General features: G+C 41.6%; 13 protein-coding genes across 27 annotated transcripts; 7 read left to right on the top strand and 6 right to left on the bottom strand.

The window, feature by feature from the left end:
• The first annotated feature begins 19,625 nt into the window (after positions 1 to 19,625).
• On the top strand, positions 19,626 to 38,218 carry ppl (periplakin). The gene is made up of 22 exons (XM_076753619.1): positions 19,626 to 19,807; positions 24,257 to 24,356; positions 26,025 to 26,179; positions 26,771 to 26,891; positions 27,029 to 27,154; positions 27,534 to 27,575; positions 28,314 to 28,475; positions 28,603 to 28,710; positions 28,997 to 29,092; positions 29,189 to 29,311; positions 29,423 to 29,569; positions 30,586 to 30,737; positions 30,865 to 30,971; positions 31,929 to 32,086; positions 32,223 to 32,401; positions 32,580 to 32,718; positions 33,349 to 33,542; positions 33,689 to 33,839; positions 33,921 to 34,004; positions 34,111 to 34,227; positions 34,584 to 34,676; positions 34,760 to 38,218. Exons 1-22 carry the CDS (start codon positions 19,758 to 19,760, stop codon positions 37,427 to 37,429), a joined length of 5,274 nt encoding a protein of 1,757 aa, XP_076609734.1. The 5' UTR covers positions 19,626 to 19,757; the 3' UTR covers positions 37,430 to 38,218.
• Positions 38,219 to 41,484: 3,266 nt separating this feature from the next.
• On the top strand, positions 41,485 to 57,345 carry glyr1 (glyoxylate reductase 1 homolog (Arabidopsis)). Of its 2 annotated transcripts, XM_076752093.1 has the most exons (16): positions 41,485 to 41,562; positions 43,083 to 43,119; positions 43,222 to 43,301; positions 43,395 to 43,533; positions 44,652 to 44,762; positions 47,304 to 47,387; positions 48,937 to 48,990; positions 50,037 to 50,087; positions 50,332 to 50,405; positions 50,621 to 50,720; positions 51,333 to 51,443; positions 51,547 to 51,648; positions 51,836 to 51,998; positions 52,536 to 52,715; positions 52,840 to 52,964; positions 54,298 to 57,345. In XM_076752093.1, the coding sequence occupies exons 1-16, from the start codon at positions 41,525 to 41,527 to the stop codon at positions 54,370 to 54,372; spliced, it is 1,524 nt and encodes a 507-aa protein (XP_076608208.1). In that variant the 5' UTR covers positions 41,485 to 41,524; the 3' UTR covers positions 54,373 to 57,345. The 2 variants fall into 2 exon arrangements, with proteins under 2 accessions (XP_076608208.1, XP_076608209.1); XM_076752094.1 differs by lacking the exon at positions 47,304 to 47,387.
• A 2,605-nt stretch (positions 57,346 to 59,950) lies between these two features.
• rogdi (rogdi atypical leucine zipper) lies at positions 59,951 to 68,433 on the top strand. Its single transcript, XM_076752457.1, has 11 exons — positions 59,951 to 60,211; positions 61,569 to 61,640; positions 62,160 to 62,242; positions 62,557 to 62,611; positions 62,715 to 62,795; positions 63,636 to 63,731; positions 63,818 to 63,916; positions 64,358 to 64,471; positions 64,556 to 64,605; positions 64,760 to 64,886; positions 65,837 to 68,433. The coding sequence occupies exons 1-11, from the start codon at positions 60,137 to 60,139 to the stop codon at positions 65,876 to 65,878; spliced, it is 894 nt and encodes a 297-aa protein (XP_076608572.1). The 5' UTR covers positions 59,951 to 60,136; the 3' UTR covers positions 65,879 to 68,433.
• A 754-nt stretch (positions 68,434 to 69,187) lies between these two features.
• smim22 (small integral membrane protein 22) lies at positions 69,188 to 72,276 on the bottom strand. 2 transcript variants are annotated; one of them, XM_076753360.1, is made up of 4 exons: positions 72,035 to 72,276; positions 70,843 to 70,983; positions 70,249 to 70,319; positions 69,188 to 69,542 (listed from the first exon to the last, which is right to left on the bottom strand). In XM_076753360.1, the coding sequence occupies exons 2-4, from the start codon at positions 70,970 to 70,972 to the stop codon at positions 69,495 to 69,497; spliced, it is 249 nt and encodes an 82-aa protein (XP_076609475.1). In that variant the 5' UTR covers positions 70,973 to 70,983; positions 72,035 to 72,276; the 3' UTR covers positions 69,188 to 69,494. The 2 variants fall into 2 exon arrangements, with proteins under 2 accessions (XP_076609475.1, XP_076609476.1); XM_076753361.1 differs by having other exon boundaries at positions 70,843 to 70,980.
• Positions 72,277 to 73,321: 1,045 nt separating this feature from the next.
• Positions 73,322 to 86,779, top strand: cog1 (component of oligomeric golgi complex 1). 3 transcript variants are annotated; one of them, XM_076753239.1, is made up of 16 exons: positions 73,322 to 73,676; positions 74,164 to 74,417; positions 74,514 to 74,695; positions 74,908 to 75,084; positions 75,683 to 75,839; positions 76,751 to 76,961; positions 77,156 to 77,519; positions 78,951 to 79,405; positions 80,449 to 80,595; positions 80,685 to 80,846; positions 81,086 to 81,210; positions 82,976 to 83,084; positions 83,354 to 83,463; positions 84,951 to 85,032; positions 85,184 to 85,207; positions 86,552 to 86,629. In XM_076753239.1, the coding sequence occupies exons 1-15, from the start codon at positions 73,371 to 73,373 to the stop codon at positions 85,190 to 85,192; spliced, it is 2,850 nt and encodes a 949-aa protein (XP_076609354.1). In that variant the 5' UTR covers positions 73,322 to 73,370; the 3' UTR covers positions 85,193 to 85,207; positions 86,552 to 86,629. The 3 variants fall into 3 exon arrangements, with proteins under 3 accessions (XP_076609354.1, XP_076609352.1, XP_076609353.1); XM_076753237.1 differs by lacking the exon at positions 85,184 to 85,207 and having other exon boundaries at positions 86,552 to 86,779; XM_076753238.1 differs by lacking the exon at positions 85,184 to 85,207 and having other exon boundaries at positions 86,555 to 86,778.
• A 1,062-nt stretch (positions 86,780 to 87,841) lies between these two features.
• Positions 87,842 to 105,609, bottom strand: rgs9a (regulator of G protein signaling 9a). The gene is made up of 17 exons (XM_076751529.1): positions 105,418 to 105,609; positions 102,351 to 102,447; positions 99,849 to 99,899; positions 99,619 to 99,725; positions 98,830 to 98,881; positions 98,588 to 98,646; positions 97,731 to 97,807; positions 96,916 to 96,997; positions 96,598 to 96,660; positions 94,039 to 94,068; positions 93,763 to 93,824; positions 93,382 to 93,495; positions 92,619 to 92,734; positions 92,275 to 92,362; positions 91,779 to 91,917; positions 90,719 to 90,801; positions 87,842 to 88,913 (listed from the first exon to the last, which is right to left on the bottom strand). Exons 1-17 carry the CDS (start codon positions 105,484 to 105,486, stop codon positions 88,757 to 88,759), a joined length of 1,446 nt encoding a protein of 481 aa, XP_076607644.1. The 5' UTR covers positions 105,487 to 105,609; the 3' UTR covers positions 87,842 to 88,756.
• Positions 105,610 to 107,327: 1,718 nt separating this feature from the next.
• Positions 107,328 to 129,437, top strand: gna13b (guanine nucleotide binding protein (G protein), alpha 13b). 2 transcript variants are annotated; one of them, XR_013078317.1, is made up of 6 exons: positions 107,328 to 107,615; positions 116,770 to 116,999; positions 119,120 to 119,170; positions 120,252 to 120,452; positions 121,288 to 125,260; positions 129,428 to 129,437. XR_013078317.1 is itself a non-coding variant. In XM_076752560.1 (5 exons), the coding sequence occupies exons 1-5, from the start codon at positions 107,333 to 107,335 to the stop codon at positions 121,657 to 121,659; spliced, it is 1,137 nt and encodes a 378-aa protein (XP_076608675.1). In that variant the 5' UTR covers positions 107,328 to 107,332; the 3' UTR covers positions 121,660 to 126,631. The 2 variants fall into 2 exon arrangements, 1 of the variants encoding a protein (XP_076608675.1); XM_076752560.1 differs by lacking the exon at positions 129,428 to 129,437 and having other exon boundaries at positions 121,288 to 126,631.
• A 296-nt stretch (positions 129,438 to 129,733) lies between these two features.
• Positions 129,734 to 141,473, bottom strand: slc16a6b (solute carrier family 16 member 6b). Of its 3 annotated transcripts, none has more exons than XM_076752703.1 (6): positions 141,082 to 141,473; positions 137,127 to 137,374; positions 135,666 to 135,809; positions 134,698 to 134,826; positions 132,553 to 133,476; positions 129,734 to 132,466 (listed from the first exon to the last, which is right to left on the bottom strand). In XM_076752703.1, exons 2-6 carry the CDS (start codon positions 137,356 to 137,358, stop codon positions 132,192 to 132,194), a joined length of 1,704 nt encoding a protein of 567 aa, XP_076608818.1. In that variant the 5' UTR covers positions 137,359 to 137,374; positions 141,082 to 141,473; the 3' UTR covers positions 129,734 to 132,191. The 3 variants fall into 3 exon arrangements, with proteins under 3 accessions (XP_076608818.1, XP_076608819.1, XP_076608820.1); XM_076752704.1 differs by having other exon boundaries at positions 134,698 to 134,984; positions 141,082 to 141,471; XM_076752705.1 differs by having other exon boundaries at positions 134,698 to 134,981; positions 141,082 to 141,394.
• Positions 141,474 to 149,756: 8,283 nt separating this feature from the next.
• On the bottom strand, positions 149,757 to 166,950 carry wipi1 (WD repeat domain, phosphoinositide interacting 1). 2 transcript variants are annotated; one of them, XM_076752654.1, is made up of 13 exons: positions 166,575 to 166,950; positions 163,300 to 163,382; positions 160,384 to 160,550; positions 159,691 to 159,787; positions 158,295 to 158,392; positions 155,762 to 155,854; positions 155,421 to 155,491; positions 154,942 to 155,049; positions 154,563 to 154,727; positions 154,253 to 154,360; positions 153,486 to 153,625; positions 152,687 to 152,787; positions 149,757 to 150,624 (listed from the first exon to the last, which is right to left on the bottom strand). In XM_076752654.1, the coding sequence occupies exons 1-13, from the start codon at positions 166,661 to 166,663 to the stop codon at positions 150,574 to 150,576; spliced, it is 1,371 nt and encodes a 456-aa protein (XP_076608769.1). In that variant the 5' UTR covers positions 166,664 to 166,950; the 3' UTR covers positions 149,757 to 150,573. The 2 variants fall into 2 exon arrangements, with proteins under 2 accessions (XP_076608769.1, XP_076608768.1); XM_076752653.1 differs by having other exon boundaries at positions 160,384 to 160,553; positions 166,575 to 166,917.
• A 9,272-nt stretch (positions 166,951 to 176,222) lies between these two features.
• On the bottom strand, positions 176,223 to 185,516 carry rac3a (Rac family small GTPase 3a). 2 transcript variants are annotated; one of them, XM_076752475.1, is made up of 6 exons: positions 185,252 to 185,516; positions 183,258 to 183,329; positions 183,034 to 183,151; positions 181,473 to 181,535; positions 180,904 to 181,063; positions 176,223 to 179,208 (listed from the first exon to the last, which is right to left on the bottom strand). In XM_076752475.1, exons 1-6 carry the CDS (start codon positions 185,284 to 185,286, stop codon positions 179,078 to 179,080), a joined length of 579 nt encoding a protein of 192 aa, XP_076608590.1. In that variant the 5' UTR covers positions 185,287 to 185,516; the 3' UTR covers positions 176,223 to 179,077. The 2 variants fall into 2 exon arrangements, with proteins under 2 accessions (XP_076608590.1, XP_076608591.1); XM_076752476.1 differs by having other exon boundaries at positions 176,230 to 179,208; positions 180,900 to 181,063; positions 185,252 to 185,424.
• A 367-nt stretch (positions 185,517 to 185,883) lies between these two features.
• prkar1aa (protein kinase, cAMP-dependent, regulatory, type I, alpha (tissue specific extinguisher 1) a) lies at positions 185,884 to 197,254 on the bottom strand. Of its 5 annotated transcripts, none has more exons than XM_076752401.1 (11): positions 197,199 to 197,254; positions 195,365 to 195,543; positions 194,984 to 195,154; positions 192,132 to 192,223; positions 191,988 to 192,049; positions 191,858 to 191,904; positions 191,136 to 191,294; positions 190,938 to 190,998; positions 190,694 to 190,815; positions 190,040 to 190,121; positions 185,884 to 189,816 (listed from the first exon to the last, which is right to left on the bottom strand). In XM_076752401.1, the coding sequence occupies exons 2-11, from the start codon at positions 195,527 to 195,529 to the stop codon at positions 189,644 to 189,646; spliced, it is 1,134 nt and encodes a 377-aa protein (XP_076608516.1). In that variant the 5' UTR covers positions 195,530 to 195,543; positions 197,199 to 197,254; the 3' UTR covers positions 185,884 to 189,643. The 5 variants fall into 5 exon arrangements, with proteins under 5 accessions (XP_076608516.1, XP_076608520.1, XP_076608519.1 ...); XM_076752405.1 differs by having other exon boundaries at positions 194,984 to 195,151; positions 197,199 to 197,248; XM_076752404.1 differs by having other exon boundaries at positions 197,173 to 197,201.
• Positions 196,585 to 206,460, top strand: LOC143333971 (actin-related protein 2/3 complex subunit 1A-A). The gene is made up of 11 exons (XM_076752407.1): positions 196,585 to 196,610; positions 197,929 to 198,055; positions 198,834 to 198,963; positions 199,513 to 199,617; positions 199,994 to 200,216; positions 200,852 to 200,959; positions 201,645 to 201,851; positions 202,105 to 202,180; positions 203,237 to 203,427; positions 204,583 to 204,673; positions 206,216 to 206,460. Exons 3-11 carry the CDS (start codon positions 198,900 to 198,902, stop codon positions 206,219 to 206,221), a joined length of 1,071 nt encoding a protein of 356 aa, XP_076608522.1. The 5' UTR covers positions 196,585 to 196,610; positions 197,929 to 198,055; positions 198,834 to 198,899; the 3' UTR covers positions 206,222 to 206,460.
• Positions 206,461 to 214,234: 7,774 nt separating this feature from the next.
• Positions 214,235 to 222,187, top strand: LOC143333511 (apoptosis regulator BAX-like). 2 transcript variants are annotated; one of them, XR_013078281.1, is made up of 7 exons: positions 214,235 to 214,485; positions 214,692 to 214,722; positions 216,135 to 216,299; positions 216,427 to 216,565; positions 218,008 to 218,112; positions 219,419 to 219,619; positions 219,650 to 222,187. XR_013078281.1 is itself a non-coding variant. In XM_076751559.1 (6 exons), exons 1-6 carry the CDS (start codon positions 214,458 to 214,460, stop codon positions 219,560 to 219,562), a joined length of 612 nt encoding a protein of 203 aa, XP_076607674.1. In that variant the 5' UTR covers positions 214,235 to 214,457; the 3' UTR covers positions 219,563 to 222,187. The 2 variants fall into 2 exon arrangements, 1 of the variants encoding a protein (XP_076607674.1); XM_076751559.1 differs by having other exon boundaries at positions 219,419 to 222,187.
• Positions 222,188 to 222,724: the final 537 nt, after the last annotated feature.

The following is a 222,724-nucleotide window of genomic DNA, read 5'->3' as shown; positions in this document are numbered from 1 at the left end:
TGTCTGTGTGCTGTTACTTGACCCCTATGGATCAGTGCTGCTACATTCAAGGTCCGATAAAGAAAAACAGTCAATAAACTATGCACTGGAAAAGTAGTCTACCTGATAGGAAGAATTCACGACGGCCACCTTATTTAATGACGCCACTGACTCAGATTTTATGAAGTCAGTTGTCACTTGGTTTGTGATACTGTAGAAAATAAGATAGACTAAAAGCTTTTTTTTTTTTTTTTTTTAATTTAAATTCAATTTAAAAAGGCGTTACTCATGATAACATATAACATAGTCTACTTGGAATAGTAATTTATGTATAATGTTTTGGTTTTTTTTCTTTAAAAAAATTAATTTCCTTGTTAAAATATCTTAAAATATGAATAAGCAAATATTGCTCATCTGAAAAGTTAACAAAATTTCTGTGCATATTTCCATTATTATCATTAGAAGTACCATGGCCTGGATGAATGAGAATCTTCACAGACCTTTCTGTACATAGTTTCTCCTGACAACTCTGCAGTCAAAAATAAAATTCAAGAGCAGCTTCCAGTATTTCTGTGCCACAGTGTGGAATCAACTGGACGGGTCAACAATGTAGCAAACTCATCAACTGGTAAAATGAAATTCAGAAACCAGAACCTTGATCAGCAGACTTTACCAAGCATTTTACATGTTTTTAGTTGTTTTGTTTTATTGTTTGTTTCAATGTGTCCTGGAATCTCTGGAAAGCAGTATTGATACTGCGTGGATTATTTTGACGAAATAAAATTAAGTAAATTAAGTAACTACTGGAAACAAGATGTGTCTTTTTAAATTACATTTCTGAGTTAGATTTTAGACCAAAACAGGCTTCCAAACTAGTAATATCACAAAACTTTTGCCCCTTCAGCAGAAAAATGTGAAACAGTGTCCAACTCAGCACATACATCAATCTGCACTGGGAAACTCAAACACACAGTGAAGTAACAATAAGTAAAACACATTTTGGAGTGGTGGGCTACCTTAATCTTTAGACAGCCCTGTGTCAAAATCTATTTTCACATTTTTTGCTGGATGTTACGCTTACATGGTGCATATTCCTAAAATCCTATTAACACTGTTTTAATCAAATTACCACAAACTTGATACAGTAGCACTCAGCTAGAAGTAGCCTCCTGTTTAGTTTCTTACTCGACTTCACTTTAATGGCCACATGACCTGTTGGTGAGATTTGTCGAAAAAACTCACACAACACACAGTGTCAGCAGTACAACATATATACTGGCCTAACATATTACACAATAAATCGGACCGACACGTGTGTCTAATGTGTGTAGTGTACTTGACAAGTACTTGTCACAGTACATACACAGTACACAAGGAGCAGCAGAACTTAGGGATGCCCCTGTGCAGAGGCAGGAGTAATCACACATGTGCAAGTCACAAGCAGGTCCCAAGTTACTGTGGTGAGAATCAAGCAAGTCATAAATCAAGTCATACGAAATTCCACATTTAAATCGGTTAAGACAGTGGTAATGAAATAGATGAGTTTTATTTTTAGCATTAATGAAAGCTGTTGCACCCTTCTTACACACTATCTTACTGATATTTAATGATGCCCCCGTGTGTCCAAACAGGCTAATCCAGTCATGGTTTTGAGTACAGAGGTTACAGTCAACAGAAAGGCATTGCTCACAGAGGTTTATGTGTTCTGTGGTCCACTGCATGAGTGCAGTGTGTCTTACCCTGGTTCCGCCTACTCAGCAGATTTTAGAGTTAGACTTTGGCATCATGATCCTTCAATGTCGACTCCTCCTATCATTGTGAAGCAGAGTTCACAAAGCGTTGGATTGTTCACCCACTAATAGGGAACATGAGCAGGGTTTGGACCATCGTGAGACAGGCTAGTTTCTACAGAGCCGAGATTGTGTCGATCTAGGCTCTCTAGATATTTGACATTCATAAAATAAAAAATCATGACACAAAATTGTAATTTGAGGTGTCCTGTCAACAGTTTTAGAAACAGTGGTGGTGCAAGGCAAAGCTAAAATCTCCATATGATCACATGGAGATATCGTAGTTACTTGCTTTCACAAACACTTCTGATTTGAGCTTATATCCCAGGGGTACAGCAGCAACAGCATTTATAAGGCTTTTGTGCACTACAGAACACAATGTGTTATATATAGTCTCTTGCTGTCCATGGTACTGAAACAAGAGGAAGACAGAGACAGAGTGGCCCATGTGTCACTGTGTATGTCTCAGAATAAATCTTTTTCTTTTTTTTTTACTCACCTCTAATTGTAAAGCAAAGACATTGTGGCAAAACGCCCAGTGCCTTTGGATTGACTTTAGTTAGTTTAGTGTTACAGAGGATTCCATTGATATCTTTGCCAAGTGACCAAGTCTCTCCTGTCCGCTGGTGCTTCTCAGGTAATAATAATTTTCTGACAGGAAAAAGACCTCTCTGCAGATGTGCTTGTCAGAGGTATGTTGAGCATCAGCCTTAGCAGCTTGCAAACCTCAGATAAGGCAGTGGTTAGTCCATCTTTAAGGGTATCTCCTCCAGCTCAGTTGGTGGCTTGTGAAAACGGGCCTCCACATAGATGACTTGTAGTTTGTTTCTCACTCTTTGTTCATCAAAAAGTGGTTAAGTCTCAACCAGTTGAGAGAGCTCATGGCCAGGGAATCCTGCAGATTGGGAGTAAGTCTCAAACAATGCATTATCCAGGGCATGAAAAATACATGCCTTCATGTCTTCAGATCTCTGTGTCATATGCTGCACAATGCCATCAAGTAGTTAAAAAAAGAGGCGTCAGTAGGAATCCACAGGGTCTGTGTCCTCTTGGTCACCATCTGTACTGACGCCTAGCTCAAAATCCTCCAAGGCGCAAACGGCTGCGTTTGCTGTATTGTTGACTCTTTCATCACATTTTCTATTCCATTCTTGTCCAGCTCTTGGTTATGCCTTGTCACTTGTATTGCAGCTGTTGGATCTAGCGCCTCGTTTATCCTCAGTCATCCAAAAAGTTTCAGTTTGAGTTAAAATGCAATATGATTTTGGGACTTTGAATGCCTCTCTAGCTGCCTGAGCCATCAAACTAGAGGCAAAGCTAGCATTAAAGCAAGTTTAGTTTCGCATTTCCCCTTAGTTGTAGCACAATTCCCATCACAAAAAGAAAAAAATCACAGTGCAATGTTTTGACAACAAGGCAAATGACAAAATTCCTATAAGACACAGCCGTGGGAATAATTCCTTTGGCCATAAAGAGAAACTGCCAATGTTTACAGATGTCCCTTGTATAAATGTGGTGCAAAACTTTCTCACAGAATCTGTTCTCTCAAATTTCTTTTCCGCCTCAGCAGCAGAGTTAATCATTATGGCCAGGAATGCTAAGAATTTTGTACTTACGAAAGCAATGTGCATCATGCTTCCTAACTGATGTGGTCTTCCTTCTTAAGTATTTTCTTTACTCACTTCTTTCTCAAGACTTAGCCTTCTCTTGGACCTGATCTTCATGACTTCCAAGTCTTTATTTCTCTTTTGACAGTCTGCTTGCATGCTACATGACTCTCCCGACACTGATTACACTTGAACAGTGTCTCCCACTGCATATTTCCAACTATGTCTGCAGTGAATGGTTTTAGGAACAAAAGGACTTCCAGGGAAACTGATATGATCCAAGAATAGTTTGGCAGGATTTCTGATTTAAAATTATATGTAACAGAAGTTTTTCATACCTTTCTCTGTCACTCACCTTGAACATTCTATGACTGTTCTGAAACACTGAGAACTGTTCTGGAACCAATTGGAATAAATGCACAACTTGGTCTCTTTTTAAATGTAACGTAATGTATTGGGCATTTATTATATCTCTTATTTCAAGTCTTATGTAATATCCTTATTTGCACTGAATTCCTTGATTTGGCTGTAAATGACCCACTGAAGCAGCACATCCTTGTTTTCTGAATTTCATTGGCAACACAAAGGGCCAGACATCGATTACAACTGGCTTGATCTTTTCACAAAAGAAGATGGTCAGGCACTTGTCTTCAATTTAGACTCTTGTTGGCTACTGTAGGCTGTAGATATGAGATTGGAGATCCTGAAAACTCAAGTGAAGTGTCAATCAAAATGGAGTGCTCCAGCCATTTTGAAACCAACATGTTGCATATACATACATGCTAACAGGATTTATAATGGAGAAAACGTGGAAGATTAGTGTGTCTGCTGGCTATTTTGAAATGATGAAACAGCTTTCAGAGGATTATTCTTGTGTTCTGGGCTAAAAATTTTATTGGATTGGATCGACTGGATGTAACAAGACCATTTTTGTTAGAGTGTTATCGATCCATGGATTACTATGAGACTACATCAGTGAGTTGCCTGAATTTTGCAATGGTTGTCGTTTTGATTGTACCTGTTCTGATTGCTTTTTGAAGTCATTGGCATCAATTGAATCAATGTTTTGTATGAGTACAAACTTAAAAGTAGCAGCTGTGTACATAGACAGACTAAATACTTTACACTTGAGGCGCTATTTAGATCTACTTGCATCAACCATATACAAGCATGCACCATGGTCCCACACTCCAGTCTCCAGACTCCAGCCCTGCTCTCCAGCCAAGCAACAAGTACCTAGAGCAATCCTTCCTTCATCACCAGTCTCCAGCTAAATCCCCAGAGGAGTTCTGTCTTAGCCACCGGCCTCCAGTCCAACCTCTGGAGGGGTCTGCCTTCGTAGCCGACCTCCAGCCCGACTTCCAGAGGGGTTCATCCGTTACCACCAGCCTCCTATCCAGCCTCCAGAGGGGTTCCATCTTCACTGCCAGCCTCCCGCCCAACCCTCTGAGTGGTCCTATTTCACTGCCAATCTTGCCTGTCTGCTCAGCTTCTGGACCATCTTCCAGACCAATCCTGACCAGCTGGTTATCCTTCTGCCTGACCTCTCAAGCAGTTCCACCCATCTCTCCAGTCTCCTGTTCAAACCTCCTAAGCAACTCTGCCCATCTCTCCAGTTTGCTGATTGTCCTCCTGAGCGATCCTCTTATCCATGACTCTGCCCTTTGGCCCTGCCACCTGGTTGACCTTCAGACCTGCTCTGCCTACAGTCCTGCCCTCAAGCAGTCCATCTGAGGTTCCAGGTCCACCCCTGTTCAGTCCCGCATTCTTCAATTCCCTGGCCACTTGTCCCTGACAGCCAAGTTTTGAGAAGATCATTGATTTGTTTTGATGACCCTGACCACGACCTTTAGCACCACAGTGTCGTCAACATTTATATAACCAAAATCATCAGCAGCCCTCTCTCACCTGGACAAGCTGGCAGCACTGTAAAGATCGTGTTCTTTAGTTTCTCCAGTGGCTTTTACACAATCCAGCCTCTGCTGCTGCGAGAGAAGCTCCAGGAGATGTGGGTAGACACCTCCACAACCTTCTGGATTATTGACTTCCTGGCAGACAGACAGACCTCAGTTTGTGAGATTGAGGGAATGTGTGTCTGAGTGTCTGATATGTGTCTCACTGTACACCTCATACTTCCAGTACAATTCACAGTCCTGTCATCGGCAGAAATTCTCTAATGACTTCAGCTATGGCGTGTGTCTGTGATGGAAAGGAGACTGAGTACAGGGAACTGGTGGACCATTTTGTGGCATGTTGTGGGAAAAAGAAGACAAAGGAGATGGTTGCGGGCTTTAGGAGGACCAGAGGTAATTTCAACGCCATTTAGATATATCTTACTATTACCACAGATATAAAGTTATGTATATTTGCATGTTACGACTGTTTGATCCAGATAAAAACCACTGTAAACATACAGTATAAGGTATGGCGATAGAATCAGTTTTTGGCAGACAGTCACTTTTTGGCATGACACCACTCGGGGGTTTTTTAGGATCTCAGCAGTCACAGATAATCAGAGTAGTGATGGAAGGATGCTATGATAAGTCTCAGCCCTCAACACCGTCTGAAAGGACGAAAGCTGAGCCACCAACCATAGTAAAATTAGACTCAACACTACGTCAGTGGCTTAAGAGACAGGTTTTGTCTGCTTGTGGAAGATGGATGTCCATCACTGTAGTAGCCTGCCATACTTTCCCAACATCATATATATGTGAAGTGGCCCTCTCATCACTGCTATATATGAAAGACAAGACAAGAAAGCACCTGTCGGAGGAGTCAGACCTGCAGGTTGCGCTCTCTCTCCTGACATCAACACCAGTCTCACATGTCCCATTTAAATACCTGAAACTTAATAAATGTAAACTGATTTTTCAAGTTGTATTTCTTGTTTCTTTTAAATTAGTTAAGTTTTTAAGTAAATCTGCAGAGAGCCTGTTGGCTTTATTCTGAGTGATTGAGAATGAGCCTATATGTTATTTAATGAATACAATACAATACAATACAATACAATAACTTAAGAAGACTTTTGGTCCTGTTTTAGGCTACATGAAGAACACAGAATACAAAAATATGACCACACTGTTTACCTTTTATATGCAATCATGTGACTAGTAAAATTGAACTTGAACTCTGTGCTTCCTCTGACACATCTTGTCAACAATGCTCTGGTTTGTTTGACCTACAGTACAATCACAGGCTCTTAATATTAACTTATGAAGTAATGACTCATTGTTGTTAAAGTAATACACACTATATATCTCATAGCTTAATCACAATGCTGAAATTGAGGTTTGCTGGCAACGGCTGAGCAGCAAACCCATTTCACATGTGTGAAATTTTATCAATACATGTTTAAGGTTGATCTTAACTACCAGTAAACCTTGTATTGGATGTTTGTCTGATGCTATGCATCATCCTAGCCTGACTAGGTGGAGTAAGCTAAACCTCTGTCCCATATGCTTCTCATCAGGATGTCTGCACTCCAATCTCCTTTTACCTTAATCCCACGGTGGAACTGTGAGGTTAACAAGCATCAGCATTCTGACTCTCTTGCTTGTAATGGCTGCAGATAGGATTGGGGACAGGGAGCTAATCCAGTCACGTCCAAGGTGATGTCCCTCTCAAACCCAACCACTTCAGCATTTGATGATAACTGTTGACCCTAAAACTAAGTAAACTAACAAGGCCTTCAAATGTTACTTGGCAATCCTTAACAAAAATAATGCGTAACGTATAAAGGCTTTCTATGGCATCTTTTTGTCTGTTGTGTATCAGGTTTCCATGAAAAAGTATCAATAAATGATTATGAATTCTGATTAAATACATATTTATAGTCTATTAAAATAAAAGTAACTCTGTGAGTGATGTCAGTGTTTAGAGAACAAAGACTATGACAGCAGCTGTATGTGAAAGTATAAAGAGCATCATATAGTGCTGAAACCTGATCCACTGAATCCTAGTGAGTGTTAGTCTAGAAACTTCAAATAAAGTTCAGAACTAATTACATTTGTATATATACACTGTAATATATTCTGCCTATTATTTTTGGTAATTGCAGTTCAGGTTCACAGCATGGCGAGACATCCTGAGCTTTATGACCTATTACTGCTTCGTGGATGTCTGTTGTGCTTCATGCTCATTGAATGTCAACTCATCAGAAATCCTCTATGAGTTCATCAAGTCAATCTACAGTCTCCTGGAGGTAACTAAGCAGCTCAGCTGCAAAACTCTCTAAATAGGCTTACGAGTGAACTGGCATGGTATTGGGTCTCGCTATAATCACCACAGGCAGACAGGCAGCTGGACATGTAGCACCCTCTTCTGGACAATTTCATAACTGCTGTTCACCTGCTGTTCCGACACACAGCAAATCAAATGGAACTCCCAAAGAACAACGTTGAAGGAGATGACAAACCACTAACAGAATAATGATGTGTGCCTCTGTAAATGTATCAGAAAGTTTAGAATTACTTGATCCAAGAGCCAATATCATGAAAGGATAAAACATACAAGTCAAATGGAGTGTTATCAAGTCAAACCCTGCATAAGACATGAATGTATTCCCAGACACCATCATCTTGTTGAAAATGCAACATTTCAGTCATAGACCGTCATAGACCGCTTGATGAAGATCTAAGACTGAAAAGTTGCATTTTCAGTCATAGATCTTCTGAGCTCAAAGGTTCACTTACTTCCAGAGCTTTCAACTAAAGACAGATACAGGTGAAAGCTGAAGTTGCAATTTGAAAAGATTTATGTTAGTACATGGACCAATGAGTTTAGATTAGTTTGTCACATCTCTTTGGGTTTTTGGACTGCCTCATCGAAAGGTTTTTGTAGGCCTGTTGTAACAAAATTACTTGCACAAGTGAAGGTAAAAATGATATAATGTCCATAATTAACAACTACATATCATATTATCCTTTTGAATGGAATGATTGAACACATTGAACATTGAACACATTTTGACAAGAAGCTTGGTGAGAGTTACTCAAAAATATTTTGATGAAAGGTCAGAAGGTCAGCAAAATAAGAAGTAATCAATCTCTGGTAAACATGAGTGTGTATGCCAGATTTAGTGGCAACCTGGCCAGCAGCGTTGGCCAAGCGTGGCAAAAAACAGTGGTTTACCTGTACAAATTAAAAATTACTACAAGGAAGGAGTTATTGCTCAAGTTGGCAAGCAGAGCCAACTCCTATCATGCATTTTCACTTTTTATTCTGATTAGGATAGCTGGCTCTTCTTTCTCTGCTCTACTTCTCATCATCAAAATGGCCTTTTAACCCCATGTATAACCTGCTTTATAATGCATTCTGAGGATGCCATTGGCGTGCAGTCATGTTCAGTGAGGAGCAGCACTCACTTTGCGGTGAAGTGTTTCTCTCCTGTGGTGTGGGGCTGGGAGGGTAGGAGAGAGGCTGACAGAGAAAGTGACCGTCAGACACAGGAAATCTAATTACCATTCTAAAAAATTCAAGATCTGGCTCAGCAGGTTGACACAAGCAGGTATACAGTAAGTCTACACACACACACACACACACACACACACACACACACACACACACACACACACACCCCTCTGACATGGCATACCAGTTGGAGGTGTAGTTCTTTCGCTGTCAGGTTTCAGGTGCACAGCAAGTGGGATGGGAAGAGCAGGAATGTGATGTGATTCTTTCCCTGTATGCAGCACACAGTCACCTAACCTTGATGAAGTTAGTAAGTGGCTATTGCCCTTAAGCAAGCCACTAAATTCTGCACCAGAGAAGTAACAAATATTTCCCATGGACTTTGTAATCATAATCTTTTATACAGTTACATTGTGGAGACTCATGTCATGTCCAGGGGCCGAATAGCCTCCAGAAGGTTTACTGTAATGATGTGTCAGGTTTACAGCACAACTTGCTTAAAGGAACAGTTCCATATTTAGGGAAATAAGCTTGTTTGGTTGTTAGATGAGAACATCGATACCAAATCAGCAAATTGTCAGCTACTATTTTGTAGTTTTTGTGTGGATAAAAGGACTTTGAGGGAAATAGTAGGAAAAGGAAAACAAAACACGTATTTCCCAATATGTTAAACCATTCCTTGAAACAGGTTAGGTGGTTAAAGCTATCTCGATGGCTCCCTCCCCCTTGCCTGTTGACAGGGCAGGTGGACCGGGGATCCAAGGGCGACGCCTATGCTTGTTATCAGCAACTCTCCATTCCCATATTACCCAGCAAGGATATGTTAAATTGCTTTTGTACCATACAGGTCCCCACATAAATGGCTTTGAACTCCCTGCTTCAAGGATTTCCTTCCTTGAGGTTAAGGATTAGTTCAGAGTAAGCTGTCTGACTGAGTTGTAGCAAACTTCAAATTGCAGCATGTCCCCTAGGCGTTGAGATTAGAGTTCAAGTATGAAGCAGCTCTCCTACAGGGGGAAAGGGTGTACTACTACTTTTAATGTATGTGAAATTGCACGGGGAGATAATGATGCCAGATGTGAAGACAGCCAGGTTTTTACCAGAAGACCAGGGAACCCCTTACTCTTTGCAATAACTGCCATGGGATCTGTAATGACCGTGATGAGTCATTATCTCAGATTAACATCATGTACAAAGGAAGGCATCTCCTACAGAAGAGCATCCGCATCACTTTATTAGAACCAGAGAGAAGACTGGCCCCTACTGGCCCGCAAACAACACTTCTAGCAGCAGCATAGTTTTTCCCCAGAGGTCTCTCATACAAGTACAAACCACGCCCACACCTACTTAGCTTCAGTCATTCAGCAGAAATAGGGCACATGATGGTATGACTGCTGACAATGACCCATTAGCCAGGTGTTATGAGACAGGATGGAATTCAAAGATGTCCAAGGGTGGGACCAGTCCCAAGGTGAGGATGTGATGTTCCAGTCAAAGGATTGAGGTGAAATAAACCCTAAAGTGAAGATGGTTGGGGTTCGGCACTGAACCCAAATAGTTAGGGTTAGGATAACCCATTGGTCAGAGGATACGACTAAAAGTGTTCCAAGAAAAACATGTTTAAGGCGAGAGACCTGCAAGATTCCTTTGGAGAGAGTGAGTGAGCTGAGTGGAGCAAACCCCTGATCATCAATGAAAACAGCCAAACCTTCAGGAGTCCAAACTGGGATATGAGCAAGCAGAATTTTTTTGACTGGTTTCTGATTGAACCTTGTCATCCAAGTTAACATGATTTTAAAGCTGTATTCTGGTATGAGGATCTCAGCCTGATTTCAAGACTACATTTCCATATTTGGATTGCTTTTTAGGACACATCATCAGTCGTGTACTACAGGACAGTCATTTTATGATTAGGTTAGGACTGAATGTAAGACAATACAGTGGAGTTATGGTTCCGGGGTAGAGGTAAGGTTGAACACCACACACCAGCATGCATGTGGTGTTGGTTTGGTCACAGACTGTAACCAGTGTTGGCTCTGTAAGGCTTACAGCCCGGACAGACAGAGCAGCAGTTTCCTGTCAGAGGGGCTTTGTTGGGGTTTTGGAGGCTTTAGCTTCTGCTGGTCCCAGGACTTCCTAACACACACACACACACACACACACACACACACACACACTCAAACATTACATATTCCCATATCCTGTAACTATGGAGATTGTTTTGCATACTATAACATGGAGCCACGTGTCACTCTCTGTGAGCCAATGATTCATTTAAATGATGTCTTGATAGTGCATCCCACTGTGGACTTTACCATATAATGGTGTTTACAGTGGTGGAAGAAGTACTTAGAGCTGTTATTTCATTAACAATAATAGTGCTACGGTGCAGAAATATCATATTACGAGTAAAAGTCCTGCATTCAAAATCTTAGAAAAGGTAAAAATACTCATTATGCTCAATTCAGAATTACATATATTGTATTATTGGATTAGAACTATTGATGTATTATGTTAAGTATAAAGAATCACAAAAATTAAATATTCAAGTATGTTACTTAGTTATTACAAATGATGTAGTTAGGTTTCCATCCAAATGTACTGCAAATTATACTTAAATATTACTGCAAGTTTACATTCACTACTGTTCAGTGAAGATCTGATATTTTCATTTCTTCAGTGGAAGTTTGAGTGACAAATAAGTCACATGCTTTATGTCACTGACACACTAACTTTTCCACCTCGGCCAAGCATATAAACTTTTTGCAATATTTTCACCTTTTTTTCTACAAACTCACTGATATATAGTTTTATTATTTAATAAGGTTCAATAATTCCAGCTGCCCACTGCAGTTTTCATCAAACATTAGTTAAACTGGAGCAACCAGTGCATTTGTTGGAAACCATTTTCAGTGGCAGATTAATCAACATTTGGTGCTTTAGTGAGTATTTCTGACAGCAAGACTGTGTTTGTGGGATTGAGTCCAAATAAACTACAGTTCATAGTCATGAAGGAACATGTCACCCAGTGCAGCAGTATGGCTGACTGCTTTGATTCTAATAGTGTTTGGATAACAAAAGAGCTCTATGGCACAGAGGAGGAAAATCTACCAGGCAGAAGGAATATTTTGTTTATTGTGTTACTATGCTGTATGCTGCATTACTGAGTAACAAATGTGTCCTCACCTCAGCATGGGTAATTACGGCAAGAGTGGAGTGGTGGGGTTGCCGGCAGACTATTCTAATAATGTTAAGCAGTATGGGCTTGGCAGGATTTTGATGTGTGTATGAATACAGAATGTGTAAACCATGGTAGGAAGATGTTTGTTTTAAACCTGAAGAGTGGGTCACTCCTGGCTTTGAAAGGCTGTTGCTGCACACACCCTTCACCTGCTACAACACTGGTGAAACTATTCAGCTGCAAATACCTCAGGGAAACCGCTGCCTTCAAGAAAAATGCTCAGCAGGATATTTTATGCCACCACAAGCTAACACTTTGGTGAAGTTCAGTAAGAGAGTGTGGATTGGTTAAATACTGAAAAACACATCCTGTCTTGCCTTGTGTCATTGTTGACTTTTCCAGTATTTAACAGGGATGACAGGCTTTCCCAAAGCTTAACTAGGTGCTTTGGGCAGCCACAACATGACCATAAATAAGATGTTAAATGTAAACAAGCCTTAGTTCCCACATGCAGATATTGTAGGAGAGCTGATAAAGTACATTGTTTGTGAATGTTTTGCAAAGACGTTGAATATGAACATGTTGCGACTTCACAGGTATGTTCATTAACAATGTTCCCTCATAATGGTGAAAAACAAAACAAGTCTGACTTGCAGCACGTTGACTTGCTGTTGCAAGTTACTACTAAATAAACATGATTTGTCAGAGACAGGGTTGACATGAATTTCTGCAGCAGATATCATTGTTTCATTGAAAGATGAATAAAAGTTTGGAATAAGAAATAAAGAAATGATTATATTTGTTCGAACACTGACAGAGATTGAGGTGATAATACGAATTTGCGGGAGAAAACAAGAATGCACTTTATCACTATCTGCTGCTGATTAACAAATGACCAAAACTGGAGTGACTGCAACAACATGTTTTATTCTGCAACTTTCTCAGTTTAAACACTGATACAGACCAAACTCAGTCACACCTGCCACGCCTGAGCTGCAATGTGAGTCTGGAATGACACCCACACCCTGAGCAATTCACCATTGATGTGTTTCCTCACACCTGTGGTACCTGTGGACCCAACAAACCTGCTGCTTTCATGAAGGGCAGTTTGAACAAAGAGTCTTTTACTCTGGTCACGTGCTAGACTCCATGGGAGATTTTTGTTGTTGTTCCTATTGTTTTTACCTCTCATCAAGCTCTCACACCACATCAAGCTGATGTATGGGAAAATACCTAATATTTCATTTAGTAGTCTGGTTGGGTTTCAAATGTTTTTCTCTGACTTTAAAACTACTTGAGGTGTTAGATTTAGCAAAAGTCACAGTTAAAAATGTTAAGCATGGCAGGGTAATATAACTAGAACACACACTCAGGAGCAGCACCATGACACACACCCCGACAAAATGCCATTAGTAGTCACCTCAAAGACTCCACCACTGTCTGGCACCACCCCAAGCAACAATGTGTCTTAAGCTGTATGTGTCATTCTTGTCATACCTGCACTGAACCCACCTCCTCCAGGTAATAGAGCTCTGGTGACAGCCAGACACACCTTACAGCCACCAAGGTCACACCTCCCTGGGGAATGTGGACTACGGGCCAAACAAAGGCATGAAAGCACTTCTGTTTTCTCCATGTCATACCTGCACTCATTCATCCGCACAGTAACAGTGCAACATAAACACCTGTCCACATTTTCAATGTGTCACTCATCTGGATAGGTTGTGCATAAAAGCTCATTCAAGCTCACTTTTCTTTCTATGCACGGAGAGGTATATACATGAGAGATGAGGTGAAAATAGTGTCAGTGAATCAATGTCACACGCATATTATTCATACAACCTTGATAGGAGAAAAACTATGTCAGAGAGCTGGACAGAGAGCTCAGATTCAGGGGGGAACAATGTGTTTTTTGTCCAGTATGTGGAAGTGATCCAGCTTTTAACCCTGTCAGAGATAACTAAAGGGCAGGAGTACCTTTCACATTTTGTCCACACAGCAACCACCAGTGCAGGCCAGTCAACCCTTACACCCTGAAAGTGAGAGTTTTCTTCACATTCCTTTAGTCAAGCTTGTTCAAGGCCAGTGTTGGTCCTCATCTGTTGGTCGCAGGATGTCAAAGAGCCACCAAAGTACAGTCAGCCCTCTACCTTCATATCTGAAGCTATGGTTCCAGTGATGAGTTGCCTTTACTGTCTGGATGAGGTGCACGGAAATCCAGTCATTGTGACTTTATTGCAGCTGTCAGTGCAGTGATTGGATACATTCATTGGTTGCTTGGGACAGTGGGACAAAGAATGCACAAAGACCTGTAGACATGGGTACTGAAACTACTCTTGTGGTAATTAACACATTTAACAATAATGTAAGTAGAGACACAAACATGTTGTGCTTTATTTCACTGATCTTTTCTACAGTCATATGCATATGTATTTGACTGGATAATAATCAGAATCAGTAAAGACCAAAGCAGAGTAACCAAGCACAACTTGCAAGAGCCACCCAGGGAAACCAACACCACATCTCCCAGCATGCTTGTGGGGAGGGACTGACTGGACAGAGTCCATCTGTCAGCATGCCTGGAATGGCGTGAGAAAGTTAAGGTGTAAGGCAACGCCTGGACTGCTCTGCTTGCCCCGTTGCTGAACAATAAGCACATGAGGGTGAATGTATGTGAAGAAGTTGTCTCTTTGTTGCCGCCCCTCCTCACAGACGTTACATGTCAGGGTTAAGAGCAGAGCAGCACCTCAGAGGTGTGTGCAATCCAGGAAAGTTTAGCAGCTGACAACCTGCTGACATGTCTCACTACTCTCTCTGCCTTCTAGCAGCAAATTAAATGTACGCTAGCTGAACTGGTCCTGAAGTATTGTACTTCATCACTTTTTCATGAGTCCAGGCAGCGTATCAGCCACTCCTGATGTGCTCACGATCAAATTGTTGCAGTACCAGTTCAACAGTCCAGACAGACATTCCAGTCATAGTACAGTACCTCCATCAGCCTCCCTGCCTACACCCTGCTGGAATGCTTTACCTGTCATCACAAAGACAGACCACCTCTGCCACATAAGCATTATCTGAAGAACAGCCTGTCAGCTTTGAAGACAGGATCAACCCTACAACCAAACTCCTACCATCAGAGACTTTTAATCACAATGATGCTTTCTTTATATACAATTCAGAAAAACATATATTTACAAAAATCAATGAAGCTGATGAGGTAAAATGTTAAACATTTGGGTTTTTTTTTTTTTAGAATCAGTGTACTTATCTTGTAAAAGACTGATTTAGTGCAGACTGAAGACAATGAGCAGCATTAACATGGAACTTCCCCTCTGGTATATTATGGATCAATTTTTTCTACCATCTACATTAAGAAAATTACTCAACTGTGTTCCCCTGTTACAATATGTAAATCATTGACGAAAAATGTTTCTGTCCTGCCCAATGTGTGATTTATTGCTTTAATACTGCTGTAAAGCATTTGCAGAAGTCCAGATAAAGTGGACACATTAACAAACCAACCCACCACTCAGTGCTGTGTCCTTTTTCATCCACCAACAAATGTCCTTTCAGGTTATATTTTGAGCTGCAGGTATGTTTGCAGGGAGGGATTGGCATGATGTTAATGTTTAAGCAGAGGATGAACTGTACCCCTCAGTGATCCATCAAATCCACTGACTCTCAGCCTTGTATCAGTAAAGGAATGCAGTGGGGAAGGGGTTAGTGGGGGGTGTCACCCCTGCACGATAACTGCTTGCTTCAGATGACATAAGTGCAGTTTGGCCGAGTATATGGGCTGTTTGGCCAATAGGATTTGAGGTCATTTCAGTTTCAAGCTGCGATGACTGTTTGTTGATCTGTTTCTTGCTGTTTGTGTCAAATCTGACATACTCACGCTTTGAGCCTTGGAGTGTCTTTGGAAATGTCATCTGTCTCTAAATTACTGTACTACACCCTTATTACCAAATCAGATCCATACCCATGGATGAGGCAATGCATTTTTACCTGCATATGTAATTCACTTGGCAGATGTTACCGTCCTTCAGCAGGATAAGGGCAAAACCACGTGGACTATCTATGACAAACGTAATCCACAAAGTCTTCATTCCTCTACCTGTCATTCCTGTCATTGTGTTCTGTTCTTATGCATATTCATACCCCATTGGGCAATTTTGTTCCATAGAGCTTAAGGCTTGGGTTGGTCTAGGCTTTGTTTTCTCCAAATGTAATTTATTTAGAATTCCATCTGTTGTCATGCACTAGCTGTCATGTGTTGCAGACATCCAATGGCCTGTGAGAAGAGAGAGAACCAGGTGATGAGCTGACACTCACAAATGTGAAGACAAAAAAAGAGTTTCTGGGCTTGGGTCAGGTTCAAGTCTAAAATATTGCAGTACCTACATGTTCAGGCATGTTGAATCTTACAAACAGGTCTCGTCTGTTAGACCCAGAACTCTAGGACTGATGTCACATCAGCTATGGTACAGTTTGAACCATAAACTAGAGGAAATTCTGCACGTTCCATATCGGACTTCACATACCTGTATGTTTCTGAAGCGACATTTTGAAACAGAGACACCATGACATGCAATCTGTATCTGAGTATCTTCTATCTGGATCAGGAAAAATGCATGGTAATGTAGGTGTAAATGTACACAGAGCATGTCACAATCACAATGTGATTGGGATCATCTGGAGGTGATCATAGTGTGATCTGATTTAAGTGGAAATGAATCCATCCAGCAAGTTGAAACGTCAGCTCACTCCACCTTTTTCTTGTAGCTGCCCATCAAAAAGCCACAGATGGGCTCTTCCTCTGCAAAGTTACAAGAAGTAGAGCCCAAGCATTGCTTTGGGAGGCTCTCAAAGTACCACTACCATGCGCAAGAGGAGGGTCACATAAATGCCAGCAAGCTGCTCTCATGGCTTTAACTACCTTCTTCTTCTCTGGAGTTTTTTTTAACTCAAGCTTCAGGTCAAGCTGTTATGAACTCTGGGGTCACTGACTCACTATAATAAGAACAAACAAAGGCAAGCATGGGTAGTTAAATATAGCTGCTGACAGCAGGCAAATGATTCAAACAGACATGAAGAACAAGAAGCGCTTTATTAATCTATCACACACATGCCTGAAATACTCACATACACCCACACAAGACTTTTAGACATGCATTAGTGGAGACATGTCAGAGCGCTGCTGCCCCTAGAACTCTCTTTGAATAAGATTTCCCTGTGAAGATGGAGCACATGAAGAATCGTTTGAATGGGTTTAATGAGCTGAATTTTACTTCCAGCAAACCTTCTTCTTTAACACTTACAGTACTTTTCCCATTTTGCTGTTTGCATGTGACAAGGAGAGGAAGGAGCGTTACGGGAAAAGAAAGAACTCAGCTGTTGATTCCCTAAACTACACATGAAAACATGCAAAGAAACACACACACACACACACACACACACACACACACACACACACAGACACACCATTTTTTAGGATCACACCCTTGGCATTTTGTTCCAACTCTTCCCTCCAGCTGATAACAGTCTTTCCTTCCACGGTTGAGAGGTCATGGCCGTCAGCCCAGATGCTGAATGACACTTCTTCTTTCCACCAGAGGGAAAAATGACCCTGTTTGAAGAAAACTCCTTAGAAAACTTCAAATTAGACGACTAAAATTCCTGGTGTTCACACTGGTCAGCTCTAGGTTCAAGCGCTTTTAATTCTTATGAATTGAAAAAGATAATGAAGCATATTTAGACTGTCAAAAGCCCTCCAACAAAACAAAACACGGGGCTGTGTGTGAAGTGAGGGCGTGTTGCTGCAGGTGCTGGTGAGAAGGTTATGCTTAAAAGATTATCATGATACCACTGATCTCTATACTCTACTGAAGCAGGATTCATAATTTACTCAAAAGTTGAGCCAGGGTCACCATCATTGCAGACTATAAACTTTTTTTTTGATCTTAGCCCTCTGCAAAGGGTTTTTTTTTTCCTGTATCACACAAACATGTATATGTTTGCTTAACAGGGAAACTTTTGTCAATGTTAACTACACCCAGAAGTGCTTTCACAGAGCTCATAGCCCAATACGCAATCATTTACTTAATGTGTACAAACGGACTGGAAGCCTCAAAGGATCTTAGAGTGCATGAGATCCACCAGCCGTGGTGTGAGGACATGTTGACCCTTTCATTTACTATGGAGTGAATCCCTTTCCATGACTTTGTTAGAGGGATACAGTGTAGGATTGAAAGATAAGTCGACAGTTTAGAAAACTTTTTGCAAATCAGGGAATAACTTAGACTGGACATGCAAGAGGAAGTGTGAAACCAAAAACCAAAATGTTTTAGAAAGTAAGGCCTGTGTGCTTCTGCAAAACTTCCTGATGCATGGAAGCGTTGACTTGGTGGGTTCTGAGGAAACAATGGAGTGCAATCCAGAAAGCACGGTTTTAGAAACAGTTTATTTACAGATGTCGAAACACTGCACAGTGGATCAGAACATCAGGAAGGATTTAAGTTTGGCAAGTTATTACAGTGACAGACATTTGATCTTGCTTCTCAACACCTGTGATGGACACAGTGGAAATGAGGCACCCATAAAGTAGTCTGCCATCACTTGCAAGTATTTGATTGGGTGATGGCATTTTTGCTGCAGTGCTAATGTCATTCTAAAAGGGGCATGACCTCGGCGTGGGATGAGACTCTGAAGATCTGCTCTGTCGAGTTGCATTGTGGGAAACGCAGGATCCACTTTTGGAATTTGATCGATATCAACCTCTGCTGCTTCAGTTTTCACCATTGTTTCTTAATCTGTCAGTGTTCGGTGTAAAGTCACAGTACGCATGAGCTGAGCAGATGTGTCAGTTCTTTATCTTTGCAGTTCAGTTAGTGGCCTAATTCACCCAGAAATTCTGATTCGTAGTATCACTGTAACACACCTTACACTGACTGAGACACACACACGCACACAAACAGACAACATTCACATAGTAGGAGGATACTGTCGAGTCTGACTGGTTCAGCCGGTGTAGTCTTGCTGCCACACCCCCCAGCTACAAACCATTCTCCCACCCACCCGCCCACTCACACACACACACACACACACACACACACACACACACACACACACACACGCACAGATTACTTATGGCATACCCACATTGGTCTATGGATTCATAATTGATCTGTATTAACATATATCTTTATGCCATACTTGCTCTCCCCTCCATAGCTAATGATAATAACTGCATTCATAAATCCATGAGAAGCAAAGGTTATGCTGCCACACCCTGGTTTATATAGTTGTGTACTTGTTTGAATATTTGTGCCATAATATTGTGCACTGTACTGCACTGCACTGCAGACACTGCTCTGCTTTTCTTTTCCAGGACATAAACTCTTTTGAAATGTGCTCATATCTCTCAGCCGCAGTGTTCATTTCAATCCTGTTTATTTGCATTGAATAATCAAACTTGTGTGTGTGTGTGTGTGTGTGTGTGTGTGTGTGTGTGTGTGTGTGTGTGTGTGTGTGTGTGTGTGTGTGTGTGTGTGAATACCTGGGAGGCGGGGCCTGGCGTACAGGTGGCCTGGCTGGGTGTGATGAGGGCGCTGCTGCAGCTCCGGTGTGTGTGTGTGTGGGAGGGGAAGCTCTGACACTGACAAGCTGTGTGGAATCTGACACACGACACACACACACGGGAGGTCGGGACGAGCAGAGGACACACAGCTGAGGTTCACCTGCGCTGCTGGGATTGTTTTCTTATCGGAAGCCACTGACAGGTGACCTGTCACCATGTTCAAGAGAAAGAGCAAGTCCACCGCTATAACGCAACCGAAATCACCGTAAGTAGAAGACTTTCATTTCCAACCAGCTATGGCGTCTTTTGGACCTTTTGAGTCCTCGTGAGTTGACCTGCTTGTTCCAGTTCGGACCTGCTGTGCCAAACTTCATTTAAAAAAAATGACACTTTAAAGTGACCTTGCTTCGCGATGGTCGATTCGGTAACTACCTGACTTACCTGTACTAACTTTTCCGAATTCCTCAGTCACTCTTAATTGCGGGAGCAACATTATCAATGAAGGAGCATGCTGTCTTCATCTTTTGTTGCTGCTTCTGTACGAACTTCTTCCACTAAAATAAACCGCAGTGCAATAAAATATAGAAATAAATATAAGAAATGCATGCTAGGTGATTTATATACATGCCGAATTTAACATAATATTATATTTGTTCACGAAGCAACTCAAGTTTAATCTAAATTATGGTTTATTTAGTGTACAGGCAAAGTCATTTAGATTTTGCCATTTTTCAAAAGGAGTATGGTGCGTATCCTGAGCATGCAACGAGAACAAGGCGTACCCTGTCGAGGACTAACTTGTTTCATGCAAACTACCAAGGATCGACTGTAAAACTGAGCTCTGTGGTGCATGACATGAATCCACTCAATAAATTGTTCCGTTTAAGACACGAATGACAACAAATTGTGAATTAGATTGCATAATGTGTGCTTTAATTCATGTGAGGGTGGGGTTGGTAGGCAGTGTTGTAAAGTTGCAGTAACAGGTTTGATAAGTATTCGGCTGTCCTCCTTGGAAAGACAATGTGTGAGGAATTAGTTGCAGCCTCTCCCTCAATGTTTCTCCACCAAGCCTTTTTGTCTTTTCACTGGTGTTGTGCGCTGAAGCTGACATTTATCTGTTTTTCCACCCTGGAAATGATAAAGTCATTTTAACCAAATGTCCCCCTTCAACCAGCTCTGCTGAAGGAGGAATACCTTTAAAGACAATAGAGAGCGTAATGCTCCGTCACTCAGCAGGCATTAGAGAGTCAGGGGCCCCAAAAATAACACCCTTAGGTGTCGAGTAGCAAAAGGTCGGCAAATCTGTTCAAACAGTTATCCTCCAGAGTAAGGTGTGCTCCACCCTGTCACACCTGCCAACCAGAGAAAAGGAGCAGTCCCTCTTTCTCCGTAGGACTCCTAGTCTCTGTACTGTTCTATGCAGTTATTGGTTTCTGCTCATTAGGCAACAGTGAGGATGCCTTAGAGAAGATAAGCTGCTGTTGTAGTGACTACTTAACAACTTCTGTACCATGATAACCACCAACAGATAGTGATGGAATCTTATTGATACAGCTACCCCACTTCATTTTCTCCATGATGCTCTTCTTATTCAGCTTTTAGTTGTTGCATGTTAAAATAATAATAATAATAATACTAATGATAATAATAAAACAAGGAAAGCTGTGATCTCAGGTATCTGGTGAGCTGTCAGTGTGAGCCAGGCTACTGACAGGTTCAAGTTGAAGCTTGGGATCCAAAGATGGCCGGATCGCCAAACCCCGGAGCAGGGGATTAGTTGCTGTCTTTGCATCCAAACAGTAATAAAGTGCATTGCTAGTTTAGGCCTGTTACAAGGTTTTAAACTTGAAATCTCTTCATAGGAAGTTGGGTAAGAGAAAGTTAAAGACAGATAGTGTATGTTTGGAAATACAGTTCCTCTCCTTATCTAGACATTGATGGATTACTGAAGAGGCCTAACGGGCACAGCTCAGTGATTAGGGGAGCCTCTGGTCTGCAAAAAGATGTAAAACAACCAGAAAGAGAAGCAAAATGACCGCGGAGAGACTCAAAGTGACTAGAAATGATGCGGCTGATTTTCAATCTGTTGATCTTGCTATTATGTAATAAGGGTGGGGGTCCATTTAAATGTCTGTGCCTAGCATGGTCTCATAATCCATTCATGGATCATCAGCAGCATATGGATGGAGAGCAGGCAGCTGAGACAGAGCAGGGCTCGGGGTTTGCTGTGACGCCATCCACACCCACTGTGACTTCGTGCTGGAGCTTTCTGGTTCTAATTTGACCCTCTCCCTGTGGAAACGCCAGAGTCGTGTTTCTCAAGCTAGCACTCCAGTGCCAATTCCTTCCCAGAACCAACATAACCACACTCAAAACACTGAATTAGAACCAGTGAGCCTCCCTGGAAACTATTGACAACATGTTTAGAGCTCACAGTACATGGCAGAGCAGGTAGAATTATTGTTGCTTTATTATTTTCAGATGTTTGAAATACAGTAATTAAAAAGCAGCATTCTGAGAACCAAAACAAATAGCTGTTTGTAGTTATGTAATGTGAGGCTGTTCATTTTGAACAGTGAGTGGGATTGCTAAACACTCAAAAGACCAAGGCAGGGCGGGTTCTCATCTGTTCGGAATTTTAGAAGAAAAACATCTCTGCTCTGAAAACCGTGAATTTACATACACATGTTCTGTACACACCGGTGGATTTTATCTTCTAAAAACCTGTAAGGAAACAGTCACTCAATGACCTGCCGATGTTCTTTTTGTTATCATGCATTGAGTCTTGTAGTAATAATCCAAATAGAGATATGAGAGCCATGCGGTCTGGAAAGGAGTGTGCTTACACAAGGACCTGTTGGTTTGAGGGTTTCAGTGAGAAAACAGAACTGGATGTGTTTGCTATCCTGGGCTCGTGTTCTAAGATGACAGAAAACCCCCTCAGGGTGTTGGGCCTCGACAGTTAAACTACAGGCTGCCGCAGAACTCTACTGTACATGCCAGTTCAAACTTGTTCTGATCTTGTTTCATTTCAAAGCCAGCAGGGCCTTGGAAATGAAAGTCAGTGTCCAGTGTGCATTCTGCACATGTTATGGAGGTGGTGTACAAACAGTGGATAGGTGTGGATGTGCATGTGTGTGTGTGAGGAGATGGATGGTGCATTTGAAACTGACAGACATGGACTGCTATTTGTCTGTCACCGGCCCATACATATGCACACACACACAGACACACACAGACACACACACACACACACACACACACACACACATCAAAATAAATAATAAAGGCCCCACTGGAGGTGATCTAACAGATAGTTGCTTCCTGTGCTTCACATTAACACACCTCATACACTGTGAGTGATACAATGCTTTACACGAGCACATGAACATGCACTTTGACATATGTAGCACTGACTGATAGTAATCACAGTAATCGGACGAGGTGTGTCTCCTGCATGATATGAGGCTAAAACCAGCTGGGCTGGTTTCCTTTACTTCAGCTGTGTGTTATAAACTTGTCAGTGTCCTGCTAATAAGTTGTTCACTGAACTCAGAGAGCACAACATGCAATCACGTAGATTTGTGGTTGATGGTGTCTTTTTGACGGTATGGCAGATGTGTGCGAACAAATGAATTGCTGGGTTTTCAGTTATGTGATGTTATATATTATAATGAGTTATGTTCATTTGCATCCAGCAGGTCGGACGCAGCTCCGGCTCTGGTAGTTATTTTGATTCTCAGGAACGACATGAGTCACCATCTTGGTATGAAGGGGACTGAGGAAATAAAGTGTTGGATAGAAGCAGTTAGGTTATGACTCATCAAGTCATCAATAGCTATAAGATTAACTGAAAACTGTTGTGCTTACATATTATGTACAGTAGGTGTGTACAGTACATATCACAGTGTAGTGTTCAGATTAGGCTGTGGACATTATGGATGCCCTGACTTACATTTTTTGGCCCTGATTCCAATCAGAGCCTATTAACATCTGATATCTGCCAATACTGAAGCTGATCTGATGCTTGTATTCACCTAATATGTGTCTGACACTTTGAAATGACAGCTGCTAAAGTCTAAGTGGAGAATGCGACTCCTGAAGTTGACATGATGCGATCAGTTTGAGAGAGGATAAATCACTCAGATTGTACAGTGGTTTTTGCAGAGTGGAGCTTCTTCCCTCACAGAGGATCTTTGGCTGGCTACAGACACCAGCTGCACACAAACAGCCAAGTTTCAATTTTCTCCTGTCATCAAGTTGCTTGTTACTAGTTAATTAACATCAGCACATCCGATATGACCTGCCACCATCATTTTAACACTGGCTAATATGAGAGGCTGCTGGCTGACAGGAATGTTTCGTGCACTACTCTCTGCTGATGGTAATTAGAGTTTAGAGCATCCTTGTATTTTGCAAACCTCAGTTTTGGCCATATGTTGTTTTTGACGTCAAACACTGCTGTCAGGTGTGGTGTAATGACCTTTTAATAACGTTCCAACACGTGCAAAGACAAATATATAACTCATTTGCTTGTCCAAGGCAACTTACAATAATTACATTCAGATAGGCACAAGATAACTACATGTGGCTACAAATGGGTATTTTCATTATGGATGAATCTGCCAATGATTTCTTTTATCAATACATTCAACAGTGGCAACTTGTGGACATAACAGACCTGATTCACCTGTCTGTGTTTGTCTTCCAGTGCTCCGTCCACGGAACTGAGTGCCCTGATCGAGAAGCTGCAGAAGAATGCTGATAAAGTGCAGAAGAACATCTATGACGTCGAGCAGAACCTCAACAAGGTACCATCTGATAACAAAGACTCCGAAAGGCCTCAGAGATCTGTTAATACGGACAATTTCCAAATACACAGGAAATTTACCAGTTAAATAAAAACAGACAAAGGAATTGGAGCAGCAGCCGAGTAGGGGTCAGAATCCAGAAGCACGGGAGCCTACACTGCCCGTGCTGCGACTGTCTTTCATTAGAGCCTTCATTAGGCTGTGGACCCCCTCCGCTTAGTAAACAGCCACATCTGTCAAACACTACACCTGCACTTCATAATGCAGGCTTTCTGTTTGTAGTCTTCAAGACCAAATCATTAGTACTCTGATGACGTCAGGGGGGTTCATAAGAGCAACTTAAACCAGGGTTTCAACTTTTTGAAAAATGCTGACAACAGCAACATTGTTGACGACAACATATGGCACCGACAGCATACAACATATGTCATACGTCTCACCGCTAATATCACAGCGGTGTCGTGCATCTAAAAAACAGTGTTATATTTTTATGGAAGGTCACAGGTCACCAGACCTGAACCAGTGACAGTGGCAACTGTGTGGCCTTGTGGCATGCACTGTACCAAGGCGCTCCAGTGTTTGTGTTTTTAGAGGATACACCAAACATTAGATTTGATTAGAGCACTCATGAATTCAATAATCAAAACTACAGCGAACAAACACTGTCAAAGTCATATTTTAGTACGAAGCCTCATTTTTCTGATCCCCTCCCACTTCCAGTTTGTCCCGATAAATCTTTTGCCACTGCTTTATGCTGACTGGCATTTTCCTAAAAAATACTATATATACTCAGACAAAAGTAATCTGTCTCAGTCGTCACATACGGCTCATTAGAAGTGTATGGAAGTGTCTGTATTTTCTGTTTTTGTTGTGTTCGGGATGTTTCTGTATCTGTTTCACAGTAAAAGCCCTGTAGCTTGTCTTGTTGCTGCTGTAACATGTGAATTTCCCCCCATTGTGGGATAAATAAAGTCTATCTTATCTTAGCTTATCTTATCTTACCCCTTCATTTCTTAACAAGCCTTTTATTGTGAAACATTGGCAGAAACATTTGGACTGTTGTGCACAGTTCCATTTCGGTACCTGAAATGTAGCTACTGCCATCTTGTGGCTCTTATACGTCACTACAAAATACAGTTTGGCTGAGATGTTATCACATATTGATCCTAAATTTGAAATTTGACTGAAATTGGACTATAACATTTAAGGTAAGTGATCCATTACAACACATATTGAAAAGAGCATTATTATGTTGAATATATTAAATTGAAGCAATGGAAATTGTGAGGAGTTGATCAACTCTTGTATTTATTCCAGCCTTCATTGGATTGCTGCAGCTGCCCCCGGCCATTATTTAAGACCCGACTTTTATTTGACTTTATTTGAGGAAATATAGTTAATCCCTCACGTAAATAAACCCTGCCCACATATTCCTTTCCACTCTGAAACCTGTGGCATTATTGAAGCTGCTCTAACTTCTGTTTCACTGTGACTTAAAAGCAATCGAAAATATTGAATAAAGTAAAAAAAAAAGAAAAAAAAAGAATTCAGCCTTTTATATTTTCGACAGTGGAGGGGAGATTTATGTGTGTTTTTGTGCTGCTGTTTGTGTTCACTTTACATGAAAGTGTGGCCATCTTTCTTACCTCCAGTGTGTTTTTCATGCAGGATGTGAGTAAGATCAATGAGGGGAAGCAGCCGCTGTATCAGGATGACACCAACAAGAGAATCCTCAACTCCCTGGAGCTGCTCAATTCCCTGGATGAGGACGCCGTCAATGCCAAGCGCCTCCAGCATCCACAGGCTGAGATGATAGAGCAGGAGTGAGTACTTCTGTACTGCTCCTGAGCTTTTTCCAATTCCTAAAGGTTACACTGTGCTAGGTGACAAAATATGGAAATTACAACATCCAGAAGAAGTCATGTATGTTGGTGTCAGCAAGCTGCACACAACACTAGCTAGACACTGAACCGGGCCTCTATTTGGAATGTTCTTATACTGTGCAAGAGACAACGCTTCATTCCTAATTCCCCTGTTTCCCAATTAATGTAAACTCATCAGTTCCTCCAAGTTTAGCTGTTGTCTGGTGTGAAAAATCTGCAGGAAATGTCAGGACAGTTTCAGGACAACAGGTAAACATTTAGGAAGTGTTGAGTTTGCATCAACTGGAGAAGAAGGGAAATTAGAAATAATTGCCACTGAGGTAAATGAACCGATACTTGACAATTGATACTAATTAGTGAATGTGTTTGTGAGCAGCAGAGTGAGTATGACATAGCTGAGCCATTATAGCACATGTAATTTTCCCCAGCCTGATGCTCTTATGAAGAAATGTCATTGCTGTTTGTACACACAGAAGCTGTGTTATCTTTTCATGCTGTTTCGTAAACATCACTTGTTTGTTGTGTATTCAGCATGAGGCAGCTGCGTGACAGGGTGAGGAAGCTCAGAGAGGATCATGATCATATCTACCACCTGACCCGCACTGAGGGGAGGCCCACCATCAACTGGGGCAACATGATGGATGAGAAACTGGTAAGAGGCATATCTGTACACCCACACAGAGAGCCAGAAGTCAAAGTTCTTTTCAGTAGTAGCCAGAAAAAGTTTAGTTCAAACTGTTAACATGTGGTGGAGTGGACTAAAGTGTATTGTTTTGTCTCCCTGCCCAGGACAACCTGAACAACAAGGGCTTTGGCCAGGACTTACCATCTGTGGAGAATGAAGTGGAGGAACACAACATCTTCCACAGCGAGGTGGAGGCTCTGGCTCCACACATCTCCAGCAGTGGAGACAAGGTACAAACAGAAAACCAGAAGTGGCTGAATGATGTCAGGATTTCTCAGTTTCATGAGTAGTAATTATCACGAAGGTGTGGTAGTTCCTTGAAATGATCAGTTCAGTTGGATATTATGTGTTTCATTGGTTTATTAGAGTCACAAAAATAACAAAATTCTGTAATGCTAGCAAACAACAGTAGCAACACAGAACTGAATCAAAAATGAATCGCACAATTGCACATTATGATTACAAGCTTGCACAATTTTACATAACCATCATGTTAACAGTGGTGTGCAGTAGGCAAGGGGTCTGTGTTTGGAAAATCCGTTGTGACTCACATGACTCCTTGTGTTTTTTGCCTTGTTCTCACTCTCCCTCTTTTCTCTGTTTCTTCAGGAATATGTCAGTAGCCTCCAGATGAAGTATAACAAACTGCTGGTAAGAAACCCACACACACATTCAATCTTTCATTTCATCAGTTTCATTTAAACAAATGGCATGTCGCTGTCACATACAGAGGCCTGCTCTATCTCTCTCGCCATCTTTGTCCAAAAACTATTCTAAACTTGCGCTGGGTGACGTGTTCCTTCTTTACCATTAATACACACACACACCGTCATTTATTGGAAAGTACAATGAGCTGCTGATTTAGGAAATTACTGAGCCTTTTTTGAAAAATGAAGCTATGTGTCTGTGAGCTGTTTTTAAAGCTCCGCGTCTCCAGTGGATACCAGTGGGCTTAGCGCTGAAAGCCACAGACAGGCATGTTGTCGGTTTTGGTGCTTTCATTGGATTTGTTCTTAATAAGATAAGTATAAAATAATGCCCACCTTATCCTTCAAGTTGAAAATTAAATGAAAATATATTAAGTAGCCGGTAAGTAGCTTTAGAGCACATGGTATGTTCCACAAACAAAAACCATTAGAGTGCCACTAGAGTAGTTTGAAGGATGATATAATCATATAAAAAGTCTACACGTAGGGCCTTTAATGTGACAATGTTGTTATTTAAGTCACTTGAAAACAGTTCAATTCACCTGAAATGGGTTCTTTTTATTTCCAGTTTAGCAGTACTTATATTGTTAAATACTTACATTCAAAAATGTGTTTTTCTCCGGTTAATTTTGTTAGCTAGCCAGCTGCTTGAAACTCTGCTTTTTTTCTTTCCCTCCACCAGTCCAACTCCACCATGCGTCAGCGCAACCTGCTGAGCCTGCGGGATTACATGCAGCGCTGCACCAATGAGCTGTACTGGATGGACCAGCAGGCAGACGAGAGGATCAACTACGACTGGAGCGACACCAACCTGGACTACCCTGCCCGCCAGAGGCAGTATGAGGTAGCTGAGGGGATGGACACATAAGCTCTGTATATGAAATGAGCAGCAGTGAATACAAGGATGGACACTACCAAGTAAATACAATATGATCCCCAGTTTAGTCAGCACATCTGTCTCACCCCAACAGAACTTCATCAGTAAATGTTTGGAGTCCAAAGAGGCCACCATTACCAAGCTGAATGACGATGGAGAGAAGCTGGTTGCCGCTGACCATCCAGGGAAGAATGTTATAGAGGTACAGGATTATCTATCTACTGCACTGGGGGGGGGGGGGGGGATACGAGTACCAGTCTTACCAATGAAAATACCCACATGTGTAATTCACCCCTTGTCTTTTATTGTTGGTGTTTTCTTTATGGTTCTTAATTTGCTGTATTCCTTCCTGTATTTTGTCCTTTTACCTGCCTGTTTAGCCGTACATTACTGTGTAATTCATTGTTGTGTTTTCTGTGTAAAGCACCTGTGCTAGTTTTAATAAGTGCTACACAAATTCTTATATTATTATTATTGTTGTTTACCAGGCTCACATGGAGGCAGTCCATGCTGACTGGAAGGAGTACCTGAACCTACTCATCTGTGAGGAAAACCATCTCAAACACATGGATGAGTACAACAAGGTTCGAGACACAGGTGGCAGAAATGTACCCGGCATATTCAAACACATTCAGACATGTAAAGCTCATCCATGTTGGTGTGTGTATCTATGTGTCCAGTACAACAAGGAGGCGCGTGACACTCAGGACCTGCTGAAGCGTCTGGATACAGAGATCAACCAGAAGTACAACCCAGAGTTCAAAGATGTGTATCAGATGGAGGGTCTGATCAGGGAATTAGATGTGAGTATTTCTTTGTCTGAACATGGATACATCTCCAACTGTCAGTACCACTGACTCCTTCAACAACACTGGAAAATATGCTTTTCTGTGTGTGTGTGTGTGTATGTGTAGGACCAAGCCAAGGCCATGGACCACTTTGATGAACGGGTCAAAGCTCTTCAGAAGCGCAGCCAGCAGGTTTTGCCTCTGAAGTATCGCCGGGAAACTCCCCAAAAGCTGCTGCCCATTGAGGCTCTGTGTGAGTTTGACACAGATGAGGTATGTATTGCAGAATTACTTGTCATTTGTTCATCAATTCTGAATGCGAGAAACCCAAAACCCTTATTTCCAAGTATTTCAGTCTTCAGTGTTTCCCCCAGAAGCTTGACGAAGCTTGGAAAAGATGTTAGTTCATTTAAACTGAGATTAGGTTTGGTCATAATGTTGTCACACACAATTTAACAGCAGGTACAACTGAATTCAGACTTAAATTCACCTAAGGTGATCATCACAGAGCATGTTAACCATCTGAGTTATTACTTTTATTATTCAGTTTAGTTATTTTCAGATCAAAAGAGAAGACATTGAAGAAATGTATCTGTTTTTCTACCGTTCAGTCAATCCTTTCTTCTGATTTCCTAACTGTCTTATTTCCTCCATATTTGTCATCTCATTGTCTTTCTGTGCCGCACTGACCCCATTTCCATCTTATCTTTATTTAATGTTATTTTTTCTCTGTCACTGGCTGTCAGTGCTTTAATCCCAGGATGCTCTCTACTATCACAGTGCATGACTAAGCACTCTCCCTTTGCTTTGCCTTTTCCTGTAACTTTAGGGTTTTGTAGTGTAATGTATTCAAATCCCCTCAGAAGAGAGCCCAGGCTGAGACTCTGAGGGTGTTATTTAAAACCCCTGGGATCAGAATACAGAGGATTTAAAATCTGCACTTTGACTAGAGCTGCTCTGCCTATGGAGCTGTTCAGCTTAGGTGTAGCAAATCTCCTGTGTAGGTTGTCTCTTGACCTCACTCATTCCAGGTTTTCAATTAAATTAAATAAAACAAAATTTACCTATTAAAGATTCTAGTTCTTTATTACACTTTGAATGGTGAAGTCACCAAAGTTCAAAATGGAATTGCAACATTTGTGTTACAAACTTTTACTTTTACCTAAAAGCCTCTTTAATTGTTAATCTGTCAACCAAAGCTCTGTGTTTTGTCGTCTTGAATGTGACTGTTTTAGATTAAACTGTGGTCTAATAGCAGATGACAGATTGTAATTGTTGGACGTATTCAGGGGCAGATTCTGCGTGGAGAAAGGTACACTCTGCTGCGGAACAATGGCACCAAATGGGACGTGAAGGATATAGCTGGACGTAAACTCACTGCCCCGGCTGTCTGCTTCATTATCCCCCCCACTGACCCTGAGGCAGTGGCCATCTCTGAAAAGTGAGTGTGTATGAACATGTACATCCATGTGTACAAAAACTACATTCACTGGATGACAAACTCAGTTGTATTTTATTGTAGTGCAATTACAATAGGAATAACCGTTTGTTGTATCGTGTGCTTGCAGCCTGGCCAGCCAGCAGAAAGCCATCAAGCAGAAGATGGCGAGCAGCAAGGGAACTCTGCTGAAACGTTTCGATGAGCTGAAGAAGGAGAGTGGGGCTGGCACAGCAGGTACAGGACAAGTCCAGTAATGCTGTATTTCAGATTTTATGAAATTTGTCATGTGCTAGCATGAGCTAACAAATCTGAATCACCAGCCAGGCACAGTGTAAAGCCCCTTGTTCACTGTGTGGCAGTTGGTTTGTGGCAATTACATAATGTGTAATTTTGTTTGATGATTTAGGAATATTCTCTTCTAAAGCATATTCTGCATTAAAGATGAAGGCTCTTGCCATAGGTGAAGTGTTATTACGTGTCCCTGTATCAAAATCTAGTTGTTAGTTCCATTATGTCATCAGATGTTGGCATTGAAAGGATACTTCTGATTGATTGAGATCTTGGATCATAGAACTTGATAATATTGTACTCACCAAATGAATGGCTGAGATCTCGAAACAGTGGAGAAAAGAGGTGTAACAGGGCAAGAAACACAAGCTGTTAAATGATCAGACAAACAAACCCCCATGATAGTCTGTTATTAGTATCCGTCACAGGTTAAAAACCCACTCTCTGCTTAAACTGTACTTACTGCAGTGCGCACTCACTTTTCCTATGCAACGAGGGATTCTTATCTCTTACTCACCGCCAAATATACTGTTTTAGTGTCTGACTGGTCATGTTTCTTGTTTGGCCATAGCCAAAATAACAGCCCAATCTATGAAAATAAGACTCACTTTGTAATAAACTTAAACCATCCATTAAATTCTAAAAGCAGTGCTAAGTTAACAGCTGCTACCTAAACTGTCATCCAGCTATGCCAGGTTTGCATGAAATTGGTCAGTAATTTGGCATGGAACAGAACTGTTGGCTACTGGCTGTCAGGCAAAGATTTCATTGGAAATCATATGTGGAGGTCCTATATGACATGTTTTACGGCCTATCAGAGCGGTCACCCTGCGCCACTGAAGAAATTAGATGGCTCTAAATAATGAAGCTCATCATTTTGTGTGTGACTGTGTGTGACCTCAGACAAGCAGGAGCAGCAGTGCCGCCAGCTGATGGCCGGTCTGGATAAGGTTGTCAGTGACCTGGACAAACAGGAAAAGGCCATTTATGCTCGAGTGCGCCCACCACTGGAGCAGAACAGGCCACTGCAGGACAGTGCTGATCGCCTGCAGGACATGAAGGTAATAACTTCCACTTCATTCTGTTGTTGGATTTAAATGCAGTTTCACACAACCACTACATCTCTCAATGTAGTTCAAAAAGCTGAGAGGGTGTTTGTGATTTTTAGAACTTGCTAACCGAGACATTTCCTTTCAGGACATTTCTGCTGCTGTTAGCAAGATTGAACCAGAAAAGTCCTCTAAAGTGCAGGAAGCACAGAATTTCCTGGTCTCAAACCCAAATTGTGCCAGTGCTCCTCAACTCCACAGCAAGGTGGATGTAGCCAACAAGAAGTACACCAAGGTGGAGCAGCTTCTTCAGTGCTCCCAGGAAAAGTATGAGACTTTATATGTATCTCAGTATCTCATTGTCTGGAGTTGTTGTGAGAGCAATATTCCTCATATTTGTCTGCTTCCAAATTGCTTTTAAATCTGCTTTAAATGGATTCATATCAAGTGTGTTGAATGACATCCATTTCTATGAGCCTAATAACTGCACTCACCTTTGTTTTAGACTGAAGAATTCCAACCAGCTGGAGACTTCCCTTCAAAATGGAAAGTCTTTACTGTCCACCTATGAGAACATGCTGGCCAGGGAGGAGGTTGCTCCAGCTGATGTCTCCTCAATTGAGAAAACACAGCGGGATCTTGCAGTAAGATGGCTCTTTTATTTTTTGCCACACATTATAATGACATCCCACTATGACTGAAGAAAGGTAAATGGGACATTAAAAGACTACAAGTGCTATGGAGCAACATACTGATCAGCAGATTTTGTTTGTGTGTGCATGGGCAGGACAGGACAGAACAATGTGCCAAGAAAAGGAAGGGATATTCCAAAAATTGATTGCAAAACAAATTTACAGTATCAAATGAGAGGGTTCCTGCACTATGTGGTCTTCTGAACCAGTCTTTTAGAGGGGCTCTGTGTCAAAATTGTAGTCTTCAGAACTTTATCATCAGACATCCTGCCAGACAAATGGTTAAAAGGCAATAAAAAAGAACCTAATTATTTTAGTTTATATTGTCCTCTCATGGGGCTTATTCTTAAATATAGTTGTGCGTAATCACATTGCCACACATTCACTGACACATAAAATACTTGTGGCAGGTGACAGGTGGGGTGTCAGTAAGGACCCAACAACAACTTTGCCCCAGAGCCCCCTAACAAATTAATCCTGCTATGTATTCTGCATCTGTCACTGTCACTGTCATCTGCATTACACTTTCTTGAGGAACATATCATTGAGTATTTGACTTACTCTCTCTTGCTGCTCTGGCAGGATGTTGCATCAGACCTGAGGTCCAAGAGGTCAGTTATCGCTGAGACAGAGCAGAATCTGCGTTCAGCCAAAAGCAGCTGTGAAAACATGGCCAACAAATTCCAAGAGCACTGCCCCGACATTGAGAGGCAGGAGGCAGATGTCCAGAAGCTCAACAAGCGCTTGAACAACCTCAACAGGCAGATTGATGCCAGGTGAGAGGATCAGGACAAGAAAGGTTCACTGAAATCTGTCCATCACTAATGATTGGTAGAAATCTGAGCATCACTCAGCAAAAATGCATATCACATAGATATAAACATAAGATGTCCACAGTGATCTCCTCTGCTGTGTGTTGCAGGTCTCAAAGTTTGCAGAGAGCCAAGATGGGGTACAACAATTACCGCAATGAGTATGACAGTCTGAACAACTGGCTGTCTCGTGTCCCAAACTACGAGCCCCGTGAAACTGATGACGTGAGACAAGTGGAGAACAAGCTGAAGAATCAGAGGGTGAGAGTGACGAGCAACAGGGCGATTTATCCCCTGCATGTTCCTGGTGTAGACTTATACAAACTTTTCTGTTTCCTACAGAACCTCCTCTCTGATATTGCAAGAAAGGAGTCTGACTTGAACAATGTCTCCAAAAATGCCAAGCTTTACCAACAAGCTGTCAAAGTAAGCATTCTACATTCTACATTAATTTGTATCACCACGTCACTAGTAGTTGCAGAAATACAGTAAGATGAAAGTTTGATTAATGGTTTACTTATTCTCCTTATAGGACTACGAGAATGAAACTGAGAAGTTCAGATCTATCCTTGACCTTGAGGATGGAATTGTATCTCCAACATACAAGAGGAGCCGACTGGAATCACCTGCAATGGCCGTCAAGGCAGAGGTGAGGCACAACAGCCAAGCTTTCTCGATATGTCACTGTCAATTCAGTCAAAACATTATACCTTCTTTAGGTGAAATGAGCAAGTATTTGAAAGTACACAGCAAAGACATATAGCCTGTCCCTGTTTTCTTCATCCATGCCTTCCATAACCTCTCTTTCCAAATGAAGTTCAATGCATGTGCTTAACTTCCATGTAAAACTCAGCCATACAATTATGTATTGCACATAGGAAAAAGCAATCTGAAGGCTGGAAATTATTATTATTATTTCAAGTCAAATAAACATTAAATTAAATTAAATTAAATTAAATGTTTACTGTACATGCTTTCCATGATATGTTATTGCATTATTTACAGGAAGCTGCTATTGAGGCTAAGTTTACTGAGGTGAATGCTGTCAACAAGCAAAAGCTACAGAATCTGGAGTTTGCCCAGAGTCTCCTCAACCAGGTGAACTACTTTCACAATTATATTAATAATAAATAATAAGAACATTGAAAACAACAATACTAATAAAGATTGTCCCTCTATAGCAACCCGACACCAATATGATCCAGGCTACAAATGTCCAGTCAGTCCAAGCTGCTGCCCCAGGAGAAGAGCCTTGGAGAATCCGGAAGCAGTTGCAAGATGAGGTCCATAGGAGGGAGCAGCTAGAGAAAGAAATTGAGACTATACAGACTGACATCTATGTCCTTGAAGGACAGAAGCCCCAGGACACAATTGTCAAGAAGGAGCTGATCAAAAAGGTTCCTGACCCCCAGCTAGATGAGGAAATCTATAAGGTCCAGCAGAAACTCTCAGAGGAGCGCCGCACTACCTGTGCCCTGGAGAATGACCTTGAGGTGCTAAAGTTGAAGCTGCGTGGCCTTGAGACAGAGATAAAAGAAGGGGCACAGCAATACACAGTGAAGGAGGTCCTGCGTATAGAAAGAGACCGTGGTCAGGAGGAAGAGATACGCAAGCTTCGGGAGGAGTTGGATGAGCTAAGAAGGCAGAAGTCAGTGAAAGACAATGAGCTGATTCAGATACAAAAACAGGTCACACTCCTGGCTGAGGAGAAGAACAAGGAACAAGAGGTGATCACTGAAGAGGAGGTGATCAAAGTCCAGAATGATCCCCAACTTGAGACAGAGTACCGGGTGCTCCTTGACAGGAAGCAAAAGGAAATGGATGGCAGGAAGCAGCTAGAGGATGAACTTCAATTTCTTCAGGAGAAGCTCAGAAGGATGGAGAAGGAGAAAGCAATGGCAGAGGAAAAGATTTCCATCAAGGAGGTGCTAAAAGTAGAGAAAGATCTAGCCTTTGAAAGGGAAGTAGAAAACCTCAGGAGACAGTATGAAGATGAAAAGGCCAAACGCAGGTCATCACAGCGAGAAAAGGCTGATCTCCAAAGGAAAATTTCTAGTCTAGAGGAGGAAAAGTCCAAAGTTGTTGTTCAGGAGAAAGTGCGAGAGATTGTCCGCCCTGACCCTAAGGCTGAGAATGAGGTTGCCAATCTCAGGCTGGAACTTGTAGAGCACCAAAGGCGCTCTAAAGATGCAGAGCTCCAACTTAGATCCCTTCAGGATGAGTTGACCATGTTGAGGAATAGAGGACCTCAAGTGGAGATCAAAGAGATTATCAAAGAAGTCATCAAATACAAGACAGATCCACAGACTGAAAGAGAGCTGGAGAGACTTCGCAATGAAATTGTTGATAAAACCCACCAGATTGAGAAATGTGAGATGGAAATCCGCCAACTCCGTGATGAAATTCAAACATGGAGAGACACTAAACCCCAAGTGCAGACTAAAGAGGTGGTCAATGAAGTGCTACAATACAGAGAAGACCCCAAGACCAAGGAGGAAATTGAGATTCTCAAAAAGAAACTGGCTGATGAACAGAAGAAACGACTCGACCTTGAGAGAGAACGGTCAGCCCAAGAAGAGAAAATCAGACTAAAGAAAATTGATCTGTCTCAGGTCCGTGAGAAGATTGTTCAGCAAGAAGTGGTGAAGATGGAAGAAGATCCTCTTCTCAAGTCAGAGTGTGACACCTTCTCATATAACATCAGCAATGAGCAGAAACAAAAGGAGAGCCTGAAATCAGAGCTCTACCGACTGCAGAGACAAAAGGCTGAGTTGGATCTGCAGCTGGAAGATCTGGAGCGTGAGCGCAGGGCAAGGCGCGATGCAGAATTGGAAATCCAAAGGCTTCGAGTCAGACTTAATGAGCTGGAGATCCGCGACAAAGAAAACCGTGAGAAGGTCACCGTCAAACAGAAGGTAGTCCTGCAGCAGGATCCTCAACAGGAGAAGGAACACTCCATCCTCAAACTACAGCTTGATGAAGAGAAGCACAAACGCACTCTGCTCGAAAAAGAATTGAATGCCCTCATCCAGCAGCAGCTCACCCTGGAGAAGATGGATGTGAAAGAAAGAGTCGTCCGTACTGAGAAAGTACAGGTTGAGAGGGATCCAGAGGCTGAGATTGAGATTGAGAACCTAAGGAGGACTCTGGAAGATGAGAAAAGGAGAAGGCGAGAACTTGACCAGGAGTTGGGCACCCTCACTTCCAGGCTGTCTGATATGGAGTTCTCCAACACGAAATCTTCTAAAGAACTGGAATACATCCGTGATGAAAGTAGCCGACTGCAGCAAGAAAACCATAGGCTGCAGAATGAAATCCGCAAGCTCCGATCCGAGATTGAGATCACCAGCAAAGAGACCCGGCTTATCACTGAGTCCGGAACAAGGGAGGATGGAAAGAACCTGGAGTTGAGGCTTGATTCACTGCAGAGGGAACTGGCAGAGCTCAAAGGCATAACCTCCCAGAAGGATGAGGAGATTGAGAAGCTTCAGAAGAACCTGGCAGCAGTGAGAATGAAGAAGGAACAGAGGGAGAGCCATCTCCGTAGGTCTATTGTCGTCATTGATCCGGATTCAGGCAAAGAAATGCGACCTGAAGAGGCCTACAAACTTGGTCTGATCGACTGGAAGATGTTCGTCAACCTACAGAGCCAGGAGTGTGACTGGGAGGAGATCACAGTTAAGGGCCCCAAGGGAGAATCCTCTGTTCTTCATGACAGAAAATCAGGGAAAAAGTTCTCCATTGATGATGCGTTGCGTCTCGGCCACATCACAGATCGCCAGCTTCAGCAGTACATAAACAAAGAAATCTCCATCCAGGAGTTTGGTGTAATGGTGTCGGGCAAGAAGTGAATGCAAAAATGCTAAGAGGGTGCTTTTTCAGTTTAATCCTTCAAGATTTACTCTGTTTCATCTCTGTTGATTAAAAATTCCTTTTAACTGTACTTCCATTCTGATTTTAACATTATGGTGACTTGGCATTATTTTGTACTTTATCCATGATTCATAAATGCACTATGTATTTATTTTCTCATGCATATTCAATTTTGTGGTACTAGCATGAATATATGGATATATATCGTTACAGCCAACTACATAATATTTTATGTGCTTGGAAAAGTTTGCTCAGCTGAGCTTTAATTTCTTACACTGGGTAATAGAGTATAGAACATATCTTTGATTTCATATTGCCATTGAAATCCACAAGGGTAATAAATGTTTCATTTATATGTGGGGTTTTCCCAGGTTTATCTGATGTGTGCTTGGTAAGCTTCAATAAAAGTCAAATAAAAGTGGAAAAATTGTAGGTTTTTTGTTTGTAATCTAATTACAGTGAAACATGGTATTGCTGAGGAAAATTAACAATTATTTCTGTATACTATATTTTGATGATGGATGTCCAATAACTGAGTGATGGCTCTCAGCTGCTGTCTCACTGTTTGCAGGAAGTGCTAATAAAAATGCTCGTAATGATAATGCTAATACTACTACTACTACAAGTAAAAATAATAAATTTCCAAAATTACAATTTGCTAATGTGAAATGTAAAAATTTCCCAAAACAGTTGTCCTGGTATTCTAGTGTTTATAGTGTAATCGTGACATTCCCCAGTTTGATTCCCACCAGGAACCCTTTGTTGCATGTCATTCTGCCTCTCATCTCTATTCTGACTCTTGTCACTTCTCTCTTGTCCATTGTCAAAGAAAGCCAAACATGCAACAACAACAACAAAAAAACATACTTTTTTTTTTTGAAAAAGGAAAGAAAATTAGCCAAAAGAAGTTCACAACAGAAGTTGGAGGTTCCTCTCTTATATACTACTATATTGCCTTTGAACAGTTAAATAAAAAATAATGTTATGACATATGAAACCTCCTCAAAATAAATTACTTATTGGACCCGTGTCTCTAGTAGTGGTCTTGTCCTATAATATTTGTACAGCTTGATATTGTGACATCAGTGTATAGGTTTGTTTGCAGATGACGTCACATCGTTCTTTTGTTGTGGCGTGAACTGCAGATGGAGGGCCAGAAGTGGTTTTCTGCATAGGAAGCACTATAACACACTCTTAAAATGCCTGTTTTACGTCGTTTACAGTTGCTCAGATCGATCAAGCCAAGAAACCAGCGGGAGCTTTTATTTAGTACCAAATGTTGTTGTTTATAATGGTGCAAATTATGTAACATTAGCTATTCTTTTAAGTCTATGGTGATAGGTTTAAAGTAATGGCTACAAGTAACAAGTATCAGTGTTAACGGTTTCACCAAAGACACCTTAATGTAAATAACGTTCCCGTCCTATTTCGAGATGATCCACACTTTTTTTTTTTTTTATTGGCTTTTTCAAGAAAACATTCAGCACTGCAGCGCTGAAGGTTTGCTGCTAGGTTAATCCACAGGAAAATAAAAGCTAAAAAATGAAATAATGTGGATCCAACCACTAACAAGAAAGTTGTATGTCTCCATACTTTTGCCTGCTTTTATTTGTTTTCTAGAGTACAACAACGTCTGAATGAGCAGGTCGTTGGTTATATCTGCTGCCTTTAGTTCAGTTGAAAAATCACTCTTCTTCATAACTTAAGGGTCACATCCAACATATGTTCTGATTTTCTCTCATAATATCATCTAAACTAGCACAGTAAGAACTTTCCTCCATCGCGTCCATTGCAGTTTCCACTTCGGGCCCTTTTAACGTCACTTGACTTCAAACAACCTATAGGGAACAACCAAATATTGTGTTTATGGAATTGGACAGACATTCTTATCAGGTTATTATTGTATAAAAATGCAGTGTGTATTTACCATTACAAGTTCTGCACTGAGTAAAAGTACCAAGTATTAACAGAAAAATATATTTGTCATAATGAAGAATGTCTCCTTTGAAAGTGTTATTAATATTAATGATGCACTAATTTATGTATAGCTTTTTAAAAGATTTTTTTATGCAAAATATAAATCTCAAAGTAATCATAAACTATGGTTGTCAGATGACTAAGTGAGTAAAAAGTACATTTTCCTCTGACATTTAATTCTAGTAGTAGCATAATTAAAATGTTCAGGAAAAGTTCAAATGTATAAAAGAGGAAATACTATCAAGATTTGGAGTTCTAATTGCATACATTTGCAGTTTTTTGTGCAGTTTCCATCCTCCTCATGATGACTATGACGTGCTTACAAGAAAAGCTAATAAATGGACCACGAAATAAGATTGTCAAACTTACAAATGGGAGAAGAAGAACTCAGATCTTTTATTTAAGGAGAAGTATACCATAGTGTAGAAATACCCTGTCCTGCATTCACAATGTAGCATACGTAAAAGTACAGAAGTGTTAGCATCAAAATGTAGGTCTACTTAAAGTACCAAAAGTACTTAGTATGACCAATTTCAGAAAAATGCACATTATATTATTGGATTATAATTACTAATGCATTAATGTGTACTTGACTATATAATATATCATGCTGAGTAGCTTGTGAATTTGGCCCTGGGGATCAATTGAGTCTTGCCTTTAAAAGTTGGGCTGCTGTGTAAAACATAAATAAAACTGAATCCAAACAGAGATCATTTGTAAACCAGCTGTGTTTACTGACAACAGTTTTACAAAATGTTCTCAAGCCCATTTAGTAGTCTCTTTCATTCAATCATGTGTTCACAAAGTGGTGAACCTCTCTCTCCTTGCTTGTGAACAACTGAGCCTTTCCAGGATGCCCCTTTCATACCAAATCATGATGCTATCATCTGTTACCAATGAACCTGTTTACCTTGTGTTGTGATGTTTATTGCTTTGTTGATCAGTAATTAGCTCTGCTTTTGTTATTGTCCATGTCTGTGTTCTTCTTTTACTGTAACTGACCTATCATGAATATTGATTTAAACTTGTTTCTCGATTTTAGGTTGCTAACTTCACACCTGATCAGGGACTACAGATGAAAACTAGCCTCTTGGATGATTCTGGAATATATAATATTTGATGTTTATTAATATGAACTGTCCCTGTGAAATAGTCCTGTGGAATGTCCCAAACCTTTCCCAGTCTTTTGCTGCTCCTGTCCCAACTTGAATGAAACATGTTGCTGCATTAAATTTAGGATTAATATATATTTAGAAAAATCAATTAAGGTGATGAGGTCAAACATTAATTATATTAACTTTTTAGGACTCTGGGTTTTGTCTTTTCCCACATCTATCTATCTATCTATCTATCTATCTATCTATCTATCTATCTATCTATCTATCTATCTATCTATCTATCTACTTAACTTTTTCAAAGTTATTTAATTTTGAACATTTTCCTCATATATTTTATTTTGTATTTCATCTTCTACACATAAAAATCTTTGTGTGCAGATGTGTTTGTACAGATGCTAATTGTGCAAGTATTTGATGTTGCACTGCAAGAGTACCTTAACATCCACTGAGATACAGTTTATATATATATATAAAGACCAAACACTCTGAGACCAGGGGAGCGTAGAGCTGTTCGTCCTCCCACCGATAGGTGGCGGTAAGTCCTGTTAAAAGTATCTGAACACAGCAGCACACAGGATATGCTACAGAAACTGATCTTATTTGAAGTTAAAGCTTGTTAAATATTAAGTTCAAATATAATATGAAGCATATATGTAACTGCCACTATATGTAACTATATGTATTAGTTTGTGGGACTCAGCATCTCTTTTATTTTGGTTTATAGATATAATGCATTGTTTTGACCTTCTGTTTCATATATATATATTTTTTTTCATATATGTCTTTAATACGTGTGTGCGCGCACACACACACGTATTAAACACATGAATATGAAACTAGTCTTTAACATTATGCAAAGTAATAATAAAAACAGTAGCGGATGTTACATAGAGGGGAAGGGCTTGTCCTCACATGTGATTAGTGGGTGTGTGTTGTCTTTTCCCCTCATTCAGTGCGACGTTTTATTAAAGTTGTAAGATGGCGACGGTGCATCTGAGGATCGGGGACCTAGTGTGGTGAGATAACCTTTAAATGTTGTTAAATGCCTCCGTCTCTTCTAAATGATGTTGTGCTCCTCAAAGAAGTGGCGCATTAGTTCGTTTAACATCAGCGTTTTATGTTGGTGTTAACCAGCCGTAATTCAGGGAAGTATTCGCGTTCTCGGCTGGTTGATGGTCAACCCAAACAAATTGCCAGCCAAGCTGACTCAGCCAGCAGCCGTCGTTAAGTTAGCTGCTAGCTAGCGGACAAGCTACAGCAAAGCAGAGGGGTTTACACCGCGACCAAATTGTTTCTCCGCATACAAACCTGTCTTTTTTCACGTTAACGTTACTTTTAATTGTTGCGCTGACTTGTTATGAATAAAGTCTGACCATACACTCGTAATTTTCTCGTGTTGCAGAAATGTTGTGGTTTGTGACGAGCTTTCCTCGTCCCGTAGCTAAAGCGGATATCTGCTGTAGGTGTCTGTTAGCTCGCGGCTTCCGTGTCAACTGTGAACACTTTCTTTGCAGACAACACAGGTTTGTCTAATTTGTTTTGTAAGTCTCCTGTGAGTCTCAGTAAAGTTCATTTAGCACCGATACGTGACTTAGCTTAGTTACTTATTTGTGCGTCAAAGTAGTCGTCTCATGTTGTCTTATAGCACCAGTTTGTGTTTCTCATGGTGGTTTTTTTTTTATAACAACATTACAAAATGGCAATACATACACAGGAGACAAACTTTCGCTGCGCATTTCTTACTTAAAGAATCTTTATCGGGACATTTCAGTAACGTTACACCAGCATTTGTTTCCCCCATGACGTCTATTAGTTGCTTAAAGCTGCTTTGAACGTTTTAAACGCCTTGTTTTAAACCCTGACAGCTGTCACACTGCTGCTCACTTGCATTCAACTTCATGTATTTCTGTACTGTAGGTGTGAGCTACATGAACGTTACTCGCCGCCACATTTGATGCATCTTTCACAAACACAGCAGTCATGTAATGTGTCAGGAGGACATGTGTTTTCTACTTATGAGAACACATGGCAAGAAAGACCACTGACTGGAAAAACTGCATGAAATATTCACTTCTGAACACTTCATGTAGCACGTCAGAAACTTGGTATCTCTGCCCTTCTATGTATTATGCTGTAAAATTTTAGCTATTTTGCCCATGATCTTCTTGCCACTACCTTAATGCAGTTGACCTGTTTTGGAGTGCTGCTGTTCTCACTCAGTATTTGTAGTCTTGCGACACACGCAGCCGTACTAGAACTTTGATCTGAAACTATCTGATCAAAGAAGAAGTGAACAAGAATAATGATGTGGTCAGACGTTTGCTGCCACCTCTTTGTGCTTGACAACACTTGATATCCGGTGGCTTAGACATATTTTGAAACCCGAGCAGCAGGTGGTGTAAATTGGTTAGCTGAATTTGAATGGGGAAATGCATTAGGTGTCATGAACATGAAATGATCAGATTCATGGATTATGTTGGAATGCACCTCTGTGCTAAAAAAAGACCAGAGACTTAATGTCCCACTTTTCTTTCAGGGGGAAGCTTGGTCGTTACCCACCATGGCCGGGAAAGGTAAGGAGTGAGACCAAGTCAATGGCTGCTTCAAAGCAAAAGAAACATTTGCATGACAAATTTTATGCTAATATTGGAACATAATATTTATTCGCATTTCAGATAGTAAGCCCTCCCAAGGACCTGAAAAAGCCCAGGGGCAAAAAATGCCATTTTGTGAAATTCTTTGGAACGGAAGACCAGTAAGTCTGGATTGTGAGGTACCTGCTCTGACTGACCTTGCATTTCCTTCTTCATTGAATGAATAAGACATGTGTTTCTGTGTGCCTGCCCAGTGCCTGGATCAAAGTAGAACAGCTGAAGCCCTACCACCCCCACAAAGAGGAGATGATCAAGATAAATAAGGGGAAGCGCTTCCAGCAGGCGGTTGATGCGGTGGAAGACTTTCTAAAGAAAGCAAAGGGGAAAGAACAGGTAATGGGGTTGTCCGATAACACTTAATCTGCTTTGTGATGTACCCAGCATTTCTAAATAGTTATATTTATCCCTCCTCATCCAAAAACCCCTCATTACCTTGCTTTTCTTTTCGTTGACAGTTCAGTCAGGCACAGGGGCTGTAGAAAGGCATACAGATTTCTTACAGACTGCCATTGTTTTATGCCCCTTTTCAATCTACATAAAAGAAACAGTGCTGCCCTCCAAAACTTTGACTGTCAGTCAAAGCATCATCATTTTCTCTGTCATTGTTCATAAAGCAACACATGATTAACAGCATGGCAGACAAAAAATTTTTCCTAACAAACTCATTTCAGATTGTACAAACCGCAAAGCTGACTGTAATGGATGCTGAGAAAGCCCAAAAGCTAAATGAAAAAAAATGATGTATGAAAAATAGTTGTTGCTTTTAGAGGAAACAGGGTAATCTGCTGTTTCACCTGAAACGCAATCCTGTCACACAACACAACTAGTTCAGAAAAAAGTCCCAGAAACTCTCCCACTTGGCAAGAGTGTGTTTCATACACACTTAATAATTGTCACTACATAGCCCAAGAAACATGACTTATTTTAGCAAACCAATGCCTGCAAGTCTTAACAGCTGAATATGTATGACTAAATGTTACTCATCATAATTCCTGATTTTTGTGATGTTGTTTGCTAAAAATGGTGAAAGCCACACTGAGAATGTTAAAAATTACAGTTCTATCCATTGTTAATGAGGAAAATGTGAGCATTAATTGTGATATTGCCCAGGCCTGCTGTTGAGCCACAGCAGCACACCCAAAGCAAACAGATGTGAAACGTTTTTGAAACTGATCGAATCAAATTAACGATTAAAGAGTTGAAACTTTTCTCAGTGAGTCTTGCTCTTCCCTGCCTCCCTCATGAAAGAGTCCTAGGTGTTATGGTCAGGCTGAGAAAATGTTTATTCAGTTGGACACACTGTGTCTGTGGAGGCCATCTGCCCACCAGAATGAGTGCATTCAACATTTGGGAACTCAGAGCCATCCTACATTCATGCAGTTGTGAGACTGCTGAAAATGTCTTGACGTGCAAAAGTAGCAGCACAAAATGATTATCTATGCTTTTAACAGAACTCAGATGGTAAAGGGGACTCAAAAGGAAAGAAAACGCCCAACAAGCCGCTGAAAATATTGGAGGAGGATGATGAGGATCTCAGCGCCCTGAAGGACCCCTCTGAGAAGGTCAGTCAAACACTGACAGGTTAAAACATGACCTGTCAAGCATAAGTTAACAGTTTACTCAAAAGACATGACTTACAGACAGTTAACATGTCCTTAGCCCTGTCCCTCTATCCATAGTGCATTGAGACATGCACAGATCCTTTCATTGTCTGGGTCTGGGGCTTAAGCTATGGCTACTAGTACGGCATAGGAATTATACAACTGAATTATACAACTTATACAAATTAAACAACCATACAACCCCCCAGATGACCAGTGCTGTGGATACCCTGCAGTGTGGCCAGTTTGTCATGTCCTGTGTTAAACTGGCCATTGTTCCCTTAAAAGAAACTTGCAAATTTCCTCATTCAACCTACATGTGTAGCAAATAAACACATTTCCCCAACGTCGCCGTCATCATGCTGGACATCAACAGCTGTGCAAGATTTCTTCCAGCCTGTAAACATTAACAACTAATTTACTAGTGAAACACTGCATGGTGTAAGTATTAACACACGTTTTTAAGTTTACAAACATATTGCTGTATAGCTGACTGCAAATGTACAAATTATTAACATAGAGTTTATGAGTTTTTGCAAATGCATAAGGAATTGTTAAGAATGTCATGTTTCTTAAAGGGAGTTTAGCGTAATGTTTTCCCTGGAGAGTGCAGGGAGTTTCCCTTTAATTTAAATACTGTATGTACATTTCTTAACATTTGGCACCACCACAGAAACACTACATAACTGCTAAAGTATGATCAGGCTGTCTGATGTTCATTGACTGTGGTTAGTTAATGGTTTTATTATCAGCCAGTTGTATTCAGTTTGTAACAGCAGTATGCAGTAAATGGGTACGCTTTGTAAAGGTCTTCGCAGCTCTCGAATAGTCTTAAGAAGTGTTGAGTTTAGTTTCCTTTACAAAAGTCTTTAACATTTTCTCTGCCCCGCTGTAGGCAGTAATGTTTTTTAGAAAATGTTTCTGTATGTGAGTGCTTGCTGTCAGGGGATGTTACACAAACTGAACTAAAGTAGGGTTGTTGTCATAATGGATTGTGTTGCTGGAGGCTGTTCAGTCTTTTTCTTTTGTGGACTTTCAGTCGGCACCATCAGACTTGCAGCAAACACTGTCACTACTCCCAGCTACACAAGCTAGGACGCTTATCCACTCATAATGGACAAGTGAGCAAACGGTGAAGCCTGTAGGAACGCTAATATAACACAGCGGAAACTCAAGAAGAAGCCTGTACCCTAGCCTTACTCAGTTATGACAAGTTGAGATATAGTTAAGTTCCTGCTGTGGAAAAAGACTGAAAAACATCTTGTCAGATTTCATCACTACCTTTTTTTTTTCTTCATAGTATTTTCCAATTAGTTTCTACGCACAAGACATGTCAACTGGCTTCATACCTGCAGTAACAGGTTGCATGAAAGGGCAGCAGATACTGATATTGATACTAGCCCCTTTTACACACAGATCCCGCAGTGCTGCTGTAAAGAAGGCCGTCTTTATGCTGGCTTTGCTTTTTTTACACAGAAGGCCAGTATAATGCCACAACAGTGCAGGATTTTTAGATGCTGGCATTCCGGATGCAAAACAGGCCAAATAGGCAAGACGTGTAGCACAACAGTGCCGGTTTCTGGGGGCTCTGGTTCCCCCAATTGCCACAGATGTCAGTTCAGCTCTGTTACTACCTCTGCTGCTGGTTTAACAGCTGAGCAACAATGCCCCCCCACCGTGTTTGTACGTTTTTATTTAGAACTGCAAGGCACAATAACTCCGCAGCATTCCTGCCTTGAGCAGGCTGTGTAAAAGGGGGCTACTGTCACAGTGCCATACCTCCCACATCAGCATGGTTACTCAAAGGACCAGCTCGCCCAAATTACAAACAACGTACAGTGCTTAACAAATTTATTAGACCACCACCCAAAGTAAGTTTTATGCCACAGCTGCCCCAAATTAACAGCATTGGTTATTACCAAATCATTTTTTATGTTGCTGTAATGGTTAATACACCAATATGTAGAAGCTCTTTAACCGAAATGATATTTTTAATGCTAAAATATAATTATTATTATTATCCATGAATTTTCTAATTTACTGATTTACAAAAAAATGAAAAAATAGTAAAGCACATTATTATTTCTTGATTAATATGTCAAATTATAGTTATTTACTCGCATTCCTGAACAGAAAAATTAGTTTTAGTGGTTGAATGTTATGCTTGATTAATTTCTGACTCCTCAGAGAGGCCCAGTGAGCCGGCTCATATTTGGGTATAAAAAGGTGAATTCAGTTTGAAATTCCTCATTCCTGTTCAAAATGGTAAAACGTCGAGAGCTCTTCTTCTTTTTGGTTTGATTTGTCCTGGCTTTGAGAAACCTGTCTATCTGAGATTTTTGCCTCCATCCCATCACAATGGAGGTGAATGGAATATTACATGTGGCCCTCAACACTGTCTTCTGCACATATGACAGCGAAACGTCCCCTACTTAGGCAGACATGGACCTGTACAAATTCACCCTTTGATTTAGGTGAATATGTGTCTCTCTCCTCCTTAAGGACTTAACTGATTCTGACCCCGAGCCGTCCACTATTGAGAGGCTGGGGGCTGGACCTGGCTCAGGATTCAAATGGGAAAGCAGTGTAGGTGAACTCCCCTTCCCACCAAGCCTGCCTTGCTCTTCTTCTACCTTACCTTTATCTTTGGCTTTAATCACCAACAACTGCAGACCTTCTCCTTCTGACCTGTTTGGTGCTCACTCTTGGCTACTGAAACCGTTAGTTTGGTGTGTGCTGTTGAGATGGTCACCAACTCTGTGTGTAGACGCTCAACAGGAAGCTGAGACTTGGTTCAGTTGACCCAGCTTCGTGCTTTCTGTGAGCGTCTTGGAAGTAAAAAGAGACAACCTGCTCCTCGGGATCAGGGTTGATGACCACTCTGAATATAATGCTCTTAAACTGTGTGTGTGTGTGTGTGTGTGTGTGTGTGTGGGTGGGTGTGTGTTGGAGTGAGAAAGTGTATATGTGTGAGTTTGATAGTGTGAGCATGTGTGAGAGTTAGAGTGTGTGTATGGGTGAGATTACGAGAGTTTGATTGTGTGTGTGTGTGTGTGTGTGTGTGAGTGAGAGAGAGAGTGAGAGAGTGGGTGTGAGTGAAAGAGAGAGGGATTAAAGAAACGGCACATGGCCAAAATAAAAGTTGAGCCACGATCTGTTGATCTGTGTCAGTGGAAACATTTGCTGCTGCAGCTCCAGTGCATCAGCTTGTGATTCCAAAATGCCCAAAGTTACATCATTATAAGTCGTTTTTTCATAAAGGAAAGAGAACATCCTTCCTTATTTGTAACAGGTCATTTCCTTCTTTCAGTTGGTATTCAACTTAAATCATTGACATTTCATTGAACTACAACACTGCAACGTGGTGAATAAAAGTTCTGCCTGTTGTAGATTTGATGGGCATGTTTGGCTGCTTTTAGAAACCTGTGAAGGCTGCCTCATTGTGTTGTACATAATTCATCAGTTTCCACTAACATGGAGAGAATCAGACAGTGACTGGCTTGAGTTGATCATATTAATAGAGTTACACTGTACCTGAAGCACTGGTATCAAGAACCATCCAGTTCCAGAGGACGACTGTCTTCTGCTTAATTATTTCAACTCATTTTCAGTTACTGGCTCGAGGATATTCGCTGCACAGCAGTCAGTGTAGAACTTAAAGTAATGAATAGGGAGAAGTTACCTGTAATTGCACAGGCCAGCCATCCCACATACATGATGAAAAGTTGTAAAACTTCGCTATTTACGCACTTCTAGTTCCTTTGAGTAGCAAACTGTTCTCTTGCTGGGTATTGGTGTTAGCGCTGTAAGAGTCAGCCAAGGTGGATAGCAGACTTTTTTTTTTATTTGTTTGTTTGTTTTTACCTAAATGGTTTGTGCAGCAGTTGAACACATAGATGAAACTCACTGGATTCTGCTATATTGTACAGGTTTGACAAAGAATTTTAGACCATAGATGGAGTCACTCTCACCAGAAACTCTCAAATCATGGCAGCGTGTATAATGAGTCTCATGGATCCCTGGTGTGTCAGTGCTGTGTGGTGTAGACTCGAGGCTTTCTGCACACTGTATTCTCTGTCAGGTTAATGCATATGCAAAGAGAAGACTGTGACACTGAACTCCTCTTCTGTTGCAGCCTGTGAAGGATGACCCACATTTCCATCACTTCCTGCTCAGTCAGTCTGAGAAGGTAAGAGGAAGTATGCTGCTCAGTATTGACATCTGCACCCATATTTTTTTTTCTTTTTTTTCTAGTTACAGGTTTGACTTTAATGTCTTGTGTGAATGCACCAGTTTTGGTTTAATCAGATCAATAGCGATAAAGATTTTCACCCCTCTCTGCAAACACCCAAGCTGCGTATCGAGAGGAAGTAGTGTTTCTAAAGGCACCCCCCACCCCGAGTGGGCCTAGAACAGTTCAACTGAAGCAGCCTGAAGCTACACTGATAAGTTCTTTGTCAGCCTGTGAGGGTTTTCCTCAATGACATCTCAAGCTTCAGCTCTTTATGTCCCTGAGCACAGATCCATGCTTCAGCCTAGTGATTTGTTTTCTTTGATGCCACTGAAATAAGATAAAATTGCAGTTACAAAATATACTTAAAGAGCAATTTCTTCACATTAGTACTCAGTACACAATGCTGAAACCGGTACTAGATTATAATTACAATTAGTCATTTGGCAGACGTTTTTATCCAACGCGATATGCATATGAACTCACACACTGATGGCACAGTATCAGTATCTTGGCCAAGGATACTTCAGCATGTGGACTGTCGAGGCCAGGGATCGAACCACCAACCTCCTGATTGGCAGACAACCGCTACCTCCAATAGATGTGACTGGTCTGCTTTAAATGCCGTTTTTTGTTTTTTTGTAGCTGTTTTTTAGCAGATTTTTCTCCCTCCATGCTGGTGACGGTCCATGTATCAGTCTGTCCCATTCTGTGAAATGTCAGGAATGCCAGGAAGAGATTTCATTAGTTTGGCACAAATGTCCATTTGGACTCAAGGATGAACTGATTCCATTTTGGTGGTCAAAGGCCAAAAGGTCATGACCCCACAAAGCACAAGCTTGACTGTAGCTCAACATGTACCAAGGCTGAATGCTGACTGCAGTCAGATTCAAGTCCAACCTAAAGCCCCTTGTGACAAAGCCCTCTTTCAGTTAACTTAGCGTTGTGGTGTGTGTGCATGTAGTATCCTGGTCATCTCAAGTCTGTTTGCTGTCTGTCCACAGCCTGCCTCATCAATGGAACCCATTAGCAAGCGCCTGAAGATCATTGAAGAGGTGAAGTAACCAGTGAATTTTGACAAAACAAGCCAATTAAAATGTTCCACCCTTTATGGATTAACCTTAATCAGATCTTAAACTCTTCTCTTTTAGAAACTGATTTGCTTTACATTTTAAACTTTAGAATCAATTTCAATAACACTTTCAGGGAAACATTTTGCTGAATGAACACTTCATAGCAAAAGGGTACATTTAACTTTCCCCCCAGTATGAAATTGACATGTTGCCTTTGATTGTGCAGGACACAGGGTCAACATCTATCCAAGCAGCAGACAGCACAGCCATCAATGGCAGCATCACACCCACAGATAAAAGGTATCAACACATCTTCACTGCATCCTTACAGAACAGGAATCAAAGTCGACCTGAAGAACAGATGACAAAGTTTCCACCCTCGGATTACTGTGTTTCGTACTGAGTTTCATGGATTGTAGCTCAGAGCACAAAGACATATGAGTGCTTATTTATCATTTCAGCCTCAGCCTGCTCATGTTTTGATTTGTTTGTTCTTTTTGGTATTTGCCCTCCAGGATAGGGTTCCTGGGTCTGGGGCTGATGGGTAGCGGTATCGTTTCCAACTTGTTGAAAATGGGTCATGTTGTCACAGTGTGGAACCGCACAGCAGAAAAGGTACTGTAATGCAACAGTCTCTGACACACCACTTTGAACGTTTATTACTGATACTGTGTTTGATGAATGAGCTCTCGTCAGTGACGTGGTGCAGTGTTAGACCGATGATGATGCACTTGTATGCAGAGCTGACCACTTGTATGTCGTAAATAGGATCGAATAGTTTCTAAGACCTCACATCTGATTACAGTGAACTATGTATTTAAAATGGCTTTTAGTTAGTATCACTATGATAAATAGACATTTTGTCCAGTTTGTTTCATCCATATGTTAATGCTTCTCTTTACCTTATAGTCATTCAGCCAGTGTGACACACTAAAAGTTAAGATGCCATAGATGTTTTGATGCAGAGTGAAGTTGTAGAGTTCTAACAGGAGAAACTGAGCTGTAATATGACGGCAGTGAGTGAAAGCTGTAGATCAGAAGACCTCAAACACGGTTTCTCCAAGCACTGCTGGAGTCTTGACCACCTCGGTTCAGTGAAGAACCTGCTGAGGAGGCACTACTCAATAAACATGTTAGTAGGCAGGGTGAAGCACAGAAGGATCATGTAGGTCTGTGTTGGCATGCTGCTGCTGATTCTTTAGAAAATGACTCCCTGCTGTGTTCCAGTGTGATCTGTTCATCCAGGAGGGTGCCAGGTTAGGCCGGACTCCTGCAGAGGTGGCTTCCATGTGTGATATCACTTTCTCCTGTGTCTCAGACCCAAAGGCTGCCAGGGATGTGAGTACTACCTCAACTACAGTGTCGCAGCTTCCTGTGAAAGTGTAGCTCACTGTCTAATGGATAAAAAAAAATGGGTGCGTTTGTGTTTGTTGCTCTCCAGTTGGTGTTGGGACCCAGTGGAGTGTTACAGGGAATCAGGCCGGGGAAATGCTATGTAGAGATGTCGACTGTAGACCCAGAGACTATCACAGAACTATCACAGGTAAATGCAAACACACACTGCCACACACCAAAGTAGCCACAATCCTTGAAAAGTGTAAACAATTGAAGCCTGAGTACACCTTCAAAATGAGCGTGGCTTTTCTTCTCCCTCTGAAGTAGAGACAGCAGTCGCAGTTATCATTGGATTGTACTCTAAGCATTCCTGTATCAAATTGTTTGACTGTCAGGTGATCACGTCGCGGGGTGGCCGTTTCCTGGAGGCTCCAGTGTCAGGAAGCCAGCAGCTCTCCAATGATGGAATGCTGGTCATCCTGGCGGCTGGTGACAGAACAGTCTACGAGGACTGTAGCAGCTGCTTCCAGGCCATGGGCAAGACCTCCTTCTTCCTGGGTATGGAGGGTGTACTGATACAAGTCCTGTTGGATGCACTGACAATAGTTTTACCAAAGATGAACCTCTGTAATATGATGAATTGCCATTTTTAAGCTTTGGTTTTTGTAGGAATTAAACAAATGAGATATAACATGTAAACTTTTAGAGGTGTTGGAAGGTGGATTTTGTTATCTTTTGGTTTGGACAGTCTTCTCGTATAACTGTTGCCAAAGAAAGAAAAAGAAGCAAATTTCCTGAAATGTCCCATCATTCATTTCAGGTTATGTGGGTAGATTGTGTGTTTGACCTTGAAAATATCTGACATGTCAGATCTGAGTCACCCCCCCCTAGTCTCTCTGAATGTCTCAGAATGCAGTCAGATTTTGTGTGTATGCATTGGTGTAGCTTTAGCTGCAAGTTCCCTGCTTTGTGGCTATACCAACAGAAATTTAGGCATGGACACAGTGAGGGTGATCGTCATTTTGCTGTGGAGACGGTCGCATAGCTCAGTTTTTATGTGTGTATGTGTATAAAAATGGATGTATGTGTTTTCAGGTGAAGCAGGAAACGCAGCGAGGATGATGCTGATCCTCAACATGGTACAGGGCAGCTTCATGGCTACCATTGCAGAGGGCCTAACCTTGGCCCAGGCCACCGGCCAATCACAGCAGACCTTCCTGGACATCCTGTGCCAGGGCCAGATGGCGAGCACCTTTGTGGACCAGAAATGCCAAAGTAAGCCAACACAAAGCAAGTTTTTCTGACTTAACTGCACCTTGCTAACGTCTTGTCTTGTATTAACTTTGTGTATTTGTTAGCCCTTTTTGCTTGTAATAGCCTTTCTTGTTGCCTTTTCCAGACATTTTACAGGGCAACTTTAAGCCAGACTACTATTTGAAGCATATTCAGAAGGACCTGAGGCTAGCCATATCCATGGGTGACATGGCCAACCATCCAACCCCAATGGCTGCAGCTGCCAATGAGGTACAACTGTGTGCTTTCATTGTTTTTCAGGTTTACACTTTGCGTTTTGTATGCTCATTTCATATCATCTTATTTATTTCTTTATTTTAAACTGTAAACGGGTGACCAGACAACCTGCCCGCCTGCTCTCAGTACTCTCGACTGTACGTTTTGAATTCAAACAGGTCATCACAGTCGGAATATAGTCCCTATGTTTTTCCTGTGTTACAGCCCTATTTGAAACAGGCTTGTATTGGACACAGGCCTTTATTCCTCATTACACCCATTCCCTGGTCAATGCAACCTCAGAATGATCTCCCTGTTTTTAACAGAGTTATGTCATATAAAACTGAAAATTAATCTGCAACTAATGCGATAATTAATTTGTTTTTTTTAGCCAAACACGAAGACTTGTTGCTTTTCTTTGTTTTGTGGTATTGTGAAATAAACATTTCAGGGGTTTTGTCTTTTGTTAAGATGGGCTGGGTTTGTTGTTGTTGAATCCCGACATTTTCTAGGCTACTGTGAATGAATGAATCAATGATATAAGTAATTGTTAGCTGCAGCCCAAATGTCAGACTCGCCACTCCATTGCTCAGTTACACTTTCAGCAGAAAGAAGCAGAAATTAGTTCCCATCACCTCCACGATGCCATTTTTGGACTGACATTACGCTTCCATCAAGGATACTAACATTTTCTATGTAGATGTTTCTTGTTCAGTCTCTTAGTGGCACAAAGGGAGCAATTCTGTTCCCTTTCCTGTTGTTTTTTTGATGTGAAACATCTGCAGGAAAGGTCAAGTTTTTTTGACTATACCTTGATAGCAATAAGAAAAAGCAGCAGAGTAGTAATGATTGGAAATAACTGATGAATGAAAAACAGTATTCCTGTTATGAATACTGAGCCATGACTGTCCAGCTGTTAATGGGCTTGTGCTGGCCTTTATTAGAATATGATTGAGTTATATTTTCATGGTTCACAGAACACAGAGTAAAACTGTCCTTTAGTTCCACCAGTGTGGCAAAAATTAAGTTAACAAAGGTTTGACAAGAGAATTGTTAGCATGGAGCCTAATGAATCGGAGTGTTTTCCTGACAGGTAACAGGTTCTGTACGGGCTTGTAGTCACAGCCTGTACAGAGGAAACTGGGATGCACTCAGAAATGTCACTTTCTACCACTTTAGTATCGTGTGGCATATTGAAATGTTCTCCACTGAGACCTTCTTTCATCCACCTACAGTAATACTAATCCTTTCTGACAATAAAAGAATAAATGCTGGAATAACAATTGGAGTTAAGCAAGTGCAGTACAACTGAATTTTTTTTCCTCCTCTCCTCTTTCTTCCTGTGCAGGTTTACAAGAGGGCTAAGGCACTGGACCAGTCAGACAATGATATCTCTGCAGTCTACAGAGCCTACATTCACTAGAGCGAGACGTGACCTATCCTCTGGACCACACAGTCTTTAATCCCTTATTATTTCTCCTTTGTCATGTAATGAGTTTTTTTTTTTTTTTTTTCTAATTTTAAATTCTACTCATTTTATTTCATTTTGCCCCAGCGCCAGCCATTTTACCTGCCCACATAGTAATTACTTTGTTCGAAGCAACCTTGAGCATTGCACTGACTGTCCTGGAGGAATATACGCTGTAAGAGTGCTCCTAATGAGGTTGTACTACTGCACTGCTGCAGCTTGCTGTAGGCTTAATTTGTCTGGTTTCTGAAAACTGAAAAATGGTAGAAGTACTGCAGGGTGTTTGGCAAGGACGTGGGGTCCAGTGCCACTGTGAAGAGCGGGGTGTCCAGCTCCAGTCAGAGAAATTGCTGTCAGGTTTTGTGGATGCATAAACCCTAAAGATTTTTTTTTTCTTCATGTGCAAATGATGCATTTATTTAATTGAGTGTGATTTTGCTTATCTTTTAAATGTCCAGAATTCCGTGAGAGAAAACACCAAGAACATGCCACTGCATTGCCTTAATATTGTAAGCCCTCAAGTCTTTGGATAATAGATGTATTTATTTATGTTTCTTTCCGTCTCTTGGTGCAGTTTGGCCATGGCTTGTTTCTTATTTGACAAGATGATTTATGCTTTTAAGTTGATGTTAATGATCTTTCTTGAACAGGTTAAGGACAGAGCAGCAGATGTGTTGAAGCCTTAAAATGCAGTAATTGGTATTTCTCATGGAGACTTGAGATTGCCGCTTTTGAAACCCTTCATTCTTGTGTTTGGAAGAGTTCTCATTTTCACTGTTTTTCTTTTTTTTTTTTTTAATATATTTCTCTGAATATGGATGAATCCAGTTTTTGAGTTGCTTTTTAACTGGAGCTAATGATCAATCATGTTGATATCTTTCTGATAGTTGGAGCTAAAAATTTGCAGCTGGGTTTTGAAGGCCAATTTTAGAACAATGTCAGTCACAAATACACAATTAGAAAGCAAAGCAAACCCTTTTAAGTGGCTGGAATGGTTCATTAGTGTCAGACTGAAACCTGACGGCGTGGAATGAATACAACACGTTCAGCTCCACAGAGAGAAGCTGGTTTTTGATGGGTTGTCATCACATTAGCCGTATCCTAAAAACACACCCAGCTCACTTCAGCTATGGTGAAATATGGAAATGTAACAATCAGAGCCCCAAACCAAATGTTAACATGGATTCTATTTGCTTATTTATTTATTCTTACATTGGCCTCAAACAGGTTTCAGGTCAGATGAAGGGAGGGACAGCAGGTGGTCACATGATGGGGTTGGATTAGGCGGGTGGTGATCTTGACTACGTAGTAGAAGTCTTTAGAAGTCTGCTCCATTCTTGCTGAATGAGATCTGATTCTGGTCCAGAACCGGCAATTTTTTTTTTTTTCACCTGATACAAACGAACTGTCAGTACAGAAATCCCAAAGATAAAGTTTGAGCTCATTTCAAAACATAGTTGGTCTCTGAAGTATCCCGCTCACTACACATCTTGGTCGCAATTCTTTAGTGAACAGATTTAAGGGATTGCTACCAAAAATATGCAGTTTTGCTTTAGGGATCACATTTCGTTTGTCAGTATCTGCCTCTAAAATTCATGACTTTGGTCCAAATTTAGTCAGCCTAATCAGGCCAGGTGGTGTCCCATACTGTTCCAGAAGGTCTCAGGTCTGTGTCAACGTCTCATAACCAAGTGTGACCCAAGGGGACGCTCATCACCTCTGATGTATCACCAATGGAAAATGAACTGAAGGGCATCTCCTGCAGTGTATTTGTGTTCTGGGTCAGGTCTAATTGTCCCTGAGTATAAACCAATGGGCTCTTTTTCTAAATTTAATCCGTGCTCGTGGGTTTTTCTATGGATCTATTTTGAATTCAGTCCCATGAAGACCTCTACTATGTAGCCTAATACACAGTCTACATACTATGCAGGTGCAAATGACAATGGCCATCATATGCCAAAGAAACATGGCGTGGTTGTGCATACTCAGCCAGAGGTGTTCTGTCCCCGAGAGAGTGAGACAGCAGAGTTTTTATGTCTGTCTGAGTTCTGATCTGATGGAAGGACAAATCAAGCGAGACAGCTTTAATCTCTTTTCGAGTACTCTTCATTCCACCAGTAAAGCGGCAGCTGTGACACAGTGTGTGAAATCATCCTCTAAGGTGTCTGATTACGTGCAGAGGAAGTTTTGGGTTTTGCGCTGTGTTCATTTTCTATCCGTTGACCCACAAGCCCACTGTCCCCACGGTCAGTGCGACCTCGAGCGACTTGAACACGAGCAAGCTGTAGCAACAACAGTGTGACATTGAGACCCAGAAAGCAGAACTCGCTGCACACCATCACGAATTGTCAATGCTTCCTTGCAGGAGAAGACCTTATGAAGGGTTTTTTTTTTTGTTTTTTGTTTTGTTAAGGCCCACTTTTTTTTATCAGTTAAACTGTAAATGAAGGAGTTTATCAAAACGGAATCATTTTGTTGCATCTTAAGCATCTAATGTCCCATTTTGAAAGATTTTCTGTTTGCCAAACAAACTGTGTTGATGGTTTTTCATTTGGGTTCCCCTCACACACTCTAGGGTTAAGAACTGTTTTTAGAAGACAGATGTAAATAGCACATTAGGTTGAGTAGGGTTTCTTTTATATCTACAGTAACTGGGATTAATGAAAACAACTACTTTTGGTTTTGACTCTGCAGAGCAACTGTATAACATCTTTGTGTCTTAATACTGTAGATTGTTCAGTTGTTCAAGTGTAAATGGTTTATTAATATGTGGCTTATATAATCTGTCTTATCGCATTGAAATGACAATGAGTTGGATCCTGTCGATGGAAGGAGGGTGTAACTTGTTTTGGGGGATATTTATGATTTTGTGTACATGTGGAAATATCAAGACTTTTGTGCTGTTTAATAAATCCTCCTGATTACTGACATGCGTGTCTCTTTAAGAGTTGAAGTGTTACATGTTAACAGTGTTAACATGAGCTGGACTATTAATTCCATTGGAGCTCTGATGTTTGCCACTCAGTGCCTCTCAAATCCAACAATCGTTGGTCGGTATCTCAGTACTACCCAGTTAGTGGCTCACCGCCCCAGGTCCACTGGTTCCTACTGGACAAGGTAATCTCTTAAAATAATTCAAAAATATCCAATGTCATTTTTATAAAAAAAAAAAAAAAGAGGTTCAGCTGTTAACAAACAGCTGGCAGCTTAATCAAACAGGAGGAAAGAGTGCATTGTTATTTTGGGCATCTTGTGTGTGTGTGTCTGTGTGTGTGTTAGTCATGTTGTGGGGACATTAATCTTTTTACACAGTCACATTGTGGGGACTTATCTTCCTTGTGAGGACAAACTTTTAGGATGAAGACTTGGGTTAAGGTCGGGGTGAGGATTAGGCAAGTAGTGGTTATGCTTTGGTTAAGTCACCAGGAAATGAAGTAATATGTCACCCAATGCAGCAGTATGGCTCACTGATTGATTGATTATTTATTTATTTATTTATTTATTTATTTATTTATTTATTTAGACAACAATGGAGCTCTATGGCTCAGAGGAAGAAGATATATCATAATTTGATACACGCAATACCCTTTTTTGTATTTTGGTTTTTTCATGGGATGTCTTGACAGTATGAAATAAGCAATATCACCAGCTTTATGACTTGAAGGACAACAAGCATGAACCTATTGACTCTCCTCCATGTTGAGGTGAGGCCTCCTCCCCTGAAGGTAAGAGATATGCTGTAAACACTGGAGTGCGTCAATGTGCTAAATAATCTTTGCTTGATCAGTGCATGTGTGATGTGGTATTTTATTTAAGCCTGTGACAGCTTTTCATGTTTTCTGTGTTACTGGAGTATGTCATAATGCTGGGTGGCTTTTCTTGAACAGCCCTTTAAGATGGGACCATCATCACACAGGTACAGGTACATGTCTACATTTTAGTACAGAAGTTTATTAGAAACACTTGCTTTTCAGGCACTAAAATGATCACCAGAAAATGAACACTGACACTGATAAAAAGATGATGTTAACAGCAGTCAGTGATGACTGAGAGAGTTTTACTTTACTAACCTCACAGGTAAACTGTCATAGTTGTCGGAATAAACAGACTTTTTCTTGTTTCTAAAACAAAACTAGATCTTGTCACTGAAGGTGTCAGACCAGCTGAACTCGTGAAGTGGCAACTAAAAGTCATTTCATGCAGTCGTTTGCAGCAAAATACACTGAAAGTAGATTTAGAATACTAACATGGAGTAGTCTGACTTCTATAAGATCATTATTTGTTCTAGAGGTTTATGTTGCTTGTAATATTAGCAATGTAGCTTGGTCCTAGTCCTTTAAGGGCTTTGTGTATTTGGAGGAGGACCTTTAAATCGATCCTGAATGTTACAGGAAGCCAGTGCAGAGCAGCTAAAACTGGACTAATGTGCTTTCTCCTCCTGCTTCTGGTTAATAGCTGAGCTGCAGAGTTTTGAATAGTAAAAAATACTGCTTTACAGTAACTGAGTTGGCTTGAAATAAAGGTGTGAATCAGTTCTTTGACTGATTTTTGATTTAGAAATGGTTGTACTTCAGCAATGTTTCTCTTTTTTGGGGGAAAAATGAAGTATTTGTCATTTTGTTTTTGTTGGACTTAATCTGAATGTGAGGTAACACCCAGACTTGTAACATCAGACTTAATCCAGGGAGTTAATTTTCCCAGATTATAAAACAACTCTTTTTGTTTTAGTAGGATTTCAGTTTTGTCCTTATTTAACTTTAAGAAATGATTCCTCATTCATTGATTTATTGCTCAAAGACAGTTTGTAATGGAGTCAACATCTTCAGCATCTTCTGGTTCAGCAGAGCTGTACAGTTGTGTCATCTGCGTAACTATGGAAACATACATTGTGCTCTCTGATGATGAAATGTAAAACTTTCTCCCTTTGGGCTGGGATTTCAGATGGTGCTGATTTCCTTGAACATGTTATAAACCCGGATAACCATCACAGATGCTTTACTTCATCATGTTATTTGTACAGACATGACAGTGGGACGATTAACAGGGGCTGAGGGTCCATTCCCAGATGCCTGCATAGGTAGAAAACAAATGGCTCAACATTTTCCATGTCACCAACACGATGCATGGTATCATATGTTTGGGTGACGTAGGCGGAAGTTGTTTTTCCAAATAAGGACTAGTAGGCGGGGCTATTTTAATAGTTAATGTGTGACCAGCCTAATGTTCCATTCAGGTGAATCTTGTGAAGATCAGAATATAGCTCCTAGTTAAAGTAGTTTGGCCGGAATAAATAGCAAAAGTCATCAGTCAGCAGAAATACATTTGTTTTTGTATTTTTTGTAAACACGATAAGCAGCACGCGACTGATTTGTGTTCCAGTGGCAGAATAAAGAGGATAAATTGCTCATTCAGCATAATAAATGCTTGAAAGTAAAGACCAAACCGTATATAGCTGAAACTACATTACTTTATGCTTCTATGTGCACAGTTCCGTAAATTGTGCATGTCAGCAGCTCGTCTCCTGATCTAAAAGGGTCATTTTTCATTTGTATTTGCCGGTGATTTGGGTCGTCGATGCCGGAGTATTCGTTTTTTTCTGACAGCACCTGAAGGCAACAGGTCCACTGCTAAGCTACTAAGTAGTGAGACGCGTTCATTCCAAAGAGAGGATAGTGTTTAAAGGTGGTAATCGAGGGTTTGCTTCTGTTGGCTGCACAAAATGCTCAACTCGCAGAGATCCCTGTCGGAGCTGCCCAAGATGTCCGCTGCCAGCCAAGTGGAGAGAGCGGTGTTGGTAAGTAGGTCTGCCTCTGCTCTGCAGCGCTGCAAGGAGGCAGCGGGGAAGCGGTGCTGTTCGGCTGCACAGCTAGCTGCTTAAAGACTGAGCTGTCCGATAATATAACATGTTGACATATGTGTTTAACATTTTAAAAGACTAGAGCTGGGCGTAAGTAACGTAGCTGCGTGTGTAGCTGCTGTCAGCCGCGAGGGACAGTGGCATCCTCGCGCTTCGGTGCAGGTGCTGTAGCCAGGGCTCGCGCAGGTCCGTCTGTGATGGTGTTTACTGTGGGCCTGTCTCTGTGCTCACACTTCACCCAGATCGACTCACAAGACAAACCAAGCGGGTGGCGACCGTGAAAATGCTCGAAGGACACGATGTGTAAGTGAGCTCAGTGTCTCCGTTTACAGTTTACGGTCACTGTTTTATATGAAGCTCATGTGCGTCTCACAGGAAACAGTGACAGTTTAAACTCAGCTGGACGGAATTCAAATATGATGGTGTCTGTCGTCAACTGTGACAGAGCTGAGCGCCTTCTGTCTGTCAACTGTCATGGAATGACTGGAAGAAAACCCCGATTAGACATCAGAGACATCATGATGTGTCTCTGAAAGGAGACATGAGCTCTAGTAAATCAGCTGGAAAAAGGATGTCTTTGGATATCAAAGTGTGTCCCTTTCTGAATGTTTCTCGTGTTAACCATTCCAGACCCAAAGTGTTTGTTTAAATCAATAGTTAAGACATGAGAAATGAATAATCACACTGATAAATGCTGCTGAAATGTCTCACCATGAAGCTGTGAAATATGCTTCTACATGTTTACAACTCAGCTTGTTATTGTGAAGAATAAATGAACATACACAATAATGGAGCAACAACCTGGTCACTATTCACAGTAATGAGACAAATGAATGACACGCTCTGTGTGAGAGGAGCTGAGCTGATGGAGGAAGGATCTGCTGTGGTGTTCAGTCAGTCTGTAGCTGAAGCTGCTCCTGTATTCATTGGAGGTGTCCACCATGCCCCCTTTTCTCGGACACCTCCGCCACAGAATCTAGTTCCACCCCAGGACGAGCTGTCCTCAATGAAAGAACACATGCGGCACGGTTCTGCAGATGTTGAACGACTCTCACAAAGTACAGGCAGCTTTGAGTCTTCCCATTCTGCGTCCTGTCCAGCTGGACTCCATGGATGCAGATAGGGTTGCCTTTCTCTGAGGAAGGGACTTCAGAGATCCACCTGTGGAGAGGCCGCACAGAGAAAAGGAAGAGCAGAAATCACCTGCTCACAAAGTGGTTTTGACGGTTCACTCTCCTGTGTTTGTTCTGAATGATCAATCCAGAGTTAAATCTTTATTTTTTCTTTTTGGTAGGAGGAGGAATTCAACTGGCTTCTTAAAGAGGAAGTGCACGCTGTCCTAAAGCAGCTGCAGGATGTCCTCAAGGTAAACGTTAAGCTGTCCTGTGTTTAGGGCTGAGTGAGGGCCATCCCACCAACCTCACACATGAAGATCTGTTTATTAGTTAATGGTTAGTGTATGTTGGATAATGTGAGCTGTAGGTAGGAAATGACCCCGATGATGCAGCAGTGATCTCACTGAAGACTTTATATTTATTAAGTGGTGGCTGGGAGTTTAAAGGTGTGGTTATTTACCAGACAGGGAGGGTCTAACAAAAAGATGCATTATGGGAAATATAGGATCCAGTGTTGGAGAGTACAAGTCATGATATTTCAGCCTCTGCTTCAACTCTGTGCAATGAACTGCATCCCACTGGAAACAGAGCTCCTCACATGTAAGATAGTTTGTGTTTACATCTGTGAAATGAAAAGAGAATATGATCTTATCATCGCCATAAACGCTGTCACATTATCAGCCCCTCCTGGTGTTTACAGTGTCAACTGAAAGGCCATAACTTCAGATTAGGATTTGATACTAATAGTAAGTTTTCTCTGCCGTCAACAGGAGGCATCAAGACGTTTCTCCATGCCGACGCCAGGTCTGGAGAGTCAGCTCAAACAGGAAAACTTCATCCTCGGCAGCTCAACGTAATCCCACTATGAACTCTTACAGTTACTGTGGCCACAATGGTCGTCTTTATTGAAACAAGTCGGCCCTGCCTGTAACACCACCACGTCCTCCTGTGGAGGGTGTGGCTGTCAGATGCTCAGTGGTTCGATGATCAGATGCTTTGAAATATGCTGAGACCCTGAATGAATGTGTCGATCATTTCCTTTGTGCTGTAATATTTAAGACCCAGTGCCCTTCTTCACTCTCTGCAAAGCCTTCCCTTTCCTTAATCTGTCCTTCCCATTGTTCCTCTGGCGATGTTGAAATGAAAATGCGATGTTCTGTTTTGCAGCATGGATCAAGTGAAGGGGGTGCTGACTCTGCAGGGAGAGGCTCTGACTCAGGCTGTGAGTGTGTCCGTTGTGATCGAGGCTGTATTCCCCTCATGTGACTATGAAACGTTGGTCTCAGCTGACGTCTTCCCTGTTAATGTTTTGCTTTTCTTCACAGGACATCAACCTGAAGGTGGCAAAGAGCAGCCAGGCGCTGCACTTTCAGTTCAGAGAGGACAAGCAGTGGAAACTACAGCAGGTACTGCGTGTCAGTGTGCGACACTATCAGAGCAATGGAAACAGAAGGAGGAAAACCCGCTGAGTTTGGCTCATTAGGAGTTTTTGGTCTCACTTTTTCTCCACTGCAAAACACATTTTGACTGACACAGTGGAAAATTACATCAACATCAAAATGAACTTTCTCACCAATGGTGATCCTAGCTGTGTGTGTTCACTCTACACGTGTAGTCCTACAGTGTGTTGTTTTTACTGGAATCTATGGTGAATGTCTCAGCAGTTTAGCCTGTGTATTTGTGAAGCATTACATCCAATTATAGGCCAGTTAGTGTTCTGACATCCTCTGAAACCACAGAGTAGATATGTTGGTTCTGTGTGCCATCAGGTCAAGGACACACAATACTCAGCTGTTCAGAGGTTAACTGTCTTCATCTGGAGGTATCTCAAATGCAGTATGCATAGTTATTATGCGGTTTAATCATTAAGTCATGATGTCATCAGTCGCCTGTTTATGTCACTGCAGACGTTTTGGATGTGCTTTCAAGTTTAAAGCAACCCTGTGTTCTTCACGGTGGAGCATCTTCAGATTCAGTCTTTGCTGGCGTGTGGTCAGCTGCTGATGTTGTAGACAGGAGTGGATGCTGTGTTGCATGCTGAGGTGAGGTAGCTGTTCAGTGGTGGCATGTTGTTAGCTGATGGCCAGTGATGGCAGGATGTAAAGGCTATTTTAAGGTAAGTGCCTGTGAGACCTGATGTCAGACTCAGTCGATATGACAAAAAAAAGTGTTATTTTTTGGCAATTAAAGTCAGTTAAAGCTGGAGTCCTGCCTCCACCGCTCTCTTGTCTCCGTTCATCCATTAGATCCAGGATGCCAGGAATCATGTGAACCAGGCTCTGCAGCTGCTGAGCAGTCATGATGAGAGCTACCACTTCAAGACCGGTGCGGAGGTTAATAAGGTCTGTCCTCTCTGTCCTCACGGTCAACACACCCTGTCCTTTACTGCTGCAGTGACGCTAGCTTCATGTTTCTGTTGCTGCCATAGCTCATGGATGCAGTGATGCTCCAGCTGACACGAGCACGAAACCGCCTCACCACCCCGGCCTCCATGACACTACCTGAGCTGGCCACCAGTGGTCTGATGGTACAGGACATAAGACGGAGCACACTGCACAAACACTGCTTGAACATATTGAGGACAAAAGTGTGACTAACGATGCATTTTTGAGGCAGAAAGATGAACAAGATCTGGACCAATATTCACTTTCTTAACAAACTTCTTAGAAAAATAAACATATTTGTGAGTGGAGGCTGTTACAGCAGCAGCTTAGTGCTCATGGTGTTGCAGTCACATGTTCAGTTATCACATATGGGTGGAATGTTCACGTGTCCACATAGTATTGGTCATGTAGTATAAGTACAGACGGTGACTTTCAGAGCTGAACAAACAGAACTTGTCAGTGCTCTGTGTTAGACCGACTACATCACACACAGAAAAAGAAATCAGTTTCCGTTGCATGAAGCCTTGTGCTGTTCCTCCACATTCCTCTTCTTCCTCGCTTCACTCTGTCTCCTTCATCACCAGAAAATGTTCACCCCGCCCATGCCCGGAGATGTGATGGTGAACTTTTACATCAACCTAAGCAAACTGTGTCTGACTGTGTACCAGCTTCATGTGCTGCCTCCCAACACCACTAAGGTCAGACCTTATGACTCTCTGCAACACTCGATCAAGACATTCAGCATCATGTGACTGATGTTGTCATGATGTGTCTCTCATCAGAATTTCAAGCCAGCTGGAAGCTCGGTGTTGCACAACCCTGGAGCGATGTTGTAAGTCCTGCTTCATTTCTTCCTTCCCTTTCCAGACTTTTCCTTTCCCCCTTCTTTCTGTGCCATACAATATACACAGACAGATTCAGGTCTGACACTACACCACAGTCAGGAAGTGTGCCTTTGAGGTCCTCTTAATCTCTTTCCTCCACAGCGAGCTCAACAATAACCGGTTTGAAGTGAGCCACGTTCACAAGGTGGAGTGTGTGGTGCCTTGGCTGAATGATACGCTGGTGTTCTTCACCATCTCCCTGCAGCTCTGTCAGCAGCTCAAGGACAAGGTGGGTGTCTCTCCTCAAAGATGACTGTGAAATTGTTAAATACACATGAATTATATTCTCACTTGATGACTCTTAAAGTGACATTATCCTATATGTTTATGTTACGACCACCAGTTTTGATTTTTTTCAACCTCGTTTCTGAGAAATCATGTTGGCTTGGCAGACTGCTCAAAATACCCATCAGCCTTTGCTGCCATTGCCATAGAGAAGAAGCCAGAGTCGCAAGCAACAGCAGCTTTCTCTATTTTAGTGTTGTTGCAGTCCCAACAACTCCCAACAGAGCAGGATGTCTTCCCTGTAGCAGATTTTTTTCCCATTCTCCAGTTTAACTTTCCGTCATAGAACCAGGACCTCCAGTACTTCTGAACATTAAGGGTGTTTCAAATTTAGAAGGTTGAATCTGTGATTTCCACATGATTGTATCAGGAACTATTATTTAGGTTCATGTAAGTATAGGATTGGACTTGCTATTGGCAGATATCCAGTATTTGGATCTGGATCTGGACCCAAAAACATTTGGGTCAGGACACCCATATTCACACAGAGACTAATGCTACAGCAGTGAAGCACCGAACTCCAGCGTTAGCAAACCGACCAAGTGAATGCACCGCTTCACAAAACACTTTCAGGGATGAAGAGAATAACTACGGTCTGCAGTGTGTTTCATTCCAAAGGCCTGTGACTGAACAGATGTGTTCCCCTGACTCTAGCTTTGCGGTAGAGGTCGTGTTCTCAGCTGCTCACAACGTTACTAACAGCACTGCACGCTGCTCTTTCTTATTTTGAATCGAACTGTGTAATTAAAGTTTAAAGCTCTTGTGTCACGTGTCTTACGTGTAAATGCTGCTCATAAAGTGACTACTTGAGGCTACTGTTGGCCTGATATGGCTAATCAGTGGATGATTAACTTTGCCGGTGTAATAAGCTCCTCTGTCTTCCCGTCCCTGCAGATATCGGTCTTCTCCAGTTTCTGGAACTACAGGCCTTTCTAATGCACCTCCTGTCCATCCTCCAGAGACCGCTCAGACCCAAACTAACCACACAAGTGTAAGGGACATCCTGGGAAGGTTTTTATTTTTTATATATTTATCATCCAGTCATTCTTTTTCAAGTGTTGCATGATTAGCTGGAGCCAAACAAACCCTAACAGATGTCACGTTTGCCATTCCCAGCTGTGTTCGCCCAGCTGACTGACATTTCTCCTGTGTATGTGTATTGCGTCTCCCAGCACCAACTTGAACTCAATGAATGAATGTGATTGTTGCTGATCTACTATAAGAATCATTTTTGTTACATTCAAACAACCTAGTACTTACTGAGTATTTATCTGGTTCTCATCCTAACGTCTTCTGAACTGTCTTGTTGTATGGAACACTAATTTGTGTACTCAGGGTTGGAAGACTAAGCAGCACTAAGAGGTCCCAGTGGGAGGATTCTTTTCTGAATACGTTGGGTCCCTTCACAGCCCTCCCTCACAATATAGTCCTCCGTTCTTCAGGCGCCTCATTTTACATGTCATAGTCAATATTTTGAAAATCATAGTTAGCACTACTAAGGCTGTGTGTAATGCCCCCTGCAGGAGCTTTGTCATGTCTGAGAAAATAACTCGAATGACATCACATGAGTGATCTTGGGGTGTTTTCGAGTTGGTTTGTTGTGGTCTCCATCAGTGGAAGAGTTGGCCCACAGATTTCTGATAGAAAGTCTGTGTAAGAAACTGAGAGCTGTGGCCATATACTATGAAGGGTCTAACCGAGTTGCATTATAGAACATGTTAGATCCAGTGTTTTTGGAACTTGACCTATATTAGGAACCAAAAGTGAGGATATCTCAACCTTTGCAGCACGGATTTTGACTGGTCTTTTGTGCTTTTTTATTTCTCTGCCTGTTGTAAACCCTGTTATGGAGTTAAAATCCAAAAACACTGGAGTACCCTTTGAATCTCTGTGTGTCCAGTGCATCCAGCTGTGCTAATGAAGCTGTCCAGAGCACTGTATCTGCCCACGTTGTCCCACATGACACGTCTTTTAGAAGAAACTTACTCTGGATTAGGGGTGTTGCACAGTATATTAGGGATGCAACAGTCTTACAAAGGGAAGGCAGAGGTTTTGGAAAAAGTCTTAGCTGTGAAGGGATGCAGTAGTATTGGGAAAACTTTTCTCACTGTGATCTTTTTAAGGGATACAAACATGCTGGTGACAGAAAGTATGTTTCCTCATTCACTGACAGTACAGTATCATCTGTTTGTGGCTCAGTTCCAGTGTCTGCCCACCCTGACATATTCCTCAGGGAGTGCTGTCTCACTCTTCACACGTGTGGAACCCTCACACCCTGCTGAAGGCGTGCACTTAAAGAGTGCTGCACAGGTTTAGCATTGCACTCCTGTAACACTCACACTCACAGTGGACTGTTAAGTGCAGCAGAGATGTTGTCTTTCATTTATTGTAAGAATTCTTCCTCCTTGTATAAACCTGGCACCTAAATTACCCACAATGCAACCCCACACCCAACAGTTGTGTCAGACATTCAGCCTTTTTATGCTAGTAGCAGCTAATGTAGCCTGGAGATTTTTTTCATTCTTCAGCCACAACCGACGCTGACTCAAGTGACATCACATGAGGACATTAAATGTCCTCATGTGATGTCATGAAGTCTTCGGTGTGTCCAGAAGAGGCTGTGTGATAAATTTTATCACACAGCCTTCTGGACACACCAAAGACTTTGTCCTGTAGTGGTCCAAACACCTGGAAACACACTTAGATGGAGTGATTTGGTGGAGTTGGTCACACTGGTGGCGTCAGTTAAAGTCTGACGGTTCAGACCTCAAACTGCCATCGTGTCATATGTGACGGGGGTCGAGATGGGAAAACATTCCAATGTAAACAACTAGCAAACATCATCAGATGGTGGTATGATTACAGAGTTGGTCATTTGAGAAATCAGAAGTGTGTCGACAGTGTAACAGCATATCCAGTAAATTCAGCTGAGGTACAGTGAACAACATTCTGTTCACATTTGGTTTTCATGCACTTCTAGACTCTTGAGTGCCGTGTCTGATGTTTCTGACGTCTGCGCTGTCAGAAAAATCAAAGTCCAAGATGGACTTACGACTTCGATGTTGAAGTCAATGCTAATTCCAAGTTGAAAACTGGTAATTCTGATGACTCTGATATGACGGGAACATGGCACTAGGGCAGACATTGGATCTGGGCCTGTGTTTGTTTATTTTTGTTATTGTTCATTGCCACATTTGGTGAAAATGACTCAACTCACATTCCCTGTTCACCACATGGATATGTCTCGATGATAAGCTACTTGTTATGTCTGTTGATGTGATCTTTGATTTCAAGTGTCTGTCTGCTCTATGTTCATATTTATTTGAGATGTTTTGCACATGTTGTTGATTCCCTATGAACCAAACACTAATTCAATCATGAACAAATGACGTCATTCCAGTAAGTGTTAATCTATTTTCAAAAGATGCCTGTCATATAAAATGTGGAAATAATTTATCTGATATCTGTGCAATAAAAATATTCAACAGTCAGATGTCCGTGTTGAACTCTTCAGCTCTACATCTGCAGCTACACATAAAAATCTCTCCATGAAGCACTTCAGCACAGTTTCTCCACTCTTCTCGTACATTTCTACCAGCTGATCTTCACAGCTCAGATCAGCTGTACTTCCTGAACTTTAAATGATTTGTGCTTCTTTTTACCACTTCTCATTTTACACAATTATGTTGAACGCATTCTCACACAAACCTGTTTCTCTCACGTAGTAAAGAAAATGCAGAAGTCTAAATAGTCACGTGTAAGAGACACACCAGTTGACCTGAGTCCAGTTTCACAAAGACAGACTATGACTAAGGCTTAGAGCAGACAGTAAAAGTACTAATTCAATTACAGAATGTCTTTTGTGTTTATTCAGTGTTGAACCCTTTGGGGCTCCACAGGCCTGTTCCTCATGTTTGCATCAGGACTGAGTTTATGAAGTGTGATCTGTATGTGATTGACGTGTTTGGGCCCAGAGAGAGCAAGGCAGCAGCAGTTTACAGCTCTGTGTGATCCAGTCTGGACTGTGCCCGTAAACCTTCCTGCTGTCCTCAGAACAGCACAAACACAAACCTATTTCCTCTTGATTTACACTTTTGGATGATTCTGAGCCACCTGTCACGTCTGTTTCACCCATAAATGAACATAATGAGCAGGAGTACACGACACATAAAGCAAAGATTACATTTTTATTCCTTTTATGTATCCATTGCTTAGTAAAACCATGAAACTTGATCCTTCAACAACCAAAATAAGCAGCAGTGACATTCAAATCTACAGAGGCATAAAAACATACACAGCTGAGGGTCTCCAGCTCCTCTGAGGTATCCTAGCAATAAACCTCATGTAGTGGCAGGCAACAAGATCAGGTGTGCTAGATTTCCATAACTGTAGCAAAGAGCTCGTGAACAATTCATTCTATGTGCAAGTAGACTAAATTTGGTTCCAGGCAGACAGTAAAATCAAAGCTTCTGCTTTGGCACAGGAGTCGACCATGTGGCTCTGCCTCCAGCTTCATCAACCTTCACAATACTTGATGAGTGCAGCTCAGCTGTCAGGGCTCCAGAGCCATGTTGTCTATGCCAACCTTCCGTCTGCGAGGCTGTTGACGAAGCATAGAGGAATCATTTATATTCATCAATCCTCTCGTCATTAAAATCTTTTTAATCATTTCAATGAATATTTTTAGTTTTTATTTTGCTTTGGCATTTTTGAGAATGTATACATTTATTCTACACAGTATTAAAAGATTAGGGGGTATTTAGAATAGGTAGCATTCAAGCCTTTGAACTGTATTTCTCTACTTTGTGCTGCTTGGTTCACAGCCTCCTTCAATCATATACTACTCTCTTAAAACACACACTCAGCATTTACTGACTAGTTAGCAGTCACACAACTCATTCTTGCATGTATAAAATGTAAGCAGATGCTCCTTATTCTGTTTCTTTGAGGGGGTTTTATGGATAAATTTACACTCAGAATGCAGACAACCAAATAAAATCATGGAGGGTGAATATAGTGAGTAGAAGTGACTTCAGACAGGCTTCTTCATGTCTTTCAAGCAGATTGCTCCGAGCTCTGATTTGAAACACCTGTCCTTGTTAGTAGAAACGCCCGTCAGGTGACTGTTGGATTTTAAGGCAGTGTCTCCTCAAACATCAATCTTTCAGACTTGAAATATAAGATTTCATCAGAGCTCTGTGTTCAGCCTCCCCGATCCTTTCTTTGAGGTCTGCCTGTGAGCCAGCACCTCACTGTAACAGCTGTGTGTTCTCCTTCAGCTCTCTTGTGTGTGTGTGTGTTTTCACCTTGTTGTCATCACAGCAGCAGCAGCAGCAACAGCGGATGAGAACTAGGATGACCAGGAGCAGAACCATACCTGACAGAGAGGGAGCACACAGAGGACACGTCATCAGTGTTCAGTGTACAACTTTATTCTTGTCAGGTAGGAAAAGCTCCAGCATCTGCAAGTAGACCATCACATCAAGCTAAGACTGCAGTCATGAAACTGTCAGGGTGGGGTGCAGCAGACCACAGACCTTAAAAGACCACATTAGTTTGAAGATTTGATCCATTTCATTTGGACCAAAAATCATCAGCAAGCATCAGAGATAAGAGCAGCAATGATCCAGTCAAAGGTGAGAAACCAGAGCCAAAGTGCACGGCAAGTATTTCCTCTCCACGAAAAACCAGACCCACCTGAGAGTGGATGGATGATGGATGGATGGATGGATAAAGGATAGAAAATGTAACATTAAACCTTTTCAACACTTTCTGCTCATTTCCCCTTTGCCTTCATTAAAAAAAAAATGGTTTATGAATATGGACCCTGATGTTTTTGTGTTCTAGAAGTCATGGGCACGGTTTTCCTCATATAATCCATTTCCTGCACCTTCACTCACCGATGAAGATGAAGAAGACTGCAAAAGAGGCAATGTCCCACTCAGACTGGAAGAACTGCTTGGACTGCAGTCTGGAAACCACATCGTTGAACTGGTCCTCAAACTCCTGCTCCAGGTTCCTCTGCTCCATCGCTCTGTCTGCTTTCACACACACGCACACACACGCACACACACGCACACACACAGAGCGCAGTGTTTGAGCACACAGTTCACTGGCAGCACAGCAGCACCACACAGTGTGGAGTTATGTATTTATTGTTCAATTCTTTGGGACTGTTGTAAAATTTGCTTTGACATAGAACAGTGATGAATATAGATGCTGAAGTAACCAAGACAAGTCCCCATGTTGACTGTAATTAGAAGGATCGGTATCATAAAAATACTCTGTTGTATACTCGATATAAAAAGCTACTCGACTGTACACGAGTTTGGGCTAAAAAGAAAGAGAGAATTTTCTAAAAAGATTGGAAGAAGTTCTGTTCTCATGTGTCCACTGCACTTATGTGTGCGTGACACAATAAATCTGCAGACAATCGAGCTTTTTCTCAGCAGGCATTCCATGTCACTGTAGGAAAAGCACAAGTGTAATCAAATAATTAAAGGCTGAATTCCATTGAGTTCATTTTGTCTTCAGTTGCAATAGCTGTGCCTTTCCTATTACAACAAGCCAACTGCCTGCTTGGAAAAAGTCCTATTTATGAGCTCTCAAACATGTAACACAGATATCTGACATACAGTGCATGTTTAATATGTTTCTAGAAGCCCATTGCTGTCCTCAGTATGTGGAAACTGTGAAATGAATTCATTTTACTGTAGCATACTTTGAATTTACTGTGTTTTGCTGATTCTTACCGTGCTGACATACTGTAGCCTGCGGCACATGAATACACCTTTAAACACACCATACACACATACACCTTTAAACACACCATACACACATACACCTTTAAACACACCATAGATTGTCTGTATGTGTATGTTTCCGTCTGAAATCCGTACACTTCACCTTGTGTTGACCGGTAACCAGGCAGAATCCTTAGACGTCATTAGTACATGACAGGAGGAACATAACGGAAGCCATTCACTCAGGTGTTTTGACAGTATTCCACAGTATCATGTTCATGTATAATAATAATAATCTAAACTATTCATTGCGTTAGTTTGACGCTGTACGGAACAGCAGGCTGCTTACCTGTAAACGGAGTCGCTTGTTTTTGTCTCTTCTTTCCGGGTACGAAGGTCTGGGCTACCTGGCGCACCTGTTTCCAGTGACGCTCTGATTGGATGATACCTGCCCCTGTGGCACCGAAAACAAACGCTCCTCCAGTTCTGATTTAATGACAGACTCCGCGCTCCAGGAAGTAGAACACGACCGTTTATAAGCACCCAGTGCTGGCAAACAGCTGTTCCTCTATCTGTAAGATCGAGACGAGTTACAACCTAGTTTATGATGAGAATAAAAATACACAAAGCAGGTCAAACTTTTGATTCCCCATATGGATCTAGTGACGATTTATGAGTTAAAAAGTCCAAATTGTGAGAGTCCAAATATATGTCATCACTTGGACCATGAGCATTGTTATCATAACCTTTCATGGGCTTCCTAACGTCATCAGCGCACACCTGACCTGACAAACACACTACAGTCTATTTTTTCATTGTCTTGATCAACTGGAATGTATCAAAGGCAAACCTGATTTTTCTGTTTCTGTAAATGAAAATGATATCGCAGTCATTTCTTCTTATCCTGTCACAACCTGTACAGCCAGTCTCTCCTCCCACCCTGAAGACACTGTGCCAGTTTGACATATTTTCTAGATATTTGTCGTATTTTGCATTGGCAAATATTTTCTCTTTTCTATCTGTGACTTCATTTTTGTGACACTTGTTTTTTTACTTTCCCCTTTCTTCTCCAATGCTTATTGCTATGTAGCAAAAAAACTTACTTGACAACCACAGATTAACATACTGATGTACCAGCAGTGTTTTATAGACACACAGGTGTGTGGTGGAAACCTGAAACCTCCAGGTCAAATAACTGAGAATAGACTTTCCACTGAAGCAGGAGCCGTGGTCTATTCGGCAATTACACAGTTAAAATGAAAATCTTTACATTCTTTTAGATCAGAGGGGAGGAGGAGGAGGTGTCCTGTTAAGAATGTTTCACTAGTTAATGTGTGAAAAACCATAAATTACGATTTCAAGCTAAATGAAATGGGGCCATATTATTATTATTATTATTATTATTATTATTATTATTATTATTATTATTATTAGTAGTAGTAGTAGTAGTAGTAGTAGTATCTGTAGTAGTATTTGTATTATTGTTATTATAATTTGACTCAGTAATGTTTGTAGGCGACATCCAACCTACCCGGAAATGCTCCTTGACAGACAGCTTTGATGACCAATAATCGTATCTTACTCAGCCGTCGTCATATTTTTGCTTACGTGGAGGTAGGAAGTGTACTTCCCCCGGTCTTCCGGGTTGGAGTTCCTTCAGTGGTTGAAGTTGTTTTGGTGGTGCGATGGCCGAGGATCATGCGCTCCCTCACCGGGTCTCGGAGATCAAGGACCCGGCGGTTCTCTTCGAGCGCTACAACACCGAGGAGATCCGCCGGATCGAACGCAAAGTCCGCGGGGAGATCGAGCAGAAGAAGGAGGAGCTGAGGCAGATGGTGGGGGAGCGGTACCGGGACCTGATCGACGCCGCCGACACCATCGGAGAGATGAGGCAGTGCTCGGAGAGCGTCGTCCAGTCCATCCAGGACATGCACCAGTACTGCCACAGGCTGAAACAAGGCAAAAGCAGCGTGTGCAGCAGCAGACAGGAGGTGAGCGGCTTACCTAACTGCATTTGTCCGAGTGTTACACCTGCGTCAAAGCCGAACGAGCTCCGTCATCACAGGAGCACCAAACTTCATTTGAAAACGTGCCAATTCATGATTCTACAAACCACATGCAGAAATTCTCCCCAGCTTCACCCTGACAGTGAGCTGAATGCGACTTAAAGCAAAATGCTGAAATGTTCGGCGTGAAAACATTGCTGTCCAGAACATATCTGTCAACAAAACCTGAACTTTAAGAGATGGTCGAGCGTTTGTCTTCCACGCCTCTTTGAAACACACACACGCACACACACGTTAGCGTGCAGATAATAAATTTGACCTGAAATTCACACTAGAAATGTAAATTATAAGTAGCTACATTGTCTTGTGTTTGTATTTATTGTCCTTATATCATTGCTTCTCCTCCTTAAATTCAATACACATCTGTCTAGCTCGCTACACATGCAGTGTGTCTGTGTCATCATGGATGTAGGTCCAGATCCAGAGGCAGTGGCAGGAGAAGTTCTACACCATGGCTTCCCAGATCAAGCTCCTCTTGGAGATCCCGGAGCGCATCTGGAGTGCCATGGAGGCGTCCCAGTACCTCCAGGCCACTCAGCTGTACCTGCTGTGCTGCCACCTGCACAGTCTGCTGCAGCTGGAGGCCGCGACAGGGGGCCACTACAGCCCCGTCCTGGCCCGCTTCCCTATCCTGGTCCGGCAGGTAGCCACCACCGGACACTTCAGGTACTGGATGTTTTCTTACTTGTGTTTTTGTAGAGACACATTGTAGATCCAGTGGAAGCTAAGTCATAGGTCACTAACTAGCCTGTCCTCTTGCAGGTCCACCATTCTGCTGGACAGCAGGTCTCTATTGCGGGGCCGGGCGGTGTCAGACCAGGCCATTGCTGAGGCTCTGGTGTCCACCATGCTGCTGGAGGACAGCTCACCACGCAAGGCCCTGGCTGACTTCTTGCTGGCCCGGAAGGCCTCTATTCATCAGCTCCTCAACCAACCACAGCATGGTATTTTACCATTAGTAACACCTCCCAGCATGTATGCATTTTAAGATCTGAGTGTCCTAAAACACATTTTTTATGCAAAGGCATGAAGCAGGAAGTGTTGCTTAAAGGCTTTTACTGTGAAGCAGAGCACTAAATGTTTCCTGTATCATTGAAGTAAAGCAAAATGTCATCAGAAATGTCCACAGGTTCATAAAGCTGTGTGTTTGGTGCAGGTGCAGGGATCAAAGCTCAGGTGTGCAGCCTGGTGGAGCTGCTGGTCACCACTCTGTTCCAGGCCTACGCCGTCTTCTACCTGCCCCCAGAGGGAGGCCCGAGGCCGGGGGACGGAGCCCTGAGCTGTGGCATGCTCTTCTCTATCCTGGAGAACGTCACGTCCACCACACCTGCAGGTAAACAGCCGGGATTCAGGATACCTTGAGTGATTTCCTTACTGAGAGCTATTTAAAACAGACCTGCCATCTCATTCTTCCCTATAAAGGCTGTTTTAGCTCACTTTCCCCCACCTTTAGTTACATACTTTTTGCGTAGGCACTAAATGTCTTAGCCATGTCTTAAATTGTTTTTTTTTGTTTTTTCAAAATAAAAGTAAGCAGACATTCTAAGCATCTATTCTGGCATCTCTGGTGCTAATGCTGCTCTCCCAGCAGACCACAGACTGGTCATTGCCATTATTTAGCATGTCAGTTGTACTATACACACTGTATACACTTTTTTTTTCTTGTCTGTTTGTCCATGGATTTTAAAACGCATGTTTTTTTTGAGTATCAGTGTTCCAGGGGTGTGAGAACCAAATTATGACTCCTAGAAGAAGAGTGTGTGTTCATTGATGCTTCAGTGGGATCAGGGCTTGATGGCATCGAGTGCAAAATAAAACTTCCACAGCCAGACTTGGGATCTGTTAACAGACAGTCACATGTATTCTGAAGCAGTAAAATGCGCAGATAAAGAAAAGGTCAATCATGTCATCAGTCCCCTCTCTCTGCTCAGCCAAAGGCAGGAGGGTGTTGCAGGAAGAGACGAGTACAGGCAGCTGGTTCAGGTACCTGCCTCCCTCCATCACTGAGTTCCAGCCTGCCCTTCGCACGCTGGCTCAGCCAATCCAGAGAGAACAGCTCCGGGACACCCTGCAGCAGTGGATCAATACGTAAGCTCCAACCAATCAGGACACTGCTCATCTTTTTTATATTTGCTCTGTTTCCTTTTGTCTTTGATGTGTTTCAAAGTTTAACATTGATGTCTTATTATTAGAATATGCAACCAGAGAGACCGTTTGAATGCTGATTTTTATGCAGCAAAACAGGGAACTCACATTCAGGGACCCAGTTTTTGAACAAGCAGGAAGCAGACTGAGACTTCTCTCCTGCCTCTGCCTGTTCTTACATGTCTGGATTAGCAATGAAGTAGCAAATAGTACATCAGTGTCAGGTTATAGCCTCACTGCTAACACTCTTACGCAACTTGCAAAATAATTCTTATACTCTTTTATGTCTGTAAATTCATATATATTGACCTTTATTTACCTTAGTGGCAAGGGGCCTATTTTTCCTGGTTCTTGTTTAATGTAAACTCAGAACTTCCTCCATGTTTATCTGATGTCATGACAAATTCATAATGAACATTTCCACTGCACTAATTCCACCAGAACAACAACAGTCATGTTATGTCACCACTCACCTGCCCTGAGCTTCTCTCCCCTGACAGAATTACTGTTGTCATTATTTCCAATCACTTCTGATTTGCCATTTTTTCAACCACTGTAAGTTGCAATTAATGAATCTTGATGTTTCACATTAAAAGTCTTCTGCTGGCTCAGTGGGCTTAGTCCTCTCCTTTGCTGGTAGGCTGTTATTATGAAAATTCTGCAGAAAAGGTTGGTTTTCACTGATAAAAGAGTTTGGAAAAAAACATTTAGAACTTCAGAATTATTATTCAACTTTTATTTCAGAACTTTGGATTAGGACTGACTCAAGCCCTTAATCAATGATCAAAAATACCAATGATTCATTTTCTGTTGATAGCTAATCAATGACTTTCCAATCTGTCCTCTGTTCCCAGCTGTAAGGAGGACATCTGCCGTGGCGTTGGCAGCCTTCTGGTGTATGTGAAGAGCCTGAAGGGGTTGGCAGCCATTAGAGATGCTGTGTGGGACCTCCTGTCCACTGACTCCATCAGTCAGCACTGGAGCACTGTGAGTCAACGGCTGCTGGAACACCCTCTGGCAGTCTGGGATGACTTCCTACAGCAACTCTTCCTACAGCGCCTGCAGGTTAGTGTGCACCTAGCCTTACAGTTGTTATCACAGTTTTCAGCCTCTGAATGGGTCTATCCATTTACTTTGTATGGATTCGTGCCTCCTTGAAATTTATATCCTGTTCAGTCTCAGAGTAGTGACAGGCTTGCCTGCTGATGCACTAAAATTAGACATATTGAACCAATGATTCCTTCCTTCCATTCTGTAAGGCCATCACCAAAGAAGAAACTGAAGCCATCTCCACAAGCTCCATCCAGCTCCTCACCTCAGCTGTGAGGGATCTGGAGGGCCAGACCATACATACATCTACAGGTACCAACCCAGGCTCGGGCCGCGGAGCCCAGTATGAGGTAGATGTGGCTTCCTACCTCTGGTCGGAGTCTCCGGGGGACCTGCTGAGCGATGCAGGGTGGGTCAGCGTGAGCCAGAGGGGGCAGCAGCACCAGAGGAGTAGCCTAGCCATGAAAACCCAGGCTCTGACACCCTGTGTTCAAAACTTCTGCTCCTCAATGGATGCTAAGCTAAAGGCCAGACTGGATGACCTCCAGCACTACCTTCCCTCCCAGGACACAGGTAAGGGCAGTCTTAACCTAGTCTCCATGATGTGGTAAAGTTCTGAATGTCTGAACATCTGTTACTAATATAACCAAATGTTGGTATGACCTGGCCCCGAGACCTTTTCTGCAAGGGGAGCTAATGCTACTCCTTGACCTCACCAAATTCAAATAGGCTTTTATCTTTTTGGACCAAGAATATCCACAGCGTGATGTATGGCAGTCCAGCAGTTATACTAAGTCATGTGTGCACAGTTGACATTTTGGCCTAAAGGTAGTGTTAGAGGAATGGACACGGCATCTCCAGATGTAAAGGGCTTAATGTTCCCTAAGAGCATGAATGTGAAAGCAGAAAAATGAAACGTCATGACAATGTCAATAAGCCAGAGTTTACCAGACACATTCCAGTTCATCTCTCTACAACCATGACTATTGTCGCCAAAATTCACTGAACGCCAGCTGATGGTTTCAAACTCATGTTAGTGTGAGCCAAAGTTTTGGTAAAATGCTGACCTGAGAGTGGCGCTAGACAAAGGTCAGGAGATCAGCAAAACAATGAAGAATCATCCTGAAAGGACCTGGACTAAACTGACGGACATGTAGGCAGGTACAGGTGGCCAAATCATGGACCCACATCCTCTTCCTTTGGTCCCACCAATTGTTGGGCAAAGAGCAGTGATAGTCAGCAGAGCTCAAGAGAACCCAGTACTGATCAGGCTGCCATTTGGTCAGCAACTGTAGCCCTGGCTGTCTCAAGAGGTTTTGGATGGGTTGCCATGACATTTTGTCCGCACATTCTCAGTCCTCAGAGGAATCTCAATGAATTCTTCTGTAGCGCCACCTTGAGGCCGTTTGAGTTGTGAAATATTCTGACATATACTTGATCAGTTGGTTCAGAATTTTGTGCATGCATTCATGAATTCCAAGCAATATATCCTAATGACTTCCATGTTCCCCTGACTTTTACCTCAGTGCCACCAGCAGCTTTATATTTTTGGTTTCGAGTGAAATGTTTCAACAACTATTAGACAGGTTGTCATGAAAATGCACGCAAAACATTCATGTTCCCCTCAGAATGATTTGTAATAATTTTGGTGACCCTGACTTTTCTTCTAGAACTGTCAACATGAACATTTTAATTTGTTTGTACTTTGGTTTATGACCAAGTACCTGCAAAACTAATACTCCCATCTGTCAAAGCTGTCCTTTGTGTTTACTGCTCATTGGCAAACATGCTAAAGATGTAATAATGGTAATGATAAACATTACACCTGCTAAGCATCAGCATGTTAACATTGCCTCTATAATATCTTGGCATGCTGACATTAGCATTGAGCCCAACACAGCAGGAGACTCTTGTTCGATATTCAGTACAGCCATTTAGTAAATGTAATACAGACGCAGTGCTATTATCACACATCTAAATAGTGTTAACTGTTCATTTCTGCAGGATCTGACTCCATCTCAGTTGCAGTCCCCTCCTCTGGTACTTCTGAGAGCTTGTCAGCATCCTCCTTTAACCGCTTCACGGACTCACCAGCGGTGGAGGAGGCTTTACGTGAAGGTTGCGTAGCCTGTGTCCGCCACATCCTGTCCTCTGTCCGCTCTGAACTGGCCGCAGCCTCACCGGACCCCAGCCCTGCCCGCCTCAGTTCAGTCCTATTCATGGCCAGGTTGTGTCAGTCCATGGGTGAACTCTGCCCCAACCTGAAGCACTGCATCCTGGGAAAACAGAGTGGATCAGAGGCCGCAATGAGGGGAACCCCCAGACAGGGCAAGAAGCTGGGAAAAGCCAGGGCTGCCACAGAGGTCAGCCACGCACAGGCCAAGTGGGCTGGTCTGAAGGAGGAGCTTCTCAACTGCAGCATGGAGGCCTACCGCATCTGGAGCTCCGCCCTCTCCAAAGTCAGACTCTGTCAGAAATGTTGATGTATATATGTGATATTTTATTTGTGCATGTAGTGTGACATCTGTCATTTAAGGGTAGTTATCCCCCCTTTTTACTTTCTTCTGACCCGTATTATTACTTTGTGATTTATATTCATGCCCATTCAGTCTCAAACAGCACAGAAACACTCTGTGGACTTCTGATTCAGTTGGTGAACAAAAGGCAGTCAGCTGTCATTGGCAAATGCCTTTACAACACAGTGTGAAAAAAGCCTCTGAGCTGCTTTAAGATTTTAAAGCTGCATTAATGGCTATTTGGTATTTTTGTCAACAGTTGCCTATTTACACATTCAGCAGGCACAGTAGCATCATATGTAACAAAACAGTCGTAGCTCAAAGTCCACTTACTAGCTTTCAGAGCTCTCAGCTTATCTTCCAGCCATCATTTAGAAAATGGACATGGAGCAGGTGTCAGCACATGACTTTAATGCTCTGAGATTTCAGGAATTTAGTAAAAGCTTACAGTTGCCTTTAATCAGTATAGTTATAGTAAGAATGTGGCAGATGACTGTGTAAATGGAAAGGTGTTGCTTGTAGTGACAAACCAATAATGAATTATCATCAACTCTGTAGTTCCTCCAGGTTTTTCAGCATTTCTACAGCCTTTAAGCACTTTTAGCTTTGGTTGGATAGATTTAAAAAATCAACCTGTTCTTATCAAACTAAATTCGAGCAATATTACGAAACTCTTTTAATTGAAAAAGCAACTAGCTGGTGAACATAGTGGAGCCTTTAGCAGCTAAGAGCCAGGAGTTGGTGGAGACCAAAACAGAGCTCAGTAAGTAGAGTGAATATTGAACTTACTTCACCAGCTGACCACAAACATGACTCCAAATGAATGCTAATGTTGCTCTGTATCTGCTGCGTAAAGTGTTTGCAATAGACTAATCAAACCAATGTAAGCTGAAAATATTTACATTTTTTTCTGCTTCCAAGTGACCAAAAATTTTGTCGGAATGGTTTCAAGACCTGCCTATTAACACTGCACGGTGTTGTGACAGGTGCTGCTGGATAAGTTTGGCACAGCGCTGCATGCCGAGTCTGCCGGTGCCATCCTAACAACAGCAACCAACTGGGAAGATCTGGAGATCCAAGAAGAAGCAGAGTCTGGGAGCAGTGTCACATCCAAAATCCGTCTTCCAGCCCAGGTGAGCCGCTCAGCCCGGCCTCCAACGCAGACAGGAGGCACCGTGATTTCTGATTCCATTCATGATCTAATGTGTTCTGTCTTTGGCAGCCATCGTGGTTCGTGCAGTCACTGCTCTTCCAGCTGTGCGTGGAGGTGAACAGAGTGGGGGGCCACGCACTTCCCCGTCCCACCCTGCAGGAGCTGCTTCAGGCCTGTCTGACTCAGGCCCTGCAGCACTACCACAGCCTCACACAGCAGGTCCCCAGCAGGGTAACACACACACACACACACACATACACACTGTTGAGGACCAAGGAAGTTCTGTATTGTCGGGTGTAAACCTTCTAACTGTATGTAGCATGGACATGGATTTCATATTTCTCTTGTATGGATGCCTAAAGGGACATTTTAAAGCCTGGATTCAGAGTCTGTTGGAACACAAATGAAATGACACAATAGACAGTGGCATCACCAGTAGCCTCCTGAATTTCTCTGCTTGTGTCCTCCAGGAGGGAGCATTCCCCATGACCCAGAACAGAGCCTTGCAGCTGTTGTTCGACCTCCGTTACCTCAACAGCACACTGGGCAGCAGACTGGAGGAGGGCAAGAGCTCCCGATCCCACCAAGACCCCAGGTAACATCCTTTGTCTCAAAGTCATCACATGCTGCCATTTTGGTGTGTCGTCTGTAAGGTAGTCTAATTAGGAGGAGCCCTGGGTCAGTATGGCCTGCAGTCTTCTGCACTTGGTGTCTTTTTGTGTTTTTAATGGAAAAAGTACAAAATAGAAACATTATACATCATGTGTTTCCTACTGTTTCATCCCCCTGCAGTCCCAGACACACACTTACAACCTAGGCTTGTACATAATTAACAATCAACCAATTGTGTCCCCGAGGGATTGACAGCAGGTGATTTTTAACAGGGAGTTAAAAATCACCTGGGATTAATGTGTTATCTGTTGGTTGCTGCTCTGATTTGGAGATGAAGCCTGCATGTTTGATGAAAGCACTTGCTGATCGACATGCATAGTTTTGCATATAGATTTTACACTCATTGTTCTAAAAACATGTCCACTGATCTCAGGGCTCGAGACTGCGACCAAAATGGTCGCATATGCAACTTTTATTTCAGAGTTTGCGAGTAAGAATTTCATCTGGTCGCGTTCGTGCAAGCGCATCAGTTTTATTGCTCCGTGTTAGACATTGTGGTTGAAAGTCGTCCTTTTTTTTCTCACTATTTTAGTCAGCCGCCTCCACCTGCACGCTCTCCTGTTGAGACAGCGCCGTCGCGTGCACATAAGCCGTCGCGTACACGCGCAGCGCACAGAACTTCAAGACACCAAGACTAGCGTTTCGCTATTCTCAAAAATGAAGCGGTCTATTGCTGATTTTTTTTCCAAAAACTAAATAAGGAGAGAGAGGAGGAGACTGGTAGTTAGGTAGAGCCAGCAAAAGGTGCCGAATCAGACGACCTGTCGGAACCAATGCATCACCCGAAACACTGAGCCCCTCCCGACTTTTTTTCAGCGGATGGATGAGAGTAATCGCTCAACAGAAGAGAACGAAATGGTCATTAAGTCTAACACTGCCTATAACATAGCGAAAGAGGAACTCCCGTTCACACAATTCAAATCCCAGATCGCACTGATGAAAAAAAAACGGGCTGAATGTGAACCCAACCTATGCCAATGACAAGGCATGTGCCCAGTTCATAGGAAAATCATGTGCTGGTGCGACCAACTGAGAAAGTTGGTCGCACCAGTGCTACCAGTGGAAAAGTTAGTGTAGAGCCCTGGATCTGTAAACAGCAATTCTAGCATGAAAAGTAGCTGGAGAAATGGCATGTCAAGATCAGACTCCAGTATTTAGCAGTTGCCTGATAGTATTCATACTGTTTGTTTGGAGAAGGTGTGAGTCTTCAGTCCATCAACTCGCAGGTGCACACAGACACACACGCAAAGAATTTGAGGACGAGGTCATTTTCTCTGGAAAATGGAACCGATTGCGGCTGGAATTCCAAAGAAATACCAGATGTCACTCGCAGAATTGACGTTAATAGCACACCTGACTTCCTGAAGCTGAGTAGTAGGAGTTCCAAGATAGTGGGAGGAAAAAAAAAATTCCATTGAAGAGCTCTGATGTCAGTAACCCAAACCTCAACAGATATTCAGCGAACGTGGGCAGTTTTGAAATGACATTGTGACCATATAAATCAGAAGCTTTACAAACTGGTAGTTCAAGAACATAAAGAGGATTGGGAGTCGTGCTGTAGTTGAATTCAACTTTTCATTCATATTTTTCCAGCTTTGTTTCTATATTCCTGTTGAATTCCTCTTCAAATGTTAAAAGTAGTAGAAAGGTCTCTGCAAGCTGCCAACGCTGTGTTCTGTGTCATCCAGATTCCATGAGGTCTGCGATTGGCTGGAGAGCTACATCGACCCATTTGACCTGGACGTGTTCACACCGCCGCTAAACTCCAACCTCAACCGTCTGTCCCAGAGAACCTCGGTACTTTCAGACCCCCGATCAACAAAACACACACACAACAAAGATTAAAGATTAAAAGCCTTTATTGTCATTATACGTGGTGTACAACGAGATTTAAGAGCTGATGAACACAGAAGCATGAGCTCTGAATGTGTAGACCCACCATTCATATTTGGCCTGAGATGAGTGGTTACAATGAGTTAAGATGCCTCTATTGCCCAGATGTAACAGCAAACACAGTGTGTGGAGCTGAACCGTTGTTCAGAGGTTGATGTGAGGTTGTGTTTCAGGTGCTGCTGGGGCTGCTGACAGGCTCAGAGAAGCAGTTTGCCTCGCGGAGCAGTAGTGTGAACTCCCAGGAGCCTTACAACATCCTGCCACTGGCCAGCAGCCAGATCAGGTGAGCTGTCACAGGGTGCTCTGTTTAACATTAATAACTCGTGCAGAATAATCAGCATAAACAAACCATCACTGAGAGGACGTACGTTCCCCTTCATGTCGTTCTATGACCAGAGAGAATCAGAGAGGGCCTGCTGTAGTTCTTAGGGCCAGGTGTTGTTTGAAATTTTTGTCAAGGGGACTTCAGCAGTCCTGTCAGTTCCTAGTGACCCAAGATCTGACCCAGGACCTGAGTTGGTAGGGCAGAGGTGCGATAGCATTTTTTTAAATCAGTATCCAGTCCCTTCATAATCCTTATTAGATCCATTTAGGTTTAGCCTTGATTGTTTTCATCACCTTTTGTTGGCCGACATGGCAAAAACGAGAGTAGGGATGTCCCAATGTAATGTTTCTGACCTTTAACATCATGCATCTGCTTACACTGAGCCCGATCTGACAGTCATATTTACCTAAATGTTGATTAAATATGTGCCTGACAGACTGAAGGTACAGCTGTAGTTATTTCATCTGATGTACTTTTTCACAAAGCTACTAGATCCAAATAATGAAGGTCTGAACTTTATACAATAAGCTTGAATTATTGGTGTGATATGAATGAAAGAGAGGATGTGACTCCTGAAATTGATGAGGATGGAGATGAATCACTCTGTTGGAGTTGTTTAAACTCCACTATTGTTGTAGACTGGTGTTACTGAGCGGAGTTCAGACGGCGGCTGCAGAGAGCACACAAACCACACAGCAGACTAGTTTCATTTACAGTTACCTAGCAACAGGTGACATGACCTGCCACTGCCGCTGCTTGTCATTGTAATTAGTGCATGATCCAGTTAACATTGGCTAAAAATGAGCTGCATCATGGGTTAGTAAGGTCAGGCATTTTGCCAAAATCAGTGTCAGATCTCAGAGTTACTCGCCTGTGTGCTCCAACTATTTTTCACACTAGTGTTCGTTGCACATGTAGCATAGAGCCTGGCTGCCATTAAGAAGAGCAGTGGTGCAGCACCAGCAGGCTGAGGGGACAAAGCACAGTGGAGTTCAGCAAAGACAGGATCTGACTTTGATCAGCTTTATTTCAGCTGACACGATCATTCAGAATATGCCGGATCAACCCTGACACCAGTGCTTAGGTTCTTCTTTTGAATCTGCCTTGATAATATCATCACCTGCGCTGTGATCCATTTATCTCTGGCAAAAACTACCCAACACCTGGTCACCATATCAGAACCTTTAGATTATGTTACATAATTTTAGATGTAATGTTAGCAGGCTCAGAGTTCATTCAGTTAGGTTTTATCACACTTCAGCTAACATAGACTGAGAGGGGAGAAGTGAAGGAGGTCTTTCCACTCACCATGACGCTAACTGAGCAGAGAGCGCTCAGGTGTGGCCCCAGTGTGCAGTTCCTTCTCTAGGATATGTTCACCTGCACCTGTAATCAAAGGACCTAATTACAAAAACGTCCCATCATGCCCGTTCTCTCCTCTGCAGGTTCGGGCTGCTGCCTCTCAGCATGTCGAATGTGCGTAAATCCAAGTCGGCCTCCAGGAGCTCTGATGCTGCCCACCAGCTGGTGAGTGACGCAGCTGGGCTCTGCTATCTGACGCTGCTCTGTTTCACTGTTGTTTCATATGCTGACAGCCACAGTGTGTCTTCATTTCTCTGTTTCATTGTTTTGTTCCATCCTGCGTTAATGTTGTCTGTTGCACCCTCTGCCTTCCCAGCATTTTTGAGTGCGAGAAACACAGGCAAGTTCATCAGTATGGGTTGATGTTTGTGTGTGTGTGTGTGTGTATGTGTGTGTGTTGGTTGTGTTGTTAGTAGTGCCTTGGTTTACATTTGGTGCCTTTGCAGTGCATTATTAACTGATGAAATGATTCTTGAGTCAGAGGGACTGAAAATGAAGAATGCTGTTCTGCTCTGTTCTCACTAATCTCCCACACTCTGCTTGGGGTTATGATGTAGCTCAGTATCAGGCTGTTGTCTGGAGAATTTTATTGGGCAGCAGCATAGTAACAGTGACCCTGGGGCATTCTCATCTGTTTGAGTGAACTAATCCCATCTTGAGATTCACACAGTATTGCTTCAGTTTGGGTAAAGGTCTGCAGAAATAAAAGAAGCAGATGTCTCCATTCAGCTTCAGTTGGGATTTGTCCAAAATCTGGTACATCTTTAGTTTACCTCCTAAGGAAATAGTGGGAAATAGTCATGTTTGCCATCTTACCAAAAGTCACATGATCACTTTGCTTTGGAGCTGTTAGAAGCTGAATTTTATCCCTTGACTGAGCATGGCCAACAAGTTGCTCCTGCTTCCATTATTTGTGCTAAGTGCGGCTAAACATGTCCCATCTCTGGACTGGACACACACAGGGAAAATCACTTTATGTTGTTTTAATCTGAGTCTTGATAAGACGGCAAACTAAGTATTTCCGACGTGCAGCGTTTCCAGCATCGTCAGACTGTTCAGTGCTGAGTCCACAGACACCAGAGTTTTCCAGGCTGCCAGTGAATCGATAGATCAGGCGTTCCATAGTAAGGCCTGCAGTGACAATGTGAAACCATTCAAAGGTTGCAAGCATCCACTACCACATCTTCTTCTGGAAAAAGTCTTCTCCATTAAAATTAGTGCTAAGTATGTAAAGCAAAGGTAGTAAAGGCTGCTAACGGACAGCAGCTCAGCAGCAGTATGTTCAATGTTACCACTGGCGACTGGAAGAATACTACTGAGTAAAACTGTAGTCTCCTCACACTATGTGTCTTCTGACTACCTTGGAAGAGACCTTTCTTGTTCAGAGCAAGTCATGTTTTTTACTTTACACCTACCTGATGTCAAAGACTTTAGTATCAGTGTTCTTCCCCCGAATTAATTTTCTAAAATCTCAAGTGACTGAAATGGCAATCCAGGACCTCAGTAGTTAGTATGACAGTCCTGGATCAGGGCTCTGTGGATCAGGGCTCTTTGGATCAGGGCTCTCATTGACCCTGGATCTACCAGGGTCAGTGGACAGTGGTGGTGTATGCTTGCATCTCTTATGACCACCAGGACAATCCACCAAAACCTCAGCACACCTGACGTTTTCTCCTTTGTCCAGCAGGCACCTCCATCCTCCACAGCAGACAGTGCGGACAGCTTCCGGCCGGGCAGCCTGTTCAGACAGCTCGCTGATCAAGACGAAGACACAACCGCTCCATCTCTATTCAAGCTCAGTTGGCTGTCTGGCATGGCCAAATAACCCTTTATTGCTCAAGACTTTTTATTTGCCTTTGCAGAAACTTTGTAAAAATGATATGTATAGTAAATATAATTTTGTCTTTTGAGGAACGTGTCTTGTGTGATTTCATTCACTTGATTGATTGATGATGTGACGAATGAGACTAAACACAACACAACACTTGTACCGTCAACGCTTGCACTCTTAAGCTTCACGATAGAGTACACTTGAGTTTTCAGGGCTGAGTTACCCCACCAATAACAATACTGATCAAATACCTGCAACACTGAGGACATTCCCATCAGCCTCAGTTGGACAAATATTAGCATGCTAACACACTAAAGTAAGCTGATGAACATGGTAAACATGATATCTGTGACATCAGCATGTTGCTGTTGTCATTGTATGCCTGTTAGCATGCTGATGTTAGCACTTCACTCAGAGCACTGCTGTGCCTAAGCCAGAGCTACAAGCATGGATAGCGTTCTTGTTTGTTCGGTGTGCTGCTAATTTTACCTATGCTATTCATGGGCTTAGTTGCATCTTGCAACAGGTAGCATTTATTTCTGAAGATGCACACAACGCACAAGCCAACGCATTGTCAAACGCAAGTATGTCACGACCTTTAACCTTAAAGTGGTATATTGATTCAGTATTTTCTGAGAGGTCAGGGACTTGTGAGAAGGAGTTTTGTTTTTTTTTTAAATAGAAGGGTAAAAGGCAAAGCTGCTACTGACCTTTAGTCCCCAACGGGCCTAAAAAAACTGGATCACACACTTCCCATAATGCAATCAGCATCAGCATCTCCTTGCTAAGACCCTCTCCACCCACGTCTAAGTTGATTTTCTGTTTTAAAATTTCAAGTCTCAAGACCAATCTGAGATAACTCTATGATGTCATCAGACTAGAAATCTCCTCACAGGAGACTTAATAACTGTTTCCACATGCTGAATAGTTCAGTAAACAGATCTTCATGTGTAAGACTGGTGAAACTCCCCTGCAGTCCATCATCCCATATGACTTACTAGCTGCAGTCGCATTGACCATTCTGTGACACTTCCTTAACAAGATGCAACACTGTGTCAAGGTTGCAGCAGAGACATTTGACCAACAGTTAAATATAAGAATTATTATATTACATGTAACACATACAAACAATGATCTGAAGTCGGTTTTATCTTCATCTCATTTATTAAACTTGAGGAGGTAAACAGATTCACATACTATAAAAATCTTCCATAGAGAAATCAACTCTCTTCAACTTGTGAACTGACATACTGTAGTGTATTTTGACTATAACTGGTTCAGTAATTTGCAGAGTACAGACAGTACAGACAGACAGTGTAAATAAAGCCTAAATCTGATTAAACATGTCTTGTAGGCAGCAGTATATATGTACAGCCACCAGTATCCTATTATCATACACTGCAGTAACTCTAGCTACAGTGTCTCCAGTGTAAAGTGAGATGTCTCACTGCAGTGTCTCCTCACGCTGTCACTTGTATGAAGTAATATGCATGACATAACTATTACAAGCTCTGCTAAAAAATCTTGTTTCAGCTCTCGTGAAAATCAGACAAAAAATTGCTTTGGACAAAGCTGCTAATGTATAATAATAATAATAATAATGATAATAATAATAAAAGTCATTATTGTAATGATTTGATTTGTTGTATAGACAGACATGTCCGGATATGCCTTTTCTTCAAATATGTATCCATGAAAGCCGCAGATGGATTATGAGACAATGGAGATCCCCCGCCACCCCTCATACAGAGGAACAAGAGAGTCATTTGGTATCTGCATATCTTTAGTTGTTTGACTTCCCAACAAGAATCATTAACACTTTAAACACATGCGCTTGCCCGGGGGCCCAAGGGATCAGGGGACCCTGTGCCTGTTAGGCAGGTTCAGTAATCCATCCATGATGAAAGCTGGATTTTTTACATTTGATAATAAAAATACAATGACATCGATTGCATGACACTGAAGAGCAAAGCAAATCCTTCTGCACAGTGTACATGTAGAACCTAATAGGAGGCTGGTTCCTGTGTACATTGTGCATGACACTGTCACCGTATACCTCTACTTCTTCCTGTCTATTTTGCTCATCATGGCTTTGACATCGACAGGAGCGGCGGCAGCGGCAGCCTTCGCCCTTTCTTCCTCCTCCTGCTGCCAGAGGATGATGGGATGGATGCCTGGGCTTCGGTTCTGAGCATTTTGCTCCAGCTGGGCCGGACTAAGGTGGAAACAGAAACATGATGACCTCAATATTATTGTAAAACCTCTGTCTCTAGGGAGGGACAGTACTGTTAGAAGTGTCTTCAGCTGGTTTAATGAAGCAAGTTCAGATATATCAACAGATGGGGAAACCTGTAGGGTGGTCCTGGGCAGATATAGAGTTAAGATTCACTTGAAAATGAATGTAACGAGGCCTGAATGCCTTATGTTCACTGTGCAGCCGTAAATGGTTAAAGGGCCAATCCCTCCAAAGAACAAAAAACATTTTCTGATATCTAGCCATACAGTTTTTTGTTTACCTGTCCAAGTTTTGTTGTCTCCAAAACCGTGCAATAGAGGCGAATGGAATTTCTCACAGTTTGAAAATGACAAATTCTCAAAGCACCATGCACATTGCTTTAGAAATCCACGCACACTCATTCAGTATCTTTCAAGGCTCCAATTCCTTTGACAGGTATGTGATTTTATTGAGGAGCTCTGCCAAAATCATTTTGTTTCTCGAGCTGTCCAGTTCCACCTCCAACTTCCTTGTTTAACCTGTCAGCATTTGCAAGTAGCTGAGCACATCTTCAAGCTGAGCCTGAAGCTGAAGAGAGTGTCACAGCTGTGGAAAACATCCTGTGTTGTACCAGTGACAAATTTTCTGCTGCAGGCCAGTGGCACTGACATCACACCGTATGGAGGAGAAGTTGGTCCTTGCCCATCTCCGCCCCCAGTGAGCATATCATTGGACCAGTTACAATTCACCTACCAACCAGGCATAGGGTGGACACTGTCATCTACCTTGTTCATAGATCCCTCTCTCACCTGGTAAAGGCTGGGAGCTCTGCGAGAATCATGTTCTTTGACTTTTACAATGCTTTCAGTACCATACAGATCACATTTCGGAGGGGCAAACTGGAGCATAGAGGGTTGGACCACTGCCTCACAGCCTGGATCATAGACTACCTAACCAACCAACCACAGCATGTGAGGATACAGGACTGTGAGTCAGACAAGGTTGTTGGCAGCATGGGGGCCACACAGCTAACAGTTCTGGCTTCCTCTTCACTCACAAATCAGGCAGTAAAGAGAACTAATCCAGGGATTTGTGGATTGGTGCCAGATGAACCACCTCAACATCATTGAAGGAAAAACCAAAGAGCTGGTGGTGGACCTCCACAGGTGCAAACACTCTCCTCCTACACCAATGAACATCCAGGGAACAGATGGTGTGATCCTACAAGTACCTGGACAGTCACCAGAATAACAAACTGAACTGGACTGATAGACTATATAAGAAAAGCCAGAGCAGACTGTATCTGCTGAGGAGACTCTGGTCTTTTGGAGTGCAGGGGGACCTTTTTTGACTCACAGCCATCTTTCATGAGTGGTCTGCTTGGGCAGCGACATCTCGACTGCTGACAGAAAGAGACTCAACAGACTGGTTAAGATGGCCAGTTCTGTCCTGGGATGTCCCCTCAATTCAGTGGTCCAGGTGGTGGGAGAAAAGAGGATGATGTCTAAGCTATCATCCCTGATGGAGAACATATCCCACCCCTTGCAGAACACACTGGCAGCACTAAGCAGTTCCTTCAGTGACAGACTGCTTCACTCACAGTGTGTGAAGGAGAGATACTGCAGGTCCTTCCTTCCTGCTGCTGTCAAATTTTACAATCAACACTGCTCCCAGTAGATCACACACACCCAAAAAGACAAATTTACTCATGTGCAACATCAGAGTGTGCTATCAGGCCAATATCAACACATCAACATTCAACATCACAGGGGATCAGATCAGATCAGATCAGTTTAGCTACCAACCTGAAGTTATGAACTTCAGGGTTCAAGGCCTTCTTCTGGATGTCTTTGTACACTGGTGACTTGAGGTAACGGAAGAAAGTATCCTGTACCAAAGAAAGCACATGAGACAGCAGATGACCTCAGCTTCACAACACAAAAGTGCCAAAGTGAAACTTTCCAGACAATCCCACGTTTCTCAGACAATACATGGTAACCAAAACAATGCCCAATTTCAATTCTCCACTATTGACAAACTGATAAACCCAAACATGTATTACTGTCTGTCACATGATGTACTGAATTTTGTAAGCAGTTCTTTTCAATCAGGAGCCTTCCCCTCTCCCCTCAAGCATGCTATTATTATACCAATTCTGAAAAAGAGCAACTTCGAACTATCTGTGATAAGTAACTACAGACAATTTCCATTGTGTCTTTTCTCATTAAAATGTTTGAAAAGGTTGTCTTTAAACAGCTCTATTCTTGCTTATCACTGCAAAATCTGTATGATGTGTATCAATCTGGCTTCAGGACTGACCACAGCACTGAAGCAGCTCTCATGCAAGTGATCAATGATCTGTAGATCAAAGGTGCTTCAAACAAACACTACATTTTAGTGTTACTAGACCTGACAGCAGCCTTTCACACCGTCATCCATGACAGTTTATTCAGTAGACTAGAAAATCCAGTCGGCCTGTCTGGCTGTGTCATTAACTGGCTGTCGTCTGACCTAACAGGTCTGGTTTACTGTGGGGTCCCACAAGGCGCAGTTCTAGGCCCCTGACTGAATATAAATATGTTCAATAGATGTATTTATGTTCTTTTTTATTTAGTTCATATTTGCTGTGTGTGAAGCACATTGAGATTTCATTGTATGAAATGTGCTATACAAATCAACTTGGCTTGACCTCAGTATGAAAATCTGTGTTTGTATCATACATTCTCTCAGTAGATCCTCAAATTAATCATTAATCACTTACTGGTATGAATTAACCACCTTAAAAGATAAAATTCTAAGCATCATTGGCTCCAGGGTTAGAAATATGGTGCTTTTTTTTGTCTCTTTAACAGTACACCGACGCACCTTTTTCATGAGCAGGAAGACGTGTGTCTGGGCTGCTTCCAGCACATAGCGGTGAGGATGCTCCAGGCCTTTCACTGTCAAACCCATTGTCCTGCCATCAATGTTGATCCAGCGGGGGGCACCGGGGGCCAGAAAGGTCCTGAGCACACCGACATTCCAGATCAATATTATACTGCATTGCTGAAACCCTATTCTCTCAATCAGCTTCTTACTATGAAGACTTGTCTGACATATTTTGAACGATGGAGGAACAGACAAGTGAACCAGGACCAGTTCATGGTATGCAAAAGAAAGCAAGAAGATGACTCATGGCAAGCTGTGGAAGAGCACAATCAACATACGGTATGTGCAGTATATACACAGATAAGGAATGTTGGTATGTGAGGCCTTTTTACACTAGTATCTGATGATGGATACCGCAGACACACATATACACACACATAAACTCACATTTACTCACACGCACAGAGAGAACAGTCCATTGTATTTGTCTTACTTGAAAATGGTCTCTGCTTTTGCTGACATGGAAGACGCAGAGCCCAACTTCAGTTCCTCTGCTGCCTCCCAGAAAGCCAAATTCTCCCCTGGGATACATACACATACAAACACATTTGTGCATTCAAATATGTCTCACATGTAAGCTGCACATCTTCAGATCCTGTTTTTGTTTGTGTATTTCATATTGGGACTGAAAAATCAAAAAATATCACATCTCTGAATTTAAGCCTGGGTTACAGAGAAAGTAATGGCTCACCACTACCCCTCACATCTAAGGAATACTGGGTCCACAAGAGATTCATGAGCTGGACTGAAATGTGTTGAATGAACACATCAACATACCGCTGAACTCTTTCTTGAGGAAGATCTTGAAGTCGTCTCTGCCTCGCAGGTCGCTCAGCAGCTCGAACAGGCTGAAGGACCAGCGCTCTACTCGCATCTTGGTGGGGACATCAACTCTGGACACAAACGCAGTGAATCACTCACTGTTCATACATGACTGTGATTTTTCAGAAGTGTCCACATATGCTTTTTATAGCTGCATGATACATTTATGTTGGGCCATTGCTTGAGAGAGCTTTAACACACAGCCAGTTTACACACTTCATTACTCATTATGTCTCCTGAACAGCAGAGACAGTCGACAGCCTCTGGCTGCAACCAGCTGTAGCTGCTCTGCTTTGGCTAAGGCTGCAGGTGTGGTTACTGCCATCATTCTGAAAGATGTTACCATTGGGCACAGGAGCTCAGGAATAGCTTCACCTGCTCAGCACAGACATGTCACTTCACTGCACAGACACTGTGACCATGGCTGCAGCCACAACAGCAACAGCTAAAGCTGTAGACATCACCATCAGCTGTAACTAATACATAATGTTATATCATATTACAGCCCAGACTTCCTCTATGAGTTACAGGGAATACAATTTTACACATAATACTGTGAGGTAACACAAAACTCCACTGCCTGTTTTGTTTTTATTTTATTTTTTATTACTGCAATCATGCCAATGTGTCATCATCAGTGTATTCCTTGATTCGAGACAGATAGCGTTAAATACTTCGATGATCAAGTCAGATGGAGAGAAAATGCAGCAGGCCTCACCTTCTCATGTTGAGAGTCCAGTATGTGTCATTGTCTGTTTGCCAGGGGTTGCTGGGTAGACAGGGCGCCAGGAACGGGTCGTGGTTTTTGTAGGTTGTGATGAACTTGACCAGTCTACAGAACCAGAATGTTATGAGACCAATGGAATCCACAGAGCCTCAGTGTTAACTTAGTGTTTCTAAACTGACCCAGCTGACCTCAGTCCTCAATCACCGTGTGTGCATGTGTGTGTGATGTTTTAACTGATCGCTAAACACCCATAACTGAAATAGCCTAAATGTTTTATCATATATAATAATCTAAGGATAAACAGACAATGCTTCAGATCAATTTGAACTCCAAGGAAGATTCCCAAATAAATAAGAAACCAGAGGAACTTACGCTCCAATGGACACGCTAGATTTGACCTTTGACCTCATGATGGCTTGTTGATAGAATATGTTCTAGAATAAAAGAGGAACGCAAACAAAAACATTATTTTTTTTGATGAAATAGTAATTTTGCTGAAGTTTTATGAATCAAAAGATACCACTTTAAAATCTGCAGACAGACGTCTGCATGAGAAAATGTTCTGACCATGTCTTCAAACTCAACGTTTGGAGATTTGTGATAAAATCAAATGGTAAATCAGCATGTGTGTGAAATACTATGACTTACCATGCGTCTGTATATGTCAAAGCTGATTTTCTGATAGACAAGAAGAAAAAAATGTTTGTTTCCATGGGAACAGTTTGTTTTTGCAAAGCACAATATACTGCAGGTAAGTGTAACAGAGGATGGAGCACAGAGGAACATCCTGATGCTATCCACGCTGCCACAAGTAAAGAAAGTCACTACTGCTGAAGCACAAACAGAGAGGAGGAATAACAGAGCAACAGTCTCTCCAAGATTAAATATATTTTTTGTGATCATTGCAGCCAAAAATCACCCCATTTGCAGCAGATTTTCAGGAAAATTGACCATGTATTTGTAAGATTGTTGTAATACATACAAATACATGTATTTGTAAGCGTTGTTCCCGCATGAATAATTAGACAAATTTGCCAGCACTTGAAAATAATGCAGTGGTTGATTTTGCTATCATTATTACAAAGGCAACAACACTATTTCCTGGAGAGACCGTCTAAAGACTACAAGGAACACACTTATATATGAGTGTAGTTTACACACAAGAATGACAATCTGGACAAACCACTGTATACTATTTTATTTGTAATGCTTTACTCTTTTATCTTCATCAGTGTAAGGAGATCTGTTTGAACAGAGAAAAAGACAAGACAAGAAAAAGTGCAATGAATGAACAAAACTGTAAAGCTGTCTCTCTTTTTTTTTGATGATGAGGTTGATTGAGGTGCAGATGAGTCAGCTTAAGAATTGATCATTGTTTAGCTTCTGCTTATATTGCTAAGTTGCTGCAAGGGAGCAGTCTCAGATCCCCGGCCAGGGCTCTGCTGGCTGTTCCTGAGTCCCGGCTCAAGACTAAAGGTGACCAGGCCTTTACAGTCAGGACCCCTCAGCTCAGGAACTCCCTGTCTGAGGATCTGAGGCTGAACAATCAGTGACAGCTTTTCAGTCACTTCTCAAAACTTATCTTTTAAAAAAGCCTTTTATCAATTCTAGCACACTGTCTTATTGCCAACATGTCTTCTGTTTTATTATCATTATTATCATCTTATTGTTGGGGATTTTATTTTATTCTAATGTTCATATTATTGTTATTGTGACTTTTTTTGGGAGTACTACAGATGTCCGGTAAGTGTCATCTCTTGTACCTAGTCTCAGGAAAATCAGGCAAAAACCATGCTTATCTCACCTACAAAAACTTGCACACAAATAGACCAAATTTACTGAGAACTGAGCCCTTATAACAAAGCATAAATATCTCACCTAATTGTACTTAAAGGCAGTACTAGAGTAAATTGCATGCATTCCACCATGGATTTCCATTTGTTTGGCAATGCTAACTGCCCATCCTCCACGTTAGGCCAATTCACAGTCTTGTTCTGATGTGATTTCTGCATTGCTTCAGCAAGTATATTTTACTGTAGTGAGCATCCTATAGCTGTGCCTTCATTCAGTATAGCCACCATGCTAACAGTCAGAGGGAGGTTCTGGATGTTCCGTGTCCACTGTGAGGTGTTTGAGGTTATATGGTAAAAATGCCATAATTACAAAACGCCAAATGCCAGAGCTTTGTCTACTGAGGATGGAGTGAATGGGAATTGCTTAGATTCACTGAGAGAACAATATGTGTCACATCCAGAAAACATGATTATCTGTGTTCCAGAGTACAGTAAAAGCTCATCAAGATCATCAAAGAAAGCTGTTCATTTGTTTGTTTTGCTGTTCTGTTGTGGGACACAAGGTTGAACTTAAGCTTTCTTGGGTATGATAAGCACCTTAAGTCACCTTAATGCTAAGAAAGAGCAAGCACCAGGTTTACCAAACCTCTTCTAGGCAAAGCAGATAAAGTAGAAGCTGCTCAGACTTGCTGAAATCTGGCAGAGTTCCATTATTTCACATTTTACAGTGACACCTCAAACAGCAACGCAGGGATCTCCTTGAATTTCACAATACTGCATGGTTATGACCAGTGTAGCAAAATGTTTCAGAGGTTTTTCTTCCATCAGTTGGGCAATAAACACCACACAGGACCAATGAGATTTCCTTATGGAGCAGATATCAACAAGAGCTGTGTAATCAGAGCATTTTCACAGTGTTCTTCACATTTATCTGAAGCGTAACCTGATATTACATGTGAATTCAAATTAATTAATTTTGCACATTCTAAAATGCTCCACCTCTAATTTCACCCAATATTAATAACAGCACAAAATTTAAAAAATGTATTGAAAATAAAAATCTGAAAATGGGCTTGCTTTGTTGTAAAAGTATTGAATCTGTGTGAAAGGAAAGTGGAAGAAGGTGAGGCAAGAGAAAGAAAAGAAAGGAAAGGGGAGGGGAGGAAAGAAAAGGAGTGTGTGTATGTGTGTGTGTGTGTGTGTGAGAGAGAGAGAGAGAGAGAGAGAGAGAGAGAGTGAGATAGGTAGAGAGAGCCAGAGAGGTTCTGCTCTCTAAGTGGATATAGAGATCAGTCCAGCAGTTCTACTCTCCATGTTAAGCTCCAGTAAGTTTCTTAAAAGACCAGCTGACCTCAATCCTCAAATTCTCCACTGTGTGTGTGTGTGTGTGTGCGTGCATATACTGACCTGTTACCTCATCTGTGTTGGGATCAATAAGATGCTCGGGGCCACAGTCAATAGCACTGTGAGTGCGACGCTGGACACACACACAGGACAGGTTCATGGTAAATGTACAGTGAGTGTAATAATAGCAAGTCCATAATGTGCTACTACTGTAGATACAGTGACAGCTCATAGACAAACATGTTCTGATGGCACGCTAAAGATTCTGTTACTGTGAACAGCTGAGTGAGTAAAAGATGATTTCAAAAAGTGCAAAATAGACACTCACACACACACACACACACACACACACACACACACACACACACACACAGTCACACACACTGACCGGTGGCCTGTTCACTATCCAGTAAGCCCTCTCCTGGCAGTCAAACACCACACGATCCGGCTTCTTCCTCTCCTTACCAGCCCTGACACACACACACACACACACAGAAAGGAAGAACTGGAAGTTCAAGCAGTTACCAAAATGTAAAACCTTAATTAAGTAACCTAAAATGCTCACTGTGTTGACAGATTGGTTACTTTAACTGATTATGCTGTCAAATCATATGCTGATTCTACTGGTCTCCAAATGGGTGTAGGCTGCAAAAATGTCTAACTTCTCAAACAAATGACACATTTCTAGATACATGTGTGCATGTGTGAACAAGAAAATAAATGTGTTTTAGTATTTGAAAGTCTTCAAATCTCATCTAGACCTGGGTATGGTACTATCAAAAACGTGTCCACAGCACAGTTTTTCAAAAACTGTCATGAAGGGAAAGTTGGTGTCAGATGTCTGGTCAGATTCAGAATCATTTACTCACTAGTTTCAGACAATTTGTTTTGGTAAAGTTCTGTGCAGCTGCTTGAGCTGTCATTACTGTAAATGACATATCAAAAACACGACTGCTCTGGTATTCATACCAATCATATTTGCACTAGTAGTGAAAAGTTTGGAAGGACCAGCCTCCATACAGGCGAGTCGACAAAATGTGGTATTAGATCTTATTTGATCTTGTGATCTCTGGAATCCTTTCCCTCCATTTCCTGTTCATCTTTACTGTGAACTGTCAAATAAAGGTTAGGTGCCACTCAAAACTATTTCCAGGAAAGAGAAAGTACTGAGGTTTAGTAGCAACTTGTAATGGTTTCACCTACTTGTACTGCTCGGTGGCTTGCATCACGATAAAGTCCCACTTGTGGTTCAGCCATTCATGGAGGTGGTTGTAATGTGCCTGTTTATAACACAAATACGGTCACAGCATGAAGCAGCACATTGTAAAATCACTCCTCATGTGTTCATGGAGAGCTAAACACATGGTACAGTGACAAGAAACAGCGGAGACAGCCTGAAAAGAGACATGAGACACCACACTCGAGTCGAAACAACGAACCTTTAAGCTCCACGACAGGTCAACATGACTCACATTATGGGAAATTGAGCAATAATCTGACAGGAATTTATTATTTTTTTTCACTTGTCCAACAATTATTTTAGTAAAAAAAATGAATGTAAATTATTTTGTTTCAATAAGGAAAAACACTTAAAATAATACAAATTGTAAAATATGTTTCTAATACCACATTTTCAACTGAGCTGGGGGTAAAACAGAATGTATGAACTTATCTGTGCGCATAGTTTATATCCCAAAAGACTTCACAAAATCTCTCCCTAAAGTTGTTATAGCATCCAATAATTCTCCCCAAACTTCCTCCAAATTCACTGCGGACATTTTGAAACATACACAGAGAGCTGGGAGGAAATGAGTGGCTGCTAAAACAAAAACAGAGAGTATTTTAACAAATCAATTCCCAGGTCTAATGCTTCCGAGTATAACAGTAAAACATCTGTACACGGCCAAGTTCTTGTTGCCACATTGAAACCAAGTCAGTTTCAACTCTTAAGAACTATAAGTACTGCCTGAAGTCTTCACAGCATGTAGAATGAAAGCACTGCATTTTTTACACATACACATATAAACACAATTATTTTCATACTACAAACTACAACGAACCTGTTCGTAGGGTTCTAGTTGGCCTTTCTTGCGGATGTTCCTCTTTGCCAGGTAAATGGCTGCAGTCAGATCAAAGCGAGATGATAATTAATCACACCTCACAAAAATGATTGTTGCACAAAGTGAACTCTTTCAAATTTTTCCACAATCGGAGAAAACTGCTCAGTTTGATATGTGTGTCCAGTCACTTAAAAATCACTGATCTGATGCACCCCTGACACCATGTGACACACTGTACCCACCATAGTCAGAGTCCTCTGCAACCCATTTCTGTGTGGGCCAGAAGTATGGGGTCTGAAAAGGTTTAGATTGAAAAGACAGTGTTAGTGATTCAGTGTGTAGACTGTCTCAAGAATAGTGGCAACTATTGGTAAAATGTTCCACATACATTTTCACTAGAGCTTTGCTACCCGACCTGAACATAGTAGACTAGAGACAATAGTAAATAAGCAATGAAATAGAACAAGATGTTTCATATTTTATGCCAAAACACTCACTGCATCATGACAGGGAGATCTTTGTGTTTAAGGGGGATGAAAGCAGTGAATGTGATTGACCATGATTGTCGCAGCCTCGAACACACCCATCTATAATGCATCCGAGTGCACATGAAAATGCCAAATGTATGTTTGGCAGGGCTCACTTGATTGCAATCTGTGCTGCTCATGAAAACAGAGCCCATAGTCTCAGGTCTTGGGTCAGTTTTTGTGTCTCAAATGTTGCAGCACCAGTCAGGTTTAGTCAGTCTTAAGCCTTAAAAATGTTTAGATTTAAATGAAATGTTCTGATTTATCGATAAGTTTAAATATTAAATCCAGTGTTTCAACAAGAAAAACATCACACACCCCACAGTTCACGATGATCATCAGTGCATCAGCAGTGAGCTGTGCAGGGCATGCTGCTGTTTTAACACTATCAGTGAGGACTTAAGTGAAGGAAAATCCTCTCCAAATTCTGTTTCCCTGTGATGTTAAAGTACAACACTGCCTCTAATCATGGACAGCAAAGAAGCAGTGGGGATTTCGTTTTACCTGGAAGCGGTAGAGGCTGGTGTCGTTGCACATGACAAGCTTCTTGTGGTTCTGCAGGGGGTAGATGTAGCCATAGGCCACTAACATGGTGCCAAAAGCCTGAGCCTCTGGAGGACAGACATGAAGAGGAATTGAACAGATCAGGCCATGGATATGTCTTCTTTTGAAAAGTAGACAGTGAGGAGGTGACATGTTTTATGAAACACATTTTGGATTTTAGAATATTGTACCTTCTGGAGTGGTCTTCATCTTGTTGGCAATCCATGCAATGATGTCCTTACCTATGTGGAAACATGAGTACGAGTTGAAACAGTGTAGACTATTCACACACACACACCCACACACACACACAGAGTTAATGAAACACACTCCAGACTCTGCATGGTCGTGTATCAGCTTTCTATCAGTAAAGGTCCATTAAAGCCTAAGTGGATACTTCAGGTCAAGACAATATTACACTTTGTCTAAATCATTCATTTTATTCAAATAAGCTCCCAACTTCCTGCTATCCCTCAAACTATCTGTATTTTACAAAGTTCTGGCATCAAAGTTGTTGAAAATCATTCTTATTCTGATGTTTTTCATTAAAAGGTTTAAAGAGTCAGTAGGTATGGGGTGTGGAGTGTGCCACAAGAATAATTACAGACCCTCACTGGGTTTAATTAGAATCAATTAATCAATTACTAAAAGCTATCATAAGTTAGTAAATTCACTTTGCATTCCAACAAACACTGCCTGACAAAACTTAACCAACTTAATTTTATTGTGTCTTTGACTGTAACTGTTTACTGCAGTATTGTAATCTCTTACATTGCGGAAGTATCTGAAAAACTTTTCAACAAACACCACATCCCTGTGCACTTCAAGCCCAGTAATCCGTTTGTCCACTGCAAGGACCAAGGCCATCCATGTCAGACTGGAAAGACCATCACTGAACAGAGGAGGTGGTCTACTACACCACCTTTCAACCACACACAATGCACAATCCCTCCCCAGGTGGCTTTTACACCCATTCAAACCATGACCCATGTGACCCTAATGGCTCACATGATGGCTGAGCTGGTCAACAATCCCACGAACGGAAAAATTCCCTAGACTGCACACCAGTCCATTAGAACTGAAGAAGCCTCCTGGATGAGAGGCGAAATGTCTTCTAGAACCATAAAGTCCAGCTGCCTTTGGCACACCCTTAAAAATCCTCACAATGACAACACGAGTATACTGATATTTAGCAGGTGTAATACATCATGTTCACCATCTTACATTTGCTCATTAGCACTACACAGAAAATACAGCTGAGGCTGATTGGAGTATCATTAGCTTTTGGCCATGAACCAAAAAACCAAAAAGTTGAAATTTTGAGCGACTCATGGTGCTAGATGAAAAGTTTGGGGATCACCAATGCTACAATGATGCTAACTCTGAGAATACCTTAAAAGAGTGGACTGCTGCTAAGTCATTAAGTGATTACTGTGCTCAATAATTTATTCATTTTTAATAATCATTAAAGATATCAGCTTTGAAAATGACAAAAACAATGTTTTGGGGGTTTATTATTATTAATAGTAATAGTAACCTATATTCTGAAAAGTTTACCAGCAATATTATTTTAATTTGTAGCTTCATTTTCCATAAATAATGGGTCACTGACGACCTATGACTCCAAGAGTTAATTTTAATAATGTGTTTCCACTTCATTTAAAAGCAAAGTGACTGTCATGAAATCACATCCCCAGTTAATTGCAGGGATGATGGAGGGACAAAATAACAGGCAGCATCAGCCAGGAGACGTGACTACGCAAATTGATAACTAAATGTACCAATCATTCCAGATGACTCACACTGCTTGGCTTCTGCTCCACCTCATCATTTGGTTAACTGATACTCGCAGCAGGAGGTGCTTACACTCTGAGCACTTCGGTTCACATGGAGGGTTTGGCCCGTGTATCCATGCTGACCTTTCCCTCACTGGTCTTAGACTGGTCTTAGGACTTAAAAGCCACTTTGGCTCCTCAAGCACTGTCCAGATCTCATCCAATTGTAGGCTGCCTTATTTAGCCTGCGTTAGCAGATTAGACAGCAAGGCAGCCCAGCAGTGTCTCCACTCAGTCTGTGCTGTAAAAGTGCTGGACTGTGCGACATGAATTTATGCTACAGCTTTCATGAAAAGTAAAAGCATTGTCATATTTTCTCTTCATTCTAGCAACTGAACATAACTTTTGATAGGAACTAAAATTAAGAGTCGGTGACCAAGTTCAGAATGCAGAATCTAAACAATTCATTGCCTTATAAATAATCAATACAATACAACGGGACCTGCTCATGGACACAAAATAGGGAGCTTTATTGTTAAATGTTGTAGTTTCTATTATTGCATTGTTCTATTTCACTCTTGCATTTTCAGTCAGCTGGAATCAACAAATGAAGCTTGATGAAAATAAAAATATGCTTTGATTAAAAGCCTTTAAAAAGGACATATCTTAATTAAAAACTGTACATCACCCTCCTTGCAGAACAAGCTGAAAATACTACTTGTGTGTTACTTACTGCACCCTGCACACCCTGATTTTGTCATAGCACCATATAAAGGTGATGCAGATTGCAATAACCATATAATATTTATTTGGAAAAATACATATAATATATGCATTTTAAACAATTTCCATAGTTAGGAACTCTCTCAGGCTTTCTCAGTGTGTGTGTATGCATGTGTTTGTGTGTCTCAGTCTCACCAGTGATGACATGTGGGATGGTAGTGACATTGAGTTTCTGCTCCGAGCCCTTGACCCCGCTTTTTGAGTCCTGCATCTCCACCACAATGGCCTCCAGCTGAAAGCAGAAGGACAGCACCCACAATTCATTTACCGAGAACACTCGTACACACAGTGATAAAGTAATACTGTAAACAGTCACAGCAGACGTCCATGTACCATGACAGTCATCAGCCACTAGATAAACACTTCAGCTTCTTTAGTGAACAAATAAATCAGTTCACAGTTGAGTTTCACAGCATCAAGAGGGAGGAAATTTAGTGATTTGAATCAGAGAGAAAATCTTTGAAAACCGCAGATTTTCATATTTTTTCCAGTCATTGATGTTATAAGGCCATTTGTGTATGGCGCTAGAACAGTGACTTACAAATAAAATTTGGCATTGTGACTGAAAGTATTGGCACTAAAAAATGAAATATAAAACCCAAACATCAAACATTATTTCATTTTGATTTTGATATATTTTTGTATATATTGTATCACCTTGATTGTAATACCTTTCAATGTGTGCTCAAAATACCACAAGGTCAAAATTATTAAAGCAATTAAAATCTGGCACATAAGAGTAAACATCAAGTTATGAATTTCTTGAGTATGGAACCCAAAAATGTTCAATATCAAATAAATAAAAATACATCCCAAATAGAGTAGAGTGCTCATCCACTTATCAGATGGTGGTTTGATCCCTGGCCTCAGCCGTCATCGTGTCGATGTATCCTTGGGCAAGATACTGAACCCAAAATTGCTCCAGATGCTGTGAATTTTATTGAATGAGTTTCATTTAATTAAAGACATTTTATGTCAAAATACCCCTTTCAAGTTTCATAATGATGCCTTTTATTTCATAATGTCACTTTTTGTGCCACGTCACTGTGCTCTGACCTTTCAGACAGTCTCATGTCTAATGCCTCCCTTAAGCTAGCAAGATCAACAGCTGCTGCCAGAGTTAGCTAGTTACCTCCTGTGAGCTAGCACAACAACAGCAACATTATAGACCGATTCACACACAACGGCCATTTTCCTCAGAGTGGGAAGCTTGAATGCTGTGCTGCCTATAAATGGAACTTGTGAGCTCGTAGTTGCAACATGAGAGGCTGTGTACACCATATGCTTGGCCCCTAGACCTCACAAAGGTTAGCAATTTAGCATGTTAGCAAATGGGTTGCGTGATGAGGGAAATTCAAAGGCAGAGGAAAAAAATAAGGTTGTGAATATGTATTTTCCACAGACAAGTTCCATGACCTCTGGCATTTCTAAAAACATCAGCAAACACATCTCAACTCGTGAACGCAGAGCTCTCAGAATATTTCCACTTACAGGGTGAGGAATGCCTTATGAGGGAGGTGTTCATATGGCTGAACACGACCTGTTTGAAGGCAATACTGGTAATGAAACGAGAATGTCATACTTCAAAGTTTTAAACTCAGAAAGGTGGTGTACATTTGTGAAGATTATCTTGCTGAACAAATTGTATAAGAATCCACTTTTGTGTGCCATCAATAATTTTTTCTGCAATAATCCAAAATCCAATGGAAAAATCTTTACTACACTATAGTTATTTACATTTATTTGACAACAATAATTACTGGCTACTTTGCACATTAAGATTTCACATACAAACATATGAATCCGTTCCTAAAATATGATGCTTTGCCATCAGTTTAACTATATGACATGATATACATATAGTGGTTCAAAATTTAAGGACATTGTGCTGAAAAAAACTTTAGAATGCAGGACTTTTACTTATAATGGAGGGTTTTAATTTGTGCTGTTGCTACTTTTACTTCTGTCATTATATTTCAGTAAAATACTTATTTTTCTCACCACTGTGAGGCACTTTTGGCAAATGAAAGCTTACTTTCACTTTTAACAACACCACACATCCTGGAAATGCTTCCTCACAGGTTAAGCTTTTCAGTCAGGGTGACGTCATGCTGCAGCCTTAATGTGTTAACAGTTGATTAGATTAAAATAAAGACCCTATTCCTTGTCATGTCCTTAATTATCATAATTGCATCTTTAGCTGATGCAGCTGCAATTATTGGGGCGGCAGAGCAGGCTGTCCATTATTGCAAGGTTAGTGGTTCAAGTGATCCTGTCCACATGTCCATGTGTTTTTGAGAAAAACATTCAGCCCCAACTTGCTCCCAGTGTGAAGAAAAGTGTAAGTGACGATGGGCAAAATTTTCTACCAAATGACTGACATCTAATGTAATGTATTCTTTGGATTGATATACTAAATATCATTTTAAAGATCAACTCATTTTTATACGAGTTTAACTCATGCAAAATCAAATCAATTTTTTTTTAAATTCATTTCAGGCCAAATTGTCCAAGTTTGCTAAGATGTTAAAGAAAAAAAAATGCTCAAAAGAGAAAGTATGATTTGCAGTTTTCATTGTATGCTTTGTCATTCCATGTTTCTTTTCACATTGTAATTAAAAAAAAAAAAGCTTAATGTTTTTTTCTGTTACTGACTCTGATCTGTCCGTCTGCCCTTTGCCTCAATCTGTCAATGAGCTTCAAGTTAACATCTTCACCCGAGGAATGTGCCAGGTGAGGTCAGTTTATGCTGCTGAACTGTTCAGTGTGTTTCAACAGCAGTGACGCCTGGCAGCAGAGCTACAAAGCCTCTTGGCTTTAAGGAGGAATTAGAGATGATCTTTAAGAAGTCCCTTCTCTCATGGTGGCAAACAAATCAAGCGTTAACCTCGTTCAGATACACATGTATTTAAATATTTATTTAACCAGAGCTCTCATGTAACTGCAAAAAGGAGGAAAAATAAATCTATTTTTGAAAAAAAAAATGAGAAAGGGGAAATTTACTGTTGCACTTAAAAGCAAATGTAAACATAACATGGGAATGTAAATACATTTAGAATAACTTTATCAATCAATGGACAGCACCTGTCATGTTTAACATTTCTGATTAAAGTAAGGCTTACATTTTATGGATAAAATACCTGCAGTTTATATGGAGTTGAAGAACTAAATAAAACCAATAATAACGATAATGTCCACTCACCTTTTTTAGGCAGTGTATACGGGGCCGGAAATGTTGTCCCCGGTTTGGACGGGCGGTTCTAATCGTCATATTTGCAGATAAATGAGAACCAAATCTGATGTGAAAAATGTAATAAAATCCTGGTGTGAAATGGTCCGGTTATAGTATCTATAGTTGCTGACAGAGAAGTGTGTACATGCAGTGGACTTCAACACACTCCTCCTGTGTGGGGACTGTAAGACAGGATGGGAAGGATGGATTTATCCACCAATCAGCTGTAGGAAGCCTTTGTTTCCATCCCCCAGTTCCAGTGAAAAGCCTGTCTGCGTGGTTCTTAAATTAACTTGTGTGAAGAGAGAGTCATGATAGATGCAGTGTCAGAGCTAGAGCACTTAGTTTGTGTGGTTTTATGGGGTTTAATTCTTTGATATATTCAAATTCAGTGAAATTATTTTGCATTTAAAGGATGCAATGGAACAGACAATTGTGCAAAAAAAAAGTAAAATCATCATCAATCAATTCAGCATTTTGAGAAACATTCTTATAGTCTTTCTTGCTAAGAGCTCAATGTTCAGATTGACACCGCTCACGTGTTTGTGTGAGGAATATGAAGCTACAGCTCACACCTGGTTATCTTAACTTGGCTGCGTGTGGGGAAAGCAACTAGCCTGACCCTGCCCAAAGGTACCAAAATCCACCTCTAAGCATCTCTAAAGCTCATGAATTAACGCATTTAATCCAAACAAAATCCAAGTACTAAAATGAGAAAGTGTAGTTTTAAGGGGGTTATGGCCACTTCACTGTAAAACCATAAAACAAAACATATAGAAAACAACATGTATTAATTAATGAGCTGCTATGGGTTACTGTGATGTAATGAGCAACTGTGTCTCAAGTGGTTTGTGCAACTTTTTGAATTTATTTTCAACCACTAATTAAAACCACAAACCAAACCTGTGTCCAGGTAGCATCTACAACCTTAAAATAAATTAAGATTTAGTATCATTATTATTCTAATATTGGCCCAAACAGGTTAATCTGGCCATGAAGTCATGAGCTAGTATAACAACACTATCTTTTTATTTTATCCTTCCTTTTTTTTTTTAATCAGTCTGTGTATTTACCTCCACACAGCACAGTCTAGTGCAGAAGTTGTTTTAAAATATCCATCTGAACCAGAAAAACGCTGAGAGATGTGCTACAGGAATCTGTGCGACCCGCCCAAACATTGAAGCGTGGGCGCGCTCACTTCTGTCACATCGTGAGCGCGCTTCGCCCGCCACTGTACCTCTCACTTGTGCTGCGTTCAAGTATTGGAAAAAAAATGGGATTCATGTTGGAGCTCGCACACCACGCCTTCTAATCATGCATGTGGGCGACTAAAAGAGGCTCTTATGTAGACTTATGATATGCTAAACACACACGATTTTATGAGTTTTTTTTAACGTCTTAATAAATAACAATAAATTCCCAGGAATAGGTTGACCTGATTTTTTGTTAATTATTTTGGTATGTATATGTAGAGTGAAGCCAGTTTGCCATTCAACTGCCCTGGTAGGTTATTGCAGAGAATAGAGCTCGGTGGGCAAAGCCTCGACCACCAAAAGAGTTTACTAAATCAAGTTACCAGCACACGTTATGTAGGAGTGTGGTCAGAATTCAGTTTATTAGAGAAATCAATGTCTTTTGCTTGAAAACAAACTTGCCAGGCAGGATTTACCAGTGGAATCCAGTGAATAAACATTTGTTGGCGAACTTTAGAAGGTTCTATTTCAATTCCGTATTTACGGATTTGATTTCGGTGGTTAAACTGCATTGAAAATGACAGTGGGAAGTTGAGGTGTAAGGGGAAATTCCAACGACATATAAACGCAACAGCGGACTGGGGTGAGCTCAGCCCTCCTCGCTGGTCTGTATCGATGAAGTTGTTTCAAAGATGGCGGATTTCCTGCCGTCCCGCTCCGTCTTATCTGTATGTTTCCCTAACTGTCTCCTCACAAGCGGTGAGGTAGAACAGTTGCGGAAATCTAAAGAGATAGATAAGTGTATTAATCGAGATAAAACTTATGTAAAAAGGCTAGTAAAGATCTTATTACTTGGAGCAGGCGAGAGCGGCAAGTCCACTTTCCTCAAGCAGATGCGCATTATCCATGGGCAGGACTTCGATCAGAAGGCCAAAGAAGAATTCAGAGCCACGATTTTTAGTAATGTTATAAAAGGTAAGGCTACACTTTTCATCCCTTGTAGTTGATATGTTGAAGCTGGCTTGTTTGGACCCCTGTATTGGTCACCTTCTTTCGGATGTAAATAGCATTGAGTGGGAAGTTGGTCACCACGCTAGCTGCTGCTGAACTGAGGGGCACTTTTCTGTGTTCGACAAAGCTAGTGAGGTTAGCTGGTGAACGACCAAGAAACGCCCATGTTGTTTGTGTTTGTCTACATGGTGGGACAGACGGGGACGGCGGCGCGTGCCGTGGGCTTCGGCGTTTATTCAGAGCCTCTCAGAGACAATTCATTTTCTTCTTTCTGGATGTTTAGTAACACTCAGTGAGTGGTTTGACATTGTCCTGGTGTTTTCCTCATGGCTGCTGTTAGCACTGAAGCGTGCCGCTCTGTCTTGCACGGAGAGAACATGACACCAGGATCCTGTGAAAAATGTGATTGTTTACTGTAAACTTGTCTGTCATCAGATGAGACCATGGACGGCCCTTTCTTACTGAACGACAACGCGACTGAACACTGCGAACCTCCTCTTAAAGTCCATTTCCAAATGAATCTGCACCCTCAGTGTGATACCTGAGGAGTGTTGAAGAGAGCCATTCATCAGCTTAATATGTGCTGAAATATAAAAGGTGTTTTTTGAGTTTAAATTCACTTAGCTGGCCTGAGTTGTGTTACAGTACAGATGGAGGGTTGCTTAGTAGTTTCGTCTGTCATCTAAAAGTTACAGAATCACTTCACTTAACTCGTAGCCCTGCTACAGCTTTACAGTCTGTAACACTTCATTAATGAGCCATTGAAGCTGCACATGGCTTCAGGGTGCACCCACAACAATGCACATGTTGCATTATGGGATAGCTGACTTTTGGTTTTTTACCCAGTTTATTGTGGAGGGAAATCACCTCCACACACTTCAGCTGTTGCCTAAAAGAGGTCAACCAAAGATAACCAAAGTCAACCTGAGCTGTGTTACAGAAATGACTTCACATCATGTGTGTGTTGCGGATTTTTTCTTTAGACATTGACTCTGAGAATACATGAGTGGTTGGTCTGTCACTGTCACAGCACCAATTCTCCTCTTAGAATATCAGCAACACAGCAAACAGCATTGATTACCTCTTCTTATGTGAGCAATAAGGTCCTGCTGCTGGCTGCCTGTTCACATCACAATGTAAAACTGATAAGTTATTGAAAATGTCTAAAACATAGGCGTGCTGCCAGCTTCCTGTGGCTGCTCGGCACTAAATGGCAGACACGATTGTCTTTGCAAAGAGCTTTACTGTGAAAATCAACTAGAGGAAGTGCTGAGTTTGTGTTAAAACTCCCCTAAAAGTGCTGCTATGCTCACTCGTTTCTGTGTTTTTGCTCATGCTTCAGTGATATTATTTTTAACTCCACAGCACTGTGATGACCCTTGATTTGATATAGTCTATGCAGTGTTCTACATCAGTCAGTTCAATATGCTGCAGCTGCTGATATTTGACTGATGTCAGGTCCACATTAGGATTAATCCACAGGATTATTATGAAAATCATAGCTGCTAATTTGTTGCCTCTTGGTGAAATTCACTGCTCTTTGAATGAATAACATGGCACCCTCATCATGATTCATGTAGATCCACCTGGGCAGACACATAAGACGTAATTACACCCTCAAATTGTGCTAGAACCCTTCTTCCCGGCATATTAAAGAAATGCAGCAGAGGAGTGAGGGAGCGACAGAGATAGGTGTCCTGTCCCACATAGTGTGTGACTGTGGACATAAGGGACACTGAATGACCACTGTTCAGTGTTGCATTGACAATGGTAGCTTGGTAGGTTAATCTGGCCGGTTAGCTCTGGTAGTCAGAGCTAACTGGCCATGAGAGGCTACAGCCAGACTCTCTGTTTCTCCCGGAAAAACAGGGAATCTGGTGGAGCTTTGACATCACTAGAAGCAAAATTGTAACCCCTTGAGAGTTCAGCATACAAGACAACCTTTCCTGTGACGTCTCTGTTTCCAAACGTTCAAATCCAGCTAATTTTGAGCAGAATGCTCCTAAAATAGTATCAAGATATTTCAGGGCATTTTTGCAAAAATTGTATTCTTGATCTTTTGACAAAAATACTGAAATAGGGAGTGAGTTTCGACTCACAGTAGCTTTTGAGCTCTCCTCACATGATTTTTGGCAAAAAAAAAAAAATTATTCGTGCTCCTCTTTAAAGCTAGACCCTGCTTGACTGAATGTAGTGTTGCTTTCGTCAATGTAAATTATGACTAAATATTGTTGTCAATGAACCTTTATCACGTGACGAAAACGAGACGAGACACAACCTAAATGTTGATCTTGTGACGATAACTGTAATTAAATATATAATGCAGTATTGTTGACGAATAAAAATGAGACTAAATGTGGTTTACAAAATAAAAACTCTGCCAAAATGTCTCTTCATTTTCGTTGACTAAAACGAGATGAGACGAAATGTGATAATGTTATTTCGTCTCGTTTAGTCGCGTTGTTTTTATTATCTTGCAGTATTTCTGCTTCCTGCGTCTCACTTCAGAGGCTGCATCAGGTTGCACTGCACAGTCGAAGGCGACGTCGCTTCCTCAATCCCCACTCGTATTATTTAGAAGATGCAGCTGCATCTGGATGGACCTTTTTGATGAAGTTTCCTTCCACTCAAAATCATGTTTTTTCTTCTTGTTCATACAGTTGAATGCTTGAGTTTCTCAGTGCAAGACCAGAGTTTGACACTACAAAACTATTTCCACATTCATCTGCTAAAAGTTCTTTTCTGTGCTCATTGAAAATCGGGTTTTAAGGAGGTGAGAATGCGAGTGTGATTTGCGACACCACAAATAGTAGCGATGTGGCTTTCAGTTGTGAGAGCTGTCCGGTGGTCAGAGCTAGCTTGTCTGCCCTGGTTAGGTTGACTTTTAGCCCACCCTTCTTCTTTTCAAAGTGTTTTTTAATGCGTTGGGTTAGGGTAGCGTAGCTCTCGATGGTGTGACATACTCTGCTGCAAACTAGATCTTTGAATCCCTCACCCTCTACTCACTGATTGGCAGTGTATCGGTCTGTCATGAGGCACACCAGCTGGGTGATGGCCTCAACTGTTCACTGTTAACATCCGTAAATGAATCTGTTTTCAGTTGCTGTAACTTGAAATCTAGTTGTTTAACTGTTCTTCTGCCTCAGTAATATAACCTTGTGTAAAGTGAGCATAACTTCTCCAGCTGTGTTTGGTCCAGCAGCAGTGGTGGCATGCTGAAAGTGGTTCATCACAAAGCAAAGTCACCCTCTTGTACGAAGGCCTGGAAAACTGATGGCAACCATGGTTCCATCTGTACAAGTATCTGTCATGACTTCATGTTTTTTTGACTTTTCCAGCTATTTCCCCCAATTTCTTTGAATTTGGAAAATGAATTTGTTTGAATTTTTCCAGATTCTGTTTTATTTTTCCCAAATTCCACATTTTCCATCTCAATTTTTGTGAATATTATGTTGGTATATAATATTATGATGAATAAAATGTCAACAATTCAATAAGAAAATCTTAAAAATGTAGTACATTCCAGTGCATTTGATGTAGCACTGCACTGCACTGTTTTTATCAAACAGATCTTGTGCAGGACAGCCTCCACACAGCTCAAACACACCGCAGGCTCCTTCATGTTCAGGCAAAGCTCCTCCATGTTTACGATGCTTGCCTTGAAATGGACGTAGCGTTTGAATTTTTTTCCAAACCTAACTTCCCCCAACCCGCCCCATCCACCAGACCTTGTACATGGCAAGTAAGGAACAAAACAAGAGGCACATTAACATGAGCAGAGCACATGCAAACCTATGGACTGTGAGGCTCAGTCATTTTAACCCTTCTGATTTATTTCTCCACATGTGCTTTGAGTGAGGTGCAAGTTGGAAGTCTGTTGGTGAGAGCATATTGAATCATCATGAAGTGTCACCAACCATTTTTCCATCATAGTTTATGGACTATATACTAGGCGTGCCAATGAGTATTCTCAGTTCAAATATATAATCAAATAGTTGAAAAAAGCAGACACTGGATTGTGAAAATTAATATTCTGTTGTGGGAAAAAGCTGCTGTCCTCATGTGAGCCTGGGCCATGGCACTGAATGCACTGCATGATGGATGGCAACAGGCCGCTCCTCATAGGTAAAACCTGGAGGCTGTAGTGGAACTGGGCGTGAATAGTTTTTCTCATAGGCTAATTGTAGGTAAAGTGTAATAAAAAAAAAACATAAGTAGCGATGAAAGAGTATATCTAATAAAAATGAAAACATATTGGCCTAACCTGGTGGCACACAGTTGACTTAAAATTACGATTCACATCCAGCCCTGGAATGGCATGATTTACTGTTTATCTGCCAATTGTTGACACCCCCCCCTTCTATATAAGACAGATATCTTTGTGACAGAACCACACGTGTCCACTTATTGACTCCTAATTTGGTGAGATTTAGTCAAGCTTGGAGTTAGACTTAATTTTAAAATGTTGAGGGACAACAGTGCAGAGTTAGTCTGGACCCATCATCTGTGCCAGCCTGAGCTCAGAGGTGATTGGCTCGACACAGTGTGAGGTGAATAACAATAAGGCAATGGCTTACCAGAGAGAGGAGCTTCTGTTTGTGCTTCCATGATGTCACAGGGGTTGTGGGGGGGGGGCACAGTTGTGCGTAAACTCCCTTTGATTGAGCGCAAAGAGGGAAGTGTGATGTGTGAGGCTGGAAAGGCTTGCTCAGCTTCAGTTGGAGGTAACGGACGCTTGACGTGGTTAAACTGAAAAGGAAACTGTTCGTGTCATTTCAGTATTTGTTAAATCAATGTGGTGGGGGGAGTTTTGCTCACACACAGGGGAATCAGCAGTGGCGTCTGTCTGTGACGCACTATGGACATGCTGCTTACATGTGTAATTTTGTGTTGTAGCAGAGGAGTTAAAAAAAGGTGCACGCTGTCATTAGATGACGCCTCTTAATTTGTTATGCTGTAACAAGATCATCCGTCACGGTGAGAGTGAAAAACAAAACCCTGTGATCGATGAGCCTATCCCACATGTGACCATGGACACAAAATCAGAAACTGTCAGTAAGAAAGAAAGAAAAACGTCAGTGTGGAAAGAGAGCAGAGGGTCTAATGATCTGACTTGTGTTGACTCCTCTGGCAGTTCTTATGCAGACTTGTAGTTGTCTTGTAAATTAGTGCCAGTTGACAATTATGACTGAAAAGACAATCACTGTTTTCTGATACCCTGCCAATTTTAAAACGAAACGCAAAACATATTTCTGAAAAATCCCGTGAATCTGCTTGTTCCTTTTTTAAATGTCTGTTTCACATTCAAAACTGTAATACAATCTAGCCTCAGTCCTGCTCCCACCAGCCACTGTAAATTGGTACTTTGACCGATCTGATGGCCTCAGCTGTCACTGTGAGATTACATTGCAGCCCGCTTTGTGGCTGCTGGCTGCAGCACTCTCGATCAATACTGAATTGAAGTTGTTGTCTCCGTTAGTCGCTCAGACACAAAAACATAGGAAAATAGGGTCCATAATCAGATAATAAGTGAACGGAATTCCGCCCGTCTGCGTGCACTGGATCACCAGTCAACCACAGGTCAAACACTTCCTGCCAAAAAATAGGCAAGGGAAGGCAAATTTATTTGTATAGCACAATTCATACACCAGGCAATTCAAAGTGCTTTACAGAAGCATAAAAATACATTAAAATCATACATTTCAAAGAAAGAAAGAAAGAAAGAGATTAGAAGAGAATAGACTGTAAATAGTCTCTTGTATGTTTCTCTCAAAGGTTTGTGTTGTCTTTGATGGTTTATGGTTCAATGCAGCGTTAAGTTCATGCTCTTACATTTAAACCGTTCACTCAAACACTCAGCATCAAAGGAGAACTGCATGAAGAGGATGTGAACTGAGTTGTATAATAGAGACAACTTCCTACTGTGCCTCTGTGCTGCACCTCCCACTTGTTTCATGTTTTTGTTGGTGTATAGTGAAAATATCACAGCTGGCCAGGTGATGCACATGTGCATGATTTCCTGAAGTGAGGAACAGTGCAGCGCTGACAAAAAAAAACAAAACACCCCAGTTACATAATGAAAAGATGCAGATCAGCATCCTACAGACATGTTAGTCATAGGGGTGATCTAAGATGCTGATCATGAACCGCGATGCCCCTGCATCGCACCCGGTGGGGATGTTTTGTCTGGCCAGCAGTGCAAAGATGAGAGGTGTTTAATGTATATGAATATGATTCAGAGAAAGGCTGCAGATCCAGAGCTTTGACAAACAGGAAGAAGATAATGTTTGGCATTTTTGCTTGCTAAATGACTTTTTGTTGATTTCAAGTTGATTGACAATTACCTGCCTAAGCTCTATTTGCCTTAATGTGAGATGAGGCAGTAGTCATTGCATTTGACTTGGACTAAATATGCTGATGTTCATATTTGTTCCATATCTCGGCACATCTCCACAGTGTTTTGGAAAATCAGATTTACTGAATGTACTGGGGTCTGCTTTCTTTATCTGCTTTGTGTGCTTGCTGATGCCAAAATAACACATTATTTTCTGGCTCCGGGAGTGTAATGACTGACTGACTGACTGATATTATTAGTATAACAAAGTATGAGCTGAATCTGTGGCTTCCCTTTGCTTTGCAGAGCTTTATAGTGAGTTTCAGCTCATTGTTTCTCCAGCCCGAAACTTTACTGTTTTAGTACACTCTCACTGCTCCCAGTGTCATTTTCAGCCACAGCAGGCAGTTTTCAGAGAAAAAACTCTAAAAATATAGCAGATCATTTAGCAACTGAAGAGCAAGACAGAGCTGAAAGAGAGTCAATATCAGACATACATTCATCAGCTGGACACAGACACAACTCCAAGTGAATGATAATGTTGCTCTGTGACTGCTGGAATGTAAACAGACAACTGTTGTCCAACCATATCATTGAAAAAGGTAATATGTCAATATTATACTCACAACTTGTTTCTGCACCGCCCAGGTGGGCAATAAAATCAGTTGTTGCAGCTTTAACGTGAACTCAGGACAGTTTTTTATGATCCACTTTTACAGTCTTGAAATCCTGATTGTTACTATTGTGCTACGATGAAATTCTGAGAACAAATCAAACCAGAAGCATCTAAATATATTTTTGATCAAATCCTTAATCATCATTATCAAGTACTGTGTTTCAAGGCAGCCCCTTGCTTCTTGCTGCATGTCGGTATGAATCATTGGTTTGGTCTGGCATCCTGTTGTCTGTCCCTAGCTGTGAAAGGAAAAAGTGTTTGACGGCTCATGTGCTGTCCAGTCCAAAGCAAAGACAGGAAAGCTGCATCTCTCTGCAAAAGAACTGAAGATATGCATGCAGGCTCAAAACACTCATCCTTGAGCTGTCAGCTCACACACACACACACACACACACACACACACACACACACACACGTCCTGCACACAGCTGGATTAACCCACATGTTGGGGACGGCCAAGGAATACAGCGCATTGTCAGAGCAGGCCTGTTTGGAGGGGTGAAGCAGAGTTCACAGAGCAGCAGTGTAAACTCCTGGTCTCAGCTCGCTGCTCATCTCTGCTCACTGGTGGTCAGACGTTTGCGCTCAACCTAAATGAACTTTTTGTTGCCGTTTATCAGTATTTCACTGGATTTCATGTGTAGTTTCATTGTTTGTGATATAGAAATGGAATATTTTGATGTCTGGGCAGCTTTGTCTTTGAGAAATAACTATGTGTGTTGTCATATGCTGCAGTATCATATTCAGGGTGTCTCCCAGTGAAGTGGTTAATGGAGGTGGTAAGTGCCCCTACCTTGATGCAGACTGTTGTGATTGTGACTGTGATTATCAAACTAGTGTGGACTATGTATCAGGTGTACCAATGAATATTCTAAATTCATAAATCTAATCGAATTGTTAAAAAAAGCAGACATTGGATTGTGAAAATCCAATCAGTCACTTGATTGGGGTGCTGGGCTTCACTTTTCCCTCCATCTAAACACTCGGGAAGTTTCGTTTTTTGCAATGTGCAGCTCTGATTGGTTACTGTGAAGCCAGCGTTCCATGTGGTCAGTCACCTGCAGCGCTGAATCAGACAGATTTCGACATATCTTATTTTGTTTCGGTGGGGAAGTTTTTTCCAGTCAAAGGCTATTTCAATTTTTAAAGCATCTGTTTAGGGCCACTTATAGAAGCCTTAAATCCCACAAACCTGTAACGCAATGGCTGGTTCTGCTTCTCTTTGGCAAGCCGTCCGATGTTAGATGGTAGTGATGATGATGATGATGATGATGATGATGATGATGGTACTCTCAGCTGATTTTTCAGGTTTGGGTCAATCAGTCTTGAGCAGAACTGAGTCTGTGTGAGTCAGCTTTGAAGAGAACTGCTCACAGTCTTGGTTGTCCCAAACAAAGACACAAAAAGTTGTAGCAAATATGTTAAATTCCTTTTGTACACTTTTCATGTGGTGAAACCTCTCACCTAATGCCCAAAGGGAGTTTTCACACTCAGCAGCATTTTCAGAGGTCATAGCAGCAGCTTTTCTTCTTTCAGAGAAGGAAAATGCAGCGTTTCCTCTTTCCAGTTGCACTTGTCACAGCTTTAATTTAGCTACAAATAATATCTGATGATTGATGCTTAGTGTATGTGTGCCCTTGGTAATAAACATTTAATGTTTCCATTATTCAGTTTCTAAATGTCTCACATGACAACTGAGCTGTTGTCTCATTGTCGGGACTCACTGAGAATTTGGGGACTTAAATATGGGGTCATGGGCTGGAAAAGATTGAGAAATCCTGCAGTAATCCTGTTATAATCTGCCTTAGCCTTTGGTTAGTTTGGAAGCATGTATGGTGTTCAGTCTGTATGTGCTTCAACATCCATATTGTCGAATTCTAAGTGTTTGCATGTGATGTGTATGCCCAGTGATTTGCTATAATTGCACAGATTGTTGGTAATGTTACTCTCATGTGAATGCACCACCATCAGGATACCACTGAATCTACAGAATGTTGGCAAAGACAGGGCTCCTCCAATGGTACTATGGCGCACGTGTACAGAAAGAAGATGATCATAAACACACTGCGAGAGTACAATCCTGACATGTGTTTTTTTTCCTGCTCAAGGTGTTCGAGTGTTGGTGGATGCTAGAGAGAAGCTACAAATCCCATGGGGCAATCCGTCCAACCAGCAGCACGGAGACACCATGATGGCATTCGACACCCGGGCGGCAATGGCCCACGGTCATGGCATGGTGGAACATAAAGTTTTCCAGCATTACCTGCCATCCATCCGGGCCCTGTGGGCTGATGAGGGCATCCAGAATGCTTATGACCGCCGGCGAGAGTTCCAGCTGGTGAGTAAGAGGGTTATTCAGAGTCTGCACTGTGATGCACACAGAATTTGGTTCTGGTGTTGTGTATTGATTTAGCTATCTGACGTATGGACTGTATGAAATTTCCTTACATCCCCACTTCAGTGATAGTTGCATCGTTCCACATCCATAAAGCCTATTTTTGCCTTTTTTATTTATATGAGACGGGGGATGTCCAGTGATTCTGAGTATTCTGAGGGGCGTTCAGTGTACAGAAGAGCATTGACAGTAGCAGATAAAGACTCTTCCTCACAGTTGATGGAGCAGAGCTGCAGCTGCTGAGCGCACACAGATGGACACAGACAAGCTAATGAAGGGCTGCTTCTCTCCCTGCTCTCTATCCGTCTGCCTCCCACACCCTTCCTTCCTCCATCTCTCTCATGGCTCACCACAAGTTTAGATTGTGGTTTAACAGCATCTTGCTGACAGGAAAATGATTTGTGAGTGTCCTGCAGGGAAATTAGCTCACCAAGCATCTGTTTGGAGGAGCTGAGATTCAGTTAGTCTTTCTAATGTCATTCTGTTACTACAGATATTATCATTCTGTGGTGTTGTTGTTTATAAGCTTTCCTCCAAATGCCACTTCTCCTACTGATTTCTTGTGTTTCCAACAATAGCATTCTATTGACCTTTTTATTTAAACATGTCATGTTATGGCCTGTAGAAGGAAGGAATGAATGCATTTGATATTACCAAAGTCACCATGGTTTCTTCCTCACTGAGCAAACACACAATTGCAGCTTCTGCCAGCAAGCATTCACATGAGGGACGCCAATACGACTGTACCAGTGTAGTTAATGAGGCATATTGTGCAAAAATAATATCATATCAGGATATTACTGAGATTGCAAACTCATATTGTGTTCACATCACAACTGTGTAACCTTGCTGATGTCTCCTGGAGGAATTGGTTGCAAATTTGGCAGTGAGTTGATGTGTAGTAAGTATTCCATATATATGGTCATATTTACCTTGAGAAAAATACCTGAGCTGCTACGTCAAAAAAAACAGACCACACACACTATCATCTGGTATGGGTGAGCTATATGGCTCTGAAATTCTATCACAAAGTTTGTGTTTTTGTAAAGCAGTCAACACCTGACTGACAATCAAATAAAAATGTAAGCAACTGATTTTAGTATTATTATTTAAATTTGTCCTTATTATCCATCAATGTATATCAATGCAGTCTATTCACTGTTAAACGTTTTTGCCTGAAAATGACTTGAATGATGAATTGATTGTCAAAGTTGCAGAGTAGATGTCATTTCAATGGATGAATCACTCGTTTCCACTCTAAAAACCTGCCCACATGCTGATTTGCTCTTCTCTGCAGGTGTGGGGACTGTTTTCTCTCACATTCCCACCTGATTGTCATTGACTGGGCCATTTTTCCAACTTCTCCTTGTCTAGAAGGGTTTTTTTTCCCCCTGATGTTCCGATGTGCTGCTCTTTCAATTACAGTGCAGCAAACACACAATGCAGTCACAGAGCTGAAACTCCTGCCACGTCTCACCATGTTTGCTCACTAGTTGGCAGTGTATGTGGCTTTGTCGTGTGATGGACTCGTAGATCCTCTCCTCTCTCTCTCTGTGAAGGTTAATGTTATCCAACAAAACCAAAGCTGTTACTTTCACTTTCAGCCATTTCTGTTACTACTGAGACTGGTCCGTTGTCAGATACGTTAACATGTCGCAGCTTATTTTTATCACATGAACATAGACACTGAAGTATAATGAAAATGGCTAAACATTTGTCGCTGGTTCCAGCTTGTCAAATGTAAATGTTTTCTGGTTTTCTTAATCCTCTTTGATAAGTAACCTGAACATCTTTGCATTTGCACTGTTGTAACATTCTCACACATTTCCACCTGACTGTGACAGATGTCAAACTGCATGTACAGTATTTACTGTAACACAGCTCTGCACATATAGAGCAGCCATAGTGAGTGTGTTTTTCCGCTTGGCGGTGGTGAGGAAGTGCTGTCACGTGAAAAAGTCATGTTGATGTAGCTTGATGAGTTAGAAACACGTGAAATATGACATTAAAGGAGATCAAATTCAGAAAGTCACATTCTCTTTCCCTCTCTCTCTTTCTCTCAGGGGGAGTCAGTCAAGTATTTCCTGGACAATTTGGAAAAGCTCGGTCAGTCGGTAAGTCCCGCCCTCTGCACAGGCTCTGCGAATCACATATCCCCAGCAGACAGGATGGCAGATGGGTGTGATAGCACACAGCTAGTTTGTTGAAAAGAGAAGTGAAACCATTGTCTTCCTGTCCACAGTCAGGTCTCCAACTGGTTTGTTCCAGTGTGCACACACTATATTAAGCACTAAGCTAAGCAAATGTTTCCCTGTTCACTGTGTGTCATCTCCACCCATCCTCCTATTGGTCAATCAGTGGCTTTTCTAAGAAACGGGTCATAATTCTAAACAGAAGTAGTTGTCAACAGTCATCTCTATGGGAATATTCAGCTAGAAATGTCAGGGCCAGTGCTTCCTGATACTTGGATGTGCCGAAAAGTGGTTCTTTTACATAAATACACTAATAATAATAATAATATTTATTGGTAAAGAAAACCGACAAACCTGATACTAAGACACGTCCCAGAAAATGAACTCAAGTCACTGCAACAGCTGAGACTTTAAGGTGAATTTGATGTTGTGCTTCCTAAGATAAGTAGCCTAGAAAACCTTATTGGAGGGCTTTCTCAGGGCTGGATTTCTGCCTTATGATGGCTCAGTAGCTGGTGCTCTTTTCCTGCTGTGTGTGAACACACATGTCCACTAAGAGCACTGAGGGAGTGTGTTTGGAAAAAGGGGGATCTGGGAAAATATCCGTTATTTGTGAATGTGTTTGTGTGTGGGCATGCACACACCAGCACGGTCTGTGTCAGCGGTGAGTCATCACCCCTGGAATGTTAGGAATTTGGATCTGGTGTAGCCAGAGCACAGTCGCACACACACACACACACACACACACACACACACAAACACACACACAAACACACACACACAGTTTATATCAGGAACTCAACGATGTGTGTTTCTTTCTGTAACTGTTCACGGATTGTGTGTGTGGTTTGAAATATTTGAAATGTTGTCTTGAAAATATAAATCAAGAAAACTTGAAGATGCTTGACGCAGCTTAGACACAGCATATTAGGTGTGATGCATATCTTCAGTGAAATCTGCAAAAATCAGTCTAAAATAATAAGAATTGTGATCATGCCTGCAGGACTACCTCCCCAGCCAACAGGACATCCTCCTGGCCAGAAAGCCCACGAAGGGCATCCACGAGTACGACTTCGAGATCAAGAACGTGCCGTTCAAGATGGTGGACGTGGGCGGCCAGCGCTCCGAGAGGCGGCGCTGGTTTGAATGCTTTGACTCAGTCACCTCCATCCTCTTCCTCGTTTCCTCGTCTGAATACGACCAGGTGAGTCAGCCAGAGTCCCCGCAGTGCAATGAGGCCACGCCACTGGGCACAGAGCTCCTGAATGTCACCCAATGGATGTCAGTATATTCCACAGACCAACGTCTCAGAGGAATCAGATCATTAAATTCAAATCATCTAATCGTCATGGTTTTCCAGATATGGTGGAACCACAAACAGGAAACACACATAAGGGACTTTACAGCCCTTTTCCACTGCAGGGCCTTAAATGTGACCTCGTGCGTAACTTTCAGCCTTCTCAGGTTCTGCTTTTGTTACCACTGTTCTCTACCTGAGTTCCAAGAACTGAACTTTAGCTTTGTTCATGAGGTCATACAAATGCTAGTTTCAGGTCCTTTCATGCCAAACATGATTTGTCCCAGACACAACAACAGTAATCATCATCTGACTGCTGCATCTGCATCGAGCGTGACAGCCAATATTTAAAAAAAGAACAGTGGAGAAGTTGATGGTGTCACTGCTGCCTTTTTAATGACGCACCACCAAAACACTGTGGCTTGTACAGTACAGTGAAAATACAAAGAAGATCCTTGTAATGATGATTCACAAGGTTTGAAAGTGTTCACTTCATTTTTATTAAACTTTTCGTTTAATAACAAAAATAGGGAGTTTTGTAGTAAAAAGATTGTAACTGGAAGATATCTGATTGATTTGTATAACTCAGACTGCAGAAACATATGAACGTTCTCTTCATCTGTGATGAGACAGCTTTGTAATGGTTGAAAAGCCGTTTTAAATGAAGCTGCTGCTCATACCAGACACACACTGTCCCAGTCACCTTTGACACCAACACACGTCTGCGCTCTGTCTCCTCCAGGTGCTGATGGAGGACCGGCAGACCAACCGGCTCAGCGAGTCCCTCAACATCTTTGAGACCATCGTCAACAACCGGGTATTCAGCAACGTCTCCATCATCCTGTTCCTGAACAAGACGGACCTGCTAGAGGAGAAGGTGAAGCAGGTGTCCATCAAAGACTACTTCCCCGAGTTCTCGGGCGACCCCACGAGCCTGGCAGATGTCCAGCGCTTCCTGGTGGAATGCTTTCGCAAAAAGCGCCGCGAGCAGCAGCAGAAGCCGCTGTACCACCACTTCACCACGGCCATCAACACTGAGAACATCCGGCTGGTGTTCCGAGACGTCAAGGACACCATCCTTCATGACAACCTCAAGCAGCTAATGCTGCAGTGAGGGGACTGACCAGGAGGAGGAGGAGGGATGGGTGGAGGAAAACCTTCCCCGCCACCTGCCCGTAAGGGGATTGGATAGCGTCCCTCCACCCCTGCATCCTCTGTCCTTGACATTGACCCGCTCCTCACCTTTGAACTTTGACTGTGTATTAAAGGCACCACTACTACCGCCATTCCCCCACGCTTGCTCTCTGCCTTAATGAGCTTGTTCACTGTGACTTATGACAGCCGCCTTTGGCTCAGAGCCCCAGCCGCCCTGTGACCCTTGAAACCACTGTAAATGACCTCTGACCCCCACTCTCTGCCCACTCTCTGCCCCGTCCACACTGTGCAGTGGACCTCCCTCACATCTTTTACGCTATTTCCTCTCTGTGTTGCTCTAATTCACATCTACACACTTTCTGTCTCTTCTATGCTGCTCTGACCACTGTTGCTAGGGAGGGAGAGGGGGAGGGGCTTGTTTTAAATTGTTACTGTGTAGCTGTCAGAGGTGCCTGCAGGCGCCGGCGACACGGCGACTGTTGCCAGGTGTTGCCTTCCTTTTAGAACCGCTTTTGTTTTGTCTCTGGTTTGACATCTGTTCTCCACTCGTGCTTGGTGATGACATCACTTGGCCGTGGCGGGGATTTCCTCTTTGGGAAGTGGAACAGGAATGAACAGGGCTAACACGCACACGCACACGCGCGCGCACACACACACACACACACACACACACACACACACACACACACACACAGATAGGAATTCCTGTTCTGACGTCCACTTAATTCTAGTTTTCTAATCATTTTGATCCTTTTTCTAATATATGAATATACTGTATGTACCTATGCATTTTTCTTTAACTTATATTTTATGGGGGTTTATACTTTGTGGATTTGTGACTGCTGATGGACTCTGTTACAGTTAATGAAAGGGGAGGGGGGTGGGTAAGAGAGCACAGACACAAACACATAAACCACTTGTAGAAGTGATACACCGTGCTATAAGGCTAGCTAGTGCAGGGGAAGAGTGACACGTTGTATTTTACTGTTTCTCAGGGCACATTGTGAACCACTCCTTTATGATTTGAAGCCAACCAGAACTCTAATGCCTCTGCCCTTCCACATGAGTCCAGTGACAGATTTGATGGTGTCTTTTGTCTGGAAATGGTAGCAGAGAAGACTCCTTGTGATTTAAAAGCAAGACTTTGGCCGTCTTCAACCAGGACTGGATTTTACTGTCTGGACAGACAGACCCACTGACCCCATTTACACCTGGTAGAACATGTGGTCTGTATCTTCACGCTCTATCTGCGTAGTGAATTCTGCATTTACACCTGGTGTTAATAACCTTGTTGTTCTGCCCACATCATGAATCTCTATATGTACATAAATGTCAAAGCACCTGACGCAAATTGGAACCAAAGGTACACTGAGTCAGAACATCTAGGAGGCCAAGACCGACCCTCTGGGCCAGGACCCTCAAAGGAGTCCCACCTCCACAGACTGTGATAACATTTCCTTTGCTAAATAACATAATATAGATACAGATTACATCAGCATCGGGCCATAATACGCTCCTGTTTAACATTTCTTATTCTTGCTTGCTTTCTTGCGTTTTTATCTCATGGGACAAAAAGTCTACTCCAAATCCCCGTAATGAGAGAGAAAGATGGCCATGAAACGTACTCATTATCCTGTATGTATGTGGTGGCTGACTGCAGCTGCTTGTCTGCACAGCCCCTGTGTCAGCAGTGCAACCGAGCAGTAAAAACAGTGTGGTCACAGGAAAGTGAAACCATGGACATGTTCACTGTCTGCACTGCACAGCTGCATTTCAGAGCTCAAAGACGCATCTCTTCAATCCTGCTGAATCGATCATTCCAAAAAACGTGTAAGATTAACAGAGACCCAGCACGTTCTAAAAAAAACACCAAATGTGTCATGCTGAATTCTAGGTAATGTCCAAAAAAGAAGCGTGAACGCATCGTGCCTTTGGTGGGAAAGTGTCCTCCAGTGTAATCATTATGTAGCTTTGAACGGTCGTGACAGTTGTACACTGTACAGTACAGTGATGGGTGATGTAGTCCAGGTTGAAAATGGCCAAATTCACACTGAAGCCCTGTGGAATCTCACATCCAACCTGGCAGATTTCATCTGTCCCAGAGAGACGAGGAGGCTCGTGAACACCTGAAGTGTTCTGTATTATAGCAGAAGTGACGAGGTGGCTCAGCCTTTATGTCGTCTCAGATCATTCTTATCTTCTCAAAGGTACCTGTTAGTGCTGTCCGTCTCCCCGTTCCATGCATCCTAAGTTCAGTCAAAAGGGATAAAGCCAGCCTGTGTGTCACAGATGAACCCGCTGGCTGCTCTTGTCGTCACGGTTATGTCCACTTCACATTGTTCTTTAAACTCCTCTCATGTCTGATGTATCAGTATGTATTTCTCACACAGCCTCATTCTCATTCCTAACAGCAGTTGTAACCTTCCACACACATTTGTATGTTTGACCATGAGTGTTATTTTATGGTGTTGTAAGGTGTTACTCAGTTACTCAGCTTCTTCCAGATGTGTTGAGCCCATGAACAGCACGAGTGGCTCCGCTGGTCCCTGCTAACACTCGAGCAAACATAGAAGGATCGTCATCCAGTGCTAAAAGTGATAAACACACGTTTCATTGAGCTCTTACATCTCCCCACCTTCCCCTGACTCCCACCCTCTCTGACAGGTCATCTGCTCTTGATCAAACTAATACCTGATCTAAGAACTGGAGCTCCAATCCAGTGACTGGACCAATGATGTGAAAGTGGCTGTGTGTTTTTAAAACGTCTTACCAGTGCGGTGACAAGTTTTAGCTCCGTAGCTACAAATCGTTTCTACTTTATATGTTCGGGGATGTTTTGTTAATGGATGATACAAATCGATGATGATCAGTGTAGCACTTCCTGTAGCCCCGTGTCACTGGGCGTGTGTGTTAGCATGGAGCGGTGAAGTCACATGGCTGATTTCAGTGTGCGTGTTCCCAACCCTAAAAGAGGAAGTTGACCAACTGGGACTGTCTACCAAACATGCTCAGAGCTCATCAAACTGCAGAGCCAGTCAGTCTGAATGTGGATGAAGCTGCCTCTGTGTGTCTGTGAGTGTGTGTGTGTATGTGAGACACAAACCCAGTGTTGTCTGCTCAGACAACCTACAGCCCAGCAGAGGCCTCTCTGTCTGGATGCAGACTGTTGTGTCGTGTAATCACTTCAGGCCTGAAGAAAGCCTGTTGTTCGATGCACGCACACACACACACACACACACACACACACACACACACACACACACACACACACACACACACACACACACACAAACGCACCATGAAGTCACAGCAGAGTGGGTGTGTACGCTGAGCCTTTGTCCACGCTGAACAAACTTGGTTTTGATTATTAGAGCACAGACAGCGTAGTGTCCCGCAGTGCAGAGCAGATGCTGTTAGACCGCCGCCTCTTGAACAGACCCTCTGTGATGTCATAGTCCACCATGTTTTAACGTCAGGGCCCCACGGTCCGGCCGGCCCCTCAGTTAACTTGGGGCCTGCGCCAAAAAGAAGCCGCATCCTTCCAAAGCACTTTTCCAGCTGTCATTCAGAGGATGATAGAGGAAGAAGGAAGAACACAGTGATGAGATTTACTCAGATTATAAAGAAAAAAGATTAGATAAGAATAGTAGTCCAGGAAAAGAATATCCAGAGATTAAAACACAAGTTCATTTTAAACTCTATGCTTTCAACTACATCTCACAGCCTTCTTCAGCGGTTGGAGCGACCTCAGGTCGTCGTTCGGGTGGAACATCAAAGACCAAAGTGACACCTGAGCCGGCTCCAGTCACTGATCAAGACCTGGAAATGTGTTTGGAAGCTACCAAAAGCTAGCACGTGTTCATGGGAGTGCAGACGATTCTCTTGAGATTGAACTCTTGATTTCTAAGCCAACCTCAGACCTCAGACCTCACTCATTTTCCCAAATCTCAGAGTTCTGACTGGTTTTTATGTCCACGCGGCCCTGATGCGATGCCTGTCCACTGACACGTTTTCACAGTCCACGCTGGAAGGCAGTGAAAAGCCTTCTCCACCTCACAGCTTCGACACATCACTCATACAAACAGCACACGCTTTTGGACAAAGAATTCATCGGGTTGCACCTAGTTGTTTGCACGAAAAGTGACCTGAGACAGACGTTCTCTGTCCTGTTGAACTGTGGCCCTCACTCACATGTTCACCATCTGCCTTCCGGCCCCCACATGGATCTGTCACCAGATAGCAGGGGGCCACGGGGAGAAGAATGCTAGTGTTCAGTGCCGTCATGCTCATCTGATGGGGATCAGTTTCTCTGATCTGGGAACAGGCAAAAACTGGTTTTAGCCAAGAGGCCTTGTTTATTCTCTACTCCCAAAGCTCCACTTCGAGTAGTGTCTTACTCCTGATGAACCAGATCCTCGTTTTTCTAAGACTCTGCCTTCGACTTTGCCTTCTGAAATGTCTTATCCTGGTTTTGTACACTGCCTCCTGTGTATGTTCTGTGAATCTCGTGGTGACTGTAACAGTGTGAGACTCGAGCTGTTGTTTTTTCTGGTTGAATATTGAGTGTGTTTAGTCCAAACTATGCCACAGCACTGCTCCACAGCCACGGTTTGGTATCACGTTGTGTTGAAAATAATCATGATCGGACTGACCGATGATTCTCTTAATGCCAGTGTCTTCTTTAATCACGTCAGGAAAACATCTGCCAAATATACTGATGTTTAGTGCCTCCTTTTCCGAGCTCTGCCTCTACTGTCCAGTCCTGTTAACAAAGGTTTTATACTGTGTTTTAGGTTTTTTTGATGCCACAGGCAGTATCCAATAAGACATTTCTCAACCCAGTTTTTTTTATGTTTCAGATAGACAAGCTTTCAATGTACAGTCTAACTTATGCTGTCTTACCCTTCTACTCTCCTAAATAAATCCAACTGTTTTTTAAAAATCCAGTCTCATTGAATCTGCTTTGCACAGAGTACGTGGATCTTTTAGGCAGACCTGTTGAACTGCTGTTTTGGTCCATCGTTGTAATGTGCTTCACTTTAGAGCTGCAGCAACTAACGGATTCGTTCATCACCAGATTCATTTGCAGCTATTTGGATCATCCATTATAGTTTTAGTCATTTTTCAAAGAAAAGGGTTCTCTGGTTCAAGCTCCTGCAGTTTAAGACTTCACAGTTTTACTCTGTTTTCCTTCATTCATTGAAAAGTGAGGGACTGTTGGTCACTGTTGTCACTGATGAATTAGGGGACAGTTAGTCTTTTTATATCTTCTGATATTTAGCAGATGAGAGATGGATGGAGAACTAGTGCAGATCAGCCCAGATTAACTTTATGTGTATGGAGTGGAAACACTCTTAGGGCAGATACATTTCCATGCTGATCCAGCATCCACCTATTGACTAACAACAACTGCAACATCTGGGCCAGGTGGAATGTATGACAGACATCATGTCATCCAGGCAGCCAGCAGAGCTGTTATCCCCTCTGCACATCCAAGTAACAGGAAGATTATTAATCATGTTGGATCTCTTGACATTCTGTGAGGCAAAACTGGCTCTGAAATCTTAAAAAAAGACTTTTTCCTGCTTCTGTCAGTCACAACATGTATTCATATCAGGCCCTGTTCCAAGCTTGGGGAAAGAAGTCACGTCAGAGAATGTCTGTCCCAGTCAGGAATCCAACGCCCCTCTTCCCCCTCTTCATCACATTCTCCAGAGACCCAACATCCCCCCTCCCAACAATCACCAATCTCTTAGTTAAAGGACATCGATAAACTTTCAACACTGAAGCTCAGCCGAACTGGTTAAACAACAATAACCGCAGACATCATCACTCAGGCGTCCATCAGGATTGGGACAGATGTCACGCTGCTTCCATAAACATGCCGGTGACCTGAAACAGCTGGTGGCAATGTCACACACATCGCACCAATCACAGACCATCTGGCACCTGCTGCAGTCAGTATCCTATCACAGAATTCTTTTATGTCAATTAAGTAGTTATTATTATTGTTATAGTCGTAGTATGTTGTAAGAAAGAAAGAAAGAAAGAAAGGCTTCTCTTGTGCTTTCAATTTTAACATTTTTAAACAGACATGAAGAAAACATCAGAGGACCTTCACTGAAAAACTGATCAAAACCCCAAAATATCTAAAGAAACAGATCATTTTTAAAGTTTGTGCTTTATTTTTCAGTGCCAGTTAATGTTTGCTTTTCCCTTTGTGTTTGTTTGTGTACATAATAAATCATATATATAGAATATATGTCTCTCTTTATTTGTATAGTACTTTTCATATTAACATTTACTGTGTGTGTGTTCGATAGATAAATAAAAACATACATTCAGTCACATTCTGCCTCTGAATGAAGAGTTAATATCTAAGTTGTCATGAACACTGTTGTGCTCGTCTGGCAGAGCTCATAGAATAAAGCTGTGACAGATGATGCAGCTGTGCCTCACGTCATCGCTTTAAACTGACAGATGTGAAACATGCATGTCTCGGTTTGCCTGTTACTCTCCAGCATGATTTCCTGACAGCCAAAAACACAAAGTGATCTGTGTCCTGCTGCTTTTTGCAGCTCTGGGCTGGATCTCTGCAGACTCTATTTGTTTGTCAGTGTTTTAATACTTACATTCATGTAGGGATGCATCATGCCTGCACATTTGTGACAACATGAGGGTAAAGCTCATCATCGGCCATAATGTTTAGACTCAAATCATAAATGATACATATTTAGTAGCTTTTGGAATTGAAATGTATTCTCAGTGATCATTGTTGTAGAAACCTCAATGACATTTTTAAGGCAGACTGAATATCCACCAATCATCTGCTGTCAGGGTGTTAGAGACACCGCTGCTGTTCAGCCAGTAGAGAACGCTGTTCTAATACTTTTTGCAGCATTGACCCAGAGGCTGAGAGAGCCTCCAGTTAATCAGCAGCTGCAGCCCTGTAAACTGTAGAGTTTAGTTCAGTTCTCCACTCAAGCACTGCTATGACCAGTGTGTGCTCATGCTCACACATGAAGGGCAGCCACAGGAAACGTTTCTTCTTACCTTGAATGTCAGAATGTTTCAAGTACTAAAGTCCCCCGGTTTTCCTTCTCTGCTGACTCTGGGAGAGCTCTTACTGTGAACAGATTTACATGATTTGAGCATACAAACCGTCAGCATGCAGCTTCCCAAACTTCACATCTTCCAGCTCGCACTGAAATGCAATCATGCGTTTGCATGTTTGCATTTCAAAGTGACGCTGATACTGAAGATGATCATCAGTGTGTTTTCTGCTACAGTGTCTGGAAAACATTGCACAAAATGTGTCTGAAGTAGGCTTCAGTGAGCTTGATTATGTCAGCTGGTACTTCACTTCCAGAGGAGTCCAGAGGACTGACAAACAAGCAGTCAACAACCACCTGAAGCTCAGTATCCGCAGAACCAATGAGCTTGAGGATCTGACCAAATGTGAAGTATGGACACAGTCTCCTGTGTTTTCCTGAGTTATGGCTTTGAATCATGAGAGTGAAGTTGACCTTTTGGATATGTCATCATTTTACCCAATTAGACATTTCCGTTCAACTTTGTCATAATTATTGTATTAAGTCTTGAAAAAAGTGTGTTTTTAATCAAAATGTTTTTGATTTGACACAAAATGTCTGAAATGTTGACCATTGAAGTTCATCCTCACCTTCATAGGACCTAAAATATGAAGTGCTTACTTTTTTTTCCCCCAGAGCTTTCAACATCTCACAAGCTTCATTTATGAAATGTTGCAATACAGGTACAAATTCCACACATATGCAACTGAATGTTTCCAAATCAATCCCTCATCTGAATTTACAGAACTGTCTACCTAACCTCATGTTAATGTGTAAGTGACAGATGAAAAAAGTGTTTGAGGTTCTAACCATCAACAGACCATCATATCCATGATGGTGAACAGTGATGGATGTCAGCACCATCTGTTTAGCATTTTATGAATCACATGGTCAGAGGGATTTACAGCACCAGTAAACACTATCTGAGACACAAACACTGAGCAAAGTTTGGAGATTTTATTTAGAAAATACATCATGAAAGCAGTACAGCACAGGCAGGGACCTGCCCATCACTCAATGAAATAAAAAAATGAAAAAGTGACATTAAAAAAAGGATCACACTGTCATTCTAAAGAGCTTCAATAAAGGTGATCAGGTGATTAAGGACAGGTTTGTGGACTAAACTTCAAGTCGTGTGGTGGTGGGTGTGGAGACGATCTGAGGCTGCAGGAGGGAGTCTGGGCAGAGGTGCTTCACGTGGACCCTGTTTCCTGTCAGATCTGTCCTTCACACCTTTGCATACATATCACTGCATATGACCATCTCTAGTTCTACATGTTACTTAATTAACCAAGTTCTTCTGCTGTATCATGATTGTTCTTCAGTTTGTAAACCGTTACTTGGAACAAGGTCATTCTACAGCAAGTCAACAGGACAGTGGCAACATAAGAGATCTACAGTCAATACTTCCTAAACAGTACAGAATTAAGAATCTAAAGCGTCTGAGGTTTATGCAAAAAGAATCCCACAACCTTCAGAACCATAGAACCATATGATACATGCTCCATGTACACAGACCAAGCTGGAGCTCCTCGATTCTTTGTAAAGGATCAGTGAACACTGCTGAAATATTGCTTTAGTTTCCATAGTGGAAAATTAAGTTTGGATTACATAAATGCATATAAGACCATCACACAGGAGATAAACTGTATGTAAACTGCATGACTGTGTTTTCTTGTTCAGCTTTAGCAGTTGTAAAATTATTCTCCATGCATCAGATGCATACAGGGAGATTACCTGCTGTTCATTATGCAAGAGGATTTTTAAAGCCATGAGGTGTGTATATGTGTGTGTGTGTGTGTGTTCCTCTTAAGACTTTGCTGAAGAAGTGTGTCATGTGGTTGTGGAGTGTGAATTCAGCATGGGGTGAGAAAACCACTGGGCAGGTATTCAGGTGGAATGAATGCAGCGTTTCTTGTGGAATGAGAGGTTTGCTGTGGGGGGAATGATATAGTCCTGCAAAACATGCTGGACACGGAAAGTAGGGGTGCTGAGGGGCTGTGGTTATTAAAAGCACACATTTCAAAAAAAGGTTAAAGATAGTGTTACTGGAAAACAGGCTGTGTGTGTGTAGCACACAGGTATTTGTTTTCAGTTTATTGTATGTATTAGTCCATTATTAGATTCCTTGTGATGTTCACACACAACACCAAGGTGTTCCAGAGGAGGCCTCATGGACGAGGGGAGGGAGTGGATTACATGTATGAGGATTACACTGCAGACTCTCTAGTAACAGACAAACAGAATGACTGCTGACTCCTAACATTTTTATAAACAGTGCTGGGCAAGTTACTTTGAAAATGTAATACAATGTTTACAGTATAACTGTCTGTACAGTAATGCGTCACTGATTACACTGAGGTAACAGCAGAAGTGTTCAATTTGGCTATATATTGAGGTTATGTTGGGGTTTGTGATAGCTATAAATAATAATAAATAAAATATACATAGAATTATGCTCTACTACAGCCTCAACATAACCTGGTCTCTATAGCCGCATTTGAGTTCTTGTTTCCCTTGTGGAAAAACATCAGTGCATTGACACTGAAAACTGACACTGAGATCTACTGAATGCTTAAACTGCTGCTGGTAGCACATACCTGAAACTGCAATTATAAACGTATTACCTAAAAGTTATTGCAGTAATGTCTTATATTACTTAGTTTCTACTGAAAGTAATATGTTAGCACAACTTCCACCACTGTTTATAAACTATGAGAATCTGGCCATGGCTCACCTCTGTCCTCAAGTCCAGCGACCGTCTCACTCCCTCTTCCTTTCCTTAAGGGAATGAGGGCTGTGATCAGGCCTTGCAGGTAGAGTCACCAACGTGTTGCACAGCAACGATGTGTGTATTGTGGAAGTGGATCAGATTATGAATCACAAAATGTTTTCTTAATTTTTTCTTTGTTGTGGTGGCTGAGATTACCAGTGGAAGCACTGGAATGAGTCATTGCCGGGCTTTTAATGAGGAAACACACCTTCACATGAGCACCACTCAGTCATGATATTAACGAGGCTCCCAACATATCGTGACTGTTGCTCATGACACTTCAGGATCCATGACAACAACACTCCTTTCCTGAGACAGGGGTACTCCTGGTCAAACTGAAAACAACCTAACTGCACGAAGAGGATTGTGAAGGCTCTTAATGAGTGAGGTTTTGACCGAAGCAGCTGGAATGGAAATCTGTGTAGAATTGTTAAAGAGTGAAGGTGTGACTGCTTCCTTCCTGGGAATGAGTGAACTTCAAGCTTGTCAGACTGTGACAGAGTGACACCTGAGATTTGGAAAAAGCAGCAGTTGTGAAGACCACCCTGCAGCCTCTCGCAGTGCATCTGTATTTGTTTTTGGCCCTGGTGGTGAGTTGTTAGTCATGAGTGGTGTGGTTGGTTGGATTCATATTACAGAGGTGTTGTCCTGATCCACAGCCTGTCTGACTGGACTGTCCTCCAGGGCCAAGTCCACCTCCAAGAAGTCTGGCTGGCCACTGCCCTGAGACATTTTCTCCTCTTCCTCTGTGGTCCTGCCTTTCTCTTTGTTTCTGCTCAGTCTTTGGCACATGCCAGACTTGGCTGGACCGACCAGAGCCAGGCAGACGGCACCGATGCCCATGCCCACTGCACAGCAGTAGAAGGCAGCACCATAGTTCTTTGTGATATCCACCAACACACCTTGAGGGAAAGATAAGACAGCTGTTAGAATCTACAGAGAGGTACACTGATGAGTGAAAACAGAAAGAATCATAAGGATCTTGTACCTCCTAGTGGGGGCCCTGCTAATCCAGCAAAGCTCTGGATGAAGACGTAAACTCCCACAGATGACGCCATCTTCTGGATGCCCACCACGTCCTCCTCAGCCAGCATGGGGATGTGAGTGGAGGCAACAGTGCCCATGAAGTAGCCATAGAGGGCACAGCACACTACGAGGCCCCAGAACTCCCACACTATACCGAAGGCCACCAGCACCAAGAACATCATAACCACACAGACCAGCAGTACCAGGGTCTTCCTGCACTTGACTCTGTTCAACACCACCCCAATGGACAAGCGGCCGAAGATCTCAGCCACAGCCATCACGGACAGCATGTAGGAGGCCATGCTGGGCTCTACGCCCCGGCTCTTGCTCAGCTCGATGATGTAGAGCTGCGGGGCAAAAAAGCCAAATGTGGCAAACAAGCCAAAGAGGGAGTACCAGATGAAGGCACTGTCTTTAAGCACAGAGAAATCCAGGAGTTTGGGGCTGGAGGGCTGCAGAGGACCGGCCTCTACATGTGGTAGTTCGCAATCATCCTTCTCCTCGGCTGGGTTAGGAGATGTGGACAGTGACAACTCCAGGGCCTCCTTGTCCTGCACTCCCACCTCCATCACAGCCTTGCCTTCGGCTCCTGCATTCTGCAGATCTACGTTTGAAGCAAAGAGGGAGGTGACACCTGAGTCCTCTGAGCCCCGGGACACTCCTGAACTGATAGAGGTTCTGGTTTGTTCATTCTCCAGCTCGTAAACAGTCTGCAGCTGCTTCAATGAGAGTGTCTCTTTCTCTGATTCATTTTCCACCTTTACAGGCTCTGGCCTAATAGTGATTGGACGAAGAAGAAGCCCATAACCAATCAAAGAAGCCTGAAAAGTGCCAAGGACGACCAGGCAGTAGCGCCAGCCAATGTGGTCCTTCAGTGACGTGAGGGCTGTGGAAAGAGGACAGCATGGTTTTTGTTATTATCATATACTAAAAGCACTTTCTGGAATTTTCAACTGCATCTCACTGTCTTCCTTAGTGGATGGAGTTTGCTCAGTTGTTTTTACACGACAGGGGTTTCTACAACTTGACTATTCATGCAGCCATACTACAAAAACCACTAGTTGGCAGAGTCGGCAGTAGTTGACTAATCTGTAATTAATTTGCACCCCAAAGCCTGTATATACTGTATTTGCATTCAACCAGGTTTTGGCACCAGTACCATGAGTACTGTGCATTTTATTGTCTCATACGACCTATTGCAAGAGGCCAACTGCTTTGCTGTGGTAAAGACAAATTTACTGTACACTTCTTGCACTTTTACAGTGAAACAACCAGCAAGTGTTGACAATGCTAATAAAGTTAGCTGATGAAAGCTGGACTCATATCTTTGAAGTACATTCTAGATGTTTTTCAGCATTTTTTGTCTTTCATTGCCTGAATCGAAAAAAATATTACATCTCTGATAATCCAGATGACACAAGAATTGACAAAAGCATGAATAACTCTTTGAAGATGATTAAAAGTAAAGATCTAATTCTGTACATATTTCCCAGGTGGAAAAAACACAACATGGGACTCTATGGGAATCTAAAATGACTCAAAGGTTTTTAGTGGATACAGAACGTTGAGCCAGAGTGCCAAGGGCAGGCAGAACTTGGCCATGAGGGTGCTCCAGGCCTGTAATAAGGATTTCTGGATGAGTTAAGATCAAGAAAATTTTCGACCATCCAATCCTTGACCACAGCTAGGCAGTTGTGCATGGAAGATACCTTAGCAAATGAAAAGGGTTAGCATGACAAGAACAGCTGAGTATCATCTGCATAACAATGAAATGAAATATCATGCCATTTGATTATGTGGAGAAAATAATGAGAAAATAAAAACGGTCCTAGAATGGAGCCCTGTGGTACCCCATACTTAGATAAAACATGGCCTTTAACTGCAATCGTCAGAGGGATCACAACCCGTTTTTTGAAGTGACTGGACATTGGCAGTCTTGGAATGATTGGGAATACATCTGGCAGATAAAGAGCTGTTGATGACTGAAAGCAGGCAACATTATGCAGAACTTCAAATAAAAATTATGTAATGAATTTCATGGCATTATGTCCAGTAAGTAATAAAGGTCATGTTTTGGCTAACTGCCCATCTGTGACTGAAGACTCACCTGGAGCAAATGCGAATATGGCAAAGGATTCTCCGGAGGAAGCAACAGAGGTGACGAGGGCTCTTCGTCTGGAGAAGTACTGGGCTAAGATGGTGACAGTGGGGAGGAAGGCAAGACAGTAACCGAGGCCTGCAAACAAAGAGGGGAAAAGGGGACATGACAGCCACTGGCCCGCATGGTAGGAACACTGCATGGGCAGAGGGGTGGGTCAAGATCAAGGTGTCAGGTGACTCCTTTGTCAAAGGTGGCAGGCTGTGTGAGATGATTCAGCTTTGTTACAGCTGCTGCTGAAAGACAAAAGGCATGTAAAGACAAAAAAAGAGAGACAGGGGGAGAGAGAAGGGATTGTCAAGTTAGCTGTGGTCCATTTCAGAGGAAGACATGGTAATCACGGCGGGAGAGCTAGCAGTGCTTGCCGTCCAAGAAAAAAAAAAGTTGATGTTAAGTTAATGTGCTCTGACACAAAACTCATTTCATCAATTTGTTCATCATCCAATCTATTACTTTCATTCAGTCAATTTATTCCATCCTCCTCAGCCTCCTATTCCGTCAATCCTTATCTGAAAAGGAATTTTGTGTTTTTTGGGAAATAATTTACTGCTTCAGTTTTTCCTGTTCTGCCAGTCGTTCCTAGAGAGTTAAGATAGTGGAGTAGACCTCACTGCATGTTGCTTAGAAGAGGCTGATCACCTCTCAGTCATTGGACAGTTCTGGAAGAAATAGATTGATTCAGAATTTGTTCTTGACACTGCTAGGAGTCCCTTTAGTTCTTTCATTACAGGCTGTTAAACAAGACAAACACATCTGTAAGAACACATCAGTCATTCTGTAAATAGTATATTACAATGACACACAAAGACACACACACACACACACACAGACATACATCAACAGATAGTTCAACAGATACATAGATAGATGTGGAGTGGATGAGCTGATGGGGGTGGCTGCGTGAGCCTGATAAGTACCTGAAATAATGCCGATGGTGATGTACATCTCATTGATGGAATTGGTGAAGGCGGAGGTGATGGTTCCTAGGCTGATGAGGAACCCTCCCATCATCACCACTGGACGATAGCCAAAGCGGTTGCTCAACATGGTGGACAGGGGGGCTGGGGTGAGGGTGAAAGACAATATAATCATTTCATTAAAATCATTTGAACTCAGTTATATATCAGTTGCATAATAGCTCGTATAGTCCCTTTACAAGTGATCTGTTGAACTGATTAGGTGTATTATAACTGTGCAGCCTAGCTGCAGGCATTAAAATCTCACTGCACTGATGACTGCACATGCAGTTTAGTCAGAATTAGATAAAGAATCATTAGTCCAGTTTTAGCTGTTTTGCAGTAAGTGGGCATCAGTATATTTATGTGCACCCAACAAATCAGGTTACTGGTGCTCAGGTGACTAAGGTCACTGGACAACTTGCTTACATTTACTGCGATACCTGGATACTGTAAATCCACAGATACAGTACATGCTGCAGGTCAGTAATCAGGTTACTGCCCTACGTCCACCTCATTTAGGAAGCATGGCTCTCTTATTTTAACCAAATTATTGATAGTCTACGTGCCGTTATGATGTGTGTGTGTGTGTGTGTGTGTGTGTGTGTGTGTGTGTGTGTGTGTGTGTGTGTGTGTGTGTTTGTGGGATAGACTGCCATTGAACAATAGATTCCCTCACAGCACAAATAAGTGAATTTTACAAACATCAGACCTTCAACTGTGACAGACTTATTGAGACAGATTGAGGCAAGTTAAGTTTCAGTTTCAGTGCCTGCTACAGTGAATTCACATTTTCAGGGATGCATTGCTATATTTGTGAAGTCTTTGTCCTGCACACGTCTACATTGTAAAAACTGATGAGAAACTTGGTTACATGTACAACAAGGCCAAGAAAACCATGTTGCTGCCAGGAGGAATTTAACTGGGGGATCAGGATTCCCTAATCCTCAACCTCCCAATACAGAAACTCGTTTTCACATTTAGAACATGTTTAAGAATTCAGATTACTGTAGAAAGCCGACAGCGAGTGGCTTACTGTTTGCCTGATTTTTCTTCTTCTTCTTTTTTTTTTTTGGTACTGAGATACAACACCTTAAGGATTTGCTTGTCAATACCAATGAGTAAACAATGACTTGGCCAAAAGAGGTTTCTGCTGTGCTGTTGTGTATGAAAAACACTGCTCATTGGACTTACAAGGCTGCACGCAATGCAAATGTCATGAGTTGCTAACAGGACAGAAATTTGTGTTGTATAACATTATGTACTCATACTAAATCCAGTTTAGTTGGTTTATCACATATGCATGATTGAGAGTTACTATAATATGCAAATTATTGCAAATGTGTTCCTAAATATTTTCTGGTGTCTTTATATTTAGAGTTTGCTAATAAAAAAGTACAAGGCAGGAAACAAGTGACTGACCAGTGAAGGTAAAGATGAAGACACAGATGGAGATGACCCATGACACTCGGCTGTTGGTCTCCCCAAACTCTTGCATCAGATCCTGGAGGAAGACACCCAGACTTTTGAGGGTCCCATAGGTGCAGACCTCCACCATGAAGAAGGCCACAGCCACAGCCCAGCCCCAGCCACCATCAGGCACCTCTGGGTAAACATTTGGACCAAAACAGTGCTGGGAATTGGGCACCTTCATGGCTACAGCAGGTCACCTGGAGGGAGAAACAGAGATGGCATCAGTGAGCTCATTTTGATGTCTTACTTTAAGCTACATTTGTTGATTTTTGGGGGTCTCTCAAAGGCAGAACTCCAGAAACTGATACAGATGTTTTTGGCTAAAAGAGCTGCGGAAAACATAGTTGATGAGAACACTAAGGCTGAAAAATAATAAAATAATGAGCTAAAAGAGGCTAAAAAGTCTTGATACCTGCAGAGTTGCCATTTAATTGTCTTTCCTTGTTTCTCCACTTCTTATATATTTATTTGATTCATTGTTGGACACTGTTTCCCCATACATAGGCTCAACTTGGGTGGTCCACCCAGGTAGATTAAAACCCACCAATACCCAGACAGATTAACCTAGAATGAAAATATTCATTTGTTGCAGTCAAAGCAGGTTTTGATATTATACTTTTTATGTAATGTCTGACTCTTGTCTATCCACCACTATCAAACTGCTTTATTAACGATGATAAGTAATAAATTTGGAGATTTGGTTACGCATGTACTGATACTGTGCACTTTCTTTTTTTGAACTTCATTGGTGAACAATGGTTAAGTCCTCTTTCTGTGGAAGGGTCTTCACATCTCATATTAGAGTGTGCACTTGACTGTGACATACAGTATGGGTGACTGAGCAGTGAGCAGTAAAGAGAAAACACAGTGTGTCTTCTTTAATGATTCAGTGTCCATGTAAATTAAGGTGCGGTGAAAGTGCAACATGTTAAGTACACAAAATGATTCCCAAGTTCTTTTGAAACTGATGGCTCTTTGCAGTATCCCAGTAAGATCTCATGATTCTGTGTGGCTGTGAGGTGGGAAACCAACATAGGGAGAGCCAGTAAGATAAGAACAGCAGAATGTGAAGAAAAGCTGTGGGTTTATCATATGGGTGTGGCTGCTGCCTAGAGCTGACAAGCCACACAGATGCACAGTTGAGGCCATTGGTCATACAAGAAATGTCAAACTAAATCTAAAGTTCCACCCTGCAGCTACTCTGTCAGTCATTGCTGACTAATGTGGGTGTTGCTGTCAGCTAATTTAAATCAGTGTTGAAAACATTATTATTTGCTGCAGCTTTTACTTTAAGTAAATACATCTGCTCAATGATTTTAATCATTCTAAATGCTAAATTATTGTCTTTTACTGGCTTCTGTTTTTAATTTTCCTTTAAATGTATTTTATTTTATTTTTATTTTTCTATTCTCTTCTAATTTCTTTCTTTCTTTCTTTGAAATGTATTGTCTATTTATGATTTTAATGTATTTTTATGCTTCTGTAAAGCACTTTGAATTGCCTGGTGTATGAATTGTGCTATACAAATAAATTTGCCTTGCCTTGCAGAACTGATAACGATATTTTTGGCCACTTTTTTTTGCCTGTAACTAAGTGCATACTGCACACAAGAACAATTTACTATACTCCTGACAAAAAAAAAAGCTTTTCAGAGGGATTGACAAGTCTCGGAAACATCACCTACTGTAGACCATTACGGGACAGTCTCCAGTGAAAGCCAGGATAACAGTTTTGGAAGTTCACCAAGATGCCATAATAATCCACTACAGATAGCCTTTCCTCCAGAGGCATATACCCAAAACAAGATAAACTTTGGCATTGAGTGTCTAAAGGTCATGTCTGCCTGTGAACAATAAGAAAACATTCACCATGGAAATCTCCACAAAGGGACTTAGAGAAAGCAACCAGCTGGGACCCAGAAGAACAATGTGAGCTGTTACAGCCACAAGCAAACATATAAGGCTGTGTGAGCTGGAAAACGCTAGGCTATCCTCTCTCACGCACACCTGTGTGTACCCAAACGCAACACCCTAAACTCTGCACTTAAATAGGCTGGGTATCTCTCCTTCACCTTAGGCCACATCAAGCTCCTCTGTTTGGTGACAGTTAACGTTATGTCATATCCCTCAGACAATAGGTAGCTTAAACTACCTGGAAGAAAATATTGTTCGCCTCAGATTTGAAATGGTTGTGTACAACCCTGTTTCCAAAAAAGCTGGGACGCTGTGTAAAATGTAAAATAGAAACAGAATGTGATGATTTGCAAAGCACTGAAACCTCATATTTAATTGAAAATAGCACAAAGACAACATATACAAATGTTGAAACAAAGAAATTTCAGCGTTTTTGAAAATTCTATTTTCATTTAGAATGTGATGCCAGCAACACGTGTCAAAAAAGTTGGGACAAGCTCATGTTTACCACTCTGTTGCATCACCTCTTCTTTTAACAACACTCTGTAAGTGTTTGGGAACTGAGGAGACCAACTGCTGTCATTTAGAAAGTGGAACGTTTTCCCATTCTTGCTTGATGTACGATTTCAGCTGCTCAACAGTTCCAGGGTCTCCTTTATCGTAATTTACATCATAATGCGCCAAACATTTTCAACGAATGACAAGTCGAGACTGTAGGCCAGCTTAGCACCCACACTCTTTAACTAGGGAGCCAAGCTTTTGTAAGATGTTCCGAATGTGGTTTGGCCTCCCCTGAAAAAGACCTTGTCTTCTCGGAAGCATATGTTACTTCAGAACCTGTATACATCATAGTCAGCATTAATGGTGTCTTCACAAATGTGCAGGTTAGCAATGCCATGTGGACTAATGCACCCCCATACTATGATCCATGATTTCCAAAAAGAATTCTTTGTAATCTTACATTGAGAAACTTGTACTACATGTCAGCGCAGTCTGTCACAGAGTGATTATCCCCTCCTCATCTTTCCTTCAGAAACATGTTAGTAACCTGTTGCCAGTTAACCTAAATTCATTGTGAGATGGTCCACCAGGTGTTTGCTTTTAGCATTTCACAACTTTTCCAGTCTTTTGTTGCCACTGTCGCAGCTTTTGTGAAATGTGTTGCTGGCGTCAAATTCTAAATGAAGATTTCATTTTCAGAAAACAATTACTTTTCTCAGTTTCAAAATCTGATACGCCGTCTTTTGAATTAAATATAGGGTCTCAATGTTTAGCAAATCATCACATTCTATTTCTATTTCAAGGTTTTAGACAGCATCCCAACGTTTTCAGAGACAAGTATTGATCACGGCTGACGTCATGCTGTTAGGACGGAGGAAGAAAAAAAATCAACTTAAGTAAAGATGTCTCACAAATTTATGCTAGAAATTGAAATCATGGAACTGCCACATCCCAAATTATATTTATTTAGGAATTCCAACTCCATAGGATGCAGGAGATGCAGGCAAGCAGAACTACGGTTCGAACTGAAACAAAATGAGTATATTTATCCAAAAGGAACCCTACATGGAGAGAGGGCTAACCGCAGTGCAGTGGAGAGGAGGAATGATGTCAATGTGCAGCATCCCAGGGGTTTCCCACCCATCAACGCAGGCAGCAGGGCAGCAAGTAACGTTACAGCCAACACTTCTCATTACTGCTGTGTTTACACTGATTCCTACTGTCATAGATAAATCAAGAGTACACGTACACATTCGTTGTGTTAGTCGTTTTATCTGCGTGACCGCCTATCTGGCGTCACGACTTCATTAATGTGTCAATAACATAATATCAATAAAAATGTATTCCGGCTCGTTCTTCTCACACAACAAAAAATGACATGACGTTACTTCTCATGCAACACAGCGGACGAGCTGTGACTGCCGCCGCTGCTCCAGTAGCTCAGGCTGAACAGCATCCTACAGCTGGTGCCAAGTTGACATTTTACTTACCGGCAGTGTTGATAAGAGGGTGGAAAAGCAGCCTTCTGGTGTAACAAAGCCGGGATTTCTATCTCGTCGTCATTGCATTTTGACTATAAGGTACCTAGAATATATAATATTATGCCTGTTTGCCAGGATTGAGAGGGCAAACATTTACGTAGAAAACGTTTTCTTTTTTAAATTCTAAAATCTGAGCCACTTCCTGGTCCTGTTGAAAAAAAGTAATAGACTAAAGCCAATAAGGCTTTGGCCTATTTCCGTTTTGTCACGCCAGCTGCATCATCTTTTGTCTTCACTGAATTTATTTCCTGGCAGTTTTGGCAGCTCTTTACCGGCTCAAGCCGGTATTCAAACGCGAGCTCACGGCTTCATGAACGCGCAGGGCGTCCCTCGTGAGACGCGGAAATCCTCTCTCTCTCTCTCTCTCTCTCTCTCTCTCTCTCTCTCTCTCTCTCTCTCTCTCTCTCTCACACACACACACACACACACAAACACACAGACAAGCATACACAAACTGTGCCGCGCGCTGCAGTATCGCTTCTGATTTTTCTGATGCTGCGTTTTAGTCCTGATGGCCAAAAAAACCAAAAAAACCAAAAAAAAACCCCATCAATCAGACTGTTAAGCGTTTTAGCTGAGGTTTTTGTCAATATAGTTGCGTGTATACGATAAACAATTAGAAAACAAACCGAATTACATATTTTACAACAAATTTAACTCCTCTGTCAGTTGAAAACTAATATGTATGCTACTGTGAATGATGTGAACACACAACGCTTGGACATTATTTTTTTTCCCCCCGGGAAGCTCATGTCTTGTCGTCGTACGTCAATGCAACTCCAGTGCGTACTGACGCGCGCCACAAAGCATATACGTACGTCAGGCGCGGCTCTGGGCTGAACAGGTTTATTCCAGTTAAAAGAGGGTTAAACCAGTCAGCATCCACCAAACAGTGTCAGCGTGGAAGTCTGTGCGTGTGCGCGTGCGTGTACGGGGTGTTGACTTTCCTTCATACCTGAATCTGAACATAACTGAGTAATGAGGTGAAAGTATGGACAGACTGAGGAGAGGTAAAAGAGGTGAAGAAAAACAACAAGAAAAGCACAGAAGAAGGGATTTCCTCTTTTCCTTGAGATCCCTGTTTTCTTTCTTTTTTTTAGCCCAGTTCTGTCACGTTACCACATCAAGTTGGAAGGTTTGGTTTGGTTTAAGATTCAAAACCATTGAAACAACATTTTTCCAACTGGGCCAAGATGCCTCCTGTTATCTTCTGTTAGCTTTCTGTTAGTCACCATTAATTGAAGGCAAATGTGAGCGCAGTATAAACCAACAGCACATTATCACAGTCACCATAAAGCTCCCTGGTTCAGCAAACATTGCCTTACGATTTGAGTGAAGATGGTCTAATTTTGAAAAGTATTGCCAGTGACAAGTATCCTACATAGTATTTTATTTGATTTTATTTCTATGAACACAATTAACTATTCTCCACAATGCAGACGAGAGCACTCAAGTCTATGCATTTATTAAATCCAATGTTATCAATCCGTGTGCCACAGTTGGCATTAGGAGAGCAGTGAGGCCAGCAACAGCCTGTCACTTTTATTTAAAATGCTGCAACCATAGGTAGGACTGATTTAGATGATCATTTAGATGGCCCTCAGTTGAACTTTTTTATCTTCTTACACAAATTAAATTGACCAAAAAGGTTCAAGAATGTCATTATCAAACTGCTTGACCCTTTCAGAATAAAATCCACTGAATGTTCAGACTCGTCATGCCATGATTCACAGTCAGATCTGTATAATGTCTAAAAGACTCACCTGACTCTCAGCTGTGACTGATCCTTTGACTTATGTTGAATGATTAGAAGTGCCCTGACCTGAAACACTTTTCAGTTTGATGCAGGGGTGTGTCTAAGGGGGTGGTCAGACAAGGCCCACCCCTGAAATCTGATTGGATCCCAGAAAAATCAAGCATCATAACTGGTTAAGGACCATGTAAGAAGTTGGGGGAAGGTTGACTTGAATCTCCATCCTTTCTGGAGACTGACACAATATTTTCAAATGTATTGGGTGGTAGAATATGAGCACTTTTCCATTTGAATTAAAGACATAATAATGTTTAATTCATTACCAGGCAACACTGGCAGGCTGATGTTATGCCTATGGTCATTGTACAGAGGTATTAAGCCTCCAAATCCTTTTGTTATATATTACTGATAAGTGTAGGGTGGCAATACTCACTGGTTATGACAAAACCAGCAGAAATGTTGAAAATGATACCTCCTGATAATAACATAGTTTGTGATAGTGTATGGTATAAAGTATATGGTATCTGTATGATAGTATGTAATAATATGTGATAATATATGTACATGATAACATTTATACACACACACACATGCACACACACACATAGGAATAAGACTAATAATAATAACAGGATGTGCCTCATGTTTGCGATGTTACATAGGTGAAACATGGCAGTCCCTGAAATTTGTTTCATATGAGCATTAAAGGACAGACCCTGATCAAAGATAACTCCCAGATTCTTTGTGACTGTGCTCGAGGACCAGGGCAATGCAATCCAGAGTTTACATAATTAGATAGTGAGTTTTGATGGTGTTTTGGGCCAAGTACTCTAAGAAGTTTTGTTTAAATTTTGCAGCAGAAAGTTGCAGGTCATCCAGATCCAGATGTCCTGAAGACATTCTTGGAGTTTAGCTTACTGATTGGTTTCATCTGGCTTCACAGACAGATATAACTTGGTAACATCTGCATGGTAATGGAAATTTATGGAGCATATCCCAATAATGTTGTCTAAAGGAAGCATAAATATGGTGAATAGTGACTAACTTTGGTGTGCATGGAGGAATCATCACTAACATGTATGAATGAGAATCGATTGGAAAAGCAGGACATAAAATATCTCAGTTTGATTCATTTAATGCCAATTAAGTAATCTTGTCACTGTTATATGAAGTGATGGTCAATGGTGTTGAATGCAGCACGAAGATCTAATGAGACAGTGCAGAGAGTCCTTTGTCTGATGCAATTAGAAGATCATTCCTAATTTTGTCCAGTATTGTCAATGCTATGATATACTCTAAATCCTGACTGAAAAATCTTGAAATACGCAAACTATTATGTAGAAAGTCACACAACTGATTGGCAACTGTTTTCTCGAAGATTTTAAAGAGAAAGAGGCGGTTAGATACAGGTCTGTATTTGTCTAAAACCCCTGGATCAAGAGTAGGCTTTTTAAGAAATGGGGGAATTGCAGCTACTATAAATCAGTTACTCTCAACTGGTGGGTCGTGAGACAAAAGTGGGTCGAAGGCCCGTTTTCAGTGAGCCAAAAAAAAAAAAAAAGTAAAAAAAAAAAGTGCTGTGCTTTTTAAGGGGATTTTTTATGCAGCGGAGTGCCGTCTATTGGATTTGTGGCTTGGGCCACGGCTTGTCACTAAGGGGTGCTGCTCTAAAGGACTGTGATACATAGCCTGTGAATAAAGATGGGTTGATCATATATTTACCATGGAGCTACCCTCATCTGTTTTATTATCTTCTTTTTTGACGGCAATAGAGTCGAGTACGATACACAGTAAGCCTGCAGCACTATCAACAAGATGTTCCATTGGTGAGGTACTAAACTCATCAGAGGAGTCCTCTGTTACATTGAGACGTGGCATTTAATTAATGCTGATGCAATCACTTCCTTAAATTTAGCTACAGCATTACCATCTAGTGTAGGATTTTTTTCCTAGTGGCATGAAGTCTGGTAATAGGAATTCAAAAGGAAGGATTCTGTGAAGAGACTATTAAATGTTCAATTTCAATGCCATATGTCAGAGCAAGGTTGGTTGAAGTAGTGAGTGGGTTCATATGCACTCTGACAGACGCTTAATTTTTCTTAGGTTTTAATGTGAAACTCCTTTTCTGTTTACTTTTGAATTAATGTGGTTGGGGGACAGACAGTCTGTATGGGTTTTAGGTGGGTAACTGCTCTAGTAGAAGCTCAGAGCAGTGTCCAGGACTGCAGCTCTGTCTCCTGGTCTCAAGTCTGGGTCATAGTAGTTTTGGTTCATTCATGAACTCGGTCAGATTCCTAACTGAAGCCCAAACCAAACCTCCCAATGAGGCTGAATCATAAAGTTTTTAAAATTGCTGTTTGCTCTTTCTTTTCTATTGACGTCATCGAGAAACTCAGTGCCACACCACATCTTTGCTGTTCCGTTCAAGATGGAAAATACATGCCACTGATATGCTGTGGACTCACTAGTCATGATGTAACGTCAGTCCCAAGTCCAACATACAAGGGGTGTTTGTAAGAACAGAAGTCATTCCAAAGTGCAACGTTCCTTTATTTCATCATTCTACAACACAGGGTTGTATGACGAAATACTAGATGTTGTCCCTTTATGCTACTCATATATATATATACACGTATATATATATGTGTGTATATATATATATTTATATATATATACATATATATGTATGTATGCACATATGTATGTGTGTATATATATGTATGTATGTACATATGTATGTGTGTGTGTGTGTGTGTGTGTGTGTATATATATATATACACACACACGTATATACGTATATATACATATATATACGTTTATATACGTATATGTGTGTGTGTGTGTGTGTGTGTGTATATACACACACACACACATACATATATGTATATATATGTATGTATGCATATGTGTGTATATATGTATGTATATGTATATATGTATATATGTGTGTGTGTGTGTGTGTGTGTGTGTATGTGTGTGTGTATATATGTATATGTATGTTTATGTATGTGTGTGAGTGTGTGTGTGTGTGTATATATATATATATTTGTGTGTGTGTGTGTAAATATATCCATATTTATGTATATATATGTATATGTATGTATATATGTATATATATGTATGTGTGTGTGTGAGTGTGTGTGTGTATACAGAGAGAGAGAGAGAGAGAGATAGATAGAAATCTAAAAGGATGAATAAACAATCTACCCTTTGTGTTTAACTGTCGGAAACCCTAACTCTAACCCTTTCTTTAGCATTGTGTTGTCAGTCTGTCTGTCTGTCTGTCTGTCTAAACCCACCCAGTCAAGGCAGATGGCTGCACAACCAGAGCCTGATTCTGCTCAAGGTTTCTACCTGTTAAAAGTACGTTTTTCCCTGCCACCTTCGCCACGGGAAAATTGTTGAGTCTCTGCACATTAAGAGTATGGTTGAGACTGTATATGGAAGGTGTCCTGACACTGTATAGATGAAATTGTATAGAGGGTTAAAGTTAGGAGTTAGGGTGCTAACTCTTTAATTCTAACTTTGCTTAGTCCTGGGTTGGGGCAACCACCAGGCCTTACTGGTAAAAGCATTACATTTTGATGAGACTAGCTACTGTTATGCCCCGGTCTTGTCACGAGGGAGCAGGGAGAGTCTGGACCCAGATGCAGAGTCGTAACAAAGGAGTTTATTGAGGAACACAAAATCACCTTAACAGGGAGAAAGTCCGACAAAAAAAAGGAAAACACCACTGCGGGAAAAGTAGCTGCTCAAAGAAACACAAAAACACCACAAGGGCGAAAAACTCAAGAGATAGTATAGCTAAAAGTGTCTAGGAGCAAACTCACTGGAGAGGTTGTACAGCAAAACCAGAATCACTGGAGGCACGAGAGAGAGAGAGAGAGAGACAAGAGATAGCAACAGGTGCAGAACTCGTATAGCAAGAGCATAGAGAATAGTCTGGCACAGGAGTCAAACTGGAGCTGGATTAAGAAGCCGGTTGATCAGCCGATGAGGCGCAGGTGTGTCTAATGAACTCGCACCTGGGGAGATCAGACCCGTCTCTCTCTCTCGAGCTCCGCCTGCTGACAGAGAGGGAGAAAGGAAAACACCGTTAGCCCGGGGAGAACAGAGACACTGGAGCTGAATCATGACAGGTCTAGGGGAACCCTTGACATAGCAGATGCACTCCCTCCAGTCTTCCCACTCCAAAGAAGGTCAGTAACTAGATAAGCCGAATTCAAACAAGGTGCAGTTTTATTTAGCTTCAGGGGAAGAACAGGCCAACATAACAAACAGAACAAACTAAAACCACCCTACACTTTCCTAATAAACAAAAGGAAAATAAATGACAAATTTATAACCTAAGCTCCTGACATAAAAACACAGGAGAAAATGGGTTAAAAAAGCCTTCTCCCCCCTACTTAACAGCCCTATTTACAACTATTTACAATATTTACAAAAGTTCAAAACTTGATTTTCACACACACAGAGTCTGCTAGCTCAAACAATCCAAACATCATGCTGGCGTTTCCTTGTGGTGGAAATGCTGGAGAGAGGCCAGAGTGTAGGCTGCCGCTGTTCAAATAGACCGGGATTCTGCCCCCTGACCAATCGCGCTGCAGCAGCCATCATCATGCTCCATTCATGCTGGAGAGAGAGGAGACACACACACACACAAACGGGGGAGGAGACACTGCCGCAAAGAAAAAAAGCACATACACACTCACAAATGACCCACAGGGTCATAACACTACAGAACAAGTGGTATTTTCAGGGTTAATTATATAACTGATGTTATGTTGAAGCCATAAAGTAAAGGGCTGATGAACTTTAGAGTGGGCATACTGATGAAAGGATAAGCCTTAATCTTGGAGCTACTTACTACAAACATCTGAACTATCGAAGTAGGCCTACAATAACACTGGGTTTGACCTCACTGTAACAGTGCTTTGTGTCTTGGTCAAACACCTGGACACCTTCGTGTAATCACCATGAACTAATGACAGCATATCATCCAGAACATTGAAAATACAAGCTCACACAGTGTCCTGGGTTTTAAGAACTAACCGTGTATTTGCAACATCATCATCTGAATGTGGCCGCAAACATGTCGTTGCCTTTCAGCTGTTTAAAACATAAAAATGAAGATGTTTAAAAAATATGGACTCACTGGATGGTAGGCAATCTTCTCGGCAAAGTGTAAGGTGGGAAAAGAGATTATGTCAGTTGGGTGCAAATTAACGACAAAAACCATGTTTTATTCATCTGGATTGTATGAATCATCTGTGTCCGAAACACTTTTTGAGTGCTCACTTATTAAGTCTCAAATTGCTGACTGCTGTTGTGTTAAAGGGGCAAGAGAGTCTGGAGACCTTTGATGCTTCTATTTTCATTCTTACTTTTATTATGTTTATCAAGTGGGTTTTATTGTCTATTTAATTTTACATTAATATGCTATCCTTATTTTTATGTTCATTCTATGTCTTTTTTTAAGTGAACCACTTGATGCATGTGAGACGCAATTCTTGTATGACAGGAACAATACAAATAGTTGATTATTAGTAGTAGTATTATTCTCATTATTGTATCTGAGTAGTTTTTACTCTCACATACTTGTAATTCAAATCTGATTTTGCTTGAGTATCTTTTTGAAAGTTCTGTAAACTAACTTTTCAAAGGACACTAATCCAGCTCTGCTGTTAAGTCTCAGTCAGATAATATATTTTCTTTTGTTTTGGACCCCTTTTCCTCCTGCAGAGGAATCTGAAGATGCTTCTGTCGCAATCTGCATCTCTGTCCCTCCATCCAGCCACATTCCCACTTCCTTCCTTAATCACATTTATTGCCATTCTCATCCTGTGTCCCAGTCATCTCCCATATGCAGCCCCTCCTCCTGCCCTGCAATAATCCCTTTCCTTCCAGTACCAGTTGCCTGACCTACCTCACCAAACTGCTTACCTGTTTCCACTCTCCCTCGTCAGCCCTGCAGCACTTAACCAGCCATTTTCCACTCACTCCTTGCCAGATTGTCCAATTTTGCCCTTTTATTTCATGCCATTGTTTTCAAGCATGTTACCTGGAAACTATCATCTGTACCTTCCTGCATGACCTTCTGCCTTGTCATTTGGACTTTGGATCCCTGCCTCCTCCGGTTTGGTTTTATTTACCTGTGTTGGATTGCTCTGGTTGTGACCCTTGCCTGCTTCATGGCCCCGTAAGCATTATACGGGGCAGTACAGCTTATGCATCTTAAAATGAGCCTCACTGTGTCGTCTGACCATGGCTACCGTAAAGATAAAAGGTTTTATAACCATTCTGAATGGCCACAGAAGGCCATTCCACATGCGTTCATAGAATGGAGTGTGACAAATGGAGATAACATACACATCTTCAGAAAAACTCACAGACCTTTTCCTCTGCACAGAGGTAAAAGCAAAAGTTGACGCAAAAGTAGGAGAAGCTCAGGTGTAAATAATCACATGAATGATGGGATGCAATCAGGATGCCATGTTGGTTCTTTCACAGTGATTCAGCTGGTCTGCTAGTACCAGGAGAAGTCCTCAAAAATGACTTTTTACCCTCTGTGAGTTAAGTGGCAGTGCTCTGTTGTAGCATTTGTTCAGGTACATGTTGGACCATTTTTGAGCAAGAATAAATGCAGTGTGCTGCACTGTTGTAATTAATCACACACTTGCAATGTTTTATCACCTGTGATTATCTGTAAGTGGCTGTAAATGTTGTGAAATGTTTGACTTGTGTTCAACCTGTGACTGATCTGACTTATATAAGCCAGAAATGCAGAGTCATCATCAAAATCTTATCTTTACGCTCCTTTATCAAGAGAAAAAACGAAATACATGAAATGAAATTCAAACAAGACAAATGATTTGCTTTGCATAGGTTCATTCTTACTCCACTCTGAGTTTATTTCTTTTTCTTTCACTTGTTTTGGTCTTGTGCAATTAGCAAAATACTTTGCTCTTTTACAAATGATAATAGGCACAAACAAACATACAGTACATAAACACCTTCTGAAATGTGTCCAGGAGGCATACACAGAAATATTTAATACAGGTCAATGCAGTAAAATATAAGACAAAATAAAAATGAGAACAATTATATTCTTTATCATGGACGTAAACTAGGATTAAAGATAACAAATAAAAATGTGCTACAATAATGTAACTTAATAAAATATTTGTCAAGTAATAAAGCTATGAAAATTGTGGTTATATTTCGGCTCCAGCATGCACCTCATACCTTCATGAAACACTCCTTAAAGATAAACTCCCTGATTTTTTGAAGTAACCAACAGCATCTACAAATTCAGAAATGTCCTCTCAGTTCACAGTTGATGTTTTGAAACTCAACAGGAAGCTTAGAGGACGTTTAGAGGTACTACTGGTGCTGTGACAAAATCAGAAGTGTACCTTTAACACAGTCATTATGTAAGAGGAGGACCAGGCTGTGGTGCTCTCTGAAACATGACATCTACTTCTTGCTCAGTGTTTTGTTTCCCATGTCAGATTGAATGTTAATTTTATTATGTTATTGATGTTATGTTAATGTCATTGTTATTTTCTCTGGAACTGAAAAAAAAAACTTGGCATTCTGAAAACGCCTTCTTTTTTTTTTTTTTTTTTGCTGTTCATCTCACTTGCCAACGCCTGTCTGTCTGTTTGTCCATCTGTCCTTCTACCCTCTCACGAGCGCCTGGCCTGGCCACCTCCAGTCCCATCACGGCACCAATTAATCTACCAAAACACATGAACAGACCTGTTAGTTTCATCTAGAGGATTTGTCAAATGCAGCTCACGTCCCAGTTTTTGGCAATTATTAAAGGGAAATTCCGGTGCGACACATACAAAGCATTCAAAACCTTTCAGGACATTTGTGTAATATGTATTTACCCCTGCTGAACTAGGACATCCTAAATATGTAAAGTAATAAATGTTTACTGCAGATGAAGAGGAAGCTAGTTTGGTTAGCCGACAAGTTAAACTAGAAGCAAATCAAAACATAGTTAGCTATGACTGCTAATACAATTGGAAAGCTTTAGGAGGCATGTGCTACTTTCACCTATACACGGTTTTTGCTGTATCAATCATTTCCTGAATCTTTACAAGGAAGCTGGAGAGTGTTAAGTTAGCAGGACCCATAGACAGAATGGCCACAAGGTTGAAAAATACCAGAATTTCCCTCAAATGTAAGGAAATATTATCTGGTAACATCCACAGGGCTCATTCTGCTCATAGTAAGGTACTGACATAGTGTGGGTCATTAGAACCTGAGTGTTTAAAATGGCTGATAAAGAAGAGATCTACATGACCAGAGAGGAGGCCTTTTTTTTCCCCCAGCAGATCATCATCATCACTGGAACTGCTACACAGCCTTCCAATTAAGCTCTTATGTGGAATATGTAACAATGCTGGCTTCATCTGTGTGTTTAAGCGATGGCGTTTTGTCATTCAGGCGTAGGTGTCTTTTATGTCCGTTATGGAAAAATCCACAATGCTGCGTCACTGTTGGAGAACTGCTGTGACAGAATGATAAGACGGTAGAACAGTGTTCTCTGTCACTGGTGGATTTTAATACATTTTGCTGTTGAAGCTTCAATTGATGGCCACTGTGAGCGCAAGAATGCTCATCTGCTCTACTCACACTATTTCATCATTTATGATAAGCCCACTGTCTACTTTGTAATGTCCAATAATACAAATGCAGAATGACAACATGTTTAGTTTGTGCTCCATTCCTACTTCTCCTAGTTCTCACGCTGTATGCAAAAACTTTTCTGGATATTCATGTATTCACCCATGCAGTTGGCAGGGATGAAAATCAGATATATAAGGAGGGAGACTGCTGGTCTTATTATTACTGTGGCTGAACAAGGTTCTCCTCACCAATTTTAAAACTGGCTCATTCACAGTGTTTCCAGGTTTACTGATTACTTACTGATTTTATTACCTTTGCACAGAAAAAATGGTAATTAAGTGATAAATTCAAACAGTACTTTAGGCACTACTTAAAGCAAATCTATGCATTTTTATCTGACAGGATTCACTTCAGACTTGTGTCGCGCTGAGAGTGATGGAGAAATTTTACAGCTCTGACCATGTCAGGTGGCCACTGTGACTTTTATGTAAAACTGACACAGGTGCGTATTCAGACATGAGCCATACATGTTTATGAAATCAAAGTACAGAGTATTAGTGCTTATAAAGAAAAGCTGAAAATGAAAGAGAACAAGTGAAAGTCAATGACTCCTCTGAGGATGAGGAGGTCACCTTTTTGGCATTTTTGACTATTTCTACTTATTTAGGAACGATGAGTTTCACAAGCACTATGGTCATTGTTACTACCGGCTTCTTTGACTATTTCTTTTGCTCTATTTAAATCAGTGACAGCAGCCTAAATATTCAAAACACCTGTCAGTATAATATTATACAGTTCAACAGTATTACAAACTGCAGCCTGCAAAATGATCATAGAGTTGAATCAACAGTTTCGACAGAAACAGAACTTTCGAGTTTTCATGAATGGAGGAATTACTGCAGGACTGATGGATTAGACTGCATTAGTTTTAGCTAGTTAGACCTAATAAACAGGACACACTGAGTTGGAAGGCTCTGTACCTATTTGATAGTAAAATAAATGCTGATATTTGGGAAAGTGATCAGCTTTTCTCAACTGTGCCAGAGAGTCAGTTAGGCTGAGATCGCAGTCTTTTTGTTTGCATGAATGCTTTGTCACACGTATAAGTTAGACCTGTTGTGGGAGAGCTACAGCTAACAGTTAGCACTTCTGGATGCTCACAGGAGGAAACTCGTTCTCGTCATCCAGACATACAGGTCCAGCAGCAAACTCGTGTTCTGGAATGACTTCGCCTTTCTTTGCTCCGCCATCTTCAGAGTAGCCTGGGTAGAAACAGGTGAAGGAGGCCAAGAAATCATTAGAGGATGATCTTTACTTTATACAGGTAGACCTCGTTCTCAATAAAGCTTGTGTGAACATTTAAGGAGCTTCCATCAGGTCCGCTCTGATTCAACCGCATTAGGTTCCAAAAGACAAAAGGGTTCATACATGTTGAGATAGAAGTTCAACCATGCCTGCTTTCAATCCTTCACACACCCGGACAATTGTTCAGTAGAGTAGAGAGTAGAGTGTGATTGTCAGATTGTCCATTTCAGTAATTGTCAGATGTAGCCCCCACCCCCACCCAATTCCACTGTGAAAAGCAGGTTTCAGATGCTGTTAGAAGTATGCTGGTGTTTGAAGCATACTGAGACCACATTTTAACAAGCTGAAGCTGGAGTATGGCTCCATTGGAAAGATGCTAGTATATGCATCTTACTAACATAAATACATGATTCACAGGCTTACTGAAACCAAACAAAAACATCAGCCAACACTGACAGCCTACATGGATGTATTTTACATTGGGAGCCACAGATTTGGTGGAAATCAGCTGGATTCTTCAGTAGATGTGGCCTTAACTTGGCTTTTTCTGCAGTACAGTTTGTTTAGATAACTGACATCCTGAATGAGCTGACCTGAGGAGTGAAGATAAACTCTTCCTGTTACACACACTGAGGAAATGTCTGCGGCTACTAACCGGTGAGGGTTGCAGTGACGGGACCAGAGGCTGGTAAGGCAGCGGTCGCAGCGTAGGATGGACAAGCCTGCGCCGGCTCTGTGACCTCTGACGGTTCCGACTCTGTTCCTTCATCCTGGTCAGCATCAACACCAAAAAGCCTAAGAGAAGAAGAAAAAGAAGAAAGCAAGAACACAGGAGTAAATTAACTTTACACTTATATGCCATATTTTGCGTAGTGTGCCACAAAAAAGGTCATTCAAGGTGGTCAAGTGCCTTCTCAGCATGTAGTGACAACACTGCACAAGGTGTTATAGATGTTATGGACTGCACAGAGTGGACAATATGTAGAAAACATCTATACTATGAGATGAAAATCTATTCTTAACTGAATCTGGCTGGTCTGGGCGCACTACACCCACCAGGCCAAGTGACAAAAAACATCAACTTGAGAAGCTCCCTCTCTGAACAATTCTTCAGTAGTTATAGGAGAATCTAATGAGATAACATCACTGAAGGAGATCTTGTCTCCATTAGCAATTTTGAAGATATGTATTGATATGATATAAGTAAAAGGCCTTCTTCCATTCAGATATGAATTCTACTGTTTGAGTAGGCAGAGCTTTGGATTTGTAAATGTATCTTGAATAAGATCATAGCTGTTGAAACATTGATTTAAGAATTAAAAGATTAAATCAGAGCACAGGGTTTCTCCTCCCTCCCTTTTGTTAAGCCTACTGCTCAACATCCACCCCACCCCACCCCTGTGCAATCATCTGTAGCCTCACCTGTGTTTGTGGGCCAACATGCACTCGCCTCCATCCAGTGGATCCACGTTGTAGATGAACAGCTGGCCGTCAGCTGTGGCCACCAGCAGCCGTGGAAGCTTCTGGATTCTGAAACATCAGGGTATCCATGTCAGTTGTTTTGGTCCAGCCCAAAAACAAGAGTCTCAAACTGCTCAAAATCTCTTGCCTCTCATGGTCTAAAAAACAACTACTTCAGTCAAGGATCCACTTACAAGAATGCAAAGACAGAACACCTGAGCTTAATGTAAAAATGCATCCCCTCATTCCTAAAGACCACAAAGAAGCTCACATAGCCAGGGTGCAGACGTTCTTCTGGCCGGATGTGAGGAGGTGAACGGTGGCGAAGGCCCGGTCCTGGTTCATCATGCCGGATACCTGAGCAGGGAAGTAGCTGCTGGCTGCTGAGAACATCTTACCCACATAGGCTGTCCAGGTAGCAGCGTCATCCCCTCCACTAGAGACAGGGTAACAAGTTCCTTTAGAACAAGTTCCTTCAACTTGCTTTATGCTTTTGTGAGTACAATGTGTTCAAATCTGACAGAAGCAGAGGCCAAAACCTCAAAGAATTAAAGCAAGGTTGTAATAATTAAACACAGCACCTAGTAGGGGACAGGTATACAGGTTCTTGCCTCATGGTCAAATTAAGTGTTTCCAGTGTGTATGTGTACCTTGGTCCCAGTTGCTCCAGTTTGAAGATATGGACTGTCTCTGTGTTGCTGGATGCACAGAGGAAATGGCCATCAGGGCTGAAGGATAAAGAGCTTATATTGACGTACCTGCAGGCAGACAGACAAACAGACCCATATGAACACACACACATACACACACTTGAATAATAATCAATAATTGAACCTGCATAATTAACTTGGACCATTAGTAGGCTATTAGCTGAAACCTGTCACACCATCAGTCTACTCAGCTCTTGGGTATTGCAGCCAGCATAGATCATCAACTACAAATCATCAGTATGTAATAAAATCTCCAGGCATTAGAATGAATGCACAACAATGTGCCTGCAAGGCAGCGCTGCAACACTGACTCCATATGCATTTATATCATTGTATAGGTTATTTAGTGAGGCTCATACATTGGCTAGAATATTTCTTTTGTAGAGTGCAGATGCAATATGATGTGTTTGAGCTCTGACCTCTTCATGCCTCGGCGAAACTCAAACAGACGCAGGCCTTCAGGAATGGAGAACACCCGGATGACGGTGCCCTGGAAAGACAAACAACTAGTGAGGTGCTAGCTTTACAGTGGTTTACCAGTATGACATGTTTTCTAGCAGATGCCTCCTTGACATGCATATATATATAGAGAAAAATGATGTACAAGGGAAAATGGTGGCAGTGGAAGAAGTCCCAGAAAAGTCCTAGAAATCATATGAGAATTCATCCTATGGGAACCTTGAATATCCAAAGCACACTGAATGGAAATTGAGCCTTAGCATCTGAACTAACGGTCTGATGGTGATGTAAAAGAAAGTACCCTCTCTGAGGCGCTGGCAAGTTTGGTAGCCGTGGCGTTGAAGGTGAGAGCTGCCAGAGGACTGTCATGAGCTGGGATCATTGTCACTGTGTTCTGAAACAACCAGGAGGATGACACAGGAGACAGAAAGACAGAGTGTTATTCCATACCAATATAATGGTCACTAAGACAAGCTCCATTCCCATCTAAATGCACACAGAGGCATCAAATTCAAAAAATGGAGATGGAAAAAGAAAAATCTAAAAATTCTACATGTCTGACACACTGGACGTTTCTACTGACAAGTACAATGTGTGCATGAAATCCTGAAACTGCCTTCTTCCTCTGTGCTATAGAGCTCAATTGTTGTCCAAAAATTATTAGAAACACATCAAATGAGCCACACTGTTACACTGGATGACGTGTTCCTTCATTACCATAAACACACACACACTTAGTTTATTTTGACTCAATCCCACACATACCATCCTGCTGCCCAAAATACTCACAAGAGCATATTTTCAATATTACCAGACAATATTGGCTACTTATCACAGATATAGCAGTATTGGTGTTAGGGATGGGTATAGACAGAAGCAAGGAGTTGCAGTACATAAATATTAGGAAAATATTAGTAATTCTTCTAAAAATATTTCTTTAAATCATTTGTTTAGGTTTCAAAAACAGTATGGGCTGATATATTCTTATTAGATTGAACTCAACATGGCACTGGCCTGTTTATTCTTATGATGTATTTGTATGGCACATGCCTGCATGTATTCTTATCTTAGTAGTTAAAAACATAACACAGTTTTGATCGTGTTGGACCAAACTTGCTGTGTTGTATGAAGCAACAGAGAGTAGAAGGAGTGTTTTCTGTCTGGCTGAGTTCACACGAACAGCCAGCGTGTGGCAGAGATCAGCTGACAGCTTTCCCGGTAAGAAGAAACCTGAGGTAGTCTGAATCTGAGCAAAATCCTAAACATGACATGGTTTCACCTGGCCGTGGAGGAACAGTAAGAGCTGGTTGCTGTGAGCAAACAACACATACTGGAAGAAACGGAGAAACTTTACACTTGTATGGACAAAGAGAAGATTTTTATGAAAGATGAACCTTTCCTGATTTCTCATGTCTTACCTTTACAGTATCACAACCGCTGACCATCAGATTATCACATTTGTCAAAACCTGTATGCCATGTGGGTCCAAAGAAGCCCCCTCCTACCTGAGTCACATCATTAGCTCAGAGATACCCTCCCGCTATGTGTTCAATGGGCCCTCCAGCTCACTGATACACTATACTGTGTATTTTAGGACACCCTGAAACCTCAGCATCAGCTCTCAGGAAAAATATGCTGAAGTCTCAGGTGTAGTAAAAACAGACAGCAGGGAAGGTACCATCAGCGCGTCAGACAAACACGGATCAGAACATCGAGAGAGGAGAAGATGACCTCAGATAAAACTGCTTCAGTGAAAACAGTATCACTGCGTCCCCTGAGTCAACTTGCGTTGTCGCAATAAGTTAAGTTTCAGCTGTGAAGACCTTCAGTTCAACAGTTCTGACGGCCTGTGTTTGTATTTACAGGAGGAGTCTATCTTAACCTTTCACTAACAGCATGCTTCATAAATAATAAAGTGATGTGGTCAATAGTTATCGCAACTACGTTTTTGTCTCATTAGAAGCTATATGTAAACCTTTCAGTAAAACTAAACTATATGTAAACTTTACATAAACCTTTATGTCAAATGGAACAACTCAGTAGCTCCCAGTGTCCTAATACCAGCATACACTTCATGCCAATGTTTACATTGTTAAACAGCCTTTAAATTCTGACTTTTTATACTTATATTATGACTTCTGATATCTCATCCCAAACGATAGCGTGCCTCATTCTCAGCCATGTAAAAGTCACTGTCAATTTTTCTAGCCAATGCAGACTTACTATATATCTTGGCATCGTGTAATAGATAAAAGATTTTGTGAATTTCTTTTATCCTAAAAACAAAGGTTAGTCCTGTGGATTAGTGAGAAAGTCTATTGACATTAAAAGATAAAGTGATATATTGGTTTTCTTGTTTTAACTAGATACATTAGTGTTGCACAATACTGAGAAAGTGTATTGATCTCACAAAATAAAGTCATATGATGCTATAACGAGAAATGTTTTTTTGCTGGAATAGTGAAGAGGAAGCTGAGAAGATGTTTAGTCACAGTGGCTTCAACACGCAGCTGTAGGAAGGCAATTTCAACACACAGATACAGAATCATTTTACCACTAAGAATATTAAAAAGGGAGTTTGGCTGCACTTAACCACTAGCTATTACTAGCTTTTTCTCCCAAAAATTAAGTTTTAAATTACAATTCTGGCTCATGGTGAGGACTTAGCATGTTTTTATGCTTTGAATTCTATGGCATATACAAAGTCTGTGGAAACTGAATGAATACAACAGACAATGTACCTGCAATAAATTAGCTGACTCAGTTTTAAAGCGCTGAGGATGGAAGACTGCAGCATAATGTTTGAGGTGTTCTGTGATGACATGTTTTCTTACCAAATTGTTGGCATCATACACTATGATCTCCCCAATAGTGACACTGCCGGGGTACGCCAGGTAGGAGCTGGAATGGTTGATAGAAAGAGCACAGAGACCTGCGAGAGGACAGAAAGGAGAAGGAAGAACTGTCAACTTCCACCTGAAGAGCTGTTAATGGTGAATGTGAGGACTGTCATGCAGGGAACTCAACCATCACTTTGTGTGCAGGGGACTAACCCAGCTAAAGCACTCAAATACCCAAACAAGCAAAAACAGAGTAAATTAGATGTGAAGAGGGATGAGCACAGATATTTTTACAGAGAGAGGCTTAGGGCTCAGTGTGATTACAGGGATCCAGAGTAAAGGACTGACACAGAGGCCGAGCGGCTGATGATGTTCCACCCTGTGCGACTTTCATTAGCCACTGATTACAACCCAGAGTGTTATGTCACGCTTTGCATTGATATGCCGCTATCTCGCCATATACCTCTTCATACATGGTAATGCCGCTCTGTCAGTATGGTCAACATATGCAGCATTGATTTTTAAATGTGCTAGTGCTGAGTGATACTTGATACCCCTCATAATTTCTGTTTCACCAGTGGCAGGTGGCACTTTTCACAATAATATACTAATGGTGTGGCACTATTATTAGTGTCTTTTGCCAATTCTTTGTGGTATGCCATTTGACAAGTGACACGCTGCTGCTGACTGGTATATGGCACAAGAAAATATCTCTCATATTCTACTCGCACACCACTCCAAACCCACGCTGCCTTATACTGTACTGATACTAACATGTGCCACTGCTGACAACTGGTACGCAGCCACTGTGTGCCAAATAAAAACAGAATGCTTGTGCTCCAATGCTTGTATATTATTGTTTATTTTTATGATTGAATTGTTGCCTATTTAAACCTCAAGCAGTTGCAGAACAGCATCATCATTCATTTGGAGTCATATTATTTGTGTCCAGCTGGTGAACGTGAGTCGATATTCATTCTCTTTTAGCTCTGTTTTGGACTCCACCAATTGCTTAGGGTAACTTCTGCAGCTAAATATTCATCAGCTAGTCTCTAAATGTTCCGGTCTGTTGTTTGGTGCTGAGTGGGTGGTATACAGTGGGTTTAGTAGAGCTTTTCCAATGAAAACAGCTGCCTGCTGGGGCCAAAAATGAAGCTATGAAAGCGAACAGTAAAGCTGTGGGATGGAAAACCGAAACAAGTTAAAAGCTGCTATAAAACTTGGTCGAGCTGTGGGAAAGTGCAGAGCCGGGTGACATTTTCTGTGGATTTGTCCTAAAAATGACCTCTTTCACATAAAAGTAGTCATGCAAGCCATCGTTACCATAAAAATACTGATTACAGCTGGTATAAAACAAGCTATGCAACGTGTCTTGGTATTAACATCTTACCTGAGGGGTTGGACGGAGTGTTGAGAAGAGTCTTGAGCAGCTTCATGTCTTTGATGTTGTGGATATAAATGGACTCTTCAAGGCACACCACAAGCCTCTGCAAGACACATTGTTCACTTCATGATAACATGCACAGATTACATTACTGTCAATGGTCTGCATGTTGTGTCATAACATCGAGCTTACTCCCCTCACCTTCAAACCTCCAGTTTCTCTAACATGACGTTGGGTGTCCTGTAACCCATACAGTTGGATGTCTTAACCAACATTATGGGACACATCTATTCTGACTGACATTATACATACACTGATTTTGTTAAAACACTCAATAGCTTTAAAACATCAACTGGTTTTGGGCTCTTCTTGGTGGTATCACAACATGTCAAATTTGAAGCTATTAATTATTAGTAATCAGAATTCTGGGCTGAACATGTCTCTCAGGGATGCACATGAGCAAACAAACATGGGTGTTATTCAGAGATGCTTTCGGAACTTCTTTACGTATGGATTTGGGTGCAACGTATTTTTCTTTTTGTTTCCACCACCTGCCAACAGGTAGTTAATTCAACCAGTCAGCTTGGTTTACACACAGGGCTGAACAACATGTCAGTGTGTGAGTGGCTTCCTACATGTGATGAATTCTATAAAATCATGAATATGCAAAGGTTGTGGGTGTGACATGAGCTAGCTCACCTGTCTGTTGAGCTTGACTGCCAGGATGTTGTTGGGGTAGCTGTAGTTGCAGATCTCTGTCCCCTTCTTGAAGTGGTAGATGTTCATGCGGTGCGGCATGGTGGCGCTCACCACGACTACCAGACTGCTAGAGAACAGACGCTCCACGATGTAGACATCTGGAGTCTCTGCTGGCGGAGAACATGAAGCAAGCAGACAGGAAGTAATGGTGACATCTCTTTAATGTCGACTTCTCCAAACTATCACTTACACCCAAGAGGCAGATATTAAACGAACACAAAGCTCTCCTCAAGAGACATACAGCCATTCGAATTCAATTTCAGTTCAAGAGAAACATTTTTTACACTGCATGACACTAAAATGTATTTTTCAAGCACAAGAGACCATGTTTTAGCACAGCACACAGTGTTATCAAATGGTAGTATCTTAGATGTGCATGCATCATTTTACACACATTATTCCATCCTGACATACAGTTTTTGGTGCCTTTGCAAAGTTTTGAGGGTTTGAACTAACCTGCACAAAATGAACCTACACAAAATTCATTTCTAAAAATGGAGACAACTGTGTGTCCAGTAACGCTGCAGAGGTTTGCTAAGTTAAGGGTTCAGATTGCTTCAAAATAGCTCATATGAAGTAACTCTGAACACATATGGCAAAGCATTTATATCCGTTCTGATTGGTCACACTCAAAAGCGAGGTGAAAGGCCTGACAGCCAGCACACAATGAACTGCAAAAATGGTGTTAGCAAGGCACGCTTTCAAACAGTCTCTCTGAGTCCATGTTAATGCGGTCTGTTGTATGAGCTGACGTGACAGAAATCGTAATCTAAACAATAAAACAAACAGCTAAATAATGTCAGAATTATTTTCTTTTTGGACGGAGGCTACACTGCATTACATGGATGGATTATGAGACAATAGGTCCCTTGACACAGACATGCTTCATGAGAGCAAGACACAGAAAGACAGACACAGAACGACTCTCAGCGACAGTCTGCAGATGTAGTCTAAGAGCTGCTCTTGGCTGAAAAACTGCAACTGAACTTCAGTATGTGGTTCACAGTGCATATGAAGAGAGGCAAAGCTTCCTGTGACAGAAAACCCACCCTGACACTCCTCTGCACTGAGACTATGTGAAATACTACAGCACATTATACAAATATTAGGAAGCCATCGAAGAGAGCCGGAGATACAGCTTCTATTTCCTTAAAGCTGCGCTGTTCTGATGTTAAATGCCATACTAATTTAATGTTAATGAAAGGTTACAGCTGCTCTCTACATTCTTAAGTAATGAACCCTGCCATGACATAAATGCTCCTCAATGTCAAGCTCTCACAGATAATCTTCCCAGGTCAGGTTCACATAGACGAGACTATGTCGTGCAGCACACCAGACTGGATCTGACACTGCAGACTGAGAGCAAACACACCCGTTCTAAGGAAACTCTTGTCTTCTTTGCTATGAGAGGCTGCTGCCAAACGCCAAGAGCACTGTGTAATTACAGCAAGCTCGGCTTTGTCTGAGCATCCAGTCACGAAAACCCCAAAACGAGCCAGTTAGCGCTGTGATGTGGACAGGCAGACTTCTTGGTGGTCTCATTGCTGAGATAATCACTGCCTCTGTTTACATGCACAGAGAATTCCCTTCCTCACCCAGTTATTTATGGAGTCTGGTTGTGGGTCAACGCACATACATCATAATTATGTTGAGCTCATATTCTGATGAGTTCATAGTTTGATTTAGCAGCAACCCGGTGAAGATGTTTGGCCTCCTTCCACATTGAACTGGTGGCAATAGCTGTGTTTCCATCCCAATGTTGTGGGGATGTTAAGAACATTTGCAGATGTTGGCAAAAAAAGAGCTGCATCATCAACACCGCATGGACCAATGAGAGAAATCAAACTTCTGTGACTGACAGCAGATCATGCAACACTTTAATGCTTCTTATGTATTTCTGGATCTGACAGCAGAGAATATATAATGATCAAGAGTGCAACTGTCACTCATCTGTCATGAATAATGACAGATGGGGAAAGGGGACAGTGTAATGTGATGAGCAGCACTTATTGTTTGGCTGCTACATTTCACTCACTTTTAACAAGGTTAAAATGATAAAGCAGAATGAGGCTAAAATACAAACACCCCTCCATTTAACTCCCCTGCACTTTCGACATGTGTACTTCTTGCTATGGTTACCAAACGCCCTTGCATAGCTGGTATTTGTAGAACACTTATGAGAATCAAACATTAACTGATTAGTTTTTTTGGTTTTCTCTTGAAAACTCTTTTAACTGCATTACCAGTTAGCTACTGTAGCGCAGTAAAAGACTGGGGGAGTAAACAGCTGAAAAGCTAACTCGTGGCAAGAGAAAGATCAGTGAAGAAAGCAAGTTTGATGGAAACTTAATGTGAGCTCAGCCAGGGAACGAACAACAGACAGATTACACACTGTGGGTAAATGTCCCCAGTGTTTGGCTGTCTTTGACAAACACACTGTTCCTTTTAGGGAAATGTTAGGAGACCTGATGCGGCCTGACGTGAGCTCATCCACAGCAGACGGGTCAGTCTGGGACTGATGAACTCATATGAGAACACAGTTCAAACAAATGCAGACGGTCTGTTGAGTAAACTACAATGGATGAAACTCAGTGAACCAGGGACACATGCACGCTTCTGGTGTCCATGCTGTAATCATACAATGAGTAAGCAGACAAATTGGACAGATTACAAGACAAGCTCAGCGACTTGTCAGTGGAACAGTATCAGCGTTGAATGGACAGCGTTATATGATTAGCACAGAAATCGACAGCATGTGTTTAATGACTTTCACACTCAAATGTATTCATTAACTAAGTGTAGATGAATGCTTAGCCCACACTGACGCAAAGTTCAGACGCAGAGCTCCATACTGACCACTCTCATGGATACAGTCCAGTTTTTCCACCATGGTCAAAGAAAACAGCTTGTAGCCAGTCTTTGTTCCCAGAGCCAGTGACCTGCAAAACACACACACACACACACACACACACACACACACACACACACACACACACACACAAACCACAATTATATCTACCAGCAGTACAACTCGAAAACATCCAGAATTATTTCGATTATATTCGAAGCAGGAGAAATTATGAATCTGTGTCTAATTCTGTTGCACTCCAACTGGAAATAAAAAATTTGACATGATGTCAGGTAATTTGGGGTGCATTCAGCTCCACATCATCACACTGTCTTCCCAGGCCCTTCCTTTACGGAGCCCCCTAGTGGTGAACTTTGTCATGTATGAGAAATTTGCTCTCCTGGGAACAGAAGTTGCAATCAAATAGCCCTCATAAAAATGAAAAATATCCAAAATATCAACGTACTTTTTAGTTTTACTTTTTAAACCTATCTAACTATTTTTCTGCACAGAGGGAGTTTGCTTAGTTGTCATGGAGATGCAGTAGTTCAGCCGTTATCAAGTGACATCAGTTTGACATTTGACATCATGTGATCAAAGGAAGGTCTGCTGAGGAAGACCGTGGGATGCAGTTAAAAGCATCATGTAAAGTTAGTAGATAGAGCTTAATTTAAAGGGACACTCCACTGATTTTACACGTGAAGTTCATGTTTGTGAAAAAACACATGAAGTTCAGTTTACACATCTCAAGGAGATCCACTCAGCCTGTGACGACACTTGTATAATGTCTTCTTGGGATCCAGTGTTTAGACCTTGACTCATACAGGGGACTGAAAGTCAGGATATCTGGAGTACACCTTTATGGTTCTCTTTGTCAAAGCAGTTTCCACGGCCAAAAATGAACCCTCGAGCACAATTAAAAGTCTGTTTGAGCACATGAACCCATGGAGCTCTGAAACAATGGGGTGCACACAGGTGCTGCAGCAGGACTGAGAGTCAGAACTATCAGTGAAATGTTAGATATCAAAAATAAATGTGTGTCCAAACATTCTGCAGTTTCCTCTTCCTGACTCATTTACACGATTGTCTTTATGACTGCAGCTGATGTTTCTGAAGGTGGCCCTAATTTAAATCATGAAGAGGCTTCAGATCTCTATTTCATGACTACGACCTGTCCACGGTGCAGTTTAGTAAATGAAAGCAGAAGATTCCCAAAGTTCATTTGAAACCTCTTTTGTAGGCATTCTTCCCTTGCATCTACAGCTATCATCTCATGCAGTCTCTTCTTGCAGTGAATTGTGGGATACACTTCTGGAACATATAAACTGGAACCACACTCTACTTTGTTTGGCAGGCATGTGTTATCTGGGCATGTACGAATCCAACCTCAACTCAAGAGAAGACAAAGGCAAACATTTTAAATGGAACTGAGCATGCACATGGTGTCTGGCAGGGCAGCTAGATTTGCCACCTGCAATACAGAATTTGACTTTGTCTGACTCTCTTTGTTTATTCTATCTGAAAACAGACCTTTATTTTTGAGTGATGCGTGGTGTGGATGCATACGACATGTACAGTAGAACATAATGTGACATGAAACAACACAGCGCCATATGATACAGTCTCCTACCGGATGTCTAGAAAAGGGAACAAGGAACAAGAAAAATACATCAGTGTAATAAAACTGAGCTGGAACTGTAAGACACTGGATGATTTCTCACCTGATCCATGATTTAAAAACATGGGTCACATTAAATATTTAAGAAAATGTTATTCAATTGGTGCTGACCACATGAGAAGAACCAGAATATCATATCGGCAAAGTGGCAGGTTAGTTAACACTCACCTGTTGTCAGCCCTAGTACCACTCATTGAATGTTAATTTGGTGTCTTGTCAAACCAGCTTACAAACTTTCTGCCACTTTCTGCCTCATACCTGCTCATACTCAGCCTCGTACAGTCTGTGCAGACTCCACTAATGTTGTAGTCCAAACAGACAGTTTAACCTGTTTGAGACATCAGTTCATTTTTACACCGGTCATTTCTTTAATAGCCACCTGTGCCTTCATTCCCCGCCATGACATCTGTACATTCCTGTCCTGCCTCGTCCTGCTTCTGAGCAGGAGGAAACCTGCAGAACTCCAGAGAAAATACAGCATGTTTTCTCTGCCCCTGCAGAACAAAGTGATTGAGTGACATGCGCAGCTCTCTCTCGCTGATCTCGTCCCTATTTTGTAAAATACAAAAGAGTTGATTGCATCTTTGGGTGAGGAAATAAGATATTGGGAGGAAGTCATTATATGCTGGAGACGAAGCAGAAAAACTCAGTTCAGAAGCTTAGCACATACCCAGACAGATACATCTGAATACCCACAACCCTTTCTTTCACAATATCTTATCATGGATTGCTCAGCGCTAAAATGTGTCAGAGGCAGGTCTGTGTGTGACATGCTGTTCATTGTGCAATGACTGGAGCTTAGCCAACGACACACAGAGCAGCTTGAAGTACTTATAGGTCTATACTGTACTGCTGTTTCAGAAGGCGGCCTGTGGCTTGAATGTTACTGGTTGGAATCCTTCACAACTTTTTGAGGGTTTTTTCTATGCAATATGCGTTACACCCTGGATTTAGAGCAACTGGCAGACACTGCCCTTGAGCAAGGCACTGAGAATACCCCAGTGATCTGCTAGAGCTGCTATTCCAGCTGGTTACACTGGGCAGCTCTCAGTGGGCTGTGACTTGAGGACTACTCCAGCAACCCAAACCTAATTCCATGACACTAGGGGACTTGTGAGAGTTTCTCCTTTGGGTCAGCTTGAAAATCATTGGGACTTGATGACTCTGAGGATCAGCCTGTGCAGGTGCAGAGGCAGAGATATCCTGCCTTTAAGCATTGAGTATAAGTCAAGCTTTTTTTAAGTTGTCTGTTAAAAGTCATTGCACATCATCAGAGCTATTTCCAAACTTTGGAAAGCTACAGACGACATTATATATTATATATTATATATTACTGTCTCAGTGGCACTCCCCATGGCTGATGATTTTGACATAGCAAATTGGTGGAGTGTCCCTTTAACTGCATGAACGTAAGGCAGGGCGGATCTGGGTAACAGCTGACTCCATTAATTTGCCAACAACTGAATTCTTCTGCGCGGCTGTGTTTTAATGACTAAATGCATATTCTGAAGGCAAAGCCGTGTGTGTTTGTCCGATTTCAGGAGGAAATCAAGCAAGATGAGTCTTTCTGTGACTCATCCGCTCCTTATCTGCCTGCTTGCTTACGTGGAGTCTTGGTTGAAAGAGGCGCAGCCAAAACGGAGCCCCGGTCCGTCCGGTCCGCCAGGCCCGCCAGCACCCTCTCCGGTCTCCATCCCGATTCCCAGCGACCTCCTTCCCTCCCTCCGCCCTGGATTGGAGGCCTGGGAACGGCTGCACCTCTTCGCTCGATGTCGGCGGAAGACGGCTCCAATTTGGGAGAAATGTGGTCCAGCTGATGTGTGCGCGAGCGGCCGAGGTAGAGCCGGTGCTTTTCTCCGCTGCAAATGACTTCAAATTCAGTTTCAGTTCGGTTATTTCAGAGGTCGATTTCCCGGATCCCGGAGGAAAAGAAGGGGCAAAAAGAAGCAAAACAAGAACAGCTGACAGCGCTACGTCTCATGTCCGCCTCTTACGATTGGTTCATAGTGAAACCATGTTGTCACTGCTTCCGGTTTTGATTGGTCAGTCGTGCAGTAGTGTGTTTTTATTGGCTTTTGGGGCAGAGAGGGCTTTGTTTGTGTCCCGTCCGTCCATCCATTCATGTGATTTCGTTGTATCCTCAACATTTTTTTCTGCGAGCACAAAACACGACCAAACTGTTGAAAAAACCCATGTAACGTCTCCGTATGTATCGTCCGTGTAGTAAATGTTTAAAAACATGTTCAGGTTTTGCAGTTTTTAAAATTCATCAACAGCTGAGACGTGCCGTTGCCGAACTTTTCTTTGATTAAGCGTCAGCTTGCACCGTTGAGTCCCTGCAGGACATTCTGCAGCGTGATGCAGCACTCGTTTTCAGCTTTAATTACATTCAGACTTTATGTGGCGAATTCGTCAGAAGATCCTATTGATCCAAGACAATGTCTTTGTTCTGTTATTCATGCGCGCGTGCACGTCCTACACGCACGTCAACAGTCAATGCCTCACCTTGAAGTGAAGTTTCCAATGTTTCCATGTCAAAACTGAAACATTTTCCCAACAAAGCGGCTGTACTGTGACCACTTTAATTAAATCCGTATGATTCCTCATCCTGTGTTGAAGAAGTGAAGGGGTCTGGACCACAGATCCCCATGGCGACACTGCTGGGCCTCCTTCAGCCAGGGATAGGGTTAGGAGGGTGAGAGGAGTGAATCCCCAAAAAACATCAAAATACGGCAGTCAGACATTTCAAGGTTCAGGATGGAAACACTCCTTTACACCAGTGAACATGGAAGTAGTGAAATCCCAGAAGTACCTGAGTGTTCACTGGAATAATAAACTGAACTGGACTGATAGACTATATAAGAAAAGCCAGAGCAGACTGTATCTGCTGAGGAGACTGTTCGCTCAGACTGCTTCACTCACAGTGTGTGAAGGAGAGATACTGCAGGTCCTTCCTTCCTGCTGCTGTCAGACTTTACAGTCAACACTGTTCCCAGTAGATCACACACACCCAAACAGACAAATTCACTCATGTGCAACATCAGTGTGTGCTAAACAGGCCAATATCAACATTTCCTATGTGCAATAATGTGAATTCAGCCACTGTCTGTTTTACTTATTATGTCGTTTACTTCATATCTTGCTTTTATTACTGATGCTTCTTATTAATACACTCTCTCCCTTCTTACTCTAACACTGTAAATGTCCCTACTGTGGGTTTAATAAATGATTATTTCAAATTATAACCATGATGACATTATCAGGGTTATTTTTTGAGACTTCAGAAAACTCCTACAGGGCAGCAGAAGACATAATACAACAGTTTTCATGGGCTGAGTAGCAGGGTTCTAAATTAACTTTTTTGATCACCAGCCAATGTGGCTGGTGACCCTCTAAAGTTACCAGCCAATCAGAATTTCCACTAGCCAAATTTTTTCCCGGTGAAAATAAGAGATTAGGAGTGCCACTGAATACATTTGATCATTTTATTTACATTGTTGGCATGAAAAATGCACAGAATGTACAACACATGAAACAAAATATACACAGAAAGTGCAAACATTTAATTTCTACAAACAAAAAATGCTGTCAGATTTATTATTTTATAAAAGACATTTTTCCAGTAAGTATTTAGTATCATTACATTCCTAATAAAATGTATTTTTCCTTTCAACTTAAAGTGTTTCTACTTTCCTTCTTTAATAAGAAATATATATAAGTAACAGCCATGACTTAAACACTTGCAAAAAATTGCATTGGTAATAAATTGAATTATGTATGTACAACTAGAAAACACAAATACTGCAGCAGTCAGTACTGCAGACTCCTTAGGCTCTCCTGATGACTTCGGGCACTCTCATGGTCCTTTACTGCCTCGACTTTAAAATTATTAGTCCCCACCACAAAATTATTCGTCTTGTTTTTTTCTTTCGTGTACATGCGGCAATCCTTACAAAACATGACGGCATTTTCGTGATCAAACACAAGCCATTCACGACCTGTCAGCCATTTAGCGTTAAACTTTCTTTTCTTCGTTTCGCACGCTTTGTCGACATTCTCATCCCCTGCCTCCTTCCTCTTCTCGCCCCCAGACGTCTGTCTCAACCACCGCAGCATTTAGTTTAACTTTACTTTTTACTTTTAGCTAGCTCAGTCTCCTTTTTTACAGTTTATACGCCGCCGTTCATTCTTCTTCTTCTTCTTTGTGTTTGCGTTTCCGTGGTTTCTCACGCCGGTTGCACTACAGACCAGAGTCCTGCACGGGTCCAATTTTCAAAACCCGTGCCCGCCCCGCCCGTCAATCATCAGACCCGTGAACCGACCCGTTACCCGTGATTACATCAAATGTCAAACCAGCCCTGCCCCGCCCGTCAAAAAATGGACCCGTGCAGCCTGTCAAATTCATTCATCTTCTATACCCGCATATCCCTTTCGGGGTTGCAGGGGGCTGGAGCCTATCCCAGCTAGCAATGGGCGAGAGGCGGGGTACACCTGAACCGGTCGCCAGCCGATTGCAGCAGTCTAAATTGTAAAAAATTGTTAAATTGTATTTATGGCCTTTTATCACTAAGGGGGCTGGAGCCTATCCCAGCTAGCAATGGGCGAGAGGCGGGGTACACCTGAACCGGTCGCCAGCCGATTACAGCAGCCTAAATTGTAAAAAATTGTTAAATTGTCTTTATGGCCTTTTATCACTAAGGGGGCTGGAGCCTATCCCAGCTAGCAATGGGCGAGAGGCGGGGTACACCTGAACCGGTCGCCAGCCGATTACAGCAGCCTAAATTGTAAAAAATTGTTAAATTGTCTTTATGGCCTTTTATCACTAAGGGGGCTGGAGCCTATCCCAGCTAGCAATGGGCGAGAGGCGGGGTACACCTGAACCGGTCGCCAGCCGATTACAGCAGCCTAAATTGTAAAAAATTGTAAAATTGTCTTTATGGCCTTTTATCACTAAGGTGAGAAGAGCATTCAATGAGGGAAACAGGACGAAGGGGGAAGTTTTTAGGGAGCAATCCATTGTAACTGAAAAGCTTTCATTCATTCATCTTCTATACCCGCATATCCCTTTCGGGGTTGCGGGGGGCTGGAGCCTATTCCAGCTAGCAATGGGCGAGAGGCGGGGTACACCTGAACCGGTCGCCAGCCGATTGCAGCAGTCTAAATTGTAAAAAAATTGTAAAATTGTCTTTATGGCCTTTTATCACTAAGGGGGCTGGAGCCTATCCCAGCTAGCAATGGGCGAGAGGCGGGGTACACCTGAACCGGTCGCCAGCCGATTACAGCAGCCTAAATTGTAAAAAATTGTTAAATTGTCTTTATGGCCTTTTATCACTAAGGGGGCTGGAGCCTATCCCAGCTAGCAATGGGCGAGAGGCGGGGTACACCTGAACCGGTCGCCAGCCGATTACAGCAGCCTAAATTATAAAAAATTGTTAAATTGTCTTTATGGCCTTTTATCACTAAGGGGGCTGGAGCCTATCCCAGCTAGCAATGGGCGAGAGGCGGGGTACACCTGAACCGGTCGCCAGCCGATTACAGCAGCCTAAATTGTAAAAAATTGTAAAATTGTCTTTATGGCCTTTTATCACTAAGGTGAGAAGAGCATTCAATGAGGGAAACAGGACGAAGGGGGAAGTTTTTAGGGTGCAATCCATTGTAACTGAGAAGCTTTCATTCATTCATCTTCTATACCCGCATATCCCTTTCGGGGTTGCGGGGGGCTGGAGCCTATTCCAGCTAGCAATGGGCGAGAGGCGGGGTACACCTGAACCGGTCGCCAGCCGATTGCAGCAGTCTAAATTGTAAAAAAATTGTAAAATTGTCTTTATGGCCTTTTATCACTAAGGGGGCTGGAGCCTATCCCAGCTAGCAATGGGCGAGAGGCGGGGTACACCTGAACCGGTCGCCAGCCGATTACAGCAGCCTAAATTGTAAAAAATTGTTAAATTGTCTTTATGGCCTTTTATCACTAAGGGGGCTGGAGCCTATCCCAGCTAGCAATGGGCGAGAGGCGGGGTACACCTGAACCGGTCGCCAGCCGATTACAGCAGCCTAAATTGTAAAAAATTGTTAAATTGTCTTTATGGCCTTTTATCACTAAGGGGGCTGGAGCCTATCCCAGCTAGCAATGGGCGAGAGGCGGGGTACACCTGAACCGGTCGCCAGCCGATTACAGCAGCCTAAATTATAAAAAATTGTTAAATTGTCTTTATGGCCTTTTATCACTAAGGGGGCTGGAGCCTATCCCAGCTAGCAATGGGCGAGAGGCGGGGTACACCTGAACCGGTCGCCAGCCGATTACAGCAGCCTAAATTGTAAAAAATTGTAAAATTGTCTTTATGGCCTTTTATCACTAAGGTGAGAAGAGCATTCAATGAGGGAAACAGGACGAAGGGGGAAGTTTTTAGGGTGCAATCCATTGTAACTGAGAAGCTTTCATTCATTCATCTTCTATACCCGCATATCCCTTTCGGGGTTGCGGGGGGCTGGAGCCTATTCCAGCTAGCAATGGGCGAGAGGCGGGGTACACCTGAACCGGTCGCCAGCCGATTGCAGCAGTCTAAATTGTAAAAAAATTGTAAAATTGTCTTTATGGCCTTTTATCACTAAGGGGGCTGGAGCCTATCCCAGCTAGCAATGGGCGAGAGGCGGGGTACACCTGAACCGGTCGCCAGCCGATTACAGCAGCCTAAATTGTAAAAAATTGTTAAATTGTCTTTATGGCCTTTTATCACTAAGGGGGCTGGAGCCTATCCCAGCTAGCAATGGGCGAGAGGCGGGGTACACCTGAACCGGTCGCCAGCCGATTACAGCAGCCTAAATTATAAAAAATTGTTAAATTGTCTTTATGGCCTTTTATCACTAAGGGGGCTGGAGCCTATCCCAGCTAGCAATGGGCGAGAGGCGGGGTACACCTGAACCGGTCGCCAGCCGATTACAGCAGCCTAAATTGTAAAAAATTGTAAAATTGTCTTTATGGCCTTTTATCACTAAGGTGAGAAGAGCATTCAATGAGGGAAACAGGACGAAGGGGGAAGTTTTTAGGGTGCAATCCATTGTAACTGAGAATTCTTGGAGGACTTCATTACGGCGTAAAAAGCGGCGTTCTTTTTGCGCATTACGGTGTAAAAAAAAACGGCGTAAAACCTGAAAAAACGCCGTTTTTTACGCCGTAATGAAGTTGAAACGGGACTGAATGTGGCGTATTTCTGGCAGGAACGGCTTGCCATACATGACGTCGTAAAAAACGTAAAAAAAAAAAAAAAAAAAAAAAAAAAAAAAAAAAAAAAAGCGTAAATAAAAGTGTCTGCGCCCAATCGCTGATCAAAACAAGCAGACCAAATCAGTTCAGCACAGATCTCCTTTGTGGCAAAGTTTGTCCTAACTTATCTTGTAGTTTCTCGTAGCTTAGTATTTTGGATGATTGGCAGGAACATATCCCATAAATTAACTTCGTCGTTGTTTTAAATTCCTCCTCCATGGGTGCGGATGACGCCTATCTCTCGTCCGGCGGTCGACTGAAATTGCGGCGTCGGTCGGTTCCCGTGAATCCACCAAAACCTAAAAGTGAATACGTTAAACCCTCGAAGACAACCCTTTTATGGTCTAGCGATCAAAGCCAGTGTTCCAGTCCTTTGAACGTCACTATGTTCTACGTTCCATAAATGTGAATTGTTCGTCGCAAATGACGTCACTGCTCAGCGTGGTTATTATTTATTTTCTTAATTTCCATAGCAACAATCAAAACAATATTAAACTCCTCTGCGGCAGCAACGTAAAGACAAACAAATCTATCAAAGTCTAATATTTCCTGAGAAGTTTCAGTACATTAAAGGATTGGTTCACATTTTTTCAAGTCCACCTTACAACCATGCTCATAATGTCCACATGATATGATGAAAACATTACTGTTGACTGTAACCATTGCTGACTGTACTGCCTGAACAGATCCCTTCCCCAACCCACACTTATCATTCATCTAGTATGTGTAGACATACAAGGAATGGGCTGGTTTTAATTTTCTGTTCTGTGTAAATACCAGTTTCAAAGTTCGGGTGAAGGCTTTGTCACAGCTCATGAACTATCAGATGAAATACAAATTCCACACTAAGAACACCCACTGGCAAATTTGACAAATTCAGCCATTTGAGGCTCCATTTCCACCTCAGCTGTGTTTCAGAATGTATTTTTTCATAGAACTGGGCTGCAAATGTTGGCCCATCCCCATCACGTACATTTGAATCCCTTTAGAAAAGGATCTCCTCTTTGCTAGTAAGGACTGGAGGAATGATTACAAAAATCAATAACTCTTTCAGTTTATATATGGGCATGTTGGTGATGTTTTAAGACACACTTTAACTGAAATAACTACATGCAGAAGTCCATATCACATGTTAGTCATCCATATCTGTTGTTTAGGTTATCAGATGATAGTACCAATTATCAGTTGGCTCTCACATGACATGATTTCCAGTGTTTAACTATGTTTACAGTTTAAGTAAGTTTGGTTTCTAATGTGATAAAGTTGCACAGTTACTGTTAGGGGGTGTTAAACACTGCAACTGTTCATCAGTTGCATCAAAACGTTTCACATGCAAATCCTGAGACTGATCTTTGTGACACTTGATTTTATTCAAGGCAGGAAAGAGTGAGAGTGCAACTGAGCGAGAGTATAAAAAAATGCTTTAATTTCTATTTGTAGTTTCAGCATTCAGTCACAGAAACACAATTTTCTTTCACTCAGCAAGAAAACACAACTGCAGAAATGTCCACAACATTCAGTGTATCTGAAAGCAAGTGAATTAAATTATTAGGAAACTTCAGCCATAACTGAAAGAGATCTCTTACCCAAATAAGACTGGCAACAAACTCAACACTAAACAAGACAAACAAAATACTGCACACTTCAACCTCCAGGATGATAAAATGTACACTTTCATTAAATAAGTCGAACTCAGGTGAGCTAAGGCTGGGCGCTTAGGGTGAGGGAACTATGCCCCCCTGCGACATGGAGATGAACCAGGGCTGATCTCTGCTCTGTGCCCTTCTTTTTCATGTCCAGGACTTAGAGATAACATTAGGAGAGTTTGACAAACACACAAACATCACACAGGTTGATTGCTGAGATCACACAGCCCGTTTCAACCTGTATTAAATCAGTGTTTTTGGTCCCTTGGTTGCCTACTCCAGCAGAGAAGTAACATTAGCAATTGTATGGGCTCCTTTACATGCAATAATGTGGGATGGCTGTTACACCTCAGGGAGCACATTTAGCAGCAGATAATAGGACAACAGGTAAGTTGACAGTATTGTTCTTTCCAGATGAATAGCAGCTTACCAATCAAATGTGACCAGTTTTAGAATTTTTGGGATTGTCAAATGAACTTTTTACATCAGTTAATCACTGCATCAGCAACTATTCAATAATTGTCGTCACCTCTTCAAATTGTAACATTTAATTGTGGTGTTAACTCATGAAAACCAAGCATTTCATTCACCCACCAGGTACCTACAAGACACAAGGAGAGACTGGTTTCAATTAATGGCTCAATAGCCCTGGTTACATAATCCATAACTGCTGCTTCAATGTGTTACAAAGACTGAGGGAAAAGGCTTGCAAAGGTAGGATCACCCTTTACACTCATATTGCCTATGAGATGTTTCAGTAAGAGTCTGAGTGATAAAAAATATATATAGGCTACTGGCCGATATCAGCTCATTGTCCATGTTTCCCATCTGGTTTTCCTTCTATGTTGTTGACAACCTTTTTCCAAGGGCTAACAATTTTTTTTTTTTTCAAAGCAAAACCTTCAAACAACTTTGATAGTAGAGTTACTTAATATTTGATTGTATTATGTTTGATGGTTTTGTTTTTTAATGTAGGAATATCCCCCTGCATCTTAAATTTAATAGCAAAACTATTATTATCAGCTTATATTAGCTACTGCATCAAAACCACACACTGTTAACTTAAACTAACATTATCTTATCTATATTCTAAAGACTGTTAAAATGTTAGATTGATATGTAAATATGAACAAAAATAAACAGAAAATAAGAAGTGTGGCTGGCCATGTGTGTCTTAATCTCGCTCTCTCTCTCCCATGCTTCCAAAGGGAAAATAAAAATTGTATTGAAGAACACTTCATACATGTAAAATGTTACATAAAATCCACACCTGTCAAATTTAACAACAGTAAGTTAATGCTGACTACAGAAATACTAAAAAAAATTGGTTCATGTCTTGATAGGGAAGCATGTCAGGGAACAGAAAAAATTCCGCAAGCAGCAATGAAGGAGATTGGAGATTATGGACAAAGACTGAAAGAACAGGTAAAACAGAACAGGTAGTAATTATCATATCATCTTCATGCCTGTGCCGTGGTAGAAAGCTGTCATAGTGCCAGAGGGTTGTGGTGATGCTGTGTGTGTGTGTGTGTGTGTGTGTGTGTGTGTGTATATATATATATATATATATATATATATATATATATATGTGGGGTTGTGTAAACAAAATGAGTATGTTGTGTGGTGATTGCTAGTTTTATCATGTGTAGTGGGTCATATTTGAAGACAACCAACGCAGCATCTGAGATATCTTACAATGTCTCAACAGAAAGAATAGAAATTATAATCACGTAAATCATCTTGTACAAACAAACAGTAAAGGAGACATACACACTGTGTGCAGAGACTGTACAAATCATGTCAAGAGCACACTGCAGATATCCACAGTACAATCCACAGAAACATTTCTCAGGAGATTCATGAATATTTCAATGCTTTTTACATTAAAAGCATATGTTCATGCATATCTGCTTTACCTGATCAAGATAGATGCTGCTTTTCTTATGCCTGTGTGTGGTTGAACAGGTTTAAACTAGTTATATGTGCGGGTGTGTATTTGTTTTGCAGTTAAAGCATGCTTTCTAAGGTATACGGATGAAACAGAGTAACCCCAAAATTCCACCGGGCACGGCTGCTTAGAGGAGCCCATGGCAGCTGATTGTTGGTACAGGGTTTGAGGAGTCAGAGTATTTTGAAATCTGCATCACATCATTTTCCTAATGATGACTGTGATCATGCCATGGCCCTGACAAGCTAAATAGTAGCTGTTTTCCCTGACAGAAGCCCTAACACTGATGTAGTTAATTAGCAAATAAATAACAAAGTGGAATTATGCAAGAGTGCCACATTAAAGCCATACATACATATGCATACAAACACACACAACAGGAAAAGGCGGTTTCTTTTAGTCCATTCAGACATATTTAATGCTTTTGTATGTACAGAGAGAGTTTTTGGCAACATTTTAAGGTAGGTGCTCAAAGCAAATTATCCCCTTTAGGTGTCAAATGCATCTTTGTTGTTATTGATTAAAATATAAAAAAAAATAGAGAATCATTACCAACAATTAACAACAAAATTTAAACCAAAAATAAATACAAAATCCCACATAGTTACTTCACTACCATTTTTCACGGCCTGTCTCATTTGCTCAAACACAAGCACAGAGTTAAAGTCAATAAATCACTAAAATAACCACTCAATCATTCACTTTGTAAGTGCATATGGGTGCCCTGCAGAGAACCTTCAAAGGGGGCCTTGTCTGGGTCCTGTTTTTCACATCTGGCATGACAGTTAAACAAAACAAACTGTTCACTTATGGCACATTATTATCATTTTTCACTGGGTAAGCGGGAAACAGATTCTGCCTTTGAGGAAAGACTGTGTTTTCTGTGGTTGTTATGTACAAACTGGTATCCGAGATGATACAGAGGTATTCTGGTAATCTATCTTTTAGATGAATAATGTAGGTTAATCTGTCACTGAGAACAGTCCCCAATAATGTAATACAGAAAAATATGAGATAACACCAGACTTATTATTTTAATGGAACTGCACCAAGCTATTTTTCCAATTGTACCCAGTTATTTAGGGTTCCTGTTGGGCTGTTTTGAAAGCAGATCAGAAATCCAGTTTTCATACATGTCATCCTCTATTTTACACCACCTATAAATCCAGTATTACAATGCAAACATACATGACTCTTGCATAATTAAAGTTTTGCTATATAAGAGCTGGGCTCTATAGAAGAGTGACATATAGAATAATGATTCAAACTTTAAAAATCATGTGCCTTATTCTACAGGGTTACCCCCACCCCCCACCCCCCCAAAAAAAGAAAAAAAATAAATAAATATTCACAAGGTTGCGCAATGGTATCTTAAAATGTATCTGTATAATAAATGTGAACTTTAAAGCCAGTTTTTATGCTCCGTTTTGCAATATTAATAGAGAATCAAATGACTATTAAAGGTATAATATACAAGAAAGCGAAGCAATTCACCTGTATTAATTGTTTTGAATTGGCAATATGTGACCAGATCTAACTTAAAAATAAGACCTTCCCAAACCTTCTGGGTTGCCAGTAACAGTCTGTGTCTGTGTTTCCTACACGAAGGACTGGTTTTACTGGGAAAATTCAAAGGATGTGATCTTTCCCCACACTTGTCTCTCTTCTGCTCCACTACAGCTCCATCAGTGTGCGACACTAGTTAACATTAGCTTTGAAGTGGAGTCTGCTAACCTCAACAAATGACCCACAAAATACTGTACTTGAGTGATTAAAGTCAATCAGCCAAGGAGTGATCTGGCTGGTAAACTGACTAGCATGGCCTTTGCAAATTACTAGATCAGTGAACACTACAAAGAAACCAACACCAGATGAGCATAGCTAAATTAGCCAGCTGGCTAACCTTAGCTTGCTCGCTAACGTTACTGCAAACTGTTATCTGTGTGGATATGTCCGTTGGCTAGCTAGCCAAATTCACCCATGACATTAACTCATGCATTATTACAAAAGTGACTTTAGCTAACAGGTTGTGGCAACAGTGTATAACTAATAATTGCTTTCTAAGAGCCAAGAACAATGCAAGGCCTGGCTGACCAACTAGCTAACTGAAACCTGAGTTAAGGCTAGCCAGCTAGCTGTAACTTAGCTCAGCAAGGATCTGGCGCTGGCTGCTTTTTCAACATTAGCTGATAAAGTCATTTGAAAGTGCAAGCTGAGCTATGGAGTCAATAGTCAAATAAAATGTAGTAACATCAGACAGTAATGTTATTCTAAATTTGATTGTTTGTTTTTTTTTGTTTTTCCAGCATTCAGTGTTCATTTCAGCGCTTAGTCTCATGTGTGCCATGACACTGTTTTGGCCAGTTCCCAAGATGATGCTCGCTTGTGCCGATGGATTGTGAGCACAAGCAGCAGAATGCAAATTGCAGTTCAATGAATGGTCAGCAATGTCATTACACAGATTTTCTGAAAGTTCCACATATTATCTTTAAGTAAAAGACAAGAAAAATCTAAAAGAAAAAAAGAAATCTCAAAGTCATTATGTCCCAAATTTGACAATAAATTCTAAATATATGAGGGGCCTTAAGAAATTGCCTCACAATCAGGACCTGGTGCTAGTTTGTGACACTCCCCCCACCCCACCCCACCCCCCTTCTACAGTGCTTAACTAACAGGATACTAATCACATGCAACTGTGTAGGTATTTCAAATAAAACAGATAAGACTATAACAAAATAAAGTCATCTCCACAAAATCCACCAAAAAGAGCTTGCATTCGAAAACAGCTCAACATTAGATGTGCTAAAGGGGGATACATTTGGTCTGTTTCCTTGTTTGTATGACATTTCTGTTTTAATTACAGGTTTCAAGGTTGAACAGGAGAGTGCAAAATACTTTTGTATATCCACCTGAAAATGAATTGAGTCCCTTTCTCATCCTTGTCCTAAAACAATTAGGAACTTTATTCATCTTCTCTATTTATCTATGAGACAGGCCATTACAAGTTTACAGCACTGTTTTAAGGCTTAGACCACACAGAATTAATCTTTGCACCCTAAAAGTTAGCTTATATTTGCCTCTTTAACCACCAGCTGAAACCCTCAGCCTGCTTTTGACAATTTAACTCATTTTGTACAAACAGTAGATTGCTGTTTCGTTTCAAAGCATTTCCGACTTGGCAGTGCTCCATCCATAATGTGTGACTGACCTAAGTAATCACATCCTGGCGGCTTCATCTTCCATCTCCTCCCCGTCAGAACATGTTGCACTTCCTACCTCCTTTTTTGACAGGCGGAGGGCAAAGGACAGCTCGGATGGCCTCGTCAAAGACCGTCTTCAGGCCTCGCTGCGTCAGCGCAGAGCACTCCAGGTACTTGACAGCACCTGCCAGGGTAACAGCCAAGGACATATGGACACGGAGCAACCAAAGCATGCTGGATGTTTTACATACATTCAAATTCAATCCTATCAGCTATTTCCAAAGCATTTTTAGATTTGTGTTTTATCTCCTTACAGTTATCACTTTCCATTCTCTCCATCCAAACTTGGATGAGGCAGATAATCCATCAAGGGAAAGATTCATTGGTTTATTGTTTATGTCAGTTGTGGGGGATTTTGCTTTGATTTGTTTTTTTTAAATCCCATTCATAATACATATGCATAACATATATTTTCATATAAAAGCCAGTTTTTAATTCAACCTGGTTCCAGATTTTCCGGAATAGCTAACACATTATATCTCATTTATTATGCGCATAACAATTACTTGACTAGGAGCAGGAACTTAATGTCTCCACTGGGTCATATAAAAATGGTATTAACGCTGCCATCTAACCCTCTACCAGAAAGAAAATATGCCTATTTCCCAAAAGACTGAACCATTCTTTTTTTTGTATTGACTCCAGGAGGAGTACCTGTTCTGCTGGTAGAGGCTGAAATTTTTGCCTATTCTTCCAGGCAAAATAGCTCAATCTCAGTCAGACTGGATGGATAACATCTGTTAAGGTCAATTTTCATGTAGATTCTCAGTCAGACTGAAGTCTGTGCTCTGACTGGGCGTTTCTAAGACATTGACATTCATTGCCTGAAACCATTCCAGTGCATTCTGGCTGCATGCTTTGGGTCATTGTCCTGCTGGAAGGTGAAACTCTGTCTCAGTCTCAACTCTCTTACAGACTGAAACAGGTTTTCTTCAAGATTGGCTTTGTATTTGGCTCCATCTATTTTCCCCTCAACCCTGACCAATTTCCCAATGCCTGCTGATGAAAAGCATCACCACAACATGAAGCTGCCACCACCATGTTCCACTGTGGGGATGCTGTGCTCAAGGTGATGTGCGGTGTTTGGTTTCTGCAACATATAGTTTTTCACCAGGGCCAAATAGTGCAATTTTGGTCCCATCTGACCAGAGAACCTTCTTCCACATTTGCTGTGTCTCCCACATGGCTTATGGCAAACTCCAGCAGGATTTCTTATGGCTTTCTTTTAGCTATAGCTTTCTTCTTGCCACTCCTCCATAAAGGCCAGATTTGTGGAGTGCATCTTTGGATAAATTGACCTTATATTCAATATCTATATGGTTATTTTCTTGACTTAAGTGTCATAATAGTTCAAAATCTCCACCATCACCACTGGACTGTGGCTGATGAAGTTTCAGAAGTCCACCAGAACACACGTAAAGACAAAAACACAGACTGAGAAAGGCCAAGTGTCTTCACTCTTCACCTTTCTCAAATGTCTACAGTCTCATTTTGAAAACTGACAAGAAATGAACTACTGACTGCTCGGAGAATACCAGATCAATCTAAAAACTTTTGAATACGGCTGAAATTCTTATAAAGATAACAAACAAATTTGTTATTCATGTTTTAAAACATTCCAAACTACTAGTAAGTGTATTGTGTGAAAGATGACAATGTATTACATTTAGAGTGTGTGTATCATCCATGTATAACAGCTCACACTGTGCCATTACATTCAATGTTATATTTCCAATCACATGTGTCTTTAGCAGAACAATCAGTCAACATGACACAAACAGCACACACACACTCACACACACACACCATCCATACCCACCAATCTCCCTGGCCATGGCCAGGCCCTGTGGGTAGGTAATGGGAGAGAGCTTTTTGTCTCTTAGCCGTTCAATGGCGTCCTTGTCGTCGCGCAAGTCCAGCTTGGTGCCCACCAGAATGATGGGTGTGTTCGGGCAGTGGTGACGAACCTCTGGATACCACTGCAAAGAATGACGCAGAGGTCAAAGGCTAATGGCGAGCAAAGATGCACTTAGAAACTAAGAACATATCTACAGCTGCAAACATCAGCATTTATACAAACTGCAGTTTACCTGCAAAAACTGCCAATTTTGTGATGTGAAAGTGTTAATATATGTATAATTACAGCAGACTCTATTTAAGACACACACTCTGATTCTGCTATGAGGCCTGATAGTAGCCAAAAAAATCCGACTTTTTAAAGACAATATTAAGTAGTTTCCAGCTCAGTTCCAAAATATGAGCAGTGAGCTGGGATGTTTAAAAAATTAAACATTGTCTTTAATCATTAAGGTCTTTGTCAGTCAGACAGCGAGTGTACAGTGAGTACAGTTTTTCTTGTTGATTTCATACAGAGACAGAGATCAGCACCTTGGCTCGGACGTTCTCAAAGGAGGCCGGGCTCACCAGAGAGAAGCATATCAGGAACACATCCTGCACAGAGAGGACAAAGAATCACATAGTCAAGCCAGAGGGACATTTCACAGTCAGGCTAAAAGCTCCATAATAGAAACAGAGTTTAAAAAATTGCACAATGAGAATAACAGAACATTTTGGACATTTTTCTGGTTAACACCACAGATACATCTTGTTCTACAAAAATTAGAACCCATATTTCAAAGTAACATGTCATTCAGCTCAGCAGAGTAGGGGATTTAAAAAAGAAATGTGACCACAAAGAAGGTGACTTCTCTCAGTTTATGTACATTTTACATATATTTACATTACGTACATTAATAACAGAATAAACAAACTTAGTAAGTGAAACCCAATCCTATTCACCAAAGCTTAACTGTGTCTGACTGGCACCTAACCCTGGAGGAGGGTCATAAAGCCAGGTTAGAGGAACCATTCAGACTGACCACCAGCATGGGTGTAAACTGTGTCACCATGCCAGCCAGACAGGGGAACAAGTGGGGAACGAACCATTCACCAGAAATGATCTGGTTGTCCTGTGAAAGCAGCCTTATTGACATGCTGAGCTGGTACAGACACAATCGCTGGCAGACAGCCTGGTGAGAGCTGCTGGTATGGAGTCCTTATAAACATCAGACTCATATTAAAACAGTCACACACCCCATTCACACATGATATTTATCCAATTCCTAAAAGACCAATTCCCGCAACATGTTGAAACACCACGAGCCTCTTTTAGCGCCAACACAACAGTCACAGCAAACAGTATGGAGAGTCTATGATCCACCAAAGTACAGTCGAGCGCTCAAAAAGAGCACAGACTGATGTTTTTATTCTTATCTTTTTATATTATATACTCTGTCACATACTTATCTGAAAGTTTGCACAAAGGTTCTAAATTATTCTGAGTTATTATGAGAATAGGAGAAAATACCTTTAATTTGTTGAGTATATAATTCAGAATGTAATATGAAATAGACCTTTCCATGTGGTCATTTTAGAAACTATTCCTTGACTGAATTTATAGACAATGTGCTGTATCATGATAAAGACAGTATCTGGATGGGAAATGACTTACATTCAGTATATAAGGATATGAGATTCTGGTCATATTGTACAGCAATGACAGCACGTTTCAAAAGTAACTAAACAGGTACTTATCACAGTAGCACATTACTTTATGGTGGAAGTAAACTTTTTAATGAAGTAACTGTCACTAATTACTATTTTTCAGTAACTATCACAACACAGCTAAATACTGAAACAAAGCCATCTTACTTATCTAGTAGCATTTTGTGGCATGATTCAATGAGATTTTAATGTGCATGATGAATAAATGCAAACATATCTGTTTGTGAGCTATAAGAATGCTTGTGTGTAATATGATAATGAATAACACTGAACAATATTTATTGATCAAAAATAACTACAGTAACTGCAGACATGGAAGTGTGTGTGTGTGTGTGTGTGTGTATGTGTGTGTGTGTGTGTGTGTGTGTGTGTGTGTGTGTGTTACCGTCTGAGGATAAGACAGGGGGCGGAGCCTATCATAGTCCTCCTGCCCTGCTGTGTCCCAGAGGCCCAGGTTGACTGGTTTCCCATCCACCATCACATTTGCTGAGTAGTTGTCAAAGCTTAGAGAGACACAAGACAATGTAATCAATAGGGTTTGCTTTTTTACTCCGACAGCACAAATGACACAGCTGACATATCAGGTGCAGGCTTTAGTTTAGTACTCACACAGTGGGGATGTACTCTCCGGGGAAGGCATTTGTGGTGTAGCTGATGAGCAGACATGTCTTACCCACCGCACTGGAGAAGAGAGAATAATGACACATGTAAATACATACATGATCACTACTACTGAATCAGAAATGCTGCAACAGTTATCCATTGATTTTGTGCAGCTGATTGCAGTGCAGTATACAGGTGATGAACACAGTAAAACATTAAAGTAAGTCAAAAAATGAACATTATTAAAAGTTCAAATGCTGACTGGGCAAGTATTTACCTCAGCTGCAGCTGCAGAGAGAACCAGACCTCTATTTGAAGTCCCCTGTTTTAGAGGCATATTTTACTGAGAAGCCACTGTGTACTGATCTTTATTTAATCTGCTGTTGAAAACTCAAGGCTTCCTCCACATCTACCTTTTACCTTGATGAAGTCTGCAGGAAGCACTGAGTTACATTAACAGCTGCTTAACAGAGATCAAAAGGAAGAGTAATAGGAAAGGACTGGAGATCAATAGTGAATTCAATCAGGAGAGTGATGGAGAGTATGGCATCAGTAGTATGAGAATACTGTATTGGTTTTAATTTGAAATTCAATTCAATCATGGGATGCACAGGTGATGCATCTGGCTTCATCATACAATCCATTAAAACACTGCTGGCAAAGTTGATGGATGGGAAGCCAATGAGGGACGATGCCCTGGTCCTTCAATGCTCACTATGGGATCATTTAAGGGCTTTGATATTTTTTTATAAGGAAAATAATTGATTGGATTACATCTTCATCATTTTTTTAATTTTTGTTGACTTGTTTTCCATCATTTGTAAGGACTTCCTGTTTTTTGTCCACTTCATATATCTAGCAACACACAGAGGGGCCCAGAGAATAGAAGGAAGAGGGAAGAAGACAGAGAAAAGGAAGACTGCATTCTGTTGATAATGCCAGGCGAAAATTTGGAGTGTGCAGATAAAGCGAGACAAGGTCATCTCTGTAGAACCTCAGAAAGAAAACTCTGAATGCTTCACAGAAGGATTCAAATATGATGAAAATGAATACCAGTTCAGAAGAAAAGTTCACTTTTCCTGACTTTGTCATAAGTCCATCAGAAATTTATGCCAGGACTGCTGTGACATGACGAACCGGAGCTTGTTTCAGAGATGAACACTATCTGGTTTACATGAATTCATGAAGTTATATGTGATGCGTTTAATCAGTTTGTAAAAACCAAATGCATTGCTCCACATTAAACTACACAACAGTATATAAAGCAGTTACAATCAGCCGGAGCTGACAGGGGCCTTTCTGTTGAGAAGCACACTTCTGATATTTTCAGTGCATTTAGTTTCTGTCTGTTGCTGATGTAATATCCTCAAAGCAGGACGTTGAATGAAATGAAATAAGTATTTTTAATAGTATTGTTAGGCTACTTGTAAATGATTGGAATACTTCTTCCACTACTTCAGCCTTTAGATGTTTAACCCCACTTTAAAAACCAATCAAGCCGCTTCTGGAGAGCTGAATGTGACAGACAGATATTACGCGGTCCCTCTGGCTGTGTGCATCTGGTGAGGCATCGCGGGCTGGGTTGTAGGTGTGACAGCATTACATCATTAAAGAAGAGGACAACCCCAGGCCTATGTGTGTACAGCACGCGCACGCACGCACACACACACACTACACAGATGATCAATACAGCTGTAGGCTTTAAGAAAAAAAAAAAAAAAAAAAGAATGATATAAAATGAACAGTAGAAACCCTCACGTGAGTGCTGGTGTTACCCACCGCCCACCTGCCCTTCAATTCATCAATATCATCATTTCATATCACAGATCCATTTCACGCCCATCAGGGCTGAAAGAGGCCCCAGTGTTTTCAGTGACAGTCGACTCTTCCACACACCCCCACACCCAGTCCAGCCCCTCCTGCAACAACTGCCCTCTCAGCCGCGAATTCCCTCAAGAAAACAACATTTGCACTCGTACAAACACCGAATAAATTCTCACCCATCACCCACGACCACGCATTTGATGGCCTGCATTGAGAGAAGAGCGCTGTTGTCCGCGGGTGGAGTTTACACAGTGTTAAACAACGTGCCACCACCCGCACTCCCCGCTGTCTGCAGCTGTAGTAAGAGGTGTGCTGCTGCTGCTGCTGCTGCTGCTGCACGGCTGCTGGGCTGAAGCGGCAAGCGGAGCACGTTACCGGTCTTACGCGAAGTGTTCCGGAGATGAACGAACGAATTTAAAGGGCCAGTTAGCTCTGTGAGCTGCTCTTAAAACCAGTGAGCAAGAATGACCTCATCCAGAGCGTCTTGTTTGAAAAGGTGAGTCTCTGTTTGTGTAGGATGGAGCAGATCAACTCAGGCTTTCAGCTGTTAGTCTATGTGACTTCCATCTCAAACTTAGAACACAAAGTCCTTTCTAAGTTCCTCGTAGCTACTATCACACTAGTGGTTTAGAAGTACAAGTACTTCAGTACACTACTCCAGTAAATGTAGTTACTCTCCACCACTAACTTCAAGGAATAGTACTGAAGGATATGAACCATTATTGCATGACTGAAATAAAGTTATTAGACCACAGGAGCACTACACAGGTTTGAGTCTCAAGATCAGGCAACAAGCAAAGACACACAATGAAAACAGTGATCTCTTTATTGCTTGAACTGCTGTTGGGACATCCTACAGAGAAATCTAAAACACACCAACATTCAGGCACAATCACTCCAATCAATCAATCTGAGGAAAGGCACAAAAACTATAGAAAAGAATGGTCCTCTGGAGAGACTCACTGCAGGCTTCTGCTTTTTCACTGTTACAAACACTGAGGGTCTGACTGAGCGGAGCACGGCGAGCTGTACACCTCCAGCTGAAAAGAAACAACAAGCTAGGTTTCTGAGCAGAGACTGCTCTCATGTCTCAGGCAGAAATCCTGTAAAATCATTAAGACACAGCTGATAAACAAAAGAACCAAGTCAAAATGACACATGGCAGATGGGTGCAAAGCGACTGAATTAAGACATCTTTGAAAAATATAAGACAATCAACACTGACTGTGACATATGCATTGAACAAATCAATAAACTGCAACCCCAAAATAAATGTGAAGGCCAAAACTGATATGCAAGACTCATCTGGCTGGACTACAGAACTGGTCTGTTCAGAATGAATGCAGGGAAATACTGAATGAGTCGTTTAAAGAGAAGAGGTGACAGAACAGTGACGAGCATCAGCAATAAGAACAAGGCGGGGCCTGTTACCCACCCACCTGTGCACCTGCTTACTGTCTGATATGGCTGGCTATCCAACGTCAATGCCCTTTTGATACTTATTGAAATCCGAATCTTAATCTGTCGAGTACCTAAAGTTTGGGTACTTCCTCCTCGTCCTGTTCGTCACTGACTTTTTCATCAGAAAGTTTCTGATTGAAACAGTTTTGACTGTGTTCAGGTTTAAGTTCATGCAGCTGCTTCTGTCCTGACAATGTTGAACATTTGACAACTCTGGCTGCTCTCACTGAGGATTGTGCTGGCATTGCAGCAGTACTGCGGATTTGCTGGAATGGGCCAGTGCTGATTTGCTCACTTTCATATATTTCTGATATAACGGATGCTATTGTTTGATTACAAACTGATGATTCATAAACGAGGCACTCCACCAATTTTGCATATTAACAGCAGTTTACTCATTATTCACTATTCAGCCTCAGTAACAGCTGTAGACTGTGATGTAGACTCTGGCTCTCAAGTCTGAAAATAAAAAAAAAAACCTGGATCACATCATAGCGATGTCATCAGGGTTATATAATTTATCTTGGGCTTGGAGTTGTCAAATGTTTCACAAAAAGTTGTACAAACTTCAGACATGGCTTTTAAAAGTTGTGTTGGGTGTTTACTAGGCACAGGGGGTTAAAACAAAAAAAGATGCTGAGTTGCATTATGGGTAAAGGAGGAAGGAGGAGCCAGTGTTTTTGGAGCATGGATACCAGGGACCTAAAGCTCAGGATATCTCGACTGCTTTGACTGTGACAATTCTTTCTTATATCTGTGGAAAACGTCACATTGATGAAAAGCCCATTGTTTGACTTGATTCCTGCTTTAGAATGTGGTTACACTTTAGTGGCTTAAGCAATGCACACATCAGTACAGGATCATCAGTACAGCCAACTCGGGTCCTCTTTGTCCCCTCTGCATGTCCTTCAGAATGTGTTTCTCAGTTACATAAACAATGTGTTTGTAACAATATGGACTTTTGAGGTCCTTTCAAGTGCTGGTTTAAAAAAAAAGGCAAACCTCCAGAACACTTTCTTATTAAGTTCCTTATTAAGACTTAGAAATCTGGAGAATTTCAGCATCACTTTGACACCTGCTTGGCCGTAATGCTCCGTGTCTTCCATATTTACTGCAGAAAGTCTGATCGTTCACCAGGTACCATTTTAAGTTTTTCTTTTGTAAGTATTGACCTTTGCTCCCTTTTAAATGACAGGATCAGACGTACAGTGAACTTAAGAGCATATAAACATTTTCTCTTTGATTATACAGTTTTGTATATCACAAATGTGCAAAAAAAAATACAGCCATTCACTCTTAGTATACAGATCTGTAGCAGAGCACACAGTGTCAGCAGAGTTAAAAGGATACCTGGACATTTTGGGTCTGTTTGCAGTATCCTTTAACAAACGCTGCCAACTACATATGAGGAATTACACCCCAGAATATAATTAGATTTAAAGAGCAAGAGAAAACGTTATTGAAAATGTAATTATTCTTGTTTACGCTACTATCAATTCAATATTAAAAACAAACAGGAAATACAAAATTCAAACTGTGTTGAGAGGCGATCAAAAAACTTTCGGTGAAAGGTAAGAACCTCAAGTGAAGTGGAGATTTTCCAACTGAAAGCTCAATTTAAAATTAGCAATAGGTAATGAGAGAAGCAAACCGGAAATCAGAACATGGAAAATGATACAGTTTAACTGGAAATACTGGAAATTAATTGTGCATTTAGTTTTCTCATTTCTCTTCAGTAAAAACCATCCTGTAGCTATATGCTTGGTGCTGCTGCTTCGGTCAAACTGTGTGATGTATGTACGTCAAGGCAACCCTTCAAGAAACGTGTGTCTAAAAAGTACACCAAGATAACAGATATCAAAAATGACAAAAGGCAAAATTACAAACAAACAAGACTTGAGCGTCTGCAGCCACGCTAGCTGTGAGGCTGTACCTGAGCACAGAGGTGCTTCCAGCTAAGTGCTAAAGCCAGCATGCTAACATGTCACAATGACAATGATAGTATGCTGATGTTTAGCAGATGTTTACTATGTTAATTTAGCAAGGTAGCATGCTAGCATTTGCTAGATAGTACAGCTGAGGCTGATGGGAATGTCATTAGTCTTGCTGGTATTTGGTCATAAAGCAAAGTACTGGACAAACTCAAATTATGAAACTGGATGATGGCGCCAGAAGAAAAGTCACCAAAGTTATTAGGATTCATCGTGAAGGGAGCATGGATAACCAAATTTTCGAATGTTTGCTGAGATTTTTCAGTCCAGACCAGAGCAGTGGACCAAATCACCACTGTGCCATTCCTAGAACCCTGTTGCTAGCATGGTTAAAAACATCTCGACAAACAGGAAAAAAGAAAAAGAAAAAGCAACAGACACGAATTAACCTTTTGGTGTACCGCTTCAAAAACATAATACTTCCTCAGGCAGCACAAAACTGTCTGCCACAGCAACTAAATGAGCCTTCACACTGTCAACATCTTTGACTTAATACTGCAGTACCGCTAATATGGCAAGATTGTGGATCAGTCGTTTTTCATTGATTGTGTAACAAATTAGCTTATCCCACCTTAATCCTATTCACATTTTCATTTCCTGTCTTAATTGTTTGTCATCTGTGTATTTTAGGGCAATATTCCCATTTTAATTATCTAAATGTTTTCTCTTTTATCTGCATGTTTTAAAATGTGCTCTGTAGATACACAGACTTGACTTGGCACAGTCTAAAGATCTTTCATAACCCGTCACTGGCTTCTGATCTAACAGTGACCACAGTGTGAACGCACAGTCAGTCACACATACACCGTTGCTTCACTGAGCAGCTACACACGTGCACGCAAACGTCTATTTGGTATTGTGATTACAGCTTCAGGTGATGAAGCAACACTCCTCAAAAGTCTTCCCTTCACACCACACAAATCCTTGCTTCTGTGTGCATAGACAAGAACAAAATAAATAAGAACTAAGAAAGAGGTGTACCACATGTATAGAAAATGATCTTGTGGGGGTCAAGTGGGTGTGGTTATATATGTGAAAGAGCAGAAGAAAATGAAGCAGAGGTGTGCATTGGTGGGCCCTGCAGGAGAGGGAAGGAGGGTCTGAGTGCTGACGGGCTCAGACAGAGAGGGAAACAAAGCTGTTGTACTGCTCAATGTTCCTCTTCAGGATGTCGGAGCAGGGGCCCAGGACGCGCTCGAACCTCGGCCTGTCCAGTTTGACACACTTGAGGGGTCCGCATGCAACAACAGTGGCAGCGCGGGGCCGGTTCATCAACAGGGCAATCTCACCTGGGGGACACAGGAAAGAGAACACACAGACATGTCAGACTGCTGACAGTATCCTGCTTTGGCATTTTCAATATTTGGGAGATTTTTTTTGGCTATTTCAAATCCAAACCATGCATCAAATCAGCCCATCAGCAAGCCAATGTCTGCAACTGCCTGGTCACACTGAGAAAGTGTCAGTGCTGTCGATGGCAGGTGTGTGAGGGCTTGTGTTTGTCTGACTTACCAAAGTAATCTGATGGCCCAAGTCTGCCGACTTCCACAAACTCCTCGTCCTCTGACCGCCTCTGTAGCACCGCTGCTGTCCCCTGACAGCACAACAGACACAGCTTGAACTACATATCCCGGAAATCAACGGCAGTTTTCCCAAAAAACCAGACCCACGACACAGATGGACTGCAAACGACGGATTATACGTCCCAGTTTCTCTGGAAAATATCCACTGTAGCTGTTATCATGTTAATGGAAGAAAGCATGACTCACAATAAAGAAGCAACCCTGCTCGTTAGCCACAATGTCTTTTTCCACACTTAATGACAGCTTGGGGTGTTGTGACACACAAAATGTGTTTTTGAGTTGCATCTTTCTCAACATATTTTTATCATTTGATTGTCATCACTGGACAGATATAGGCAATGGTATTGTTCCTATAGGGTCCTGATCACCTATTCTAAAGCAGAATTTCGTTTAACATAGTTGAATTTAAGTTGAAGCGAGAGAATTCAATGATAATGAAGTACTTTTCCATATCTTTTCCAAAATCTTCAGGGGTTTTACTCGCTTTTGTGCCACAAAAGGAACCACCCCACAGAACGCTGCTTGCCAAACATCCTACAACAACCAGTGTGGTTGCCTAGTGCTTGCAGAACGTGGTGTGTACCTCCAGGATGATGAAGAACTCATCGCCAGGCTCTCCCTGCACTACGATTTTCTGGCCATCCTCAAAGTGCACCGTCTCCAAGGCATCGGCCACCGTCAGACGCTCCCACTTATCCAGAGACTCTGTTCCAGAGCAACACTCAGGTCAACACATGCACTCACCTGGTTATCATCAGGTCAGGTTTAAAACGAGATGGGCCAGTCAGTCATGATGATGAAGAGCAACTGATGAGCTAAGTTCTCACCTAATATGGACACCTTGCTGAGGAACTCCTCATACATCTTGCGCTTTCTCAATGTGCTCCCCTTAAAAAGAAATAAATAAATCATATAATTACTTGATAATAACTCTGATGTACAATTAAAAAGCATTTCCACAGCAAGTCATTATTTCCCACAATCTTCTGCTCAGTTCTGTCATTTCCCATCATTGCACAGCCTACCATGAGTATTCTCCTGTAGCTTTCTCTGTCGATGCCCCACAGCTTGACGTTGGACTTGGCCCGGACTGTAGCTGCACGAGGCGTCCCATAGATCAGAGCCAGCTCCCCAAAACTGCCTCCCTCACCAATGCTGGTCACCAACTCATTGTTCACATAAACCTGGAAGGAGACAGACAGAAACCTGTGATTGACCAGGTTTCCATTGACATGGCAGGGACGCATTTACACCAAATCGTTATAGCTACAATATGCTGAACTGATGCTAGTCTGGGTAGAGGGCTAAGTCTGATAGAGTGTGTTCGTCTAGAGATAAAAACATTCAAATGCCTGTTAAGTGAGAAGTCTGGACCTGAAATTATATTGCTAAACTATTCCCATTACGCAGCATATCTGGAGAACCACGCGCAAACAAAGTGCAACTTCTCTATTGCTGAAGTTAAACATTAATATATCTTCTGGCCACTTGGGGACAGCAGAACAAGCTGAAAGATAACTCCACAGAGCAAGATGCTACAACAGGCTGTTAGTTCTTAGTAGAACAAACACTTTGTTGGTTTAGGAGGTTTTCATCTTGTTAGTTCTCTTTTCATGTTTCCCTCACTGAAGCACTAAAGCACATCTAGCTGAAGAAGTAAAGAGAAAGACAACTTTTGAAACTTTAAATAACACTGGTGGGTTTTCTGGATTTCAAGTCTGCACAAAAACAAAAAAACAGATCTTACGTCCATCTCTCCCTGGTCAATAACATAGAAGTTGTCTCCCTCATCACCTGGAACAGGAGCAGGAGGAACAGGAGTCAACGAACAGAAGAAGAAAACAACCATCACTGTGCAGCACAGTGTCAAAACTCACCTTGTTGGATGACTATTTCTCCAGCAATGTAGTTGACGGAAAACATTGCGTCAAAAATGTCACTGGAGGGGCACAAAATAAGCTGATTAGTTGTAAACACTTTGAAAAGCACTATTTAACCACCAAACTAATGAGTGCCATTACCTCCTCTCATTGTCATCCAAGTGGGCAAACAGGACATTCTTCTCCATGGCTTTGGCCAGGGCCGCCATGCTTTTGTAGTCTTTTGGGATGACCTTGGGTGAAAAAAAAGCTTGTTAATACTGCAGTATACTCAAACCAAAGTCCACATTGCTTTGATGGCACAAGTCAAATGGCAGGTTTGTGTCCTCCTGACCCTCTGCTGCTATTACACAGGCTCAGTGATGAACTGACCAATATGTTACTTCTGTGTTCATGTTGACATTTTCTAGTTTTTCCTTAATGTGTACAGTAATTAATGTTAATGGGTCTATTTAAAGCTACACTGATTGAATTCTTGGCAGCAGCAGAACAAGCTGAAGACACATAAACTAATATATCATCACCTTATGAGATTATACTGAGTGTGTTAGCAAGCAGGTACCTATTTACACAAGCAGCAGACAAAATTAGCGACATTAACATTCATTTGGAGTCGTGTTTACGTCCAACTGATGAATTATTCACTCTTCTTTTGGCTCTGGTTTGGTTTCCATCAACTCCTGAGAAAAAATATCTGGTCCTTTAAAAATGCTCCACTATGTTCACCAGCTGGTTTCTCTCTTCTTCTTCTTTTTTTTTTTTAACTTTTTATTTATTTATTTATTTATTTACATAAAGTTTACAAAGAACATGAGGTCATCATGGGTGTTACAGTTAAAAAAACAATATGTTTTTCCACATACATCATGATATCCTGTCATATTATTCAACATGTGCATACACAATCCATTTTTACCAGAGTTCAAAACATTTCTCCAACTCAAGTCTCAAAACAAAAGTAAGTCTCTCCATACAGTAAATTTCTTTAATGATCCCATGCCACGATCCATTGTTGGAGAATCAACTTGCAACCACTTTCGGGTTAATGCTTTCCTACTGCTTGCCAGAAATATCTTTAGTAAGTATTTATCCTTGTGTTGGATTGTTTCTGGAATTTTACCAAGATACGAGGTAACAAAAGAATACTCTAACTCCACTCCCATTATGTTATTTAACTCAGTAGCCACCTCCCTCCAGAATAACTGGATTTTCAGACATGCCCAAAAGACATGGAAATGGATTAGCCATAGAGGTTCCACATTGTCTCCAACAAAATCCTTGGCTCTATGTACCTGTTTGCAATGCTGTTATTTTAGGACTTATAAAAAATCTCACTACATTCTTCCAGCCGAACTCTCTCAGTGATCTTGAGTTTGCAGTGGTCGCTTGTGTCTCGCATATTTCCATTCAGGTCTCCTCTGATATTTGTGTTTGTGACTCCCTCTCCCATTTTTGTTTGATAGACATCATAGAGTGATTTTTAGAGGCTTGTATACTTCCATATATTCTTGAGACCTTCTTTTTATTGGCTTTTTCCTTGTATGCATCATAAAATATAGAAATCAAATTATATTCTTTCACCTCTTTAGTTTGTAATTTTTTATTATAATAGTCTCTGACTTGCAAATATCTATGGACGTCCTTTTTTTCCAAGCCAAATGTGTCTGAAATAGTCTCGTAACTCTGAAATTTACTGTTTGAGGTGAGGGCACAGAAAGACGTGATACATTTCCTGACCCACTGTTTGAAGCCCCCGTCCAACCTAGCAGGTTCAAATTCTGGGTGACGGGCAACCCAGTTCAAGACCCTAGTCTGTTTCTCTATTCGTAACTTCCTCAAAACCTTGCACAATATCTTAAGAGTGAATAAAGTCAATTGCTTCAAGCTGTTATAGTATCTTTCAGCTGGACTTTTATTTCCTATTATAGATTGTATTGGAGTTTTTATTTGTGTCATTTCCAGGGATTTCCATTTAGATTCAGAATTTGGAGCACACCAGTATATCAAGGGTTTCAATTGCACAGGGAAGAAGTAATCCTGTAAGCATGGTAATGCTCTTTCTCCCTTCTCTTTTTTCAGCTGCAGTGTCTTCAACTGGACCCTAGGTCTAGTACTGTTCCAAATCAATTATGAAATCCACGCATTCCATTCATCAAATTGTTTTTGGGGTACCTCCAGAGGCAAAGACTGAAAGAGATAAAGAAGATGTGGCAAGACATTCATTTTGATTATTTCTATTCTATTACTCATATCTAGTGGGAGGAGGGTCCATCTAGAAATGTCAGATTTGATCTCTGTATTTATGAGGTCATAGTTGTTTTCAAAAAGTTTTGACATGTCTTTAGTTAGGTTTATTCCTAAATATTTTATTGCGATCGAGTCCCATTTAAAATTCTATTTCCCTTTTGAATCTGGGTGGGGTGTATAATTAAATGTGAGGCTTTGAGTTTTTTGAACATTTAGCTTACATCCAGAATATGAGTTATATTTTTCTAGCAGACATCAAATTAGGGATGCTTGAGTCAGGGCTTGTAATAAAAAGCAGAACATCATCTGCAAACATGCAAATCTTGTGTTCTTCTCCTCTGATTGTGATCCCCTTTACCTCAGAGTCCTCTCTAATTGCTTGAGCAAGGGGTTCAATAAATAACACGAACAGGGTCAGGCTCAGGGGACAGCCCTGACGTGTGCCTCTTTCCAAATAGATAGTTTGAGACAGGTGTCCATTAACCCTGATCCTGGCTGTTGGAGCACCAGCTGGTTACTAACTGTGCTTGTCTGCTGTTTGTTGTTGAGCGGGTAGTTTACAGAGGGTTTATCAGAAATTGTAACTGAAAACAGCAGCCTGCTATGCTACTGCTCATCATCATCACACATCAACATTACACGTTATTGTTGACAGTATAAAAATTTGTGTGTTTGTGCTGCTTTGAAGACAGCATGAAGGTCCTTGAAGGTGTGTGAGTAAAAACACTGACGTCATCACCACTGACCTTTCTGACATAGGAGGCAGCATCCTCCTCTGTGTACACCTCAGCACTGATGGCTCCTCTCCGGCTGCGACCCCTCACCACAGGGTTCATGGGTGGAGAGACTTCGTCCTCACGGGAGTCTGACCGCGAGCCAGACTTGTGCTGTGAAGCCATATGCTGGGCCTCTTCCTGCTGGGCAACAGGTGAATGAAATCATACCTGAGGCACTCTAAGAATAACAGAGTGCTTGTGCAGAAAGCATGAATTCACAGAAACTGAATTTCACAATGGATCCTTAAACCCACATGAACAAATTGTGTTAAACTTTATACAACAGTAAATAAAATAAGTCTTTTTCATCTAAAAGGGTTGCTCATAACACCAATGTCAGAGGGAGCCTACCTTTTCCAGTCTTTCAAAGTAGTCCCTGAGGAAGGCCATGGGCCGATCAGGCCGGGCCGTACACAGCTGGATGATGCAGTCCTTGAGCAGCTGCTGGATGTTGTGTTTCTGGACATACTGCTCACACTCTCGGAGACTCCGCTCCTCCTCGCTGCTTGATGCCATCTTTGTATTGTGACCTGGAAGGAGATGAAAAGGAAGCTCACTGATGAATCAGGAAGCTGCCCACTGCCGTTCTGTGTTGATGTGCAACAGGAGCTAAATGCTACCTGTGGACTTTGGGGTTTACCAAGTGAAAGTTACAAACAGCATGCCAATCTTTGTTTCAATGCTTTCATGCTGGTTTTCCTAACAGATTAACAGATACTGGATTTTAAAGCTTCTCCAAATTATAAGAGTCCCTTTAGCTCTTTAAATGAGGAACATGCCACAGTCCAGTCAGTATGAAAATGATGTAAACACTTCTTGACTTACAATCATGCATTAAATAATGGAACTAGGACCATCATAAGAAATGATACTGACAACTACTCCCAGGTGTTAAAACAGCAATGACTATTGTTTAAATATTTGTTTCTGGATGATGACATATAATGGACTAAGTAATATGATCTAAGCTATGTGATGGAATTATACTGACAAGTGTCATCCCAAAACACCACTCAAACTGGATCAATAAAACTAAACAGTTGTATATCTATATGGAAAGGGCCTCCATACTTTCCTGTTAAGGCAAACAAATGCTAAAGAGTAGAAGGAAGGAAGAAGGACTGCCACAAATCAGTGGTTAAGTGACTTACTGTACAGTTTGACCACAAACAAATGTCTACTACAATATTAAAAAACAAGACATGTGGCAACAAAGATTTACCACTGCAAGGCAAAGGGAATCTGCAGTGGGGCCCAGACCATTTAGATATTTGTAAACTCATTGGAAAGAACATTCTTCTACAGTAAATTACATTCACAGAAACACATCCTGGACTTTAAGTAAGAGGAGAATCCAACAGAACCCAACAAATTCTACATGAGTAAAGTTACTTTCAGTTTGGATTTTTATGTACACTTTTCAAATACTTCTATACTTTCACTTCAATAACTTCATATTCCAAATGTAGGGCTCTAATTTAAATTTTCTGTGGTAACACTGACGTATTGCTACAAGGATTTGAATACTTCTATCACTGTTTTCATGCAAAATATTCCGCAGCAAAGCACCGAGCAGCTTCAGCCGTACGAACAGCAGGTAGGCACAGTGCTTTTCCTCAGATGCAGAGGAAGTAGCGAATATTAGCTAACCAACCTGTAATAGTGCAGGTAACGTTACCTCCAAATGGTACCGTAACGTTAGCACAGTACCGTTAGCTAAGGTACTTGAGTGGGTAAGCGTTTGCTAACGTTAAATGTAACGTACTAAACAGTCACCTCATGTTACACTAGTTAACATTAGCTAATGTCACTCTTATCTGATGAACGTTTTGTTTCTGCGTAGAGCTAAAACAGCAACAGTTACGTAGCTAACTCTACCGGCTTGTTGGCTGTAAATAAAACGTCAGTCAATGCGATCCTAAAGAAAAGTTACTGTCATTACACCTGAGGAATTCACGATTAGCCATATTGGATAACTTACCAAACACTAAAATTAGCTTAGCAAGCTAACTGTTAGCCAGCCACAGCTCCGTATGAAAACAATGCGAAAAACACACCCTTACAGACAAAAACAAGTGACAAGCTTGACCAAATTTATACATAAATGTGTGACAACGAACGCTAACTGTTCAAATTACAAACTGCACGAAAATCCTCACCAAATAAGAAATGACGTGTAACTTGCCTGTTTTTCTTCTTCAAAGCAGTGAACCGTCACTTCCGGCTGGATTCTTTCATAATAAAAGTGTTCAATCAAAAATAGTATTCAGGGCACCAAAACTTCCTGTTCTGACAAAAATCTATTTATTAAACAACAAATTGCACATACACATTCTGAATAATCATGACAGGCTCTCAAATGTGGTCATTGCATCCCAAGACTTTTTTCTTTTCTTTTTTTTTTGGCTTCTATCTACTTTAGAGTTGAATTAATTAGTCAAGAAATTCATTAGGAGGTCAAGAGAAAATTATTTGTCAACCATTTTCATAATTGACTGGTCCTTTGAGTTTTTCAAAATTCTATTTGTCACTATTTCTGATATTTTACACACAAAAAAGTTGAAAAAACAAAAGAAGTCAAATTAACCGATAATTGTTTGTTGCAGCCCTAAAGCACTATTTAAAAATCTAAAAAAAAAAAATAAAAAAAAATCCAAAACTCTGTAGATGAATTACTGAAAGAAGAATAAGTTATTTAGATACACAGATAGCTTTAAAGGCAAAATTATAGGTTTCTACTATTTATATCTAGAAGGGGTTGTTTTATACATTAGTGTATGCGTATACTGGTGGTTGCCAGCTGTATGGCATTAGTCAACAAGAGATCTTGGTTCATCACAACAAACTTGCTTCAGAGGAGGTGCTTACTCAATAGCTTTTAGCAGACACACCCACCTTTCTTTCAATCCCTTCAGGAAAACCACAGTCACTTCCTCCAGACAGCACAGCTTCATTCGTGTCGACTGCCCAGAGTCCACGAATACAGCCCTGCACCTCTCACCACCGCTGCAAATTCAACCTGACCACATACATACAGCAACGGTAAGACCTCAGCTCTCATTGTTTTTATCACGTCTGATCAGCTTGCCTAATTTTCATCGCAAGTAAAACTGATTTATGCTGTCCATTTGGATTCTGACACTGATCTATCGGATGTTGCTTCTCATCAATAATTCTCTGCCTCTGTCTGTTTGATGAGGCAGGGTAAAAACAAATACAGCACCAACAGCAATGCTTGGAATGTACTTGTATGTAAAACTTTGAGGTAGTGTCTCCTTGGACTCGAAGCCTTTCAAACTGTTAGGAACTCACTTCTTTCCTCTGCCTTTATGTTGATAATGTAAAACAGTACAAACTGATATCTCTGTATTCAAAAATCCAAGGTTTGTTTTCTCCAGTCAGGATCAGGTTAGCGTTAGAGGGCAGAGAGAAAGACAGACGTAACAGTCAAAGCATGTTTGTACAGCGTGCACCACACCTGATAAAGGTGTACTCTTATCACACAGTCATTACTCACCTAGCTACCAATGAGCTACAGGGAGAGTTGCAGGTAGTAAACTCATACACATATACCGTAAGTGTGCCCATAAAGTGGATTTAACTACCTTCTTCTGACATGATTTCCAAGCATCAAACCACCAATTCCGTGTTCAGGATTTTATGATTACATTAAAGTGTGACACCAACTTCATAGTTCATTGTCCGCTTCATTTCTCAACCCAGACACAACAACGCTGACTTTGCTTTGTCCTTAAAAATCACGTTTCTCTGCAAAAGTGTCTCACTGTCCTCCTCCCTGATCTCATCCTGGGACCTGCAGCAGCACATCTGCAGAGCTGCCGTGACAGCAGCTACATTCCACCAGCCTCTCCTGCTCTGTTCAGACATGTCGCTGTACAATTTTGGCCTGGAGCCGCTCTCCTGCCACACCTGGAATAAAGACAGGACCCGTAAGTGAAACAACAAACCAACCTGGCTGCATAACCTACGGGTTCAATAGGGGGTGGGACCACGCTTGCCATGCAGAAAGTAGATACATTTTCTCCCTCCACTAATTGCATTAATGCTGCCTGGGGAACCACAGGGAATCTGATTATCAATACAGGAAATGGACTGAAAGATTGTTCTCTCATGCATCTGACTGCACTTCAGCTGCAGGATGTCTGCTGCTGTTTTTGTGCCTGACATCGCAGTGATTGTTGAACACTGCAGTGAATTACACTATACACTTTACATCAGGCCTTATTCAGTTCAGCAGGAATGACCCCATGATTACTGCGGCTGTCTGCCAATAAATACATTTGGATTGTATTTCTATCTAAACTGTAACAGCCTAATAGCTATGACATTTGCTGGGCACATTCATCCTCCTCAGATGAAGAACCTCCCTGAATTTGAAGACTTGATGAATCAAGTCACCGCTCCTATTCTGTGTTATTATATCATTATTATAAAGTGCTTATGGTGCCTGACTTTTCTGCACACATATTTCTATACAGAGGTTGCAGTGAGTCCTAACAACAATGTGGTGAACATCTATGAGAAGAAAGGCAAAGAATGGGTCAAGATCCATGAGCTGACTGAGCACAGTGGACGAATCACCGGTACAGTAACTTACATCAGTTAACAAGTGACTGAAGGAGAGGAAGGATGTGATAAAACCTTCCTGATAAATGCGAAACTTTTGAGTTTGAGTGAGAAAATGAGAGATATATAATGGAGATGTGACCCTCATAGCCTGAAAAGCCTTAAGTTCACTGTATGTCAACTGTTATTTAATGAATTTCAGTTTTGAGAGTGAAAGTTGACTCTTGACCTTGGGAATAACATCATCTACAATTTATGACACATGTTCTCTTTTGGTGATGTCTGAACTAATGGAACTGGTCAATTTTTGACATCTCAAGTAAAATATATTATTTGCTTTACCATTCATCCATCATTTGGCACTTGAATAGAGCTTCATGATTATTCACACAGGCATTGACTGGGCCCCAGAGTCCAACCGCATTGTGACATGCGCCTCTGACCGTAACGCCTACGTGTGGACTCTGAAGGATGGCGTGTGGAAGCCCACCCTGGTCCTGGTGCGCATCAACCGTGCGGCCACCTGTGTGAAGTGGTCACCACTGGAAAACAAGTTTGCCCTGGGCAGCGGAGCTCGCCTCATCTCTGTCTGCTACTTTGAGAAGGAGAACGACTGGTGAGCCATGATGATGATTAGATCAGAGATATCCCAGTTTTGTACCTAAGACTTTCACTGATAGGGCGGCACGGTGGCGCAGCAGGTAGTGCCTCACAGCAAGGAGGTCGCTGGTTCGATCCCCGGGTCAGGCAGGGCCTTTCTGTGTGAAGTCTGCATGTTCTTCCCGTGCATGCGTGGGTTCTCTCCGGGCACTCCGGCTTCCTCCCACAGACCAAAAACATGCTCATTAGGTTAATTGGTGACTCTAAATTGTTCTTAGGTGTGAGTGTGAGTGTGAATGGTTGTTTGTCTGTATATGTTGCCCTGCAATCGGCTGGCGACCGGTTCAGGGTGTACCCCCCATTGACAGCTGGGATAGGCTCCAGCCCCCCCGCAACCCCGAAAGGGATAGGCGGGTATAGAAGATGAATGATTGAATGAACTTTCACTGATACTGGTTTTGAGGATTATATCCCTAAATAGTGTCTGACTGGATAGCAACATCTGTCAGCAAGACAGACAAGAATCAAAGTCAAACAACACAGTCACACCGCGTCTCATAGTTCTTACCTGACACACAGATGATATGCCATACCATGATATTTGCTAAGCATGTTCAAATACAGGTTTTTACCATTTTTCCTCCATTTCAGGTGGCTGAGTAAGCACATCAAGAAGTCTGTCCGCTCCACAGTCCTGAGTCTGGACTGGCATCCCAACAACATCCTGCTGGCTGCTGGGTCTGCAGACTTCCACTGCAGGTGAGACAGCGAGCAAAACTGTGATGTAAAGGAGCTGACTGGTGTCTGACTTCTGCTTAGCAAATGAGTCAAACTTCTGAGCTCTGTTTGATTATCAATAAGCAACTAGAACAGTTCACTTTTGAATTTACAGGGCAGCATGTGGGAAAGGGAACCAGGTTAAGCATATGCCAAGCTGTTTCTCACTCTTCCACTTGTAGAAAATGTGTAAATAATATACCAACAAATTTAATCAAGTTAGTCCAGAGCAGCTTTTTTGAACAAGCCCTTTCTTTTTTTGTGTGTGGGAGGTGGATTTCTGACATCTGACAGTGCCATTGAGTGGTATAATGTCATAATAATAATCTTGAACAAAACAAAATAAATAAATTAGAATAATGCTATATTTTTGTTGTTGTCAACAAATCCCATGTGCAAAGCCAAACCAACACTCAATGTATCTACGAACTGTGTACTGTGTGTGTATCAAATATAGTATTCCTCTGTGCCATAGAGCTCCATTGTAATGTAGTTTATTTTCACTCAATCCCACATACACCATCCTGACACATTTCAAAACATTTTTTGAGTATATCAAACAACATCAGTACATTAATCTGAGCATTAAGCCCAGCTGTCCATCAAGCAACCTAATGTTGGGTCACAAAGCTGTAACCATAACAGATCTCTGTGCTGTACCTCTCAGGGTTTTCTCAGCCTACATCAAGGACATTGAGGATAAGCCCGGGCCCACTGCCTGGGGGGCCAAAATGCCTTTTGGGGAGATGCTGCTGGAGCATAAAGACTGTGGAGGCTGGGTGCACAGTGTCTCCTTCTCCCCCAGTGGAGACCAGCTGGCCTGGGTGGCCCACAACAGCAGCATCACTGTGGCTGACGCTGCCCAGGGGAAGGAGTGAGTACTGCTGCCAAACCACTCTGTCCATCATGATTGAACGTGTCGTCCACAAATGGCCAGACATCTGCCATTTCCAACATAAATCAGCTTCTTTAGCAGGCCAGCAGCACTTCACGGCTCCAATTCTTGGACAGTTTCAAAGTTTTCCACCCAGGCTTCAATTTGTTCTGCCTTTGCTTTTCACTGGCTGAGACTGTGAGTGTCTGCTGACATTATATCATCAGCACCTTTCTAACCTCTGTCCATCCAGGGTAACCCAGCTGACCAACGACCACCTGCCACTGCTGAGTGTGCTGTATGTCAGCCCCACTGAGATTGTTGCTGCGGTAACTACCACCTGTTCTGTGTGTGTGTGTGTGTGTGTGTGTGTGTGTGTGTGTGTGTGTGTGTGTGTGTGTGCATATGTGTGTGTCTAGCAACAATAATGTGTTGATTAATGTTAATATTGACTGATAAGTATTAACAAAGATTGCAGCCTAATATAAAGCTGCAATAATCAATATTTTAATATTAAAAATGTGAACGTTGTCCCTCACAATGATGAACCCTGAGGAGAAATATCACCAGCTCTGCAGTTCCCTCCAACTCTGCAGAGCTTTGTAGCATCTTTTAGCATTATTCTTGGTTTTATGCCACAAATGAAGCTGTTTTCAGTTTTTAAAAAAAAAAAAAAAAAAAAAAAAAGACCTTAAAACCGTCTGTATAGTACCTGCTCAACACTAAAACAGCATAACGACACATTCAGAGACCTGCAGGTTAGCATAGTGGAGCATTTAGCAGCTGAAGAGCCCCATATACCACATTTGCTCTCTGTCTGCTGGATGTGCTCATATTCAACTGTTTGCTAAAGCATCTCAACTTCAAAAGCAGACAATTATGTGAATAATATATGATAATTACATTGTCTGCCTGTTTCTACTGCCCACAACTGGACAGAAAATCTATTAAAGCAGCTTTAAGTAAAAGTAGTAAAACCACAATGTAAATAACAATTCTCATAAGTAGATTTTTCAACTACAGTTTCTGTGTAAGTGAAGGCATTTCTTCCACTGAACAACATGTAGCTCGACACTCGCCTCAAAGCACAGGCTAAAATTTTTGTAACTGACTATTGGACTGAAGTTTGTCATGCAGACACACTGCTGTGGTGGGTGTAAACCACTGTCCCAATTCTGCTCACCTTTGTCTTCCTCTTGGTCCAACACACAGAATTAAAGATTAATGAAGTCCTCAAAATGTGTATTTTGCTCTTGCTGTTATTTTGGTTGTCAAGCTGCATAATGCAGCTTTAAGGACACAGACACAGTCATAATGAACTTGAATGTGACACAAATACTGAATAGAATTCTTTGTGCTTATATGCTTAATCTCTTTTCTGTCAGGGTCATGACTGTTGCCCCTACCAGTTCACCTATAAGGGTCCAGGTGCTCTGGAGTTTGTGAAGAAGCTGGACATCCCCAAGCAGACCTCAAAGGGCGCCATGTCAGCCATGCAACACTTTCGCAACCTGGACAAGAGGGCCACTGATGAAGACAGCAACGAGATGGACACCCTTCACCAGAACAGCATCACGTAAGGGCCACTGCTCTCTCAAGGAGGTTATATTGCTACGTTTAGCAGGATATTTCAAATTTGTGTTGACAGATTCCAAATAAAATTTGGTGGGAAACTTGCTGCACCCCGGTGGCCTAGAGGTGGAGGCACTGAGCATAAAACACACAGTTCCTGGTTCTGGTCTGGGCGTAGACCTTTGCTGCAGGCCATTCCACATCTCTGTCCCCTCAGTTCTGATAATCTCGCCACTGTCTTTGTGAAAAGCTAAACCATGGACTGAAGAACGAGTGGAAAGGTTTTCATGTGAATGTGGATCCAATAGTGCCACCATGTGGTCACTTTTTGGTTCTAAAATTCCAGATTTTCTGCCAATTACATTTTTTGTGCAAACTGGTTTTCACCACTCCATCTATAAATTTCATCAAGTCTTTCCCAGATTTGATAGGACATATTCATGACTTCATACTTATTCCCAGGTAGGACATGGGAAGTCTCCTTGTGGATCCACATGAACATTACATATTTTAATAAACAGTTTCTGTTATTTAAACTATGCTACAGCTTTAGAAGATTGCATGGCCTTGCTGGAGGTATGAGCTCTTTGACTGCTTTGAGGTGACCTTCAGCATTAATAACATCTGAAAGTTTTCAGCTCTGCTGCTGGACACTCTTGTATTTTGTTGTTGTTAATGTTGTTGTCATTATTATCATTGCTATTATTATTATTATTATTATTATTAGTAGTAGTAGTAGTAGTAGTAGCAGTAGTAGTAGTAGTTGTTGTTGTAGTATTCCTACCAGGAAATCTGTCTTGCCGTGCATGAAAATAAGCAAAATTAAGCAAAACTGATAATAAGCACAATCCTCATGCCAGATTTTTGAATGCTAATACCCTTCAGACATTCCGCTGTGTAGATTGGAGACACGTGATTTCAAAGACATTTTTCATTTATGAGTTTTAAATCATTATGGTCTCGGCAGTTCTTCTGATGGACCCTTGTGTATTTCTCATTTGTCTTCCCTCTCCTTCCTTTTTTTAATCTTCCTCCTCAAAATGCCCAGCCCCAGCTCACTGCTGCACAGCAGCTATAATTTATTGCTTAGACAGCAATATAAAACATACAGTTGAGCTTTTCTAAGCCTTGTGTGCATGTGCTGTGTTGTGTCATGCAGGCAGCTGTGTATTGTATCTGGGGAAAAGGCCAAAGTGGAGAAGTACAGCAGTGTGGGTCTGGATGGAGCCATGGTGGTCTGGAATTTTCAGGTACATATGTCAATACAAACATGAAGCTGTGATTTGATGACGCGACTGGAAGCATTATTACTCAGTTGTGTTTTACTGCAATCATCTTAAAGATTCACCATTTTTGATATTTTAATTGAAGGTTATTTATTGTAATTGAAGGTGGATATTCTGCAAATAATCACATAGAATTTTGATTCCTTTGATGGAGATTAGCCATTTGGAATCATGGAAAATTAGACAAAATACTATATCTTTACTTAATTCTGTGCCAGCTGAGCAAAATCCACTCAATGATAGGACTATGAGGAATGGTTGAAAGCTCAGGAAAAAGCTGATGGAACTTAAGGTTGTTTTGTTAAATGTCAAAGATGCAGCACCAGTCAAAAGTTTGGAATAGCCTGCCACAAAAAGCATGATTCAGTGTAGTGAGATGTTTGGGAGAACATCTCTGTATTTTTTTTTAATGATCTTTCTTTTAGGTTATAGAAAGTCATCTTTACAAATAGATTTTACTTTATATGAAGGATTTCCAGGGAAGTGATTTTTGTATGGGAACAAAATGGCTCAACCAGACTGAGACAAAGATCCCTCTGAACAACAGACAAGAATAGAAGAAATCAACAGTAATTGGTGAAAGAAAGAGGAAGCTTAACATCAAAATTCGTGCAGATTTCAATGGGAACAGGTTCTTGTTTCAGTGGCAAGTGCTCATTAAAGCCTATAACGAGCTTAAATTAACAGGCATGTTGCTTTAGCAAAGCTATTCTTCAAACTTTAACATAGATATAGAAGGCTGGTCTGGGGTCTGGGATTAGCGCTAATGGAATTTGATGAGGGAATATCTGCTTGACTTACTATTGACTGACGAATCACAGTTTAAACCTGTTCACTCTAACCAACGAGTACGCTGCAGAGGGCCCAAAGAAAAACAGGATCCCAAAATATTTGGAGCCCAAGTTCATCGTTGTGGTTCAAAAATTACCTTGGTCACTAGAATCAAAGGGTATTTTGGGGGAAAAAATGTTATAACTGTATTCTCCCATTATATACAACACTGTGGGGACATTGACTAAATGGAAGTTTTCATTATTTAATTAATCTTCTTTGGGAACCAACACTTTTTCAAATGTATGTAAATATATATGTAACTCAGCGATGGAAAATCACCTTCACAAACAGTATACCTTCAATTTATTCTTGTAGCTCTTATCATAGTTAGGGATTTGGGTGCACTCTAGCATAATTGCTGAAAAAGTAGTTCAGTCAAAATTTATACACAAAATTGTATTAGCTACACTTAGAGAACAAAGTGATTTTTCAGTTATTGGAGTGAAATGTGTTTTATGAATAATGCCATTCAAGAGACCCATCATATTCAAATGTTTAAATGAGGTTTTTTCATGCTGATAGCTTTTCGAGGGGAGCACTGATTAAATGATCAGTATTGAATGTCTGCGCTCAGTATCAGCTATCAACAGCAACACAAATAAATTGTTACATCATCCACTGCCGCCTGCTGTGTACGATCAATTCTAACCTGTTTGTGCTCTTATTTTGCAGCATTGAGACACCACAGTGGTCAGTCCTTGAGGTCTCAGAAGCTGAACTATGAGCTGAACCAACCAACACATCCTTGTATCAACCATTCCTCTGTGAAATACACTTACCAGTAAATCCATGTGCAAAAATATGGAACTACGGGTCTACTTTTGATCAACTGGAAAACAATGTCAGCACACAAGCTTAGTGATATTCATCAATAAAAAACCTTTAAGATAAATAAAGAGGATATTCACAGGCCAGGCGATGCTGTGCAATGACTTGTTTGTCACATTTCTGTGCTCTGTATTCAATGTATTGACATTTTTCTCATTTTTGCTTACTTTCCTGCTGTGTTTCTGTAGGTTGTTACTTTATTTTTGTGTCATTATTCTACTGCTGCTTTTTTACTTCATCTTAAAGAGGCACTTCACTGAACTGAGCCATCTGTCTCGTCACTACTCGTCAGTTTTCATAGGGATTACTCAGCAGGGTTCTAAATTAACACCCGCCAACCCGCCAAATGCGGGTTAAAATTCATATTGGCGGGTGTAAATAAAAACTTACTAGCCAATTTGGCCGGTAATGCATTAGGCAATCATGTCAGTCAGAGCCGCTCTACAGTTCTCGGTCATTTGTCCCCCTGACAGTCCGTCCTACATTTCCCATGAACACTGTCGTAATGCTACGTGATGACGTACAAGACGCCCATTGGCTGTGCGCAGGCACACTACAGTCTGTAGTGCAACCGGCGCGAGAAACCACGGAAACGCAAACACAAAGAAGAAGAAGAAGAATGAACGGCGGCGTATGAACTGTAAAAAAGGAGACTGAGCTAGCTAAAAGTAAAAAGTAAAGTTAAACTAAATGCGTGGTTGGGACAGACGTCTGGGGGCGAGAAGAGGAAGGAGGCAGGGGATGAGAATGTCGACAAAGCGTGCGAAACGAAGAAAAGAAAGTTTAACGCTAAATGGCTGACAGGTCGTGAATGGCTTGTGTTTGATCACGAAAATGCCGTCATGTTTTGTAAGGACTGCCGCATGTTCATGAAAGAAAAAAACAAGACGAATAATTTTGTGCTGCAGTATTTGTGTTTTCTAGTTGTACATACATAATTCAATTTATTACCAATGCAATTTTTTGCAAGTGTTTAAGTCATGGCTGTTACTTATATATATTTCTTATTAAAGAAGGAAAGCAGAAACACTTTAAGTTGAAAGGAAAAATACATTTTATTAGGAATGTAATGATACTAAATACTTACTAGAAAAATGTCTTCTATAAAATAATTAATCTGACAGCATTTTTTGTTTGTATAAATTAAATGTTTGCACTTTCTGTGTATATTTTGTTTCATGTGTTGTACTTTCTGTGCATTTTTCATGCCAACAATGTAAATAAAATGATCAAATGTATTCAGTGGCACTCATAATCTCTTATTTTCACCGGGAAAAAATTTGGCTAGTGGAAATTCTGATTGGCTGGTAACTTTAGAAGGTCACCAGCCACATTGGCTGGTGATCAAAAAAGTTAATTTAGAACCCTGCATGCAATATGAGTGTAAAGGGTGATCCTACCTTTGCAAGCCTTTTCCCTCAGTCTTTGTAACACATTGAAGCAGCAGTTATGGATTATGTAACCAGGGCTATTGAGCCATTAATTGAAACCAGTCTCTCCTTGTGTCTTGTAGGTACCTGGTGGGTGAATGAAATGCTTGGTTTTCATGAGTTAACACCACAATTAAATGTTACAATTTGAAGAGGTGACGACAATTATTGAATAGTTGCTGATGCAGTGATTAACTGATGTAAAAAGTTCATTTGACAATCCCAAAAATTCTAAAACTGGTCACATTTGATTGGTAAGCTGCTATTCATCTGGAAAGAACAATACTGTCAACTTACCTGTTGTCCTATTATCTGCTGCTAAATGTGCTCCCTGAGGTGTAACAGCCATCCCACATTATTGCATGTAAAGGAGCCCATACAATTGCTAATGTTACTTCTCTGCTGGAGTAGGCAACCAAGGGACCAAAAACACTGATTTAATACAGGTTGAAACGGGCTGTGTGATCTCAGCAATCAACCTGTGTGATGTTTGTGTGTTTGTCAAACTCTCCTAATGTTATCTCTAAGTCCTGGACATGAAAAAGAAGGGCACAGAGCAGAGATCAGCCCTGGTTCATCTCCATGTCGCAGGGGGGCATAGTTCCCTCACCCTAAGCGCCCAGCCTTAGCTCACCTGAGTTCGACTTATTTAATGAAAGTGTACATTTTATCATCCTGGAGGTTGAAGTGTGCAGTATTTTGTTTGTCTTGTTTAGTGTTGAGTTTGTTGCCAGTCTTATTTGGGTAAGTGATCTCTTTCAGTTATGGCTGAAGTTTCCTAATAATTTAATTCACTTGCTTTCAGATACACTGAATGTTGTGGACATTTCTGCAGTTGTGTTTTCTTGCTGAGTGAAAGAAAATTGTGTTTCTGTGACTGAATGCTGAAACTACAAATAGAAATTAAAGCATTTTTTTATACTCTCGCTCAGTTGCACTCTCACTCTTTCCTGCCTTGAATAAAATCAAGTGTCACAAAGATCAGTCTCAGGATTTGCATGTGAAACGTTTTGATGCAACTGATGAACAGTTGCAGTGTTTAACACCCCCTAACAGTAACTGTGCAACTTTATCACATTAGAAACCAAACTTACTTAAACTGTAAACATAGTTAAACACTGGAAATCATGTCATGTGAGAGCCAACTGATAATTGGTACTATCATCTGATAACCTAAACAACAGATATGGATGACTAACATGTGATATGGACTTCTGCATGTAGTTATTTCAGTTAAAGTGTGTCTTAAAACATCACCAACATGCCCATATATAAACTGAAAGAGTTATTGATTTTTGTAATCATTCCTCCAGTCCTTACTAGCAAAGAGGAGATCCTTTTCTAAAGGGATTCAAATGTACGTGATGGGGATGGGCCAACATTTGCAGCCCAGTTCTATGAAAAAATACATTCTGAAACACAGCTGAGGTGGAAATGGAGCCTCAAATGGCTGAATTTGTCAAATTTGCCAGTGGGTGTTCTTAGTGTGGAATTTGTATTTCATCTGATAGTTCATGAGCTGTGACAAAGCCTTCACCCGAACTTTGAAACTGGTATTTACACAGAACAGAAAATTAAAACCAGCCCATTCCTTGTATGTCTACACATACTAGATGAATGATAAGTATGGGTTGGGGAAGGGATCTGTTCAGGCAGTACAGTCAGCAATGGTTACAGTCAACAGTAATGTTTTCATCATATCATGTGGACATTATGAGCATGGTTGTAAGGTGGACTTGAAAAAATGTGAACCAATCCTTTAATGTACTGAAACTTCTCAGGAAATATTAGACTTTGATAGATTTGTTTGTCTTTACGTTGCTGCCGCAGAGGAGTTTAATATTGTTTTGATTGTTGCTATGGAAATTAAGAAAATAAATAATAACCACGCTGAGCAGTGACGTCATTTGCGACGAACAATTCACATTTATGGAACGTAGAACATAGTGACGTTCAAAGGACTGGAACACTGGCTTTGATCGCTAGACCATAAAAGGGTTGTCTTCGAGGGTTTAACGGATTCACTTTTAGGTTTTGGTGGATTCACGGGAACCGACCGACGCCGCAATTTCAGTCGACCGCCGGACGAGAGATAGGCGTCATCCGCACCCATGGAGGAGGAATTTAAAACAACGACGAAGTTAATTTATGGGATATGTTCCTGCCAATCATCCAAAATACTAAGCTACGAGAAACTACAAGATAAGTTAGGACAAACTTTGCCACAAAGGAGATCTGTGCTGAACTGATTTGGTCTGCTTGTTTTGATCAGCGATTGGGCGCAGACACTTTTATTTACGCTTTTTTTTTTTTTTTTTTACGTTTTTTACGACGTCATGTATGGCAAGCCGTTCCTGCCAGAAATACGCCACATTCAGTCCCGTTTCAACTTCATTACGGCGTAAAAAACGGCGTTTTTTCAGGTTTTACGCCGTTTTTTTTTACACCGTAATGCGCAAAAAGAACGCCGCTTTTTACGCCGTAATGAAGTCCTCCAAGAATTCTCAGTTACAATGGATTGCACCCTAAAAACTTCCCCCTTCGTCCTCTTTCCCTCATTGAATGCTCTTCTCACCTTAGTGATAAAAGGCCATAAAGACAATTTTACAATTTTTTACAATTTAGGCTGCTGTAATCGGCTGGCGACCGGTTCAGGTGTACCCCGCCTCTCGCCCATTGCTAGCTGGGATAGGCTCCAGCCCCCTTAGTGATAAAAGGCCATAAAGACAATTTAACAATTTTTTATAATTTAGGCTGCTGTAATCGGCTGGCGACCGGTTCAGGTGTACCCCGCCTCTCGCCCATTGCTAGCTGGGATAGGCTCCAGCCCCCTTAGTGATAAAAGGCCATAAAGACAATTTAACAATTTTTTACAATTTAGGCTGCTGTAATCGGCTGGCGACCGGTTCAGGTGTACCCCGCCTCTCGCCCATTGCTAGCTGGGATAGGCTCCAGCCCCCTTAGTGATAAAAGGCCATAAAGACAATTTAACAATTTTTTACAATTTAGGCTGCTGTAATCGGCTGGCGACCGGTTCAGGTGTACCCCGCCTCTCGCCCATTGCTAGCTGGAATAGGCTCCAGCCCCCCGCAACCCCGAAAGGGATATGCGGGTATAGAAGATGAATGAATGAAAGCTTCTCAGTTACAATGGATTGCACCCTAAAAACTTCCCCCTTCGTCCTGTTTCCCTCATTGAATGCTCTTCTCACCTTAGTGATAAAAGGCCATAAAGACAATTTTACAATTTTTTACAATTTAGGCTGCTGTAATCGGCTGGCGACCGGTTCAGGTGTACCCCGCCTCTCGCCCATTGCTAGCTGGGATAGGCTCCAGCCCCCTTAGTGATAAAAGGCCATAAAGACAATTTAACAATTTTTTATAATTTAGGCTGCTGTAATCGGCTGGCGACCGGTTCAGGTGTACCCCGCCTCTCGCCCATTGCTAGCTGGGATAGGCTCCAGCCCCCTTAGTGATAAAAGGCCATAAAGACAATTTAACAATTTTTTACAATTTAGGCTGCTGTAATCGGCTGGCGACCGGTTCAGGTGTACCCCGCCTCTCGCCCATTGCTAGCTGGGATAGGCTCCAGCCCCCTTAGTGATAAAAGGCCATAAAGACAATTTAACAATTTTTTACAATTTAGGCTGCTGTAATCGGCTGGCGACCGGTTCAGGTGTACCCCGCCTCTCGCCCATTGCTAGCTGGGATAGGCTCCAGCCCCCTTAGTGATAAAAGGCCATAAAGACAATTTTACAATTTTTTACAATTTAGACTGCTGCAATCGGCTGGCGACCGGTTCAGGTGTACCCCGCCTCTCGCCCATTGCTAGCTGGGATAGGCTCCAGCCCCCCGCAACCCTGAAAGGGATATGCGGGTATAGAAGATGAATGAATGAAAGCTTCTCAGTTACAATGGATTGCACCCTAAAAACTTCCCCCTTCGTCCTGTTTCCCTCATTGAATGCTCTTCTCACCTTAGTGATAAAAGGCCATAAAGACAATTTTACAATTTTTTACAATTTAGGCTGCTGTAATCGGCTGGCAACCGGTTCAGGTGTACCCCGCCTCTCGCCCATTGGTAGCTGGGATAGGCTCCAGCCCCCTTAGTGATAAAAGGCCATAAAGACAATTTAACAATTTTTTACAATTTAGGCTGCTGTAATCGGCTGGCGACCGGTTCAGGTGTACCCCGCCTCTCGCCCATTGCTAGCTGGGATAGGCTCCAGCCCCCTTAGTGATAAAAGGCCATAAAGACAATTTAACAATTTTTTACAATTTAGGCTGCTGTAATCGGCTGGCGACCGGTTCAGGTGTACCCCGCCTCTCGCCCATTGCTAGCTGGGATAGGCTCCAGCCCCCCGCAACCCCGAAAGGGATATGCGGGTATAGAAGATGAATGAATGAAAGCTTCTCAGTTACAATGGATTGCACCCTAAAAACTTCCCCCTTCGTCCTGTTTCCCTCATTGAATGCTCTTCTCACCTTAGTGATAAAAGGCCATAAAGACAATTTTACAATTTTTTACAATTTAGGCTGCTGTAATCGGCTGGCAACCGGTTCAGGTGTACCCCGCCTCTCGCCCATTGGTAGCTGGGATAGGCTCCAGCCCCCTTAGTGATAAAAGGCCATAAAGACAATTTAACAATTTTTTACAATTTAGGCTGCTGTAATCGGCTGGCGACCGGTTCAGGTGTACCCCGCCTCTCGCCCATTGCTAGCTGGGATAGGCTCCAGCCCCCTTAGTGATAAAAGGCCATAAAGACAATTTAACAATTTTTTACAATTTAGGCTGCTGTAATCGGCTGGCGACCGGTTCAGGTGTACCCCGCCTCTCGCCCATTGCTAGCTGGGATAGGCTCCAGCCCCCTGCAACCCCGAAAGGGATATGCGGGTATAGAAGATGAATGAATTTGACAGGCTGCACGGGTCCATTTTTTGACGGGCGGGGCAGGGCTGGTTTGACATCTGATGTAATCACGGGTAACGGGTCGGTTCACGGGTCTGATGATTGACGGGCGGGGCGGGCACGGGTTTTGAAAATTGGACCCGTGCAGGACTCTGGTCTGTAGTGCAACCGGCGCGAGAAACCACGGAAACGCAAACACAAAGAAGAAGAAGATGAATGAACGGCGGCGTATAAACTGTAAAAAAGGAGACTGAGCTAGCTAAAAGTAAAAAGTAAAGTTAAACTAAATGCTGCGGTGGTTGAGACAGACGTCTGGGGGCGAGAAGAGGAAGGAGGCAGGGGATGAGAATGTCGACAAAGCGTGCGAAACGAAGAAAAGAAAGTTTAACGCTAAATGGCTTACAGGTCGTGAATGGCTTGTGTTTGATCACGAAAATGCCGTCATGTTTTGTAAGGATTGCCGCATGTACACGAAAGAAAAAAACAAGACGAATAATTTTGTGGTGGGGACTAATAATTTTAAAGTCGAGGCAGTAAAGGGCCATGAGAGTGCCCGAAGTCATCAGGAAAGCCTAAGGAGTCTGCAGTACTGACTGCTGCAGTATTTGTGTTTTCTAGTTGTACATACATAATTCAATTTATTACCAATGCAATTTTTTGCAAGTGTTTAAGTCATGGCTGTTACTTATATATATTTCTTATTAAAGAAGGAAAGTAGAAACACTTTAAGTTGAAAGGAAAAATACATTTTATTAGGAATGTAATGATACTAAATACTTACTGGAAAAATGTCTTTTATAAAATAATAAATCTGACAGCATTTTTTGTTTGTAGAAATTAAATGTTTGCACTTTCTGTGTATATTTTGTTTCATGTGTTGTACATTCTGTGCATTTTTCATGCCAACAATGTAAATAAAATGATCAAATGTATTCAGTGGCACTCCTAATCTCTTATTTTCACCGGGAAAAAATTTGGCTAGTGGAAATTCTGATTGGCTGGTAACTTTAGAGGGTCACCAGCCACATTGGCTGGTGATCAAAAAAGTTAATTTAGAACCCTGGTCATAACATTCCTTCAAGAAAGGCAAATCAAAATAGCAGTTTATTACTTAGCTGTCATGACAAAATTACGGTAGCAATTAAATTAAAGTCCAGGAAAATTACTATATTTCAGGCAGTCTTACACATTTTAAAGATTTGTGCTGTGTGTTTAATCAGTCTTCCATTCATTCATTTACATTTTTCAGTACTAAAACGAAAAGTGCGACCAATGTAAGGTGTAAAAGCAATTATTACAATTGCTGTAAGATGCTCGACTCCTTGAACTACGGTTGTTCAGAGAGAAAAAGTAGCTCTCATCACTCAGCGTAGACCGGATGAACATCCCATTTATTTCAGTCAGTGAGATGGAATGAACGATTCCGAGGGGGATAGTGGCGGTGACACACATAAATGCAACCGGACACATGTTTCTACACGGATACATTTAAGTGAAGGACACTTCATTTGCGCCGCCCATTAACACTCGAGAGTGTTTCCTCCCAGCGAAACTCAACAGAATATCTTTCTCGATGTGTGTTTGTCAGACTTGGCGGGTTTTAGCAATCCATAAGGAGTATTCACTTTGACAGACTCTGAATCTTTAATAGAAATAACATTTTTTGAAGTTTAGAAAGTGAAGGAACGGAGTTTGAGGGAGGGGAGTTTTTTTTATTTTATTTTTTTTTTCAAGTTTTTCTTTTAAACCATGGCATGTGAAGGAAACGGCATGTCAGGTAAGCCCTGTGAGCCCCTTTGGACGTCAGTTTGAAGTCAAATGCAAGTGTCGTGAGCTAACAAACATGGTTTGCACCGCTACATTTTGTCTATCGGCTATGTTGAGAAACGCGGTGACAACATTGAAAGCATTCAGAGGTTCTCGCTGTCCTGTAACATTTTGACCGTGTGTGACGAGTGTACTGTTGGCTTTATTCTTCCACAGATGAGAGGATAGGAGAGGCCCTGATCAAAGAGTAAGTTTCCTTCCATTTACCTCATCATTCATGTTGACATTCTGTTACACACATCTGGTGAAACTGATGAAAAAAGCAGTCAATCCAAAACAGACTACGACGTCTTCATATAACTTGTGTTCAATCAACAGTAAAAAACAGACAAACAAACAAACAAACAAACAATAAGACAGATGTATTCATTAAGAAATGCGTTTATATTACATTGAATACATTTGTAACATTTTCTAAATATTTTTGAATTGAAAAACGTCCGTTTCCTGTTATCATCTGTAGCGACATCTGACCTGTGGTATCATACTACCATACTAGAGCTGAAATGATTGGTCACTTCATCGATAGGATGAGCTAAACAAAATGTATCAGCATCAACTAAGTTAAGGGGTCATTTGTCTTAATCAATTTTCAAGCAAAACTAGCCAAAAACTAAATTTTAAAACATGTACATTTTGGACTATTGCTAGGACAAAACACGCAGTTTCGATGTGCTTTTTCCACCTTGTTCTGAAATATTATAAACCAGATCATGAATTGGCAAATTATTGGCACATAAGCAACTATGAAAATAATTGTTGGTATAACTCTGTAACTCTGCATCATTACGTTCTTTATTTAAAGCAAGTTTCGGTTTCATTTCAGAGTAACAGCTATTACCTCTTTATGGTAAATCACACCACTCTTGAACTACATGTTCTAACTGTGACTCATGCAGTAATGAGGACAATAAATGGAAAGGCTCATGAGACTGTGTGACGCTCTTTTGAGAAATGGCTGCCTTTCAAATCATCTTAAACATGACAAGACACATTGAAATGGGCGGCATCAACTTTTAGTGTTTATCTAGTGTCCATCAGCAGATGAATCTCGCTGGTCTCAGCTTTAAACTAACTTCATCTCAGTGCAGACGATTTAAAATGTGTCTTGCCAGTGACTATAAAACTTACGTTAGCCTCCTCTGCCTGTGCAGTGACTTTTTATTGCTGCAACCCTTCCTCACGAGGACTGACTGCCCTGTTAGCTTCTACTTGTTCAAGCTTGTAGAAATTCTGAATGCTTTATATTTGAAACCTGTTACATTCTAACGAGAAACATGTCGTTGTCACAGTGGCAGGAATAAGCTGCTGTAAAAATCGGATAATGTGCAATACAATAAAAGCAGCCATCGCTTTGTCCCTCATTTTACGAGCCAGTTTGACCGTGGGCTGTGCCAGCTCTCTGCTTGGTCGAGTGAGGCGTGTAGCACTTCAGTTCAACTGCCACAGCTGAGCTCACCACCAAACAGAGACTGATAAACCTGCCAGTATGAACTGATCATGGATGCGGTCACCTGATGGTTTTGATATCGTTACATCTCTGGTGAGTAGGGGTCAGTTTGGGAAAGGGCCTGTGTTTAATGTCCTGTTCTCCTCCAGGGTAATACAGGAGGAGCTGCGGGATGTACCGTCAGAGGATTTCCCACCTCTCACCCCACTTGTCGTGGACGTTAAGACTGTGCAGGAGCAGAAGATGGTGACCCAGCTGGGCAAAATGATCCGCATCATCGGCGACAGGGTCAAAGACGACAAGGAATTCCAAGAGTGAGTCTCTCAGCCGCCTCAGAGCTCATGTTAGAATCCTGAAAATGTCTAGAAGTGCTCTTGAGTTTTTCAACAGAAATTTTTAAAAGTTAAACTGTCCCCATCCTGTCTTGTGTCTCTTTTGCAGTGCAATAGATGGAGTGGCATGTTGCCCCGGCTCTATGTGGGACAGAATCAAGGATGTAGCAGACAAAGTGTTTCAACATGGGATCACCTGGGAGAGGATTGCTGTGCTCTTCTATGTCGCCGGCAAGCTGGCTGTCAGGGTGGGTTAGCTTCTTTTAGCTGCAGATCAGAATGGACAATGGGGAAAACTAAAGTGGGACTCGTTGTGCCTCTCACTTTCTAGATTTTAGATGACATCTTGTCTTTTTGACATCAGAAGGAGGGTAGTGTTGTGACTGGCTGCTCTGTGAGAAAGGTTGTGTTTGTAGAAGCGTCAGTCGCTTGTCTGTTCGGCTGTAGAGTCTGTCAGTTCTTCTAACTACCAAAGGATTCTTCTAGAACTCATCACTTCCTGTGCACCAAAGGGTTTTCAGAACATCTACCTGACACCAAAATAGGCGAAAGTCTAAGCAGCTGGCTTCCACTTTATGTTTCTCATCAATGAGGAGTTTGTGCTTTGGTATTCACCTCTTGACTTCCTGTCTCCATCAGGTGGGAATGTGTCGTGTAGTTTGACATCTGCTACTTGTCATCCCAGATTCCATCTGCTTGCTCAGTGTTTCATGTATTGTTATCCAAAAGTCTTGGTGGAGATCATTTTTCCTGCTTAGTGCACTTGTGGCTGAATGGGAGCAGCCAGGTCCCAGCGTCTGATGGAAAGCCTGGAACCAGAGGAGTGGAGGCTGTTCTAGCAGCACGAGTGCCCATGGCAGACACTTCCTATGAGGCTGTGGGCTGGGCCAAGGATGGTCAAGTGCAGAATCTTTAACTTATTTTAACTGGTGACGTTGTAGACAGAAGGTTTAGGGTGTGTTGCTTGCTAGGATGAAGTAGCTGAAGAGGCTTGGTTGGTTGGTTTAAATGGTTTGAGCTGCTGGTGATAGCAGCATGCTAGTGTCTCAACATACAGTGTGTGTGTGTGTGTGTGTGTGTGTGTGTGTGTGTGTGTGTGTGTGTGTGTTTGAGAGAGAGAGAGATGCCAAAACATAGCAGCATAGTTCATTTGGCTTAGGCGTTAGAATGGTAGGGAAAAGTCTGATTATTATTAATTACAATTTCCACAATAATCAAGTTTTGTGGTTGGTTCTGTTTTCTGTAATTCCGTCTGTGTTTTCTGCATTGACATGAAATTGCCTGTCAAACCAGTGATGGCACCCTCTGAAGTTTAGCCCAAGCTGATAGAGTGTAGATTTAAGACCGGATCAAGCAGCTGAGTGTCTGCTCTTTGCTTTGGTGAAAGTAGGACTTAAAGCCTGATTAAAGGTAAGTTATCTGTCAGAGTGCACAGTAGGTTTATGACGGCAGCTGTGGCGGTCTGTGTTACAGTCACATCTGTTTACACAGTCACTTTGTGGGGACTCACCATGCTTGTGGGGACAAAATGCAGGTCCCCATGATATAAATCATTACATTTTAGGGTGAAGACTTGGGTTAAGGTTAGGGTTATGCAAGTAGTGGTTATGGTTAGGGTAATGAATGTGGTCTCTGTAATGTCCCCACAAATGATGAAAACCTAAAGTGTGTATGTGTCCGTGTCCATCAGATGGTGGAAGCCCATCTCCCTCAGTCAGTGAGGGAGATCCTGAAGTGGACTGTGGATTTTTTCAAGAAAAACCTCCTGGACTGGATTCGGGAACATGGAGGATGGGTATGTAAGGCTTTCACATATATATTGTAACAGCAGTGCAGACAGAGCCATATTTATTTCACTTTCCCAGTGAAATGGATGGTGTGGTACGGTATACAGATTCTGTTCACAGAAGTCAGTGATCAGTGATATTTTACAGGTCAGTGGGCGATGTTATTACCTTGAGCAGTAGGGGGAGCTGTTTAACCTCCAGACTACAGAGGAAGTGCTCTCATATCTACAGCTGTGAAATAGCTTCCTTCTTTTTTATTGTTGCTTTTTAGACAATGTATGTGAAGTGTTTGTCAGATAAGAATTCAGCTGCAGCATTTCCACCACAGGAACTTTCTGAAAGATAGCTCCACATGGCTAAGTAGGAATTTGAAACTGAATATTACCTGTGCAATAAACACGCATCCTTGCAGTGCTTATGTAAACACATGTCCTGCTTTCATAATGGTCATGTTTGCTCTGTGTAAGGTCTGTGGTGGAAAAGGTCTGAACGTTTCTAAAGGAGCACGAAGCGCTGAACCTCAGTGGTTTGTCAAACACAGCTGCTGTAATGTTTATTGACATTAAAAAGAAAGTTATGTTGTCTGCTTCCTGATGAGTTAGAAAAAGAGCGAGATAAAGAGGGCACGACCGAGCTGAGAGCACGAACAACGCAAAGAAACAGTACTCTAGAGAGCTAGCATGTGAGTTTATTTGCTGATAGTTTCATGTTAATGATGTTCTGAGGCTGAAAATAAAGAACGGCGGCCAAACACTCAGCAGATTGTCACTGGAGAGGCAGTGAGTACCACATGCCACAGTGTGAAAAGCTGTTTTTTGATCTAATGGACACAGTTTAGGTCTCCACTGGACCCAATCAAAATCGGACCTGTAGAAAACCTGCCTAAACCCACTATGCACAAATTCATCAATAAGACCCAATGCAAGTCGACCTAGGGATAATGAGAACCAATCCACAATGTGGTGAACTTGAACAGACCCTGATGGAGAGGGAACACCAACACCAGCAGCAGCATAATGATCCATCCATTAAAAAAAGGAAAAGAGCAGCAATATGAAATTAATGTTCTAAGAACAGATGCATAGGTCATTGGAACTAATTCCAAAAGTAATTCATTTATATTCTTCAAAGAGTCATTTCTAGGAATAATGTCCTGTTTTCACGTCCTGCACCAGCTATAGTCAACTGGACCACAGAAGGACAGAAAATAATTCTTTTTCAAACCAGTTTAATATGTGTCAAAGTGATGTTCATTTAAAAGCACACATGTTCCGCAGCGGGATGCAGCACCTGATCAGAGCTGTCTCTCCACAGATCAACAGCTTCTCGGAGCTGGCAGTGGCGTCCGTGCAGAGCGTGTCATCGATGAGCTCTCAGAGCTACGGCCTCGCCCTCATCTTCATCGCCGGCCTGGCTATAGGAAGCTTCATCACCTGGAGACTGACCAGACAGCTCTGAGGCACACACACACACACACACACACACACACACACACACACTCACACTCCAAACCTGGTCATCATTGTGTACAGCAAATTATTTTAGGCGTTTACATGATAGGTGGTGTTTGGCCTGCCTGTTAAATGTTTACCAGAGGGTTTATTATTCCGGTTTGTCATGTAATGACAACATGTGTGACAAAGTGCCCAGACTCCTGATCACACGTTGCCCTGAGATGGTCAAACTGAACGAGCCTGACCCTCTCACGCACACTCTACTTTGCTTCCCTCTCTAATGTTATTTATGCAAACGTAAGCAAGACGTACTGTATCATAAGAAAAAGCTTCTGATACTGGCTGTGACCATCCTGTTCAGCTACAGTGTTCAGCTTTAACGCATCGCCACACATCCCAGTTCTTTTTATTTGACCACTCCTCTATTCACGCATGAGTCAGCTGATCCAGTCTGTCACCACGAAAGACATTCCAATTTCTGCTGCGAGGAGGGATCCCCCAGGAGGCTCGAACCTCCGGCCTTCTCACACGGGAGACTCTCGACGGACCACTGCGATCTGCAAGGGTCACTAGGCCAGTTATCTGAAGCCTTGCGAGCTTGTCCACTTGTACTGTACGAACTGTACATGAAAATGTAGCGAGGCGTACATCACAGGCAGAGATGTGACAAAGCTTGTTAGTCAACCTGTTAGGTTTTAACAGATTGTGATTCAAATGTGATCAGTGCAATAAAACTGAAAAGGGAAAATTATGAAATAAATGTGACAAGCTGAGCTCCCTCTTTATGACCAATTTTATGACTATTCCTACACATGTATACTTCTGTTCAGCAGGGTTTAACCTCAGTTTAACACAGTAATTTATCATTTCTGGATTAAAGTTCCACATTTTACAGAATTCCCCCTCATGTTATCAGTGTAATAATAGCATGCATGCTAGCAGATTAGCTCACTAGCTGTTGTGCTGGCTCAAGCTTTGCAGATCGTAGCGGTCCGTCAAGAGAAGTCTTCTGTCTTATATGAAATGAATACACAGGTTTATCAGAAATCTGTTACTGATAGGACATTGCAGCTGCTTTGAAACTGCATTCGATCATGTCAAATGCATTTTTATTTATAGAGTATCACAAATCCTTCACTCCGATAAGGAAAACTCAAAGAAGCCCCCCAGGAACAGAGGAGGGGTCCCTCTTCAGGACAGACACACAGGAAGTAGATGTGTGTACAGAATAAACCAACATGGCAACGTTACAGTATGGACAATCATGATGGCAAAATTGTAGATTGTAAAGAGGCTTTATGACAAATATGGATAGAGCGCTGTCATCAGCAGGTCAAACACGGAGCGCAATAACAAGCCTTAATGATCCGCTGATGATAACAGGAACAAGACCCGAAGGCATCAGAGAACGAGCAACACATTGAACTTCCAGGTGAAAAGACCACTTTGAAGTTTTAATTTAAAGGCCTTAACAGAGTCAGACTGTCTGATGTCGCCACAACACTCATGTTGTTTGCCAGAACAAATAACAGAAAGAACTCAGGTGTTTAGATTTAATATATATCCAATATGGGCTTCCATCGAGCTGAAAGAAAGTGGATCTGTGTTAATTGTATGCCTAATAAATGGAAAAACAGCGTTTTCTTGAGCTCTCATTTTGTATTTCATTCTGTATCAAGGATGATATTATAGTCAGGGAAAGCAGTTTAGTTAGCAATAAATGATTATGATGATTATCTATTGGTGTCATTCCCGTTCACTCACATGTGACGCTCGACACTGCACATCAGGTAGAAACTGTGTTTTGATGTTTACTTTGTTTCCACGAATGACAAATGATGAGACATTCTCATCAGAACCTGGATTTTTTAATATTGAACTCGCAAATATAATATCAGTAAATGAAGCAAAGAAATATTTGTATTGTGCCAAAAGTTTTTAGTGGAAAATAAAAGAATGATAACGGAGCAATATTAGCAAAAATTGAATGTATCCGTGTGCAGAGTGACAGACGGAGCACGAAGTGTGTGCCACTCTCACAGTGTCATCAGCATCAGTTTTTCAGTATTTTCTTCTTCTTGTGGTGTCTGTAGCAGGAGGGAAGCAGAGCGCTTCCCTTGGGTTCCTCTCCTTCAGCACGTGACTTTTTTCGTTGAGGAAGCAGAACTCTCACAGTCCAACCACGCTGCACATGTCGCTGATGTCACTGTGATGGCACTCAGTTACATCATCAGTAGTCTAGTGATGATATCACAGCGAGTCTCGGCCTGTCAGAGTTAAATATAACAAGCGTCTCATTTGATGAATTTGTCTGATGTGGATTCAGGGTCTGAACAGTTCTATATACAGTATATCATCTTTTATATTCTTGTTTTAAAAACACATTGGTAACTTTTGAAAATGGTGCCTTTCAAATTGTAAAATCATGTTGTAATGTGATTTCCCACTTCCAGCCTTTTCCTGTGATTTACAGTGAAAGAAGTGAAGAGTTTCTTTGCACTAATAAATCATGTCAAAGGTTTCCTTGTCTGTTTGAAGAATCTTTGCCCTGTTAATATCTCTGTACAGTAAGCACATGCTGTAGATGAAGTGAGGGAATATTAAAGCCATGGTTTCCAAATGATTACTTTGGTTGGCTTGAATGTTTGCTTTTCACCAAAGATGGAGACAAAAATGAAAACAACAAGGTATTCAAGAATTACCATTAATATTATTAATTGTTCATCTCTGCGTCAGTATTTTCTTTCTGGCAGTTTTGATACAGGAGCAGATGAATGCTTTGTTTATTGAACTATTTTGTAATGGTTCTAGTTTTCAGATAACTTTATTGTCTGTCACAAAGTAACAAATTTCCTCTTGACAGTGCTCACCAATGAATAATGCACAGTCCAGAACCTACAGTAGTCTGTTCAGGGTGATGGTTGTTTTTGTAGATGTTTTTTTGGGCCAGTGGGACTTTGTAGCGTCACTTTTGAGCTAATTAACACCCCTCTCTTCAAATGTTTCACATTAAGAGCCTTCCAGTGGCTCTCAAGTCCTTTCTGTTCCTTATACGGCAGGCTTTTAATTTGAAACATCTGCAGGAAGTGTTTATTTTTATTGACTTCAAGTAGGTCATGACTAACGGTGCCTTGATGCCTGAGTAAAGCCACAATGAACTGTGTGT

The sequence above is a fragment of the Chaetodon auriga genome, chromosome 16, assembly GCF_051107435.1.
Source record: "Chaetodon auriga isolate fChaAug3 chromosome 16, fChaAug3.hap1, whole genome shotgun sequence".
NCBI lineage: Eukaryota > Metazoa > Chordata > Actinopteri > Chaetodontiformes > Chaetodontidae > Chaetodon > Chaetodon auriga.
The sequence above is the reverse complement of the archived record's forward strand: the minus strand, read 5'-3'. Positions and strand labels throughout refer to the sequence as shown.

What these genes read in the sequence shown, in the direction of transcription:
- wipi1 (XM_076752653.1), bottom strand. Translation starts at nt 166,663, where the DNA reads ATGGAGACCGGAGAGGGTGCTGGCGGGCCTGGCGGACCGGACGGACCG. An exon ending in CACTCCGTCCAACCCCTCAG is followed by an intron (nt 158,393 to 159,690) that starts GTAAGATGTTAA and finishes GTCCTCTCGCAG; the next exon opens with GTCTCTGTGCTCTTTCTATC. An exon ending in ATGTTGGCCCACAAACACAG is followed by an intron (nt 153,626 to 154,252) that starts GTGAGGCTACAG and finishes TTCTTCTCTTAG; the next exon opens with GCTTTTTGGTGTTGATGCTG.
- ppl (XM_076753619.1), top strand. Translation starts at nt 19,758, where the DNA reads ATGTTCAAGAGAAAGAGCAAGTCCACCGCTATAACGCAACCGAAATCA. An exon ending in TCTCCAGCAGTGGAGACAAG is followed by an intron (nt 27,155 to 27,533) that starts GTACAAACAGAA and finishes CTGTTTCTTCAG; the next exon opens with GAATATGTCAGTAGCCTCCA. An exon ending in GAGTGGGGCTGGCACAGCAG is followed by an intron (nt 30,972 to 31,928) that starts GTACAGGACAAG and finishes GTGTGACCTCAG; the next exon opens with ACAAGCAGGAGCAGCAGTGC.
- rgs9a (XM_076751529.1), bottom strand. Translation starts at nt 105,486, where the DNA reads ATGACGATTAGAACCGCCCGTCCAAACCGGGGACAACATTTCCGGCCC. An exon ending in TCTTCCTGCTCATGAAAAAG is followed by an intron (nt 90,802 to 91,778) that starts GTGCGTCGGTGT and finishes TCTTTGGTACAG; the next exon opens with GATACTTTCTTCCGTTACCT. An exon ending in CCTGAAGTTCATAACTTCAG is followed by an intron (nt 88,914 to 90,718) that starts GTTGGTAGCTAA and finishes TTTCCACCTTAG; the next exon opens with TCCGGCCCAGCTGGAGCAAA.
- rogdi (XM_076752457.1), top strand. Translation starts at nt 60,137, where the DNA reads ATGCTCAACTCGCAGAGATCCCTGTCGGAGCTGCCCAAGATGTCCGCT. An exon ending in GAGAGGCTCTGACTCAGGCT is followed by an intron (nt 62,612 to 62,714) that starts GTGAGTGTGTCC and finishes TTTTCTTCACAG; the next exon opens with GACATCAACCTGAAGGTGGC. An exon ending in TGCCTCCCAACACCACTAAG is followed by an intron (nt 64,472 to 64,555) that starts GTCAGACCTTAT and finishes GTCTCTCATCAG; the next exon opens with AATTTCAAGCCAGCTGGAAG.
- LOC143333511 (XM_076751559.1), top strand. Translation starts at nt 214,458, where the DNA reads ATGGCATGTGAAGGAAACGGCATGTCAG. An exon ending in GGAGAGGCCCTGATCAAAGA is followed by an intron (nt 214,723 to 216,134) that starts GTAAGTTTCCTT and finishes GTTCTCCTCCAG; the next exon opens with GGTAATACAGGAGGAGCTGC. An exon ending in GACGACAAGGAATTCCAAGA is followed by an intron (nt 216,300 to 216,426) that starts GTGAGTCTCTCA and finishes TCTCTTTTGCAG; the next exon opens with TGCAATAGATGGAGTGGCAT.
- cog1 (XM_076753237.1), top strand. Translation starts at nt 73,371, where the DNA reads ATGGCCGAGGATCATGCGCTCCCTCACCGGGTCTCGGAGATCAAGGAC. An exon ending in TGTGCAGCAGCAGACAGGAG is followed by an intron (nt 73,677 to 74,163) that starts GTGAGCGGCTTA and finishes TCATGGATGTAG; the next exon opens with GTCCAGATCCAGAGGCAGTG. An exon ending in TCTTCCTACAGCGCCTGCAG is followed by an intron (nt 76,962 to 77,155) that starts GTTAGTGTGCAC and finishes CCATTCTGTAAG; the next exon opens with GCCATCACCAAAGAAGAAAC.
- prkar1aa (XM_076752401.1), bottom strand. Translation starts at nt 195,529, where the DNA reads ATGGCATCAAGCAGCGAGGAGGAGCGGAGTCTCCGAGAGTGTGAGCAG. An exon ending in AGTTCTTCATCATCCTGGAG is followed by an intron (nt 190,122 to 190,693) that starts GTACACACCACG and finishes TTGTGCTGTCAG; the next exon opens with GGGACAGCAGCGGTGCTACA. An exon ending in TGGGCCATCAGATTACTTTG is followed by an intron (nt 189,817 to 190,039) that starts GTAAGTCAGACA and finishes TGTGTCCCCCAG; the next exon opens with GTGAGATTGCCCTGTTGATG.
- rac3a (XM_076752475.1), bottom strand. Translation starts at nt 185,286, where the DNA reads ATGCAGGCCATCAAATGCGTGGTCGTGGGTGATGG. An exon ending in TGCGTGGTCGTGGGTGATGG is followed by an intron (nt 183,330 to 185,251) that starts GTGAGAATTTAT and finishes TCTCTTCTCCAG; the next exon opens with TGCGGTGGGTAAGACATGTC. An exon ending in TTGAGAACGTCCGAGCCAAG is followed by an intron (nt 181,064 to 181,472) that starts GTGCTGATCTCT and finishes CATTCTTTGCAG; the next exon opens with TGGTATCCAGAGGTTCGTCA.
- glyr1 (XM_076752093.1), top strand. Translation starts at nt 41,525, where the DNA reads ATGGCGACGGTGCATCTGAGGATCGGGGACCTAGTGTG. An exon ending in AAGCAAAGGGGAAAGAACAG is followed by an intron (nt 43,534 to 44,651) that starts GTAATGGGGTTG and finishes TGCTTTTAACAG; the next exon opens with AACTCAGATGGTAAAGGGGA. An exon ending in ACCCAAAGGCTGCCAGGGAT is followed by an intron (nt 51,444 to 51,546) that starts GTGAGTACTACC and finishes GTTGCTCTCCAG; the next exon opens with TTGGTGTTGGGACCCAGTGG.
- smim22 (XM_076753360.1), bottom strand. Translation starts at nt 70,972, where the DNA reads ATGGAGCAGAGGAACCTGGAGCAGGAGTTTGAGGACCAGTTCAACGAT. An exon ending in AGTCTTCTTCATCTTCATCG is followed by an intron (nt 70,320 to 70,842) that starts GTGAGTGAAGGT and finishes CCTCTCTGTCAG; the next exon opens with GTATGGTTCTGCTCCTGGTC. An exon ending in GCTGCTGTGATGACAACAAG is followed by an intron (nt 69,543 to 70,248) that starts GTGAAAACACAC and finishes CTTCGTCAACAG; the next exon opens with CCTCGCAGACGGAAGGTTGG.
- gna13b (XM_076752560.1), top strand. Translation starts at nt 107,333, where the DNA reads ATGGCGGATTTCCTGCCGTCCCGCTCCGTCTTATCTGTATGTTTCCCT. An exon ending in TTTTAGTAATGTTATAAAAG is followed by an intron (nt 107,616 to 116,769) that starts GTAAGGCTACAC and finishes TTCCTGCTCAAG; the next exon opens with GTGTTCGAGTGTTGGTGGAT. An exon ending in GCCGGCGAGAGTTCCAGCTG is followed by an intron (nt 117,000 to 119,119) that starts GTGAGTAAGAGG and finishes TCTTTCTCTCAG; the next exon opens with GGGGAGTCAGTCAAGTATTT.
- LOC143333971 (XM_076752407.1), top strand. Translation starts at nt 198,900, where the DNA reads ATGTCGCTGTACAATTTTGGCCTGGAGCCGCTCTCCTGCCACACCTGG. An exon ending in TTTGAGAAGGAGAACGACTG is followed by an intron (nt 200,217 to 200,851) that starts GTGAGCCATGAT and finishes CCTCCATTTCAG; the next exon opens with GTGGCTGAGTAAGCACATCA. An exon ending in CCACTGAGATTGTTGCTGCG is followed by an intron (nt 202,181 to 203,236) that starts GTAACTACCACC and finishes CTTTTCTGTCAG; the next exon opens with GGTCATGACTGTTGCCCCTA.
- slc16a6b (XM_076752703.1), bottom strand. Translation starts at nt 137,358, where the DNA reads ATGAAGGTGCCCAATTCCCAGCACTGTTTTGGTCCAAATGTTTACCCA. An exon ending in CACCATCGGCATTATTTCAG is followed by an intron (nt 134,827 to 135,665) that starts GTACTTATCAGG and finishes CTTTGTTTGCAG; the next exon opens with GCCTCGGTTACTGTCTTGCC. An exon ending in AGCAGGGCCCCCACTAGGAG is followed by an intron (nt 132,467 to 132,552) that starts GTACAAGATCCT and finishes CTTTCCCTCAAG; the next exon opens with GTGTGTTGGTGGATATCACA.